The sequence below is a fragment of the Lepisosteus platostomus genome, chromosome 21, assembly GCF_059453375.1.
Source record: "Lepisosteus platostomus isolate fLepPlt1 chromosome 21, fLepPlt1.hap1, whole genome shotgun sequence".
Lineage (NCBI taxonomy): Eukaryota > Metazoa > Chordata > Actinopteri > Semionotiformes > Lepisosteidae > Lepisosteus > Lepisosteus platostomus.
In genome coordinates this window covers 14,995,059-15,240,709 of record NC_142631.1, presented here as the reverse complement: position 1 = coordinate 15,240,709, position 245,651 = coordinate 14,995,059, and the positions used below count along the sequence as shown (strand labels likewise).

The 245,651-nt window shown below is 44.3% G+C and overlaps 8 protein-coding genes and 3 long non-coding RNA genes across 34 annotated transcripts; 7 read left to right on the top strand and 4 right to left on the bottom strand.

The window, feature by feature from the left end:
• Positions 1–2,371: 2,371 nt before the first annotated feature.
• On the bottom strand, positions 2,372–7,458 carry hspa5 (heat shock protein family A (Hsp70) member 5). Its single transcript, XM_088615244.1, has 9 exons — positions 7,303–7,458; positions 6,224–6,381; positions 5,403–5,634; positions 5,038–5,172; positions 4,819–4,931; positions 4,282–4,672; positions 3,915–4,152; positions 3,541–3,708; positions 2,372–3,321 (listed from the first exon to the last, which is right to left on the bottom strand). The coding sequence occupies exons 2-9, from the start codon at positions 6,337–6,339 to the stop codon at positions 2,753–2,755; spliced, it is 1,962 nt and encodes a 653-aa protein (XP_088471370.1). The 5' UTR covers positions 6,340–6,381; positions 7,303–7,458; the 3' UTR covers positions 2,372–2,752.
• Positions 7,459–13,016: 5,558 nt separating this feature from the next.
• On the top strand, positions 13,017–20,749 carry haus4 (HAUS augmin-like complex, subunit 4). 6 transcript variants are annotated; one of them, XM_088614683.1, is made up of 11 exons: positions 13,019–13,260; positions 13,941–14,017; positions 14,491–14,585; positions 15,841–15,980; positions 16,225–16,356; positions 16,649–16,789; positions 17,670–17,766; positions 18,419–18,564; positions 18,961–19,091; positions 19,576–19,644; positions 20,207–20,749. In XM_088614683.1, the coding sequence occupies exons 3-11, from the start codon at positions 14,519–14,521 to the stop codon at positions 20,388–20,390; spliced, it is 1,107 nt and encodes a 368-aa protein (XP_088470809.1). In that variant the 5' UTR covers positions 13,019–13,260; positions 13,941–14,017; positions 14,491–14,518; the 3' UTR covers positions 20,391–20,749. The 6 variants fall into 6 exon arrangements, with proteins under 6 accessions (XP_088470814.1, XP_088470813.1, XP_088470812.1 ...); XM_088614684.1 differs by having other exon boundaries at positions 13,019–13,344; XM_088614688.1 differs by lacking the exon at positions 20,207–20,749 and having other exon boundaries at positions 13,017–13,260; positions 19,576–19,648.
• Positions 20,750–22,718: 1,969 nt separating this feature from the next.
• golga2 (golgin A2) lies at positions 22,719–63,802 on the top strand. 6 transcript variants are annotated; one of them, XM_088614668.1, is made up of 29 exons: positions 22,719–23,243; positions 28,182–28,301; positions 30,924–31,004; positions 34,146–34,280; positions 35,293–35,342; positions 35,844–35,907; positions 36,806–36,868; positions 38,255–38,335; positions 40,183–40,221; positions 41,065–41,127; positions 42,033–42,126; positions 42,840–42,946; positions 43,418–43,476; positions 43,937–44,078; positions 44,726–44,815; positions 45,718–45,825; positions 47,111–47,198; positions 47,711–47,847; positions 48,615–48,833; positions 50,619–50,732; positions 51,497–51,721; positions 53,729–53,816; positions 54,357–54,445; positions 54,696–54,849; positions 55,189–55,256; positions 55,974–56,076; positions 56,627–56,733; positions 57,514–57,685; positions 57,973–63,802. In XM_088614668.1, exons 1-29 carry the CDS (start codon positions 23,160–23,162, stop codon positions 58,200–58,202), a joined length of 3,174 nt encoding a protein of 1,057 aa, XP_088470794.1. In that variant the 5' UTR covers positions 22,719–23,159; the 3' UTR covers positions 58,203–63,802. The 6 variants fall into 6 exon arrangements, with proteins under 6 accessions (XP_088470794.1, XP_088470793.1, XP_088470798.1 ...); XM_088614667.1 differs by having other exon boundaries at positions 22,720–23,243; positions 53,726–53,816; XM_088614672.1 differs by lacking the exon at positions 34,146–34,280 and having other exon boundaries at positions 22,720–23,243; positions 53,726–53,816.
• An 86-nt stretch (positions 63,803–63,888) lies between these two features.
• On the bottom strand, positions 63,889–175,271 carry dnm1a (dynamin 1a). 9 transcript variants are annotated; one of them, XM_088614682.1, is made up of 22 exons: positions 174,734–175,268; positions 147,141–147,214; positions 141,499–141,648; positions 140,576–140,779; positions 137,341–137,439; positions 133,191–133,351; positions 132,603–132,745; positions 132,001–132,136; positions 128,555–128,622; positions 124,152–124,290; positions 116,901–116,987; positions 115,921–115,991; positions 115,779–115,830; positions 113,240–113,251; positions 106,781–106,894; positions 80,384–80,493; positions 78,455–78,578; positions 76,172–76,342; positions 75,158–75,399; positions 74,085–74,288; positions 71,791–71,827; positions 63,889–68,943 (listed from the first exon to the last, which is right to left on the bottom strand). In XM_088614682.1, the coding sequence occupies exons 1-21, from the start codon at positions 174,892–174,894 to the stop codon at positions 71,806–71,808; spliced, it is 2,544 nt and encodes an 847-aa protein (XP_088470808.1). In that variant the 5' UTR covers positions 174,895–175,268; the 3' UTR covers positions 63,889–68,943; positions 71,791–71,805. The 9 variants fall into 9 exon arrangements, with proteins under 9 accessions (XP_088470808.1, XP_088470805.1, XP_088470806.1 ...); XM_088614679.1 differs by lacking the exon at positions 124,152–124,290 and adding an exon at positions 125,459–125,597 and having other exon boundaries at positions 174,734–175,266; XM_088614680.1 differs by lacking the exon at positions 124,152–124,290 and adding an exon at positions 125,459–125,597 and having other exon boundaries at positions 63,889–66,208; positions 174,734–175,266.
• On the top strand, positions 93,288–95,747 carry LOC148644072 (uncharacterized). The gene is made up of 3 exons (XR_015928904.1): positions 93,288–93,480; positions 93,787–93,950; positions 95,463–95,747. It is a non-coding gene; the product is annotated as an uncharacterized LOC148644072 (long non-coding RNA).
• LOC148644070 (uncharacterized) lies at positions 173,048–179,496 on the top strand. Of its 3 annotated transcripts, none has more exons than XR_015928802.1 (5): positions 173,048–173,281; positions 177,921–178,037; positions 178,555–178,601; positions 178,757–178,807; positions 179,225–179,496. It is a non-coding gene; the product is annotated as an uncharacterized LOC148644070 (long non-coding RNA). The 3 variants fall into 3 exon arrangements; XR_015928800.1 differs by having other exon boundaries at positions 173,055–173,276; positions 177,917–178,037; XR_015928801.1 differs by lacking the exon at positions 177,921–178,037 and having other exon boundaries at positions 173,070–173,276.
• A 757-nt stretch (positions 179,497–180,253) lies between these two features.
• On the bottom strand, positions 180,254–183,396 carry LOC148644069 (uncharacterized). Its single transcript, XR_015928803.1, has 5 exons — positions 182,589–183,396; positions 182,084–182,135; positions 181,440–181,531; positions 181,137–181,192; positions 180,254–180,676 (listed from the first exon to the last, which is right to left on the bottom strand). It is a non-coding gene; the product is annotated as an uncharacterized LOC148644069 (long non-coding RNA).
• A 4,645-nt stretch (positions 183,397–188,041) lies between these two features.
• On the top strand, positions 188,042–207,387 carry ciz1a (cdkn1a interacting zinc finger protein 1a). Its single transcript, XM_088614649.1, has 15 exons — positions 188,042–188,193; positions 189,858–190,003; positions 192,114–192,277; positions 192,910–193,027; positions 194,374–194,458; positions 195,654–195,742; positions 196,078–196,157; positions 197,160–197,333; positions 198,762–198,892; positions 199,764–199,857; positions 200,661–200,774; positions 201,269–201,415; positions 202,658–202,736; positions 203,607–203,728; positions 205,197–207,387. The coding sequence occupies exons 1-15, from the start codon at positions 188,042–188,044 to the stop codon at positions 205,977–205,979; spliced, it is 2,478 nt and encodes an 825-aa protein (XP_088470775.1). The 3' UTR covers positions 205,980–207,387.
• Positions 207,388–209,188: 1,801 nt separating this feature from the next.
• Positions 209,189–212,556, bottom strand: bbln (bublin coiled coil protein). 2 transcript variants are annotated; one of them, XM_088615579.1, is made up of 3 exons: positions 212,416–212,556; positions 210,978–211,050; positions 209,189–210,637 (listed from the first exon to the last, which is right to left on the bottom strand). In XM_088615579.1, the coding sequence occupies exons 2-3, from the start codon at positions 211,045–211,047 to the stop codon at positions 210,447–210,449; spliced, it is 261 nt and encodes an 86-aa protein (XP_088471705.1). In that variant the 5' UTR covers positions 211,048–211,050; positions 212,416–212,556; the 3' UTR covers positions 209,189–210,446. The 2 variants fall into 2 exon arrangements, with proteins under 2 accessions (XP_088471705.1, XP_088471707.1); XM_088615581.1 differs by having other exon boundaries at positions 212,368–212,504.
• A 25-nt stretch (positions 212,557–212,581) lies between these two features.
• On the top strand, positions 212,582–216,177 carry LOC148644066 (uncharacterized). Of its 2 annotated transcripts, none has more exons than XM_088615578.1 (4): positions 212,582–212,719; positions 213,861–214,041; positions 215,167–215,274; positions 215,784–216,177. In XM_088615578.1, the coding sequence occupies exons 2-4, from the start codon at positions 213,904–213,906 to the stop codon at positions 215,946–215,948; spliced, it is 411 nt and encodes a 136-aa protein (XP_088471704.1). In that variant the 5' UTR covers positions 212,582–212,719; positions 213,861–213,903; the 3' UTR covers positions 215,949–216,177. The 2 variants fall into 2 exon arrangements, with proteins under 2 accessions (XP_088471704.1, XP_088471703.1); XM_088615577.1 differs by having other exon boundaries at positions 212,621–212,975.
• A 1,074-nt stretch (positions 216,178–217,251) lies between these two features.
• Positions 217,252–225,388, top strand: edf1 (endothelial differentiation-related factor 1). Of its 2 annotated transcripts, none has more exons than XM_088615575.1 (5): positions 217,252–217,497; positions 218,300–218,351; positions 221,169–221,329; positions 222,092–222,185; positions 224,646–225,388. In XM_088615575.1, exons 1-5 carry the CDS (start codon positions 217,420–217,422, stop codon positions 224,705–224,707), a joined length of 447 nt encoding a protein of 148 aa, XP_088471701.1. In that variant the 5' UTR covers positions 217,252–217,419; the 3' UTR covers positions 224,708–225,388. The 2 variants fall into 2 exon arrangements, with proteins under 2 accessions (XP_088471701.1, XP_088471702.1); XM_088615576.1 differs by lacking the exon at positions 217,252–217,497 and adding an exon at positions 217,530–217,697.
• The last annotated feature ends 20,263 nt before the right edge of the window (positions 225,389–245,651 follow it).

Below are 245,651 nucleotides of genomic sequence, written 5' to 3'. Positions count from 1 at the left end.
ACCTGTAAAGCGCTTTGAGTGGAGTGTCCAGAAAAGCGCTATATAAGTGTAAGCAATTATTATTATTATTATTATTATTATTATTATATCATGAATACAACAAAAGCTGAAACAGAAAAGAAACAACAAACAGTTTTACAAACAAAACAAACACAGACCTTTACTGCTTTTCTCCAAACAAAAACACAAAACTACATGCTTTTGTCCAAACATACTCCAGCACTCTGACCTGGCTCAAGAAACAACGCACGTCCCCTGATGGGAAGTCTTCCACAAACTATCTTGCTACTCTCTCTATTCCCTATTTACATGAAACAAAATAACAAATTCAAAATGAAAGAGAAAAGGAGAAAGTCAGACGCAAGAGGCACTGTGAACATGTCAAGAAAGCATCACAGTTTTAGTCCATTAATGAGCACAAGCAGACAAAACCACAGAGACAAACTCCTGTAAAGGCTGCTATGTTATGATTTGACAATTGGTATATAGGGAAATACCAGGAAATTCCTCCTATTCATGTGGAACATCAAGACCACACCTCCTCTCTCTCAGGTGTGAAACTAGCATTTAAAGCAAAATCAGAGAAAGATGAGCACCCAGTGGTCATAACACTTGACTAGTTTTTCTTCTAGAAAAACTATTTGCATTAAAATGGAGGCTGCAAGGAGTACATACAGCTGCTTAATAGTGTAATTGGGGACTATGAACTTTCTGAATTAAGGTCAGAGGGCAGTTATGAACATTTTACAATGCATATTGCTCTAATGTAAATTGTTCAGATCCTTTGGTTTATAGCTTGTGGTGGCAAGATCCACTTCCATCCTGTTAGAGGTATGTTAGTTTACATTTTTGTAGATGGACACAGTAGAAAGATTTGGATTCAGTATTTTCTGGATTCTTCTATAGTCATTACCAACCTGTGGAGATCGATGACCATTAGCCAGCAGTGACCTTCGCCATTGTGATGCTTCTTGGAGTCTCCTGGGTTTCTTGCAGTGCAGTTATATCCTTGGTTTACTTATTTCATCAACATACTTGTCAGCGATTCCCAATTCTACACGTGCAGGCCCAAACACTTGCTAATTGTTGTTCCGACCCTTAGTTGGCTTAATAGGTTTAATTGTCTTAAACCTTGCAACAATAAAAGGTCAGGTCCATTTGACAAGTAACCTAAAATCCCAGATTTGTGAGCAAAACAAAACTCATAAACCCACCCAAACTTATTAGCTCAGTTTAAGCGTCAATAAGGCAATTAAGCTAAACTGGAATGAGAATCAGGACAGGTGTGGTCATCATGGTTCAGGGTGAGAAACCAGTTCTCAGGTTTAAGTCATTTTATTGATGTGCTTTACTGCAAAAAATCAACTATTAAAAACCTCAAACCTCATTAAGTCTGTTTAGACTTGTCTAAGTAAGAAAAAGATTATCTGACAAGCAGCAGAATGCGTAGCAGTGCTGTCCTGCAGCACCCAGGTCCTGGGTTTAATTCTTTAGGGGGTGCTGTCTGTGTGGAGTTTGCATGTCCCCCCCCCCACATTCACATTTCCTTCCACATACTGGTAGGTGAATTGGCGTCTGGGAATACTGGCTCCAGTATGAGTGTGGGCATGTCTGTATGGCTGCTCTGGGATGGACTGGTGTCCCGTCCAGGGTGTATCCTGCGCTTGTACCCATTGCTTGCTGGGAGAGGCTCCTGCTCGCTGGTTTGGAAGAAGTGGATGGATGGTTGAGGTTAAACTACTTGTTTAAACAAAGCCGAAGAGCCTCCATGAATCAGGTTCGTCAGCCCTGTTGAATTACCTCTTTATACCACAGTAAACTTCAGTCTTCTATTGCAAAGGGCAGAATGTTATACATGTTGAATCATATTTAAAGGATACATAGGTGTGAAAGATTTAGGGAGAATCTATAACTCAGATCTGCAGTGTTTCACATTTCCATCAGAAATGTAGAAGGCATTTCTATACATACACACACCAGTTCTCTGAAGAAAACTGTTTTTTCAGAGAAGTCCTTGAGTTTGAATTTTCCTTCTCAATGAGTTCCCTGCCTCCCCTATTCAACCTGGTCAGAAGTAGTGTTTCTGGATGAAATATTTTTTTAGTTCACACGTTGTGCGTCTACTCCTGCAAGCAGGAATGATGAGGATGGGTCCCATTACTGCAGCTTCCCCCCAGTAAACACCAGACATACTTCTTATCAAAATAAAAATCCACATTTAACAATCTCAGGTATGAAGAAACCACACTGAATATAAGCAGCTTTCAAACTGAAGAGATTTGAACCACTCAAGTGTCACTTTTTATAACGCCCAAGGCATTCGTCATTCTTGACTACTGAGATGAAGTGCAAGAATAGAGCCAGACAGGTATTCGTATCAAACTTACCATTTGTTTATTCAAGGTATTTTGTACAGTAGAAAGCTTTTCTACGTCACCCAGAACGACCAAATCTCAAATAAATAACTTTCAGAATTTGTGAACGCGTCGAGCCCCATCAACACCTCACTCCCACCCCCCTACCCCCCCGAAGAACAAAATAAATCCTAAGTCAGAAACTGCCAAAGAACAGCAGCAGCCAGCCCAGACGGGCTAGGGCTTTTTGTTTTGTTTTTTAAACTCCACTTCGCAGTGAAGAAAATACAGGACATCCGCTCGCTTCCGCTTTAAAAAGTCTTTCCCAGGAGATTTCGTTTTCCTTGCAACAGTTCAAGGAGTCCAATATGTACACCGTACTTCCCCCAGGCGGAGCTCTACAACTCATCCTTGTCCGACGGCTCTTCGTCGCCCCCCTCAGGAGGGGGTCCGCCGGCGCCTCCGTACAGCTTGCTGACGATGGGCTGCACGATCTCCTCCAGCTCCTTCTTCTTGGCCTGGAAGTCCTCCAGCTCCGCGTCCTGGTGGCTCTCCAGCCACTCGATCTTCTCCTCCACCGCCTTCTCGATGGCCTCCTTGTCCTCTGCCGACAGCTTGCCCCCCAGCTTCTCCTTGTCCCCGACCTGGTTCTTCAGCGAGTAGGCGTAGCTCTCCAGCTCGTTGCGGGCGTCGATGCGCTCCTTCAGCTTCTTGTCCTCCTCGGCGAAGCGCTCGGCGTCGTTGACCATGCGCTCGATGTCCTCGGGGGTCAGCCGGTTCTGGTCGTTGGTGATGGTGATCTTGTTCTTGTTGCCGGTGCCCTTGTCCTCGGCCGTGACCCGCAGGATGCCGTTGACGTCGATCTCGAAGGTGACCTCGATTTGGGGGACGCCGCGGGGCGCAGGGGGGATGCCGGTCAGGTCAAAGGTCCCCAGCAGGTGGTTGTCTTTGGTCAGGGGGCGCTCACCTGGACAAAGCAAAGTAGTCAGGATCTTGCACAGTCTAGACTATGCTCTGTGACAAAGCATCAACTTTGAAGGAATCATTTGATCAGTATTCATGCATCCTGTAGGATCAATATTTAAGGAAGGTTTGATGCAACTTCCTGTTCAGGACCCATTATTAAAAATAAAGCATCTCAAGATGACATAACCACGTTTTTAGATGTGTGCAGAACAGGACTCACCTTCGTACACCTTGATCGTGACGGTGGGCTGGTTGTCGGAGGCTGTGGAGAAGATCTGAGATTTCTTGGTGGGCACGACGGTGTTCCTGGGAATCAGCTTGGTCATGACGCCACCAACGGTCTCAATGCCAAGGGTCAGAGGGCACACGTCCAGAAGGACCAGATCACCTGGGCAAAACACAAGAACGCATTCATTCCCCACCGGTCACAGACTCGGACAGCGTTGAAATATTAGGACATAGGAGGACTTGGATGAGCAGTGGATAATGCTGACCAGTTAGATGTTCCCCAATTGGGTAGAACAATGGGTATAAAACGCCAACTAGATGCAAGCTCTTGAATTGGTTTCGAGGCGCAGTGAAGCCGAGACGCACCTGTGTCCTCCTCTCCTGACAGTACGCCAGCCTGCACGGCAGCCCCATAAGCCACAGCCTCGTCCGGGTTGATGCCCCGGGAGGGCTCCTTGCCGTTGAAGAACTCCTTCACCAGCTGCTGGATCTTGGGAATGCGGGTGGAGCCGCCCACCAGCACGATTTCGTCGATGTCCGACTTCTTCAGGTCGGCATCCTCCAGGACCTTCTGGACCGGCTTCATGGTGGAGCGGAAGAGATCCTGCCCAAGATAGAAAGCCTTTTAAAAACCCAAGATCTTCCCTGTAGCTCAAAGTACTTTAGTCAAGATTCCATGCAACACTCCCCGATCAAAGGACACCTAAGCCTGCTTCAATAGGCAGGATCTTACCATGTTGAGCTCTTCAAACTTGGCCCGGGTCAGCGTTTCGGAGAAGTCCTCCCCCTCAAAGAAGGACTCGATCTCGATCCTAGCCTGGTGCTGGGAAGACAGGGCCCGCTTGGCCTTCTCCACCTCGCGCCTCAGCTTCTGCACGGCCCGGTTGTCCTTGCGCACGTCCTTCCCCGTCTTCTTCTTGTACAGCTTGATGAAGTGCTCCATCACGCGCTGGTCGAAGTCCTCCCCGCCCAGGTGGGTGTCCCCGTTGGTGGCCACCACCTCAAAGACCCCGTTGTCGATGGTCAGCAGGGACACGTCGAAGGTGCCGCCGCCCAGATCGAAGACCAGGATGTTCTTCTCCCCGTCTTTCTTGTCCAAGCCGTAGGCAATGGCGGCGGCCGTCCTGAAGAGTGGGCAAAATTACAAGATCAAATACAAAATCCCAGTCCTTAGCAACTAATTCCACTTGTTTGCATGGTAGCAGTTGGATATAAAAACCATCTGCACATCTGCTTAAGAGCTGAAAGCGTCGCACTGCTGGACACTCACGGCTCATTGATGATCCTCATCACGTTCAGTCCAGCAATGACCCCGGCGTCCTTGGTGGCCTGGCGCTGGGCATCGTTGAAGTAGGCTGGCACAGTGACCACGGCGTGAGTAACCTGTGGGCACGGAAGAGCAGGTTAGAGCGCATCAAAATCCCTCCCTGGGCATCTTGGCCCGTTTCGATCGCCTGCAGAGCTGCATTTAGCTTGGGTATCTCCATACCTTCTTGCCCAGGTAGGCTTCGGCAGTCTCCTTCATCTTGGTGAGCACCATGGCCGAGATCTCTTCTGGGGCGAAGGTCTTCATCTGACCACCGACATCCACCTGGATGTGGGGCTTGCTCTTCTTTTCAATCACCTAATGACCAGGAAGAAAAAAGAATTCCTCACACATCTGTCCCCCTGATAAAGATGCCAGTAAGCATGTAATAAACAGTCGGCACAGGAAAACGTAAGCCTTTGGCGGGTTTTATCTGGAAAGAAACTAGCAAGATGGTAAAGGAGAACTCTTAAAACCCAAGTGCCTCCAGCTTTAGAGGTATATAGTCTTCCCGCATCTGAAGCGGTCCGATTCATGGGTGCCTTTACCTTGAAGGGCAGGTACTTGATGTCCTGCTGAACGGTGGGATCGTTCCAGGTGCGGCCAATCAGACGCTTGGCATCGAAGACCGTGTTCTCGGGGTTGGAGGTCAGCTGGTTCTTGGCGGCGTCCCCGATCAGGCGCTCCCCCTCGGCGGTGAAGGCCACGTAGGAGGGCGTGATGCGGTTGCCCTGGTCGTTGGCGATGATCTCCACGCGGCCGTTCTTGAAGACGCCAACGCTGCCCACAGGAAAAGCCACAAGCCACGCTCGTTTGAAACGGGACCACAGTCATGGAACGGCAACCAAGTTTCACAGGGTATAGACCAGGCCCTGGGTACTGTGTCTACTGCCAGACTGCTCTGAAGAGCTCGTCGAGCAGGGCCCGTACAGAAGCTGCACTAGGAGCAGATTCTAACAGTTCTTCTAGAAAGAGGTCAGGCGTTTTAAGCCAGTGACAACACATTGCCGTCACCTGTGGAATTTCAAAACCCACCTGTTTGGGTCCCCACTGCAAATGGGCAGAGCAGTGGCTCAGGATCTGCACCTGTAGCTGGAAGGTTGCCGGTTCGTATCCCACGGCCGGCAGAGGAATCCTACTCTGTCTGGCCCCTGAACAAGGCCCTTAACCCCAGCTGCTCCAGGGGCGCCGTATAAATGGCTGATCCTGCGCTCTGACCCCCAAGCTTCTCTCCCTGTCTGTGTGTGTCATGGAGTGCAATTTCTTAATACAAGAAATTGTATTATAATCTTCTAAAATTCAAGGACTGGCACCCCCACTTGTCATTTACTTCAAATGAAGACAGTACTCGGCTCAGGCCGAGGCTTACCAGGAGTAAGTGGTGCCCAGATCAATGCCAACAACGGTGCCCACACTCTCCTTCTTGTCTTCATCATCGGCAAACACACTGCCGAGAACCAGCAGGACCACAAGCAGATTCTTCATCCTCGGCGTCGTCCGCTCACCGGTACGTCCCTCTGCGGTCGCCTGCGAGAGACGGACAGGAGGTCACTCTCCACAAGCGACGGGCACCGCCGTTATGTCTTGCAACGATTTTCCGTGGCAACTGGGACCATCAATCGTGATGCCAAGACGCAAACTGAAGCCCCCCCCCTACAGGAAACGAAACCTCGGTGCCGCCTCCAGGCCTGGGAGCGAAAGAGCATCTCTGTGCCTCAATGAGACAGGGGCGCCTCCTCGCACAACAAGGCGACGCCGGGAGACCCAGACGTTTCCGGTTAACGAGCGGAAAACGACCTTAAAACCGCAGGCGGTGGCTTTCCGATCTTCACATACTCGGTCCGAGGCATCAATGACATGGGGACCCCGCGAAATCAGACGGAAACGAACACCACCCCCACTCCTCCTCCATTAAGACATTTAAAAACTCGGCGTTTACCACCAGATCCGCGACCCCCCAGCGCGGTTTCCTTTTTTTTTTTAAGAAAACAAAAGCGGCCGCTCGCTATCGTGACACGTTTCAAAATGCAACACCCCTTTTGGTGGGGGAGGGCGGGCTACACGTTCGCTTAAAACGCATGAACTCTCTTGCGTGCAACTGGGAAGATGCACATACCCAGTCGCGTCGAGAGCTTTATTCCCCCCCATCGGAAAGGGGGGGTCTGTGGAAAAGGCGTTATGAGCACCCGCGGTTTGCACGCCGATCTCCGCTCACACCTCTGTCTACCAACCGCCTAGTGCAGAGATCACAGCCGCGCTTCTTAACGAGCAAAATCCGGACTGCATCTTCTCGACCGGGCACAGTTAGACATGCATCAGCGACAGCTAGGCTAGAGAATTGCACTCCTACTAGCGCAAGCACCGCCAACTCCTATTTTATCGCTTTAAATACACCAAGAGCGGCATTAGAGTGGAGTGGGGAGTAAAAAAAAAAGAGATAACACGTACCTCAAGTAGAAAGAGTAAAGAAAGACTCCCGCACAGTCGGCAACAAAATGGCCAAACGCAATTCCGCACAGATTTCAGGATCTGAAACACTCGCTCCTCTCCGTCAGTAGGTTAGTGTGCTGCTCAGCGCTGCGCTGCCACCGCTATATAAACCTTCGCCGCTTCCCCGTCGTGGAGGCCAGCGATTGGTCGGCGAGCAGCTCGTTGGAGGGTTTTCATTGGCTGCGAGGAGCACGCTGGCTGCTCCCGATTCGAACACGTCCTGGCCAGGTGACGTCGGGAGAGTCACGCCCCCCCCCGGGCCCCGCCATTGGCCGGCTGCGAGAGCGCCGCGGCCCAATCGCGGACGTGCCGGTGTCCCGGGGCCGAGTGTGATTGGCTGTCCGCGCTGCCGGTCGCCGTGCGCTGCCTTTCTTTGATTCGTTCCCGCAACGGTTCTGGAAGATTCACGCTGCAGGCTGCGAAAATTCATTTTTTAAAACGGGCCTCAGTGTATTTCGAGCGACAGAAAGGGTCCTTTTTTTATCCTTTAATGTAGTTATGTTAAAGCATTATTCCTTATTTCACACTACCGAAAACAAAAAGAAACTACAGTAAGAAAGGGGCATGTAGAAAATCAGAATAAGTGTGAAATTGCTTTCTATGCAATTTCTGATTGCTGCATCTTTCGTTTCTAGTCCATTACTGGGAGGGTGTCCCTACATATCTTTCCCGTTGTGACCGTCTTTGTGCAAATACGTGTTGGTGGTTTCTAATTCTGTGGTTATTGTTCGCCATCTGATAGTATTTCGTTCACAGCGACCATCCACATTTGAACACTAGGTCTGTCCGACGTCGGCCAGTTTCTGGAGATTTCTTTCACGGCTGCAATTCCGACAGGTGTAATGTAAGCAAGTATTTTTTCTCTCTGTCGGCAGTTCAGGCTGTCCCAGGAGCAACATTCCAGCATCCAGTTTCAATCTAGCAAGCAAATGTCAATGATTGGAAAAACTAGCTATGAAAGCTCGTGTATAAAGTATTCATCCTCAGTAGAACAAGTAATAGGTTTATTCCATGCTGGAAAGTAAAGAGAGAAAACACAACGTTTCGGCTGTGAAGCCTTCTTCAGGTGTGGGATTCAAATACTGAAGAAGGCTTCACAACCGAAACGTTGTGTTTCCTTTCTTCTCTTCTCAGCAGGGAATAAACCTATTACTTGTTCCTTTGCATCATCATCATCATAATAATAATTGCTTACACTTATATAGCACTGTTCTGGACACTCCACTCAAAGCGCTTTGACAGATAATGCCACATTATTGTCACAACTGAAATTCAGCAGCCCTGTAGCATGACAGGGCATGCAGACAAGGTCTTTGGTTAAGTGCGGTAAAGATCCCCGCATTATTAGTTTTGCCACAGTCTGTGTTGTCGGTATTCCTCCTGTTGATCTGTTTCCCCCCTACAGAAACCCAGGCCGAAGTCATGTCTTACTACACACAGACACGATCATATTCCTCTCTAGGCCCCCCAGCCCACAGCTGTGTAACCCGGGCTCAGGCTGTGCTCACTCTACTGGTTTACTATCACCGAGTGCTACACAGTAGTTGTAACCAGGCCAGTAACCACACCACCTGACTGAAGCGACTCTCCCCGCTCTCGGTTTCGCTTCGGAGCACATGCTCGCCTGCGCGGTTCCTGGTGACCGGGTGCCTTGAGTCTGTTACCCGTGTTACTGTCTGCAGTACACGTCCCGTGATTAATTGTCTAAGGTTAGAAGGAGCTCTCCAGAAAAGTGGTGGTTTGGTGGGGGGAGCCGTTTAAAAACTAGGATTCAATAGCATAGCATAGCGTAGCACAGCACACGAAACGACATCTGCAGGTCCACAGCTACAAAGACATTTGCTGTGTAGGTCCGGCGATACATTTAGCTTGAACTGAACCAGCACGCCATTCAAGGTAAGGGGGAATGGCAGGATGAATTCTCCAGATCCATGGTGTTGCCGATCCAGCATCACAGCGACGACAGGGGGAATGAACGAGAATAATACCACACTGACGCAATCTGACGGCGCTCTGGATAGGATTCGGTGCGCAATTGCAGGGAAGACGCGGCGTGTTGCATCACAGGGCATTCGCTCCTTCTGAACAAGAAGTGGGTTGACAAGGATTTAAACTTTCTTCGCTAAGTTAGCGGGACAAACAATGTCCCCTTTTCAGTTGTTGCACATGAGGTTCCTGTGAAGTATGCAAAACTCCTACTGAAAAAGACAGTTGAGAATAAGAATTGTGTGCGTTTCCCGCAGCACAAATGCAAGAGAAAGCGCACACCCATAACAGAACCACGAATGTGAACCTTTTTATTTTCACGGAATGAGGTTTACTTCGTGATTTCCATGATGTGACTCAACATTACCGGACAGTGAATGTTTCATGGATGGGAGCGAACGTGCGTGATCGGGCCATGCCGGGAGCATTCCTGTGTGGTAACACCCGTCAACACGTTTCTCCTTCCGTGGATCAGTGACACGTCGGGGATGAATCACCCACCAGATCTTGCACACGAAATGGAGTGCAATCAAAGCGTCATTATTCTCAGAGGAATCCCAAACCGGTTGGATTGTGACTGTGCGTGTTGTGTTGTGACCCGCCAGCCTCTTGAGGATATTGCTGATTGAATATGGGGCCCAGGTGTCCAACAGACGTGCTCGGTCTGTCTCTTTTCTGGAGGGGAGAGTCATTAATAAAAGCTACGGGGAATAAGTCTGTTGTTCGATTGTTAAAGACGCTCCACGGCTAATCAAGGGGGTTTCTGACAAAACTGTTGTTTTATCGGATTATCTCGATGTTATACAGGTGAATTGGGGGGGTAACGTTACAACTCAGGGATATGCTTGAAGCAGCGTCCCTCAGTTGGGGCGGATACAGCGCTCAAGCGTTGCACTGAGTCGCTCAAACGGACAAAACATTTTCAAAGACGTTTGTCATTCCAGTCTTGGCACGGCATTAATACTTAATGTCGCCTATACCAGGATTCGAGTTTGTTGAGGGAACAAAGACAAAACGTGGGCACAGTGTGCATCTTAATGTAGTTGATACCGGTAATCAGACAACTTGTCAGATGACTCACGCAACAAGGCCTCCGTAAGTACAAGCGGCGATACCCTCCTAAAGGTTTAAATCCCAAGGATGAGGTTTGAGGATCCTAGGCAGACGAAGGAGAGGGAAGATACTGAAACGGGCGTACACTCCAAAACGTTACTCGAACGTGGTCGAAAGGCAAAAGGAAGATCAGAAGCTGAATAATACATTGACAGGTGTGCGCTCCAAAGCGTGAGGCGAGTTCGTGGTCAAAAAGCTAAAGGAGGTTCAGTAGCCGAAAGAAGCATCGCACAAGGCGAGGTAGGAGCTCTCTAGGAGAGGAATCAATACCGAGAAACGAGTTCAGATGGTTTAAATAGCGCTGCGCGCTGATGGGTTAACACGATCAACCCGCTGCTGGCACCGGTTAGCTCTTTCGTGGGTTGATCTCTGCTGGCTGGCGGTCGTGACACAGTGATCCTGGGAGGAACGTTTCACAAGAGCAGAGCGCAGAAATAAGTTAGCGCAGACCTACCCCGTTAACAGCCTGCAGCTTATCTGGCTGTTGTGATCAGTGTCCTATGCAAAGACTCTGAGGAGGTAAGCGAAACCTGTGCCGTTTGCCAAACAGGGTCGATAACTCTTCCGAGTCCATCCTGGAAACCAGCCATCGATTTCGGAGACGTCAAGAACAACCTCACTGCCAAGTAAGGGCGGTTCTGCTTCTTGGAGAAGAGCACATGAGCACGCAAAAGTCCCACTGAACGTTTTGTTCAAGTTTCTTCCTATTACAAAAGGCCGCGAACAGCTGTACGACCCCTGTGACCATTGTAAGCTAATGTGGAGCGTAGATTTTGCATTCTATGTTAATTATTTTTTCTGTACTTATTTCCAGCTTGACACAGAACTGTATTTCACCATATTTGGAGGAAAGTGGGGTTACAATGGGCTTACAGGACATGTTCTTATTTTGTTCTAGGAAACACTCTGGTATGTGGATAATATCAGAGTGTATTTACTCTTTTATGCGTGAAACAGCTTTTCTGTTCAGATTTTAAAACGCGGTTTTCCACCTTGCAGGCTTGACTGTGTGTTCCATCCGTCCATAAATGAGCAAAACGTTGTGCCGTGACCACCAGCTACGTTATATTCTTATTAAAAGATTGAGATGCATTTGAAAACAAAAAATCTTACAAGGAAATACACAACACCCACAGTATTCCACACAAGGAAATGCAATGTTTTTTAATGACTTGTATCACGGACTCTAATGTATACGTAACACGATGTATGCATACATTCGCTAGAGACGTGCATGATCTAAGATCATACACTGCTTGGACATTGACAAGACTGTGTTATATAGGACTCTTTTGTAGATTCCTGGCATAATCAATGATACATATTTCAGTTTGTGCTATACAAGTGAAAGGCAGACTTGATTGAACCCATCGAATGCTGCATGACATGACTCTCCAGACTGGTTTATGGGGTTTATGAATTGGACATCATTTATCTGATTTTTCAATGCTTTTTTTGCATGTGTCAGGTGTGTGATCAAGGTGTGAGATAAGATACCTCTTGATTACAGATCACATAAGAAGAGGGTTCTGTTCTCTTCTTTAAGCCCGTGTGATAATTGCTTCAAACACCCATTTTACTGCAGAGCTTTTTCACACACCTTTGTCATTAAGAAGCTTAAATATAATTCAGCTGTAAATACTGCTCATCAACATGAGACGTCGTTATATACAGGGCCTATAAAAAGTATTCACCTTGCGTTAGACTTTTTCACATTTTATATTGTTACAGCTTGGAACCATGATGTATTTAACTGACAATGTTTGACATTCAATGTTTGTCTTCAACACAAAGTATTCTATAATGTCAAAGTTTAATTAATCAATTTAGTAAAATATTTATTTTTACTTTGACTTTATAGAGTGGAAACATTCAAACAGATGTACAGTGAAGGTGATAATTCAGAAATAATTTATGTATTTATATTATGTGTTAATGACACGTAATACCGAATACAATAAAAATAAGAAAAACAAGTTTCCCTTGCCTATGCAGTACGATGATGTACATTGGGGAAATTTCTGGAGTCCGAGGACACCTGCTGGAAATTTCGTGTAATCAAATAAATAAAAGGGAAAAAAAAGACCAATTCGGTGAAAGTATTTTTCTGATGACAGCATTTATGCTGTTAGTTTCATAGATGGATATCGGATGTCAAAATGAAGTAAAAACGGACATAATGAAGAAATCATTGAAACGTTAAACACCCATTTCATGAATGAAAACTCCCATGTCCCCCCCGCCCCGTGTGTGTGACGTCAGATGACGAAACCAAACCACTCCCCAGTCTTAGGGCCATGCTATTATTCTGGAGGGGTGTAGGGTAAAGATTCCTAACAGGAGTGAAAGGAACACGAAGAAAACAGTCTGAATTTCTCTAGGTAAAAATTACATGCTGTCAAATGTTTAAAATCAAGCAAGCACGTATAATATGTTCCTAAATGTAACATCGACACGGCCCACTAACAACAACTGATCACACCCCTATGCTCTGCGCACAGTGAGCTTTCCTGTAGGCGGTTTTTTGAAGCGTCCAAATCCGTCTTCCTCGTAGGGGAAACCGGAAGATGTGATTTATGCAGCGCATGAGCTTCTCTAATTAAAATGCATTTTTATTTGTGTTATTGCACATATAATGTCTAACTAGATTTTTTGAAAGACATTACACATGCGCATTACAGATATCGCCTATATATGTATTGTCCTGATGTCTATGCACTAACCCCCTTGTAGTCGAGTGCTGTGGGCCAGATGGTATACTCTGTTTTGAGACCGAGCGCGGTATGGGTTGGACGGACAGTTGGGAGGTTTTATGAGGTTTGTGTGTTTGATCTCTAATAAAAGGTACTTGCATTTTATGCAACCCGCTAAATACCGAATTTCTGTTGGGATACCGATTAGGTAAGTGGGGCGAAATTTGTAGGGTACAACTAGCGCGTTGAAATGAGCTGCTTTATTTTAACTGCGCCATATGTCTTGTCGTTCTGGCGTGCAATCGTTTATTTTGAAAGACAGTATAGAAAAAAAGAACAATTCTGTAAAAATGTTTTACTTAAGATGGTTGAAACTGAAGGTTTGTGTGTGCAGTCGCACCAAAAAAAATGCAGCTTCCAATCCCCTATTTGTTTCAAGTTTTTCTTCTTACGATTGGATTAGTTTAGGTGTAGAGTTTTATGACGACTGGGTTTTGCAGTCGGGACAAGGTTATTAATGTAGGTGTGCGTTCTTTGATGAAATGTGCTTTAACGCTGCAAGAGTGAGAATGAGCCCTCTGACATTTTGTTCCAGGACTTCTCAGCGAGTGCAACATCTACAACAGTATTTCATCTCGATCAGGATAGTGGTGAAAACATGAAAGATGCTGTGAACCCGCGACAGTTGGGCTTTTTAATTTCTCCTTTTTGTAGTAAAATTAAATCGCGTTGCCCATGAAAGTTAAGCCCATTGATACTTATCGCGATACTTAAAGAATAATGTTAACGTGTTTCATTCTTGAGGTGTCTTAAGCGACCAGGACGTGGCCAACAGCAGGGAAAAATCGCAGACCCAAGAGCTCCTGAGCTGCAGACCCTTGGTAATTTCCAGTCTTCCTGCAGCTTTTTGACATTAACTTACACATCTGAACAGCTAAGGCCAAGGTGGAGAAAACAGTGGTTTCGATAACTTATCCACTTACACCAGGTCAGGCCGGACAGGGATAATACGGTATATTACATGAACCAGTTCTTGCCTTGTATCAGTGGTTTCCAGTCATGAAGATCTCTAGTTCAACACTGTTGCTGTCTGGCAATCAGTCTTAAGCAGCACTTACAAGTATGTAGTGACCGAAGATCTTTATGAGAAAAGAAAGACCAGCCTCCTATGCAACGTCTTGTCCTCTTTTCCATCTTTTCCATTGACGATTTTTTAGCATTTGTGTTTTACCTGTTAAACATTTTGAAACGTCCCTTAAGCATTGGTCATGGCTCCTCTCAAAGCCCTCGGATGCTTATCTCAGAGCGGAGATTCAGTGAGTGATATTTCCCCCCTGTTTGTTTTTCCTCTCAGGACTTTGGATATTTAATGAGCGGTCCAGATGGCTCTGTGCCCCGATCCAGTGTCTAGTCCTCCACTGGCCAAAGGGGATGGCCTACACCAGCAAGGTATGCCCTTCCCATGTGCTCATTCTTGCAGAAACTGTCCCACCTACGCTGCAGTGATCTCAGGGAGCTGGGGCTGAGGCTCGATCCACCTTATCATGGCCGTAACTTGCAGGTGAAATCGCTCTGTCCACCCAAGAGCTGCCCCTCCTTCCCCAGTGGAGAACTGGTTCCTGGGAGAGTGTGTGAGGTCACTGGTGGGGGAGCAAATTGTTTTATTTCTGTTTCTCTGTTCGTCCCTGAGTCAGTGGGCAGGTACAGAGCTCTATCTGTTACCCGATTTGGAGTCGACTCTAAACCAAACTACCCCTAAACAGTGGTGTCGCCAGGATATCGTTTTCTAACTACACAGACTATTCCAGACACCTATTCACATGTTGTCTGCCTATAGGGAAACGTAATGAAAATAATTACATTTGATCAAATAATGCATTCGATTTTCCTCTTGCAGCCTTCAGTGAGCGTCTGCACTTATTTTCTTTTCTTTTCCCGACAGAAAAGTGTCCGAAAGTGTTCTGAACCAGCACAGACACACTTATAACAGAGCACTGTTATCACAGGTGCTTTTGGGCGAATGTCCTTTCGATATTGAATGTGTTGTTAAGCCATCGACAGCTGCCTCTCAGCGAGGTCTCATAAGCAAATGAAAAATAAAATTCAGTCTTTGGGTAGAGGCTGAGATCCGTTTATTCTGAAATCGTGCTCTGTTGCATTCAGCGGCAGGAATTGTTCTGGATGATAGTAAAGCTAGATTACATTTGCTAATGTCCAGCTTGTGACTGCGTGGTCAGATGTTTTCTCATCTTCAGAAATATATTGTGAACGCCGTCTATTTTAATGAAGAAAAATTGTTCACAGTAAGAATACACGAAATACTTTTAGTAGGTTGCCATTAATATCGGTGCACAATTGAGGATTCATTTGATGCAGTTTCTAAAATTCATAGAAATGTAATGTCAAGTTCTCTGAAATTGACATTGTAACTGAGGTTCAGGCTGTTACCTTTTTTAATATTTCACCTGTCTAGACTGGACTTTTTGCATACTGTTTTTACTGTGCACTATAGCTCTGCGTTGTGGAAGAAGCTTTGGAATGAAGCACGTCATGAAAATGAGCTTGATTAAAACCACAAACCCTGGGAAAAGGATCCAGCAGCGTGCTGGTGTTGTAAAATGTTTTGTTGTGTTGCCCCAGGCGGGCCGTCTGCCTGTCGGCGCCTCTCTGAAAGTTACTCGGTGCTCCGCTGTTTGTGTCACAGTGCTGGGATCCTTCCCCCTGTGTGAGGTGACTGAGGAGGACCTGTTCCAGAACCCTCACTTCTGCAGGCTGCTGTCCAGTCTCTCGCAGCGCATAGACAGCACTGGGCTGACGGCCTCTCTGAAGAGAGAGCTGGAAAAGGTAAGGTGGCCTTCTCGCAAAGCAACACTAGCTGAAAAAAGGGGGGTTTGTAATTTGCAATACAGATGTCAATATACTTTATAACTACAATTAGGAGCACTGTCCTGGAACTTCTTTTCCATTACTCCTCTACTGATCTAACATAGAAATTGTTTCTGAATGTGTACAGGTTGGCAGTGAGTTAAGTCTACGGCAACAAACTGTGTTTGTTTTGCGGAATTGTTTTTCTCCTCGGGGAGGCCAGGCTGAGAGGGAGATGCAGGCGCAGAAACTGGGGTGGCTGAGGTCGGAGAGTCTGCACCGGCTGCTGCAGGAGATGCTCCAGGATTACTCTGGCAGGAAACATCATTCCCAGATCCCGCCGGAAGACGGCAAGGTGCACATTTTGTGAATAGATGGGGGGAAAACGGGTCGGTCTTGCCTCTGCTGAGGTCACAGTGTGACACAGTAAAAATGGTAAAAATGTTTTGCCTCTTAACTTTCAGTAGTCATTTTAACAGAGTGTTAAAACCATGATTTATGGTAAATTTGCATCTGAAGTGTAGAAAAAAACGGGAATTCACAGATGTATGTGGGGGGGCTCACAGAGGCGAAGAAACCCCTTGGAGTTTGACCTGTGGGAGTGGTTGGGTGAGGAGATGCAGTAAGAGCCCGTTTCTTCGGTGCAGTTCTACGGGACTCTGGAGCAGTGCCTGCTGGTGGCGCAGTGTGCCCGGCAGCTGGACCCCAGTCCGACCACCGCCCAGGATCAGCCGCAGCTGCTGGGGCTGTCATCCCAGCTGGTCCTGGACCTCTTCCCAACGGAGCAGGTGGGCATGACTGGCACGTTCGCACTGGCATACTGGTCAGCCCATTCCATCCATCCGTTTAACTGCTTGGTTTCTTCCAGTTCAGGGTCACTGGGGAGAAACGGGTGCAAAGCCTGATACGCCCCGGGCAGGTTGTATGTCTGTTACAGGCACACACATTCACACCAGGGCCAGTTAACCAGAATACCTGGAGGAAACCCACACCAACACAGGGAAAACTACTAGATCAGACACCACTCGGACTGCACCCCAGCTCTGGAACTGAACCCAGGGCCCCAGCACTGAGTGCCACCCTGAGCTAATTCTGAATGCATTTAATAAATTCAATTACGTCTGGAGCAGACGTAGACTGCTTGTTGTTGCATTACATTTATACAGCATACTAGCCGAAATGTGGATAGGTTAGGTGTGCTGAAGTTAAAAAGGTCTTGTCTGCAGAATTCTTTTATTAAAAACCCACTTATTGGTTGCAGTTATTGGGGGGTTATGTAAAAATATTTTCTTCCCTTTTGCTATTTACTGTGTACATTTCATTCAACTGCGCACATTTTAAGAAGGATTCTCCGTTACATTTGTGTTTGTGGGCCTTTGTGTGTTCCCCAAACCTCCATACAGCTCATATCCGGATACCACAGTAAAGGTCAGACTGGCTTCATTGTGGACAGTTTGTTTACAGACACTTATGGGAGCGATTAACAGCAGGAGAAATTGCTTTCTTCTTGAGGACACGCTTGCTGAATTTTTCAGTCCTCCCATGTAGGAATTTATTGAGAAGCTCACTCTGTCCATGAAGAGGTGCTGTGCCCCTGCTGTTGGATCTCCAGCTGTAGAGAATAGTGAGGTGGGTCTGGACCACTGAGCCCTGCTTCTCTGTCCGCAGGACGTGAAGCGGATGAAGCAGAGGCTGCTGGGATTGCTAGAGGAGACGCTACAGAAGAAGTGTCAGACCATCCTTGCCTACTACCAGCCTGACTGGGGTAATGTCTGGTGACTGAGACAGCCAGGCTTCTGATTAGGATGTTCCGTTTATGTCCAGCTCCTTTGTGGGGCTTTTTAATTTCACTTTTGAAATTACTGTAATAAGACCCCTCTCATGTCAGAGGATTTTTTAGTTTAATTTTGAGTGTCTTTTGGTCCTGTGTTGTTTCTCCTCCACCTCCTATTCCTCTGCAATCTGTACTTTTAATTATTCTGTGACGAGAGCTCTCGCACACAGGTTTGTCTTGGCTTTCAGATGCACAGTCACGTGTCGAGCAGTGATCTGTTTTTGATTAAATCAGAGCAAAACAGATCCCTGAAATGTGTAGGTTCTCAATTTATTTGAGAACTGGAACCTCTTTCTAAATGACTCAAACCTGCAAAAAGACTGCTTCATCGGATAGCTTGAAACGTTTGAGGGAGCAACAGACGGCCTGGCCAAACTGGTAAACCTTGTTGATGCTTGCCTTTTTAAAATAGACAGGTGTTTTCATAGAAGGTGTCACAAGGTTCATTACCTTTTATCCTGAGCGTAATGTGAAAAGCTACATGAAGTTGGCTCGGCGCAGACCTGCTCATACTGTTGATCTGTAAATTGGGCGGTCGAAGCTGTGGCCGCTCCTTAGCCTGCTGACTTGTTCTTCCTACCAGAGGGCGAAAGCGCGGGCCTGAAGATGGCAAAGCTGTCCCAGCTCCCGGACCTGTTGGAGAGCGAGAGGAAGAGGCTGGAGAGCGAGAGACAGAAAGCCAAGGAAAACGCCATACAGCTGCAGTCCCTAACTCACTCCTACCTGACCGTGAGTAATAATAATAATTGCTTACACTTATATAGCGCTTTTCTGGACACTCCACTCAAAGCGCTTTACAGGTAATGGGGATCTCCTCCACCACCACCAGTGTGCAGCCCCACCTGGATGATGCGACGGCAGCCATAGTGCGCCAGTACTCTCCCCACACACCAGAGCAGAGTGATGGAGCCAGTTCAGAGATGGGGATTATTAGGAGGCCATGACTGGTAAAAGCCGGGGGGAAATTTGGCCAGAACACAGGGGGTTACAACCCTACTCTTTTCGAGAAACGCCCTGGGATCCAGTTTCAGCAGTTCCAGAAACTCTGGGATACGGTTTCAGCAGCTGTGTGTGGTGCAGATCTCCACCCCTTCTTCAAAACGGGCCGCTTGCTCTCTTTTGCAGGAGCTTCTGGGTTGCATTCAGATTCTACAGTCGCTCATCCTGGATCACCGGCTGAAAGCTCAGAATGAGCTGGACCGCAAGAAGACCCAGTATTTGGAGGCCAAGTGCGAGATCATCATTCACAAGATCAGGTCAGAAAATCTCATGTTCTGGGAGTTCCTGGGAGGAGGGTGCTGTAAAACTTTAATGGGAAGGAAAAAGTCTTGGATTGATTTAACTCTTCTGCCCGTAGTACATTGCGTTTTCTGTAATTCATATGGTGGCTTATGTATGTCATTACTGATTAGATTACCCTGGTGAAAATCAATTCTCTGCAATATAAGTTCTTCCTATATATTATGCATTTTTATGGGTAGTTGTGATTGCTGAGATAGGCTTTTATAAGGTATGTGTACTTTTTATACTTATAGGTATATTTGTTTTAAATGTACTTGGAACTTTTATAAAACGAATACTGAAAGTATCCTTCTGAAACAATATCTTCTTCATATGAGCAGTGTGGACTTCATGTACATGAGAGCAGATATGCAGAAGCTTGTTAAAGCTTTGGTTTTGTACGGGAATGTGCTTTTTTGTTGATGTTGACAGATCTTTGGATTGTTCTATTTTATGTAGAATGGAGATGCTTCAGGTTCAGCTAGACTCCTATGCACCCCAGAAAATAGCTGTGCATCGGATGATCAGGTGAGAGATACCGTGTGTATTGTGTGTTGTAAGGTATGGACAATCTTATTTCCACTGCTCGTAAGGAGACTACAAGCAATACTTCTGTTGCATTGTGCAAATGAATTACAAGTCTTGTATTTGAAAACTGGGATAGATGTGATTGATTTTCACTAGAGTCAAAACCTTAGGAAACGACACCAACGGGTAATACAGAATTAAAATGACAAGGAAGGGCTTGAAGTTGACTGGTTTACTCATCACATTCCTTTTAAAACTGTAGCACTTCTTATTTCTGAACTGCTCCTTTAAAATGTAATGCTGACAGGTGTCACTTAAGATAGATTGTTTATTTCACCAGGTATGTCAATTGAGAACAAATTGTCCTTGAAAATAAGAATCTGGAGCATCACATGTCCAGTTTGACATTCATTGGAGCAATCTGAAGGACCTTGCTCTTGAGCAACACCTGGTTAGATCAATGAACTCCCGCATTGAAAAACGAATATAGCGAACTATATTCTCACAATGTTTCACAATGTCCCGTCTCTTTGCTTTATCTCTGCCTCTCTCACCCCATCAGGGAGATGCTGGAGTCGGAGCTGCAGAGTGAACAGAGTGAGAAACAGTCCGCAGAGATGATGCTGTCCTCCTTCGAGATCCTGGGCCAAGACTTCGAGACGCTGGTGAAGGAGTACTCCCGCCTCCGGCAGGAGATTGACAACAAGAAGTGGGCCCTGCAGGAGTTCTCGCAGCACAGCCACTGAGACCCGAGCAGAGTCCAACCGCTCCCTCAGAGCTCCTTGGGGAAGCGCGGACCTAGAATGTCCTGCCATTCGGACAGCAGCCCCTGAAAGAGGGCGGATGGAAATACTCCGGACTAATCGCACAGGGTAGCACGGTTGTGTTGCCCTCTTGACCAGAATTTAAAACCGGAAGTGTTGCAGTTGGGACTGAGATGAAGACTAAAGATTCATCAGCCCCTTTTGATTCTGCTGTCCAGTGGCATTGTTTCATATAGGAATTTACACCTAATAAGACTTATTTACTTAGAGGTATGGCACTTTTTGTATGCTTCAAGGAAACAAATAAAGTTGAGGAATGATATCCCATTATTTGCTGGAAACGTTGATGTCCTATTTTTCCAGTTGTGTTCAACCGTTAAGTTAGAATGTGACATTCTTAGTTAACCGAGGATGGAATGTTAACTGACTGAACACCTTATTAGAAATAATTGTATTTAATTCTGTAGCTGGGTGCTCATTCAAAGTGTTACAGGGGAGACTTGTTTTTGGAACAGACTGATTACGGATAATAAATGGCCCTTGAGATCGAACATATTGCAGAGCAAGGAAACAGAATCTAGGAGCGTAGGGGCTTCACACATGCAGTACTGGAGGAACCAGCCTGGGCAGTGACTTCACTGGCTCTGCATCAAACAGGCAGGCTGCCTCAGGTCATCACAGGACATTTGCTCCTGCCAATACATGAGGCTGCAGTACAGAGCCGTGGCCGGGCTCTGGGCTCTGGAGACTTGGGGTGTCCAGGCTGGCTGGGAGCTCTGGATGCTGGACCTGGGACCTCTAGAGACAGGGGGTCCAGGCTGGCCGGGGGCTCTGGACTCGAGACTGGGGAGGAAGAGACCCAGGCTGGGATGCTAGCGTTTCAGCCTTGAACCTGCTGTATTCTTAGGCCTCCAGGTCTGTAAATGAGACTGCATTTGCAGTCTGCCTCGGTAAAAGAATGAATTCAATCCGGTAAAATAAAGGCACAGAACGCCGATTTCCTTTCTGTTTTCCAACAAGTTGATCTAATTCAGGGTCGTGGTGCAGCCAATCGCGACAAGCAATGGGCGCAAGGCAGGGTACACTTGAGCAGGGCCACTTCGCCTGCAAGTGCCTTCGTGCTGTGGGAGGAAACTGGAGCACACGGAAAAAGCACATAAAAAGAAAAAGAGAACATACAGACTTCATGCAGATGGCACCCCAGGTCGGGAATTGAACCTGCTAACCACTGCACCACCCAGAATAAGTATCGGTGACTTGAAATGGATTAACTTCAACCACACATAGATTCTACCCATAAAGCATCACTCGGGACTATTCCAGACAGTTTTAGAGCCTCGGTCTCATCAGAAATGCCGGTATCTTAATCACTTCGTAAGCAAGCTGCGCTCGGGGACTGATCACAAAAATCCATCACATGTGATGTCCTGACAGAGCTCTGCCTGTCTTGCCAGCCTAATGGAGGTAGAGGCTGGTACTCCTAGTGGCCGAGCAGTGAGCACAAGGCCCCTGTCTGGAAGTGGTCAACCAGCTTCAATACCGCACAGTTATGGCTTTGTCTGGGATGACGTTTGGATTTGTATTCACTGTTAAAGGCTGAGGCTTTGGGGTTGACTGTACCCAGTGATGGACTGGTGTCCTGCCCAGTGTGTCTCCTTCCTTGCACCTGTTGCTTGCTGGGATAGGCTCCGGCTCTCCCACGATCCTCAGCAGGAAGAAGCAGTTAGAAAATGTTCGGGCGGACTACAAAGCCTCAATGAACACTGTTGAATGAAACAATTGCTTTCTGCCATATTGCTACACATCGGCATGATCCTTGCATGCAGTGAGTTGTGTGGCAGCCACAGACTGTCAAACTGTATCTTACTGGAAAATATAGTATATTATTAAGAAATAATAGTATCTTCACATTTTTCTACTTAAAGCACAAAGAATGTACCATTTCTTGTTTTTTTACTGCACTATAAATAAAGCTGACAAGTATATATATATATTATATATCCTTAATCATACAGTACAGCAACAGCGATTTACTGCACTATAAATAAAGCTGACAAGTTTAAAGGCTACCTGGAGTGCCTTTTGCTTTTCTTTCATTAGATTTATATAATTCTTCTAAAGTTCTGTAACCGAACAACCATTTGCTGACCATTTTTATTTTCGTGTCGGATTTACGACCTCCAGTGGTCAGAGCCGGCTCGTTCATATCGTCGTTGTCATGCTTTGCATAGTTTTGCCTCTCGCGATATTGGTTTTTTTTTAAATAAAATAACCTTATCAACTTTAGGCAGGTATTGTCTGTGCAGCCGGAAATAGGCGAGAATGACATGTGGTTACCAATGACTTCAGATTTTGCCGTGATCATTTTGAATTTGCGAGCGCGTCGTCGTTTGTTGTGCTGGTTTACACGTCCCCAGGAGACGAATCCGCTTGATCCATTGTTGATCTGCGCCATCACATCTTGAAAAACCCAAAGACAAAGGACAAAGACAGTGCTGTACAGACTGTGTTGGCATGTCACACGCTCGGGTCTGGTATTAGCAACAGTGCAGTATTAACTGGGTATCCCTGTCTTGTCACAGCAGAGATCACACCTGTCATGCGTGGCAAGTTGGAGTGGTTTCACCTGAATGTCGGCATTCAGATCATTTCTTTGCTTGGCTCGTTTACCCTGTGCTGCATCCTGAGCTGCGCAGCGCTCCCCCTGGCGGCCGGCGGGGGGAACTGCCGGCGGCCGCGGACCCCTTATTGATGACGTGGTGCCGTTTACCTCCAGGGCGATCCAGGATGGCTGACGAGAGCAGGCAGAATAAACTCGCCGCGGCCAAGAAAAAGGTATTAAAAACTTTTGCCCAGGCACACGCACACCGAAAGAAATAATTCGGGTTGGCGGAGGAGGGAGGGGTGGACGTGTCGCGTCGCTTCTCCGCGGGGTTGAAACGACGAGGAGGGGAGGTTGTCACGGACAAGGAGCCACGAAGCACTTCCACGTCCACCGGCGGCTCTGCGGCCGCGGAACCGGCTCTGCGGCGCCGAGGGGGGGCCGGCCGCGGCGCTGGAAAGGCCGGGGATCCGCGCTGGCCTGCCCAGTGCGGGTTCAGGGTGCACCGTGACACATTTGCATCTGGGGAGCGCAGACGCGCAGGTGGACGTTTTGCTCCTTTTATTATTATCTTTTTTGGGGGGTGGGGGTGTCATTTTTTTTTGCGCAGTTCCTGAGCGGCTGTAAATTATGTTTCGGCTTTTTAAAGTGGGTCAGCCGGCGAGTCGTGTATATCGTATGATTGGCCCTGCCTTGTCTGCGGGGTTTGGGGTTGCAGGACCACTATAAAGACAATCCCGTGTGATAAGATGTCTGTGGTCTTGTTTTACTGTCAAGTTATCCCTGGACCTTGTTACCTAAGCCGGGGCACGGTACCGGGTGAAATCTAATGGATCGAAAAAAATATACACGGAAATATCAATCGACTCGTGGGAAATACCGTTACCCCTTTTCTGATTGCTCCGAGGTTGTGTTTAAAGTGCCTTTTAAATTCTTTCCTGCCTTCAGCCCGGCCCCCAGTGTTGTTGCTAGGCTGCCTTATCCGTGCTGCGGTAGGAGTGCTTCACGACAAGGATCCGGGATTTTAAGGGGGTCCCGATGGCTTCACTCATTTCTCGGTGGCACCGGTTGTCGTGGGTGGGTGTTGGGGGCTGCGGGACACGAGTGGGGGGCTGAGGCGCGAGTGGATCCGTGTCTTCTCGGAGAGGCGAAAGGTCGCAGGTCCGGCCCTGCCGGATCATTCCCCAAAATTCAGGGCAATGCTTCCCAATTATCCAGGTTACGGGTCTGAACACCTTGAAATCGGCGAAGGGGTTTGCGGAAAGGACTTGGTGAGGGCGACAGGTGTACTTGCTGGCACTGCCTTTTAATGTGTCGATGACGGAGACCTATTTCTTTTTTCCCCCTCCAAGAACCGGATCCAATTTCAGCTACATCGCTAATGCATCCTAACGAGTCGTATGAGACGTGCGTCTCTATCAATCCCAGCTACATTCCCATCCTTTCCCGGCCGGTTTCTAAAGGAGTGAAACCACCGGGAGAAGACATTTGGTTAGGGTTAGGAGGGTTTAGAAGGCAGCAGTGACTGGCTGTGTAATGTACCGAGTGCTAGTGTGTCTGTGTGGTCGCTTAGATAAGAGCAGAAAAGAGGACGCTGGTTTGTGAGGGATGCTAAATAATAATTCCAGTACACTCGTAATGTTTATGGACTTGTGGGGAAAGGAGCTGCCGAGTTGTGTGATGGACTGACTTGTGATTGATGTAGCCGGAGAACTTTGTGGGGTAAGGGGAGGTACAGTGCATGTGTGTGCTGTTTGTAGTCATTTTGTAGCAGCGATGGCTATCTTGTGACCTTTGCCCGGCGAGGCTGATCTGCAAAGAGGTCATTATGGCCCCGTTTGTCTTTAGGTAGGTGCTTTGAGAGCACGCTTTCGACCGAAGCCAGATTTCCCAGTCTTATCTCGCAGAGTTGACCCCAAAGTCCGGTATTGATTTTGACCTGACTGCATGTCACAGTTGGTCAGACTGGGACCGAGTGTTGACTTTAGTTTCGCTTGTGAGTAAACCACGGGTTTCGACGCCTCTCCTGCTGATGCTGAAGTATCCAGTGTTGCCTGGCACAGATTTTGGTGTTGGGCAGAGAAAGCATTATGTTATCATTGGAAAAATACACCCGGATTTCTGCCACCCGTCTCACATGTGAGATTTCAGGTTGTGTGAAAAATGTTTCTTTTAATCGGGGCGGCACGCTGACTATTTATTCTGATGCACAAAGGGAAAATGAGAGTTCCTGTGGCTGGCTATCTAGAAATAGCCACATCTTAATGCCATTGTAGCACATCTGGAGATTTATTATAACCTCACTTTATTAGCCCTATACAATTTCTGGCATTAGGAATTCGTCTTTTCGCAGACCCCAGCTTGCTCTCCATGAGACTAAAAGACAGGGAGAGAGAAGCTGGGGGTCAGAGCGTAGGGTCAGCCATTGTACAGCGCCCCTGGTAGCAGTTGGGGTGAAGGGCCTTGCTCAGGAGCCCATCGGAGTAGGATTCCTCTGCCGGCTGCGGGATTTGAACCGGCAACCTCCCAGACACAGGCGCAGATCCTGAGCCACAGAGCCACCGCTCTGCCTGGCATTGCAGATGCCTCTAGGATTCTGTGCCTTTAATAAACTACTATGGAAATGTTAGAGGTATTGTAAATGGTCTACAAAGTTTGCTCGGTATTTTGCTTGAAGCAGACTAGGGTGCAGTGTGGATTTTACAGAACACCGCACCTGTAGGAGCTCGAAATATCCAGTCACTGCTCCTGTTTTTCCTGGTTTGCAGTGCAGAATGAGAGTCGGTAGTTGGGAGAGTCCTGACTTCTGATGAAGGAATAATTTCCCCAGAACATGATCACAGCAAATTTTTTATTTTATTCAGTCAACAAAAGCACTTAAGACTTGAGCGCTCCTACTCTGTTTTCAAGGATTGTTTTTAACTCGGAGGTTCAGCAGTATCGACCATACCTGATGCTGTGTGAATGCAGTAATGAAAAATAACTAAAGGTAAGGTCTGCATCAGACAAAGGGGATTTTTCCGATTCATGTTGCTTTAAGTTGGCTGTAAATTTCTGAGAATGTGGTAACTCGCAGAAGGACTTGTATGTGCAGGCCAGATATAATCCTTTTATTGAGCTGAAATGGAAACTTTAACAGCGAGAGGTTAATCTGTTTGCTGATTCGGGCATTACGTAAGAGACTGTCTGTTCTGTATGCAACTTAATGTTATAATATTAGAGTGAAGCAGTGGTACATTGGCTATAACATTAGGTCTGATTATTTTTACCCTGCAAGTTGTTGCTTTCAGCAGTGCAGTCTTTGCTCCGTAGTCATATCATAGAGCATTGTCCGTTTTCTTTTATTCGTAGTGTGTATTGCTTTGAAGGCCACAGAGCAGTAGGAGTATACAGGGCATCAAGAGAAACCTGTTACTTATAACTGCGAAGTTCTCAAAGGTATTGTCAGGAAAATGAAAATCTTTCTGTAGTTTTGCAGGGACGTTTTATTGAAAAGATTTGACAGATGGAAATTCATCGTGCTGATGAGCATTTTTCATCGATAGAGCAGATCAACAGGGGGCCTTCTGGAAGCAAGGATAAGGATGGTAGCCCAGTATCCGTAATGCTTTGCAGCCGCTGTCTTTGGGGATTCTGGCCTAATTCCCCATGGAGAACCTGGACAGACCTCCGCCTGTTCACTGGTCTCTGAGCCCTAGATGCCATACCCCATCCCAGGTCTTGCCACACATGTTCAGCTAGGCATCCTTGGCATAACTTTATTATTCTCCTCTTGCGGGAAACCTGTTGTCCTGTGGGAATGTTGTGGCACACACCTTCCCTGGAAGGGAAGCAGGCACTTTGATCAGAGATGCACCAAGCAGTCAGGTCTCAGTCAGTCACTACAAGTGGAGTTTGCTCTGATCCTCACATTGGGATCTTCCCATCAGTTGGGTCTGTGGTGCACAACTGATTTAATACGTTGTTCTGCATGTGGATGTTGTCGTGGATGTTGATCAGGGTGATTTGCACAGGCTGATGATTCATTTCTAAAGAGGATTTGGCTTCACTGCTGGTGAGTGCACCGGAACTGTTGCCAATAAATAAATGCCAATAAATCAATAACGAGAAGGCATTGTTCTTTTTTTATTGATATCGGTGCCTTTCTGGGATTTTCACTTGATTTTATATGCATACGTATAGGTAATGATAAGTTTCTTCCTATTTTCAGTAAATATTGTAGTGTTCGTAGCCAAGGCTGCAGTTTGGTCTGCTGAGAGAATGTGATACCCACAGTGTGGTTTGGCTGTTTATCCAAGCACACAGCGATGGATGCGTTCTGTTCACCTGGAGGTGGGAATTCCTCCACCAAGGTGATTCCCAGAAGGGGTGAACCGTCTCGTATCTAAAAGTTGAATGAAATCGGTGAGTTTCCGCTCCTGGTGACAGCCGATTGAGATCATCGGAGTTTGGCGAGGGGGTGCCAGGCTGCGTCACGCGGACTGTATCATTGGGCATCGCAGATGCACGGTGCCTTTCACCTCATTGATTGCCGTTCGCTCGCAAGGGAAGCTCGGCGCGCTGCTTTTTAGTGGTGGTAGTAAAAAAAAATAATGAGGCGGGGTTTCCTTTACAAGCTGTCAGCGGCAAGTCAGGTCCAGAGCGTCTTCACTAAAAAGATTCTGGAGATGACAGCGGAGAAGTGAGGAATCGTTCATTTGTTATCGCGAATCATTTGTTTCCTTAATCCGCACATGTCCGTTTTGTCATCTCGGCAGAAATCCTACCACTTATTTGAAAAGCTGTATAAGTAGAGGTGTGTGTTAAATCGTGTATATTACTATATCACCTCAGATTTACTCTCATCGCTGGGAACTCCTTTATACAGTATATATCCTTATTCATACAGTACAGCAACAGCGATTTTAGTTACTTTTTTTCCTGTTTGTATTTTCGTACAATCCAATATTCGGATTGCTTTTTTTTTCCCCCCTCTAAGTCGCAAGAAATGGAGTCTATTAAAGAGATGTAGATGTAGAAGCATACTTCTAATAACGTCTCGGAATTCTTTCCTGCAGGTTGTAGGTTTTAGTTTGGTGCTGCAGCTGGTGGTGCTGTGTTGAGGTTCGGCTGGGTTCCGTTCAGTGTGTGCCTGCAGTCTTTACCGTCCTGCCTCTCTTCCCCTCCCGCAGCTGAAGGAGTTTCAGCAGAAGAACACGCCGGGGCCCAGCGCAGGGGCCAAAAAGAAGAGGAAGGTCAAAGACAACAGCCGACCGGACACCCCCTCCGGCGACGGGCACTCTCCCGAAAACGTGAGTCACTGTGCGTCCCGGGACGAGGCCGGGCCTTGTCCCACCTTCGCCGTCCTGTAGTTCTGCCTCTGAGCTTGCCCATGGCGAATCGGGAAGTCACGCTAAAAAAGCTAACTGCGCAGGCTTTCTATTTAAAGAGTAACCCAGTTACCGATTTATGGGCGAGACCTGCACCGTGTGAGCGCATGCAGTGTCAAAAACAGTTTTAAATGCAGAATTCCTTTACAAAGAATCTGATTGAGAGAACTCCAGTACCTTATGAGTGTGGTGGGGAGTCAGTCCTGCTCTGAACAGATGCAGTTTACTCCCACAGGGAGTTGGAGGTCCGTTCCCACCCTGGCTTCCCTGACACCCTTCCTCTTCTTGCAGTGCCTGCACTACACCAGGCCTATTAAGTGGCTTATAATTTCTTGTGTGTAAAGACCTGCCCACTATCTTAATATAGACTAATGAGACCAAAGTGAACAGCGGATTCAAATCCTACCGTTAAGGTCCCAAGTGAAAATCGGGGAAAACAAATATTGTCTGTCCGGGATCGGGAAGTGAGTGTCCTATACAGCCGGTGGCCATAGTGAGACAGTGAAGGACAAATCTAATGCCCAGAGCTGATGTGGGGCTCATATAGGGGTGATTCCAAAAAGGCTATGAGCGGACGATGCTACTAGCATCACTGTGGTCTTTCCTCCTATTCAAGATCTTTATCAGTTGTGAAGTCAGTATATCAAGTGCTGTCGTCCTTAATTTGTATTTTGGATTTCTTGTTCTTACACCTTGCATCCCTCTGTTGTTTCTGTGCTGCACACTTACAGTATGCTACTGAAATTCAGGACAAAATGACAATTCTGCCCTGCGTAGCTCATCCTTGTATACCATTTTTCTTTCTGGCTGCAGATGAGTAGTAAACTAATTTGCTTTGGAGATAGATCTCTGCGTATCTCTGCAGGCCGTGAGGAACTCTACCATGCAAATCATCGAGACCAACATTCCAGTTAGAGCAATGAACAAGTGGGTAGTATATCAAGTTGTGGGATCAGCGTAGCTGCTGTAGCCCTGCACCAGCTCTCAGTTTTCATTTTAGTTCACCTTTCACAAAGGCAGATCTAATCAATGCATTGAAATAGAGGGTTATACAGGTCCCTTCATTAATATTGGTCCAGTGAAGTCAAAGTTCATGTATACTCAAGATGAAAGTAGAAATAGGAGGCAAAAATACAGAATGATGCCTTTTATTTTTGGTATTATTGTAGAATGCTAAAGCAAATATGTACAGAAATACCCAGGAATAAAAGGTGACATTGTTACCCAGGAATAAAAGGTGAACTCTTGCCTTGTACTAATCATTTAATCTCAAAATCAAACTGAATTGAGTCTACAGCAGAAATAGTCATCGTGACTTGACTGCCGAGGAGGTCATGGAGTGCAATGTACAATATATCGTGTACTCTGTTGCTCTTCAGTTTCTTTTTAGACTTTTGTTCTCAAGTTATTGCTCTATTTTTGAATCCTGAAGATTGAAATGCTTCTTCATATGCAAGTACATTAAGTCCACATGAGAGGAAATAGGGTGAATGAGCAGAGGGGAAAAGTAATTTAATCTCCCCGGGTGTTTCCTGGTAATCAGGTTCTAGATGTCTTCTGGGAAGCTGTGTGTTGACAGCAGAGTTACTGTGGTAAACATATTTAACGTTACTGAGCATAAACATTGGAAAAAGTGTTCAGAAACATGGAAATGGGTATATTCCTAATCCCATCCTGCATCTAAAAAAAGAGTAATTTTAACACCCCAGTTATTATCGTCTTCTCTTGCAGCTTTGTTTTTTACTTGTTGCCTCTCGGATTATTCAGATTCCTGATGTATGTATATTTTCCAAGTGTCAAAGCGTTCGTCAGTGTTCAGGAATGGTATTACATGTTAATTTTTTTATGGATGAGGAGAATTCAGACAAATCTGTGCACAACGTCATTAGTTTTGTGCACCAAACTGGAATTTTCCCCCAGAGTATTACTGATCAGATATTTAAAATGCCGGCTATCTTCAGGTAATCGTTCTGCCATGTGACCTACATTTCTTCCTCTGACCACTTCCTCCATCTGGAAAACAGCCAAACGAGACCAGTCGAGCGAAATGCTCAGGCTTTTCGACATGCTTGAAACCAGCTTTATAAATTGCATTCTGGTTTAGCAGCACGTGACAAAAACGAGCATCGATTCATACGTTCGATTCATGTGGCTTTTGAATTCCCCGAGTGAAAGTTCCCAAGTCCGTGTACGGACAGTGTTTAAAGTGTTTGATTCGATCACGTTGATTAAGCCCCCTTCCAAAAGAACACTAAAGCAAAATATGTAGCACAAATGGATTCTGAAATAAAGTATGTTGTGAAGTGTCGCCAAGTTTGGACTCTTATCATTTCTGCAGTTCAGTCGAGACATGATTAGAAATTTGCCTTTTTCCTTTAGAATCAAAGGAAAAAGGCAAATCGAATGCGAGTTGGCTGGTAAGCTGGCATCCCCAAGACGAAAAAAAAACCCCCCAACGTAATGAAATGTGTCCCCCTTCTCTCTGTGTCGTTCTCTTCCTTCTGAGCCTTCTGCGTTGTCTCTTTACTTCTCGCTCTCCTCTAGATTCAGACCCTTCTGAAGGTGCTGGTGTCTGATCTTAATCTCTCCAATGGGGTGGCTCTCCCTCCATTGGACAAAAGCCAGGTGAGGGGACTGCTTGCCAAGTCGGCTCACTCTCTCTCTCTCTGCATGCCGTCCTCTCTGTTCACAGCACTGCTGCTTCTGTTCTGCTGCAGGGGAGCCCCGGTTTTTCATTCGTTCACTGACTGCTAGATGTCATCTGCTATGCTGGCATGTCATTGTCGTCTCCTCTTGTATCTTTTTTTTTTTTTTGCTCAATTGGTTTGGCGAAAGAATCGTTTCCTGTGTTTTTTTGGCGTCTTGGGTCGGGCGGAGATCCAGGCGTGTTTTTCCCTAGGTTTCGCTAATTGATTCTTTGCAGCTGAAGAGGCCAGGTCAGTGCATAGAACTTTAGCCCCGATGTATTGATCACACCATTGAGCAGTGTTCGTTGGGAGTTGGGGTTAACCAGCGCGTGACTATAGGCGACAACAAGATCACTTCGCTTAGCCAGAGGAAATGTACTCTGGCTGCAAAAACACGATTTCGTCTCTTTGGGCTTCTTTACTTGAAGCTGCTGTGCTTGTGTTACTGAAACTCTGTAAAAGGGCACTGCTTTCATCCGTTCTGGAGCGATGCGACGCTGATCCTGAGAGCTCACTCGCGCTTTTGCCCACTCCAGAGCATGGCACCAGCGATCATTTCCTCCGTTGAGCTCAGTGCGCCACGCCCGCTGTTCCTGGCAGCGGTGACAAATTAGTCAACTCAGTCGGAGGGGCTCATGGTGTGAGGAGGTTTAAGAGGAGAAACTGCGCTGGCTTAGGAAAGGCACATGACGCGTCCAGAAAGCAGGAATTATCTCGGCACCGGCGTCAAACTTCAAGCACCGCGGAAAAATCAGACTTCTGTTGCGCGTGAGCCTCTTGAACGAATTGTTTGCTTCACAAATGCCGAAGTGAGTTATTCGGAGGGCTGAAGCTCTTTGTGATTTGAAAGTCACTGGAAAAGTGCAGGATTCCTGTCCTGAAATACTGCAGTGCTAGGAAAGCCAACACGTTTGGGTTAATTAATAAGGGGTGATTTGGGGAAATGAGCACCCAGCCTGAATGGGGGGGAAAAAAAGATCCCATGGGCAGCAGGACCTGGGTTTGGGGACTCCTGTTTTATCCTGAGCCGTTGGCTCTGGCGGCCTTCTGTGTGAAACGGGCAGCAGAGTCCTGGCCGACTGCCCTCTGCCGGCCTCCTCGCCCCTGTACTCGCAGCGGGTGCTGGCACCCGGCTGGAACTCTCATCGCCAAGGTCTTCTTCGGTTTCGAGAACCCTCTTGGCACCCAGAAAAAAACAAAATCCAGACTCTGTGCCGTTTTTTCTGTCCGTGACTGCTCTGCCCAGCTGTCCAGAGAGCCAAGGGCTCTGAGTGGTCTTCGTCCTGCCAAAACTACCCTGCCAATCCTTTAATCGCTAAGGCCTTTCATGCTCACGAAGAGCCAGTTTTAGGCGTCTGTATCCCCTCCCTTTGTGATTCACTTTCATTAGCTGCGGTTTATCGAGTAGAAGAGAATTCGTTGTCCAAGTTTAAATGGTCTCGGGCTTTGGTCTTTGAGAGCTCCAGTCCAGTTAAATCGCCAGTTTAATTGAATCGTTCTTTTTTTAAAGATATGGAGTAATCACGTTGTGATCGATGAAGCTAGTTATTTGTTCACCACATCACATCCGCAACAGTTTCAATAACTGCTTCTCCAATTCAGGATCACAGTGGCCCGGAGCCTATCCGGGGAAGCACTGGGGGAAAAAAGGCAGGATACAGCCTGGATGGGACGCCACCCGCAAGTGATTTGTTAAATCCAGTAATTTAGAGATCGTTTAGATCTTAACTCTAAGTACTTGCTTGATTCCTCAATATCTTACGGGCGTGGCCTGTCTGTAAATACAGGTGACCTGGATCCAGGCCCAGGGTTGGAGACCGCCTGTCTTGGACCGTGTTGAAGTTACCCCTGGTGATAAATAGGCCCCATCAGCCTCAGCAGTGTAGTACTGGTCATAAATGGGGGTAATCTATTAAGACCGTGGTCATCTTCAGAGGTGATCTTCTTGTTGCAGGGACATGTTTGAAGTGAAAACACGCCCTGGGCAGTTAGCGCAGTCTTTACACAACGCTTAGTGACCCGTGACCACTGCCGAATACCTGAAAGCCCTGAAGAGGCATGAGGTCCTGCTATTTGTTGTGTTTGGATAGTGCTTGTATATAAAGTGACATTGCGGCTGTTTGCTCAGCTCACATCCTGGTCTGCAGGGCTGAAAGCAGCCAGGTTATGCAATTCCTTCCACACCCTGCTCCTTGGCCAGTGTCATTGATTATTGCAAAAAGTTTTTGTTTCACAAATTAAATATCTTATTTAAGGATACTGGGCTTCCCAGTCCCGCTCTCATAGATTAACAGTTGCCATAATTTACCGCCTTTTATACATTCTATCTTAGTACATTCTCAGATTTAAAGCTGCAACTTTACAGTGTTTTCTTAGTTCCCATACTGTGTGCGGGGTATGGTAATGATCTGATCCTTGCCAAGTAATCATACCAGACCTGCTTCCCTGCTGGCAGTAGGCTGCGTTCACCTGAGTCAGCCGCGGCGCAAGCTGATCTTTAAGGTTCGGGTCGAACGCGTCTCTTTGAACGATGGTTATTTAAGAAAGACTCCCAGCACTTGGTAGGTTTGATTTTTTTTAAATGTAAGATTTTAAGGAAAATGGCACCATGCACAGGGTACAGTCCTGCCTCTGTTCTTGTATACCATTTATCTCGCTGCCTTTTGAGGATGGAGATAAGCAACTGTACTCCACGGAAAGGCAGATTGTGATGGCTCCCTCTTAGGTGTTTGACTCTGTGAGGACAGTAAGAAGCAGTATCGAGGAGCCGAAATGCCCCGTACAATTCCGATATTGGTCTGTGGTCATGTTTTTTTTTTTTTTTGGTGTTTATTTAGTTAATAATTTCATTTATTTTGTATCCTGTCTGCCTGTTATTTTTTTTGTGCGTAATTGAATGCAGTACCGCAGTGTAGTGGACTTGGCTCAGTCCCCGCTAACCCCAGCCCCGCAGTATGTGTGCTGTCCATGCCCGTGTGTCTGTGTCTGCGTCGGCGTTGGCCTCCGGGCCGCATGGGGGCAGCCTGTGCCTCGCGCGCCCGCGCCGTGTCACGGTCCTGTGCTTGTGTTGTCCTGGCAGGCTCTCAGCGATGCCGAAGCGGGCAGCCCCCCCAGTGGCCGGCCGGCTGCGACCCCCCGTGGGGAGAGCGTCTCTAACACCGTTGGCGTTACTAACCCCGAGTGCGCCGCCGCCGCCGCCCCCCCTGGCACGCAGGTTGGTCCGCAAGGAAGGCGTTTCTGCGCCTGTGCTTCCCCGTCATGCTCGTCCTGTCCCGGAGGTCCTGGAGGGGTCTAAAGCCCGTGCCAAAGCTGCTCGTTCTGGACTCGGAGTTCAGGCAGAGACCTGCGTCCTCACGAAGGGGCCGCAAGGGACCAGGTGAAGGTTTACTCCATGCTCAAGGGAAAGAAAAGAGCCGCAAAATTTCAGGCGGGAAGATCTTTTCAGCATGGAGTAAACCTTTCCTTGTTACTGTGGACTTGAACAGTCCGGCCTAACTCGTGTTTCTTCCTAACTCCCTTGGTGAAGTAATTTCCCACGTCTCCAGCTGATCTGCTGTGTTGTGGAGCGGATGGTGCATAGTGACTGCTGTGCTTCAGCAGTCAGGGATGAACAGGATCCTCTCGTATACGTCTAGACTGCTTTGGGATCCTTTGTGATGGAGTGTGCTATGTAATAGTTATATTTCAGTAGACTAATGCTGAATCTAGACATGTAGACCTGAGCTTTTCTCTTTTTCTTTTTCTTGTCTCATTTTTTTTTGTTGATGTTGGTTTTACCTTGTTTTAGAACTTTAAATAATTGCAGTTCTAAGGGCCGATTTCTTTCGGCTTTTTTTGCTGTAGAAGGAGACCCATAAGGAGACATGGTTTGACATTTTCATTGCTAAAGTATGCTGTTCTCATAGCTGTTGCTGCCACAGGTTTTTTGTTAGAAGGCCCTTCTGTGTTACATCAAGCCAGGGCAGGTACAATGTTACGCAATGTTATTGAGTATGGTCAATTATACACTGTGAAACAATTAAAGCCTCCTAAATAATGTTTCAAAAGATGACTGTGTGATTGCTTATGCATTGCAAGAGTGACGCTTAGCCTTAGTATTCCTACTTAATGTGCGGCTTTCAGTTTTAAGTTTTGTTGCTTGTGACTTGCAGTTTCTTGTTTCACATTGTTTTGCTGTTTACTTTCTCTCGTCAGGTTCATTATTTGTTTTCCCCGTCTTTTCACAGAGCCCCAGTACTGATGCTAATTGCAATGAAAATTCACTTGAGGAAAACAGGTAAGAAGGGGTGTGCTAAACCACATGAAACATGCAGTAGTCAACCACATATTTATTGCCACATATTTATTGCACATCAGGCTGCACTACAACCATCTTAATTAAAAATTCCAAGCACTAATTATAAGCGTGAGGTGGCTGGTGTTCCACGAGGACCTACAGGGCACAACAGAGACCATTAGTATTGTTTTCCAGTATAAAATGCTGGGTTTTTGGTGAAGAGGCTTGATAGGACCATCGCACTTCAGACTTGAAATGACCGCATTAAGCTATAGATCAGTTGGTGAATTGTTCTAATACGCCTGTGGTTTTATAAACTGATTCATATTCTACAGTGATTTTCCTGTCTCGTCGTTCTCTGTGCAGAACTGTCAGCGTCTAGTTGTTGTGTGCTAACGTGCCGAACGCAGCTCACTAGGTTTCAGAGGGGGGTGACGTCCCTTCTGTCACTTGCCCAGAGCCCTGATTCCCGTGACACTAATGTTGCACGTGTGTTCGTAGACCCCTGTCATCCACAGAAAGCCTGCGCCAGCTGTCCCAGCAGCTCAATGGCCTGCTCTCCCAGGTACGTCTCTGTCCGCCACCGTTTTCTGTCCAGTGGGGTCTAAATCTGTAGCTTTTTATCTTCTGTTTTAGTGGTGTAGAAGAGTAGGACGGGTACGCCGCCAGCTGCCTGTACTTTATTTGGGTTTTAGCATTCAAAACAAAGGAAAAGAAAGTAAACGTCCATAAACTAAAATTGTGTTCATTCCCAAATGTGTATAGGCTCGCATCAAGGTATGGTTATACATAGCTATCCGAGGAATGAAAAAAGAATGAAATTTACAGCAATAAATGTGAAATGTATGCAGGATCCAGGATCTGGAGGTTCAGGCTGTTTAAAATCTTGAAGGAAGGGTTTCTTTTAAATACAAAAATGTCGATGCACACTAAGTGTGCACTTCTTGCTTAACTTGCAGGAAAGGCTGTGTATTGTAAAAAAAAAAAAAAACACGATGGGAAATATTCTTTTGTGTTCCTTTCACAAGTCATCTGTGAAATCAGTACTGAAGCCTGTGGAACATTAGTATACTTCCCATCCTCAGAAAGAGTCCACAGTACGATACATCTAGTACTCAAGTATTTACATATTTAATACCACTCATTATACTGCAGCTGTCTGCTTTGCAACCAGCTTAACTTGTGAGTGTGATGACATTGCAGTCAAAATAAATTGTTATTGCAGCGTCCAGTATTACTGCACTTTCAGAATCAGTAAGATACAAATTATTTTTATGAATGGACTTTGTACCACAAATTTAAACTGTATGTTGATAACCATTGCCCAAATTTATAGATGGTGGTATTCAGGAAAATGACAGGATGGATGTAAAGAAACAACTTCAGAAATTGCTGTTGTTTGGACACTTTAAGCCTCAGAATGGTTTACCATAGTGTTGTGTGATTTTGTTGTTTTGGGACAGTCGCCGTCATCCTACGTCAACGGGGACAGTGAGCTAACTCCTGGCGGTGAGAAGGAGCTGGAGGTGAGACCCGGCTTCAGAAAAGCCTTCGATTTTTTTTCTTTTCTCAACCCTTGGTTCTGAAACATCAGTCCTATTCGTTCTTCAAATAGATATGATAAAGGTTTAATTGCAGATGAAGCTGAGGAATCGCAGATTGATCTGACTTGCCTGCATTGAAGCAGGTAGTATCGGTTGGGTCAAGTTGGATTCAGCTAGTGTTGCAATGTGGAAGCTCCCGGTAAAAAGCCAACTCTTATTTCAGCCTCTCGTGTCATGTTGGCTCCGACACAGGAAAATCACATGATCTGCGGTTTATTGCAAATCCGATTCAAGGTTCTAGCGATTTAGGATTTTGTTTGGGTTATTAGTCCATCGGGGTAGAACCGAGTCTACGTTGCTGACCCTTTTGGTCAGTGAGTGTCTGCATTCATGTGTCAAGTGGGAATCCTCATATTGAGAGATGAACCACATCTTCTAATGGCTGCTTGCAGTCTGCAGGGTAGAATTATTTGAAATATGCGATGGATGTTGCACATCTTGTAAACTTAATGTGTGACCCACAAATAGAAACCTGGTGTATGAAGGAAATTCCTACACCATAAGAAAATCAAGGTTTCTGCGGGTTTAACATACGGTTTGACAAATAATGACCACAAGAGATGTGCGTCTGTTTTGTAAAATCTATGGAAATATATGTAGAATACACGATTATATTATATTGTGTTTGAATGTCTTATTCAGTGTGGTTTTACATACTAAATAGGTAAGAGATGTGATGATGGCAAGCTGATCTTATGGGACATCAGAACTTCAAACATATCTTGGAATAGCGTTGGGGGTGTTTTGGGAATATGAAATTCAGTCTGCTACTTCCCAGATGGAATCACAGATTGGATTGCAAAACTCCAGTGCTTCCTCTGGTCCACGATTCCAGCTTTCTGAAGAAGACTCGAACCAAACCATTTGGGGGAAAAAAACCAGTTTGTTTCATGCCATGTGCTCCTTTTTTTCCTTTTCAAAATGCCAACAGTTTCAATATAATGCAGCAGTTTGTCAATGGCTCCCTGATCAATCTGCACAGCAGTGTGTCTATGGTTGTGTTACGTTAACTTGCGTTCTTTTTTCCCATCAGCAGGAGAAAAGCAAGTTGTAAACTCTTGCGAGTGTGCAACGGTCCTATTTGCCACCTCAAGCTGTGTTGTGACACCGATTGTTTCTTCAGATGTGCGTCGTGACACATTTTGTGTTGTGATTTGAGTACCTAATTATATGCCATTGCTTCACAGCCTGTCTGTGACTTGTTGGTGGAACTGGGTATCTGTGTCAGAAATGCTGATGTAAATTTTTGTTCCTCCTGTCCATCCTTCACTGTTTTGACCCTCCTCTCTCTGCATGCTCGCACGTCAGACACGAAACCAGGAGCTGGCAGCCGCCCTAGACTCCAGCAATCTAACAAACGCACAACTCAGTGCAAAGCTAGACGAGTTGGTAAGAGAACCCTGTGGGCTGTGTGGGCCTGCTGCTGCTGCTGCTGCTCTCTGGTGTCTGTGTGGCTCTGGACTGTCCCATCCTCACTTGCACACTAACCCCGCTCATTCCACTCACTGGCTCATTCCTTCGGTCGTTCCATCCGGAATCGTTCCAGATGTGCTCCGTTTCCCCTCACCTGGTTTAATTAAGATTGTGGTCCTCCCTTTGGTTCTTGGCAATATTTAGCACAACCATTTTTCCCTTTTTTTTAGTGATCATAGTTAACAATAAATGCTAGTGACATGCTCTCCCTCCTGCAACAATGTCTGCTGCATCCTGCCAGTCTAAAGCACTTGTAAGCAGCCTGCTTCCTGGTGCAGTCTGTCCATATGAACGGAATGTTGGACTTCTGTTGCATCTGCATGACCGAATGAATGAAGTGTTTTTGTTCTTCTTGACGTTGATTATCTGACTGGTTTTGTGCTAAAGGTCATCAGCATGGATGCTTTTTAATTCACAGTCCGTGCAGTATCAGTTTTGATCTCTGTGCTTGTATTTTAGTTGGTTTTTTTTTCCCCCCCAAGTTTAGCAAACCGGAGCACTGGACTCCCCAAGATCTTTAAAACAATATTTTATAGATTATTTCAATTCTTAATTCTTTTAAGAATTATTTTATGCTTTTCTGTGCTTTTAAGGGAGACCTAGCTTGTAGAAAAAATGATAAACATTAGTCTCTTTAAGAGAGACGAAAGAGCATTTTTCTGGAACGCTGTGTAAGACCTGGAATTATGAGACGGTAGATTTATTGACAGCAGTACCAACTTTTCTTGCAGTATCCTGTGAGTGGAGTCTAGTTTGTAGGCTGAAGAGGGTGCTCGCTAGCACGTCACAAATGACATATCATTACATTGACTTGGTGGAAGTTCTTGGTGTTTGGAGTCTGTGATATGTGTGTTTTTTTAGCACTGTACTAAAACCTGACTAACGCTAGCATCTGCCGGTGATGGTGATGTGCTCTATGCCTTTTCTTGTCGAGTCTTCGAGAGCGAATGTTGTTTTCTTCACGAAGACAATGAGTGTGTTGCTTCAAGAGAAAATGTCTGCCCTAATAAGGGTGGGTGTAAACAAAACAGCTGGTCTCAGAGACTGTACCTGCTCACAAAGACCAGAGATGATTGTAAATTTGGGTGCAGCAGTAAAATTGTTAGAAAAGCAAGTCAAAGGTAAGCTGGAAATATAAATGGTAACATTTTGCAAATTTAGAGTAATTGCTTAAAGGGAAGTAATGTGCCTGGGCAGTTTCACACTTTTTGTTTATGATCTTGGTTGCGTGATTGCGAGATGTAGGCCATCTGCTTGATCTTTGGTGCAGCCATATGACATTATGATGCACTCCAAGAGTTAGTGATGTGATAGTGGTGAGACAACACCAGGTTTTAGGAGAATGGTGGGTATAGCATTTTTATTTTGGCCTGAAGCCATGATAAACGGCCACTTTATGGAGAATGATTTTATAAGCCCACCAGCTCATGAGAGCTCAGTAAACTGGGCTGCTGTTTTGTAAGCACGTGTTGTTGTCACTGCACATATGTGGTGCTTAAATACCCAAAAAATGCCTCAATTAGGATTTAGCGGTTATCATTCCTTACATTTGGTAAGCTACGTCAGGGGATCTCTGTCCTGATCTCCGAAGTCCATGTGGCCTCTGTTGTGGAGGGCGCCGTTGTTGGGCCAAAGGTCGTCTTTGTGTGCAGTGCTGAGCAGAAGAGCCGTGAAAAAGCACCCCGTTTCTTTTACGTAGCTACACCCCTCACTGGAACAGATGTCTTTAAAAATAATTTTCTTCCTTTATTTTTGTTGTTTAGAAGCAACAATCGCAGGAGGTTACAGACCAGCTGCAGAAGGTAAGCAGTCCTCTGTATTTACCATGTGGGAGGGGAATATTGCCAAACAGCCTTTTCTTGGCTTGGGAAGTACAGTTCTATTTACATATCCAGGTTTTACAAATTCCTCATACAAGGTTTTACTTCTGCCACGTTTTATCTGTTCACAGCATCTAGATGGTCAGTGTTTGGGGATCTCAGGAAATGAACAAAAGGACACAACAGTACACTTTAAAGCCACTTCTGAACAAATAAAGCATTTTTCCTCATTTTAACTCCTCAGTGCACTTGTAACAACATAACGCACAAAAGGTTCCTCACCAGCTGAAGGTGTTGTGTTCTAAAAATGTGTACACAAAGTATATCAATTTTGCTTTCAAATAAAAAAAACCCCGCATCATTCTTCAGCAGTTACAGCTTGTTAGATGAAGACTTGTAAGATCCGAAGAGAAGTGTGCACTCAGCAATACTGTCAAAATATCCCGTCTTCAATTCTGGATTATATATATCAGGCATGTGGAAGGTCTTCCCCATTTAAAATCCTATCAACCCCTTTAAAAACAAAGAGACGTTGTCCTGTATCTGACTTAAAATCAGTCAATACATTTCCTGTATTTTGAATCTGAAGCCTGTGAAAGCTGTTTCCCAAATAAAAGTGAGTAATGGCCTACAGCTTTAACCATACCCAGAACTGCATCACTGCAGATGGAAGCTTGTTCAAAGCCTGCAGGTGAAGCTTCTCAATTACTGGCGGCACTAGTGGAGTGTCCAGACAGCCGACACCACCCACTGCTGGGCCACTCTTCCAGTGGAGGTGAGCCACGCAGTCCAGCAACCACTGTTGGTGTGTCTTTTTCTGGGCAGGAGCGGAAGGATTTTGAACAGAAGTTCGTCAGGGAGCAGGGAGCCATGCGAGAGCAGCTACAGGTGAGTCTGGAAGATCGGGGCCTGGGTTCATCTCACAGGGACCCTCTGCGCCAGGCCACACCGTGTGATGAGTCTGGGAAACGGAGTGCAGTTTTAAAACCTGCCACAGGGTGTGGGAAATGACTCATTATCTACAGTATGTCAAAGCATGTTGTACAACAAATTCAGATAGTAATGTAAATGGAAGTTTTTATTCATTTGGGAAATAAGAACCTTACATATGTTATAAATGTTAAGACGCTATTAGTCCCTTTATTCTTGATTGGGTGCTGGTTGGCCAAGGGACTTCATCAAGGTGCTTCCTCTGTGATCAGTGAACCATTTGGTCCCAACAGGTTCAGTTAATTAATATTTAGAGTGATAATACCTACAGAAAAAAACACAACGCTCATTGCTGTCCTGGTTTTGTAAGTACAACCAGTGTCGGTACCTTCTGACTGATGTTGATGTTGGGGGGAAAACTACGTGGGACTGGGCCTTGTCAGTATGGCGATGGGTGTCCTTCTTCCAAAGGAATCCAGAGTGCTGCTGTCTGTGGTGTTGGCAGACCAGTAGGTGGCGCTCTTCACCGCAATGTAGAATTTCCAAACGGGGAAATTCTGTAGTAGGACTTTGCCCTCCTTCCTATCGAGATGTTAAGATGGGGTCCTGACTCAGTTATTGAAATATTCCTCTGCGGCTTTCAAAAGAGGTTTATTCTCCCTTAATTCAAACAGTAAATTCATTTCTCACTTCCCTACCTGAGCTGCTGCTGACGCACAAAGGTTCTTGCGCATCACCCAGATCGTGGGTCCCCTCCTACGTGTAAAATCCCTTGGGTTGAAAAGCATGATGCAAATGAAAAGAACTAGGAGTATTTTAAGAAACAGTAATAATCGAAATGTAATGTAAACCTTCACATGCAGGTGCACATCCAGACCATTGGGATCCTGGTGTCGGAGAAGTCTGAACTGCAGACGGCTCTGTCCTACACACAGCAGGCGGCCAGACAGAAAACAGGTACCATCACAGAACAGCCTCAGTGTGTTTCAATTCGTTTTTTGGTCATCTTTTAACAGATCCGTCCTTGTTTTAGTTTGTGTGGAAATAAAAGTCTTTAGTCATCACACTCTTACGAAATTGCATGCTTTGGCATTTGGTATTAAATGCATTTTAAATCCATGTTTGTAGACCTGGAGCAGCACTGTGGCACAGTAGTCAGCATTGCTGCTCCGCGGTGCTGAAACCCTGGGTTTTGTTCTTTACGTGGGGTGTGATCTGCATAGAGTTCGTACGTTCTTCCCGTGTTTGCGTGGGTTTCCACTGGGTGCACTGGTTTCCCCCCCCACAGTCCAAAGACATACCAGTAGGCTAACTTGCTTCTAGGAAAATTGGCCATTTTGGCCAAAATTGGCAGTCCTGTTCAGAGTGATTCCTGGCCTGTTCCCGTTGCTAGTCAGGATAGCCTCTGGCATCCCTGCGTCCCTGAATCGGACTAAGTGGTTAGAAATTGGACAGTTGGATTTTCAGTGTTAGAAACCAGGTTTGTTCATACAATGGGGAGAGTGAAAAGAGGGGGGCGGGTGTCTCCGATAGTCCACATTATATCAATGGATAGATACAGCTCCTTGTGTTCCGGTCCTGTCTGCTGGCGTTTTACCAGGTGGCTGAAAATGAAAGTCTAGTCAGCGCAGTCCTCAGTTCTCTCTCGTGACATTTTCCTCTCTTCCCAGCGGAAGCAGAAGACTTAAGTAACCGCCTGCAAGCAACCAGGCAGAGAGTGGCAGAGCTGGAGAGGACGCTGTCCACAGTGTCCACACAGCAGAAGCAGTTTGAAAAGGTAATACACAGGCCAGTCCTCAGTAGCTGACAGTTTTTATAGCGCCTGTATAGGCAAGGCATGCACTGTTTTGATTTTGTTGCTTAAATGGATCTAATGGCCAAAAACAAGGAAAGACACTTTATTTTTGTTTAATATAGACAGATTAATACTTAACATGCATGAAACTCTAGTTTCTTTCTTTTGGCATGTATTTGGGAAACCAACAATTGGACTTCCATTGGTTTCTAACTAGATTATTTGATAATGACGATTGAGATCATCGTCAAATAATCGGCTGTAATGTCTCTCCGGGTGACAGCATAATTTATTGAGGGCTAGAGCAGCACTGCTCTGAGATGAGTGGTTTTGAAATCTGCTTTGTCATAGCCACTCCTGAGCTCCAAGTTTTAAATCCGTCTTTTGGAAATGTCTTACTTCATTAGCAGTTTAACGATTGGTGATCGATTTTTTTTTTTTTTCCCCCTACAGCATAATAAGGAACTGGAAAAGGAAAGGGACAGCTTGAAACTGGAAGTTTACAGATTGAAGTACGTGGTTTAGAATATAAGACACCTCTACCTTCCTATTGGTTTGTTGTATAATAACCTTCCTCAGAGCTGTGTGGCTGGCTGCTGGTGGGCCGGTCAGTTCTGCTGTTCTTGAAAGTGTTTATTTTGTATATGCCATGAATTCTGCTCCCTCATTTGAGAAACTCCTGCAGCTGTTACTTTTACTAGACATTTAGTGGTTATTATTAAAGAAAAATCCCTCATCCCTTCTGCAGGAGTATCCATCTGCGCTCCTGGAGAGGCCTAGTTCTTTTCAATCTATTAAGAATCTTCAATCAGTGCTAAAAGAACATGTGTCGGCTAATTAAAGCTGGTTGAGGCCTCGGTGGGTCCGAGGCCTGGGTTTGGAGGGGTTTCCCCATTTTGATGAGTTTGATCACATCTTCTACAAAAGCAAATGTTGTCCTACTCATCGTGACCTGTGCGTCTGTGCGTCTAGCAAAGCGAGCGAGGAGGCGAAGCAGCAGAGCTCGGAGCTGTCGGAGCAGCTGAGGCTGAGAGCGGGCGAGAGCTCGGCCATGAGGCAGGAGCTGGAGGAGCTGCACAAGAAGCTGGAGATGGCGGACCTCATGATCCAACAGGTCAGAGCTCTGCACCCCCAGACCACACCGACGAGCATTCTGACCGGCAGTGCTTGAATGTTCTTTTACCCGAATCCCTTGTTTCTCCCTTTTTTTGATACTGTTTGTAGCTTCCGGTAGTTCTGCTGCATTTCTGCATGCTAGCTGCTCCAGGAGGGCCATGTTTGACATGTGGTGTGTTCAGCTCTTGTGCTGTTTCACCAAGAGGCACAAGTGAAATCTGACTGACTGTGTTCAGGCTGAAGACATATCCTACATCTCAGCCTGAGGCTTTAGTTGATTAACTGCATCTTACAATTTAATGAGGACATTTACAGACTTAAAGCCTCAATTCCAGGTTCCTGCCGTGAATTACCAGCTGATAGTAATGGCACAGTTATAAAAAGAATAAGCTATCAGAATTAAACATCCTAATTTCTGCCTTGAGGTGACTGGAAAAGCTGTAGTGATTTTTTTTGTGTGCCTTCACTCCACTAAAAAAGATTTATTACTCTTGATAATAAAGTCAGTAAAGATGAAGACATACAGTTGATTGATTTGACTAGCTTGGTAGGGCAGTGATGAGTGCTCAGAAAGACGGTGATGGACTGTCTGTGTCAGAATTGCTTGTTGTTTGTGCCTGTCCTGACCTGACTGTCTCCCTGTAGTTTTCTAGCCAGTCAGGCCCACCCAGTGCCAACCAGCAGCTCCAGATGGCCTTGGAGGAGAAGATGCAATTGGAGGCTCAGACATCTCAGGTTTGTGGGAGCAATGGGTCTGTGAGAGCTGAGAGTACTGAAGACCGGGAGGTCAACTTGAGCTGGACTGAATATGGAATGAGGACATGGAAGTGTTATCTGGGACAGCTGAGCTTTTTTAAACAGCTTCATTTGTGTGCTTGTTGTGGGGTGTAGAGGCCATCTACAGACATGTCTGGGGATTAGAAGTTGCAAATGATAGTTGGTGTGTTCAAGTCAAATATGTGGTTCTTCAGTTTACCCACTTGATCTTTAACCCCCTACTCTCCCAAAATGGTTTGTGTGGAAAAACATTCCTGCTTTGTTGTTCAGTGAGTGTTTGACATCTTAAAATGGAACGTCTGGAAGGTGAATATTTCCATCTTAATTGCTGAACTAAGGTGTGTAAAACGTTGATGTAGTTCTTCTCTAAGATGATGGTCATCAAGATGGGTAATCAGGTTTGAGACGATGAGTCGTTGTGCCAGGTTTTGCTCTTTGCATTAGCGAGGGAAAAAATGTACATGTCATTTACATATTTATTTTGAATAACTTTGAAAGCATTTGACCAGTGAAACACGGTAGAGTGATGTGTAACTGGTTGTCTTCAGTGATGTTTTGTTTCAAGTCCTGGTCCGATGTGACTGTGTGCGCAGATGCTTAATGCGACTATTTACAAACTGTTGCATTTGAAGGAACCCCTGTATGTGTATGTTTGTGTTCATGACTGTTCCATGGCGACTGATATTATTTACAGAAAACAGCTCAAGGTGACAGTCTCAGATGGCTGAAGTGTTCAAAATAACACATCTCTTGCTCACCAGAGACCTCATCACTTGGAGGTGGTGAATGTAACACAAATCGCCCTCGACTTCCTCATCGGCTCACGTGCTGTTTTAATGGGTCACCCTCTGTTGTTTCAGCTGATGGAGTCTGTGCAGCAGCTGAAGACCGAGAGGGATCAGTACGCTGCCCAGCTGCAGGAGGAAGGCAAAGTGTGGAAGGATAGGACTGAGCAGCTGCTCTCCCAGGTAACTGCAGTTCCTCAGTGCATGTCCCCCCAGAGAGCGCGTTGTTACTGTGGTGTGTTGTCGTCACTGCCTGCCTCTTGGAGTGTTCTCACAGGCAAAGACCTCCATACAGCAATAATTCAAGAGAGTTGTTGTTATTAAAGTAACTATACCTCAGACATTCATTTAAAATGGAGCACTTGCTAAGTCAAAGTCATTTTGCTAATATTTTCACTTTTGCAGATATTACAGTAACTTACAGAATGTTTGCAGGTGAGAGGACTTTACAGAACATCTCAGCTTAGTTGCAAGTAGACACTTCATACACAGTGACTGAACACTCCTTTATTTTCCTTGAAAATCTCTTTTATATGTGTAGTTCTTTACCTTCCAACCTCTGGTATTGCCTTAGAAATGCTGGGGAGAGACAGAAGAGAGAACTTGAAGTGTAATACTAAAAGACTTTGCTAGTGACGCACAGCGTTGTCAACCATTGTAGGGGTAACTCTGGGGCCTTAAGAGGAGATCTGAGTACAGCATTCCAATGAGAGTTCACGTTTTTCTGCAGAAATGCCTTGTCTAGTTCATAGGCCATCGAGCTGCACTGTCTGGGAAAACTGAGCTTTGTTCATATCATTTAGATGAAAAAGAAAGGTTTCAAACTAAAGGCCATTGGACGGATCTTAACTTGGCTGGTAGAAGCTTATTCCCAGGGATGTCCACTTCAACAGCTTGTCTGTGTAGCTTGTTCCTGACAACATGTGCTATGGAGTAATGTGAAAATGGCCTTCCCGTTTACATTTGCCACCTAAAAACAGTAAATTGTTACTCGGAATGTGACTTCAGACTTAGTGATTTGAACGATTTCTTTGATGTTGACCACAGTTATGTAGGATCCTCTAGTGAAGCTGAATGAGTGAATATTCCAGTTTGGGAATGCTCTGTTCCTGCTACTTTGTCTCACAGTGAAATGATCATATGTGCTATGTTCCTTCCTACTTTACTTATGACAACAATGTAGAGTCCAGATCACTACCAGTTCTGTTTATTTCTAATCGGCTAAACATCCACAGAGGCACTGATGCAGTGCCTGCAGAGAACAACCTGAAACCAGAAAATTTAGAGCATTAACACATATTGGGAGGCATGATTTAACTCACGAATATGACAAGAATACACAGTGTACACAGGATCTCGGTTTGCAGCTGTCGGAAAGTAAACCTGCAGTTTAAACTTAGGAAGAACTGTACATAAATCTAGACTGATGAGCCAAACCCGCATTCACCTTCCTGCTGCCCCTCTCTAGGTGAACTCACTGTCAGAGGAGAAGGAGAGAAGCATGACTCAGATCCAGGAGCTGGAGAACTTAGTCATAGAGCTGAGAAACGCCTCTGGTAAGTCATCAGCAGTTGCGAAGATGAACTCTTCTCTTCTAACTACATTTCCTAGGTTTCCACTGCAACACACCTGCTTCATTTTTATAAAGAGTTTAATCATGGTAAAGATCTTTAAGTTGCATAGAAATGAGCTGACCACAGCGTTATTTCCTTGAAGGTGATTGTGTGTTTGATTACTTCATCCAGTGGTTTTGAAAGTACTTGCCAGTGGCAAAAGTAACCCATTCCAAAGTTCAAAATGACTGATCTCTAGACTCGGTGTGATTTGGGGGACATTTTTGCAGCTTGAAGATGAGTTGATTACTTTAGTTGTGCATACAAAAAGTTGGTTGTGAAAGATGAATGAGATTGACTTGGCAGTGGAGTTTACTTTGTTGTCAGATGCCTTTAGATTCAGTGACTTTTTTTTAAGCCTGAAGAGGCTACAAAATGGTAAAGCAAAACAGAAGTCCGAGTCCGTTTCTTCCACCCCTGCTCTGCTCCTTCAGTGCTCTTCTGTGTTTCCACAGCCTTGCTGTCCCAGGAGAGGGAAGACCAGGCTGCCCCCGAGCCCACAGGACCTTCCGAAAATGAGACTGCCCTGCAGGAGGCTCTCAGCAAACTGCAGCAGGAGAAGGACGACCTCAGCACACAGTACCAGGCCCAGGTAATTCGCACATCGCAGAGTGAGGCTTGTGCGTCACTCCAGGAAGCCATATCACCCTGCAGCTCACAAGTGGTAATCCACTGGAGCTCATCAGCAGCTGTGAGCCTGGTCAGCACCTGGATGGGAGACTCCTGGGAAAGCAAAGGTTGCTGCTGGAAGAGGTGTTAGTGGGGCCAGTTGGGGGCGCTCACTCTGCGGTCTATGTGGGTCCTAATGCCCCAGTATGGCGATGGGGACACTATACTGTAAAAAAAGACGCCAACCTTCGGATGAGACGTAAAACCGAGGTCCTGATTCTCCGTGGTCATGAAAAATCCCAGGGCGTTTCTCAATAAGAGTAGGGGGTTACCCTGGTGTCCGGGCCAGATTTCCCCCTGGCCTTTACCAATCATGGCCTCCTAATAACCCCCGTCTCTGAACTGGCTTCATCGCTCTGTTCTCCTCCCCACTGAGAGCTGGTGTGTGGGGAGAGTACTGGCGCACTCTGGCTGCTGTCACATCATCCAGGTGGGGTTGCACACTGGTGGGGTGGAGGAAAGTCCCCATTACCTGTAGAGCACTTTGAGTGGAGTGTCCAGAAAATATTATTATTATTATTATTATTATTATTATTAATAATAATAATAATAATAATAATATAAAAGTGTCAGGAGTTGTTGTTATACCTGCACACTGTTTTATTAATCAGATGATGCACTCTTATCCAATAAAAGTCAAGAAGCTTGCACTGCTGCCCTAAACCCCAGAGGTCTCCCGCTCTCCCCCAGGTCCGGGACAACGAGCAGCTGAGCCGCCTGTGCCAGGAGCAGGAGGAGCGCCTGCTGGAGCTGGAGCGCACCGTGCAGCGCTTCTCCGAGGACGCGGTGGACCGCCAGCAGATCCTGGAGAGCATGCAGAGCGACAAGGCCACCATCAGCCGCGCCCTGGCGCAGAACCGCGAGCTCAAGGAGCAGCTGGCGGAGCTGCAGAACGGCTTCGTCAAGCTGGTGAGAGCGCGCGTCCTTCCCGACTCCGGCAGGCGTCTCCGTACAGTTAGGCATGATCAAAAACTGCGATAGAACCAAATATGAGTGGGCTCTCTGTGAGATCTGTTTAGGGCGGCTAGATGGGCTCTGTGGCTAAGGATCTGCGCCTGTGGCTGGAAGGTTGCCGGTTCAAATCCCGCGGCCGGCAGAGGAATCCTACTCCGTTGGGCCCCTGAGCAAGGCCCTTAACCCCAACTGCTCCAGGGGCGCCGTACAATGGCAGACCCTGCGCTCTGACCCCAAGCTTCTCTCCCTGTCTGTGTCTCCATGGAGAAAAGCTGGGGTATGCGAAAAGATGAATTCCTAATGCAAGAAATTGTATAGGGCTGATAAAGAAACATTAACATCTTAGGAACTTGAAGGAGGAAGATCGGGAACTGTATTTGCACCCGTGTCTGAATTCACTGGATCTTAAAATAATGCCTTTTAGGATGCTGGAGTGTGGGATGGATCATCATCCATAAGAATATTATAACCATTTTTTTTTGGTACTTCATCAATTGGAGAACAATTATTTTGAGCCAGATAGACCAAATGGGTTTATTCATATACAGAAGTGGTTGAGGTGGGTAGCTGCGTCAGCATGCGTAGTCTGCAAAGGAACAAGTAATAGGTTTATTCCATGCTAAAAAGAGAAGAGAGCAAACGCAACGTTTCGGCTCTCTTCTCTTTTCAGCATGGAATAAACCTTGTTCTTTATTCATATACATGTTACCAATCCTGAAGGCTTTAGTTGCGCATGGAGTTATTAATTAAATCATTAAAATGAATGGCATGACCGAGAAAAGGGCAGCAGTGTAACGAGGGAGTATGTGACAGTAGTAATTGTGCGAAGACCATGCAGAAGTATTTGATACAGAGCCGAGATTTTGTTGATCTTTTCAAGTGCTGTACAAAACAAGAACTGCATCCATCCATTATCAGAAAAGGGCAAATTCCTGGAACAGATCCCAGCAACCTGGAGCCTGTCCCAGAATCACGGGGGCGAGACAGGCCTACACCCTGGATAGGAGACCAGCCATTCCAGGAAAAGCACAAACACAGGGTCAATTAGGAGACTCCAGTTAACCTAGCCCATGTGTCAAAGGGAGTTGGGAGGAAACCACAGGGCTGGATTTTGGTGTTCGTAGGCCCTAGGCACTTTCACTCCGAAAGGTGCAAAAAGAGGGGGACACGCCAACTGAATTGCATTAATTGACATGAGGCACTTGAAACTATTCTAATGCTAAACCACGTGATTGACGGAGCGAGTCGAGCAACCATCACTTCGATACTTCCAGTTTCTAGAACAGCCTGCTAGATAGCGGATGATTATTGATTTGGAGCACCTTGAGTCGATCACAAGCATGTTGTTTCAGCTCGTTTTTTGTTAGTCACTAGTGTTTCCCTCCTTCGTAGGCCCTAAAAATTTCATAGGCACGGTGCCTGCAATGACTAACGGGAACTCCGGCACTGGGAAACCAGAAAGCCTAGTGCCATAAGCACGCAGACTCCATACAGAAGGTAGAATTGGGGCACATAAGACAGTTTGTTGAATGAAGGTCCCACGAAAGGGGTTTAAACAGGTAAAAGGTCAGCTAGAAACAGGAGCCACACCTGGCCGAACGTTGCTTGCAAGGAGGGGGGAATTTCAACATGGACTCGGATCCTGTCGAGAATCCGGGACAAGGCCCCTCCATCGTGAGGGGCTCCAGGCAGGGTGTTGGCGGCGGGCTGTGGCAGACGGTTTTCTTCCCGCCCCTGCAGACCAATGAGAATATGGAACTGATGAGCGCGCTGCAGTCTGAGCAGCATGTCAAGAAGGAGCTGGCCAAGAAGATGGGGCAGATGCAGGAGGAGCTGCACCAGTCCAGGGAGGAGGTGAGTGCGGCTCAGGGGTCTCGATAGCACAAGCCCAGCTATGTAGCCTCGTCTGAGGCTTCCTTTCACTGTCCTTTTACGGTGTACCAACTTTTTAAAAAGCGCAAGAAGAAAAGTGCTTTTCACAAATCCCCAACAAAAACACATTTTGGCTTGGGTACTTTGCCTTGAGCAGGTACAACATCTTTTATGTGAATATTAGACGTTAGAGGTGAAATTTCTGCCAGTGCTTCAGAATATTCCTGTGAAAATTTGTGGCCCTTTAAATTGTTTACCATACATGACAGAGCTCCAGTTAGAACATACTGGAAGTAAATTCTTGTGCGTTACTTGGAAGATCCCAGTTTTGCAGAAGATACTCTGGGATTCCCTTTAGAAATCTATACCTCTTGCTCCTTAATAGGAGGTGAAGCCATTTCCTGGACCCTTCACTGAGCACTGATCCTGGAAAAGTGTGATTTCACCACAGTTGTTATTTTCGTCCACCTGAGCTCTGAATGAAGCTCTTAATTGAATCATTACTGAATTAGGACTCCTCTACGTGTTTTTAGCATTTAAGTGCTTACAGCCACTATGACAACTAATGTATCTGAAATTAACAGCTTTGTAAGGTGGATTAAAAAGAATTAGAGGTCCGATTTCTTGTCTCAAGAAATGCCAAGTTCAGAGCAGCAGCCCTGAATGAGGGCCAGTAGACGCTGCAGCGTTTCCAGAGGAGGCCGTGAGGCTGCTTTCCCTGAAGTCCTCTCTCTGTGTGCGCGCAGCTGGAGGGCAAGATGCAGGAGGCTCGCTCCCTCCTGGAGCAGAGGGACCAGTACCTGGCTCACCTGCAGCAGTACACCGCGGGCTACCAGCAGCTGGTGGCCGAGCGAGAGGAGCTGCACAAGCAGTACCTGCACCAGGTGCAGCTGATGGATCGGCTACAGCACGAGGAGGTGCAGGGCAAGGTCCAGCTGGAGCTGAGCCAGAAGGAGCTGGAGCGGGCCAAGGTAGGGCCGGGCGCCGAGCCCCGGGGGCACCCAGGGGATACACAGAAAGCCAAATAAGAAAGAGTTGTCCTTTCCTCAGCCGCACCCGAGCGTGTCGAAAAGGCACCGATCCACCTGTCCGCCCACCCGTTTTCTCACGGCGACTTCCAGCTGTGGGATGGCAGAGGAGCTGGAGCCTAGCTCGGCAAGGCAGGGTGCGCCCTGGGCGGGATACCAGTCCATCACAGGGCACACACTGACAAGAACACGCACACCGATACACATCAGTGCACAGATCAGTTGTTTTAAAGCAATACGTGGGCACGAGAGTGAGGGTACTACTGATCTTCTGTAATTTGGAGCTTTTCTAAATGAAAATTAAAAATGAGAGGGGCCATTTCTTTTTGGCCCAGTCCCAGTGCATTAATAGGTTTTAGTAACATGGTGACCAACATTGTATGATATCTTTAAATGAGGCCTAACTAGTCTGTTGTCCAATTTGAACAGTTTTACAATGTATGGTTATAACTAGTAAAATTCCCTTTTTTTGCTTTCTCACATTGGCTAGCTATAAACACCTGTATTTTTTTTTATAACTAGCTTCAGTTGCTTCCTGCTTTGTCGGTATTTAAATATCGGCCAGGTGTTTGCCCAGTCTTGAATTTCAATTCAAATGAAATGCTCACGTGTAAGTCACCTGGCAAGCCTGTTTTCTGGGACGTCCTGTTGGTCACTGACCGTTCATAATTCCCTCACATACTTGCTGTACTGTGCTGAATCCCATATACCAGTATTCGTCCCAGAAACTGTACTTTGTGACTGCTGTACAGATTACAGAAAGTAAAGTAAAAGTAATTTTTTTAAGAACATGAGAAAGTTTAAAAAGAAGTTACTGCTGTTTTCTAGTTAAAAGCTAATTGACCTTAGGATCTCATTCAGCCATTTCCTGAAAGAAGACAGGGTATGACTTTAAAAACATGGTTAGGTAGCTTGTTCCATACTCCCACCACTCTTAAGCTAAAGAAGTGCCTCCTGCATTTAAAATCGGCGTTTAATTTCAAATGCACTTCCATGAAGTTTCCACTTGCTCCATCTGGTTCAAGTACATTGTTCATTTTTTATTCATATTGGGCAGAAATGGGTAGTTACAGTGTTCAAGAGCCAGATTCCTACATGTTTTAAATGCGCTGTTCAGTTTGCAGCCGGTTAAGAGCTAAAGGAATCAGGTGAGTGAACTTTTTGTTCAAGTAATTAACACCAGTGGCTCTGAAGGACTGGAACTGCACATCCCCGATTCAAAATAAAAGAGGAATTTCACATTCAGAGCACCTCAGCTGCACAGAAGGGGGAAAAACACTTGCTTGGGAAAAGTGTTCCAGGGGATTTTTCATCAGTGTTTTAATGGCATTCAACCTGGTTAAACCTGAGGTTAAAATAGAATCAATACGAAACTGCAGCTCTTAGACTGAGTGCATAATGACCATGGGTAATGACTGTTCAGTTCTAAAGAGTGGCCATTAGGGCTGTAACAGAACAGAAATTATGCCGTCCATGCTGTAAAGGAAAGTACATTTGGGGAGAGCGTGCATCTTTCTTTGGAGCTGAATCTCTACAGTGTAATTCATGACACTCTGTTCAGAGTATATTAAAAGTTGCAAAAAAGAGGAGGCAGTCTAGCTTGTATCGATGCTAATCTGATAATCCCATCCAGCTATTGAAGGTTTCCCGAGTCTTTTTAGCAGTAATAATCCAAATCTTTATCTATTGACTGGGAAAAAAATACAAATCAACCCAAAAGCTGGATATGACTTCTGTCAGTTGATGAATTTTAACCCCAGCAATGCGACTGCTTGTTAAATATTCATCTCCATTAGCAGGGAGAAGGATACTTTTTACGCTTTTCTAGAAAGTTGCAGGATGCCGGAAATGTAGGAACAAAAATGCCATCCAGAATTTTGTATTCTCGTCTTCATGTTGAAGTATGAGGCCGAAAACGGGCTGAGCTCTGGACGAAATGTCTTTCAGGAGAAGCTGACGCAGCTCGCCAAAGACAACGAGAGCTTGAAGACAGAGGTCAAAGAGCTGACGGGACTCGGCACGCAGCCAAGAGATCAAGGTAGGGTTTGCCCGAGAGAAACTGTCAGTTCTGTATGACTGAGGTGAACGTGGGGGGCTGTTTTGCAAGGGGGAGCGGTGTCACACTTTATATCTAGTGTATTATTGCTGTGGCATCCTGTGTTGCTTGCCTCTCTTATTTCACAGTGTAATAACCAGGGTCTGTACTTGCTTGGGTATTCTAGGTCAATCTTAATAATAGATGCAGTGTAAGCGTCTCCCATAGTCGCCCTCAAAGAGGGGAACTGATTTCAATGAGTCAGACCTTTTTGCAATTCATAATACGACACTGCGTGCCTTTTGATTGTGTATAATGTCCTCGGCATCACCAGTTCACCAGGCGAACTTTAATCTTCTCGAGAGACTGGGTCACAATCGTCAAAGGCCAGCAATGTGTCGTTGAAAAAAAAAAAAGTCTACTTTCATTACGATTTTGTAGCCAAAATAATTGGCTCGGCACAATCCAGCACTTGACATGCAGCACCTCACTGCGGGTTCTCCAGGGCATGTGGTGTGTATTAATATCAGGCTTCCTGTCTAGGTGATGGTGTGGAGAGCAAATCGCCGGCTGAAAGCTTTCAGAAAGCCTCGATCGCGATCCCCGAGGATTTTGACAGCAGGGAAGAAATGGTGAGAGTGCTCTTGCAAGACGAAATCAGGCCAGTCTTCCCAACTTTCACTGAGGAAAAACAAGGCCTCTTCACTTGTCTCGGTCTTTTATTTTATGTCAGGTTGTCAGTTGTGTTGTTTTATGTAAAGAATTGGTTCCAAGCCGTCGGTGTTGTAGTTTTGTTTTGTGTGCACCGCGCTGCGGCTCTGAGAGTCCTGCCCGGCGATAGAATCTCCCTGATCCTCTGTCCCTGCCGATTGCTGTTGGCAGGCTGCCTTTCTGCAGTCGGCGCTGTCGCAGGTGGAGAGAGAGCGGGACGAGGCGAGCAGGCTGTACGAGGAGGAGCAGCGGCTGCACCAGGCCGCTCTCCAGCAGGTGGCAGCACTGAGGAGTGAGCACCAGCACCACAGCACCGCTGCTGCAGGTAGGGCATTTCCCACCTGTCTTAAAGAAGGGAGCAGAGCCTGGAGTGGAAGACATTACACCAGAACGTGCCATTTTTGATCAGTGTCGATCGCATTTATTGGTTTCTGTGCACTTGGCATTTGTGGTGTCTCCACCACATTAAATAAAACAAATTGTGTGTGATTTCCAAGCAATAAACATGTAGTAGCCGTTGAAGCTACATGTTTTCACGAAGGTCACGTGGTTCACATGAACCCCATGTGCCAGGATGGAAACATTTGGGAAACGCACCGCGCAAGAAGACCTTGGAAGACAAACTGTGAATCTGGTGACCTTGATGTGGTTTTGCTCTTTTTAGGCCCTGCTGGGGACGGCGTGCCAGTTGAAGTACATGAGGCTCTGAGAGCAGCGATGGAAAAGCTTCAGGTAAGCGTGGAGTCATGTCATGTCATTCGCCTAACCACTTTATACCATACGGTGTCGTGGGACGCCGGAGCCTACCTGGCAAGCGCCCAGCGCAAGGCAGGGTACACCATCGCAGGGCAAGTGCAAGCCAATCGTACATGGGGACAGTTTGGTAAAGGCCGAGGGGGGGGGGAATTTGGCCCGGACACTGGGATAACTCCCTACTCTTATTGAGAAACGCCCAGGGATCTTTAATGACCACTGAGAGTCAGGACCTCAGTTTAACGTCTCATCCGAAAGATGGCGCCCACTAATATAGTGTCCCCGCCACTATACTGGGGCATTGGGACCCACACAGACCGCAGGGTGGGCATCCCCCGCCCGTCCCACTAACACCACTTCCCAGCAGCAACCTTAGCTTCCCAGGAGTCTCCCACCCAGGTACTGACCAGGCTCGACCCTGCTGAGCTCCAGCGGGTAGCCAGTTGAGGGCTGCAGGGTGAGATGGCTGCTGGCGAAGATACAAGTGGAAATCCATTTACAGGTGAAAGAAGGCAGCTTTGCATTGTAGTGTTTCTAGTATATCTCCCGCACCATTGTTCGGAAGTGTCAGGAGAGGATCAATTATGCACTGCTCGCAGCCAAAGAGGGGGTGGTGTGGTTTTCCATGACACCATCTCATTCTTCATTACCAGTTAGTGAGTGATCTCCTCTTCTCTTCCTGTGTTGTGTCTCTAGTCACGGTTCACAGCGCTGATGCAGGAGAAGGCAGACCTCAAGGAAAGAGTGGAGGAGCTGGAGCACCGCTGTATACAGCTGTCTGGAGAAACGGACACCATAGGTGAGGGCTTGCCGCCTTAGGGGCTGAAGCACATTCCCATACTGCCTTGCAGGTTCCCATCATGCCAAGGGTCCTCCACTGGCCAGCACTACTGTACCTCAGTAACACGTCAGTTCTGCACATCACATACTGTACGTCAGTGTGCTTCTGCAAAACACGCCCTCCCTAATACTAGTGTTGAAGGCTGTGCAGCTTGCACAGCTCCGAGGACGCTTAGTTTTTTAAAAATCAGATTGATGTGAAAACATGTCTTTGAAACGGGGATTAGCAATTGGTGACTGTGGATATTGTGCCGGGCTATTGCCCATGCATGTGTAGGTGACAACAGGTGCCCCATTGATTTCTTGGTTGGTAACTGCAAAACCCAACCATGTTTTAAAAATGTTCTCCTGTTGGCTGAAGTTCATATATCAAATGGAAAAACTCTTGGTGTTGAGCGAAACAACGGAGCCATCTGTGTGACTCCAGGAATCTGCATTGCGGGATGGGTTGGGCAATCTTGTGATGTGTGGAATGAAGGCCCTCCAGTGGGCGGTGGTCTGTTTTACAGGGGAGTACATTGCCTTGTACCAGAGTCAGAGAGCCATCATGAAGCAGAGGCACATGGAGAAGGAGCACTATATCAGCATGTTGGCCAAAGACAAGGAGGAAATGAAGGTACAGATGCTGTAGATTTCCTGGCATTTCCTTCTAAGATCTCCCCCTCGCACCACAGCCCAGTACCATCTTCACTTTCCCCACTATTACATTTCCTCTTGGGTTCAACAACCACAGAAAGCCACTGCAAGAGATTCTAATATACTGTTTATGGAATAAACATCCGCATCAATGACTTTTGCCTACCTGGCTTAAACACAGTGGGAAGGAAACCAGAGAGGAGATTGAGATCAAAGATCCAAACGATACAAAAAGGGATGAGTGCAACCTCTAATCTGTACCTAAAACATGCAAGAAACACCAGGACTGTGTATGTCCTTATTTGATTGTTGTAGGCTTATCTGATATCTGAATTTCAATCTGTTGTTTTGTAATCAGGATTGTCGTTTCTATCGGTGACAGTATCTGGGGAAAGTCTTTTTTTTATATACTCGTCATTAAATCAGCAAGCCCCCGATCATAACCCATGTACATTGTCTGCCTAGCATGGCAGTACCTGTGCATGGTGAAGGGGGTTTCTGTAGCTTAGCCAAAACCAGATGTTTTGCCGTTTACTGTTTGTGTAGAGACTGGTAAATGAAGGTGTAGGAACCTGATGTGGCAGATGTGCAAGTAGATTTAACAGAGCTAAAGAGCGAAAAGAGTTGACCCCACCCAACGATCAACAGCTTTCTTCCGCTTCTTAATAAAGCCACAGTTCAGACAGAATGTAGGCAGATAGAAAATGGGAGTCCTAAGCGAAGAGATGTTCGAGCGCTGTGAACGTGTGCGTCTGTACAGGCGAAGCTGGCCGAGCTGCAGGACCTTGTGCTGCGCCTGGTGGGAGAGCGGAATGAGTGGTACAGCAAGTACGTCACCTCGGTTAGCAACCCTGACCTGCTGTCCAGCAGCAGCGTGGAGCCTAGCGCGCCGGCAGAGAGACGCATAGAGCTCAACGCCACCGACGGGCCAGGTAAGCATTTTCTCTGCCTCCGGCCGCTCCGCAGTGAAGACAGACTGGCCACATCCCACCCTTTCTGACTCCTGAGGATCTCCCGAATTTGGACACCTTTAGGTTTGTTCTGGAGTTAAAAAATAATAATAAGCCCGACAGCCAGCACAGGATTTTCTCCATGCGCGTTATTTGATTTGATTGCGTTTCTATCGGAACGGTTGCTTTTACAAAAGGTTCCTCCCATCCTGGAGTGGGGCTGGAGAATCCAGTGTCACGAGCCGATCTGTCCTCTCCCTCCCCTGCAGAAGCGCCGGAGCTGAGCTCCCTGGAGGCGGCGCCGGAGGGCGATCTGTCCGGGCAGGCGGGGCAGCCCCCCCGGCCCCAGGAGGACGGCACCGCCCGGCAGATCATGCAGCTGCTGCAGGAGATCCAGAATCCCCAGGCCCGGCCCGCCCCCTTCCTCGGAGACAACCCCTGCATCCCCTTCTTCTACCGCGCGGACGACAACGACGAGGTCAAGATCTTGGTGGTCTGAGCCTGCCCTTCCCTGCTGAGGTCAGGTCAGCCCCAGGACGCCACAAGCCCCCCCCCCCCCACGACGTGTCGATCACACACCGCACCCTGGACGATCTGGGTCCCAGTAACAGGGCTGCATGCAGTTAATCTCGGTGTCCTTCCTGGTTTTTCCCCCAATTATTTATTGTGAAGAAACACTCTTCTTTTGAAAGATTGGACCAGCTAATCGCAAAAGGAACTGGTGTTGTCGTCATGCCCCCTTTCAGCAGCGAACTGGAAATATTTTTTACTTCTGTTGAAGGGGAATAAAATATCTTATCTGCTCCCCCCTTTTGTTGCTGATCTAAGTGGAGGGGTAATCAACTGTGGCCTTAAAACTGTCGCGAGGGAGAGCTGGTGGCTCTGCTGTGTTCCGCAGATACTCACAGCTTGATATTACTGAATCCCCCGTGTTTTTAATGCCCTGGTTGCAGTGGATTCGGGAACGATGGATGGTTTTGCAGCCCCTTTGATATCGGGAGTTGTGGGTGCAATAAAAAGCAGTATCATGACATACCGCAATCTCTTAGTTTTATGAGTGGATTTGAAAAGGGTGTCAACCCTGGCCTATAGAAAGACCATATCTGCCTCCCGGCAATGTGCCATAGGCTTCTGGCCAATGTAAGTGACGATGTTTAGAAATCGTTGGTGGGTGGCGAGGGGGTGTTCCTAACCCTGCATACAAATTGTTTTGCACAAGTAGAATAGGAGAAATGCACTTTGTATTAAAGAAGAGATCCACAAAGTCTACCTTGAGGTCATAACACTTAGTGAAAGAAGTTAATATACCAGGAAGACTGGAGCTTACCCTTCTTGTTAAGATTTTGCTTTCTAAGCAGGAATAAGTGGACTCTTGTGAAACCTCCCAATTAAGCAGTCTGTTGATGATATTTGTTGAGCAGAAACGTAAGGCAGGAGTTTTAACCTAGATGTCCCGTTCCGATTCAAAGTGGCCGGCCTGCGTCATTCCACCCATGTCAGCTGTAAATGTACATTACTTACCCCGTGTAATACTAGAGGGGGAGGAGATCTTTATAGTAGCAGACATGGTGAAAATGGTGTAGGAAACGATCCATTTGCGATCCGATACGAGGGAAATGACACGCCAAAGCACAGACTTGAAACTGACTCAGGCATTTTTGTTCATGTGCATGCGATGTGCATATGTATGCAGCACTGCATTGTTCTGTTCAGGGAGGATACAGCACTAAAGGTTGAGTTGAGATCATATCTCATAAATGAGAATGAATACTAAGAACGAGGCAGAAGAATTGGAGTGGATTCTTGAAGCAGCGTGATCACCTGGGGGCTGGAGGGTCTTGCCAGTTCTCATGAGTGAGAACCGAATGTCTGAGATGATGGAGCTTCATGTCCTTGAAGGACACAGGACAGGGTTAAGGGGAATCGGTAACCAGATTGTTCAGTTAAATGCTGCTGTTAGTTTTTTTTGGGTGAAGTGTCCTTTAATGAGTATTCTGTATAACCTTCCACATGTCCTTGTCATTTTAACAGTTTCAGACTGAAATGGGTGAATTTTTGCCACCATTCCTTCATGGTTATAGTCAACTATGAAACTTGGAAAGTCTTGATAAACTGTCTCAGCAGCTGGGGTGTTTTTCCTGCATGAAGCTAAAGTTTATAGGAGATGATTGTCCACTGTTTCCCACTCAACTGGGTATTCTGTCAATTGTGCTGGAAAAGTGCATATAGTGTCGATCAGGATTATAAACTGGACACGTCCTAGAAGGGCAACTTGTTCTGGGGGCTGTGAATTTTTAAGAAGACAGAACATGTTTGTTTTGTTTTTTTTACATCAGCCCCTTTTTGATAAGATGAATGCATTGGAATCTCTTTTGCAAAACAGTTCTGGAAGGCCTAGTGTGAAGCTTTAAACTTGAGAATGCTAAGGAGTTTCTTGCTCAAACGTTGTGTTTGTGTGCTCAAAGATGTGATAAATGTTTCCTTAAGTCCTCTCCCAGAGGGGAAGGAGCTGTGAAATATCGTACATGATTTTACTTTACAATAGGCTTATCCACTCATATCAAGCCACATGTCATCGATTTAAAAAGAAAAACCTCAGACTTGTGTTATTGTCTTTTTGTTCTATGTTGAGTCCGCAGTGGACAAAGAGCACTCTTGAATGTTCTTGTCTACGTAGGGCTTGGGTTTGGAAGTTCTGTTGAGGACAGCCTGATATAAAGAGAGGTTGGCAAGCTGCAGACAGAGAATTCAGTGACCCTCCAAGCCCTTAAGTGAGGCTTGGCCGAGAATCCTCTGATACTGGTGATTTTGTGTTCCCCGAGACCAAAAACTGCCCTGGGAAGACGTTAACTTGGAAATTCAATTTGACACCTTTACCGAGATGGAAATTGGTGTTAAATCTCCGTGCACAGTCAACTTGAAACTGATCGGATATTCGTTGAAATGACACTTTTCAAACCAGTCATATTTTGCACCTGTCAGGAACAGATGAACGGCTTTAGGTTTACTCTTTAGTGACATTAAGCATGTGTTATTCATTTCAGCAAAGGGTCAGCTCTCCGTTTACAAATGGTCTTTCAGTTTAAGGGTAGTTTTAAAATCCTGCCCAGTCTCAAAGTGTCCCCATGAAGACATGATATGGTCTCCCTACAGTACCTCTGATGGTCTCAGAGGTGTTTTGCGTACGCTGTCCGATTGTCTCTAGGTAATTTAAATATAACGAGCGAGACGAGGAGATTGACTTGCAAGATTGTTTGCTTTGTAAATGTTAATTCTTTATAACTTGAGTCCTCTGAGATGTGGTTTATTAATAAAGATGTAGGAATGGTCTACACTGCATTGGCTTTCAGTGGAGGGGTATAAGGGCATTGTCCGAGGACTGAATGTCTCATTTGTACATATAGTTCTGCTTAGACCAAAGAGCACTTTCAGCTTTTTCACAGTAGTTCATCAAATTTTTTCTTACTGCAGGGTTTTGTGTTGGTATTTCAACACAACCAGGTGATCCTGGATTTCTAGCTGAGGAGCAGTTAAGATATTGTGTGACAGCTAGCAGCATGAAAGAAAGCAGCGTGGAATTCTTATGGAGTCTAGTTCACTACCAGTGTCACCTAACGCTGCTTTTGTCACAATGTTCAGACTTGAAATCTAAATCTGCTTTCCCTGCACTCTGGAATATCCAGATAAAGGAGTCTGGTCTGACACTATCTGGTATTCTTTCTTCAAAATATCTGTAGCATAAGGTTATTAATTCAGTGTAATATGGCTTTCCTGTTAGTTGTCCTCCTCTCATTAGTTTCCTGTTACAGTCTTTCACAAGCCAGCTAGCAATGGGGATAACCTGGACATGGCACCAGAATTGTGCATTATTTAAAAGTCTAAACTGATTTAAACTGAAAGGAGTTTGATATTGAGGCGGCCTGAGATCATAGCCTTCTGGTTTGAATGAGTTTCTAACTGTGGCCGACAGACCCCAGAGACGTTGCATTCCGTGTCACCCTGAAGCGAGTTTTCTTTCGGTGAAGGGTAGATGGAATTTATTCATGATTTGTGAATTTAGACAGCGAAGGAAAAAGAAGTGTTTTGATTGGTTGTGTACTGCTAAATCATAATCATTAAATCCTGAGGTTACACTGTCTCCTTTTGAATGAACTGGACTATATGGGAAGGAGGAGGTTCACCTGCTTGGATACCGAAGTAGTTATGCTGATCACCATTAGAACACTGTGAGCAGTTTAAATGGGACTTAATTTAGGATCCCCTGAATTAAATAAGAAACAAAACCCTGGGCTGTTTCCATAGATCCCTTCACCCAGCTTGCTGGCCATCTCAAGATGACTGCTCTTCAAGAAACAGTATTTCAGGAGCCAGAGTTGTATTTTGTAGAAATAAACCCAGCTGCTCACCTAGTTGGAAGATCAAAGTTTCTCTCTTATTTTTGTTTGAATCCATCACTCAGTCGATCCGGACCGGGTTTCTGCTGTCTCTGCCTTCCCCTCCAGATTTGTTTCCTAGGGAATTTGCCATGCTTTCACTCCTATTGCATTTGAAGGACAGCTATTCTACAACAGGAGTGTCTAAACCTGGTACTTAATGACTGTAGTATTTACTGGTTTACCTTCCAGCTGAGCTCTGAAAGCCTATCGGTCGATTCAAGTTTAAACAGGTGTGCAGATCTCGTCTCCCTGGCCTTTGAAACACCACCTAGAGAATGTGCAGGATTGTGGCTCTCCAGGACCAGGTCTGGAATACTCTGGTCCATTTTTTTAATGCAGTTTCCACAGTTGCTCACTGCTAGTAATATAATCAGTTCCCACCCATTTAATTTGTGTAAAACAATTTTTTTTTTTGTCGGCAAAAGGGATACATTTTTAAAGTTGGTCCAAATTGGAAAATCCAAAACGTCCAAACAAATTAGCTCCTGGTAAGGAACAAACTTGGTTTAAAGATTTAACACTGTTGCAGAGAACAATATGAATGTTGTCTTTGCCAAGCAAACTGTACTTACGAACACTTAAGAAAACGCTTCCGAATTACTTTATCGAACCAGTGGACATGCTGGGAATTGAATGTCACTAAAGAGTAATCTTTGTAACTCCAGAACAATCTTTTTGTAAATCCAAACGCCGAGAAGAAAACACTACGAAAAGTAACGTGCGTACATCTTAGTAGCTGACCTTAATACTAAACCCTGTAGCAATCCTGTTTCGCAATGTCAGTAATGAAAGCTTGTAGAACTTCATCCCTTATGAAGGAGTGAGATAAGGCTTGTTATTTAACTGCTTTATTCAAAACATCTCAGTGGGGAAGCTGTAACATGTTTGTTATAAATCAAGGGAGACTAGGACTTGTGGGACAAAAAAGAGGTAGCTGGCTGCTGTGAATAATTTTCTATACTGTGCATTTCAGTAGCAGTGCTGAACATCCCTAAATACTATAGTTAAGTCAGGAAACTCAACAAGCTTAGCCTGACAGTTCTGGGTTCGGTGACCTGTTATTTTCTAAGGAGGTGTGCCATCTTTGAATGTAACTGTGGGCTTTTCTAGCCCTTCCCTCTGGGGGCAGTTATTAAAAATCTGTCCGTTGCGAGGGCCGAGATGAGGACAATGTCATCGCACCCGTCTTCACGAGAAACAAAAAAAAAAAACAAACAAACTTGGAAGTGTTTTCCAGCTTCTGATCTTTTTCTATCCTGCACATTTTTTTCCAGGGTTGAGTGTCTGAATTTGTTGAACGACCAGGAGACAAAAAGTGCAAGTTGATGTTCTCTGTAAAAGGAACTGTGTACATACTGTAACTGTGTAACATATTGTATATTCATCAAGTAGATTTAAAACAGATTGAGTGGGTCTGCAGCCTTTTTTTTTTTTTTTGCAGCTCTGGCATTATTTACCTGTAAATCTAATGAAAGGTGTTTGGGGAATAGTTCAGATTGAAGTTAACTACAAATATTTATTTGGAATAAACATGAAATGAATCAGTTTTAAAATGAATATCGAGACAATACGAACAGCTGCAATTGTCCTCGGATTTCTGATTGTGATTTATCCTGTTAGAACCTTTTCCTGAATAAAAACAAAATGATTGAGCAAAAGCAAACAGGCTGCTTCTTTTACATTAGCTGAATTCCTTACCGTTAAATCTGCAAAATCCCTGGATCGAAAGGAAACGGGCACTCAAGAAGCTTCACACCAACATAATTTTATTTCTTTACAAGGCACGGCCCTGTTTAACAGATAGGATACTCATCATTCAACCAACAGCAATAAGTACAGGACACGTGTTGCATCAGATAAGCACAAATTCACTTTGTTTCAAAGGTTGAAACTCCCAGCATCTCCGCCTTGTAAGCAGTTCGTCAGAAAGAATATTTATAATACACCGACTGAAAGTAAGCCCCGATTTTTTTTTCCCCCCCATATATAATTTTGCACAATCACTTTTCATAATCATTTATTTCTTACATCTTACTAAAATCTAAACAATGGAAGCACAATTCCCATATATGCACAACAAAGATACATAACACGTTTAAGATATGTCCGTGATCATTGTTTTCTGTGTGTTGATGTTTCTGAGAATTGGGAGTGTTGGACAAGAAAAGGGATAGAATAATAGTCAGAGAATAACAGTGCTGGTTTGGGTTCGGTTTTCTGAAAGATCATTGCCAGGTAGCCATGTCAGAGTGTGATCACCTTGACAGATGAACTCCAGCGCTCTCTAGAGTTAAGATAACATGCAGAAGCAGTCATAAGAATTAAGTCGCCTGTTTTGTGCTCACTTTGCCAGTGATGATTCACGTGATGACTTTTTCTTCTCGTCCATGCCCCCCGATCCTTAATGTGAAATTTGACATTCAAGGCATAGTACGATAAACAATTCTGATTTCCCATTATTTATCGTGCCTGACATACATAGACTATATATGAGTCTATAGATTATTTTCCCTTGTGAACATAAAGACTTGGAAGTCCTGCAAATCATTAATTCAGCAAATGCAATGACTTTCACCCCCCGACTTTGTCATTCACACTTAACCAACATGTGTGTCCTAAACGTTAGCAGCAAATATTGCTTTGTGTGGTGTATTTCTAGAAAGACCAGACCCTGAAGTATTCTTTGCTAGACGGGAACCTTTGAAATGATTGAGATCTCTAACCACTACTCCACGATTTCCATCATAAGTGTACAGCTTCGGGCACAGCGGAGCTCTTTTTGGATTTTGCATTTAACGTCATTAATGATGATGATCAGCCGTTACAGACCTTACGAAAGCTGCCATCACAAATCCTTGAGCATAAATGTTTCCCTAGAATTCACAAGCTAAACAAAAAACAGCCTTAGTGTAGGCATCTTGCAGATTTTTCTTTCCTTCACTCATTGTACTTATCAAGGGATTGTTTGGTTATGATTGTTAGCTTTTAATTCTTGTGTAAAACCAGGAATTCCATATTCTCCCCTTTTTTCATCTCCTGCTCCGTTGTCTGTTCTGAAGGGGGTAACCTTACTGGGCCTACCTGCAGTGGCAAGCCACAGTTCCAAATGCTGGAGTCGCAACAGTGCCTTTGTCATTACTGAGCGGTTTTTCTGTAGTTGCTGTGGAATACGCGTTGCGTCACGGATTCCTATCAGATATTGCACATCAAATTGAATCCCCGCCTCACGCTGGTTCTGTTTTTTTTTTTAGCAGAAGAGTTATCGCGAATGAAGGCACTGTTGCGGAGGCAGCGATTAGGACCCGAGGCCGGGCTGTAGGGAATCGGAAACAAACCCCACTCTCCAATGTGAACTTGTTCCCTCACGTCAAACAGATCTCGTTCTCCCTACGCCCCTACGAGCAGGAGGCGAAAAGATTTTCTCAGGTTTTCGGAACTCTCCACCCCCCTCCTCCGGTTTTTCAATGTCATTAACCGCAGCTGGGGGGGGCAGAACGCGCTTGTCGTTTTGGTCCTGTTCACGCCATCCCGTCTATCAAAGAGCGGTCCTTCCTCACACCTTCCCAACACCTTCAAGCTCGCTGCATGGAGAGCTGAGGGGGAGGGGGACTGGGCTTGCGTTGGGACGTTTCTTTTCCCCACGATTCGCACGAAACACGGCACTTTGCACGACACTGACGCGGCCGACACCGGCACTACAAGACGTGGTCTCGGAGGATGGGGTTCTGGGCAACGGAGGCGACGGGGTTCCTGGTGCTGGGAAGCTTCTCTCCTCTTCCTCTCGCCCAGTTCCCCCCGGTTTGTGTCTCTTTTGTTTGTTTGTTTGTTTTTTTGTACGTGCGAGTGTGTTTAATGGGAACCATCCTGAGACGTCGCCATGAAGGACACGGGACGAGCTGCTGGGAGAGGTGAGGTTCCAAGGGCGCTCCGCCGTGACTGTGGCTGGTGGTCTCCGGGGTGGAGGGGGGGGAGAGGAGAGGGAGGGGCGGGAGAGGGGAGGGAGGGCCGTTACGAGTCAAAGGGGGGCAGGGGGCTCTCGGGGCGGGAAGGGCTGCCCTTGCTGGGTCGGCTGGGAGAAAGAAAGGAGAGGAGGGGTTGGGGGGGAGAAAGAGAAAGGAAATCGTAAAACGGTGAAACGAGAAGTCGACGAACGCAACAGGTAAGGGGGGGGAAAAAAAACCGAGGGCTGCCCTTGATCGCAACGTAGCCAGCAAGAAGACCCGACCCCTGACCCCTGACCCCTGACCCCCGACCCAGTCAGCCTGCCTCATATCTGTGCTCCTCGACATTCCCACTGAATATCATGAATGTACACCCGGGCAAATATCTAGGAAAGACAATTCTATCTTCTGGAGGGGTTGAAAAAGAGAACAAATGAATGCCTGGGTCAGAAATTCTGCATGGAAGCATGCTTAGTTTTCAAACCCCCCCTTTTCTGCGGCCCCCAGTATTATTGAATCTACAGGTAAGCAGTATTCACCGACGGGCATGTTTTTAAAGAACTAAAGGAGGCTTTTCTCCGTGCAAAGCCTAAAGCACACGTTCTTGCAGGTGAACTGACAGGTAATATCTATTATACCTGATCTGTTTTTGCCCTAGAAATCAAGCACCATGAATCTCTCCTCCGTCTCAAAAGACTCGCGGACTCTCGTTCCATTTTTCAAAATGCTCATCAACGGCTAGCGTTTCAGATTGTGCTTTGAACGTCTTTATTGCTTTTTCTAACACAGCGAGCTTCTGAAAGTGGCTCTGCTGCCTTGCTTGGTGTGACTCAGGGGATTTTAATATTTTCTAGACTTTGAACATGCCTGGCTGGCATTGTGCTTCAGCAGGTGCAGTCTGAAATAACGTGAGCTGCCTTCATTTTCTGTGTCTCGCACAGTTATACAAAAGCTTTGGCGCATGTGCCGATGAACTGTTCTGACGGAAGTTTTCTTCAAATAATTCAGAAAACAAATTGTAAAATATTAAAGGGGTGACCCATCAGCAAAGATTTCTAAAGCCAAACCTGATCTGGCATTCTGATAAGGCATCGGCAAGAGATGGTAATGAATTGTGAAACAGAGCAACTCAGAGCATCATAAGGGGGTTTACAGAAATTGAAAATGATTATTAATGATTATTATTAAAAATAATGGAACAAAGATTAAGCCAAGCATCTTAAAAGCTCACAAGGCTCAAGGAAAACACTTCTGATTGCTTAAGATTCTTCATGGGCTTGTTGTCTTCTATAATTTTAATAGAAACAGCTTATCTAAATCTTCTCTGATTGCTTGGAATATCATAGTAACTGAAAGTTTATAACAGAGTAGAAATGCTAGATCTCACCGGGTGAGATCAGTCCATCGGTAAGCATTTCTCTTGGGTCCTTAAAGTAAAACCCACTAGATTTTATTTGTGAAATCGCAGCGACTGAAATAAATGTTCTACTCTTCTCAGTCCTTGAGCAAGCAATTGATGGCTGTTAACTGATGTGAAAAGGTCTGGTCTGTTTTTTAATCAGAATACCTGTTGACTTGTGGATAAGCTTTAACTATCGTTTACTAAACTTTGCCTTTTGCAACTGGCAGTCACACGTTCAGTGTGTGCTGTCAGGTCCTAACCTCTGGCTAATCAGAAAAGGGGAAAGCAAGATGACTTTGTGGTCCGGGGTCAGTTTGCTGGCATGTGAATTAAGGACAGGCCCAAGCTGGACAGAAAAGACAGGAAACAAAAAAAAATGCAGTTATCCCTCCTACAGCCTCGAGGAATATTGCATCTCATGGAACACCTTCAGGACATGCAGAAAACAAAAAAAGATTAAAGAAAAAAAAAAAGAAGTCACACAATTAGGAAGTAAACGCCAGCAAACCAGTGCTCCGATCCACCCCTCCCCCCATTGGCTGCCCAACGCAGTGCTGCCTGCTGGTTGGTCGACCAGGACAGCGGCTCTCTCCCAGAGTTCCGAGGGAGGTGGAGCGGGAGGAGGGAGGGGAAGAGCAGAGCGCGTATCGGGAGAAGTGGAGCAGCGTTAAGGCAGGCAGGAGGTTGCTGTCCCCAAAGTTCATGTTCGTCTGACAGAATTTGGGGGTGCAGGATTTACTTTTCTCCAGAGGGGGTGAGCGATAACGGGCGAAAGAGGGGGAAAAAAGACCAAGACGTACAGGGCGGTGCCCACGGATTTGGACTACATTTGAAAACGGAAACGGCAGAGTGGCACAGAGACAGGAGGGGGGGGGGGGGGGACCCGTCTTTCCAGGCCCCAGGCGGGACTCAAAGAGCTGTTTATGCAGCACTGATGGCGCTTCGTCGAGCAGTCTGGAGGCGTAGGCCAGCCGAGCACACACTACGCAGACCGAACCGGACCTCCATCGCCCGCTGAGAGAGAGGCATCGACCAAAAACTGAAACGCAGATGCATCTTGTATATAATAGTTTTCCCCTACCTTAGCTATAGGCTGGATGTAATTCAATGACTTCACTGCACATCTTTAAGAGGATACGAGTCATTCTGCTCTACTTCTACGAAATACAAATACTGGACTAGTATAAGAAGCACGTTGGGTATACGATCTACACTACACGAGACGAGAATGGGACAAGCTCTTTGCCGTTTTTTTCGCGTGCGAGTGGGTGTTGTGTAGCATGTTCTCCGGGAAGGGACAGGGGGGAGGTCTACTGGAGCAGATCAAGTTAGGCGCAGGGCTATGTCGGTGGTCTACTGCAGCCCTAGGATCGCATGAGGACCCTGGGTTAGAGATCTAAGAGGGGGGACTCTGTTGTCCGGGACACTGCAGGTCGGGTTGGTGAAGCAGGAGCCCTCCGGCTGTGAGGAGACACAGGGAACAAAGACAGAAAAATACAGAGGACAGCCGTCAACACCAACAGCGATAAACTAGCGGTACAGGAAGTGACATCACCCACCCCAGCACACACACCCTCGCAATCCCTGAGCAAGGTCTGAGGCACAGTGTGGCGACCACAGACCCAGACACCCGTGCCTCAGAGTCAGGAGCACACACGTCCTCACACACACAAACACTACAGAACAGACTATTACACCCAAACACACACTGTCAAACATACTGACACAGAAACGCACCCACTAACACAATAGCAGAAACACATACTGACACGAACACAGACGCATATTGACACATTGACACACCAACACACACACGATGGAACCGTGGGAGAAACCATATCTTTACAGAAAACAAAAAAAATGACAGACTTTCTTACTCCTAAAAATGTACGTCTTCCTCTTCCTCTGCGCATCATAGAAATGTCATTATTTTCAAATGGAGCTACTCCAGATTAAAGAGGCTACAGGAAAGGATTTCTATACCAACTGTTTCTTCACATCTTTGGTTCACCAGACACTGCTCTGACAAATGTACTGGCTGTTCTTTATCTTTGTATACATTTATGTTAAGAGCCGCTTTATGTAGTATTTTGTAAGTTGTATTTTTTGACAGCTTTATCTTTAACTAAATCCCTTGGATAAAAGTGTTATCAAATAATAACATAAAATAATAATCTTTATCCCATGATGGAAAGGCCTGAGAAGTGAGTACACATTGGGCATTTTCTACACTAATTGAAAGTTTGTCCTAGTGCACTCCACTTTTACCTTAAGTTAAAACCCAGTTTTAAAAAAAGCTTACCTTTCCTTCAGCAGACCCTTTGGGGCTGATTTTAGATATTTTTTTTAAAATAAATCCTGTTAGGTGGTATACAGTCTATGCATGCGTGTGTGTAAGGTGTTTATGAACGCCAGCATCAAGAGATCAGTGCCTCTCTGCTCCAATGTCAGTTAACTGTAAATGAATCACGAGACTTTAATGGCAATACAGAATATGAGACGAGCATAAATTACCAAAAAGAGATTTGAGATTATTTCTAAATGATAATCTGCCGTCGCATCATCCAGGTGGATGCTGCACATTGGTGGTGGTGGAGGGGAGTTACCTGTAAAGTGCTTTGAGTGGAGTGTCCAGAAAAGCGCGATATAAGTGTAAGCAATTAATTCATTAAAATACTCCCTTTTGGCAAAATCTGTTTCTCCATTCCAACTAAGAAACGTGTTAATGATGGCGTAGCTGGAGTGTTTGCAAGCCAGTAACTTACAAAACCCAGAAACTGCTGATGAGAGCAGCAGCCCACACATTTTTTAAAGTGTTTACCGAGTCTCTATGGACTCAATGGATTATTTGTTTGAACATCAGTGCCAACCCTACTGAGCAGCTGCAGGCCTGCTCTCCAGAGGCGCCTCTTAGCCTGTTGCGCCTTCCCCTCAGTAGACTGTAGCTAATGTCTTTTTACTCTTCCTCGTCATATCTAGAAAAGAATATCACTTCAACCTTCACCTCGTCTCAAGAGACACACCTCAGCTCCTGTTGACCCAGGTGGTTGACCCACCTTTCCCCATGATGCTCTTTGCATTGGATTGGTTGTATTTTAAGTGCTGTTTAATTCTGGCAAGCGTTAACTAACATTGAAGACTATGCACAGCTGTCCTGGTTGCTTCCAAAGGAATGCAGGATAAAATCAGGTAACTTTTGTCGGACACTGGGTTCCTGCATTGTCCTTTCCTAGTTTTATCTGGGCTTTGCAGCCATTATTTCTGTTTAGAAAGGATTAGAGGTGCCTCTTTTCTATTTATTTATTCTATTCATCTATTCTATAAATTTATCTTTAGGTGAAGGACTTTTTGGGGGTATTTTTGGTTGTTTGCAAACACACATTTCCCTGCATGCCACAGAAAGACACACAGAGTTGAGCAGTCCCAGGCCCCTACTAGAATATGATCGTGGTATATGATACAGCATCACTCCCTAGACAGCGGAAAATGTCACCGCCCCTCTGTTATGACTTTAGCTCAAGAACAGCAGTAGTGAAGACTGCGCATGACCATCCGCCCATTTCATCCATTTCATCCAATTCAGGTTCGCAGGGGGAACCAGAGGCTATCCCAGCAAGCCAGAGGCTCAAGGGCACACCCTTGACGACGGGACACCAGCCCATCGCAAGAAGTAAGAACGAGCAATTGCACATATTGCACTAGGGCACTAGTTCAAATTCCAATCTGATGCAGAAGCAAAATAGTGCGTTATTCCAATTTTCTAGATTTTTGCCAAGAAGGCCTGGTCTCAGAAAAGAGAATTCTTAATGCCAAGGAAGCTGATGGAGGTCTGCCTTTATTCCAACTATGAAATGCCTCTAGGTGGTAGTCTTTTCATTTAATGTGGGATTACAAACATTTCGGTCAGTGAGCGTAGATTCCAGGACCCTCTGGGAGGGCTGAGTTTAGAGAATGACCCAGTTTTCTGCATCTTAGTGAAGCACCACACATATCCCGGTAACCAAACTCCTACCGACAGGAAGGAAAGAAACATGTCGTCTTCTTTCATCTTTGTGATCTAGACTACAGTATATCTGGGTGTTAGTATCACCAGAACTGAGATAGATGGACTCATTCACTGATTTAGGTCAGACATTGAAAGTAAAGGGGGAGGTGTTGTTATTGGCATTGGTGGTAGCAGTTGGATTTAGTAGTTTAAGAGTAGTTTAAGAGCTTTGGCAATGGGAGGTGGTGAGAATTATGGCGAGAGTCATGAGCCATGCATCGAGATGATGGTGAAGAATCACGGTATGAAAGTACAAGACATACCATTAGCGTTAGTCCTCATGGGTCACTGATTGTAATTCTGAAAAAATAATAGTCAATCAACATGGGGCACTTGAAAAGGAGAGAGATTTTTTTTTGCTGGGGAGGGGGGCAAGATCAGAGGTTAAGATCAAACAGAAGAAACACACACTGTCGAGACCAAACGGCACTGACCAATTGAACAAAAACAGAGGCTGATGTTTCTTAACACAGAGAAAGGAAAATAGGCCAGATCAGGCAGCAGACCTGTTCAAGCACAGCACAACACATCACAGTGTTTCCTAATGAGACTACCCTTTAACATCTTTTTGAACAGTGCTGTTGTGTAGGCTCGTCGGATGAGTCTTGGACAGTAGTGTGTGTCTCCTGTTGTAAATGCGCCATTTCCAGATGGTTAGCTTACGAAAGTACGATAGTGCTGATGTTCGTGCAAACAGCTGAGAGGTGTTAGGAAAGAATAGGGTTAAACTTGTCTTCCTCTCCCCTAAGGGGTGTTAACATAGCTCAGGCATGAGGGATGAGGAGTTGACACAGAACACAAACACACAGGATCCCAGAAGCCTTTGGGCTGGGTGAACCCAATGACAACCCCCTCAGGCACTTCTTCAATATTTTCGCATCACGGAGCTAAAGTAAGAGATGATGTTTGGAGGTGGCTTTGGCAGGAGGAAATTTAAGACAAAAAAACCCAAAGAGGTTTAAAGAAAAGTGTGGAGGATTTCTGAAGCTGGAACGATGGCAGGTTACACTTATCGTCAGCGTTTAAGGAGGAGGGTGGAAGAGCCACAGACCGATGTAAATACTGACAATGTTTCCCGCGTTTTCTAGGGTTAAAACTGTAAGTAAATGTACTGTGAATGTAGTAAATATGTTTTTCAGAGATCATTCCTTTTAGTATTGAAAATAAAAGGACTGCAACAAAAAGAAAGAGAAAGAAATCATCTAATGTAGAAAGAAATGAGCATTTTGTGTTGCGGGGAAAGACGAGGGAATCTGAGAGATCTGGACCAAAGAAAGGATTGTCAGGTCTGATTTGTATAGAACTCAAACTCTTGGAACCTGGTTTGGATCCAGAAACGTTCGTTAACTGAACTTGCAGATCAACACCGTCTTTCCACAGACGCGCTGTACATGAGTGACAGAGGAGTCACCTGGACTATGTGTCTCCTTTCTGGGGACTTATTCGTAGATGGTGGCGTTAATCTGAATTAATAGGCTGTTGTAAAAAAAAAAACCCAGACTAAAATGTTGAATCAAATTGCGGTGAAGTCAAAGGCCTCTCCAGGAATTCAGCAGGGATTCCAGACGCTGGTTTCTCATTATCTGTCTCTTGAACATTTTCTTTCTGTCTGTCTCTTTACTGTCCTGCACTGGGGCAGTGGTGGGCTGTCAATAAGAAGAAGACTGACTGCATCTGGGGCTTCAGAGGCTGTAAGGGGTGACAGGGCCAAAGGAGAGGTGAGAGGGAGGGAGACACAGTTTTGGGGCTCAGGTGTCCGTTTACAAGCTGCTGTCGGACAGGGCTGGGGGGCTGACAGTGACACAGGGGCTCTCAACGTCAGAGACGAACACGAGGGAGCAGAGAGGAGGGGCAAAGACCCAGCATCACACTGATTAGAACCCTTAGGTGTTCATATAGCATCAAAATGACGATCAGAGGATCTCCCACTGAGATCATCATGAAAACGCTGCTTAAAACAAGCAGTTCCTACTCAGCTTAATGTATCAGCACATCAACATAACCCCCAGACACAACAATCTTTACACCAGAGATATTTGTAGCAAGTATTTTTTTTGTTGTTTTTAAATTCCAGATGGTTCTCAAATGAACATGGTTTTCTCTAATCCTGGCGTCCACTCCATATAGGAGATCTTCCAGGCCTCGGTTGCACAGAAAACCTTCTGCACTCAACACCTCAAGTATCAATCAGGGATTTCCTTGACTATCTACGGTATTTATTTCAATGCCTTGGGCTGCTTTGTGTAAAATTTGGAAAACCAGAGAATTGCCTGGAGGGAAATTAGAGAGGAATTGAATGTAATCTTTTTCAGGTGATCATAGCCTTTCATCACTATTCTATACTTTCACAGTTTGGGTTAATTCAATTGATTTGAGAGCTTGAAAGAGCGCTGGCTTTGGAAAAGAGGCTTTTAGGGTGAAGATCGCCCTCGGTGGGGAGCGACTTCTGCTTCGGGCTACTTTGTCACCATGTTCACCTGGGACACCGTGCTAGACTGGAAAAAAAAACAAAACAACCAACAACAGCCGGGGCTCGACTCAGGCGAGGGTGACTCACCTGGGGACGCCGGGGGGGGCGCGGTTGGGTCGGGAGGGGACCTGAGGAGGGGGTCCCCCGAACGGGTCCGGGGATGCGCCGGGACGGGAGGGCACCGGGGGCGCCCCGGCTGGGGGGGGGCCCGGGGCGGGGCCCCGGGACCCAGGCCGAGCCGGTGGCACAGCGGGGGCTCTCCTCTGGGGTGTGGGGCTGGACGTCGGAGACCTGCAGGGCAGAGCCGACACACACACTGGGCACTGACTCCTGGGGAGGTGTGTCACAAGCAGCTATAAAATCTGTGAAAGGAGGCCTGCTGGCATTTCTGCATTGGTCAATCACAGCTTGAAGGGAAACACTCAATGAAGGAGGAAGCTGCTCAAGAGTGCATTTCCTGTTTTAGGGGAATGATACCAATTAAAGCACTAGAATATGATACACTGCAGTCAGATTCATGCAAAAAACATCCCCTTGTTTGGCTGTTTTGTCAGTGAATTAGCCGTTCCTGTAGCTGTACTGAAAAGCGATGATACAGAATATTCAAGACGAGTTTGATCTGAGGGTTGTGGAAGACTGCAGCATTCTGATGTACAGTGATATCACTAGTTCATCTCTTTTCCAGCAGGGGGAGCCATGTTGCCACAGCAGCTCAAATATTCCCAGTCTATTTCAAAATTTCGATGGAAATTGAGTTTCATCAAAACTATTGTTGCTTGAATCATTGTTTTGTGTTAAAGAGAAGACCTAAGAGCTTTATTCGTGGCTCTGACTCACACTATACATCTCACAGATGTACAAATACAGGATCTATTTTGACCAAGCTAAATAATGAAAATGCAATGCTAAAAAAAAAAAAAAACTATTTCATTTTCTACATTGACTTGTCTTGTCCTGAGCTCCAGTAGTTGTTCAGCTCTCCTCCCCACTGAGAGCTGGTGTGTGGGGAGTGTACTGGCGCACAATGGCTGCCGTCGCATCATCCAGGTGGGGCTGCACACTGGTGGAGGCGGTGGGATTCCCCATTACCTGTAAAGCGCTTTGAGTGGAGTGTCCAGAAAAGTGCTCTACAAGTGTAAGCAATTCTTAATTATTATTACCTCCTGCCCGACAGCTGGCCAGTGACCTGCAGCCAGGAGTCGTCAACGGGTGGGGGCATGGGTGTGCTGGTGGTGGTGGTGTTGATGTCACCAATGATCTTGAGCGCCTCCTTCAGGGCGTAATACATGCGCAGCATCTCATCGCGGTGCTGGGCCTGCTCGGCGGACTCCTCCATCAGTGTGTTCTGGTCACCACAGGAGTACAGGTGGGCCAGCAATTCGGCGTGGATGAACTCCTTGGTCTGGACAGCGGGTTGGGTGGAAGGGACAGGGGCCACCGCCGGAGAGATGGGAGAGGAAATGACACAGGATTTGTTGTTCGATAAGGGAAACAGAGAGAGGAGGCGATCAAGTAAACGAAATATACAGTAAGAGAAGGAGGTAAAGAGGCAGTGAAATAAGGGAGGAGAAGGGAAGAACAAAATTAACAGCAACAGAACATGACAAACACAAGAGGGCTCCTGAGTGCCTTTCACTTACAATAAAATGAACTCCATTGGCACCCATGTTGCGGCACGAGCGAGCCTTACCCACCGTGAGCATGATTACCCAGCTGGCATCAAAGAATTGGCTGGTCACCGCCAGGCTAGAGCTTGGATTGGTCAGCCCGGCCCCAGGTTTCAGCTCTCCTAACACAAGCCGAGAGACTACAGGCTTGCATTGCTGCCAGAGCTGCTCTGCCAATCGGTGATCGGCTAGCTCTCCTGTCAGGCACTGTGTCAAATGACGAGCGCCTGTGTGTCTCATTCACTACCGACGCAGCACAGGAATTAAAGCCAGACGGCTGTGCTTTCAAACAGTTGGCGGTTCCAAATTAGAGGTGGATAGATGAGACTAAATATTTTTAAATAGAAGAGCCAATCTACTGCCAATCTTTAAGGCATGGTTCTCTCCCCAGTCAGTCTGTATGTACTGTAATTGCAACCTCAGCTCATCTGCGTGATGATCTTGTGTTCGGCCTGGGAAGACAGAAAAACCTTCATGATGGGGTGTGAGGGGGTGAGAGACACTCACGTTGTTGATCATGAGGTGCATGATGGTCTTGGGCATGAGGTCGCGTATGGTCTTGTTGACGATGGCCATGTAGGAGTCCACCAGGTTGCGGATGGTCTCCACCTGCCTCTCCAGCTGCGGGTCCATGGAGTGCATGAAGCTGTCCGAGCCGTTCTCTTCCGACTCGCTTTGCTGGAGGCAGCGAGAAAACGCACATTCGTTAAAACAGGACATTCTGCTTCAGCTCTGGAAAAGGAAAAACTAAGAGCTCTGGCGTGCTTCCTCACCCCCCTACTAAAATCACACAGCCCTATGATCAGAAATGAGCAATCCCAAATACTGGAAGATCAGAATCAGACACACTAGCTGCTTCCATAATATCTAATATGGGATCCTGCCAGAAGAGGGCGCTCTACCCAAACAGTTCACTAGTCAGAGCTCCGGGTAAATTGCCTTATACACTACCTTCTCCTGTTTTGAAATGTGTAATTTCTTGTTCAGTTGATCAGGTTCCATGTAACACTGGGTTGTTGTTGCTTACTTGGTGTGCAAAAAGTGCTTCCCAGAAAGCCGAGGGATGGTGTCAGTGTTACACATTCGGTTTACAGTTCTCTGGGTGAATAGTGGCATTGCTAATGATTTATGAAGGGCCACATCTGAAACAGGGACTGTTCTGGTCCTCCAGACAGGATGTTAACTTTCCTATTTTTCCATGTAACCAAAAGGGAACAGCTGTTGGTCGAAGAAACATTCTGTACGTGAAGCCGAACCAACGCTGCCCGTATCAGTGAAACCCCACACTGCCGCTAGAAGGCGCCACAGGCAGAACCACTGAGATTTCATGGATAGGAAACAGAAAAAGAGAAACAGCAGAATGGAACGGATGTTTCTAGCAGTAAGAACAGGTACTTACTTTGTCCTTGTCCTGTCATATTGAAGAAAAAACAAGAACGAGACAAAAAGAGAGAAAATGTATTAATAAAAAATAAGCATGAACTCCACAGGGCTTGATGTTCTGTCTGCGATGCAGAAATGACCATCAACACTTAAGTGTGTGCCATCACCCTAGTTTAACTCCTGCTGCTGCTTACTCAGTCCAATACGAATTCAAGGCATCGTGTTTAATGTTACAGGGGTCAGCGGCAGGGAAAGAGCTTTTAATTACGCAGGTCTTCAATGCCGTTAGATTACAGGATGTGATATTTTCTGTGGCTGACTGAGAGCAAGGGCAGCTTAATGGAAACGAGAGACTGTCATTAACACTAAATGAACACAGAGTGGCACATAGACACGGGTGGAGACTCACGTCTTTGGATTTAATAACACGTCACGAAACCTTTAATTAATAATTATTGCGCTGTTATTATTATGCAGGAGCTGTGGAGCTTGACTGTGGAAACAGCAGCCTCATCTCCCAGGCTCCCTGGCCTTGATCGACTGCAGCTCTGCTTCAGCAGGCTGATGTTTCCATTAAGAGGCGGGCTGAACAGGTTAGCATTAGCATGCGGCCGAGGTATCTGGGAACATTATGATCGGAGCAGGTGTGGGCTGGCTGATGTGTCTCTGCTTTACAGTTCATTTGAGTCCTGAGCAATACAGCTCCATTAGCCTTAACACAGCTGCGCTGTAACATCTCTCTGAAAGGTTTACCTTTAATGCAAGGCAGTAGACATATTTGTTTTTAAATCCAGCCATCCATTCATTTTCGAACTGTTTGTTTTTCCAGTTCAGGGTCAGGATGGAGCAAGCAAGCAACATTCACAAGGCAGGGTACACCCTGGACAGGACCCCAGTTTCTTTTCTGGGCACACAACAGATACACACACTCACACCAGGGCTAGTTGTCTCAGAAGGGAATTATCCTACTAGTATGTCTTTGGACTGCAAGAGGAAATCCACACAAACACAGGAAGCCCATGCAAACTCCACACAGATAGCACCCCAGGAATTGAACCCAGGGCTCCAGTGCAACAAGACAGTAGTGTTAGCCACTGCGCCACCCTGTATTAGGGTTATCTTTGTGATGAAAAAATCCTACAATCTTCAATGACAATACTGATATTCTCATTAGAGAGCTGCCTGAGCTTTTGGGGGGTTTTAGTATGCACTCAATGTTTGTGTATACCATTAGCATTTCACTATGCCAAGTAAGGTAAACTCTTGCGGTAAGCATATGGCTGCAAAGTAAATCAAAAAGATGACTTAAAAGTGCAGAACACGTCCGGTCGAAGTTCTTCCTGGATTTGCCGTTGGTTTCAGGGTGGTGCAGTTTTGAAAACGCATGCAAACGATGGAGGAGTGAACCCCTGGTCGTACCGCAATGCGTTCTGGGTAAACACCAGCCCGCAGGAAGGAGGCTTTCCAGCTGTCCACTTCCTCCTGGGTCTCACAGGCCAGCTCCAGCTGTCTGTAGTCCTTGTACACATTCCTGTGGGGAAAGCGGAGGGCAGCCATGACGCCACACTCAGGTAGGACGGGAGCCATTTTGAAAGAACAACATTCTTGTTCCTCACATGGGAAAAGCCCCATATGGAAATGAAATAACCAAAAAGTATTGCAGAAATGTAATTAGAACCATATGCAACAGCACTTAGAAATCACTGCCAAACCATACTGAAAGTTTTTAGGTTTAAAATATTTCATGCACACTTTAGGAAACCCTTAAAAACATACAAGCTCATTTTCAGAGAAACATTTTGCTCAGTTTACTGGAACATATATCGTGATGTAGGGTAGAGAATACTAAAAAGCAAACACTTGCGAGCTATATTTAGTCTTTTACAGCAAAATGTTTCATTATATATTGCAAAACCTTTAGGTATATTATAGCTATGTTTGTAGACGTATTCCAGTTCTGGGCACATACTGTAGTCCTTGAAATTAACCTTAGCTGAAATTGAAAATGTTGTAGTACATGTTATGTTGTTTATGGTCTGATGTAAAAAGGCAGGTATTCTAAGTTCCAAACTGTGTCTGAAATATCTTTGAGCAAAAATAAAAAAATATATATGAAATGCATTTTAGCACATTTTGGTAGTCATTTTTAAATTCGGTAACATACATGTTAAAAGTGCATTCCATTGTTTTCAGCTTCAAAATATATCGGAGGCTGCTATTTAGCTGCTCTTTTTCATTCGTGACTTAAGTTTTTCAACTTTTGAGTGGAAATGTAATTAATAACATCTTTGAAGAAATATGGCCGGTCTCAAAGTTGTTCAATTTGTCTTGAAAGCACACAGGTATTTACATGCAAGAAGGTCTTACAGAATTATTTGTTGAAAGCCAGTTCTACCTGTAGTGATGTAATCATCAAATTTTAATCGTATTCACTCAAGTTATGACTTTCTTCAACTATACATATCTATTTTATAACAAATACTTGTTTAGTGTCTCTGAATTGAGAATGTTTTTCCCTATGTATTGGACGCCCTGAAAATAGATAAGGTCCTTTTGAAAGACAAGCTAAAAACATTACATGAACATGTGTACAACAAACTAATTGAATTGTACAATGTATCAAATAATGAGTTTGGCCATGGCATCATTTTTTCACAGTTAGGGTTTGCAGTTTTCTGGTTTTATTTTCATTTCACGATATGCTTCAGTTTTTTTAATCAATATAATCACCCAATTGATAAAAAAACAACCTTTAATGATTGTGGAGCAATGCTGATTGCTTTTCACCTTGGATCACCAGGAAATCTGGAATTTCTTCTCTTTGCGTTTCAAGCACAGCGCTTGCAGTTGAGGGTGATTGCTCGTCCCGTTTCGGAAGCTGTGCTGTTTTGTCATTGTGTGTGCTTTCATTACTGCAAGCTGTTAAGCGAGATTTTCCTTTGCAGTCTATAATAACGTCCGAAATGTAAACACATCTCACACACCTTATATCTGGTCTCTGTGATCTATAGTGTAACAATGCTGTCAATCAGTCAGGTGTTTAATTGACTCTTGATGCAAAGCAGGACATAGCTGTTAAATACCATTTAAAGAAAGCTACTAAGTCCTCTTTATAATGTAACATGTGAGCTTGCTGTTCAGTACCAGGTGTACCAGGTTACTGGACAGTGTGGGACAGGTTTATCTTTAAATCATCAATTGCCTATGTCTTGGGAACACTGTCAGACTTGCTCAGCTAAATCTCATCAAGGGCTCCGAGCCAGGAGACCCAACAGAACTCTGGAGGACAGGAATGGGCCGAGCCCGATACAGGAGAGATATGCACATGGGAGTCACCTCTGCTCGGTGTTGAAGAGGGCAAAGATGTGCTTGCTGGACATGAAGCCCTTCTCCACGTCTCGCAGCTTCAGGTTGTCCACCGGTAGCATGTATTTCTTCTCTTTCTCCTGCAGAGGGGGCACAAGACAGTTCAGTGGAGGTGAGGGGAGGCTCGTTTCACAGCCTTGAAATCCCTGCGCCCGCAGGGCCAGTGAATTCCCTGAATGGGCCTGACGAGTACCTCAGTGTTTCACGCTTTCAAGCAAAGGGAACATTCTGCGGTCATGCTTCTCTGCACATTGCAATTTTTGGTAATCGGTGCAGTTTACTCGTCGATATAAAAGGTTATGGCGGGTGTAATGGCTCTCTTGGGTTTCTGCCCTTGCTGCTCCTGCCCTGCCAGTTCGTCCCTCACTGCCTGGACGCGAACCTGGGTCTCCAGTGTCACACAACAGGGATCCTGCTGGATGAGCTAAAGGAGACCTCCCCCTCCCCAGGCTGAGATCCCTGTTATACGCAGGGGTGCGTTCGTTATACTGGCAAGGGAAGGAGATGAGTTGTTTATTATGGATTTCTGATTAGACTGTGTCGACATTGTTTCCACGGGAATTTAAAATCACCTCCACCATACTCACTAATATCACTAACCTTATACGTGCCTATAGACCCTCCAATATCTGAAGTAATATCAGTTGAATCAATGAAGTATCTACATTCACAGCAGTGTATGTCTCTGTACTCTATACCTCTACTAATATTTACTTCTGTGCCATGAGGATACAGCTCCAGGGTTTTCCTTTTACTTTCTGCTTCAGTATTAAACTTCAAGGACGTCTTGTGATTAATATGTGCGTACACTCTAAATTTAATAAAATAGCTATTTGTCTGGTTTAAGTTCAAAGTGGTGATAAATCACCACAATTTTGCAATAAACATCTCTACATCATATTTCGTTCATAGTCAGTAACAGAAACCCAACTTCAACTCCACATTAAGCTAGCAGTCATATTCCACGACACACTTTTAGATCAAAGATAAGGTTGTCATCCATGTCTATAGCAATGGAGAAACTGAATAAAAGAATGTAATCCAAAAGTTCAGATTCTTTATCAATTCCGTTGCAGATTGGATGATGATTAAGGATTAGAGGGAAATTGCTTTCTGTTTCCTAAACGGTCGTACTAACACAGTGAAAATCCTATTATTCAGTGCAATATACAGTATGAGAGGTTAAAACACCTCACTTTGTGTCAAGCTGTGCTTTAATTAACCTAACCAGAACTGAAATATCTTAAGGCAACCACACACACCAGCTGGCTCGGTGCTGAAACTGAAATCTATGATGCTGAGCTGATGGGTTTTAACACCAAAGCCAAAAGAGACACATTCTTGTAAAACTTTTCCAAGCAGACTAATGAGAAAATGTGAAAACCGCAGTCAGTTATCCATTGCAGACATTAACGAAGAAAAGGCAGTCATTCTTCTACCTCCTGAACAATTGTTATCCCGATCTCTTTGTTGGTGATGTTGGCTTCCGTTTGTATTGTTGTATTGGAGACTGCTGCCAAACAAATTTCCCCCACAGCGATTTCACCCGGCAACTCACAACTGCCAACCCACTGAAGCTCAGCAGGTGTGAGCCTGGTCAGTGCCTGGAGGGGAGACCTCCTGAGAAAGCTAGGGTTGCTGCTGGAAGAGGTGTTAGTGGGACCAGTAGGGGTTGTTCACCCTGCGGTCTGCGTGGGTAAGGCCACAGTATTGTGATTGGGGACACTAGACTGAAAAAGGTGCTGTACTTTGGATAAGATATAAAACCGAGGTCCTGACTCTCTGTGGCCATTTAAAAATCCCAGGGTGTTTCTTGAAAAGAGTAGGGGTGTTACCCCGCCATCCTGGCCAAATATCCCCCTGGCCTTTACCAGTCATGGCCTCCTAATAATCCCCCTCTATGAACTGGCTTCATCACTCTGTTCTCCTCCTCACGGAGAGCTGGTCTGTGTGCTGGTGACTGGTACAATTTAGCTGCTATATCAGCGTAAGGAATTATCATTGTTAAAGCTGGAACTGAACAAAAAACTGAAAACGACCATGAAACTGAAGAATAGATTTTTCTTCAACATATTTCGGCCGTCTCTGAGCTTTATCCTGGCCCCCGTGCTCCTGCGTGCCGAGGGCTTCTGGGATGGGTGCAGAGAGTGTGAGAGGGAGCAGGGAACGACAGTCCCCAACTTTCACCCAAATTTCCGGCTCTTTCGAAGAACGCCCTGCGGGGGCTAGCACGCGGGAGTTCTCTCCGAGGGGGGGGGGGGGGGCTGGAGAGATTCCCGGGAGGAACAGAAGAGCACCACGGCTACAAGATTCCCTCAACCTGACCAGATCACAAAACCCAGCACCAGGCAGATGGCGCCCAGCAGACGTCTGTCCCAGACGATTTTTGGGGGTGGGGGTGGGGGTGGGGGAATTATTTTCCCTGCCATGCCGGTCCTAGACAGCAGGATTTCTCTTTATGGTCGCAGGGCTTGAAAGATAAAACCCTTTTCACTGACCCAGAGGCAGGGGCTGGGCTCCTCTTGCACCCTCCATGGTTTCTAGACATTTCCGTCACAGCGCATGTCGGTAAATCATCCTAAACGGACTCTGGATCGCATACTGAATTTTTACACAAGACACATGTCGCAAAAGAAAGAGACTCAAAATCGAGCTTAGAGACACGGACGGAACGATACTTTTAAGAATGAAAGGAACTATTGTTTTTTGGGGAGAAAAAGAATGCCCTTAACGCAAATTATACCAAGCATGAACAGCATCAAAAGAAAAGCATTTGATGGTTTTTAGGCACGGTGGCGCTGTGGTTAATATTGTTGCCTGGGTCAGTACTGTGGCCCTGTGGTCAGATGGAAATGCCTGTGCACCAGCACAAGGAGAAATGTACTTGAAGTATTGTACTCTTGCTATGGTTTCAAAACTCCTCACTAGTGCTTTTCAACACTGCACTGCTATGTCATTGCTGTGTGGCTGCTGATTGCTTCCCTCAGCAACATTTGCTCCAGTTATTGCTGGTATTGTCTTTTTGGTGCTTTTCGACTTTGGGGTGCTCTGCGAGAGGGCCAGATAACAGGCAGGCACAATAAAGTCCGGGGAACTGCGCAGGGCACGCACACAAGATCAGTTAGGAAAACAATTCAGTGAAAAACAGACTGCTTAACTTACAATTTTGCAGTTTTAATGCTTTCGTAACGGTAGAGTGTAAAAGGACTACCTCAAGAATAAAGCAGGAACTATTACAAACGTATCATTCTATATTATAATGAAAATGTAATAGGCAAAACGTCCCCACCCAATTTTTAAGGAAAAACACACAGTGCTGAATGATGGCTGGAAGGAATTAAAACAACCACCAATCCTAGGTTTTTGCGGATGTAATGTGTTAGTTAGCTGATCAAAAAAGGCAGAACTCTCGCTAGATATTACATGCTGAGGCTGAGCGGAGGAAGACAAGACTTTTTGAAAATTATGTTCACATTTAAGCGGCTTGCTCATTTGCAGGCCCAGTAGGGTTTTTAACAGTTCTAACTGCAAGCAAAGTCTTCTGAATGGAAAGTTCAGTGCGAGTTTGGGAGAGGAAACAAATTCTCCCATGACAGAGCCTTGATGGGTTAGAAAGGGAGGTACTGTTACTTTAAGGAACTGCCTGTGTCTGTCTCTGTTAAAAGTAGATTGAAAAGTGCTGGTGACTTGGGTTTGCTTCAAAGGCTCACTCTAATACGGGCAACATCTGGGAACAATAAGCCGACTGCTAACCCCTCATTACTGAAACGTCTGTGCCTTGGGAGGAGGCCAGTAGCACGTTTCCAAACTTTTTTCATTCCTTTTTTCGCTACATTTGAATTCTACATTTCTCAGACTTTCCCTGTTTCGCAAAAAGTTCCAACGAAGACGGCCCCGTTAACTGACACTGATTATCGCCATCCTTCCTCTTGAGTATTTAATTGTTAGAGAAGGATTGGTTTAACAAAATTAAATTTCGATAGGGGTTACCTGCAGAAATACTCATTTGCCTTTTTAGAGAACATTTTAAACGTTGAAATCGGAATCCTGATGTGCTGATACACTATCATGTCAGTGGAAGCTGTTGTACGGAATGAAAAAGTATTGTGCAAGAAGTATTATTTGTTATCCATATGTGACACCTGGTCTATCTGGAGCACAGTGGCTTCAACAAGTTCACACATTCTTTATTATTCCCCAAGAAATGAAAAGATTTTGATCAGAGTTTGGTTGAAGGACCTGTAAAGATCCTATTTGAAAAGTGAAGTCTTGCGTGTGCAAACTCCGAAGTTAGGAGCTACCTAGTTTTCTTTTTTACTGTGTTACTTTTTTAATGTGTAAACCCAGAGTAAAATCCACCTTGTCAGTCCACTCTGCCTGCCAGCTTTCTGGCTAAAGTTACATCTCAAAAGCGTCAGTCATCAGCTTTTCTGTGACTGAACTGACGTTTGTGACTTTTGAACGAGTAACAATATATGCTATAAAAATTCCCTTGCAAACTTAGTGGCCGAGCCTGTATTTAGTCTGAGCTAGGGCTTTGTTTGGATTGTCTGCACATTGCTGCCTCTTGGTAAGTCCTGACTTTTGAAGCAACAAATAAACGTATAACATTAACCTTTGATAAAACGAAGGGGAGAGAGCACACAGGACTTGGCATCAGTGCTCATTACGGTGGACTGTAAAATCTTTCAGTTCCCAAACAGCTTAGCTAAAGCAACAAGCAAACTTTCTGACATTTTTATGTGCTTCTTTGATACGGTAAGAGAAGTTATTTTAGTGAACACTGTTATCTGAATATATTTTCTCCTTCTGTTCACTCTCCGTACAAACTGGGGCATATGCAGCCCTTATTATAGCACTGTGGGCAACAAATAGCTACCAGTTTCTGTTTTAATTTCCATTTCTGAAATAAATTAAAATAAAACATCGGAGAGGCTGTAATGTGTACAGAAATGTGTGATGGGACGCAGCTTATAGGAGGCAACTTCTGCATTTTTCTAGCCCCATTGTGGGAAGAGACATGATACCGATAACAGCCCACGTTGTAAATAAATGAGTCAGAAAAATACCAAAACAGCCGGGCTCGTGTTTAATAAAAGGCTACAGTTAATGGAGAGCACACAGGATGTTATGAAAGTCCAAGCGTGTTATATAACACTTTAAAGCATTAAAGAACATTTGGCTTTCATAATAAACTCTTCACTTAACTTTGTTCCACATCAAGTTTAAAATCTCTGCTAGACCTAAAACCGATCTGCGGAGTTCTTAGGCTCTCCAAAAGATGAGGAAAGTTGTGAATGAAAACGTACTAGATTAATCAACATTTTGTGGCTGTTTGAGAGGTTTTTTTTCCCCCAAACTCAAAATAACTTTTAAATTAAAACAGACATTATTTTTACTGATTTGTTTTAGCTAGAGCTTCAAATGTTGTATTGTACAGTACCATATTATTACATGTAACACTTGCTATGGTATTATATCACTCTACAATTTGTCCTTCTCTGTGTAACACACAATTGCCTACAAAATTGTCATACTTCCGTTAGAGAAATTGTAATTATTTTATTATATCATTTGAAAAGGGTGACTTTAATAATAAATTGTCAGTTCAACATAAAAGGCTGACTGAAACAACATGCTATAATATTTTTAGAAACAAATTTTTTCATCTCCAGTAGTTTCCATGCATAACATCTAAACAGCTGCAATCTATATTGTGTATCCTTGAATTTCGTATTTCTTAATCCATTTTTGGCTTCTGTCTATGGATTTATTTTTTCTAAAGTTTAATAGTTATTTGCATTTGAAGCTGTTGAAAACTCTTCTAGCATAAGTGAGATTAAATTGTGGAACCGAGAAATTGTTATAGAGGCTGGTATGAATATTCTAAAAAAAAAAAAAAAAACAACATTGCCAAATACAATATCAAAATTGTCCTAAATACTACAATATTCTCAGGGCAAACTATACACCATCCTTTCAAACTACACACCACAAGCTGTAAATAAAAATGAGTTCTCTTAAATGACAATGACCACTAAGTTAAATTTACATTTGTTGGGCTCTTAATCAGACAGCAACACAGTGGAGTAATGGAGTACCCGATAAATCTTTCAGGAAGTTGATTTAAGAGTCTGCGGGTCATAGCTCTGTTTCATGTATCTGTACTCTTAACACACTTCAAAAAGAAAATCTGCTTGTTAGTTACAAACCTGAGCTGGACTCAAGTATTTTGCAAGAACATCTGCCTGAGCTTAAATGGACTTAAACGGGGCAGAGCCCACTTTTATTTTCAAGATGCAAATCCCACGAGCTATCAGATGGAAGCACTGGTTACAATTTACAGGTCAGAGGTCAGTGATGTTTGGAGAAATGAGACGAGATAACCTCCCAATGCAAGTGGCTCATTTAATCAGCCGGCAGGATATCAAATTAGACAGACGTCCTTTCCTCTGTTTAGAAGAGTTCATATCACCCGCCCCCCCCACCACCCCAACTAACTGCCCCCTCACTCTCTCTCCCTTGCCTTCCTGGCCACTCTCTGGGTTAGCAAGAAAAGACTGCTGTCTGCTGAACAACTTTGTCACTGTCTGGTGGTTGGAAGGTCATATCTCATGAAGCCAGCCACTTAAAACAAATTTACTTTTCCTGTTTCTGTTTTCTAACTGCTTTATCCAATACAGGAAGATCGGGGAGCAGCTAGCCTGGCAAGCAATGGTCACAAGGCAGGGTACAGCCTTGTTGGGATACCAGTCGATTGCGGGGAACACGCACACACTCACACCAGGCGTTTACAGAAACCAAGTCAACTACTCGTGTGTCTTTTGACAGTGGGAGGAAGATGCATGGGAGAACATGCAAACTCCACACGCACAGCACCTCAGGAATTGAACACAGGGCGCCTAGTGCTTGGAGGCAGCAATGCCAACCACTGTGCTGCTAGGCCACCCTATTTTTCACATTCCTGAAAGAAAAGACTTTTTGTGTGAGTAAAAAACACACCAGCAGAAACGGGGGGCTGAGTCAGAAAGGAAGTGATTCTGCATTACTTTCTCAACTCTTCAATTTCAAAAGAAATCTGCCTCATGCAGGATGTCGTTTTATAAAAAGTGTTTCTGTGAGGAGACTCTTTTGGAGAATGCTGGGTTACTTCTTGTACCTTTTTTCATATGATCTCCTTCTTTCATGTGACCCCAGTCATCCCAGTCACAAACTGTTTTCCCTCCTACCGTCCGGTAAACGTCTACCGAAGCATTCGGTCCAAGTCCAACAGACTACGGAACAGCTCCTACCTCCAGGCAATTAGACTGCTAAAGAGCCAACCTGCAGCTCCTTTAGCAAATCACCCGTAATGGCTACACACAGTTTGACACACAGTTTTCATTGTATTCAGCATACTGCACTACTTGTATATATTGCATACACCATGGATACATTGCAATTCATCTTGAGTTTTATTCAATTTCTATTACATTATCATCTATTATGATGTAACCTTAATTTAGTGATGTTTGTGATTCTTGTGAGCTTGCAGAAAAGTTCATTGCCAGCAACTACTGCTGCACGCTGTATAGTTGTGCATTTGATAAATACACTTTGATTTGATTTGATTTCTGACTTTTTTAATCAGCTTTGCTGAGCTGCAGGGGCACATACAGTACAAGGCCTTCGGGAGAATGCAGAAGGGAGCTACTGTGCGGGCAAGAGATACCTTACTCATTGTTGAGATGAACACACAACTGAAACATCTGAAGGGGGAACCCATAGCCACTTGGAATCGGAATAGTAAAATGTAAGTATTTGGTCTCGACTTCCAATTCTGCCAGTTGCTTTTTCCCCCCCAATACAAATGTGACGTGCTGTGTCTCGTTAAACATAAAGGTGTATTTTAATGTATTCTACACAGTGACAATAGTTTGTTGATTATTTAGCCTGTTCCTGGCTCCACAGACAGAACATCACCGAACATCACCTTTGGTGAGAGGAATGCAGGAGAATGAATGAAAAAAGAAGTGTGCACATCTTTGGTGTTCTTTGTGAATTCAAAACTCTTTCAGTCCTGAGCGCCATGAAAAGCAAGATTAGGACCTGGTTTGTTCACATGCTCACAGACTTGAATGACAAAGGCAACGACGCTGTTCCAGTGCCAAGAAAAAAATTGAAACCCCCTAGGTTGGTCTGTGATTTTGTGTATTTTAGACCTAAGGCATAATTTGATCTTCATGAAAGTCTTAATGCAGTTTATCATAGAAGTTCAGGAGGAAGGTTAGATCCTTATCTTGCCTACTTCCTCTCTCCTACATATATATATATACTGTATGTATATAACGCTTACCTTCTGGACCCTGCTTTACACTTCTCTAACACACTCCTCCTGTCACCCCATGTTCACTCTTCCAGCAGCTCCCTCGCTCATTCCTCGTGAAAGTGAGGGAGGGTCAGTCAGCCTCATTCTTACGGTCAGTCTGGATCTAATGATCTAACTGGACTACTGAAATAAAATATATCAGATTAAATATATCATAGAAGGACATAGGATAGGGGGCACCTCCTTGAGCAGCTGAATCTTCCTCTAGATGCTTTCTCGAAGCGTTCATCAGTCTCTTGCATCGGCTTATACGAACTTTGGCCCCTCCCTCCTAGTGGAACTGCTGCAAGTTCGTGACATTTGAGCCTTTCATTGTTCTAACAACGTGCTTCAGATGCTGCCATAACATTTCCGAAAAGCAGAGTGAGGTCCAGACTTTGTCTTGGCCCATCCAAAATGTGAAGTTTCTTCCTTTTCAGCTGCCTGTATGCTTAGGATCGCTGTCTTGCTGCAGGAACCACTTTCTGCTCACTTTCAGCTGACGAAGGGGGTGGCCTGACATTCTCCTCCAGAATTTTCTGATACTACAATGAATCCATTGATCCATCAGGGATGACAAGTCATCCAGTTCCCCGGGCAGCAAAGCAGCTCCAAACCATCATGCTCGCATCAGCACGCTTGACAGCTGGGATACGTTCTTTTCTTGGAAGGCAGTGTTTGGGTTTCACCACACGAAATATTTCTCATTGCAGCCAAGACGTTCAGCTTCATCTCTCCAGAGGATATTCTTTCAGTCGTTTTATGGTTTCAGACTGGCAGCAATGTTCTTGTTTGAAAGAATTGGTTTCTTCCTGGTTATTCTCCCATCTAAAACATTCCCATTCAGTCTTCTCTTGATGGTCCAGGCATGAACACTGACACAACCCACAGTTAGGGAGGCCTGCAGATCCTTAGATGTTACTCTGGGGCTCTTTGTGACTTCCTGGATGATTCTGCAGGTTGCTCCTTTGGACGTTCTCGGCAGGAGAAATAGGCCTGGGTTGAGTCTCCACGGTCTTGAACATTTTCCATTTGTAGGTTATCTGCCTGATAGTGGATGGATAGAGACCCAACCATTTCAAAATGGTTTTGTAATCCTCTCCAGACCGATGGGCATCAGCCACTCTTTTCCTGAGGCCCTCTGAAATCTCTGTACATCATGGCATGGCATGTTTGCACTTACCCATATGGCTGAAGACCAAACACATGAGCATTCTGACCTTTATATAGAACAGGGACGCCTGAAACACCGTCCTCGTCTACTTCTCATTTAAATAACCCAGTGCTAATTGCCACCACAACTGTGCTAAGGAAACTGTTATTTCACTTACACTGATTCTTAATTATTCTCTTGCATCTCCGAAAAAATCTCAGATTGGTGCATCTAAAACCTTTTGGCCATTTAAGAAACAATGGCTTCAATTAAACGTGAGGTATCACGGAAAAAAATTGCAACTCAGATAATTATATCAGGAGTTTACCCACTGTTGCTCAGCGCTGTACATATTTGAAACTGATGGGGGTCTTGAGCTTTTACGTTGTAACTGAATAAGATTCTCCCTCCAATGAGCTACTTGTAGCTACACAAACAAGGGGAAAATTATGCTTAATTATAACATCGTTCTACTGCGTATGAGTAACTTGCAGGGGAGACTGCGGAAGAATTGACGCGGTAATTCTGGCATTGGGAAAACACATTTTAATCCTCAGACCTGCGTGATGAATTGGGAAATGGTGAATTTGGAATTCCAGAGCAAAGGGGAACCAAAAAAAACGATCTGGTGTTGGAGGATGTGGGTCGGACAGGGAAGGATTAAATTTGAAAAAAAAAAATCCAAAAGGTAAGAAATAACGCACTGTACAGGATGTTTCCCACGATAAATAAAATGAACTATTTCCCCAGCTTACTAAGGCCCCTGTTTTAGTTGTAAATCTTTGGTGTCCTGTTTTTCCCAAGATAGTGGTTGAAAGGCCTATTTGGAGAGAAAGAAAGCGAAAAAGCATTTCCTCACGAAAAATGCCGCTGCACCTTTCTAGTCTCTTTCATCTGCTTTCAGACAAGTTGTCAGCCATGACTGTGCCCTCAGTGGGTTTTAAAATCCGGCTGAAAGACGTCGTGGAAAAACGCTGCCTTTCCTCTGGCCTCATCTCGCTGCCTACCTGCAGAACTGCTGACACAGCCCTCATGGGAATGGAGCAAGTCCACTTTGATTTCTCGTTCGGGAAAATGAGCGAAACTGTAGCTAAAACAAACACACCACTTCTATTCCCTAGGACCACCTTGGATTCCAATCAAGAGGACGATGTTAAATCCCATGACCCCTATTTTTTGTGTGTGTGTGTGTGTGTGTGTGTGTGTGTGTGTGTGTGTGTGTGTGTGTGTGTGTGTGTGTGTGTGGAGGGTGCCTTTGTATTCAGGGAGGTATGCAGGACTTTGAATTGTTTATAATTAAGTGCATAACACTAAAAAAAAACAACATATACACACTTTTCACCTACACTCCACAATACATTATCTGGCCCCGCTGGAAATTTAGTGCACATGCTGGCCCCCTGTGACACACTGAGAACCCGCACTGCCCTGCCAAAGATCCAACATAATGGGAAGCATCCAGCACGTGGTAACTTCCAGGATCCCAGAGAGATGTAAAGCAACAGCAGACCAGACCTTTTGACCAGCATGCTATCGTAAAGGGAAGGCAGGCTTTTGTGCATGGTTCCCTTGTGTGCTGCAAGTGGTGCCTTATGTGGGGTGACTGGTAGCACATTACCAAAGACCAACGGAAAGTGAGATTCAGTCTGCAAAGAAGCTTTTTTTGATTGATTTGACTGATACTTTTATCCAATACCACTGACTGGTCCCGGCTCTACACAGACAACTACGTGATGTGCCTTGGTGTGCTCCACCTGTCGGAGCTGTAGTTTACTGAAGGCAGACCAACCTGTTAGTATTTCTAATATCTCGACAGAGCCAGAGGCCAGACACAAATCCACCCAAAATCCATCTGCTTCAAATTGGTGAAACTAGTGTTTGAGGGAGAAATGTGCCAAGACGGTCATTTTCCTTTTTTTTTCTTTAAGGCAGGAGGGGATCGTGACCAGCAGGACACACCTTGACTGTATGCCTGCAATCTGCCATCTCTAAACGCGGTTTGCAGGACGTCTCATGTAGAATAAGTGTAAAACTGGACAGATCTGAAACATCTGTAGCGTGAGGAGGTAGCGTGGTCCAATGCTGTAATTGAACTCGGGTATTCTCTCCTAGTATCCCATAGGTGTGACACATCTACAGAATGTCCTATAGGTGCGACAACTTTACTGAATGTCTCTTCTGGCAGTCTGGAAGAGAACCCAGAGAGTTCTCATTTTTTTACCTAACAGAACGAGACGAGTTAGATTCCTGAGGTGCCTCTACATGAACATTTTGTGGCACCTTTGTGGGCACCTTACCACTGGATGGGTACCTGGTGCCACAGTCATTAACGTCCTTTAGTACTTTTCTTCAGATGCAGGTTTTTGGTTGAAAAGACACTGGCAACCTATATACTGTACACACACCATGACAGTATAAAGCACGGCACAGCAAATGATAGAACTTAACATTTCGGGAAGTGAAACGGTAGAAAAAATGCCTCTGTGTTCTGAGAGTTAAAACTCTTTACTACTTAAACTACTTAAAGGTAGGTGTCTTTAAAATATAGTCAAATTCCTTGCAGCCTTGTTCCTTTAACCCCCCGACTGTTGAATGCTTGATACAGCTTGTCTTCCGAAACAAATACGATGATTAGCTGTCCACGAAGGACCTGCATTTGAGGCTGACAACCCAGGCAGTTGGGATCAACTGCTTTCCAGAATCACTCATCGGACCTGCAACCCCCTCTCACCACCCCACTCCGTCCCCTGCACCCGTACTGAAATCTGTGAAGGAAATGAACTTTGCCCTAGCTTTTCATGCACGGCAGTACCCCCCCCCAAAGACCCCCCTTCAACCTCCAAATCACACATACCAACTCTCCCTACTCCATCACCCCTGTTAAGGGGCTCCTGCCCTCAGATAAAGGCCTCTTTATTCAGTCTGCTTCATGACAGGGAAAGGAAATCAGCTTAAAAAAAAGAATCACAGGAGCAAAAGCAACAGACCACAGGGCTGCACATCTGGAGTTATTACAACCCTCTGTCCCCGCCAAGAAACTCCGACATTCCTTAGCTGGCTACAACGTCGTGGAGCTTCTAATGTCAGCACCCCCTCCTCCCTAGCCCCCTACCAGCCCCCAGCGCAACCACCAAATACAAACCAACACCCCCCTCCCTTCCACATCCAGGCTCCTCTCCTCCTCCCCATGGGGCAACTCAATACGTCTCACTTCCTGTTGACCTCTGACCTCCCACTTCCTGTTGCCTCCTCAAAAGCCCGAGAAAAAGAGAAAAAAAAACCCAGACAAGAAGCCCCACCTCTCTCTCTCTCCCTCCCTCCCTCCCTAGGAAAGTTAGTTAACAGAACATTGCCACGTCAATCCTACAGCTACTCTCACTGCCCTTGGAAAGGGATGTGGGACGCTTTCTCTTCTTCTCTACTTGAATTTCACTCCTTTTCTCCCCTTTCGGCTCCCTTTTTGATTTTATTGCTTAACCATCTTTCCGGGACTTTCCGGGTGGCTACTGGCAAATCAGAACTGATTTGTTTTTTTCTCCAGTTAGCCATGCAAAGCAGCACCTCCAGGTAACTTTGGCGGGTGTTTGGGCTGATGAGGGAGAAAGGAGAAGGCAACCTCTTTACTTTGCCCCTCCCAACTTCTACTTCTGCCCTTGACCTCCATCATATAGACCCCCTCCTCTCTCCCCCCGGCGCCCCCCCCCCAGCACTGGCTCCAAGCATCTCCACTCCTGAAGCTGCACAGCGACTCGTCTGTGGACCGAAAGGGAGTGTAGAGGAGGGAGGAGAAAGAGCACCACTGGACCAGTCAGACAGCTCAGCCCCCCGAAGTGCACCTATCTAACACTTCATTTCCTTTCTTTTTCATTTCAGGCGGAGAAAGCAGATCTTGACCTCATCCGCTTGCTTACGGCGCCTTTGTCGCACAGAACTACTGGACAGCAGCATCACGTTTTCTGCGTCCTTTCAGCCGCCCAGAGCGGCTCAACTTGACTTCACCTCCACGGTACACCAGCGGCGTAGAGGAAGCCCTTTGGGTAACGAATGCTTTGATTTTTTTTTTTAACCTCTTCAGGCAAGTGAGGAAGACAGGAGTGGAAACGTCTGCTGCCATATTTTTTTTTTCTAGTCTTGAGCCAAATTGCATAGGGTGTTTGAAGCCACAGGAACTCCTCTGCTGCATGTCATCAGTCCACAAGGAGTTATTTCTGTTTGAGCAATGAGTGGATAATGCTTAATTTTGCGCTTTTAAAGAAAATGAATTTCCCAGATTAGACTGGCTTTTCATTTTTTTTTCAAACATATTTGCCGTTGTGAACGCCGGTTGCTAACCCAGTGGTCTCTTTCTTGGGTTTTAGGATTAATTGCTTGAGCATCTTAAAGCAAAGCAGGGTGATAGGTTCATTTGTTTCACAATTATGCTCAAAGACAAAGGGAGGCAGAGAAAAAAATCTAAGTGCTGGGTTTTCCTATTCTGGCTGATCGGGGTGCCTGTTGTGGCAAAGTATGATGGAATTACTGATCAAAACTGATCCACATCTCTCCTGTTGGCAGCATTCTGCTCGAGATGGGTTAATCGTATTGAACAGGGACTGTGCTCCTCACCAGCACTGGAACATACTGTGTATCTACAGTAGATGCAGGATGGAGTCTGATTCAGTAGCTAGTTGGTGTCGGAGTGAGTCTGCCTGTGGATGTGAATGTCTGGACAGTTAACTCCATGGGTAAAAAAAGATCTTACAATCATAAAAAGAACTGTATTAGATCAAGTCCAGTTTTGAAAAAAAAAACGGATTATTTTCCCTCACAATGTTATTACTTCTCTATTTAATGTACGAGATATTGACTTTAAACAGACTAAAAATACGATAATGATAAACTTGTCTTAAATAAAATTGTATGACAGCGTAGATGAGTCGATGTTACCGGATACTTTTCTGTGATCTATGTTTTTATTTTTTGCTTTTTAAACTTAATTTAAAAAAAATTCTTGCCAGGGTTAAAAAAAAGCGAAGAATATTAGAAAATTACTGGGCAGTTTTACAAAGAAGTGATTGGAATGTAATTTTTTCTCCTTGATTTGATTGGTTTCTAAATCTCTCTGGCTCAGCCCGTTACATTCTTGATTCTGACTGGGCAGATATTTTTGTTCAGGTCTCTGTTGCAGCAGTGTGAGGGGATGACACATCCTTATAGCACCACGGCGGTATCTCACTTTAAAATGTGCACCGTTTTTGTTGGAAGCGCTAAACTCTCTTGGATTTTTATTGGCCGATAAATCAGAAAGCTTTTGTTCTTAGAAGTTGAAAAGAAAAGACAAGAAGCGAGAGGCAGCGCTTGAACCATCAGCCAGAACAGATTATCTGACATTAAACTCTGCATTATTTTTCTTATCGTGATAAGATGGCAGATCTAAAAGTGTGCAGCTTTGATCTCCAAATAAACGGCGAATGTGAAATTATACTGATCTTTCTTTGCAGGAACTATTTTCTGTAGGTGTGAAGCTATCGTCACTGGTCTTTATAACTATGCCCCTTTTTTTTCCTCAGGAGCCCTTATTTCCTTCAAAGCCCAGCCTGGACTGAAGATCCCTTGGTTTCGAGGCCAGCAGGCACATTGGTGCTGGCCAGTATCCTGACCAGTAGGTGACGATGGTATCTGTGGTTCCCAGCTGGCATCTCTGTGTGTCTGTGTGAATTAACGCGCCACCGTTGAGCCTGTCGGACGTTGCCCAGGGAGTGCCCAGTGACCCGCCTCGCCTGCCCAGTGTTCAGACTACCTGTTCAGGAAGTTGTGGTTGTACAGTAGTCTGCACATTGGTTAGGCTGTGTGGGGGAGCTCGAGACATCAAGACCCGCAGCCTCATCGAGCACAGACGCCGAGAACCCCGTGATGTGCTCCGCGCCAGGCCTTGTTCAGCCGAGCACGAGGCGTTTTCTAGCTGAACAGGGGTGGTACAGTCGTTTACTCTACCAGTCACTCAAAGACAGCACACTCTGGGCCACCCCCCCTCAAGGTTACACCTTGGTCCTGCCATTGAAGGGTACCGCTAGTGTCACAGGGCGTCACAGTCATCATTGCAATCGCTAATCTAGCTCCTGCGGGACTTTGTTTGATGTTGTATTTGTGAGACGGTGTTTTTCCTATTCGAGAACATGCTGTAAAACAGAAAATCCTCTTCTCTCTATTTAAATACTAACTTATAAAAATCTTTCCAGCTACAGTTTTTGCTCAATGTGGTGTTGGTGGTGGGTGTATTAAAATGCTTTGCAAATGCAACTGACTTAACTGCGGTTGCTTCATGAGCTTTCTCGCGTCTGTTTTGGATTTGTAACACGCAGTGCAGTTTCATACCGTATTTAGTTTTTCTTTATTAATTACTTTATGCAAGGCTTTAGTTATAATGTTTTGCTTACTTTCTGTGTGAGTGTTCTTAGTGACTGAGTACACTGTACTTTAAGGTCTTTAAGGAAGAAAATGTCTGAGGGAGCAATTTTATGCTATAATCTCATAACTATTACTATGATTAGACCTCTTTATTCATGTGGTTGATGTTAACAGACTGCTGCATACCTTTGGGGACAGATTGCTTTGGTGTCATCTTTCCTAGTATGTTGAAATGCCCAGACTCTGACTCATAGCTTACTCAGAAATCCTGCTGACAGAGTTCTGACCACTTCTGGGAAGAACACACATCACTCCTGTGCTGGTGTCTGTGCACTTGCTGCCTGCTCAGCTTGGAACTCAGTTTGTTCTTAACACTTTGAGATTAACAAGCTAGAGAACCGTTACTCTGAAACTGAGGTGTGATAAGCTAAAATGCTGAAGGACTTGTAAATGACAAATTAAAGATCTTTCATGTCAATGCAGACTTCTCTGGCAAACTAAACCGGTCACTGAGCTTCAGCTGGTAAATCTGAAATGGTCAGGTGGCCCACAGTCTATATCATATGCTAACAGCAAAAGATGTATTTCCCCAAGCCATGTTCATGGACATGGAAATGTATGAGCTGAGGAGACTTTCTTAATGCACGTTTAAATTAATGCAAGAGTAATTTTTGTCACTTTTATTTTTTTTCCTGTTTCAATACAATACGAATTGTAATAAAGATTTTTAATAAAGGTCTTGTTCTCTTATGTCAAAATTATTTAGTATTTTCTAAGAGGAGAAAACCTTGCACATCTTGACTATCGTTACCAGCATTGCTCCAGGAGCAACATGCACTGTATTGTTTAAGAAAGTGTTTTGAACTGTTGGCTTCTGTCCTGTCAAAGTCTTTCTTAAGGCAGTCTTTGTACTGAAGCAGTGCCTGGTCCACCTCCAGCTGGGCCTAATGTATGAAACTTAGTATCAGAATGAAAACTGTGAATCAAAAATGTTTACTTCAAAGGTCCCTCAGAGCAAAAGTTTGATGGTGCGTGAGCAATGCTTTGAAAAAGTGTGTACTTATGTGAATTTTTGTGTGTTGGGGTTTATATTTTTGAGCAAAACAAATAAGACAAAAATATATATTTTTGGAGATCTAATTTCTCCAACTATTGGACATCTTGTGCTTTTAAGAGCCGATCCATAGCCTGTCATTAGTAATGACAAAGAGTTGTTTATTTCATTACAATGCTGGTTTCTGGGTTCTTAAGAATTTTCTATCAAGGGAAGCAAAACAATGTCCACTTATTGAATAATCTGATGCAGCAGTCTGTAGTTTAATGAAAACACGGTTAAGAAATCTCTCTAAAAACAAAAATACATGCTCTATTCAGTCTTCCACTTTTGCCACAACAAGACAAGAACTCAAAGACTTAGAAAGTCTCATGATAATTTATGAAAAGAAAAGACAACTTGTGGTATGCCATATTTTCAAGTTAATTCTGCAACTCCCACTTCAAAAAGCAGGTTCTTGATAGCACACAGTTTTGCAAGCATGTTTACTCAAGAATTCAGCGCATAACCTTCACTCAGATACCGAGCGACAGCACTTATCACTATTACTGTAATCCTCAGTAGATTATAAGGTAGGTTTCTGCTTTCATGTGACCACTCTCTGGTGATCACAATTAATAAAACAGTTAATTGATTTGCACTGTTCAAGATATTACTCCTTAAAAACGTCAATGGCCTCTCCGTTAAATGAAGGACTCCCCTCTTAGCACGGAACTAAGCGGTGGCTGTAATTTCCCTGCTGTGTTACCAGTACTCTCAGTTACCTTAAGATACATTTTTTGGTTAAGACCTTGAAGATATTGAGACTTTTTTAGCTCCTAGAGGAGGGCTGCAGTTGTGCTGGCAACACACCTCGCTAGTGTTTACATTGAAACAGGGCTGCCTTCACTGTACATTAAAATATCTTTTAGAAGTAAACCTGAGGAAAAAATAAGAGTGCTGTTCATACTATTTATACCTTTACTGCAGCAGCCCATAATAACAGTAATAATAAAGCTAATTATTTCCTGCAATTACATGACTGGTTTTAAAGAGATGTTCCTTTGAAAAGCCCCCTGAGGTTCACAGTAATACGTCCTCATAAACTTTAAAAAAGAAAGGATCAGAGGATGAAGACAAGGGCGGATATTAAACACAAATATCCTTGTTAGCCGTTTGTCAAAAAAAAAGCATGTAGCTTCACCGAGCAAGACCACCACTGAGTGCCAAACGCCCTTCATTTCGGTGTCTTTAATTTTGCTTCTGTATCATGCCTACGTGTCCAGCTCACAATGTGCACTTTTTTTCCCCGTTCCAAAGTGCCACTTTGAGAGGTTTATACACATTCAACCAAAGCGTTCTCCAGATGTTGCTCGGCAGACATCTGAAGAAGCGATTTGGGCTTTTTCTTTCCCCTGCATCATTTCCGCACCTTGACAGCGCAGGGGGACGTGCTGTCGGGGGGGACGCCGGCCACATGGGCGACCTCCAGCGACTGCTCGTTTGTCAGGACGTGGTAAAAAAAAAGAAAGCTGGCGTTTCTATAAATAAATCCACAAAAGAACTTCGGAACCGTGAAACCGAACATAAACAAGTGGGGAAACTGAGGAGTGAGCAATGCTAAATAATGTTACTGATGATCTTATCCTCCTCCCCTCAAGTCAGCACCCAATTGACCTCTAAAACAGAGTTTCCTAATCCTAATCCTGGTGAGCCAGTGTCTGCTTATTGTTGGTCCTGAACATTACTTAACTCGGTCCGGTACTGAACAAATAATTTGATCGATCAAAATGACTGCCTCAGTGTCGGCTATTAAAAGCGGGAGAGATACAGTATCGTGTCCACTAGGAGACTTCACAAGTACCTTGAAAGGTGCAGCTCTTAAGAGGCTCTCCTCTAGAAACCGTCTGTTTCAGTTGAGCAAACTCAGCTGCAGTCCGAACCGGCAGATACTGAGCTCATGAGAAGCCGACGTGGGAGTCCTTGCTCTGAGGCCTTCAATAAGATCTGACAGCGTTTCAAAGGAAAATCTGCTTTCACCAGGACAAAATGTGATGGTTGGAATTACTTTTAGGATGATCCTGCATCACAAAAATACAAACGGAATGCTAAAACCTAGAGAAGGAATAGGTAGCGCTCTCTATCACCATAGCCCCCTAGTAACTCTTGGGACCACATCAAATCCGGATAGTTTTCTCTCTCAGCCAGCCAAGACACATCTGTATTATTGCTTTATCTTGCTTGCTTCTTTAAAGTGTTCTTTCAAAAACCGTTTTAAAAAGGAATTGTGCAGGCTTTGTGTTATCTTTGCATTTACTGTGGGGAAAAAAATCTCCTGTACAGAAAACAGCTTTGTTTTAACATCCAAAATAAAAAGGGAATGGTTTAAGGACACCCACTTCGCTCTCAGAGAGGCAGTCCACTACAGAGAAGGAGGTATTATTTCTATCGAGGGGAGATTTTAGGACCTAGAATCTTACTAAAATGTTCGGTGGAGAGGGTTTCCTGTATGTTTGTAACTCCAACTGCTTTATGAATGATGGATTTAGAATGGGTTTTTGGTTTTCACTGTGCTTCATGTGTGCGCTGAAGAGTTAGAATCTCTATTCCAGATGTAAAGCAATCCAGATGTGCATATATCAAAGCTACATGTGTGCCCATACGTTTTTACTCAAACTTTGTGCAAACCCTCTGTACACTTAATTTGTAGAAGATGGAGCCACATTGTGATCTAAATCGCCCCTTTTAAATTTCTTATCCCAAGAGTGAGGGCAGACTTTTCACATCCACATTTACAGGGATGTACTGTATTACAACATTTACAGCCAACATTACAACATTTACAGCCACACAGACATCAGTTAAAACATCCCTATCTAGGACAAGTAATTACATATTCACAAAGTTGAGCCTTCAAGGAGACCACACTATACAGAAAAAATCACTGCGTTTGGCCTCAGTTATTTAGATGCCTTTGCCTAAGTAATACACATATTCTGTACATGTTTGTGTATTACATAGGCAGTACATGTTTCTGTATTATGCAGGCAAAGACATCTTGTGTGTCTCTGTGTCTGATGCTAGGCACATGACAAACCCCTTCTCAAATCTGGAGCAAGAGGAAATGCCATTAGGCACCACAACAACGTTTTTACCAGGAGGCACAAATATGTGGCACAGTAGTACTTGAATTGATATTTACGCTCCCTTGTTGTGGCCTTGAGAGAGGCTTCAAAACCACTTACAAACTATGACACATGTAAGTGGGAAGACGTGAGCTTTGTCGTAACAGTTCGAAAACAAACGTACTGCATTAGCACGGGGGAAGGTCAGATCACAGAACAAAACCCAAGAGAAACGCTTCTGTATCTTTAAAGAATCGCAAAGGTTTGCATGTCTCCACACACCAGGAAGTATGGTAACCCCCCCCACATACACACACGGCCACACATTTCAGTGAAGTCTTTTCTCCTTCCCTTTCAGCTCTTAATCAACTTTCTGAAACTGTATCCACTTTTCCTCCAAGTTATTTATGGGCCTGACATAACTGGCTTTCCGGCAGTTTTTATGACATGACTGGCTTGGAAGGAGTTTCGGTGTCTGGCAGGCCCAGACAAACGAGAAACTGGGCCAGGTTTCATAGCGGAGTCCTGTCTTATAATAACTCAGTGGTTTCCTCATGGTCGGGGGCACCATGTGCTCAGTCCCCTTGTTAGCACTCTGCACTTTCATGGGGTACATCTGTCCCTGACACCCCCTCCTCCAGCATGAGTCATTCTTTTTAACCAAGAAGAAAACTGAACAACAGAGATGTCAATGGATCTGCTTCGGACTTTGAGGTGTCATTAGCGTCTAAAAGCTCTGTACGTCCTAAAAGGGGGCCGTGTGTCATTCAGAATTTCAAATTAGTGCCATGCTCCCAAAAAGGGGGAATGTGTTCGATTTTGACTTTGATTCAAGAGTTTTTCAAAACCGCTTCGGTCTACCAGCGTTAGTTGTCAGATAGCTGAGAAGAAAAAGCGATATCTTTCTGGTCTTTCGCTTTAATCCTGTGATGTACATGCATTTCAAGGCAGGTGACTGACACTCATTAGGCTAAACTGATCTCCGGCAGCACTGAAATAATAAGGCCCCGCTTAGCTTCAGCCAAAAACGAATTGCTGGAATTCTACGAGTTGTTTTAAAGCCGGTTTGAGTCTGGAACTTAGAACTAAACAACTACAGAAATGCATAAAAGAAAATCTGCTTCTCAACCTCTGCACACTTTCATTATGCGTACAAGTGATATACTTGTGTTAGAACGTTTACATAGAGTGAAAAAAGACAAAACGGACAGACCTGACTACAGTACGTCTGCATTACAGAGGCTCTGTTTAATTAAAAAACGAGCAGAGAAAATGAATGAGAAGTTAGAAAGATTAGCTTGTGACAGGTGTCACAATTTCAATAATTGGAAAAATATAGGCTCTGAAGTTATTTTGGAACAATATTAGCTCTCTAAGCCAAGGCCATTTAAGAAACATATGGATCTCACTCGCATATCATTTCCACTTGTTTCTGACTTAACAGCAACCAGGTCCAGCTCTTGAGGAAGAAAAAGAAAAAAAAGCCACATACTGTGAGTATCCTGGGCGGTCTAGTAATACCTTTGAACTTTTCATTAAATTCATTCATTTTTAAATTCATTCTTCATTTTTACTTGTGCTCTTCTCCAAAATTCTCTTCACTCCATTTTCCCGTTCAAAGGAGAGCACAGATGTGTGAGTTCATACCGAATCTTTTAAAGAATCAGATAGTTTGACCGAACAGGGCCTTTCATTTGAATAAGAGTCCTGAGCTCGGTTCCTCGAGGGTCACTACTTTTGGTTGTGGCTCCGAGAGAGACATTTGAACACATCAGTTGGATTTGGTTTCGCATTAGTGAACGGGCAGTCGTTTCATGCGACTTTCCCTGAATCTTGAGTGAAAATTGACAAAGTCGACCCAGGGGCGTCTCTTCAGAATGAACTTTGGAACACAAACCAAGGGGGCAAAGAAGTGCATTTTAAACAGAGAACAGGAGGCAGCCCTTTACCCAAAGGGTTGTGGGAGTGTGGAACAAGCTATCCGGCCCTGTTGTTGGAGCCAGTAGCCTGGCTTCTTTTACAAAATGGCTGGATAGCTGTAACTACCGAACAGATTAGATGGGCTGAGTGACCTCCTCTTGTTTGGAACCTGTCTTATCTTCTGAAGAAAACAATGTCGTGAGATGTGAAACGTGAAAATGTGCCACGCACTTTAAGAATGCTGCAATGCTTTTTTGGATCAAGGCCAGCGAAAGAGGCTGTACGTCCTTTCACGCCGACGGGATTTTCAAGATGACACGCCTCAGACTGTCAATTGTGTCTTTTTTCTGATTTTCTTTTTACTGCAGTACAGATGTAAGAACACCCACAGCAGGCAGCTCTCAGAGCTGACCAAAGCCTACAGTCTCCTGTTTACAGTGTGAATTGCAGGGAACAGTGGTCAGAACAGACCCATGCGGACATTGCTCAGGCTGTGAACGACAGGAGGCCTCCAGACCTGGCTGTGTCCTTCCCTGCTTCCTGATTGCTGGTAACTAACTTCCTCCTGTTTCATTCCAGCCCCAAAGTTGCTGGAAATGTCTCGTGGCTTTCGCAGAGCTTGGTGCGATTTCCCAAGCTACAGTACAACCGTACTATTTGAGCCTATACTGCATAGCTTCGGTTCTCAAGTCATGTTTTGCAGTGGATACCTACTGCAGCCAAAAACGCCAACTCAAAGCCAAACGGCCCTGTTCTCTTGGTCTAGAGCTTTTACTTTTTGCACTGTTCCTGAAAAAAGGAAATTTGTAAAAACGTCCCCCAATAAAATAAAAGGCTATTGAATATATTGGCAATAGTGAGTAAATAAGGCTTTGGAATAAACTCTTAATTTCAAGTCTACCTGGCAGGCCTGATTCAGGAACTAACACGCCAGCAGGATGCCTGTGGGCACCCCTGTGCCCTCTGTCAGACACCTACTGTTCTGACATGTTATCGGTGACACAACCAGAGAACTATTTTACCGTGATATTTCAGAGGATGCTGGAAGGCTGTTCTCTTTCGGCCCAGCTACTGTGGCGAAGCTGCAGCACTGAGTCAGCCTGAGCAGTAATTAGCCATTCCAGTCAGAGGGATGTAATTGGCAGGTTCGGCTGGAAAATAAATGCCATAAATTCAAAACGAACACCGCATGAACTGCGATGTGCCTTCGAAGGAAAAAAAAAAACGTAGAAAAAATATCTGCAAACTTCATCAATCACGAGGAAAAGGTTGCGCAAAAAGTTTCTCGCTGCCAAAAGATCCACACCGAGCTGAAGTAAAATGAAAATAAACTGCTCCACATTCAGCTATTGTGGAACGGTCAGCGCTGCCTATGAACGTTTTTTTGATTTCTGAAAGGAGACGCCTGAATGACAATTTACTTGCAAAACCTGTGCGGAAATTTGATATTTTTGTAACTCTCTCCTGCCTGTATCTATGCGTTTAACCAAAAAAGTGAGCAGCCAAAAAAGGTTACATACAGTATGTGCCACATGTTCTGTGGACAGTTTTCTTATTTAAAACATTTGTGCTTTTTTTAAAGAAAGGGTTTGATGTATGCTTTCAAAACCTGACCACATCAGGCACTATGGTTAAATATTAAAACGTTTTTGGAAATCTGGATGGTCCAGGCAGGGTTCTGGTTGTGTATCATGGGATTCCTCTGCTCGTACTGTACGCCCGGGTGCTTTGAAGGAAACCTGTCAACTGAGAGCCTGAGGGATTTTAAAAAAACTTGCTTCGATGAAGCTTGGGCAACTCAGAAATTCCCGCCCAAACCACAGCTTTGGAAAAAAACCAAACCCCACAGCATCCTAGAATATCGAAAAGTTTTTTTCGCGGGATGAAAATGGCAGGCCTTTCAGGCGATGCGACGCTTGAAGCTCGCTGAGGGTTTGGCCTACACAAGGCCGGGGGAGACAGGAGCCCAGCGGAGGCCAGTTTGAGTGCAGTCTGGGGATCGGGCTTCCTTCATTTTCCGGGCTTTTCCGAGTCCGACAGAGCAGAGCTTCTGGCTTCTACGCTGTTATTTGCAAGCTCCAGTGAGACTCGGAGCGCGCAGGGCTGCTTGATTCAAAGACTTGGTATGTCCGCTAATGGAAACCAGATTTCTCCCAATGCTTCCACTGAACATTATTATTAGTGTCGGGGGCTAGCAGGAGATGGTGGAGGGGGCTGGGCGAGGCTGGACTGGTTAAGACCTGACAGCATTCAAACGACATGTGGGCTGACTCCTGTTCGCTGTCGTGCTTCGTACTGCTTCCACGTCTGGTTTCTTTGCTGTGACACGCCAAGAGAGCCAAGATGTCGACAGACCATACATATGGTAGACCACTGGGAGTGTCCCTGACTAAAGAATTTCAATGATCAGAGCCAGAGCCAACGATAAGTTGTTGTTTTTTTTTTTTTTTTCAAGCGAGCACTAGGTTTTCTCTCACAAGCACTGTGGCTACGCATCTGAAGACAGGTCTGTGCGCGAGTCAGATGGAGAGAGATGTCTGGCGGCGGCTCTCTCTGAAAGGTTGTCTCAGTGTTTTACATTTTGGAGCACAAAAGCTCTTGTCAGAAAATACACACAGGAAACCAGGAGTATCCCTGTGTACAAGGGGGTTTAATGACCACATTTTTGCGATCATTTGAACAACAACTATTGCAGTCAAGACGCATTACTTCTGAGCTAGCTCCACTCCACTCCTGCATCAAAACGTTATTTGTGAAGAACTACACATAGAATTAAATAAAACTGTATATTGATTCCTATGGTCTGTAAAGGTCAGTTATACAGTACGTGGATCCCCTGCTCCACACACAAGCACTAGAAGGACACTGCAGGGGACATTGCAGGCAGATTTGACCTCGAAACGAAAGCACCAAGGCTGTCTTAAATGTGCACTGAAAAGTCCCTTTTTCCAGAGTTGGGGACCAGCAATACAATAAAAAAATTCCTGTGGTATAGAAGTCGCCGGAGTGTAGCAGACTCCTAGAACGAAACGTGTCTTTAACGTGAAGACAAGACGGGGGATAAATGGTTTTAACACACGGTCGTTTGCGTCACAACGTGTGCAAGTGTAGAGAGGGCTCCTTCTGAGCGCTGGTACGCCAGGGAAATTGGAACAAAGGCCAAGACTGACAGTCAGTAATGCTGACTCCTGCCAACCCCCCCTCTCAACCCTTCAACCACCCCCAGGCCTGCGCACAGGAGAAATAATAATAAAAAGTGGGGAAATGTGCCCTTCTTTTGAAAGATTGCTATGGAAACAATGGCCCACTTTTTCCTCAGAGTTGGGCAGTGTTAGTTTTGGGTCCCCCAGCGGCGAGTAACCGCGATCCTGGTCTGATGTAAAAATAAATACATATGGAGGTTAGGAGCCCAGGATCGGGAAAGAGAGGTTCCCGCCTGACCGCGTGTGTTAGTCATTTAGGAAAGTGTGTGTGTTCGTGTGTGTGTGTGTGTGCGTGTGGGTTAAACAGAGGCTTTTGTTAGCCAGGAGATGAAAGAGAGCCCACAGTGCCCCAGTGCCCCTATATTTTCCACATGGAGTTCATTACAAGGCCCAAATCAGGCACCCCCCCCCTCCCCCACACCTCCTGCTTTTGAAAGAAATTACGTTTATGAAAAGCAGTCCTCACATTTTACTAAAGAAGAAAGCTAAGGCCGACTGGTAGTTTCTGGTCCACAGATGTGGGTGCCACCTTTTATTTGAGTGTCAGGCTGTGGGGAGGGACCTTCTTTTACTGAAATTGAAAGGTCCTCGTCTCATTTTTACCTCCTCTCCCCCATACAGAATGAACCCCAGCCCATTTCTCCCTGGGGGAGCGATTGTGTCAGCCACCCTGGGCAATGTACAAAGAGGTCATTGCTGCTGAGACTCATTGGTTTGGCAATAAATCAGGAGTATACCGAGGAAGGGATCTGCAATTTGCTGTGGCAGGGTCAGTTAAGCAAACTGACATTTTAAATGCAGGGAGAAAACACATCGGCTTTGGGCAGGCTGGGTGAACTTGACTTTCCGCGTCAACTTTCTCATGTGACAATTGACCAAGTCAACCATGCGCGGATGTTAAGAAGGCGGGAGGAAGTCACAGAGAGGAAGGCAAAATAAAAAGTACTATTCAGGAATAGGTATGGCAAGACCGAGCTAGACAAAACCAGCTCCATAACGCGGTGGGAAATTTCAATTCACAGAAACAAAACAGGCCAACAGACCCTGCTGAAACAAAAACAGAAAAAACGGGCCTGGTTTCTGTTGTTGATATAAAATGAAATGAACAATAAATGAAAAATACATTCACAGTCAACCCTGGGATTCCCTCGGGCCCCGTGAAGGCGAGAAGGACTGTCCAATGTCTCAGTGCCACTCACCTCATCATCCTTGTACCAGGACAGTGTCTCTGCTGTCAGCACAAACCAGTATTCCTTGGCTCCTCCTTTCATGATGCCAATGTTGTTGATGGTGAGCCAGCCCTTCCTGATCACCTGGGGCAAAAGACAACACATGGCATTAGTGTGCCAGCAATGCCAATCCAGTCATTTAAACCCATTATAGAGCTAGGTAAGGTTCAATGCCCGCTATATGTCTACAGCAAGGTGGAAATTGAATTCAGTGGGAAATTGTGCACAATGCATTTCAACATCTCCACTGACATCTGTCTGCTTGTTAGAAAACCCCTCTATAATACTTGTCCTATGTTATATGCTGTAATAGCATGCAATCCTTGTACCCTATGCTTCCAGGACGCTGGTAAATGGTGTAACCTTCGAAATGAAACTCACTGTCATCAGTCACATTATCTCTCATGCCAGAGGTTTTCTTTCCGAGTCTGTTTGAAGTAACAAAAAGCTTATCGTTTGTTCATTCTTCAACTGAGAATAAAAGCAGGAGAAGTAACACCTTGCACCTCAGCAGAATGACTGTAGCCTGATGTCTGCCTTAAAGGGATTTGCGTGCTCAGAGGCTGCTCAGAGGTAATGTTGGCAGCTCGGATGAAACTGCTGCTAACTGTGGGACAAAAAGGATCTGAGGTGGCAGCAGAGAGAGTGTTTTATGCGCCAATAAATGCTGTTTTCTTCTTGAAAGACCTTATAAAAAAAACTTTGTGGTAAGCTTTATGCCGTCTGCTGTGTTGTGCAATCCAACTGGTGGTGAGGAATCTTCTTCAAGATAAAGAAGGCTTTTAGAGCACATTAAGGGCAATCTTATTGCTTAGTAATAACAGACCTCATAGTGCAAAGATACATTGATGTCCTTAAGTCCTTTAGCCAGCAGTTTTTCTGTTCCTACAAGCCAAAGTGGAAATGCTGATTTCCAGCAGAGAAACACAGCGCTAGGATGGCATGTTCTCAAGAAAACAATGCAAAGACTTCTTCTTTTAAAATTAATCCATCAGAACGTCTGCGGCCCCCGAGCTATCAGCATGAGTACTCGGTACTGTACACAGACTGGCAGAGGAGCCCACAGCAGACAGTGCATCGGCTGACCAAGCCTGTGCATCTTCTTTTCCAGCATTGTATTAATACTCAGCAAGGCCATACCCAAACTCAGACCATATGAATGTCATTACGTTTTCATTTTGGCAGTGGGTCACAGTTCATACTGAAAACTGCTGTGATTTTGTTTGATTGCTGTGTTTCAAATTCTTCGTTAGAACCGAGTGCGGCGATTTGATTCTTGGTATCCTGCGTGTCTTTCTTTCCTGTCTCCCCTTACCGCTGTGAGATGTGATTTGCTTTAAGAAAAACGTAACATTTTCCTTCTGAGCAACAGCAATTCAATTCCGTTACTAGAGAGAGCCGGGACTGTTGAATAATGAATAACAAAAACGCCATATTTTACGATAACAGTATGAATTGAGAGAGAAACAGAGATCGACAAATGACGGCAGGCGGGAGAATGAAGGCTTCTGACACAATTTAAACATTTTGATTGCAGCGAATAATAACCTGGGAGGAAAGGGCAACAGAAAACCCCAAAGGGCTCTTAGATTTGATGAGAAATGACCGAAATTCACTGGATTTCCAAGTTTTCGGCTCCCAAGCAGTTGCAGATTTCAAGATATTTACAAAACCTCAATGCAGCAGTATAATATTTCACAACTATCTAATTACTAGTTCAATTAAGCATCATATTAAGTAACTGAGAACTCGATAAACACAAACCAGAGTACCCTGGGGTTCTGCAGGGCCCACACATGGGATCCATTATATTACGAAGGTTTCAGCAATTAAAGGGCTGGATCGCAGTTGGGAGACAGACTGACATTTTATCTGAGTTACTGTGTGCAAACCAGTCCAGCATTTCATGCACAGCATAATTCTGGAGTTTGCCTTCTACTGAGAGGATTCAAAACGCAAGTGAAAACTCAACCACGTTCACTTACTGTTAGGGAAATCAAGGAAATGTTTCATTTCAACTATAATGATGGTAATAATACTAATAATGCAGTAACATCAAGTTACATGCTTTCAGAAAGGAAAAGATTAACTTTGACACAAGAATTAAGATTGATTTTAGAGTTACGACAATTCTGTAGTCTGATTTTTACTTTTCGTAATCAAACCCTTTCGGTCCCACTGTTTCATTGTGAAATTCGGCATGAACGAATCATGTTATGGTTTGATTTAAGAGTTAAACGACATTAAATGGAACTATGTAATTACACAGTGGTGTTAGACAACAATATGTTAATGCTTCATTTAATACTTAATACTTTTCTGAATAATATTTTTGCACTGCACTTAATATTGACTTTGAACTTTTTATTCATAAAAAGCTGCAGTTGAATATTAAATTTGTATAACATTATATAGGTACGCAAAGTGCCTATCGGTTAGGCAGATTTGAGTAAGTGGAGAAATACTGTGTTCCTAGCTTTTCTTTATTTCACACTTGAGAAGTTTACAAACCAGTGCCCTCACTGCTGGACCTGTAGAGCTATAGCCCTGCAGGTTTTATAGGGAATTCAAACTACTAAATGACTAAAGACACAAAATCAAACAATAAGTAAAGAATTAATTAAGTTCAGTCATCGAGAAAACAAGACAGTCTCCAGGACTGGCTGTGAGGATCCCTGCCTTTGTCATTAATCTGAGTCAAAGACACAAAGGGATCAGTACAAAGTGGCCGATACCGTAAGGGTAATGAATTAACCAAACACTTATTTAATTCTTATTTCTGAGTACATTAGCAAGACTCTTGCCCTGATCTTAAAGACTCCAAGGCATAATCACTGCTACTCCCACAGCAGAACTTGATTACTCACAGTTTGTGGATTTAGTTTTGACATGAAGCAGACAACATGTTTGACTGTATATTGTATTAGTGGCGATACATCTTTGTTCCTGTAAATCATTTTGCATTGATTAAGATAAGCATCAGATAGTTCCAGAGAGCTTGTTATTAAAATGCTTATGTACAAATAGCCTCCAGTCCATGGAGTCCATCTTCAAGCGTGGTCTTAGAACCAAATTAGGATCAAACTGCAGTAGATTTCTGCTGTATAGAATAGACACTGATGTATTCTTTCAACTAAAACAAAGCACAGACCTACAAGACTCTTACTGCATTCTGTTCTGATTGATCCTTAATGGATGCCATCAAGTATTACAATTATTTAGTTTTTGTCATATGGAGTTTCACTTGAAGTTAAACTTCAGTGAAACAGAGATTTCAATGTATCGTGAAAAGAAAAAAAAACATACAGTATGTTGTTAACCCAGTATGGCAATTAAAATAAAAAAACACACTGATGCAAAACATGATATATGATATATTTCATGGCAGAGAGACTTAGCCCTTTGTCATTTGTATCTCATGTACTGCTAAAACAAGATAGATTTTCAATTACCTCCGCATATCTGAAACTTACGGATCCTCTATCCTGCTGAATGAAAATTTTAAATAGAAATTACACCAAGACAGGAATCAAGTTCAGTTTGCTAGGAGGAATAAGCAGGTCTGCATTCAGTGCTGTAGAGTAGCCGGGCAGAGCAGCGCAGGAAGCTACTGTAGGACAGTCATAGCCAGGGAAGATTTTTGTCACTTCTAGAAAGCAGGGGGGATGTCAGAACTCGGATTTTCTGAGCACTGAGCAAATCACACCTGTGCATGTCATGTTACAACTTTAAACAGTAAAGCACTGTCTTTTTTTACTTTTTAATTCCCCCACTGGTTTAATTAAGTGGGTTGCTGCTGGTTTCTGTTTCACGTGATATGGGGTTTCACCTACTATGGAGGTGACTGTCATTTTTTAGAAGATTGGGAAAGTTACAAGGTGATGATTATCCAAAATAATAATTTGAACAGCTTGTTCAAATATAAAAAATGCCATCTTAATTCGAGTTGAAATCGCAGCAGGATAAGGCTCAGGATGAACATCTGACAAATCTGAGCCCTGAGTATACATTTCAGGGAAAGTCGGTATGCTCCCTGACCAGATGCAGATGTACAACTTTATTTACAGAGCCTCCCTCGCCAGAGCAGGACTTTGCACAAATCAGAATGAGTAAGGAATCCAGGATGTTTGGGATTCATTTGATTCAAGAAGGATCTCTGAAGAAACATGAGACAACACACCAGTATTTCATCAAATTAATTGAAAAAATGTTCTGTCCTGATTTCCTAAGATTGCTTAGCCAGCAGGGGTGTGCCAAACTTAAGCGAGTGACCAGGACCTATATGATAATGTATATGTACTGATATACTGTATATCATGTGGGAAGAGTCTTTGGTGTAGCAGCTGTTCCAATCTACTGCTTTGCAAATGTATACAATATCTTTTATAAAACAGGAGATGGTTTTTATTTGGCAAGTCCACTTGCCATAACTCAGACCTAATAAGACAGTGCAACTGATTTTAAATGAAAAGAACTGCGACTTTTCTAAAGGTAAAAATTCAGCCTCAGAGATTATTTTAAATGAATGTGCAGCTGGGGTTTGGGCCGTTTAATAAAATGTTCGGCACAACTGAGCATTTGCCTGTTTTCTAAGAGACTGATAAAAAAAGGAGCTGTGCTAGTCTTGGGAAATCGATTTTCTCATTGTCAGGCTCTGGATGTCTCAGTGGTCGAGTAGGATCGATAAATTCCTATTTCACAGTGTGTGGCTATCAAGCAGGGAGTTATATCTTGGAAATACATTCCATGTACAAGATGAGCTTTATGTGTGACAGCTCAAAAGTAAATCAATCAGTAACATCCTTATTTATTTCATCACATATGTGAAATCCCTGGTTATATATTTCATGAAATCTTTCAGGTTTCATGTGCAGAATTCATGAAACCTCTCAGGTTTCATGTGCAGACTGTAAGGAATGCACAGTATATAAGGAAACAGCAATTTTTCATAAATGCTGAATTATGACTGGTTGATTTCTTAGATGTGATATAGAATTGAGAAATTATAACTGCAACAAAATGCACAAGACAGAGCAATACAGCCTCACGTGACAGTTTAGTACTTTAGCTCCTAGGCGTCATGCAGTTCTGGAACTAACACAAGCGAAAAGCTGATGCCTAAACCACACGGTGCGATAAAGGGATAATCAAGCTACTTCAGTTTTTGAGCAAGGGTGTAATTCATTGATTCATCGCAAGACTCAATAGATTCAAGAGCACCACAGAAAGGTAAAAAATGAACGTGCTTTCTGCTGCATGCTGATCATTAGCTCTACATTCAGCATTCACGTTGCAAGCAGGGAATGGCAGTTCTGTTGCAGAGCAGGCTGAGGTTCTCAGGAAAGATAACGAGCCCCGTTTTCCAACAGGAAACCTTTTCATGGCCTATAATGAAGCAAGAACTGATTGCAGTACTTCAGTCTGAACCTAGCTGGTGTCTTGCCAGCTCCATACAGTTATAGAAGCACAGTGGAATGATATTTCTGAGCACTGCAAATAGTTTGCCCACTTACTAATACAATTGGATGGTGGGATTCTGACCTTTAAATCCTAGTATTATTAGACAGTATAGCAGACAGTGATGTTTCTGTCTAAATCCTGAATAGAGTTATACACACCAAATCATATGCTGCAAAATGTTTACAGCTCACTTAAATACAGTTCATTGTATTTTACAAATGACCCAATTTATGTACCATCTATATAAGGGTGAAAATGCCCTTTTAATATACTAGTTTTAATATTAATAATGGCCAACGAGTGCTATCTGGTTTGCTTTAAAACAAATAAATAAACTGTAACCAGACAACATGATTATTACAGTGGATATCAATATTGCAGTGTGCAAGTCAGGAGCTTTTTTGAAGCGAAACAGATCACACCAAACGCCAAATCATTCCTGATATCCTAACGTATTTTTGGTGAATTTGAAGATGCTGCATCGTCATAGAGCAGGATTCACTCAGAAATTCTGAGCAGCCATAAAGTAGCTGCCTGTGAAGATTACAAATATGAAACCAAGATAACTTTTTATAGCTTTATTTTCAAATTCAAGTGGAATACCCCTTTCGCTTAATGAAAATCAGGCTATCATTTAACACATCATTTGAAAGAATTGCACAGAGAGCACAGACAGGCTCTAAATCTTCCTGGCCCAATTGGCGTTGTTTTCTTGAAAGAGAATGAAATCATTGATTTTCGTTTCTGGCTCACTGTCTCGCTTGCACCCCACGTCCAAAACGCTGGTTTTAGGCATGTCACAGAAAAGGAGAAAGGGGGACAGGAGGAGGGAAAAGGGAGCACAGAAGAGGTGAAAATTCCCACCCACCCCTACCCAGCCTACCCAGACTAGATTAGTGAGTGACTGCTGGCACACGCGCGCTCACACACACACACACACGCCCACACCCACGCGCTCGGCCTACTCACCATGATCTCATCCTGGAGGGCGTTGCCGTGGCAACAGCAGCAAAGCAAAGAGAAGGGGTGAGAGATTTATTAGAGAAGCAAACGAACACAGCAGAGGGGGCTTCGCACCAAAGGCACCCAAAGGGGACTTGTTAGAGCAGCTATGCAAGTAGTGTCTGCTATCAAAAAAGATCAGAGCTTGCACACCTCATGGGTTATTAGCATTCGTCCAAGCTGAGCTGTATTGGGGGGATATTTGGATAAGTTTGGAGGCCAGTGCACAGCGAAACATCAGACACGTTCCAGTTGGAAATTCACAGCTGGTCAAGTCGCATTAATCCCACTGTTCTTGATTCGGATTGGCACTTCATTTTACCTCACGCTGGCTGACCCATCACCGACGAATCCAGTCGTTATCTCAATTTGCGGTTTTGCCAATACAAAAACACATCCAGTGTGCGTTCACGGGGATATTACGTGTGCAGTCAAAAGCAAAGCGCGATGTTTGGACTGGCATCTAAATGCAATCAAGGTAAGTATGAGCAGCTGCCACTACAATGATTTAATAATAATTAATAATTGCTTACACTTATATAGCGCTTTTCTGGACACTCCACTCAAAGCGCTTTACGGGTAATGGGGACTCCCCTCCACCACCACCAATGTGCAGCATCCACCTGGGTCTATCACACATCAGCTATCAGTGGGGAGGAGAGCAGAGTAATGTAGCCAATTCATAGAGGGGGATTATTATGAGGCCATGATCGGTGAGGGCCAATGGGAAATTTGGCCAGGACACCGGGGTTACACCCCTACTCTTTTCGAGAAGCACCCTGGGATTTTTAATGACCACAGAGAGTCAGGACCTCAGTTTTACGTCTCATCCGAAGGACGGCGCCTGTTTACAGTATAGTGTCCCCGTCACTATACTGGGGCATTAGGACCCACATGGACCGCAGGGTGAGCGCCCCCTGCTGGCCCCACTAACACCTCTTCCAGCAGCAACCTTAGTTTTTCCCAGGAGGTCTCCTATCCAGGTACTGACCAGGCTCACATCTGCTGAGCTTCAGTGGGCTGCCTATGGGATTTCTAATGGCCTTGCTCAAGACTGGAGCTCCTTGCGTGATTCTCTGGTTTAGCACCTGCTTGGAATTTGATTTTGTGTTCCCATATAAGGAAAATACCGGAAATGACTTCTGCGACTTCTTGGGAGGACATGACATGACATGAAAGCTTTCCTTTAATAACTATCTTCCAATGGACAAAGCAGCAAATGGACTGGCATCTTTCTATCACAAACTGTGCTTGCTTTTCATCGTATATGTTTTTCTCCTCTTCCAAAGAGGCATACTACAGTAGGTTTATCATGTTCACAGCATTTATACTCAAGAGGATCAACCTGAGTTGTGTGGTTAGGGCTTGCTGGTTAATAGGGCCACTTGATGGGACTGATCAAAGATAAAAACCTGAAATAGAATAAATGCGCTGACATAAAAAGGCCATAGAAAACCATTTCAGCACTTTTCTTCAAATCGTTTAGCAAAAATGTTTTAACATTCTCTCCACTGCGTATTTACACTTCTCCAATCTGAGAGATGTCTGTGTGTCCCAAGGTGTTATGGTTATAGACTCAGGAAATCTTTCCTGCCCTCTGCAATCTCACTCTCAAACAATATTTAGCAAATGTTTCACCACAGTGTTGATGTGGGTTTCTAAGGTTTTAACATACATTTAAAATTAAGTATACTGGATTGCAGGAATACTTTGACATACTATGGTTAATCTTTCAAGGACCATTTACTATAGCATACCAGGGTATAGGAAAGTGTAATTTAATATGAGGACCTAGACATTTGACCTTAATGATTAAAACCGAATACCTTTTAATAAATGTTCTTATAGAACTCAGGGGGAAAAACAGAAACTCTGCATTTAGAACCAACTACAACCTACAAAATACTACCTTTAAAAAGAAAACAGGACCAGAACTGGACATCTCTGATCTAAATTGCACTATGGAGCTGACCATCCAAGATCAATCTTTGAGCGTAAACCAGCAAATCTCCCCAGAAGATCTGCCCAGTGTTGTGGCACTCAGTGTCACCCAATCCTTACATTCCAAGACACAGTGGAGTGTAGTAAATGTGATGTAATAGTAACGTAAATAAAGAAGAATTTAGCTTCCAATGTTTCGATTGACCCTTCAGATTGACTGATCCCTCAAATCTCTTTCTTCTGTCGCCTTCTTAGCAAATACAGAGGCTTTGCAGAGGATGAACTCCCAAAATAACATCCCTTGGTCAGCTTTCAACTTCTCTTTAGGACAGCCTGGGCTGGAAATACAGAGCCACTCTGTCCATCTGACAAAAGGACAGTAAATGTTATTTGTTTCAGTTCAGTAGCAGTTCGAAAATCCCACACATTTTCTAGCTAGAACTACCATCCCTCATGAATGCCACCTCTACAAAAGCAGGTTGCCTTTATGTTTAGCAAATGAAGTGGCAAAATGCAGGACAAAGTAGAAAACATGGGACTGAAATCTGAGTCTGTAGCTCCTTACCTGATTCCCAGAAGCCTTTTTCTTACTCATTTGGTTACTCCTCTGCTGAGCACTGCACAGAAAGGAAATGTCAGGTTAGTTAATGTACTTCACTCTTGCTCAAGTCTGTGAATACATCTGCAGGTAAGAGAAACTTACTTACTTGGCAAACCCAATGAAGTCCTCATGGTTCGTGTTCATGTAGGCTAGCTCAATGTCTATGAGCAACATCACCTGAGAATGACAGTGATAAAATGGAACAAGAGGTCTTGTTATGAACACTGTAGGCACCTTTATTAGGCACCTTTCAACTGCTCAAGCTTTCATGCACCCACATAAAGAACCTCTGGATTTTAGTTTGATCTGTTTTCCTGTCCTTTGACAACAAGAGGTCAATCTCACCTCTTCTAAAGCCACTTAAACAATCATGGCATCGTGGCGCCTTAATCATCTCAATTAGTCATTTAATTGCTCCAATTTACAGGCTGGGAGAGCTCAGACCTGTCTGGAGCACAATTCCCAGAAACCTCTGCGGGGAGGAGCTGTGGCTGTGTCACCTGACCAGTTGCAGGAAGCCAATTGGTCAGGTATCTGTTTTAAAAAGCAGGAAGAAGAGGCTTCTGGTGTCATGCTGTGGGAGAGGATGGTTGCTGTCAGAGGGAGCAGAACTCCCTGTGTGCACACACCACTCACCAGAGGGAGAAGGACTGAGTGATGAAGAGAGGAACTTTGTGAGTATTGTGAATTTTTGTGAAGAGGGAGGTTGTTTTTGTGAATAGTCTGTTTGGTTCTGGGAAGCGGTTTAGCTGCTAGCCTGGAATAGTTAGGGGCTTCAAGAAGTGTAGTAAGTAGCTATGAAAAGAGCTTAAGTTTTTATTTTGGTGGTTTGGCTATGATGTTTCTGATTCTCCTGGCACTGGGGAGTCTTTTTGAAACCTTACAGCTTGGTTTTTAGTGTGTCTGACCTGGACCTACCTATTTTTTTAAGATCCCATGATGACATGCCCAAGACCTTGTCACAAGGCATCACCAGGTAGATTAACAGCAACGTCGGTGACCCCTGACACAAAATCATGCCTCTGATCGGTTCAGTAGTACCCCAGATGATGTGGCAATAAATTGATCACCTGGGGGGTGGCCTACCTGCTCTTTGGTCCGACTCTCGCGGTCCCGAATGTGGGTGGTGACGATGCGCTCCATCTCCTCTCGCAGGAGAGGGTACTGTGCTAGCTACAAGACAAAGCAGAGTGAGAGCGTGGGTATCTGACAATAACGCCAGGCCTGCAAGATGGCACCGGGCAGCAGGAGTGCAAAAACTGGCAGGCAAGCATCTGGGATAGAGTGTGTTGGGGTGTGTCCCCAGGCTGCTAACAATTCTCCTAACGTTTAGCAAGAAGGCATCTGGAACAATATGACTGGTTGCTGGTGGCGGGCAGAGAAGCAAACGACTGCATTCTAAATGTTTGCCTCTGGGATCAGCCATAAAAAATAAAATAATTTAAGCTAGTGTATACATTTAGCCCAGGCGGGATTCTCTTAATTTGAGGACTTTTTATTTCACCCTTCAAGCGATGAGTCAGCTTCATAAAAATGTAAAGGTTTTCATGAAAAGGCGCCTATGCCCATCTAGTTGGGGAAAGCCAGTTTGTGAATGATTCAGGATTCAGCAATGCTGTTCATGGTCTGAATTCCTCTATAGCTGATCATCTTGGCCTTTGCCTCTCATGAGTAGGGCTGAACAGCCGTGATGATGTTTCAGTGCTATAGCTGTGCTGGAATTAAAGTAGTTGAACACCTCAGCGCAGCTACAGAAGAAAATCTAAAATGACTTCAGAGTGAGTTACTATTTTCTTTTCCCTTTGGTTGATAAGTAATGATTGGTACGTTTTCCTTATTCTTGCTTAACTTTTATCATTTGTAAAAGCCTTTTAGAACCCAGGTTTCACTATAGCTCGAGGTTAAAGTGAAGTAAAAGAAATGAAATTGTTGGGATCTGTAATGTGCACTGTATGTCTGGAGTAAACTGATGGCAAGTCCAGCACAATGCTTCTTATTCACTCAATTTATAGGCAGTTTACCGGAGCTTTGTGATTTTTAACTTCTCCACTTCGTTTCCCTTTGAATCCTCACTGAATGCACTGGAAATGACAGCCTTCAGCAAAGTGGAAAATCATGACAAACCAGCTGAAATCTGTCCTGTACTTCAAGGAGTCCTTTAAAAATTGTTCCTCACTTGGAATTTTTTCATTTTTAAAACGATCTACTGTGTCGAATTATCCTCTATCATTTCTTTTTACAGAATCATGAATGAGAATGAAGTTAGAAAACTGTGAAAGTGTCAGCAATCTTTTGTGTTGCTGCACAGAGGTGATGTCAGCTCACAGACTGCGAGGGCCTGTGCTAGCGCTCTCACAGGAAAATCTTAACTCTATGCAGCAGGGAATGAGAACCAGCCCCTCGGTTAAAATCTATAATAAGACAAGATTTCAACCCATAAAATGAAAATCAGATTCGTGGTCTCCTGAAGTAACATGAGACGGTTTGGCTATGTAACCCAGCCCGAGCACAGATAAAGAATGCAGTGGTTTAAGAATGTGCTGATAGCACTACTGTCACAGCAACCTTCCTTCCGTCAGACGAGAGCTGACAGCGTTCTGGGGGCGTCTGACGTGGATTAAAACCAGATGCTCTGCTCACTGTGCTCCTTTTGTGCTGCTGCTGCTTCCAGTGTTCTTTCTGAGAGACCAGTACCACCCCAGACCAACATGGAAGCAGCTTGAGAAAACCCTAAACCCCTCAAAGACTCCACACCAACAAGAAAGCAAGCAAGCAAGCAAAGCTGATTCCGAAAAAGTTCAACTTTTCTTCAAGACGGTGCAGTCGATTTGCCTAACATAAGTGAATGAAATACTTGTTGGTGAATAGTCTTTGGTTATCCCTTAGCATAGGATCACTTTGTTTGACCGATAACTGCTGGTGTGTCCTATGTACTGATATGATACACTGATACTTTCCTTTTTCATCACATACACCAATAGCTAAATAAATGGTTGTTCATGGTAACCAAAAAACGGATCAATAGCATACAAAAACAGACATAAATGAAGGCAGGTAGCGAAAAGAAATTAACTCGGTTAGGCAAATGTCTTAGAAGTAACAAAGTGCTGACTGCTTAAAGTTACAATGCATCCTGCTGTTCCAGATGAAGATAGGACTGTGTAGGTCCAGTCAGAACGTATGAATTGTGTTTAAGCGATACCTTAAAGGAATCAAAATGTAGTTCCCAGAGAGTTTAATTAAATTTTTAAACTTGGGTCATCTTTACAAGAACGTTGTCTGCGTTGATAAGTCCCACATTTCTATCGGAGTGTGTCATCACAGTTTAAACCTAAAAGGACATTTTTACTTGATGCACCACTGGAGGACATTGTTGAACTTTGGGATATCCAGATGTATTTCCAATTGTATGGATGCCATTCGAAGCCATTAGAGGTTTGACTTCTGCAAGAGACAATGCAGATGAGGGGGATAAAACAGATTCTTCCCCTCTTCAAATAGTTTTGGGATTCTCATTCAACTTTATTTTTGTGATCTATTTTTTCATTACCCATATTTTCTAGTGACTCCACTGCTAGTGAAGTCAGTCTGTGATTCTACCCGGTTAACTCACCTCTTATGTGCTTTCAGCTTTAAGACAAGAGACCAAGGGAAAATAGGGTGGTTTTATAAACCAGGGAGAAAAAAAAAGCTCTCAAAGTTTAGGCTTCACACTTGGTAATCTGCTTTCTCCCCTTCTGCATTGCAGGATGCATTGCAACTTTAGGGGTGTTGAACTTCAGGTAAACAATAGCATGTCGACGGTCTTCTGCACCACTCGGCAACACAATGCTTATCTTCATGAACAAATTAAACAACACATCGCAGTTAGGTCAGGCATGCAGGCCAGCACATGTGCACAGGTAGGGACAGATCGACAAAGAAACAGGAGGCAAAGGAAGGCTGGGGAGGGGAGGGGAAGGGAAGGAGATTAGGGAGAGAACTCTCAACCACATGATCTCCTGTGGATTGTAGCTTTTGTTCAAATGCGGCGATCGAAATTCCCAATTTAGAAAACGCAAGCTCAATCGTGTGCGAGGCCAGCAAACCCAGTTACGGGTCCACTCTCCTGGCAAAGGCAAAGCACAGAAACTACCTAGCACAGGAACAATGAGCTGTGCACGGATCTTCATTTCTGTTTCAGCTACCTTGAAAACACCCGAAACTCCACTGGTCTCTCTGTTGATCGAGCACTGCCATGGAATTGGTGAGCTCGGCCACCTTCTCTAATGATCACTGTGCCAAGATTGTTTCTCAGCAGCCCAACATTATGACCTACAAACACTTCATTCTCCACTGCACAGCCCACTCCACAGTTAAGAGGCACCACAAGAGCTCATATTTTGATATGTGGTTCTGTTGTCTCATAATCCATTTCAATTTTCTTTTTAGGTTACTGACTTCTGTCATCCTCATACCAATTCCAAACTGTCACGTGTTGTTTAATTAGGTTTATATATCGTATTTAATATTTTTTTGAGCTGGGTGAGCCACAGATCACAGACGGATAACATTTAGAAAAGCTTATTTAAAAGGGGGACAAAGTTCACTTTTCTGCATTCATAGTGTTTGATGTGAAGTTAAGAGCTCTGCAACTTAAGTGCACTTTAGCATCCTAAACTATTAAAGATAATCTACCCCTTTGGTGTTGTCTAAATCCACAGGAGTTCAAATGATCTTTTTATTATCCTTGCCCAGTGAAGAAGCAATACTGTGAAATAAATAATGAGGAATTAAACAGTGCCCAGGGTGCACTTTGTTAGTCAAAGTGTGGAACACAATCTTCTTGATCACCCATATCGGTGGAGAAGAAAAAAAAAACCCAAAAATCAAAATTAGAAATCGGTAGGAAACTGAAAACACAGAAATGGAATGAAGAGGAACAACGAAAAATCGGCAAAAAAAAAAAGAATATAACTGGCATGCTTTCAGTTTTTTTTTTCCAAAAGAATCAAAGATTGTGGGTGCCGTTTCTTTTAGAAGAAATGATCCTGGACACTGGATGGGGAAAAAAAAAATTAAAGACAATAAAATAATAATCTTGTGGTAAGGATAGACCGATTAACTGCTGGGAAAGAATGGGGAAAAAATTGGGCTGCTGTTTCCAATCAGATCTGTGTGACTACTTCTAAACCCTTGAAGTAAGCAGAGAGGGGGGACAGTGCGGTTCATCTCCTCTCGGGGATGTTTAAAACGTAAAAGGAACTGGTTGGCAACATATTTTAATTATTTAAATATTTTTGTCTGAGTTATTGCACGAGCAGTTAAGAGAAGTACCTAAAGTGTCCGTTCTAAACTTTTTTTGTCTTAATTATCCAAAGAGTAAGGATTCTATACTAGAAGCTTAGTGAGAAAGCTGCCAAAATCAAACATCACACATAGTCACTAAAATGACTTCATCTTAATGGCTGCATGAGTGTATATATAAAGGAGGGGATCTGTGATATTAATAATGTCAAAGAAAGTTCTCAATGTAACCTGTTCAAAAGATGAACAGTACTGAAAAAGTAGGCTAGTCAGTTTAAAATTCTAAGTTTTGTCTTCCTTTTATAACAGGGATGGCCAACTTTAGACTTTCGGGTTCTCTATTGCACCCTTGATCTTAACTCTGCTTTTGAAATAATTATTTTAAAAACAGTTTCTTCTTGAAAAAACATTCCAGGGACTTGGTCTTCCAAGCACTGAAGCCTATTTCTGTCCTAAAACATTTTAGTCAAGACAAAATAGATTTGTTAAAATTTCTTCATCGATAGTTCCATCTTACAATTCAATTCAGTTCACACCAAATTAAAATGACCCACTATAACATAATTTATATGTCAGATCTAAATTATGGGAATAGCTTGGAGTCCTATCTGAATCTGCTTACACCTAATGCCTTACAAATTTGTTTTTTATAAGTAAAGGTAAGTTATTTTGCAGTTAAGTAGACCATACTTGAAAGCCTGTAAGAATTGTTTCACAGTATTAATGACAGCAACATCTGTGAAGATCTAGAAAAGCACTTTGGAAAATCTGAGTCCAGACTCTCCTAATGATGCAAAAGTTGGCCACGTCCCCTGACTTTATCATTAGTTCATCTCTCCACTTTCCCAAGAGACGCGTCAAATATAATGGCTGCCAATTTTAATAGCACAAAGAAAAAAGCTTTCTGAGGGAGATGAAGTCTTTTATTTGTAGGAAAACTAAACCCTTCATTATTTCCATGAATCAGCACTGAAACAGTCCCTCAAGTAGCAAGTATGTTAGGATTGTGTAAACATGACCACATACATGTTTAATTTTCCTCCGGACTGTGAAATATGGACTGTCTGTAATACACAATCTTTTATTGTTGGTTGAAATCACTTAGGTTCTGGTGCATGCACAACCTTATCAGGGAAGAGATTTGACTCAGTCTAGGAATTCCCCCCAAATATTCTACAGAACCTGCAATATAAATCCAGTGAATAATTTCCCATGCTTTTACAGTCCACTGGGAAAAGGAACCAACTAAAACTGTTAGAGATGCAATATATTTATATCACTAACAATGTCAATGAAGGCTTCATAGACCCCATTTAGAAGAAACCTTAAAAAAATGTAATTAGAGCAATTTATGTTAATCTGAAAGTGTGCACTGTTGTGTCATTTTCCACTGTCAGACACAGTCTCGTCTAAGGGCCACTGACTCCTGCAGGCGCCTGACTCCAATCTCTGAAAGTTTTTACATGCTTTTCTGTCCAGAGTTGACCCCAGTAGGTGATATGTGAGGCTCAGATGGCCTGGGGATTATTGCCATCAGGACCAATTCACAACCCCAAGGAGTGGACCAATTTAATAGGCTCTCTCAGCTCTCTAGGATCTAGGGATTTAAAGAGGTTTGGGGCACACTAGCCTGCCAGAATCAGGACTGGGGACCCCCTACTCTAAGGGCTTTTGATACCCCTGCTCTTGATGAAGAACGGAGCTGGGTACCCCGACTTCAATACCTGTCCTTGAGCAGCATGCTCATTCCTGAACTGGTGGTTATGAATATGCATTTACAGACCTCAGGGAGAAACCATTTCCCTAGTTTAAAGCCCACAGTAAAATTGTCCCGAAAGGCTCTTTAAAGGCCAAGGGAAGATTTTGACAGGTTAAGAAATCGATTTTCATCATAGTTTGTGCAGCAAGTCTTTGGAAACGCACTGACCATGCACAGTCATGCACAATACTTGTGGAGGAGCTCAAAACAGCCGCAGTGACTATGTTTACATCCATTAGGTCTGGGTGTTGCATTTCTTTTGTGTATTAGTACATGCTCTTTAGACTTTTGACCGAAGTCACATTCTCCTTACATGGCAAAATCTACCACTGGGGCTCATTTGTGATTTACCTGTTAATGACCTGGCCAGATGTTGGGAAATAGTCTTTACATTTCTTTAAAATGGAGGGAATGTAAGGGTACATTGAATGGATTAAAAGCACTTGAGAGTGCATTAATGCTGAGAATAAGTATGCTAAAATCTGTATTTTGTGTCATCGGAAAGGTACTGAAGCACAAGACAGCTGGATTTTTCAGCACTGTTCTGACAGATATTTTCAAGTTCAAAACTTGAAAACTGCAGTTATGGACTCAAGGGTTTGGTTTCCTTGTTTTGTTTTTTTCCAAAGTGGGACGATCAACGTCTCCATGGCGTCGGCCAAAAAACGAAACAAAAATGTGCGGGCTCTCAGCAAGAGCAGCATGCACCTCTACCCAAAAGCTTTTTAAAAAAAATACACTGATCTCATGATGCACTCACGATACAAGAAGGATAAGCGACGTACAGAGAGAACAGCTGATCAGTAGGTAGGGAACCAGATAGAAAGGCAAAGAGATAGGATGATGGAGAGATCAATACAGATGGAAAGATGACCTGATGGGCTCATCAGTCTAACCCTACACTAAGCAGCCATATCAGTTGCCTTGCTGTCTTGTGGCACTTTCCTCCACGAGCAAGATCCTGCCACCCCATCCAAACGTGTTGAGATCACAAACTTAGACAAGGCCCTGGGAGATAGGAGAATCAGAGGACACTGGAGAAGGAGAACATCACACAAAGTTGAGAACAAATATGGCAACTGTCCGACAGAAGGACAGTACCAGACAAACCTTGTATGTGATCTAGAATTTGGGACAGCCCATCGCCAGTGAGTGAGGAACGCCCTGGAGGGTGTCCTGCAGAGGCGAGGGAATTGGGAAAGGAGACCTGGAGAATGAGCCTTCTTTTGTAAATGCAGCCATCGGTCTATCCCTAGCCTAAGATGGACGCAAAGGGCTTCATTCCTTGTTACCTTTTCGCTACACTTTCGGATGGTAGAGGTGAGTTCGCTCACTACCATATCTATACACTTCAAGCTGGGTTCCTTGAGTTTTTGGATCTGCTTTTTCACTATGGCTTCAAATGCCAAGTCAGGGGTAAAGAGTCCCGTCCTGTAGAGGGAGTTGGGCAGGAACAGGAGACAGGAAGCAGAGAGAGAGAGACGCACATAGCCGAGAGAGGGAGAGTGGGAGAGGGAGAGTCACCCAGAGGGAGTGGAGACCGAGAGGGCAAAGGCAGAGCCAAGGGGAAAAGAGACCAGAGAAAAAGAGAAAGACAGAGGGAGAAGGGGGGGGGAGGGAGGAGAAAACAGGACAAAGGGAGGGGAAAAAAGGCAGAGTGAGACATTGGTATCTCCTTAAGCCATTCTGACTGGGGCTGGCACAGGTTTCTCCCTGTCCAGATCACAACTGCTTCCTTTTCCCAGCCGCCTCATCAGTTGTCCCTGAAATAAGAGAGGGACCTGTGCCTTCCCTTTTTTTTGTTGTTGCTATTGACAGCTAGAGACTGTGAGCTCGGCAACACGAGCCGTACACCTTCCAAGGCCACCAAAGAGCTATGGATCCGACTGGAACCTGGAACAAAGGCCTGGATGCCACAAGGTAGACCAAAGACCTGGTCTGCTGAGCAAAGAGTTTCCTGGTCCCAAGAGCTTTCAGAACAACTACCCCCCTTCTCTTGTAATGTATTAAAAATATTAAGAACTGTTCCTGAACACTGTGGTGGATGTTTCATAGGATATTGGTGAGCCCGTCGTGGGTGTACAGCTCTTGTCACAGATGTGGTGTCTGGAGACAGGCAGCTAGTCTGGCTGCTATACCAACACCAGGTATCAAACTCTCAGTGAGTCGCTCACTTTTAAAGGCCCCACCCCTACTCCAGCTCAGCCAAAGAGCTTAGCGGACATACCTAGCGTGTGGGTGTGTTTTCAGGTCAGGACGTGATCGGTGGGGGGAACGTCATTTGCCACTGGAATTTGCAGGCGGCAGAGAGACGGAAACCACATCGAAATAGTTCCAATGATTGCAGGCATGATCTGGGCACTGACCAATGAGAAATGTCTTTTTGCGCTGAGCTGAATGTGTTTGCAGGGGGGTCCGGGCTTTGCCATACCTTTGCCATGCCACCGTATCCAGACACCAGCCCCACAATGCCCCAGGGCATTCTCAGGACCCTAAGAAGCAACAGGCATGATGACGTTTGCTCTCATGCGCTCTTCTCCCCCCTCCCACCAAGGCCAAGAATGTTGGGGGGGGTGAGGACTTTTGCAGAGGGCTTTACCTTCTTCGTACACTGCCTAACGGTACTGACTAGCTCAGAAATGACCATATCCACGCATTTCTGACACGGCTCTTTAATCTTCGCGATCTGCCTTTTCACAATTGTCTCAAAGGCCATGTCCGGAGTGAAGAGGCCAGTCCTGACCAGCAGGAAGACAGCAGAACAAAGAAAGGAAGGTTCGGGCAGAGAGAAAGATGTTAATCGAACAGAAAAACAATCTGCCAAAAAACACAATATGCGAAAAAACAAACAGATTAAAACTGCAACTCCATTTTCACAATTCGGGGTTAGAGCGAATTGGCAGCGATGAGTGCGTTTCAAACCACGATGGAAGTAAAATGACCACCGTGGTGTGTAAATATTCCAATTGACATTACACAATAGACTACGTTTCCAGGTATGCGCAGCGCCATATTCTGTGATTCAGAATAAGGCAACAAAACCTCCAGTGACATGAACCAATCTTACTCTGTAGTAAACAAGCAGGGCTTGTGAGAACATCTCTTTTAATCCAAAAGCAATATTGCTCTCAGCCTCAAGATGGCTTTGCTGCTAAATCGAACATTTCTGCGGTGAAATGTCGGCTGCGCAATATGTATTTATTCGCATTACATCAGCCATTACGGGGACTACTGAGCAGGAAGGGCTACATCACCTCGCAATTCAGGCAAACCCTCGCTCTCACCTGTGGCACAACCAGCAGCTTGCGACAGCAGTGGCAGCCTTACAGGACTTTCAGAAAGTACTTTCACTATTTTGTGCTTCATTCGGAATTTGTCAAATTGTGTGATACTGTCAATGAATTTATTATGTCGACAAGATTTAGTAACCGATCTGAGAAATTGGGACTGCAGTTCCCTTTTAAATCACAACCCGGCAAGGGTCCAGGTTAGAGTTTGAATTCTTATTAAGGTTTGTGTTAGACCCACCTTTAAAGACGTAATTGGTCTTTGTGATGCAGCCTCTGAGTCTTAACAGTAGTAGTCTCAGCGTATTATTGTCTCGGGGGGGGTATGCTTTAGCTCATTGCAAACTTTTGAGCTCATCGGCTCAGGGCATTTCTCATGAACTGCAAACATTCAATCAGAGGATCCCTGATATAAACCACTATGTCCGAAGAACAATTCTTGTAGTTTCTGTGAATCATCCAACTGCAGGAACTCCGAGGAATCAACGAGATGGCTGAGGACACCTTGCTCAACTCGGTCTCACCTTGGAGACGCACAGTAGCACATTGTACTGTACGTTCTTGCTCAGAAAATCCTAGACACACAGCTAACCTTCAACTATCAGCTACTGGGCTCAAAGAGCTCCTTTTACTGGTTCAGCTGTGAGGGAAATTTCCTTCTTGCTTGTGTTCTGGGCCAGAGCACACTCTTTCCACCTTAATCAAATTTAAAAAAGGCGGCCAGCTTTCAAACTGTACTTAATCTAGTTATGCTCAAATTGTATTAAAATATTTTCCTGTTTGGACACACTGTTTTTAAATAAAATCTTTCTGACATGCCTGTTAATTTTTTTCCTCAAGTTGTAATGTCCATGTATTTAAAATTGACTTTTGGAGCATTGGGTGGTCTTTGGAAGATTACAACAGGATTTACAGCATTTATTTTAGAAGGCTTAACAATAAGCAGCATGAAGTGAAAAGATTTGATTTGGATTATGAAAGTGATGATACACAGTATCGAATGAGAGTAGTTACTTGCTCATTCCCCAGAAATTCAAGATGATAAATCTCTTCTAACTGAAATCTGGAAGGTATTTTATATTTTCAAACATCAAACCTTCTTCTGTGATTTAAAAAAAAATACATTTTCTATCCTCTCAAGTGCAAATTTCATCTAAAAGCCACACTTCAATGACTAGTGAACTGAGGCCCCTTCTGCTTGTAAATTCTTGTAGATGGAAAGTACTACATACAGTATGCGCAAACCATTATTATTGTTATTATTATTAATAATAATGAGGATAATAATAATCATGTGTTTTATTATTAGAATAATATGGTGTATCTTCATGCCATCAAAACCTAATCTAAAGGAACTATTTTGAGATGTCAGGTTAGCAGAATTGTTACACAACAGAAGAATGCAAACAAAAAGTAGACAAAAGGAAATACATGTACAAGGCAGATGTGAACAAAGGGTTAGAACCTTCTTTTATTTCCCTACCTGCTACAGAGTGATTGAAGCTTTAGGAAATAGAACTTTAAATAGTTAAATGGCAGATACACAAAGGATGAAAAGAGTCTGCTCTCCCCTTATCTTCCCTTACCCAGTTATGTTCTCTGTCAGTCCTTGAATATTGAAGTTGGCTTCGGCCCAGTGCAATCAATTAAAAAAAGCCAATTCAGTCAATACATTTCTGAGTGAATGGAAGTGGGTGGCATCTGAATGGAACAGGAAGGAAAGATGTGCTTGTCTTTTCATTCATATAGGCGTGCTGCTCAATGCAGAACAGTCTACCCAAAAGGGGGGCATTCTGGGTGTCAAACACAGAGGGACCACTAGGGGGAGATCTAGGGCCCGCTTTTTCCTTTTAAGAATGGAGAGTGTGACAGCCGTCCAGGTGAGACCAGGGCAAGGAGGAAGCCAGCAATATTTGAGCCCACGTTCACAGATTCTGCTTCTGACAGGCACTTTCCCTGCTCTGGATTTCTTTTTGACTGGGCTCTCAGTTACTGTACTTAGCGCGGCCTCTTCTTTGAAATCATTTGTTTTTATTGAATTGAGATTGTTTAGCTCCTGAGATTTTTGCCGTTCTCAACAGATAAACACCCGTCCTTCTAAAGAACTGTTTAGCGACGTCCTTGGATACATCAAGGGTGTGCTGCAAATGTAGAGGAAAATTTCAATTCAATATCAACTGGACTGGCCACAATAGCGGTGCAAACTGCAGTAGTTTAGAGGTTTTTGTAAACAGGGCAAAAGGATCCTTAATGATCACCGAGTACCCCCGAAACTTAGGGCACAAACTTCATTGCCAGTGTTGTGGGGCCACTCAGACACCTCCTGTCGGGTGGCAGAAACGGGGAGAAGACAGACAGACAGACAGACAGACTGGGAAGGAGGTGAGAAAAAGTCTGGGGTTACGTGCCTGATACCGTGGATGTTTTTGATGGCATAGCTGATCTCCCTGCGCAGCTCCTTCTCATCAAACTCCATCTGGAAAACAGCCAACAGGCAGACCGATCACCCTGCATGGCTTCACAAAGACACAGGGCTCCAGGCCGCGACCACACCAAAGCGTTCTCTTTTGCTAGTCTCCGAAAATCGTGGCTATTCTCAGGGCTGGATTTTGTCCATAGGCCCTGGGCGCTTTCACTCTGAAATGTGCGAAAAGAGGGGGAAACGCCAATTGAATTACATCGATTGACATGAGGCACCTTACACTATTCTAATGCTAAACCACGTGATTGGTGGAGAGAGTCGAGCAAACATCACTTCGATATTTCTAGGTTCTAGAATGGCTGCCAGATAGCGGATGATTATTGATTTGGAGGACCTAGAGTCGATCGCAAGGATGTTGTTTCTCTCCTTCGTAGGCCCCAAAACGTTCGTAGGCCCCAAGACTGTGCATGCAGGGCCTCATGGGAAATCGGGCACTGGCTGTTCTTTCTCCTGGATGATTCAAATATTCCGCTGCTCCCTATAGCCATGGTATAGGATACTGAATCTTGAATCTTGCGCACAGGTGTATCTACTGGGCTCATAAATCAGCTCATTATTGGCTTAACTGGACCAGTTTAAGAGCTTCTCGCAGATCCTCAGGTGATTCAAAGGGATTGAGAAAACTGGGAAACATTCTGTCCCTTCAAGACCAGGAATGGGGGACATTTGCCATTACCCTTAAGGTCACAGGCTGAGCTTAGCGATGATAACCTACCGCACAGATAATTGTATCTCATCTCTCTCTGATCTTTTCTGGGCTTCTCTGATGCTTAGACTCTGGGCTTCTGAACATACTGTACCAAGTGTGCAAAGGAATGTGGCAGCCAGCAGGTCTGTTAAAATGCAAGCTATCTGTAAAACTCTCTCCGGAAATAAAAAACAGATAAAACTAAATACATTTCAGATCAAGCTGAGATGATATCTGATTTCCTGGGTGTTTATCATTTCTCTAAAGGTGTCAAAAACCTTTTTAAAACCTGACATCTCACATTTTTTAATAACCCAGGGATTCAAACTACTTACAGTTGTATGCAAAAGTTTGGGCTCTGTTACAAAATGTGTACCCTGGGCTGAGAGTTTTGAGAAGCCTCTACTCTCTTTGACCTTGTCTCTTTATAAATTTGTAGTTTCCTCTGTGCAGGGGACTTGGAGAACTACACGTCCCAAGATGCCTTGGGCAAATGGACTGCCCATTTCCTGTCTAAATAGTCTCAGCTGTGAGGGATTAGCTGCCTTATGCTGGTTTTAAAAGGGTGTGGCAAAGCCAACCTTTTGTCTTTTGTTTGAGAAGGACCTGGAAGTTAGTCTGGATTTTGGTGATAGTTTATTTAGGACTCTAAATTGAGTAATACTGGAGTTTGGTGTTTACATTAAGCATTCTATTTGCTTATTCTTCCTAAAAGAGGAAGCATGGTTATGTTTTTGTAAAAAGTCTTGAGGATTAAGTACTTTACTGACTTTTCACTGCTAGTACAAGGCGCTAGGGTTGTTGTGACTAAAAAACCCCTGAAAACATCAAGCAACTCTGGTCATATTGCATGTTTCACTGAAACTCTAAATGAAAAGGAGTTAATACAACCTCTGGAGAGTACATAGCAACAAGTCCTAGAAGCTGATGTCCTAGAGGCAGTGAAAGAAACTGAAGCTGAAAAGAGGCTGGATATTTCAGCAAGACAAAGATCAAGTACTTAGAGGAATGAAAGATTAAGGTTTTGGAATGTCCTTCACAGTCCCCAGACTTGAATATTTTTGAAAATCTTGGGGGAAGTTTTTCCGAGCTAGAAGAGTTCTGCAAGGAAGAGTGGGGAAAAAATTCCTTAAGCAAGAATAGAAAGTCTCTTAGCTGGATTTCTGTCAAAGGAGGTGTTATGGAGTACTGCAAAGGAACAAGTAATAGGTTTATTCCATGCTGAAAAAAAGAAGAAAGAGAACACAACGTTTCGGCCGTGGAGCCTTCTTCAGGTGTCAGTTAGTATGGAGTACTGACTGACAGGATGCCCAAACTTTTCCACATTCACTGTTTTTAGTTTTTTGTGCATTAGAGATATGTCATGCTTTAGTTTGTACCCAGCAGATGTTGCGCTAACGTGTTTTCACTTAGAGATTCTGAGAAATATGCAATTTGACTTTTGCATACAACTGTATCTTGCCCGGTATGTAAGGAAACATCCACACTGGCCAGAAGACCTCGAGGCAAAACCATTCTGCCTACCTGCACGGCAGAGTGGAATTGTGGGATATTCACGATTACTACCAAAACAGACGATGTGGCTGCCGATGTACCAAGCCTGTTTGGGTTTCTTTCCAAAACCAAAGTGGAATGGTTTTGTCATAAAGCTTTTCATGAGCACCGTAGGGGATGCAATCCGGAGCTGTTAGTCATTTGTAGCTATTAAATTAAAGCAGACGGCTTCAAGTCTTCCACATGTGTGGTACCAAAGCAGGAATTTAGCTCATGGTTTGCCAATAAGATGGCCTTTAGTATTCAAATGCACTGTAGTAAGGCATTGTGGTATTAAAAGGAGAGTAAAACTACAGAGTGGCTTTATATCAGAGCCTGCTTTGCACCTGTTTTCATTATAAAAGCTGTTTAAACTAGCTCTGACCAGCTTTCTGTGCTGTACTCATACAGATTTCGCCTTTGGTTAGTTGTTGCTCTCGCATTATTTTTTTTTTCCCGTTTTGGACTTCCAGAAAGCTGTGTCAGGCAGGATCGTGCCAGAAGAGATCTGAGTCACATACAGCCCCGGCACTACAGTCATGAAATTGCTAATGGCTGTGCCATTTCCCTGCAGAGCACCTGACTCCATTACCCAGAAATCCACATATGACACGAGACAAAATACAGCCATTGTGGATTGTGCTCTTAAAAAAAAAAAACCCCAACAAATCTCAGGTTCAAAGCACAATTCATGGCGTTTCATGTGTTCTGTAACCCCCGAATCATTTTCACTGATTCATAATGCAGGAAGTATCCCACCATTGTCCTCTGAATCCAAGCCGTTTTTGTCAGTGGTTTGATAGTCAGCTCAGGTCACCCTCGTGGTTATTACCACGAAGAGATGTTTAGAAGTGGTCACTGCATATGCAGCAGAGCTATAGAAAATACTTCCACACGTGGCACAGTGCCTATTCCTGCTAATGTCATCCCTGCTTGTCTTTCCGCACCGTCCCATGCTGACACAACAGGTGTCTGTTTAAAATGCACTCAGGCCAGGTCTGGGAAGACCCTAGATAATGTTCCTGCTCTCTGCTTCGTGTTTTTGTTGACATTCCTGCTGGCCGCGGAGAATTCCGGCTTAATGGCAAGTTAAATTCCGGGCCCCCCCTGGGGGGGGGGTCGCACCTTGACCAAACGGGGGGGGGTCGCACCTTGACCAGCTCGAAGGGGAAGCGCTCGTGGAAGATGCGATTGATCCTGGCTCCTCCCGACAGCTCGTACGTGTCGATCTGGTCCCCGGATCCCTCGATCCTCTTCTCGAAGTCCACTGCGAACTGCTGCACCATCCTGCGGGGAGGGAGAAGGACACACGGTCATTACCGTCCCCAGACGCGTGCTGTGGCACCGCGAACCAGGGCTGCGGACCCGCACAAAAAGTCCGTGACCCGTGGGTGGGGCCCGCGGGCCTGTGATTTCTGCGCTCAGAAATGACTGTAGTGTACCGCAGTGTAGAAATTACCGCACTGCGGTTACCGCATCTAAATCGAGTCACCGCAGTCGTTAGCTCTTTGTCTCATCAGTCGGAGACAAAATGTCTTCTTTGGGGAAGAGCCATTGCACCTTTTGCCTTTCTAACCCGTAACATTTCACTTCCTGCTTGCGGGAGCAGGCGTCGGCATCTGTACTCTCGGGTCCGTTTGAAAGATGTTGCTCCAGGGGGGGCGAAAAACCGTTCTTCATTCAGTAACGCTCTCTTTGCCCCTGCTCTTACCCCGGTGAGGCTGTGGGAGAGGCGGACGGGGCTCGGACTCACTGTAGCAGGGCCTTGGTTTTGCGAGACGGGTCGTCCGGCCGGAAGTTCTTGTACTCTTCCACCTCCTTCTCGATGGACAGGAGCTGGCTCTGCAGCTTGTTCCGGAGACCAGGCAAGGTGTCCCGGATGTGATTGGTCAGTTGCTGGGGGGAGGGGGTAAAGTGCAGAAGTCTCATGAATACCCCCTGCTCTTGCGACGCACATGGCCACCATTTCTACAGGCCTCGAAGGCAAACTGTTTTTCCAAAGCAAGGACTCTCCCTCACAGGCACGAATGCGGCAGTGACCAATGATGCCTTTTTTTGCATGTGATGCATTTACATCTAGCTGTGAATGTTCAGACAAACCTCCTGACTGGTGGTGGAGGGGATCCCCATTACCTGTAAAGCGCCTTGAGTGGTGTGTCCAGAAAAAGTGCTATAGAAGTGTAAGGAGTTATTATAATTATTAAAAGCAGATTGAAAAATTATGAAAACCTACAGTTACACTAAAATGTTTGCTTCTGTAATTTGTAAAATCGGGAATTAAATCAACAAAATATCATTGGAGTGAAACCGAATTCCGAAGCTCCGTACTGATGCAGCTCACCTGGTTGAGCACTTTCTGCAAGTAAGGGGTGCCCATGCGGTCTGCCATGTGTCTGTACCCAGGGTGAGAGAGGAAGAACTTCCTCTCGGCTGCCAGTGCTGCCTGGATATCCTTCTTCCCATCGATGTCCTTTTGGCTGCGGTTAACCACCCCAATGTACCCTGGGAAGAAAAGAGCTCCCTTTTATAAGCAGTGATGCCAAGTCCTTCCTGAAACATGATCCTTACCACCCTCAAGAATGGAAGCTCGTCGTCCCAGTGGATCTGTGAAGATAAAACCTGGTCTGCAGGGAAGGGCCACTACGCATTGGCAGATGTTGCTTGTGTCTCAACTCAGCTCGCACCTACCCACGAACCTCGTGACCGCACACGGGGGAGAAAGAAAGTTTTGGCCACCTCCTTTGACCTGCCCCAACTTTGAACCCCTCCTGTCTTTCAACACGTCTTTCAACACGCCGTTGCAGAGACTGAGAGCTGATTGGAAGAGAGGTGTACCCCTCACCAAGTCCACCTCCCCGGAGGCTGCAGGGGTCACTCTCTCCCTGAGAGCCGAGAGAGCCCTGGTCACCACATCTCGCCCCACTCCTTGGTGGAGCTCAGAACCCCGACTCCAAGACCAACTGACAAGAGTCAGTTTAAAAAGACGTCAATGTCTCATTAAAGTCCCGGATGGACAAGAATGTTTGTTTTTTTTTCCTCGCTTTAAGAAGGAGTTAATGAAGAGCTGCCTTCGCTGTCTCTAGACCGAGAGCTCCAAGTTTTGGGAACGAAATAATGCTCCTTGGGAAGGCAAAGGGAGAGCATGCAGGAGAGGCTATCGCAGAGCTCGCTTCAGGATATCCGAGCCATCAGAGGGGATGGTGTCAGAGAGGCGAGCTGTCCTAATGGAGCCTTAATAGTGAACGGAGACATTCAGTTGTTTGAGTTCCAGGAAGCTAGTGAATGTAGTACTTATCTAGGAGTTATAAATTGTGCAGCATGTTAATGCTCTGGTCGCCAAAGTCTTGGACCAGCCAAAGCTTAGAAACAGTGCATTCAGCACGACAGTAATCCAGGCTGGAGCTACACAGTGAGATGGAACACAGCAGGTTTCAGGACATTACAGCAGAGCAGAATGAGGCGAGCAGACTCTGTGCCTGATGGCACACACACTGCATGGAAAACGTCGAAGGAGAGAATGTGAATTCAGAAATTAAACAGGAAGGAGAATATGTCTTTTCCAGGAGGGCTGGCCACTACACAACACCCCGGTTTTGCTAGAAAATCTTTTACATTAAGCGAACAGTCTTTTTTTTTTAAAGAAGACGGCATTTTACCCTTCAAGATAAACATGCCCTTCATTTCAACTCCAAAACACACACAAAGGAAATTTGAAATTACAGAGCCAACATGACTACAGTAGTTCGGATTTTCTGGAAAGTAAAAATTCTATCTATATGGAAAAAAAAAAGATGGCAAAATGTCTGCAGACCGATGACAGAGCATGTCTAGGCTTCAACCCAAATCTGGATTCAATGGAAAAAAAAGCAAAGAAAACAAGCATGTCAGCAGTTTCATTACAAGACTCCCCGCAAATAAATTTATTGTGAAGATCAGCAACATATTCGGCCAACCAGCAGTGGGTTGTGGGGGCGGTAGGGAGGGTGGAGCTTTTTTCCAGACATGTCAGACAAAATCCCAAAGCTGGAATCTGTTTTTTTTTTTCCTTTTCGGAAGAGGGAGAGCCCCAGAGAATCCCACCGCGAGACCTGTCCCAGTTTGACCAGCAGGGGGAGACAAATCAAGCCAAAGAGGCCAAACAAAAACGGGAGTGGATTTCCAGGAAGAAACTGAGACCTGGTTTACCTGGTAGACTGGACTGGGCCTCAGGCTTGATTTACTTTATTTTAAACAGGATGGGACTGGGCTGGCCTGACGATTTATTTCAGCAACCACAAAAAAATCGCAAGGTGCTTCGCAATAAGGTGTTGCCACCTGGCACTGCAATCCCAGAATTCTCTCGCCCAGGTCTACAGCTACCAAACGTCACATCAGTAGTAGTGGAACAGAAGAATCGTCCCAGTTGTTAACACAAATTTGCAATTTCAGGCTGAGGAAAATGCTGGGGCTCTGCACAGCTGTAAAAAAACAATTAATCAATCACCAGCTGGCACTAAAACGGAAGCAGTTTCTAGCATTTTGTTTGTTTTCTGATTAGTTTGTTTTGTTCCTAGCAGTACTATAGCTCAATAGTTATGTTGGAGAATCAGGGAGCTTTTGCGTCATAGTTATTGACATTGGAAGCTATAAGCTAACTGAAGAATGATACTTGAACAAAACACCTTTCCGGAAAGTTCACCGTTCAAGTCGTAATGCAACGTAATGCAAATAGGAACTTGATATCAGCTCAAACCGAAGTGGCGCTTGTTTTTCAAGGCTTATAAAATGTGCTCCCACCGTCAAGTCATCAGTGTAAACGAGAAAGGGTTTTCACCCTGCCTTCTCTGATGATGATTTTATAATGGTAGGTGCAAAAAAAACGTCAACTGCTGCAGTAATTTCTCATCTTTGGCACCACACAGTCGTTTCACTACACAGATTAACGACTCAGCACATCTGCTCCAAGAAATCTGTGCTGATGGGCCACACTTTTTGTGTGACGACGTAAACAGAATAGTAAAACAAACTATATATATAAATCGAGAATTCTGTGAGTGAAATCATTTTAGAGCTCCTTGAATGCGTGGATGGAAAATACACTGTAGAGCCCCGTAAGCAGAGGAAATAGCAGCCTGTACTGGTGTGGCCTGACTAAAGTCCAGCAGGACTCCCTCAAGCTTACAGAAGTACAGGGTGTCATGGCTAAGTCTGGTAGGATGATTTCATCAACCGCTTGGGAGACTGATCCAATGACGATGCAAGAACTCCACCAGCTCTGCAGTCGAGGAGATTGCTGTCGGACACGATATTGTGTTGGAAAACGAAGCAGGCAGGGTGAGATCACTCCGCATGACGGATTCTGACTCGGGTGTGAATTGCATCCCACACTGTCCCTCTACCATCTGACCCATATCTTTCAGGAACACATTTCTGTGCAGATCACTCCCTTTAAAGGTGATTAATCTGTCAGGACAGGAAGGAATGTATTCCATTTTGACTTCTGTGGCCAAGGAATTCGATTCGATTCATTGTTATATAGCGCCTTTCACAACAAGGTGGCCCCCAAGTTGCTTAACAAAGCAAGTGACCATACATGGGTGTGAAGGTAATTCATACCTGTTGCAAGACATACTTGCACTGTGCTGACATGTGCAAAACCAGAACAAGGATAAGCAGGGACGTCTTGCAAAAAATGATTTTTTGGGTGGACAAAAGATGTCAAAAGACATTAAAAAGATGTCACCTTCTAGCATTCACCCAAGTGCTTGGCTGCTTAAACCCATCCGTCATGGCAAATTGCAGTAACATGGCAGGATTCATTACTGCCTTGCCAATTAGAGTTGGCAGATACACAGCAAGCCAAATGACACTGGCACACTGTTGCAGTTGTTGCAAAGCAGTTATCAATACAGTACAGTACATTGTGTATGGTACCAATAGCGCCAAAGTCTTTTTCCACACACTGAAACACTAAGTGTAAAGCCTAAGTGTTCATCCCCCTCAAGAGCATACAGTACTTTGTGTTTCCATTGGCTCTCAGGATGTTAAACCATTCAGCTACATTTGACATAAATATTGAAACATGCAAAGATGAAATGCTCTGTTCTTCTAATATTTCCCCTTGATGGTAATAATCAAATCAAAACAAGATGGCCAGCTAGGATTAAACTTGTTATAGCACATGAACAGCAGATCATTTCTCAGTGTTTTTGATTTAATTTTTGGTTAGTCTTCCAAATCATCTAGGCCTTTCTTTCCTTCACTTTTACACCATGTAAGATGAGAATGTACCCAGATCTAAGCTCGCAAGCTTCATGCAGGCTGAGTTATTATAGGCCAGTCTCTTTGAATGAGAAATGAATGGGTTTGAGTCGGTAACAGAGAGCTCAGAGGTCACGGCCGGAGATCCTGAAAGAGGCAGGGGCAGCACACCAGTGTTGTAAGCATCTCTAGGGGAGGAGGCAGGGAGAAAGAGGCCGACTCCTGAGAGAGGGAGAGAGTTTGTGACATACCTCTGCGAAGTGGCAGCAGCTTGTTCTCTAGGATATCCCTGGCATCCGTGCCCTCGTCCATCAGATCCAGTTTGGTGATTACCCCGATGGTACGCTGACCTGCACACACACACACACACAAACACAGCTCAGACTTGCACCTCATTTTCCTTGTTTTTTTTTTTACCCTTTGAAAAATGGCCACTTTCTGTACTCAACTGTTTTGCAGCCAAAAGCTGTATCACCCTGCAAACTCACAGCGGCCAGCTGGTGTGAGCCTGGTCAGTCCCTGGATGGGAGACCTCCTGGGAAAGACTAAGGTTTCGTCTGGAAGAGGTGTTAGCGGGGCCAGCAGGGGGCGCTCACCTTGCAGTCCGTGAGGGTCCTAATACCCCAGTATAGTAAGGCTGACACAAAATCCCAAAGCATCCTTTGGATGAGATGTAAAACTGAGGTTCTGACTCTCTGTGGTCATTAAAACTCCCAGGGTGTTTCTCGAAAAAGAGTAGGGGTGTTACTCTGGCGTCCTGGCCAAATTTCCCCCCTGGCCTTTACCAATCATGGCCTCCTAATAATCCCCACCTATGAACTGGCTTCATCACTCTGCTCTCCTCCCCAGAGCTGGTGTGTGGGGAGAGTACTGGTGCACTCTAGCTGCTGCCACATCATCCAGGTGGGGCTACACACTGGTGATGGTGGAGGGGAGTCCCTATTACCTGTAAAGGGCTTTGAGTGGAGTGTCCAGAATAGAGCTATAGAAGTGTAAGCAATTATTATCATGTCTAGAATTCAAACCTTGTCCCGAACAACTGCTTGGTGGGTAAATCTGAAGCTGTTCTGTTACTAAAGCTCAAACTTTACCAACTAAAAAAAGACCTGCATGACTGAAAACAGCATTTTTTTAATTATACTCATTACACTTACATTTATATTCCTATAGGTCCATGGTGTGGTGTTACTTGTAAACACACTACCAACAACAGCGGTCTGTTATTAAACAGTTCATGGTAACTAGGATGGCTTGCAGATTTTAAATGACATATCAATTGAGTTCTTTTGAGCAAATCTGTTCATCTGTTTTCTAACCAGTTTCTTCAATTCAGAATCACAGGGAGTCTATCCTTCAAGCAATGGGCGCAAGGCAGGGTACATCCTGGACAGGACGCCAGTCCATCACAGGGCACCCAGACACAAACACACCTTCATTCCTGTGGCAATTTTCCCAGAAGCCAGTTAACCCCAAACTCTTCCAGGCCCTTTTAGCCAATGTCCACCTGGAATTTCCTCCCCTTAAACATTGTGTTATATCTCTGCAGCAGAACATAGCAGGAGCCTGGTTGAGGTCTTAAATTGAAGCTAACCTCCTTGGCTTTATTTCTTAATGTGTCCACTCAGCAGACCAATTTATGACAAAACAAACCAACAAAAAACAGCAGGCGGAATTTTTGGGGGGGGTCTTCAGAGGTCAGAATGCTTGTAGGTTTCTACTAGCTTGGATAAAACGTTGGGACAAATCGATCAATTTGAAAAGAAATTCTGCATAATGTTTTGTGAAGACTGGACCAGGAATGAAATTTCTTGCATCCCAAAATAAATTCTAAAAAATATTGAAAGCAATAACAGTAAAAGCCATTGCAATTGCTATGAAAACCTTTAGACACTGCTAGAAAGCCTTTTTCTGCTGTTAGACATTGAAAAGAAAACTCAGAGTTGCCTTCTGGTGTGAAAAAAAGGGGCACTGATAAGAAACTGATTACCCCATCTGAGTCAATGACTGACAGCTAGAAGGCAGGCGGAATGCAGCCTGAGGCCTCTAGAGGAAGTCTCACCCCCTAAGGGCTCCGAATGGCTGAAAATACAATGAATGACAGCGTTTTTTACCAATCAGATCACCTTATTTCTGGCGGTCCTGTTTCAAATATCTCTTCCAAAGCCAATAACGTTCAGTTTCCTCCAGGCCTGGAGGTGGGTTAGTCTAGCCACTGTGGATATATAACGTGCTTCAGAATAAGGTAAAAACATGGTATATATTCTTTTTTTCTGGTTTTTGCTTTTGCGGTTACGTTTTGCTGGCTTTTTGATTACCTTATCGATGCACTTTGAAAGTTTGGAAGTGCATTATCAGATAAAAAGTGTGATTGATTGCCTTGGTGTTTTCGGTTCTGAAAATGGTTTTGTAAAACTCCGGTTGTCCTTTTTTTGATTGATAACAGGTTTTGTAAAGGTTTTGTTGGTAAAAAATGATTAAATATGACGCAGGTCTCAAAAGTAAATATGGACTTATGCAATCATATTTGTCTTAAATTACCTTGGTGTTTTTCGGTTCTGAAAACTGTTTTGTGAAGCTCCAGTTGTCCCTTCTTTCGATTGATAAAAGGTTTTCTGTAAAGGTTTTGTGGTTTTGTTGATGTAACACGATGAAGTAAGATGCGCCTCTTAAGTAAATATTTACTTAACCCATGGTCGCAGGCGACTATGCGAGGATTAAGAGGTCAACCTACCTATGTCTTTGGAGAATTGAACCCGCAGCCCCAGAGCTGAGAGGCAGCAGTGCTAACCACTGCAAAGTTTGTGCTGGGGCACGTGTCTCTATCCATTTGCTTCATTTACCGACTCAGGATCCCAGATATAATATATCCTGGGTTGTAAAACGATTGGTGTTTGATAAAAACAGAATCATCATTCATTTTTGGTAAGATTGACAAATTGGAATAGATTTTTTTCCAAAGCGTCTCATAGAAATGTCCTGTTAATAAGATGGTAATGCGGTCCTGCAGTCCTCAGCAGTGCTGGAATCATGGAAGGAGACCTACACCTACACACCGGAACCTTTCTCTAATGGTTATTCAGCTTGAGTATGGGTTCCCACTAATCTGTACCAGGAGCTGGAACTGAAGGCTAGCAACATTACCTGCCCTTCAGTCGGTCCTTCTAACAGTTTCTAACCCTTCATGATGAAAAAGCAGTCAATTATGTGCCTGGTCAATCCAGTTTATGTCATGTCACGTCATTTGCCAAACCGCTTTATACCATACGGTGTCGTGGGAAGCCGGAGCCTACCCAGCAAGCAACGAGCACAAGGCAGGGTACACCATCGCAGGGCAAGTGCAAGCCAATCATTCATGGGGACAATTTGGAGGCCACGGTATCTTCAATGACCAATCCAGTTTAACATTTCAATATTGCTTTCATTTTGTGACTTCAGTTGTTTGTTTCTGCAACCTGTTCTTACTCGGAGTCTCACGTGCCCTCCTACCTTGTGGGTCGACTTCTTTGGCAATCTTGAGCGCGTCCGAGTTGGCGAGGTCAGAGTTGGCCGGGGACACAGCCAGGAGGAGGCAGTTCTCCTTGGTGACGAACTGCATGATCATTTCTCGGATCTGGTGCTCGATGTCAGGGGGCTGGTCGCCCACGGGCACCTTGGTCATTCCGGGCAAGTCCACCAGGGTGAGGTTCAACACTGCGACGAGACAGATAACCCAATGAAGAAGACAAACACTGCGCTTTGATGGTTTCTTTGAAGAACACTACGCAGGAGAAGACAGATATCTGCTTTCTTATTTGTGTAATGTAGAACTGTGAATTCCTTCTAACCTTTCTACGCCCACCAATCTGAAATATCCAACTGATATTCAGTAACAAACCTTCAGAACATCCAGAGATGAAGACAACTCCATGGAAGTAGCACTATGATGCTGTCTGCCTCTTTTCACACTGTGAATGACCAGCAGAGCTTAACGCTGGGAAGAGGACTAATCCAACACCACTGATAACACCACAGGCTCACAAGTGTCCAAATGGCAGCTAGGGACACTCTGATGAGCAGCAAATCCAGCCAACTGCAGCCAATCATGATTACAGTTAGGGAGTAACTTGTCCAAGAAAGAAGCTTAAAATCTTATGGTACATCCTGCTTCACTGGACAAGCCACAATGTTTCTTTTAGAAAATATATCAATGAGTTTTCATATTTGTCCCCCAAGTTGTAGAATGTAAGACAGACATGGATTTGCACCTAAACTGCTCGTCTTGTGGATGTGCCAGCCTTGTCACTTGACAATGCTCCTGCAAGAACAGTTCCCGAGAGTCTGCAGGAGAAACCCCAGTGGGGATAGTGGAGTGCTGCTCAGGGGTCTCCCCAGCACTTGTTGGCCTCCTCCCTGCCTTGCTAGGCCCGTACCGTGAGGAGAAGAGACCCGCAGGTTGATGGGGATAGGAGAGATGCCCTTGTTGATCCCCGTGACTCGGTCCGTCTCGGACTCGATCTCCTGTCGCACCTCATCGAAGTCGGTAAACTTCTTCCCCTTGCAGTGCAGGAACTCGGCATATTCTATGAGGGGGAGAAGAGATGAGAGATCAGGCAACAGCAGGTCTGGATTTTTCAGTAACCCAATCTTACTGCCAAACTACCATGATAAGAGGAGAAACGAATGCAAAGCACAGGCAATGAGATCGAATGGACAGAGGTCTCCAACGCTAATATTAGAAAGCCACAAAATCCCAGGTTTCGAACATCACCCGAAATCACTTTAGACTTGGAACAAAGGGCCTTTAACTGAAGCTAAAGAGGTAGATTGGTCATTTAAACAAGGATATCCTGATGGTAATACTGTTACCCTTCATTTATTAACAAAGGACATAGCTGGGAGAAGCTAAAACAGGGTCTGAATACTAGAAACAATGAATAACCCCTATAAAAAAAGATATGTAGATACTGTAGTTCACCTTTTTATAAAGATATTAGACATTTTATGCAAGCAATCCAAGTGAATGACCTTGTCTCGAGGTTACAACAGCTATGCCCTTCTTGGGATTTAAAACCACAATCCTCTACTTTATGAATCCAGGACTGTAACCACACTGCTGGAATATTAGCCTTATAAGCCAGTAGTGTTGTCAGTAACTGCAGCTTTTTATATATATTATTTTTTTATAGTTTGACTGGTGTAATTTATTTCAGTAATTTTCTTATTTAATGTTTAGCCATCATCTTGGGACACCTTTTGTGACAGGTGTATAAATGCCTTTCATCTTCATTATCATTAATGTTATTGCTGTTTCTCCTGGCCTCAGAGTCTAGGCTTAACTGTTGCTGGGCTGCTTTACGTGTCCTGTTTCTCTTAACAAAGTTTCAAACCAGGGTTCCTTGAGCACTGGCTTAAATGCAGGGCAAGATCTTCGTTAAACCGTTAACTAACACCAACACAAGCAAGAGATTTCAACAGGAAATAAGTGAAGCCTAGCCAATCCAGTGAACCTACTAGGAAGATTAGGTGGGTGAATCTGTGGACTCCAGACTTTGTCTTTTCGTGAGGTTACTGAATCAACCCTTATTGCTCCCCGATGGATCATCTCCTCAGGGTTTTGTGGTGTTTGTGTTTGTCCCTGGGTCTTGTCCATCATTTCTGCGGTACCTCAGTGCTATAGTTACACAGCCCACATCTACTGCAGAGGAGTTCCCTATACCATAAAGCTAACCTCCCAGCTTGACACGATTGGAGATCTAAGAGGCACCATACCTGGATTGGAGTTCAATGACATTTGACATTCTAAAACTATTCAAATAGCTTTTTTTCACCCCCCTGTTCATTAATATGTTACCTCTCAATTGCCCTTAAGTTATCATCCATTGAACTCAATCACTGGGTTCTCATCTTCTGACCCTCTGAGAGAACAGTTTGAACAGGAGTTTGGAGGGGGAATTCTCACCACGACAAACGGTGGAATGCAGCCTAGAACGTTTTGTCATTCTTGTGGTTTTGAACATGGAAGACTGTGAGGGGACTATTAGGGAAAGCCGTTGACAAAGTCAACCCAGTGCTCAGACTCAACAGTGAAACATGAAGCCAACCGCACCAGTGAACATTATGATGAAGTGTATTTAAAACTGAGAACTTCTTTATACAAAAAGGCTTGTGGGAATATAGACCTAGCTACCCAGCTATGTTATTGAAGCCATTACCCAGGCTTCTATCATTAAACAGCAGGGTGGGGTCATCCAAGCAGAACAGGAAGCCCTTCTTTACACAAGGAGTAGCGGGAGTGTGGAACAAGCTGCCCAGCCATGTTCTCGAAGCTTTGACCCTGGATGAGATTCTAACTACTAGATGAATTAGACGATTCAATCTTCTCCATTTAACAGGAGGAAACTTCAACTGGAGCCTTTTTTTTCCCCAGAACCGTCAATCATGTCCGATCACTGTCCACCTGATCTGCACAGCCTTCTTGTCCACTTGATCCTGCTCTCTGCATCACCTGCAAATACTGTACAGGTCCACTTGCATGAATACACACAGCTCCACTGGCCATTTCAAAATCACCTAAAGGGCATCATGTCTGTCCGCCCATCTCCCTTACTGCAGAAAGGACCTAGGCAGTTCCACTACTGAAAGAGGAAAGTGACCAGCCAGCCATTTCAGGGAAAATATGTCAGAGTATGGATGAAAGACCTCTTCCTGATCGAAGTGGATACAGTAATTCCCCACTGGGAATTTCTCATCCATGACGACACTGACCTTTCGGTCTGGGTCAATCATCGATCAAATGGATACCAGGACAGAAATTAACCTTACCTCGTTGAATCTCTCTTCAAACTATCGATCACGTCTTTTCACATTTCCTTCGGAATTTGTCTCCCAAAGAAGTCTCCCACTTCTTTGGCGACTCGTTCATTATCTTGTCCTCCTTACCTTTCCCTATCCCTGATATTGTACATTATTCCTGCTCTCTCACTCTCATTCCCACACACATGGATAAGGCTCCACGGATGACAGCTCTTGCAAAATGTAGAACAGCAAGTGTTACCCTACTGCTATATATATTAAAAATATGGCATGTATCTGCAACGTCCTTTTTTTTCTTTTTCCTTTCTGCTTTTCAGCTCGCAATTAACCTCCCTTTGTTTCTCATGTTCTTGTTCATTCTCACATTTTTTAAAATGAGCAGTTTCTCTAAGGGAGCAGTGACTCACAGAAAGAAGATGTGAAGCTGGTTGCTTAATCCTTATCCTATTTTTGGCTGTACCATTTCCACAATCGCCTGATTCTGCATCCCAAATGCCTGATGTTGTTCCCTGCTGTCTCATCACTGTAGCTGTTCGAGGAAGGTATCTTTGGGAAAGTGGACTTAGTTTAGAAACACAGACAACCTGGTGACAGAGTTGATTACAAGTGTCAACCCAGGCAGAGAGGGCAGCTTTTAAAAACAACCAAAAACAATCCCCAAGTGTACAGTAATCTGACCAGAGAAGAGAGTCCTCTGAACACAGGCTTGTAGCAGACGTGGAGCTCAACAAAAACAAAATTGACTAAGCACTGTGCAGCCCTTTACTTTTTAATGCAACCTGTATGGCACAAATAACATACTGAATGTTGTAAACAGGGCTCAGTGCTGTTTTCCAATAACATCTTTGTAAAATGACATTTTACAGAGCATTCAGTGCTGTAATGCAAAAGTCGCTTTTGTTCTCAGAGAGCCAATAAAAAACTCTAACTCATAGCCTTCATGTGTTATTGGCATCATATGCTATACCTGTTTTTCTGACTAAACCTTTGTAAGTTATTTAAATATCACTTAAAACCTTATTTCTAGTATTTGGAATAAAGCGCTGCCATATTCTCAAGAGTCTTGAGGAAGCAATTCCAGACCTATGTTCCTTGGAAAGCCCCCCAAAAAAATTCCATGGTATCACCAGTCACACCATTTTAAAATATCCCTCAACAGCAGCTTGCTGTTGGTCTCTTCTTTCTACCCTATAGGAAGGCACTGTCCTCCCCAGGTTTTGAATTTGGTGACCAGTGGGTCACATTTCAAAAAAATCCAGGCCTTTTCAAAATAGATAAAAATCATTTTTTTGTGATTTCTATAGATTTAATTATTCATAAGAATAAAAAAAACTATTTGTATAGTGTTTTTAATCTCAAAGGACCTTAAAGCACATAGAAGGAGACCCTCTTTATCCTCCCCTGAAGAGCAAATCCCTCCTGAGGGAGGTGTATCGTCTTTTCTGTGCCCGCAGCACCTTACACAAACACACAAATTAGAGAAGTGAGACATTTCTTCACTCCTAGCTGAAATAAAAGGGAACTTCAGATTGTTCTTCAGGTAGGGTGATTGATCTTCAGGTAGGGTGAGTGTTCAAGGCCAAAATGGAAATTTAGCCAGACCAGACTGGGGCAGTGGTCAAGATTTTCTGGCTTAGACCCAGAAGGCCGTGGGTTCAAGTCCCAGCTGAGATGCTTATGTTGTGCCCTTAACTAAGGCAGGGTGCTTGAACTGTTCCGATATATCTACATGTATAAATGGGTGGAAAGTTGTCACTTTGGATAAAGGAATAAGCCACATAAATGAATAAGTTGTAGAGTAAGTCTTTGAAATTGTAGTCTAAATAAAGCACCACCTGCCCACCAATACTGCACACAGCAGTGACCTGATTTTTTGGACTGACCACTGCTGAGCCCCATGAATGGGATGAGACCTGGGAATGGAGCTGTAGTTTAGCGACAGAATCCAAAAGATATCTGGAATATTTCAATTGTAGGCTGCATTTGATAACTCCGCACACACACTTCTTAGAAACCTATACTTATTCCTTACTGATTTTTACTTGAGGGTTGAAACCTGCTTTTGATCTCTGGAGTTCATTCCCCTTCGAAGTATTTTGTTCATTTTTCAAGATGACGGTTGATGAGTTTTCATGCACAAGTTTGTCATCAAATCATTAATTTTGCTTAAGTCAATCCTTAGAACACTGGGGCTTTTTTACACTCAAGTAAAATAAGGTCAACTATGTAGTAAATAAGTTTATACTGTAATATGTGGTCTATTTTTTTTTCTCAATCTGGTTGGATCTCTGCTAAGTTGGTTTCCATTGAGCATTGGATATTACACTAGATGGCAGTGTTGATAGGAGCAAACACTTTAAGAAAGCCCTTGTTTTTTTTTCCTAAAGAAAATATTTACTTTATTGGAGAAGTAGGTTGCTCTCTCAGCACCAGCGCCAGCTGTTATAACTGAGGCGGCACATTCGTTGTCGCATGAGAATCGCTCAGAGTTATGTGCTGCCCTGTTAGATAGCAACGTGAATCTATTTCCATTTCCATCAGATGGGTGTCAGGGGGGCTGATCTGCTTCTGTTGAGCCCCAGGCGGAAAGAAATGTAAATGCAAGAGCCATGACACTCCCAAACCTGTGGGCTAAATGAGTCTCGTTCGTTTCCATCTCACGATTTTTGACATCATGAAACAATACTCCAAAGTATAAATGCTGTATATCTAAATGTATATAAGACCGGTCTTTATGGTTTATAATCTTAGTTTCAATTCTTATCAACTTTAGATGCTTTTTCAGTACCTACTATAATATGAAGGCACTGCAGAACTCTGATCCACCTAACATTACAGTGATCTGTAATACAAGGTGTTTTGTAAATTTTTGGGGATAACTTGTGATTCACCATTGATTGCTTATGCGTGCAAAAAGTAATCTGACATTAATATTTAGGGGCAAAAAAAAAACAAAGCAGGCATCGAGGTCTCAATTACTGAATGAAAGACCAGCAGGTGTTGGAATCACCAGGAGGTGGAAGTGCTGGTCAGGTTAAATCAGTTCCCTCTGCATCCAGAACAGCACATCGTTTTTTTTTTGTGTGGTTCTCCTCCATGCTAGGACAACAGCAAAACTTTGGCTACGTTGGCTTAAGATTTGTCAAGTGGAAAAAGAGGCAGTGTTTCTCCGGCCGAGGGTGGGCACCTTACACGGCAGTGGGACCTGCCGTGTGCAAGCTGGTTAGGAGATCAGAGACAAAAACAGCTCGGTCGTTACCTGTGGGACAGTTAATGAGCTGGAGCACAAGGGGGCGCCGGGTGACGATCCCAGATCCTCGTGGCAGGAAGTCCCTGTAAGAAGCACAGGAAGAACATCATCAGATCCTTCCCAGAGGCACACAGCCCTCCAGCGAGACACTGCTGGCCAGACCTCCTGACCGGCTTCCTCACAGTCTGACCAGGCGGTGTTTCCAGAAGACCGTTTTGACTGGTAAACGGTGTTTAGCGCGGCCCGTCCTTTGAGCAGAGCAAATCGGAGAAGCCAAGCAAATGCGTCTGCTAAAACAAGCGATCACACCGTGAAACCACCTGTGCCCTTTGAAGAATGGTCAATCTACTCTACTTTTAAGATAAGAGTGTTAAGGGCAAAAAGAAGTCGAGTTCATAAAACCCCCAGACCAGAGCTGGTGATGATTCATGTACTGTTAACACACACTGTGCATGTGTAATATAATTTTGGAAGGCTTATAAGACAACATGAACAATTTCCATACAAATTAGAACCACACTTTGGGGAAGAAGCTATTATGTGCCTGTTCTGTGATGCCATGTGGGACGTGGTACCAGTAGAGACCAGTAGAGGCCTCCCCTGAATGCAAGACCTAAATCCACAACTGTCCAGATTTAAGTCTAATCCCTAACCCACGTAGAATAAAGTCACTATGTAAACTTCAGCTTTACATTTCTCATGGATACAGTTATGGATTAGCTTTCCAACGGCGTTCTGGAAAGACCCTTTCTTCCCCGGAGCACGGCAGGAGCACAGCCGCCAAAGCCAGGCGCCAAGGAAATATGCCAGGAATCACAAATGATAAAAAAGAGACTTCCGACGCAACTCTATAAATAGCTTGCCCCTCAGATCTTCGGCATGAAATCATCGTTTCAGAAATCACGAGTGCCGGTTCGACAAGCTACATCCCCTACCTCATGTGGTGGGCAGTTTTACATATCTAATGGAGCGTTGTGATACTTTCCAGTTACCTCTCCAGAAATATGCAGGGGGTGGCGAGAGCAAAGAGTGAACGAGGGGGGGTGAGGCGATTTCTGTTACAGTTGTATAACTGTTACTGTACAGCTGAATGCAATTCATCCACAGCTCTCTTAATTCTGCAGTCAGAGTTGCCCTTTCAAATCAAGCACGATCTGCACGAGACGCAAGCGAGGTGATGGTCTATATGTGGCATCGAGGCACATTGGATGGCAAGAGCAGTTGTATTAGTTTGGATCCCCAACATTTCAGATCCCCACAAAAGACTTTTTCCGTTCTTTCACCCCCTATGAACACATGAGGGTCTTGGGCCAAACAAGCTACTAAAACCAACAGAGAGAAAACAGACAGAGTGGCCTCTTGTGTGTAATCCCTTTTTTGTCATTTTCTGATGTATTCAGGAAACACTTCTTACTGAAGGTGGCCTTGAGCGCTCCCACAGAGCCCAACCTCTGTGTTGAAACTATTTGGGAAAGACTCCAGCCCCAGTCCTGCTGCCCAAAGTGGATATTTCTTTCCCTTCTGGAGGAAATGCCCAGAAAGCTTCAGTGTCTGGTTTATGCTTTTAAGCAAAACGAACACAAAAGCAAAATCTGAAAATAATGCCATAGAAAAAGGCTTTGGGCTGTGGTCCAACATGGAAGTCAGCTTCCTCACAGAAGAAATATCTTAAGAGAGGCCAACAACGAAGCAATAGAAAGCTTTCGGACTCCATCCTGTACTTCCGAAAAGGGATCTTCAATCATGGCACTGAATCCTTAACTGACTTAATCAACCAATAATTTGCTATAATCAATTGTTTGTTCAATTCCTGAGGTGCTTTCTGTTTGGAGTTTTTAGGTTTTCTCCTTGTTTGAGCGGGTATCCTCCTGGTGCTCCTGTTTCCTCCCACAATCTGAACACATACCAGTAGTTTAATTGGCTTCTAGTAAAATCGGCCCTGTTGTGTGTTTGTGTCTACGCTGGGACGGACTGGTGTCTGGTCCAGGATCAATCCTGCCTTGTGCCCTTTGCTTGCCAGGATAGGTTCCGGCTTCCCCACGACTCTGAATTGGATATAAAGTGTTTAGAAAAGGGTTTGGATGGATTATTAACATTAGGCTCTCTTCCAGAACGGCAAAATAAGCTTTCTAGAAAAGTCAGGAAATCGTTTCAATTAATGCTGCAATCAGGAAGGCTGGACGGTTGCCAATGTGTCCATCGGTATTCAAATGTTTACTTAGTGATGAAATCGCCTCTCAGACCCTTTCACTCTAAAGCACTTACAGTCCAAAAGCAGCTCAGGAAACTAGGGCCGTGATCCGGTCACATTCTGTGAACGAGAAACGCAGACGGTGCAAGAGGAAATGTGCCTATGAGCACATCCTGATGGATATGCCTGCTGTCATGGCAACACCTGACCTGGGTTCCCTGCTTGTAACCCAGGGCCCTGAGATTAAGGAGAAACAGTAAGAGCATGTAAGGTAAGCGTAAGGTCATGTTAAAAATAAGTCAACACTGCTGTAGAACAGCTATTCTCATTTAGAAAACCACTGCAAAAAAAAACTTATTTACTAGTATTGCACTGGACAGTAAATGCATTTCTGCAGCATAATACACTTTGCTCATATGCAACTACATTATTCACTGCTGTCACTATTGTAAACATTGCAAACCTTGTATGCTTTTCCTTGTCTTTTAGTAAACTGTTCTTTATGTACAGTAGCTTCTAGTACTGAAACTGCAATGACAGAAACTCAAAATCTTTTATATGATTTTCTTAAAGATTTTGACAGAATCCGTGTTCTTTTATGCTACTCCTATCTTATGCAGACATTCTTATGCAGCTTTGAAAATTCGTTGGAAAAGCAAGTGACTTTTGCACTTTGGATTTTCTTAAAACTAAAACGTCTAACTGAAACGTCCTGCAGAATTGTCAAAACAGGCAACCATTTGGATAATTTTGAAAATGGATAAAATATGCCACACATGCAATTAATTTTAAAAGAAACTGAACTAATACTAGCAAACAATTAAATGCAAAGAACTGCTCTTGAATTTTTTTGTCGGTTATCTCCGCAAGGCAGGTAAACTAAGGGATTAGCAGAAGTACCACTGTGCGGCCGTCTGTTATGCTGTTGTCCCCTGCAGAAGACAACCAGGCAGATCAATGCCTTCCAAGGAAATCACAACCCCATGCACACTTTCAGGAACTTCGGCATTTTGTTCAGTGTGGTATTACCAGTAGTCCTGTGTTAGGCGTGCGTAAATGGAGCAACCCTATTTTCTGCCTGAACTGCACACATTTTTAAGTGCAAAGCTCAGGGAAACCAAAATGTTTGAACTGCTCCAATAAATGTGTGGATTGCTGAATCGGACCCATTGTGAGGGAGAGGCTGACCTTACTCTTCGGGGTCATCCCTCTTTACCCAGAACGCCCTGTGTCCCCCTGAGACAGCTGTTTGGAGAAGCCAATCAATGGGACTGGTTGTTCATTCTCAGGGTTCATTTAGTGACTGGCTGGAGACAGCAAGCTCTTTGATAACACTGGCTACCAGATGTTATGAATCCATACCTCACTGCAAGAGACACTACCAACTCTGGAAAACATTTGACTAACTAAAAAGAACATGTGTGCAGTTTTTGTTTCTCATTCCTACCTTTCTAATTTTCAGTCCATCAGCAAGGAATACTCTTGCTCACACCTGGAGAGTCGTGTATGAAGAACCTGTTGTGCTGGCCCCAATGCAAGAATCAACCAGACATACGCTGTGGGATTCAAACAGCAGTAGTCAACTAAAAAGGGAATTCAGACATGCAGCTGTAGTCCATGGACTGGAACATGCATGGTGAATTTTCTGTGGTATGCATTCAAAGAAGAAAACCTATAACTCTCATGGAAATACCTCAAGGGGATCTTGAGCCAACTCTCAGTGTTATCCAGTGTTAACAGGGTCTGCTGTCTCCAGCCAGTCACTAAATAGGTGGGTCTAGGCAAAACGGACACAAATCCAGCAGGAAGGCATCAAAACTGTTCTTTATTTTACATTGCAAGGAAATAAACCCAAATCACGAAACAAAAACAGAAGCTCTTCTTTGAGCTTCTAACTCAACATCTTCAGTACCTTTCTGATAACACAGCTGGGCAGCTTAAGCTGCTTGCTGGCTTCAAAAAGACGAGCCTCTGTCTGAGACGCTTCTGAAATTCAGTTTCTCTTCAGTTTCAGTGTCTGAAACCCTCTTCCCATGAAACCAATTCACACTTCAGGTCTCTGGCTCATCGGGTGGTTATTTCCCTGCATCCTCTGCTGCTGTAGGTAGCAGAGGCCCTGGCAGCCCCCCGTTTTAAGTGTCACTTGACCAATCATCATCCGCCACTTGGTCAGGTGACTGAAGATGGCAGGTCATTTCCCACAGCTTTGCTGGCAATGTGGTTCAACAAAAACTACCATCTTCCCTTCACCTGCTGCACATTTTCTAATAACCTTCCTGTTTAAATGTGTTTTTTTCACTCAGGGACTTAGTGAACTGGGGTAAGCAAAACAGTCTTTTTATAATTCTAATATAGTTTCTCGTGTTCCCAACACAGGGCTTTCAGTTCCACTTCATGATCACACCACAATATTCCCAGGGCCAGTCATGTGGACAGGACATTTGGGACATTTAACATTTTCCCCGATTTAAGGAATAAAGTGTTGCACCGTTTTTTCTCTTCTTTTGCTCAGGTTCCAACAGGATGGATTTCAGCTGGCCAGAGTTGCCAGGTGGGGGTGAACTCAGAGTCTGTGTCCATGACAGCCATTAGAGGAAAGCATAGGGACCACCACCAGTGGATAACAATAATAATCATTGCTTACACTTACATAGCTCTTTTCTGGACACTCCACTCAAAGCGCTTTACAGGTAATGGGGATCCCCTCCACCACCACTAGTGTGCAGCCCCACCTGGATGATACGACGGCAGCCATAGTGCGCCAGAATGCTCCTCATACACCAGCTCTCAGTGGGGAGGAGAACAGAGTTATGAAGCCGATTTCAAGATGGGGATTATGAGGAGGCCATGATTGGTAAAGGCCAGGGGGTAATTTGGCCAGGACACCAGGGTAACACCCCTAATCTTTTCGAGAAACGTCCTAGGATTTATTATGACCACAGAGAGTCAGCCTTTTTAAAGTATAGTGTCCCCGTCACTATACTGGGGCATTAGGAGCCACACAGACTGCAGGGTGAGCGCCCTCTGCTGGCCCCACTAACACCTCTTCAGGCAGCAACCTTAGCGTTTCCCAGTAGGCCTCCATCCAGGTACTGACCAGGCTCACACCTGCTGAGCTTCAGGGGGCTGCCAGCTGGGAGTTGCAGGGTGATATGGCTGCTGGCAGTGACCCTGCATAGTTACCCTGCAGGATCAAAGCAGGAGGGGTTTTGTTTCCATGCGTATGACAGGGCTGCTGTCTCTAAAAGCCCGTGAGAGAGCTCACTGGCACCCTGGCTGTTTGGCCAGACTAGTCAGACATTCTTCTTGAGGTCTCCCAGCCTGCTGCAAACCTGTTGAGAGGACACTGCCCTCCGTGGCCCCTCGCAGATGGTCTCAAGGCCCGGGAGACGTGCTCGTTCTTGCTGCTCCAGCTGCCCGATGCTGTACAATCTGCCCCCTTTCATTTCCCCTGTGCCTTCTCATTCCAGGACTTCTTTCTGCCCTCTCAACACACTCCTTGTTCTCCCTCCTTCAACAAGGGCCCTGTTGATCGCTGCTCTTTCGGGATGAGAGCTCCTCGTGAAGGAGCAGTGGGTTACACTTCAGTTATTGTCCTGACGCGCGCAGACAAAAGCCGAGTGTTTAATACAGTGCCGTACCGGAGCGCCACGTTGGATTCGTATTTGGCACTGGGCCACCCTCTGCGGTTTTCACGTGCTGGGGTGTGTAAGTCCAGCAGATGGTAGGAATTAAACTCCAGGAGTGTTTTCGCCTGCTTCGTGGCGCAGGACAGTAAAGATGAGCAGGAAGCCAAAAGTAAGAAGCCCGTGTCTGTGCATCATGAGGAGTCCCAGAAATAAGGACGCCTGCACCCACTTGCTCATTATAAACGCCCAGACCACTAATGCTGCTATGTTCCAGCCCCTTCGATTTCTGCAGGAAATGAGTCTCCCGGGAACTAAGCTAAAAATGAAATGAACCACTTCAAACACCACAAGCGAGCTCACTGCTGTAGACAGCTACCTATTCCAATTGGCATCTGGAAATGCTCTGCCACCCAGTTAAGACCTGTAACTGGCAAGTGGCACATCTTGGATTTGAACTGGCAATCTCCAGAGTATCAGAGTCACTCTACAGCGCTTGGGAAAGATTGTATCCAAAGAGGTACTCAAGAATCCCTTCTGTAGACGCATATTATGAAACTTTGATTGTTTACTGCACAAGACAGTAATTGCATTATCAGCGGACTGATGAGATGAGAGGATCGGCAACTGTACAAAGGACTAACAAAATGCTTAGAAAATGAAGTTTTTTTTGTAAGCTTAAGCAAACCCTACAGATATTGTAAAACGCAATTCTGAAAAGAGATTCTTCCGAATGATCCACACACAATTCCACCCATAACCACTAAGCTTCTTATCCTGGAAGGGGGCTTGGCAAGATGGAGTTGATCCTGGAAGGACAGGGCACAAGGCAGGAATGAGGGCACATGAAGCTTTTCCTCTGGACAGAACAGTCTTTTAATCTTCTGCTGCTCCGTTAGTATTTCTTTTGCCCAGCTTTTTGCCTTTGTGATGTGACTGAAGAAGAGATCAAATAAGCAAGACAGGCCAGATGGTCTTTCTGTTTTGTGTACCAGTTTACAGCAAGCACACTGTTACAGCCACAACTCGACTTGACGCCGTAGGCCATAGATATTCCCCCTCAGCAGTAAACATGAAGCTGTGGTTGTGATGTCTAGGGCTCTGGGGCTCAGCTACTACTTTCTGCGAATGTGAAACGAGGCTCTTTTCTGGTGAGGGACCTCTCTGGAGCAGGGTCACGTGACTTGATGTGTCTCTGTTGCTCACTGAGTTTGCACGGCCAGCAGAATGAGCCGTGCAGCTACAGAGGGGTCTGACATCCCTGGGATAAAGCAGGTTGAGTCTTATCTGGACACAAACCAATTACACACAACTATTATTGAACTATTCCCTGCTTTGGCCAAGTTCTTCCTGTCTGAGCATCGCCTATCAGCATTCGTCCCCTTTCTGCAATCCGCGCGGAGACTGACTGTCATCTAGCGGGGACTGATTACGCCTGAAGAGATGTCAAGGAATGTTTTTAATTTGCGTTTTGTTGCTTAATTGGAAGGTGCAGGACTGTGTACTGCTTACGTACGCTGTGGTTTTCTGTCTGGCTTCTTGTGCTTACTCCCAGACTTGTAGCCTGTAGTGGATAGAAATCCTGAGGTTGGGAAAAACAAATCAACTTCACTTCAATAAATTAACCATGCACAGAAAATGGTTAGCAGCTTAGAATGAATCTGATCGTCTCGCCAGAAATGCACAGTAAAATCTATCTACCAAACCAGGCGAAAGAACAGTTATAGGTGTTTTTGGTCAGTCTGTAAGCCCCCTGCTCCCACCTGCAGGGGGCCAGTGTATCTGTGTGCCTAGGACAGATGGCAGTGTCTACAGGACCCTCTCCTCCCCCAGCAACAGCAGATGGAGATGTCATATGGAACACACACACCAGCCCTGCGTGGGCACTCGATTAAACACCATTGATCTGAGCGCCAGCACGTTTTCCAGCTTCTCCGGCTGGAAACTCAATTCAAAATCCCGTAACAAGAATCAAATCCAAACTGGTCCGACCCCATAAATAAATACAATGCAGTTTCTTCTTACACAGCACTCTTTATGTGAGCCTCTCTTGACATTTTGCGTTTTCCAGAAAAATGAAATACAGCATGTGACTGTTATATAATCTGGCTGCAAACGGGCTGGGAGACACAACCAGTAAACTAAGCTTGTTCACAGTACAAGTTAATTATATGTATTTTAGCACATAAAACGCCATTAAAGGCTTATGAAATTCTTTGCGTGACAGTACCAGAATTACAGTTGTGCACACTATATTATATAATATGCATGAAATAAGTACCGAGGTAGTATTTTTAAAAAGGATATAACACTGTCAGAATTCATACTAAATGCCTTTACCAACTCCAAACAAGTTATCACCAAGACAAAAGCAAAGCTTCTGCAGCATTTTTTAAATTGTTGATCACTTATGTGCTGTACAGTAGATCAAAAAGTAATGTAAAAAGCAAACGTTTGTGTTCAAACTCGGAAAAATGAACGAGCCTACATTCGAGTGCTTTTTTTTTAGTTCTTGGAAGGAAAATTGTTTGTCACCTGCTGGGGGGCTCATATTGACATGTGAGCAATTCGTTCCGGAAAAACAGCATCCATACGGATTCCCATTGGAATAGGAAAATGACCACGGGCTGTCATTCACAAACAACTAACGTTATTCACTTTAAGAATCCCATCAAGATTGTTCTTGGAATTGAACAGTGATCCTGGTGGCTTAAAACGAGTAATCAGCGTGCCGTTTGCATAAAGACCAACAACAAAGGCTACTTTGTGAATGAGTTCAACCTAATTGACTTCAGAGCCTTCTGATCAGCCTGAAGGTATTATTAGTAACGTGATGCTTTGTAAAGCAAAGTGACAGCTGGTCTCCCGGCAGCATTGTTTCCTCAGGCCACCATCACATGTGGCCAGGGGGCACTCTGGCGTGGTGTAATTGCTGGTCTGGGCTCTGCTACAGCTGCACTGTCGCCACAATGTCAGCTTCTATTGATAAAGCCTGGCTGTGCAGAAGCAGACACCCCGGCATATTCGCAATTTGTTTCACAGAGCCTGCAGGAGGTCAGAATCAGGGACCAGCAACATTGCTACGCGGGCCTCATTCTTCTTGCCTTAAGGTTTCTGCAGCAGGTGCGGATTCAGACAGATACCGCTTGAACTGGTCGCCGAATCCTATAAAAAATAACGAGGCCGTTTTCATTTCCCGCCCACTGCTGTATTTCTCTGTCCCTTCCTTCATTCCTTGCAGTTTGCTTCCTGACGCCGTGTGCCTGTCAGACTGCGAGTTGACTTTCGAGATCGTGGTTTTGCCATTTCACGGCTCTGCACCTCATTCACGTGACCCACTTTCAGCTCATTCCCCGCTGCACGGTCTGCTCGGCTCGGCTCGTGCTGGCTGTGTGCTCCTACAGTTGAGTTCCCTGACAGACTGAGAATCCTCTGCGTGATGCACGCTTACTGAACGACCTGCTTCAGTGGATTTGAGGCCCAGTCTCGAACAGGCCCTGCTCCTACAGGAAGAGATGATTCCCGCAGACATGAAGGGGAAAGGGTGTGAAGAGACTCCTCTCCTCTAGCCCTGTTTTCTTTGCTTTTTCGGACAACAAGGTGTGGCACCAGCACTAGCAGAAAGGGCCAGAAGGTCAAGACAAAGGAGACTTGCCTACATCTTCGATGATGACAAAAAGCAGCACCAACCTGTCAGAAATGTGACACTCTCTGCACCCACAAAACACTAGGCTTGGACCAGCAGTCGAATTTTAATTCTATTAGCTAATACACTGATTTTTCACTTTGTATTCAACCGAGTTCAGTCACAACCCCTTCGGCTGAAACCACCTGCGCCAGGCTTGCAGTCCTAACCTCACAGAACGATGACCTCATCGACACAATGACTTGAGGGTTTTGCTATTCAGTCCAAAATGATTGGCGGTTGCTCAGAACACTAAAACATTTCTGCCTATTTTAGATGATGTATTCGAGGTCTTCTGACATTGGAAGTATTTGTTAATGAGAAGGCAAAACAGTCGATAACGTAAAGGCCTTAGCCCAGTGAATTGTTTCAGCTGGGGCAGAATCAATATTACATTGCGATCTTTGGCTCCCAGCCAGGAGCCTACACACAGATATCCATATTTTGATATACTCAGGGGCCACACAATGAACAAAGAACCACATTTTCTTGAGCATTACGAAAATGACTCCTTGGCAAATTCAAAGCAATCTGCATTTATTTGCAACAGACTGCTTCCCACAAGTGTGCTAATCTGACATCAGCCCATTTCGCAGGGAAGAGCTATATGTAGCTAGTGAACACAAGCATTACTGTACCCTAATGCTGGGCTATTGAAGACACCACAGCCCAGTATTTGTATTTTATTAACAAAGTTTTAGTACCTTTAATATTTTTGCTCTAAACTCTTATTACAAGGCTGGGCTACTCAGCACACTGCAGCTCAGGGGCTAAAACTATACTAATCAGTGCTCAACCGAGGTCTGGACACCATAACTGATGAACACGCTGTTTCTCTTCCATTAAGAACGAATGAGCTTTCTTTTTATTATCACAGGCTTCCAGATTAATCCCACAGTAGTTTCTCAGGGATTGTAATACCTGCTCTATGGTACCATTCTCTCTCTCTGCAGTGGCTCAATCAAACCTCCTACATGGGCTCAGTACAGAGCTGTCCTTAAGAGTGCCTGCTCAAAATGCACTAGCCCCAACACAGCCCTATCCTGCCCTCCCTCTCCTCGCCTGAACAGATGTTGGTCATGTCTTACAGGCAGCTGTCTGCAGACGCCGTTTCTGTGAATCCCACAGAGCAACTGCATGACAAAGCCAGAAATCCAGATCATCTCTATGTCTGTACATTGGAGTACCAGGGAAACAGGAAGCACTAACTTGGGGGATCTGCCTTGTTTAGTCACATTACAGTTTGGTTCTTACATATACAGTAATACCCTTCTTGGATTGGTTAGGCAGATCTACTAATCTTTGCTCCAGGATGTTTTTATTATTTCCAAATAATGCTATTCCCTTTTTACTATTGTATTCTACTAGTTAAACACATACGAGGTGAAGCAGTTAGATGAAAGTACTTTAGTGCAATATTTTTCTACAGAGGGGTAACATAATGTGCTGCACAAAAGGGAATGAGGGAGAGAACTGGTGCAGATGTCCACTACCATTATGATTTGATGCTGGATGAGTTACTTTTGATGCTGAAGTTAACACTCATTTCCTTTCATCGTTCCCTAAATAGATATACAAAAATCTTATAGCAAACATAAGGCACATGTAACACCAATAGCCCACACACTGGGCATGAATGTGATTCTAACTTTTTAGGCATAAATGTAGTCAATTTCAGTCACATGTACAGCAAGTGCCATATTTATTGTGAAAAGTTATACCACATATGCCATCAACACAGACCATTGGACACATTTCTTCATCACTTGGCGTTATTTAATGCACTTTAATAAAATTGTTAAAGGAACAAAGAAAATCTGATCCTCAACATCTCTGCAAAAGTTGGTACATGCCTTTTCGCCCACCAACCTGAAAAGGCTGTGGAAGGCACTGATGCCAGCTATACTTGATTGATTGCTATTCACGTTGACTCAAGTGACCCTGTCTCTTTAAAGATTTTGTAGTTTCCTCTGTGCAGGGGATGTGGAGAACTACATGTCCCATGCTGCTCATTTCCTGTCTAAAAAGTCTCAGGTGTGAGGGATTAGCGGCCTTCTTGCTGGCTTTAAAAGAGCGTGGTCAAGCCCTGGTATTAGAGTTTTTTGTTTAAGAGTTAGTCTGGTTTTTGGTGATGTCTCATTTTGGGCTCTAAAGTGAGTAATACTGGAGTTTGGTGTTTGTTAAGGATTCTATCTGCTCATATTCTCCCTAAGAGAGGGTGCTTGGTTGTGTTTTCAGACACTTTTTGAGACTTGAGGCTGAAGTACTTTGTTGACTTTTCCCAGGGACTACAACATTGAGATCCCAGTCTGAAGTGTTCCAATGTCTACAACGAATCCCTAGAACACCCTGAAATACATTGGGGATACAGAACTGCTTCTAGGAGGAGTCCAGGTTATATTTGATGCCTTCTTCCATCCTCAACTGCCTTTGTGGATAAGAGGTTTTGGACCCTCCCGAGAGAGAACCTATGCAGTAGCCATTTGACCTTTTTATTAAGTGACTTGCAAAGCACAGTGAACACTTGTCTCCTATGAAAATATCCTGCAAGCTGGTTATCTGAACTGTTCAGGATTTGCAGGTAAGCTGGGGGTGGAGCATAGCACAGCACACAAACCCTACAAATGTGGGGAATCTAGCATTGCTCTGACCTATTTGATAAGTGATTGAAAGGACCCTTGGTTGTACTGTCCATGGTCCTGAAATCAACAAGCTTTCTCATGACTGGGCTCTATCTAGACAAAACACTACATGCAATCTAATACAAGCAGTGGCATAAAAATATTCATTAACATTATGTATGGAATAATGCCAGTCCAAAACGGAAAATGCATGCAGTAAGACCTCATATTATTACAGAATCCTCCTCCATTGAAGTAATATGTGGAAAAGCACTCCAGAAGAGTGACAGAACATGTAAATTAATGGTGACAAATGGGTAGTTCAATGAGTGTTTTGCCCATAAGGATCCTGTCACTTAATACATTGCAGTGATCTGGCCTGTGTGACACCTATTGATAAGAGGTATTTCAGAGGAAAGTGACACTGAGGTATGAAAACCACAATCGGAGTGAAAATTGGGGGGGAAAAGGGAAGTTACTGTTTATTTCATACTCCAGAAGTCTCTTTCTGTAAGAGTATACGATATGGCTTCCAGAAAGAGCTAAAAGAAAAATCCATTAATGCTGTAAACAGACAAACATTCACCGGATTACCTGCCTCATGGATATTGTCCTGTTTCCTAGCAATGAAATCGCCCGTATCCCAGATTATTTATGCAGCTGCTCCTGGGTATTTCCTAGAATTGCGTGGGCGAGGACAACAGAAGAGGGTCTCCTCTTTTAACGCCGCTCGACAGCAGCTCAATCAAGCCGGTCGATTCGGGTTTTTATCGGAGAAGCGTTTATTTTTTTAAACGCGGCAGCCATTAGGCAAGCACAACATGCAGTACGAGTGACAATATAAATATAAAGTGACAATTTACAACCGCAGTGCACAGCAAACCATACAGTTCTAAGCAAGACGCTAATAAAAAAGAGTAACAGGCAGAGAAGTCTGTTAAGGGGAAGAAAGGACGATGATAGTTGTGGGGAAACGAGACCTGACAGCCCAACTCTTCTGTAACTCCTTTCAGTCTCTTTGGCTTCTGGCATTTCTTTTCAAATGAATTCTCACTTCTTATCCAAGCGGCCAGCCTTGTGGAGCCCCATTAGGAATCACAGGTAGTTTTCCCTATCATTAATACTCTCACTGCATGCTGGGATAGGCTCTGGCTCCCCTGCAGCCAATCACTGGGTACAGAGCTCATAAACTGGATGGATGGTATCCTCTCACGGGCTAGATAATAATAAGAAGTCTTCAGTCTGCCATCTAGACTTCACTAGCCTTTTCAGTCCAGCTACCTCTACAGGACGTCACCTCAGCAGTTAATTAGGGAAGCACAGATCGCAAGCACATTGACGTCACACAAACTGACACTAATAAAAATGTGATTCAACCTCATGAGCAGGTGGAGTCAAAACCCAGGTGTCCATTACATCTGCACCCGCTTCAATGCCAACAGCTCACTTAGCCCAACTACAGATACGTGACTTGGGCATTCGTCCTCCTATTTTAACGCCACTGCGGCACAGCTCAAGCCTGGACACCACAAGGCTTATGATGTACTAGAACACCTTGTGCACATGCCTGGGTGAGCTCAAAGCCTTTCTTCCAGTCTTAACTGGGTTATATTGTGGGATATTATCCTACTTTCAGTAGTGATAAAAAAAAACTGAGGATACTAGATTATCTTTGGCTGGAACCCTAGTCTGTTACAGGTGCTCAACCGCAATCGGGTCAAGAACGGTAATGTTGCGGATGTGAAGAAGCCTGACCTGAGTGTATTTTAATAGTTGTGTGTGTGACACCTTTTAAACCTGTGTATGACGTTTCAGAGATAACGGACAGGCAGGGATATTATCAGAGCTGTGCCACGTGTGGAAGTATTTTCTGCCATTCTAATGCATATGCAGTGGTCACTTGTCAACACCCATTCATGGAAAAAACCGAGGCGGACCAGAGCAGCACTCTGACTATAGAACATACTGCTGAACTGCTTGGATTCATGCACCATGGGGAGGGGGGAGAGGGATACATCTTGTGTGGGTCTCCTTCAGGGTTCTCCGGAAATCACCTTTTTCATCGCAGATTAAAAACTCAATTCAAACCATTGCCGAACTGTGCTGTGACTTTTTGCTTCTCTGCACGATACGACAGAAGTGTTCCCAGTGGTGCCTTGAGCCCATTACCCACTGTTTATTTTCCCATCTTTAACAGCTCCAGTCGAGTTTTAAATGGTCTAGATGGCACTGGTGTGTTTAGCCAATTTTATCCAATAGTGGGGGGGAGGGACAATGACACAGATTGTGGATTAACATTCTACAACATCAAGAGACATGGGAGATGGAAGAGCTCCCAACATAAGATCACGGGGAAGGCTTTAAAATATTGGAGTAATGCGCTGCAAGAAAAGTTCTCAATAATAACCACTTCTAATTTCCTTTAACTTTTAAAAAATCGGTTAAGTCAATCTTCTACGTGACGATACGAACATTTTTAACTGGGGCTTTACAAATGGTAATAAGTGTAAGCACTCCTAAGGTGTGTCATCTCTTGGTGTCTCTTGAGCAGTAATTCTGGTTTCTTTCTGCAACGCTGGCTGTTCGGAGAGTGCCATACGTCTTCCTTTACACCACTGCTAATTTCCTTTCAGACTCGTAAGGCAATTAATGGCCTTTGGAAAATTTGGGGCTGAATTCTTACTAAGAAGTATAGTAAATTCCCTTCACTATTATGGGAAAGTGTGGTTGATGAGCTGTAACACTGGTCTTTTCCAAACCACCTCCAATCCTGGTATTTATCAATTCAAGTGGATGGAGTAGCGCGGTCAAGATCCGAGAGAAGCAGACATTTGAATGCACAAGCATCCAGTTAAGTGTCCACAGCCTTAACCACTATGCTACATTTCAAGTAATAAACTTCTCCTGTTAGTCCTTTACGCCTCTCTTTCTAAACCTTGCCGTTAAAATATCCAACATTTTTCTACTGTTTTCTCGTGCATGAAACTTATCCGAAATTAAAAGTACCCTCGATCTCCCGAGGTGTTTAGCACGGGCCCAATAAATGGTGTTAGGGGGAACGAGCAGGTGTTGCTCATCTTGCTGCTACCTTTTCTTTCTCTCCTTCATCCCGGAAGAAGGCTCAACAGCTGAAACGTTGTCTCTTCTTTCTGCTTTTCCAGGTGGAATTAACCTTTAATAGCTCCTTTAAAACAAACACTCCGTCTCTCCTAAGATCTGGGATGAGGTCATAAAAGAAGACGTGTGCTGTTCTCTACTGAAACGGCAAGGGTAACAGAACCCACTTGGGCTCACACAGCTGGGCTCCTGGCTCCACGTTCTGCTCGGCAGCTGGCAGCCTAAAAACCAGAACCACAGCGCAATCGCCCGCCGGACCCTCACTGTTTAGAGAGAGACAAGCCCACCCCACCCTGCTGCTGTGAGGTTATCTCTGCGGTGACACTTTTATTGTCTCTGCCCGCACTCAGGTCAGGCCTGAGGAGTCGCTCCAGGAGGGGGTGACGGGCTTGTGTGTTACGTGGCAGTTTTTCCAGAAAGGTTGATTAGATTCTCGCCCTGCATGTGGATGTTTGCTCTGAGATAGCAGACGAAGGAGATTCACAGCATTGCGGTCTAGCGTATACAGGCGTGACAGCTCATTTGGTTTTTATTTGTTTTAACACCCAACTTTGGCCTTGGGGGGGGGGGAGCGATGATGAAAAGTCACTGGAATAAATAGGTGTTGTGAGATGTGTTAGATGACACTAGCTCTAAGTGTGAGCAGGTTATTTAAAAAAAAAAATCAATACATAACTGCTGACATCATGAATGCATAATAATCAAATGAATACAAATCTGAAGCCAGGAGCTGGTGTCCCCTTTAAGGAAACAGAAGTGAAAACCATCCATCCATTATTAGAAAGCTGATTAGGTCTGGTAAGGGTCCCAATAACAGGACACAAGGCAGGACTACACCCTAAAGTAGGGTGAGACAAGAGCCCAGCCCACTGCAAGGAGTACACTGTGTCTACTTGTCTTTAGACTAAAGGAGGAACCTGGCAAAACAAAAAAAACACTGCCACAAGAAGAACATGTAAACTCCACACACAAGGCACCTCAGATAAGAGCTGAGCCCCAGACCTAACCTACGTGTCATGCCACAGACTCACTTCAGCTAAACAATGTACCTCGGATTAACTGAAAAAGTGCAGCAAAAATAGTACCAAATAGTAAAAACCATTGAAATCTAACATGCTCCATGAATACGAAGTGACATACTAAGACGGGACGGCAAGTTAAAAAAATGGCAAAAGACGCTGTCTTTCTAAAAGACTATAGAAGTGAACTATTATTAGTATTTGCAGGTGCACGTGTGCTGATGCTATTGATTGGTGGCGCCAGTGTACATTATTCATTGTACAGAAAAAAAAAAAACTCCCAACCCGTCAAAGAGAAAATTAAAGGAATTCCACTCAGCTTGTAAAAATGATGCCTGTCATTAATCACCTAAATGAAAAAGCACCACACAGCACGGCAGGGTCTCCCGCATCAGCCAATCACAAAATAAACCCTCCCAGAGTTTCCTTTATTACTCACTTAATGCACGGCTCATTAATTTCCATTGACGAGCACAACGAGGTCCTCAAACCCTACTATTAACCTGAATGGCATGTGGCAGTCTTGCACTGAGGAGGCGGACATGAATGCTCAAAAGCTTTTTTCAGCGGCAGTGTTACTAAAACCAGATGAAAAGCACAGATTTCTCAATTGACCCTAAGTAATCAGCCTCTGGAAGTCATTTGCCCCCTTTAAATAATACCTTAGCCCCGTCATTTTGATCAAGATGCACTGTAATTTTCTTCTTTTCAGTGTAATCTGACTGCATTCTAAACCCCAGCATTTCAGCATGGGACTGGGACACCCCAGTAAAGGCATCCTGCAGAGGTACTGTAGGTCACAGACATTTGTGCTCATCTAACATAGTAGAAATGTAGTAGACTCAAAAGCCTCTTCAGAAAAGCCTTTACTTCACTGGTTCCATTCTTCACCCCTCTGCTCTTCTTAGTACCACCTTCCACGGTCTCCTCTATATATTGTAATTGTGTTTTATCATGTGTATTCTTCTTATTTATTGTTATTGTCATCCTGTAAAGCACTTTGAGAAGCCACCTTTAAAGATGCTATATAAAATAAAGTTTATTATTATTATTATAAATGGGCCCATGTTCAGCTGAGCTGAACAGTAATAATAATAATTGCTTACACTTATATAGTGCTTTTCTGGACACTCCACTCAAAGCGCTTTACAGGTAATGGGGACTCCCCTCCACCACCACCAATGTGCAGCCCCACCTGGATGATGCGACGGCAGCCATAGTGCGCCAGAACGCTCCCCACACATCAGCTCTCAGTGGGGAGGAGAGCAGAGTAATGAAGCCAATTCATAGAGGGGGAATATTAGGAGGCCATGATTGGTGAGGGCCAATGGGACATTTGGCCAGGACGCCGGGGTTACACCCCTACTCTTTTCGAGAAACCCTCTGGGATTTTTAATGACCACAGAGAGTCAGGACCTCGGTTTTACGTCTCATCCGAAGGAAGGCGCCTGTTTACAGTATAGTGTCCCCGTCACTATACTGGGGCATTAGGACCCACATGGACCACAGGGTGAGCGCACCCTGCTGGCCCCACTAACACCTCTTCCAGCAGCAACCTTAGTTTTTCCCAGGAGGTCTCCCATCCAGGTACTGACCAGGCTCACACCTGCTGAGCTTCAGTGGGGCTGCCAGCTGTGGGGTTCAGGGTGATATGGCTGCAGTATTGCTGGACAGTGCAGTATAATCCCCTGACTTCGTTTTTGAAACGTTATTTGTTTTAGAAAATGTGGGAGTGGCACAGTGGTTGGCATGGCTGCCACAGAGTCACAGCGCCCTGTGTGTGCCTTGCAGTGAACTGGCTTCCCATCCAGGGTGTATCCTGCCTTGTGCCCAGTGCTTCCTGGGATAGGCTTCAGCCCCATCCTGACGCTTAGTTTCATGAGCTGTTAATATAAGACTTGATGATGATAATGATGAAAAGTACAAAGCGCCCCACTGCCTGCTGTCCTCAAATGTTTTAGGTTATGAAGAATTGTGTGCTATGGGTTTACTTTGATTTTGGGGCCTTTATTGAATTCTGCATTGACGGTATTGGAGTCCCAGATCTTACAATTTAGTAAAGGAATAAGAAAAGGACACCTTGCTATCCACAGCTGGTTAGGTTTTGCTTCATAGTTTCAGATAGCTCTATTAAAGACTATTTGTCTTTGCTAACATGCCTTTTTTTTAACTTAGCAACAGCATGAAAGAATAAATTGCGGGCAAGTTATTTGATCTTCTGATGCGAATGCTTTAACCACAGAACGTTTAGCTGGATTCCACACCTTCTATCGGCATACTTCCTTTCATTTCTTCAAGAATACAGTGGTCAATTACAAAGACGTATTTGTAGAGCAAACCAACTCCTCATACGGAAATTGAGAATGAGCTGTGTGACCCCGAGTCTGCTGTATCAAACCCATTGCCTTTGCCATCCTCATTGAGAGATCTGTATGGCTGTATCCTCTCCGTGTGCGTGGATAAAGGACTTAGTGAAGAGTTTTCTTCAAAGCGCCACCTTGAGCAAGGTGCTGCTTCAGCCTGATTGCTGTAGTTTACACCTACAGTGGGTACCAGTAACGACATAGGGCTGACTCACAGATGGACTAGCATCCCATTTAGGGTCCCAAAAATCTCCGGAAAGTGATTCCCTAGACTCGAATGCAGACTTTTCCATAACCCATGGGCAGGGATTGAGCCGGTTCAGCCAAACACCATGGTCTATTGAACATTTACTCTAAATATCTGCATCTCCAATGGGCTGGGAGGTTTCCTTTAATTCGTTTTGAGCTGCAGTTCATCCAATTCGACAATGAAAAATCACCAAATACAAATGACCTAAACTACAGTCTTAAACCACCATCTATCCTGTGGCAGGTCTGGTGGTCACTGAAAGGTGAGGAAACCAGCTTTTGTTAAGACCCTCGTGGGCCAATGTCTGGGGAGCGGCAGCTGTCTTGTAATTAATGGTGCTAATTAACGAATTGGTGGTCAGGACTGCTGCCACACTTCTCCCTGCTACTGCGAGGAATAGCACTGCAGTTCCAAGCTCACTGATTGTTTCTATTAAAAGTAAAAGGATAAACAGCAAGCAGCTTAATGAAGGGCAACAGATTACAGCCAAGATGAGTGCATTAAATTACTGAGAGACAGAAACACACACACACTGACACACACTCTCACTCACAGACACACACAATCACAGTTACGGATATGCTCACACACTTATTCATGAAACACACTTGCACAGACTCACACACACTCACAGACACACACATACACAGACACGGACACGCTCACACACACTGTCTCACACTCACTCACTGACATACACAATCACAGTTACGGATATGCTCACACACACACTTATTCATGAAACACACTTGCACTGCTCCACTGTATCTCCTACACAAGCAGGCCTGTGTTTTACTGGGAATGTTTCTGCCACAGTTGGCACTATTGTGGTTGTTCACTTGATCATATTATTGTTCTGTTATTTTGTGTTGTTTAGGCTGTGACTGGTAATATTTTGGAACTCTTACTTCAACAGGTTGTTCCAGTTTAATGGCACACTCTGTTTGTTATACTGAGTGACGTAGCCAACTGTACTGTAGTTTAGTTTCAGAACTGTCAATATTTGATGTTCCTATAAATATTTGTGTTGTTATGTTTGATGTTGTATAAAAGCATACACTGATCTAATAATATTTACTATTTCTTAACAGTTCTGTGTAAAATAAGTAAGTTTTTGCAAACATTTTACTAAAGATAGCACATTACTTTCTTTTTCAGTTTATTTCTCCTTGCCCAAGCTACGTTTTTTTGTTGTGGTGTAAGGCCTCACAGCTTCAATATCTCTCTGCAAATGCTTTTGGAGGTGACAGACTGCTGTACATTCAGATTTTTAGTTAGCTTGTGCACTTAGACAAGATCGATAACATTTTTCATTCACTGTTTGTGCATGGTGCCTTGCAGCACTGGGGCCCTGGGTTCAATTCCCAGGGTACTGTCTGTGTGGAGTTTGCATGTTCTCTGTGTGTTCACATGGGTTTCCTCCCACAGTCCAAAGGCATGCTGGTGGGCTGACTGGCCTCTGTGAAATTGGCCCTAATGTAAATGTTTGTGTCTGGGTGTGTCCCATCCAGGCTGTATCCTGCCTTGTGCCCAATGTTTCCTGGGATAGGCTCTGGGTCACTGTGATCCTGAATTGGATAAGCACTTATTGAAAGTGATCTGATTATTATTGTTTTTTTTTACATGTTTCTAATGGCTGCACCAATTAATACAATTTTAGACAGATTAAAATAAATATTGCCTATTAAAAATGTATATTGTGAAAATACATAAATCTAGCTAAACTAGTTCTTCATTTCAGAAGTGGACTATTATTACTGAATTCCTTTGATGGGCTACTTTGGTTCAGTCTGCTAAAGACATAAAACTAGAAAGAAATTCCACCTTTTCGCCGAATGATCCAAACCACCCCAGATTAATTTACACAGAAAGCGGGAGTAACTGGGAATCTCAAGGACATTCAGTTTGCTGACTTGAAACTCTCTGTCCATCATTGATCCCTACCCTGACAGACCTTAAGCACGCTTGTAAAGATGAATGGGTGAAAACCGAACCAGCGACTGCAGAGCTGGTAAAGATTAATCCGAAAAGCCTTGGAGGAGTAACTGTTGTCAAAGATGCTTCCACCAGGTATTGACTTGGGGGCGAATTCTAAAGCACACAAAATACAGTCGTTTAGTTTGGGGAGTTTCTTTTTCCGGTTTTTGCGGACACGTAACTTCTTTTCACCCCTAAAAGCAGCCAGGTGGAACATTCACATTTTGATCCAAATATTCACTTTAAAAATCATTTTATGGATTGTGTTTTCTGATAAATTATTATCTCGAAGTTTGTAGTTCAAGAAAAATGGGAGATCATTGAATGGGGGTGAATAGTGTAGAATTATTGGATTTTGCTGACCTTATTTTTGAATGTCCAGTATGACGGCCGGCAAGCAGTTTACTCTGCAGTCTTCTTGCATTTGAAACTTTCACAATACCGTGGCACTTTTCACCTGACTACATGACACTTACTGACTTAGCCAGTATCCCACAATTCATTGACTTCTTCTCAGTGGGTCAAATGGCCCCCTCTCAGATGTAGTTCAGCCTTTTCTATAGCCCTCACACAACAGAGCATGGTTCCTCTGCGGACCTTGTCTGCTGGACAACTGTTTTTTGCTTCCAAAGTTCCACAGCTGTGTTGGCTGACGAGCTGATTTTCTTTTGTAACGAGCTGAGGAATTATGACTTACATGTCTCTGTAGTGTCTCTGAAAGTTTTTTTCCACTCACATGCAGGTCCCTGTAGCTCTTCTGACAGGACATCTGTGGCTCTAAAGGAATATTGCATTGCTCATTGCCAGGTTCTACAATCCCTACGCCTCCTGCCTGCCTTCAGAAATCCAGAGGCTGCAGCACACGGGTCATACACAACGGCCGCAGCTGAAAGGGGGCTGAACGACACAGAACGCAGGAGTGGTGAATCGCATCAGACCAGGGTGAGGAATTTCATTGCGAGAAAACAATAAGGGAACGAAAGTGGCTCACATGTTAATGTTTCACTGAGCTAAATCAATGGTTGTAGGCAAAATGGATCAGTGTGTTTTCAGTTAACATGGTCCTTGCAAGATTTTAATAGTTAATTTCTTACACAATGGTCTCCTGGTTTTCAGCAGTTTCAGTATACCTTCCCTCATCTTGCGGTTCAGGACTCAATTCACAAGTGTGATACCATTGCTGTTTTCATTTCAATTGCCAGTAATGAAGGGAGCTCGAAAGAGGTTGTTACTTGTGGTAATGTGATGCTTTTAGGCCCACATGACATGGCTACTGTAACGTGCAATTGTGACTAAGTTAAAGCAGTAAATTAATACAATAACTTGTTGTGACGGTAAATGGAGAAAACACACTAAGGTATGAAAGGCCCAGATTGACATACTGTGCAACATACACTGTATACAACAAGAAGTGACTATCATTTCAGGGAAACAGACTCCATATCCTGTAGCTACCTCCCCATGTACTGTAGAAAGGGCATATGTCTTTTTTTTCTTTAAAACAATAGTGTTTTACAACGTGAAGGTCATAGAGTCCGACTGAAAAGAAATCTCAATACCCCAACAGAGCTATCTGAAAAGGGCTCAGTTCATTCTGTGAGTGACCTTACAGTATCAGTATTGTTCTGGAACACAAGCTTCGCTGTGCTTTGCATTGTGAGGTAGCTGGGTCACTCTTTCCAACTGGCACAGCTTTATGAAAATGTATATTCCAGATCAGTGAAGATTTATGCTTCTATTCACATACTGTATGCACTGCCTGCAGTTTGGAATTGGAACTGCACAGGCCTTAAAGAAAATGCTGCTTTGACCTCTAAGACCCAGAGGTCTGGAGAGTGGAGCCAGCTGGGCTTGAGATTAACAGCACCAGGCGTCCTGAGAGAGGTGCAGAATTGTGACTACATATATCCCACATAGACACCTGGGGAGTGTTTCACCACTTTCGTCCGTTGAGAGGGTTTCTGTGAACTTTGTACACACTTTTCCTGCAGAAGATGCAATATTTTATAAAGTGGACAGTCAGAACTGGTTTGAACTGGATTGGAAGAAAAAAGGCTACTATGTTATTCCATACCGTTATATAGAAATGTGTGCTATGAACCTCATCGACCAATTGTATTAAAAGAAGTTATCTTTAGCAAACGGGGAGGTAGGAGGGGGTGCGTGATAGATAACAGAAACGTTTTAAGGACTGTTCTAGTTTCATTACTTTGAGAAAAATACACCTCTGTGAACTTCTTGAAACTTCTGAGACGGACTCCTGACTGTCTTTTAAGGGGAAGGGGGAAAAATGTCTCCAACATGTCCCACTCTGCTCCATAAAAGCCACAGTGCGGGTTGAGATTCATTGCTTAGATCTCTTCTTGACTCAGCAGCAGCTGCAAAAGGCGAGATGTTTCATCGCAGCTATTTAACACAACATGTTTTGTTCAATTCAGCGTCTCAGAGGGACAAAGCCCAGAAGGATTTCACAGTCCTCTAGGCCTACAGGATGTAAAGAGACACTCGCTATCAGGTGTCTGGTGCAAAAAGACGGAATGAAAAAATACGATGAGAAAACCGAAGTGCATATAGAAACTTGAGAATTCTGGAGTCTGTTCTCACAGGTGCCTGTGGTTTTCTAGTCTGCATACCATTCAGCACAGGTTACAGTATATGCTAGGTGGTTCTGGAAACTGAAAATGTCACCAGTTTTCTAAACAATTTTATTTTGGTTGTTCAGGCAAAATATTTGCTCATTTAGGATTTTTTTTATGTATATCTGAACACCTCCCCCGATATTTAAGCACCAAAGCTTTCACCCCCTGCCAGAACCAAAGTTGGGATTTTTGGGGTGTTTTTTTTAGTAGACAGATACCGCTGATCCCGAGCGTAGCCATGAATTCCGCGGGATGCAGAGGCAAACAACCCAAAATCGCAATCCAGAAGCAAGGTCGGTTAGGCGAAGCTTGTGATCCGTTAGCCAGAAAACCGAGACAAACCGAGAAGACAATCCGAAAGGCGAAATCCGAGAGACGAGGTCGAAAGGGAAAAGTTAAGTCCAAAAACTTTAAAAAAAGAAAGTAACGCGCACTAGAAAACGCTACAGGAGGCTTTTCAATAGTGAGCAGGTTTGTGGAGGTTTTTGCCTTCTGATTGGAAACTGATATCTGACGCTTTGTCATCACATTGTTCACTGCCGAACGAACACGTGAGCTGGAAATTGCTTAAAAAGCAGAAACGCTCATCTGGCGACGAACAAGAAGGAAACTTATACCGTCTTCATTTCCGACACTGGGGATTTTGGAGATGAGAAAAAACCAGCTCGAATTTCAAAGGGAACGTGATGTCAAGAAAGTGTTCGAAGGAAGCAAAAAACGTGAAACAAATAGGACACGAAGAGAGTCAGGAACGACCTTACACCAAAAGGCAGTGAAAAGGATTCCCATGAAAGCTGATTTCTGCATAGTTTTAGACAGAAGATAGATTAAAATATCATGGGGATCTCTGTAATCCCATATTTACAGACTTTTCAGTTTGCCCATATCGTATAATGTGATAGCTAATTCTGTCCCCGAATTTAATTCCGCGCTGTTAATTGCTTAATTGAATCATTTTTTTAATTGATTAGCCAGTACTGCTGTTGTTCCCAGGTTTTCAGTCATTGACACTGTAAAGACAATTGCAAGGTCTGCAAGACTACACCATTTCAGGACAAGATCAGACTAGAGTTGTGACGCCCGGATTGTATTTCATGTGCACCGGGATTTGTCTCACTATAATGACAGAAGGAGATCGGAGAGCAAACTCCCTCCCACATAATTTGTCATGATCACACCCCATACTGCACTCCTCATTCCAAAGAAAACTGGTCAAACATTGGATTGAATCCTATTTATACTCAAACCAGTTTTAAATAATCTGCATTTTTGGGTACTCTCCTTCACATCCAAAAAGGCCATCACCAAATATTTGTATCTAAATTGAGAGTTTAATATACGGTATTAATCTGTATTGATATTATTAATATACATGAATGGGCTCTGGTGCGAGTGTGTGTCTGTGTGTTGCCCTGTGATGGACTGCCGTCCCATCCAAGGGGTAGCCTGCCTTGCTTGCTTTGATAGACTCTGGCTTCCCTGCAACCCTGTGGTAGATAAAGGGCTTAGAAAATGGATGGTCGTACAGTTGCTTGTAGTTCCAGGAGATATACAATACGATGATACAGTGCCTCGTGCGGATATTAAAACTGAGATCTGAATTCTCCTGTAAAGTAGTGACCCTTTAAACTTGCGGCATAATTGTGCTTTTTAAAAAAAAAGAAATGTCCAATTAGATTTTGTTATGCCGACCCGATTTGGAATCGCCAGGTGTGTGACTAGTCTTTTTCGAGACACAGCTACTGTATGAGCACCGCCACCGCGCAGCGCAGCGAATCAGGAAGTGTCGACTCCTCGAACCCGCCCACTTTCAGGCCTCCTGTCTTTTTTTACACGTCACGGTCCCGTACGGAAGGCACGGCGCTGATTGGACAACACGCGTGTCCATCACCCACAGCGCCGCAGGGCTGCGCGTACCCCGCGCTTATTGCGCGTCGCCGAGAACCATTAGAGACCTGACCGACTCATCGCACCCTGCCCTTAGCAGACACAGTCCACTAGTGACTCGAACCCGCGGCACTAGAGTGAGCACCTATACTGGTTGAGACACTCATGATCATGAACAATCACGTCCACAACGCAAATGAGGAATAATAAAAAAAGCTCAAAAGATAACAGACATCATAAAGATAACAGACAACATAGGAAGACTTCAAAGGTGGCTTGTAAGTCATGTATGATGAACTGTATGAGTGACACACACCTCTCTGAACCCTAGCAACTGACTACAGCCTTACTCATTAAGAACAGACACATAGCGCACAGGTTAAGAGCAATATCGAAATTTATATTATTATTATTATTATTATTATTATTATTATTATTATTATTATTATTATTATTAAGTTGTTATCACAGGTAAGATGCGACAGTTTGATGCTGCCACAGTCACAACTGGAAAACCACACCGGACACGACGTAGGCCGGGCGTCTCCAAAAAACAAAGGAGGAGCTGCTGGAAGACGTTTTTTTTGCGGGCGACGGGAGATAGGTGTAGTGGCATGGGAGGGGTTTAAAATCAGGGTTCCCGGGGGTGAAAAAAAAAGTCCTCCAAAACGGTAAACACATTCTTTAAGGAGCCCGACGTTTCCGTTGTCATGGGATGGAGAGGAGCGTTCAGGCCGGCCGCGCCAAACGCACTGGATGCTGCAGTCCAGGTACAGTGCGCGCGTTGGGACCGGCCCCCGGGGTGATATCCTTCCCACACAAGGTCACGGCAACGTGCAAGCCACAGACCGACCGCGGGTGTGTGCAAGACGCGGTTCACAGCGCGGACCCGTCCAGGGAACAGGGACAGAGCGCCTTACAGCTGCCTTGTATGTGTGTGTGTGTGCTCTCTCCTTGCAACCCGCAGCTCGCCAAACCCTTCCTCAATGCGCTGAAGGTCAGAGCTGAACCAACACCGCAGGACCGCGCCGGGCTAGCTCGACGCTTGCTAAAAATGTGCAACAAAATGGCAGCTGTGCTCGTTTTAAAAACACCGCACTCCGTTCTATAGCCGATGGCTCTAAATATTTCGTAGGGGTGTGCGTGTCCTCTAAACAGCACCCCAGAGCGCAACTGAACTGCACCGGCGAGATCTAAAAATAACACCAAGCTCGGAGCTCCACACACCGGGGTAAGGTGCTCTCCTGCTACACGCATCTGCATATTTGATATATTGAACAGGGACGTCTCCCTTCAATAAACATCCTTGGGAAATTATCAAGTGAATGCATGGAATTGCTAAATACATTATGTTTATACCACTTTAGAACATCCCGGCTGCACTATTTAACAGCCATATTTTTTTTTCCGGTCTGAACTCCGCTTCCTCAGTTCCCTATCTTTTATTCTTGCAATTGGGGGGAAGAACGGGCTGTGTTTCGAGCCCGGGAAGTTCTCTGATAGATGGCTGGTTACGTGCGCATTTCTCATCGCATCACCGTGCGAGCGCCGCTGTCACCTGCCCCCGGCGACCCCCCGCAAGCGGCTTCAAATCTGCGGCTGACAGAAACAACAACAAAAAAATAGTAATCATTTTCATCTTGGGGGACGACAGGGACAATACAAGGCGAGCGCAAACCCGCTCCATCAGCGGCGATACGTTCTGCCATTTAAAAATCGATATAACCCCCTTAATGTCAAAACCTCCACCATCAGGAGAGCTCGAAAACACGCTTGGAAAAAAACACCTCCACTAGGATTAGTGCACCTCAATAGGACAGAGAAAGAATCGTTGACACTGGTTACAAATAAGCTAAAATAGCAGGCGAAATGTGTACCAGGAAATATACGGGTTGGATTGATGTGTTGTATCTTTCTATTGTATAATATGTCCACAGCACTGACAGTGCACACTGTTTATGTAACGGAATAATCTCCCCTCATATTTGCCCCCTAGCTATGACGATGGCTGACAGGGATTTCATCGATTTGAGAAAATTCAGAAACCCTTCAAGAGCAATTCCCCCCTTGAAAGGCGAATTGAATTTGACAGCTGCCTCGCGATTTGTTTTATTTTTCCCAATGCGTTTTTAAAGGGGTGGGTTTTTGGAGACCACGGTATGGCCACGGTCACTCTTGCTGTCACCTTATTTACGCAGCGAAATACCACAAAAAAAAAATCACTTACTTTCCAACGAAGTTCTCCAGAACCGAGCTTTTGCCCGCACTTTGCCCGCCGACCACGGCGATCTGGGGCAGATCCAGGTTGGCATTTTGTCCGATTGCAGAAAAGGCATCCTGGAGCTGATTTACCAGAGGAATTAAATCCTCCATCCCTCGGTTACCCATCTTTGCAAGAATAGCCTATTCTCCCTCACAGCCAATAAAATGAAGGCAACCCCCCAAAAAAATCGTTGATCTTTTTATTAGCTGGATACTGCAACGTCTGGACCCGATGGCTATGTTATTTTTGCATGCACCTTCATTGATTATACGCTGTCCGTCTCCCTTCTTAACGAAACGCGGCTTCTCGCCTCCCCCTCTTCCTCGGCTCTGCTGTCTCCCAGCTTGGCTACAGGATGATCTCCGCTCTTGTCGGATAAATGGGATATCCTTGCGATGATCGGCATCGGCCACCAGGGGGCGCAGGGACGGCGTGCGTCAGCGTGGACCGTGCTTGGCGTTCTGGGAAACGTAGTTTTCTTTGCATTGCGATAGAACGGTGAGAGCTGGTATTGCCCAGTGATGAGGTGTTCTTCATCTTGCTCAATTTTGTTTTAACAAAAGCTGGGCCACAAAGCAGGTAATGCGTTTTTTTAATTGACTTTTAATCGTACTTTTATGGAAATTAAAAGCAGCTTTTTTATTGAGCGATTCTCAAAGAAAGGTCTCTTCTAGAACAGCTCTTCCCAGGCCTGGTTCTTCTGGTTTTGATTCTAGCTGAGCTCTACATCTCCAGTGCTATTTGCTGACTTAATTAACCTGCTTTCCTGCTTAGACTTAGCTTGTTTCTCTGGTTACTCTGAATACCCTGAACGCGAGGGAGGTCCTGAACTCACCCAGCTGGGCGACTCGGGCGGGCTGCTCAAGCCCGGGTTCGGGCTTTGATGCTGATCTGAATTGCTGGGCATTGAGGAGAACAATCCGGTCCCTCTCTCTCTTCTGGATCCCGCACTTTGCGACAGACGCACGCTGGGCCCTGGGGAGGGGCAAACGTCACCGCGGGGAAGTTTGAGGACAGAGGCGGCACACGTGAAACATATCCCAGTCCTGAAATAAGGTACCTACTGTAGGTAGGCAACGGAGATCAAAGGGGCCGGTGATGTCTGTTCTTTTGAAGGTGCCGGACGATGAAACGGTTCTATTTACATTTTCAGCGCAGTTGAAACCGCTGCAGTGGGGGATTTTTCTCTTGCTCGAAATGCAGAGCAAATCAATACTGGGAGCCCGCAAAGCACAGACTATGGCGCACTGCGTCGGAGACGAAAAGGAGGATTTATGTAACACTAGAGCACTAATATACTATAATATACAGCAGTGAAGAGGCGAGGGCTGCTCAGGGGCAAGACTGGAAAAGAAATTGGTAAAGCACAGCCAAGTAACAGTCCTGGGTGTCATCGTGTAATCCAAAGTGAGCTGTTACATGGGGCAAAGTGCACTTTGCAGGAGAAACCTGTAACACCATCCCCTCTCAGATGACATTAGTATTAACTCTCTCAAAGCGCTTTACAGGTGATTGGGACCACCAGCGGGCAGCCCCACCTGGATGATGCGACGGCAGCCGTAGCGCCCCAGTACTCTCCCCACACACCAGCTCTCATTGGGGAGGAGAGCAGAGTGATGAAGCCAGTTCAGAGATGGCGATTATTAGGAGGCCATGATGGGTAAAGGCCAGGGGGAAATTTGGCCAGGGTGCCGGGGTAACACCCTTACTCTTTTCGAGAAACGCCCTGGTATTTTTAATGACCACAGACAGTCAGAACCTCGGTTTAATGTCTCATCCGAAGGTCGGCGCCTTTTTTACAGTATAGTGTCCCCGTTACAGATCAGAGGGTGCGCACCCCTACTGGCCCGCCATGGCTCGGTGTAACTTGTTCGTTATCGGAATGAACCAGACGAATCGCTCCTCTCAGACAGATTTGACAAAAACGGAAATTCCAGTTCAAAGAAAAGAAAGTAAACTGCATGGTCACTGCCCTCTTAGATCTTTTGTATACATCATGCAATTTCTTAACTCCAGGATTAACTTTAGACCAAGAATAACCTATTATTGTTCCTTTGCAACCTACGCATGTTGACGCAGCTCCCCACCTTAACTTTAGACCACTCACATGTGAAACATGTTTTACTTTATCTCTTTGAAAACATTTACAAGCTGAAAAGGTACATACAGTACGTAGACTAGAACAGGTTTATCTCCCCCTTAGGGTCCAATTTATTTGTCATGGACAGGGCTGAAATATCACCTAAAGGGGATTTGGAAGCTCGTTGTGTAAAGTGCATTGAAGGATAAAATCAAACCATTTCTTTGCGTTCTGTTCTGCTCGAGTGTTCCTAGGCTCTTGTTGTTGTTCAAATAGTCACGCTGCCACAAAGAGAACGAGACGAGATCGAGGTGAGCGCTTCGCTCAAGGACTGTGAAAATGGATAAAAAAGACGCATTTCTACTCCCGAGCAGCAAACAAAACGGACAGAAATGAATGAATCACCTTCAGATCTTAAGAAAAGCGAAGGAAGTCATTCAACTTTTACGTCAAAGAGAGTTTAGCTGAGAAAAAGTACTGAACAGTGCCACCCTGACCATGTTCCTTGTACTAAGATATTAGGATATACATTGAGTGGATGGAATTAACAGCCTACAGTATTAATCAATAATGGGATCTATTTGAACGCATGACCCTGGAGTTTCATTTCACAATAACTCCACGGGTCATCACTACCTATGGAAATGTAGGACGGATTAAATATAACCTACAAGCATGTATATGAGCATAAACTCCAATAATCATGCTAATAGCGTGTATGCCTTTTCATTAATATGATTAAAATAAAGGATTTCGCTCCTAACCAGAGACAGAAGGCAATCAAGCAAATCAGTTTAAAGGGCAATTGGTTCACGAAATCTTAGCTGTCCGTTTGTGATTATTGGTTTTCAGCTTTTCATTGCTATTGATTCCCCTCTCACTCATTGATCACTCTTAAATATTCATTGGTGCAGAAGCATTGTAGCTTTCATTCACATATCTTTGGCCCTCAGATGGTCATAAGGATTAAATGTACTAACTGTGATTATTCAGACGGCCGTGGAAAAAAAAGATTTTGAAACTTGTAAGCCATGAAAACACGCTGGATTTCTTCCGCACGTTTTCAGGCAGTCAAGAAAAAAGCTACGTGCACCGGCAGTCTGTAGCCACGCCCACTCGGGTGACATCAGTCGCAGGCCACGCCCCGCGCACCTGTCCGCCAGGTTCAGCGGGGGAGAAGGGAGCTGGGTGAGTTTGTTCCGCGTCTTTTAATGATTTTTTTTAATTTGTCCTTTATTTTTATGCAGATAAAATTAAACTCAGATAATCGTGAAATCTAAAACTCGCAGGATAAGGGAGTAAAACTCGTATTTTCGTTGGCATTCTGTAATATAAGTATTTTCTTTTCCAACGCTTCTCTTATGGTTAACAAGCCACCTGTGTTTCACAGACAACATGTGTTTTCCTCTTACATGGAAGAGAAGCTCTGTTGTGGCCGTAAAGACACTGCTGTATTGGTGAAATAAAAACGTCGCTTTCCGTACAATATGTTTATCTTAATATTTCTTTATCAGACACTTCATGAACTTTGTTCACAAAATCAAGCGTGTGCATTTATCCAAACCGACAGTATCCCTGTAAAGTTTTTTTTAATTATTTTCCAGATTATGTAAACAAATTCGTGGTAAAAATATTCGCTTCTAATAGTTTTTAGTTTAAATGGTCTTTAAATTCTAAATTGGGCTGTTTTGTGTTTTCCGTTTAGTGTCTTCGGGCAGGACATGATTCGCACTGAATAATGGGTGTATAAACGTAAGTATAAACATTTTTTTCATTTATTTACACGTATTTTATTGAAATATATTCTGCGCTATCTGCCCTGGTGAAAACGCCGTTTGCTAGTAAGAAACCTTGGTTTAAATTATCTTTAAATGGTCGTATAAATACATGTTTTCTTTTGTTTCCAGTTTGGTGTCTTCGGGCAGGACATGCTTGGCTCAGCTGCTGGAATTAACCATGTAAGTATAAACGTTTTTATTCTTTTACACGGATCCTATTGAGGTACACTAAATCTGTACCTGCCGAACATTGTTGTTGGAAAACGTGATGCACCTTGTCAAAGGAAGACTTAGACTAGTGAAACTAGATTTCTCCAGGGCAGAAATGGTTTTGACCCGACAACACTGTAGGCCTGCTGGTTAAAAAAAGCAATTGTCTGCTAAAACTGCGATCACGTTAGTTTTTGATGCTTCAATACCCTGTTGAACAGGAACATTTTCTGTTACACCAGGCTAATCGCTTTAATCCAACTGTAAAACTTTTTAAATAGTTTCATCTTCTGAACGTGTCCGTCAATACTCGAACTAGCTAGCTGGGATCATTTTGAGATCCTGTTACAGAAAGCACAGCTCAGACTGATTTCTGTTGTTTTGCAGGAAATGCACCGAAGTTCCAGTCTTCATGCTGATCGCTGCTCGACAGAAACCTTGGAGAAACAGTAACGTGCTGTATGTTTCTGTTTTTGCCGTGTAGTTGCATGCAAATCTTTTCGTACTGTTGACTTGTAACAGCATTTAGAGTTCATGTAGCCGTGCTCTGAAACTTTGTAATTGAAATGTATGTTACTTTCACTTCGAGGACTGTGCATGTGTCGTACTGGAATGCTTTGTTTTGTATGCAGTTTTCGCTCAATAAATTGTTGATTGAAGTTTGATTGTGTTCTTAATTTCTTGTGCAGAGTTTTGTACCCCCTTGGTCCTGAAAAACCCTGGTGTTGGTGAGTTTTTTGGCGGAGAGATTTTGCAAACAGTTTCTGAGAATCGATGCGATGGGCTGTTTGTTGCTTGGAGTGCCCGGCCGCAAGGGGACACCCTATCGCATTGTGACTTGGAAACTGCAGAGGCTACCCCCTTTTTAAGTGTGGCCAGATTTTCCCGCCAAAAAACTTAGTATATATCGGGGACTTTTCAGGGCGTGGTCTCCACCCATCAATCAAACCAAGCCCCACCCACTCCGCTTTTAGGAGGTGGGGGGCGGGTGGTTGACCACAGCTCTAGCCAAGCCCACTCACTCCCAGCAGGAGAGGAAGGCAGGCTGGTGATGGCTTTGGTGCCTGTGAGAGGCGGGTCTCCTGGTGTGGACTTAGAAAGCTGTCAGTTGCAAGCTGTGACTGATAGGCTGAGTCCGCCCTGGGTGCCTTGTCTCTCTCGGGCCCAGGCCATCTCCAGCCTCCCTTCCCCTCTAACTGGGAGTGAGGGGGCTTGGCTAGAGCTATCCTCAGTTCTCCTCCCCCCGGGGCTGTACCCACGCTCCCTGCTAGGGACCCTTTTCCCCAGAGACTATCTAAAAAGGCGGGCGTCTTCGCACTTTTGAGTACACGTGCGATAGGGTGTCCCCTTGCGGTGCGTGGCGCACACTGCAAGGGAACCCTTCGCACCTTCAAAAATACACGACAATGCAGACAATGAAATCAAGAGTTTTTATTGCGGAAATCACAGCAAATACAATAGCAGTAGTCAACAGAAAACATGCAGGTCAAGAATAAAATACAGCACTGAATCGGGACATTACAGATCAAGCCATTGGTAACAAAAATCAAATGTCAGAAAAAAGCACACATTGTCGAGAATAAATTGCCGGAGATCGTCGGAGTGCAGAGAACCAGGAGCCGCAGCACATACAATAGCAGCAGTCAACAGGAAACATGCAGGTTAAGAACAAGATAAATCGATATATAAAGGGTACACTACGGATCAAGCCATTGGTATCAAAAATCAAATGTAAGAAAACGCACACATTGTCAAGAAGAACTCGCCAACGCTCGTCAAGTTGCTGGAGTGGAGCTGGAAAGGAGATCGTCGGAGCGCAGAGAACCAGGAGCCGCAGAACTGAAGGCAAAAGAAAAAAGGATCACGTTAACGGGATATCGGACTTGTGGGATCTTAAATAAGATGCCTAAATAAAGAAATTTAAAATTACTCAAATTGAACAATAAACCATGGGAAATCACCAATACATCTCAGTCCCACAACTCCATTATTTAGAAAATACGTTCAGCCACATAGAAATCCAATGCTACTTGTAAATGCAAGACCAGGTAACAGCGTGTATAATATTCGAATAAACTCGGCTTTGAAAACCATCGATAAAATTTGTTGGTATTATCCATCTTTACACAATGAATTCAATAGATGAATAAAAGTATCATAAAACTCCACAAAAGCGCCATAAAATGAAAAAAAGTTATCAAGTTGGTATAAAACTGTTCTTTTGTTAAAATGCTGGGAAATACGTGTTGTTTTATCGAGTTACCCAAATAGTGTAGTGGAAGGTAGGAACATAACTTACCTTGGGAAAAAAACACTTTAATAAGTGGAGGTCCGTTCTTCAGATCCTTTTGTTACCTGGAGAAATAAAGAAAAAATTACGAATTAGTCAATTTCATCTTTACACCATTTTACAATTTCTGCGTTATTATAATCCGAATCCGAAAAGTAGAGATTACACAACTACTAACTTTATACAGCACAACAGTCAACAGGAATCTTGCAGGTCAAGATATATATATATAAGATACAAGATACATCACTGAATCGGTACGTTACAGATCAAGCCACTGGTATCAAAAATAAAATGTAAGAAAACGCACACATCCTCAAGAAGAACTTGCCAACCCACGACGAGTTGCTGGAGTGGAGCTGGAAAGGAGATCGTCGGAGCGCTGAGGATCAGGAGCCGCAGAACTGAAGATAAAAGAAAAAGTATCATGTTAAAAATAGATCGGATTTGCAGAATCGATTCACTTGACGTTCTGAAGTCTATTAACTTTTCAAACAAGCTGCCTGAATAAAGAAATATACAAACACGATCAAATTCAATAAGAAAGCAATAGGTAATTCCATGAGAAATCACAGATACATCCCAGTCAAACTACTCCAATATTTAGAAAATACGTTCAGCCACATAGAAATTAAATTCTACTTATAAATGAATAAATAAACTTAGAAAGTACCACTTTCAGCATCTATAACGTTCGTTTTAACTCCCTGCTTTGAAAAATTGTTACAATGTGTTAGTATTATCCATTTTTACGCAATGCATTCAATAAATAAAAGAAGCTTAAAATTCAGCGCCTTAGAGTTTCCACTTCCTATTTAACAAAAGCACAACGGAACGAAAATCAGTTATATAGTCAGTATAAACCCGTTCTGGTGGTATAATGTTGGAAAATACGTTTGTCTTAACCGACTTACACAAAGATAAATAGTATAGCGGAAAGTAGGAATATAACTTACCCTGGAAAAAACTTTCATAACTGGAGGTGAATTCTTGCAATCCTTTTGTCACCTGGAGACATAAAAAAAACTACGAATTAGTAAATTTAGTCTTTACAATATTTCATAAATTCGGAGCGGAAAGCGTTATTTGTAGCCCGAATCGGAAAGGATACACAGCTGCTGAATTTATAAAGCAAATGTTTGGAGATAAACTACAGCCTTTTTTCGTTAAAGAAAACCAACCTAGATATACAATATCATTAAAAAACACTAAAACACGAAAAATAAGTACAAGAAATGAACGATATAACTATAACAAAGCTTAGTACGGACTTTAAAAACTTCCGAGAGCACGCCGAAAAGGACAGGACACTAATTTCTGCGTCCTAAAACACAAATCAAACCGAAACAAATGCAAACAACAAAATTAGCAACAACAATACATTCTTGTCTATCTTTCCTCAAAGTAAGATTTGATTTTTGCACTTAAAATAAGAAAAATAGAAACAAAACGCAAACGCACCTCACGCCGCAGAAACTCGCCCCGCCGCCATCTTGCCGGGCGCACCTGTGGAACAGGTGGACGGGGCGTGTCCGCTGAGGAAGGTCACTCTGGAGGCGGGCTCGGCTCCTGAATGACAGCTGTGGATTCTGTTACAAGGGCTCAACACTGACCACACCGAAGATAAATAGAAACTGTAACTCACCAAATCATGCATAAAGTATATAACGACTAAGCAGTTTCAGACAGCCTAATACAGCGACATTCCCCTGCGAGACTGTTCGCCAGACTCGTTTAGCTTGCGGCCGGTTGATCGTATCAAGAGAAATGTGCTGGAGAGAGACTCCTGTCGCTCCTAGTTAGGACTGCACCTCTCTCTCGCTGCTAGTGCCACACCTGTCCTGCAGGTGTCTCAGTGGTATAAGGGGCTGCTTTTTAGAATTGAATGAAGAACTATTCATTAATTAATGTCTTAAACCCCCCATTTTCCCCAGTTTTGGAGAGCCCCGAAAATGGAGCCCCCCAAAACGGCCGGCGTGGTAGAGAACAGCCCCTTCCACAAACTCACCCCGACAGCGTGAGAGCTTCACCCGGGGCTTAGATCTCAGACTGACGGGGAGGCTCGGGGCTCGTCTTCGATTCCCGACACTCACGGGGAGTCGAGGTGCTTTTCTGAACTTTAGAAGTGTCCGATGGTTCAGCCCGCGGAGCCACCAGGCCGGCCACACAAAACACCCGGCATGTACATCTGTTATCCTGACTAAAGCCAAGTCGCGGTTCGGAGACGAGGCGGTTCCGCCTGTTTGCTCGGTTTTGTAACATTAAGGCTACTGAGACGCCTTTGTAATGCGCTTTTCTAGCCGTTTTTACTTCTGGACCCGACCTGTTTATCTTTTCGAATGACAGTGAAAAATAAAGCATCAACATTTGCAATAGAGCTGGGGAGCCTGCATATCATGTCAGACGTGACGTCTGAGAGGTTAACATGTTAATGGTTTTTATTTTTTAGAAGAAGGTGTCTTAAATGATTCTCAAGAGAATTAAAAAAAATACACGATATTTATCTAAACCTTTTATACCCCAGCTGTTGTGTGGAGTATCTCTTTAGTTCCCTCATATTGGTAGTTGTCAAGACCTGTATATTTCCATGGGCGTTTGACAAGGTTCCATATGGAAATTTAAATCCTTCAGATTAAAGATTTAAATATCAAAAGCAATGCATGTAAACAGAATCTGAACTGGTGTGTGCATAGAAAACAGTATAGTGATAAGGATGCAATAACTAGTTTTGCAATCAATGGAGTATCACATCACTCCTTCTTACTACTATTAGAATAGCTAGTATTTAATATACTATAAAACAGGAGTCAAGTGCAAAAAATGCAGGTGGTAAAAATGTTGTCTACGAATATCAGACGGCTGACGATGAACGAATGGACGCAGTGTCTTTATATTAACTCACAATTGTCATCTTTGAGAGAGAGATGCAAATTTCTGATGAATTGAAAAAGTGATCAGAATTCAATATCGTGTTATGAAATACCTAAGTCGAATTAGTACACAGTGTCCCTTCCCTTAAAAAATCCTGGTTCCTTTTTTCACTGGTTTCCGAATTTTGCATAAAAAAAGATAGCATAATACTGTTCTTGTAATACAGGAATTCTCTATTCGACCTATATTACAGGTCTTGTAATACAGCTAATTCTTGTATTTGTACATACTGTACGTGGCTCAAAAGACAGGTCGAATCTTTAAACATCCCTTGATTTGCATATTTGCATTGAGAAATGAGACAATGAGAAACCGATTGCTTCTTCAGATAAAAAAAAAAACGACGATGCAGTATTAAGACGTGCTAGATAAAGCCTTTTTAAGAACATGGAGTTTTTGCTAAAGCTCGCTTTTTCGGGCTAAACCTAAACCCGGAGACTTCATTTTCTTGTTCACACAAACGTACAGAAAATACTGGTATTAGATTTAAAATCAACCGTCGTTTCCAGACGGGGCTACTAGCTTTCAAAGTCGCCGTACATGGTCATGTGATTATCTGAAAAAGAAGGCGCTATATCCGCTATTTCTCCGGAGGGAAAGCAGCTGGGAAGCTACTGTACTTGCAAAGGCACAAACCGGCACAAACACAGCACTAACGAATGCGGTGGGTTTGCAGTGAACTCACGGTAAATTCAAAGTGACAATTTCTCGGCTTGAAATTTCACTGAGTTTCAAAAACATGCTTCCCCGTCTAATCTGGACTAGAGGAACGTGGGACTGGGAGAAAATGTTCAACTGCTGATGGGTTTAAAGTTCTCCAGGTGGCACAGAATGACACTTTGAAAGCATGTTGCTTCTTCTAGTACTAACACTGGCGGCAAGGGGTTGCTACATTCAGATGGTACAGAGCAAATGGGCTCTGAAGAATTTAGTGCAATGCCTAGTGTGTATGAGATCAGTCCAGCAAATTCCTAGATGGAAATCCTTGAAGCTAAATAGTGTCAGAACAAAACGTTTACTGGCAGGCAATGCAGGTACTGTGGTGGTGGGAGAGACTCACAGTAATGGTGGATAGCTTCCCTTAGTCTGGAAAGTCACACTTAATCCTCTCCCGTCATTTGAGTCCCATGTGAAAAACGGGACAGCTTTTTTGGCTTTGTTTTAGAAATATTGCCCGCGTTGAGATGCAACTCTTTGCTCTGTGGGCGCCCTAAAGACTCTCCTCAATGAGTTGCAGTATGTCCACAGCTCTGCAGACGGACTTCTCACCCACTGTGTCTCTCCATTGGCGGCCTATGAAGTCGCATTTTCAAATCGAATTTTGTTACTGACTTATAAGGCTCTGAATAATTTGATTCCATCATACATATCTGAACACCTCCTTGTCTACACTCCTTCCCATAGGCTCCATTCAGTTGAGGCTGGTCCTGTGCTCACTGTACTTGGGACTCAATGTTATACTACTGACTGTGCTTAGAGTCACAGCTCTATTGTTATGGAATGCCCTTCCTGGCTGTCTTTGAGAGGCAGATTCTTTCACTGTTTTTAAATCTAAATTTTAAACACACCTTTTAAGCTGGGCCTACACCTGCTTGTCTTATATCTTGTCTCGCATGTTCCAGTTTTATTTCACTGTATTTTTTTGATCACTATGTACAGCGGCCCTGAGTTTGGAAAGGCACTTTTCAAACAAAGGTTATTATAATTTTCCGATTTTTAATTTTTAAATATGCAGGTCCTCTCTGGGCTGGTCTTTTATAATTGCTTGCAGCAGAGAGTTGAGCAAGTATGCATTGTTGTTTCCTATGTGTTATGATTTCATAACATACGAAACCACATGTTTTTCATACGATTTGTTGTTTTCATAATTTGTATCATCTTATTTTCTACTGGAAATTCTAGTGCATAAAAATATCATACCTTGGTTTATATAGTCAACTGCAAACTCTGTCCATGGTGCTGAAACAATGTGTCGGGCAGCAGGGTCCAGCTGCTCAAAATTTGCAATCTGAGAAACAGAAAAACTGACTACTTACTTGACTGAGCATTTATGCTTTTTTTTCCCCTTAAACTTGTGCATCGCTTTAAAATAAACCCCCATACTAAACAATGTGAATAGATTTAAAATTGAATGAGCATGTTCAATAAAGTCCCTCCCCTCCATTATAAATTCTAGAGATATTATGAAAGAAAAGATGGCACAACTCAGTCTTTGGATGTCAAGCCTTTAATAGGTTCTCTTTAAATATGTTTGCTCTAACCTATAATACGTAATGTAATGAAAAGACATTAAAAACACATATATTGGCATACCAATAGACTTCATACCCATATCATTATTGGTTACAGATCTTTGCCCTTGTTATACATTATCAGAATGACTCCTTCTCTTACAAAGACTTTGGAGTATGAGCCTACCCCAGAAGCATAGAGAACAAAGCAAGACTACGCCCTGGATGGGACACCACAGAACCCAGAACAGGTCACATGTAAACACAGTAGGGACAGTTTTAAATACCCTGATTAAGCTAGCCAGCATGGCTTTGGAAAGCAGCAGAAAACTAGGTCACCTGGAGAAAACACAGTTAGATGAAGATATTAGGATGCTAGATGTAATTAATTGATTTTTGGGTATCTTTCACTGCTTGGAGATATAGTGCTGGATTTCAGGGCCTACGAAAGTTTTCGGGGTGCCCAGGGCCTACCAACACCGAAGTCTGGCCCTGTGTAGACACTACAGCTGGACCCTGAACAATTTCCCAGTCACACCCCTGCCCAGGGCTACTGGTTTTCTGACACCATGTTATAGACAGTGGGATGCAGGCTGACACGCTTGTGCTTTAGGTATTCTTGACTATGGTAACAAACAATGGTGCCTGTTTGCATGGCTCATTCGAGAAGTTAAATAAGTGTTTTTTTTCCCCTGACTGATCACCTCTGCAATAATAGAAAATTCTATTAATAATAAATAGAATTCCAGTCGACTTGCACAGCAGTGAACTGTCCTCCTGGTCCTACATTGCTTATAAATACGAGGTATTTAAACGGGCCATTTGAATGCGGCTCACTGCACACACTACCCTGGAAGCGTTTTTTTTTTTTTGGCGTCTTCAAAGGTTTTCCCTTCTCAGGAAAGGGGGCCCAAGGGAGATGGCTTAATTAACGAAGACCAGCGATGTCACGTACAGTACCTCCCCCGTCCATCTTTAATTATAAAAACGCTGCATACAGTCCTCCCGTCCTCCCGGAGGCGATGTCAGGGAACCACAGACTTCAGTGACAAAGCGCACGATCTCCTAAAAAGCAAGTACAGTAGAATTGCTTCAAGGAAAATAGCAGGCACAGCTGCCGGTGGGACAAAAAAACATAATCAACAGGACAGACAGGAGCGACGACAGGTTGAATTTAAATGTTCCCTGAGCATGTAACTGGATTCCTGAAGTTGTGTATTGCCAAGTTCGGAGTATTACGCTGTGTACAGTTCCTGTGTCAGTGCGATTACAGACAGGGAGGCTGGCTCTAGAGCCTTTCATTGAACATTGCCTTTTTATTATTCGAAGTGAAGCACTTCGCCTTTTCTGTTCATTTTTTTTGTATGGTGTGGGGGGGTCGATAAATCTTGCGGTTTATGACTGGATTGCGAAAACACCCAATTCACCTGCTGTGTGTACAAGATGCGCTTTGTACTGTATGTTACTAGGCTGTTTTTGTCAGCTGTAGCTAGTGCACTCATTCACTGAATTATGCAGAGCGAGTGAGCAGTGGCTTTTGTGCATTCAGTTGCAAATGAATCAAAAGTTAGTTCCTATTTTTGGAGAGCGAGGTTATTGCTCGGTATTAAACGTCAAGATCCACCGCGATGTCACAGCGTAGATACTCGTGTGAGTATGAGTAATTCTAAGAGGTTTATTATGGATTACTTACTGCTTGCCTCCGTTTTCTTCTGTAATTATAGTCAGCAGTAGCGTTTCCACGGCGACAACATGTTCAACCACCATCACCAACAGCAGCAATTTCATCAGCACCTCCGGCAGCTCCAACAGCTTTTCCAACACCAGCCAGCTCCTCCTCCGCCTCCACCGCCGCCGCCGCCGCCTCCTCACCATCACCACCACCACCACCACCAGGGAGGCCGGTAAGAGAGCCCAATCCAGGCCGGGGATTGAAGGCCGCGAAGTCGAGAAATCGTAGGCAAAAAAATGTCGCATTTACCCCCCACCCCCCCCCTCCATCCACATGCTACGGAAATAGTAAAGAGTTTATTTCAATAACACAAATCTTATTAGGAGCGAAATGATTTTCTTATAACAGGAAGTAGTGTTCTGTTGAATGAACTACCTGTTGGTTTACACGGAACAATTACGCAGTAGGTATTCAAATAACTGACAGGAGCCTCAATTTATTGCATATCTGCAATATATTTGATCATTTATGTGCGTGTTGAAGTATCTAGATTTTTTTTATACCAATGTGATCTGCAGCTAATTTATAACGGTGTGCTGCCTTTTTGCGAAAAAATATTTGTAACCCTAGTGTATATCGCCCACCTTGAAATAAAACATTAATTTTATCTCATCTCACCCGTCTCCTCTCGTTAGACTATGAAACGAAATACTGTACAACTTGTTTTAAGTCCTAAAAAAGTGATTGGCTTGTCTGGGGGTACCCGTTATCGTTTGCTAAACATTGGAGAGGGTTTTAAAAACTATTGATCTGTGATAATCGGACAGCAACATGGCGTTAATCACAAATAAAGTACAAGGCCTTTTATGTTAAGGAAGTGAAACTTTTAAATTAAGATATTTAGGCAAAATAAATTAGATTATATAACTCATTAGTGGTGGAATATTTATTAAGCATTAATCTTAACATGATAAAATCGAGCAAAAAAGTGGACACACCCTTTGTGGACATTAATTTAAGATATTTTAGGGAAATGGAGCAAAGTACAGGCATATCGAGGGATATTAGACTAAAGCAGGTAAAGACGTAGAAATGAAAATTCACTTTTCAGGAGGACAGTGATCTAACTAAAGCACAAGGCTGCGCTGGAGTGGTTTAAGAATAAGAAAGTGAATGTTCTTGTGTGGCACCATCAAAGATCTGACTTGAGTCTTATAGCAAATCTGTAGAAAGACGTGCAGTATGCTGACCATAAGCAATCCTTAAGCAACTTGAGGGATCTGGAGCAGTTTGTGTGTCTGAATACAGTACCTTTGTAATCAACATCCCAGTTTTTTTCCCCTGACATTCACTGTATCTGCTGACCCTTTAGAAATATTCAATTTGACTCTTCAGGTTTTGACTGAGAAAGTTTGAAAATAGTGTAGGTATCATTTTGGGTTTTTTACAGAAAGGAACACCGTAGGAGGGTTCTGAATCTTTCAGCAAGGCACTGCATCCAATCAACATAGTAGTGTATGATTTTTGTATTGTACTCTTGCAGACTTTACATTTCGCCCTTGAAAGAGTTGAGTTTGAGCATTGACGGTTTGATTAAAACTGTTAACGACACTTAACATCTCACCTCACACACTCCTCTTTGGAAAGATCTTGCTGCTGTTGGGCTCTCCCAGCACGCCCTCCCAAAAGAGAATAAATGACCCGCTGGCGTCTTGCAGGTGCTGGAGAGGCATGAATCCAAAGCGGTCACACTCGCAGACACGCAGTCTCGCAGATCAGTTTGCTAGGAGTCAGTGGGGGTTCAGGCGGGCTGGGACAGCACCCTGACGTTGAGACTGGCGCTGGGTGGTCCTGACCGCGTCTCGTGTCCTCTGCCTTTTTGTGTTTTGGCGACAGGCCGCTGCCACCACCTACGCAGGCCCCACCGCCGCCTCCTCCTCCTCCTTCACCCCGCATGGTGAATCTGTGCTCTGCCACCCAGACCACCCTCATCGGGCCCAACCCCATGCTCCAGGGCGCCCTGCTGATGCAGCAGATGCAAGGTACTGTCAGTCTTCTCCTTCCGTGGCTGTTTCAGGCATCCGGTTCCCAAGATGCCCAACGCCGCTGGTACAGACTGGGGTCGCTGCACAGCTCCTGCTGTCACATGCAGTCCAGAGAAGGTCTGGTGGAGAAGAAGAGGGTGTCGGGAATAGGCTGGCCAAGCAGGCTGCAAGCAATGCCAGCTCTCTGGATCAAGCATATGGAAAAACTGTGACTTCGGGTGAATTAGGTATTCCATTTGGACAGTGTACAGAGATCCCCGATTATAGGCTTCCCCACACGTACGCCAACTTTCTGAATCTCTGTCCGTTTATTATTTCAATATATAAGAACAGGCTTTTCAGAAATGCTGTTATCACCTTTTTAGGCTCATGTGCAAGGGGTGTAGAGGTAGTGTAGTATACTGTACATGTAATGTGGTGGGTATACAATGGAAACAAATATTATTAATCTTTCAATTGCTTTTGCTATTTCTGGATGTGAGTTATGTTCTGAATGTATATTTAAAATCTCCTACCAGCATATTTACATTTTCTACAGCAAGCAGTATGTCTGGGGCTTGAAGGGGCTTCATGCAATGGGAAACCATCAGAAATGCAGGATTTTTGCACCAAGAAACACATGGAAGAACGTCAGCTTCTTATTTTGGGAAAGAAAACATTTGCATGCAGAAAACTGGAGGACGGTACATGTACAGTAGTTCTAAAATGTATTGTCCATCTGGTGTTCCTTTCAGACCGAGTTCTGGAGAGGTCTTTCATCGGAGATGTGGCGTGATTTGTTGTGGAGGTTTTCATTGATTGCAGAAATGATTGTGTTCCTGCCCAGTGGCTTGTATCCACAGTCCTGTGACTCCCCATCTTCACTGGTTGTTGTTCCATCTGAGATCATAATCACTGATGCTTTTAATGGATCTGCTTGTTTAGCTATACTTTATCTTTTCAGTCAGTCCTTGGTTTAAAGACTATGCACACAGCACTGGTATACAGTCTCTCCTCCACAATGCAGGAAAAAAAAAACCTAATAATCCTTTAATAATGTCTCCCTATTTTTTTTTTGTTTACACAGCTCTTAATAGAATTTATGATGATAGACATAGCAGCGGGTAGGAATAATCGTGTCAAATATTCCCCACAAGGGGAAAAAACATTCTGCACGGATCAAGCTGGTAACATTTAAGGTGACACTCGATTGAGCGGTGTTCTTGGTAATTAGTCCACTAATTCCAAACAGCCTTCCAAGTTAAGAACGAAAGTTTCAAGGACATTTCAAGATGCTCCTCAAATAGAAAATCGAAATCAATTAGTGCGAACCAAGTTGGAATAAATACCAGAACTCATCAGGAACAGAGTGGGAAGCCACAGTTCTGTACCACCTGAGTGGGATAACTGTTGCTGCTTCCTCTAATTAGCGTTATTCTATTTTGTTGTATTTGAGTGACTGAAGAATTGATCAGTGGGGAACGCAACAGCTGCTTAGCGTGACTTCCAGACTGCTGCTTTTTGACCGCATTTGCTGTGTGTCATTCAGCCTCCTCATGGAAAGGGACTGCGGACAGTTCAACAGTTGGCTCGTCATTAACATTTGACTTCCATTTAATTAATTTCTTTTTTTTTTCTCCTGCATTGAAACACAAGTTGTTCGATACTCATTTTAAAAGACACGGAAATGTGCAAACCTGATTTCCAGGCCTGGGAAACTGGGGGAATGCAGGAGCAGCTGACCTGCTTCTGTGGGAGCGGCCAGACGGGCAGAGTTTAACAGTAGATCTGCAGGTCTTACGCGTGAAAGTACTTTCAGACAGCTCTGCATGTCACCTTTGTGATTTTATAAGTGCGCAGATCCCTGGAACTGCTCCAACTAGGGGCAGAGTATGTCACATACTGGGGCCACACCTAGTAGTGGAGTAAAAGGGGTGCTACTTTAGCTCCTCACCGCCACCTGTTTGAAAAATCCTGTGTCAGATGTATTGACGATGCAAGACCAGAAGCCTGTTTCTTATTTTGCCAGTGCAGGACGCTTCAGCAGGAAGAGCGCGCTTCGATACCCAGACCCATCTCGTGTGGGCGCCCTGGTCTCTAACCCCCACTGGTCTGTTTCCCCGTCCAGGAAACCTGCGTGGCTTCGCAATGGGTGGGCAGCAGTTCCCCCCCTTCTTCCCTGCTGGGGCCCGGCCATCCCTCCTGGGGCCTGCGCCCATGGGAGTGGCCATCAAGACCCCCGTCATGGGCTTTCCTCCCCGACACTACCACCCCCACAGCCGTCACTACAAGGTGAGGAGTGCTCAAGCCGAACTTGGGGGAAAGCTGTTTTTCCCAACGGAGGGGGAGATTTCCACTCGCTGACGTACAGTACTTTTAAGCGTAATAAGGTCTTAAACAATCGCATAAAACAGTATGATTTCCAGGACTCGGCTGCCTCGTTTTTGTCAAAAAACCGTATCGTGTGTTGGCAAACTCTTTCTCTTGCCTGCCTCGTCACCACCTGGATTACAGAGTTCGGCCTCCATCTGGACAAGTGGGCATGTTGGCAGGGAGCAGGTGTTATTTTTGCAGTAGAACCTTGACCGCTGACGAACGCAGATGCCGAAATGCAGCGGTAATCAATCTCTGTTACACCTCGGTATCCCGACCAGGATCTTGGCATCTGTCAGAGCGAGTCACAGGCAGGACGAAGTTCAAATGCCTGGCAGGTGAGCAGGGGGTGTTTCCGGTATTCCTCCTGCAACCCAACGACAAGTTGCAGGAAACCATTTTGTCTTCAGAATTAGTGAACATCTTGGGTCTACGCTCCTAACGCGGTCTAAAATGGCAGAAAGAGGGCTCCTCCTTTAAGTTGTGTGATGCAAGTCAATAGTGAGTTTTTTTGTTATGTTTTGGTCCGTCCCCTTTCCTGACCCCCCCAGGACTTTGCAAGGCTCCCAGAAAGGAAGAGAGAGAGTGACCAGCGGCCCCCGCCCAGCGGGGAGGTCCGACCGGAGGGTGGCAGTGAAGGGGAGCCCAGCGACAGGGCAGTCTCCAGAGGTATGGCTGCCCCCTTCCTGCCTTCTGGGCAGGTGGAACCGAATGTGATCTGAGCATGTGCCGAGTGGCAACGGGACATGTGGGTATTTGTTTCCACTCACAGTACAGCTCTAGCTTGTAATACTCCTATTAGGGAGGTGCCACCAATAGCCATAGTCCCCATTTCTCTTCATTTCTGTTTCCTTTCCTGTCCCTCTAGTACTGGGGGAAGTGAGCTCCCTGCACATTTCAGATCTTGAGCACTTTTAAATCGCATCTTGGGTTTTATTTTTTAAAGCGTTGATTTCCCGTTGGGTGTCCACGTGGGATAATTGTACAGCACTTTGACGTGTACCGTGAAAGGTATAGAAGTGATTTAACACTAATGCCCTGCATGGGGATTCTCACCACCTGTCCCTTTGGATTGCGATCAGTCGCTGCTTGATGACCTGTAAAAGCCGGAGTGGGGCGCTCTGTGTGCCCCATGTCGGATGTATATGTGTACGAAAAGAATCGGACTCAAGTGTTACTCTTAAGGGGTGTAGAGTGCGCTACGAACATCTTTCGGTTTGCAACCAGCTTAATCGTAAAGGTTTATTCCATGCTGAAGGGAAAAGAGACAACGTTTCGGCTGTGGAGCCTTCTTCACACCTGAAACATTGTCGCTTTTGGTTCCTTTCAGTATGGAATAAACCTCTACCTGTTCCTTGCCGCCCACGCATGCTGACACAGCTCCCTACTCAAGCTTTAATGTATATTCATTTGCATACTTGCATACTTTCATTCTTCAAGAACTGCAGAAGCAATAGGTGGTCTAATGCAGCTCTTTCACCTTCGAAGATTAGGTCAGATCTCCATAACCTTGAGATGCTTAGGCTGGAATGGTTAGTACTGATTGGCTGACCTGAAATCAGGAAGCATCTCTTAGTGGTTTTGATGGACCAGTAGGTAGCACATTTCCATCTAGACCAGAACGTCCAATCCCAACAACCCAGTATGGAGACATCCTTCAGATATGACTTCAAGCCGAGATCCTCACTAATTGGGTCACCCCAAGGTTCTGTCTAAATTTATTCCCAGTCTTGCACAATCTGGTCTCTGTAAGATTCCCCTTTATTTAGCCGAAAGTTTAATGGATGAAATGGTTCCCCTTTTGTGTTTACAATGCTTTGGTACCCTTTAGGGTGGAAATCTCTATGCAGAGGCACTGATTTGACAAGCTGCTTTGTATTAAATTGGTATACTTCTGTATATTCTCAGATCCGTCCGACAGAGCTGGTATTTCATTTGTAGACACATTTACAGCACTATTTTAGACCCGCTCTCTGGAGGGAAAAACGGTTGTGACTTTTGTGTTGTCTGTACAGAGGACAACGCTGCAGTCCCAGATGGCCAGACTCAGCCCTCAGCTGATCAAGAAGAGCCTGTGGTGAAAAGGCAGCGAACAGAGAGGTATGAATTGAAACCAAAACCTGTTCATTTGCATGGTCATCAAAAGCCTGCATCGGGTGCGTAGATACTGTACCAGTACCAGTACATTGTTTGAAAAGTGTTGCAGTAAAATAAGTACAATAAAGGAGAGCAAAGTAAGGCAGGCTAGCAAAGAAAGACTGACACCTCAAGTGCTGCTCAAAAATGAAGTAGTATGAAAACAGTATTGTAAAGGGAGTGTGAACACAAAGCAGAAACCCTATTGGTGTGTTCTGTGGTTCCAGTGAAAAAGCAGATTGCCAGACTGTGCTTTAAAAACAGTGGACTGGAGTGTAAGAATAACTAAAGGATGTAGTTAAGAGCTGAAAGGATGGGTGTAGTATGCTGAAAGACGATCAGGGACTGAGCAGTCTGAATTTGTGGGTAGTTTGTTGCACCCTAACAGGTGAGAGTAGAGGGTGGAGGAATAGAGATGGAGAGGTACACAGGAGGAGATGGCTATCGGAGAAGCAGAGATGTGGGAGAAGACCTGATTGTCAGAATGAGGGAAAGAAGGATGGGTGAATAAAAAGGAGGTGGAGATAAAAAACTCAGAGTGGGTGTAGAGGACCCAGGGTAGACCCCTGGGGAACACCTGCAGATAGGAAGGAGCAGAGAATAGAACGCACCAGGATACCTGAGGTGTTTTCAAGAAGACCAGGGATGAAAAGTACCAGAAGTCTACAGGTCAGCAAGGGCTAAGAGGAGGAGAGTGATCCGCAGTGTCAAGCAGATAGCTCAAGGTGCGCTTCCTGTTTGAGCTGTTAACATTGAAAGGTGAGAAGGCACAACTTATTTGTGAATATTAATTGCACAGAGTCAATCTAGAGAATTAAAACAGTCTCCAAAGGCCCATGCCTGAATGATTATTTTTCTTTCCGTTTTTTTACACATCCTGGGTTGTATTTTATGACATGACATCCAATGATCACGGCTCATTGGTCATGAACCACTGTCTCCATATATAGTATAAGGTATATAAACCCGTCAATGGAAAAATCTTTATTGGTGCTACACTAGGTTGTTTTTTTTTTAATTGTGCTTCTTTTGAATACTTCATGGCAGGAATGTCCAACATTCAGTGTTTCACATTGTCCCTTTTTAATAATCCGAGCAGTAACTATTATACAGGATGTGCTTAATTGGGTTTTTATCCCAGGTTGCATTTCCTTTGCAGATCTGAAGAGGATATAGGGACTGCTGCTGCTTCTGCTGAAACGCTGACCGCAGATTATAAAAGTACAGTGGAAGACACAGAGCCTGGAGGTGTGTGGTTTCTGTACTGTGCAGAGTGTTGTAAAATTCACTTATGTTACCATTACGTCATAAGTCAGAAATGATTAATTGCTTAATACAATAGTTTTAAAAGAGAGCAACGCTGCAAAAAAATTATACTCGCGTAACGTTTACAGTATTTCTGGCATGGCTCAATATCTGTGGGTTTGTATGTCGTCCGAACCAGCCATGAACATTGGGACATCGGGAGCAGTGTTAGTGGTAGAAGCCAATCCAGTGGAATGATGTTTTCGTCCATTAGAATTATCGCCTAAGAAAGATTCCCAGTATGGGGGATCACTGATCCATGTTCTCTTGTCCAACAGAATGTGCTGTTCTGGAAGAAGGAGGAAGTGCAGATGGACCAGAGGCTGTAGAGTTTGTTGAAGAGAGCAGAGCGGCGGAGGTGGGTGGGGGATGATGGGATACAGGGGGTCTAAAACTGGTCGTCAAAGCCACAATACAGTACATTGTGAGAAGTCTTCCAGAATGCTGGGAAAGGGTAATCTGGGCTAGTGATCAATGGCTAATGAAGCTGTATTTAGAACTAAATTTCAGTGCTATGGCAGTTGCGTGTGTTTTGAACTGTTTCTGTAAGACGTAGATGAGCAGTCTTTGTAAACTTTGCTCTGAAGATATACTTTTTGTAGCAAAAGGCATAATAATTTTAAAAATGGTATAAGAAAAGGACCACAAAGGCAAAAATGCTAATATGCAAGGTTTATAAGATTGTGCATTTGGCTCATAGGAAATCTGCTGTATTTTAGACCATTGTGTTATTTACCTGGGAAAGTGGCTAAGACAGTTGGCCTGATGTTCCCTGTGGGTGGTTTAGGAACAGATATGGTAGTTTAATAGTAAAGTTAATATAAGATTCCTTCCAGCCATTTCTTAAGCCAAGAGTTCGGACCTCAACCACCTGGCTGGGAAGACTGTTTCAACTCTCACCCACAACTCTTTGGATAAAGAAGCGTTTCCTATTCTTCATGCTAATTTATTCCTTTATAGTTCCCACTTGTTTCCAACCAAGGGTACAAGTCTCATGGGTTCACTATATCTGCACCCTTTACGGTTTTATAAAGTTAGATAAAATCTCCTTTGTTCAAGACTGAAGAGATCTAGCTCCCTTCCGTTGTCTGTTATTTCGAATCCCCTGAGACCAGGAGTAATTCCTGTTGCTCTGAATTCTTCCCGTGGCTGTTATATTCTTTTTTGCCGTATTATGACCAAAACCGCACGCCGTATTCTCAGTGAGGTCTTCCTCTATTCCGGCGCCTTTAACAAAAGGAAAATGAGGGGCTTGTACAGGACACGCCCGGGAAATGAGCGGTTTCTGATGGAGGAGTTTGCAAGAAAGATCGAGTCGTTTCAGGACGAGTTTTCAGGGGCACGTTGCTGCCGTCCTCAGGTCCTGGGCGCAGGGGCCTCCCTGAAAGTGACCATCCAGCAGAGCAGCGAGAGCCGGGCCTTCAGCACCAGCGGGTCCGAGCTGGCCTCCAGGAGCAGCGAGCGGAACTCCGACTGCGAGGGGGCCAACAGGTTCTACTGCTACATCTGCAGCATCACCTGTCACAACCAGCAGGTACGGACGTGTGGGGTCCTGCTTCCGAATCAGGGCCACTTCAGTCCTTTCAGTAATAATAATATTTCTTTATTAGGCCTATACAATTTCTTGCATTAGGAATTCGTCTTTTCGCATACCCCAGCTTTTCTCCATGGAGACACAGTCACACAGACAGGGAGAGAAGCTTGGGGGTCAGAGCGCAGGGTCTGCCATTGTACGGCGCCCCTGGAGCAGTTAGGGTTAAGGGCCTTGCTCAGGGGCCCAACGGAGTAGGATTCCTCCGCCGGCCCGCGGGATTTGAACCGGCAACCATTCCAGTCACAGGCGCAGATCCTGAGCCACAGAGCCACCGCTCCGCCCAGGATTCAGTAATCCTGGTAGGTGGGGAGGTCCCTTTTCAGGGCATAATAGGCCCATGGGTAGGACCAAAAAGGACCATTTTTCTCGAGCATCCGACACTGGAGGTAGAGGTGATGTGGTCAGCATCACGCTCTGGCTGGTCTTTTACCCCCGGAAGGGTAATATTGCTCTAATAAGGATTAACCCCCTGTACTCATTTTAAAAGAAGGCTGAGTGGACCTGGGAGCCATCAGGAAGTAATTAGAGTAAGCTACATTGCTTGCCCCTACCTGGGTTTGAACCCGGGACCTTCCGGTCCAGAGATAGACGCCCTTGCCATCTGAGCTTCCACGGATCCCGGTAATCCTGGTATTGAGCATTTCTCCAGCATGCCAAGATCCTTTGCGTTTCTTCCATCTAACGGACTAGCAGTTCTTCAAGTGTCTTATTTTGTGGGGGGTAGATTGTGAAAGAAGAACATGCAGTCAAAACGCTGCATCCTGGTTCTAAGTGAGAGGGACTGGAAACGGCACAGTCTTTTCCGATTGCTCCATAAAAGGTGATCAGCTCATAAGAGCCAGGCACTGTGTAATGGAGGGAGTAGCTGTGCGTCTGTTCTCTTCAAATGAAAAAGTTACGAAGTAACAGCGCAGTTCAGCCACTTGGCAATTTTGTGTCCCTATACCACAAGTCTTAAACAAGATCCTCTGGTGCTTCTCTACTAAACTATTGATTAGCAATTGCAATTAGAAATAAGAAGAGAGAGGCCCCAAACAAGACTAGGCCACTCAGTCCAAGTACTGGAGCTTGTTCGATTGCTGGTGATCCAAGAATTTTATTTAGCCATTTCTTAGTAAGGCTGTTCTCCCTTTTGCTGGATTACTTTCATGGATGGATGGATCACTTTTCCAGTCGGTGGGCATTACGCCAATCTTGACTGTCTGATGGAAGTTTTGTGGTTATTAGTGGCCTAGCGCTAGATTTGAAATCGAGCTGTGCTTTAAGAACAGGGCTTTAAGGAGCCGGCTGAGCTTTTTCGCCCTTCCCGACTTCTGCAATTTCCCTCACGGGATCGATAAAGTATCTATCTATCTATTCCGTTTCCAGAACTTCCAGAGCCACATGAACGGGCTGGCCCACCAGCAGCGCATGATGGAGATCCAGCACATGAGCAACGCCTGTCTGGTCACCCTGTTGCCGAAGGTCAAGGAGTCCCTCCAGGGGTCACGCAGGGAAGGGTGAGAGGACAGGAGCAGGAGGGCTTGTTTCCCCTACATCCCCGTGCTAGGATTCAATTCCAAAACAGGTTTTGCAAAAAGCAGAGTTTTCCCCAGAAAGATCAAATTATCCATCAGGGTTTTGTCTTAGCACATCACAGGAAGCAGCCCCATATTGGAGGGGAGGTACGTTGCTTTACTGATAGCACCACTTTGCTGCAAGTGCCTAGGAGGCTGCAGTTGTTGCTGAGAACACACTGATGAACTAATTCCACCTTGCTTTTGGCAGTGCTCAGGCAATGGTTTTTTAAGACCTAGTCCTCTGGCAGTGTCTCGTTTCCTGCAGTCCCACTGTAGGCCTTTATGTGCACTTAAACTGTTAAGTTGACTGCGTCCAATCAGTTGTTGGGAGCAGAAAGCATGCCCATCCTGCTCACCCTATTACAATGACCCCGGTCTTGCTCCGGAGGAAATGGGGAACTGCTCATCTGCAGAGCCATGCACCTTTTGTTCTGTTGTAAGTGCTGCAGCACAGCAGAGCACAGAGAAAGCAGCACAGCCTCTCGCTGGCATTGCTGTAAGCCTGCAGGTGCCCGGCAAGACACGGGAGTGAAGTTGGCTAGAAAGCCGACAGATCCCTGGCCAACTCATCCCATGCTTTCCCAGGTGGCACATTGCATTGCTATTTGGAGAATCCCATTCACCGTTGGCTAGCAGCATTGTGCGTGCTTGATCATGTGACCGGGCTTAACATGTGTCCCAAGTACCTTTACACATGAACTAATCTGCGACTCTGAGGTAAGCACACTCTCGAGACGGTAGAGCCACTAGCAGCTGACACGGCGCAGGCAGTGTGGAGCTCTCGGGTGACCTGTGTGCTGGTGTGTCCCAGGGAGAAGAGGCTGGGGCTGCAGCGATGGTGTGCCACCTGCCAGGGCCACTTCACCGGGGATCTGATTGAGCACCGCAGGACCAGAGAGCACAAGGTGAGGGTAGGGGGGTGGCGGGGAGCATGCAGCCTTGTGCCATACCCTGCTAGGGCTTGTTCCTGGCATTGAGTGCTCCACGATTCAACCAGTGCGTTAAGCGGGTGGTTTTCTGACTGGGCTCCATAATCCCAGCCTAGACAGATTTCCTGTGGCATTTAAAATCTACACCAATACATCAATAAATCGGCCCTGCACTCGACGGCGACTAGCCCCAAATTGCTTGATCTGCAACTCTCCCATTGTATTTTTGGGATTTGTATTAATTATTACAAGATTGCTTGAATACGTTTTACAAAGGGACGCCCCTGCTGGGCATCACAATATGAAAGTACCCAAAGAGGCGTATTTTTGGAATATCTTGAGTTTGAGTGTCGGGAAAGGGAGGGTGGGAATCCTTCACTTGGACAATTCAAGGAACAGGGCCAGACTGGAATCCTACAACCAAGTCTGGCTTCTCCGTAATCCAGGGTTTTTGTTGTAGATGGCCGCCATCACAGCTGAAGTTCACTATGTCCCATCTGTTCGGTTCCCATCAAAACCCTCTTGAATCCTACCGTCAGTTATTGTTTAATAAATAAAAATTCCAACCATAGTGGATCAGCACAACCACTTTAATGATCCGCCCAACTAAATCGAGCACGGTTTTTCCTTTCATTAAGGCCCTGCTGTCCTTTTTTTAAAATCAGTTTTCCCCGACCATGCTGGTTTTTTCCTGCTTTGGAAAACCCCGGCAGGAATGATTGCCGGGAGCAAAACAAAGACGCCGTAAGAACCAAATCTACTCTCCTCTCCCTCCCCAGATAGCCAAGCACTCGTCCCGGCCGTTCTGCACGGTCTGCAAGTGGCACTTCAGGACGCCGCGCAAGTTTGTGGAGCACATGAAGTCGCCCGAGCACAAGCAGAGGGTGGAGGAGGTGGGCTGCGTGGCGGGGGTTCTGCAGGTCCGGTGGTGGGCAAGAGACGTCAGCACTTCATCAGTGGGAGATTCATGAGCGCTGGTCCAGCAGCTCCCTAGTTCCAGTTGATTCCACCCCACGTCGCTTTCTCATTCCCCGCGTAAAATCTCGATTGGATCCTACAAAACGGCTTGATGCCGAACGTGCTCTTGGAGCATCTGTTCCGGGGGGGGGAACTGTTTTGTTTTTTGTTTTAGAAAAAGGGTTATGATTCGGCATTGAATGATCAGAGCCTTTGAATGCAATCCGAGCCAGAGAGATTGGAGACATTTTCAGTCGCTTGTGTGTTTGTACAGACTATAGGGATGTTGCTATCCTCAAATGAGCAGTTCTGGCATATTATCAGGGGTGCCAGAGAGTAAAGTGGGCTGGAAAGGGGGGTTGACAGTAGGTTAGGAGGGCCGGTTTGATTTCCAGACAGACTGATGAAGAGTGAATGTTCTCCCCCGCAGCTGCGGAACGAGGGGGGGCCAGAGATCCCGGAGGAGCTGATCACGGTGGATGCCATCGGCTGCTTTGAGGGAGAGGAGGACTACGAGGAAGAGCCTACCGAGGGGGAGGAAGAGGACGAGGACAGTCAACCTTCCCATAGCCAAAAGGCAAGAGGCCTGTGTTCATGCTCGCCTGGGACAGCTGGCAAAGACCAGAGATTATAGAAGACAGTCCTGTACTTCTAAGCACACAGACATTATGTAATAGATTTGTGAGGTGGCGGAATCGGTTCATGTTCCGGTTTATCTGGTAAAGGCCAATTTTCAGAGATTGGTCATTGAAACCGCAGCCACAGCTGCCTGATTTCAATGTCACTGGTGCATAAAAGGTTTAAGCATAGCTGGGCTTTGGTAGCTTGTGAATATAAACGTGTTAACAGACAGGAGCTGCGTCAGGCTTCCCTCTGATGGCTCAGCCTGGCAGTTGGTGCTGTGGGCTTGCAGGTGAGACTCGCACATTTTTTAATTTGTCGTGCGCAGGTACTGGGTCAGGTGGGTGCCGATGAGCTCCTATTTCTTGGTCAGGGCTTAGCCAGTTTAGCTGGGCTGTCTGTGGATTTGCTTGATGTGAATTTCTTGAGCCGTTCTGTGGATGCCAGCTGTCCTGCACGGGGAGTGTTTTACTTGCAGTTTGAATGAGGAGGGGTCATGTTAGGGAAGAAAGCAGGTGTCATCTTTTAAGGTATAAAAGTAATTCAGTGGTTCTATTTTTCTTGCCATCAGAACAATGCCCAGGTACAATTTCAATTGCTGACGGCAGACATGAATTGGATCAGAAACCATGAACAAATGACCTGGCAAGAGACAGGCTGCAGAGTACATATTATGTCACGATGGGTAAACTTTTGTGGAAGCTGCGTGCAGCATAACAGCTCTCCAAGACGAATACTGATGTTAGTGTTTAGAGAACGGTACGCAGACGTATGATTCATATTTGACTATTCTATAGCCATTTCATTTGGAATTGCCAGTTGTTTAAAGAGTCAGCAGCCGACTCCGGAAAAGAGCAAAATGGGTAGATCTATAGCTCCTACAGCAGTCTGAAGAGTCATATGCTACCTGACTCTGCGAACACCACAGCGCTGAATGAGAGGGTCTCAATGTCGTTGGGAGCTACGATCTGTCAGAAACTGGGGAGTATCTTGGACACCGAGTGCTAGATCTGGTGATCTGTGGCTGCTGCTTGGAAAACGTGGTCCTGGTCATGGCCAGGCTCAGTGTTGCCATTGTAAACCCCAGTGTTCAGACAGCAGTCCGAGCAAGTGTCTTTCCTGGTTGAGCCAGCTGGAAGGTTGCTAAGGGGTGTTAAGGGGTGCGCGAGCTCTGATCCGGCCAGGCGTGTCCTTGCAGGTGGTCCGGCCGGCGCAGAGGGAGGTGGCCCTGGAGGAGATGAGGGACGACGAGGAGTACGACTCGGAGACCCAGTACGGTGAGTGGTCTGCACGGGCAGTCACTGGGAGCAGGGCTTTCCCCTCTAGCCAGAAAGCACCGTGGGTTTGAGCCCCTGCCCGCTTAAATCCATGGTGGCAAATCAGAACATGTTGAATATCGGAGTACAAAGCTGCATTATTTCTCACTTTTTGTCCTGCTGAACGGACTACGAGCAAACCAGAAAAAAAAAACTTCATTTGGTGTTGAATTTCCTAATTGTCTCTTCAGTGCAGTAATGCTCAAGTACTCAGAATAAGTACCAATGCAGCAGAAGATCATGACAAAAGTTTTTAAGTAGCTTTAAAGATTATTGCTGGGGATTCCTTAATCCCACACAGGAACGGGCTTGGTTCTGTTATTGACCTCAGTGAATTGACTCAGGAGGACAAAGTAGATACTCAGGATCTGAAGAATCTTGCATGATAAGAGGAGTGACTGGTCTTCCAGCGCCTTCTGTGCCGTCTTGTCTGCAACATTGGTCTCTCTTGTCCTCGTCCATCTATGTCTTTGTCCCAAGTGTTCCTCCAGGCTTGTGCCATGAACACTAGATTTGTTTCCATCCGTTGTTCACGTGCAATTCGGATTGGCTCATTTTCCAAGGGCCTGAATGCAACTGTAGCCTTGTGGCGTTCAAAACGTCTTGCAAGGAAGTATTTTTAAAGAAGCTTGCTCGATTTGTGAGCATCTGTAACCCGACCCATGCACGGCTCGGATTGAAGGCGAAAGGTCTCTCCGGCACGTTTCTGGCGCCAACCAGGTATGGCTGTGGCACCGACTCTGTCCTTGTCGTAGCGTGCTTCTCTGTCACCGGGTTTACTGCTATCCTCTGTTAACCCCTCCTCTCCCCTCAACGTCTCCCCCCCCACAGGCTCTAGTTTTGTGGTCCCAGTGGCTGGATTCCTCTGCAGGCTGTGCCACAAGTTCTACCACTTCGAGTCCACCGCCAGGCTGTCCCACTGCAAGTCTCAGATGCACTTCCAGAACCTCCAGGTCAGGGGCTCGGGGCGATTGTGTCTCTGCAGCAGCTCGCGATCCGTACAAATCCATTCAAGACGCTTGTTTTAACAGATTTTCCTCTTATTGGGTGCATTGAGGGGAAAATGGGAAGTCCTGCCTCTTTTTTTATAAAGGATAATAATAATTGCTCACACTTATATAGCGCTTTTCTGGATACTCCACTCAAAGCGCTTTACAGGTAATGGGGAATCCCACTCCACCACCAGTGTGCAGCATCCACCTGGATGATGCGACGGCAGCCATAAGTGCACCAGTACTCTCCCCACACACCAGCTATCAGTGGGGAGGAGAGCAGAGTGATGAAGCCAATTTATAGACGGGGATTATTGGGAGGCCATGATTGGTAAGGGCCAATGGGAAATTTGGCCAGGACACCGGGGTAACAACCCTACTCTTTTCGAGAGACGCCCCGGAATTTTTAATGACCACAGAGAGTCAGGACCTTGGTTTTACAGTCTAGCCTCCCCGTCACTATAATGGGGCACTAGGACCCACATGGACCGCAGGATAGCCCTCATTCTTGGAAATTATCAGGAACCTAATGATTTACAACTGGCAGAAGGACATAGAAGCTGCACCAGCCTTGATCAGGGGTCGGCAGCCGGTAGATCTCTTCAGATGACAGACTCTAGAACCACATTCACGCACAGCTTCCACGAATAGGGTGTCACACTACTAAGCAGCGCCAAAGGAACGAGAGGAACGTAGAGCTGGTGCTGTCACGACTCGGTGCCATGAGCGCCGGTCTAGTGGAGAATTAAGCCTTAAATCGCCGGCTCATTAAGCTGCTTGATTATTAGACTGGCTGCCCGTTTGAAAAATTGGAGGAACAGAAATGGCGTCCTCTGGGGCTGCTGGACGAGCGAGCCGCTCCCAGCATAGCTGTGACGAAACCTGGGCCGTCGTCTGGGAGAAGAACTCAGGCATCACCCAGAATTGAACACTGTGCAATTTGTAATATTGGTAATACCAGGCCCGCTTTCATGTGTTTTCCTGGCTTGGCAGCAGCAGGCCGTGCTCTGTCTTGTTGGATTCCTGAGCAATCCAAGGCATTGTTCTCTAGGCCCCATTTTATTTCATGCAAGGTTTGGTCTTTGCTGGCGAAAGATCTTGAAGAGCTTTACGTACATAACCTTTACATATTGTCCATCGCTGAAAGATTTTCTTAAATGAACAATGCTTAAACAGCCTATGGAACCAAAGTCGTACATAGAGCTACTTCCCACGTCTTGTAGATACTTAATGAGTCCAGTTGGAGATGACAAACTCTTCCTTCTCAGGGTATATTATAACTGCTGTTCGATCAACTTATTCCGTGGACTAATCTTTATCATGTAACTAAGCAATGTTTTGTAACTTGACTATAGTAAAGGTCTGCTGCAGTTGGTTCTGAAGGGGCCTGCACTGCGAATTTACGGTCTCATTTCTCATCTATTCACAGAAATACAGAGCCCTCAAGAGCCAAGAAGAGACCGAAGAGTCTCTGTCAGAGGCAGGGGAGCCAGGCAGCAGCGGCATATTGGAGGACCATCAGGAACTGGGGCCAGCAGAGGGAACCACAGGGGTGGGACCTGAAATGACCAGCGTAGGTGGGAACAGCAAAAATGTCGACCTCGAACCCGCTCTCTCCCTCGGCCCGTCTTCTGACCAGGCCACCCCGGGAGGCCCCAAATCGGCCTCTGATATCCAGGATCCTGAGAAGGCCAGCTCGGATCTCCCCAACAGAAGCAAAACTGACTCTAGTGGAGCTGCTGTTGACAGTAGCTCCAATGGTTCGGCTCAGAGTAAGACCAAAAGTCCCGGCACAACAGACTTTTCGCCAGACCCGACGAGATCCGCGAGCCCTCCCTGTGTTTTGCTAGAGGGCTCTGAAGACGGGACGTCAGACTCCGTGAGCTCCCACATGGACTGCGCGGCGGACGAGCCGGCCCAGCCCGCTGACGACCCGGGGAACCGTAGTTCCTTGTCGGAGAAGGACGGCTCCCCAGATCGGCCCTCAGCCGAGGAGCCTGGGGAAGAGGAGCCGGAGAGGGATGGTCCGCAGGTGCTGTCTGGGCAGGCAGAGAAGGGGAGCCCTAACGCTGAAGGCAAAGAGGAAGAGGCAGCCAGGGAAGGCGAGGAAGAAGAGGACGAGGAGGCGGGGGCGGGTGACAGGTTGACGGCAGGGCGCTCCCGGGCAACAGCTCCGAGGAGAAGATCCACAAGGACGACCCGGAGGCGCTGAAATACCGTCGGCTGGCTGGAGAAAGAGGGTCCCCCTCCTTTTCTACCGAAAGATTTTGAGCGAGCATCTGGGAGTTGCCGTGTTAAAGAGCACGGAAGACGTGTGCCCTGAAGTGGTTTGATCAGCGAGACTGAATGATGTTTTGCTTCCGATCCTGAAGACAATTCAGGGTCTTGACGTAGTGGAACGGATGCCCAGCTTTGTAATGAAGGTATAATTAAACAGGGGGCAGGTTAGGTTTGGGTGGGTGTGTGTAGCTTAGTTTGATCCATAATGTGACAAAAAAAACAATGAAATTAGGAGACACTGGAGTTGATTTCAGGAAGGAAGTAATCGCGTATTGGTTCTGTACATAAAAACCTGTTCAACTGGAGAGATGATTCATTAGGCAGCCAGACAGACTTTCCACAGCATTAGGGCAGGTCTGTCAAACTCTACTACTGGACAGCTTGGATAGACAGGTGGGAGCTTCATTGTTTCCAATCAAATGATTTGATAGATTGAACAAATGTGTTCTTCTTAGGTTAGAAGCCAGCAGCGTTGATAGTGACACACTCACTGGTGTTGACGTAAGCATATTCAAATGCTTACAGACCGGCAGCTGCACAGCACCAAACAAGTGCCCATCTTTTCCAGTCACGTCTTTTACTTCAGCTAAGGAACATGAACTGAGGGGCAGTGAAACCCTGTGGCACTCAGATCTCCTACTTTTCCACTTCAGCATCAGACGCATTTGCAGAATAAGTCACTTTTTTTTCTTTTTACTTCCCCAGAGGGAAGCTACAGGGCATTCAATAACCTCTCCTAATGCCTCTTAACAAACAAGGAATGACTGTGTGTCCACATTGGACACATTGGGGTTCCATGTGAAAATACTGTGACAGTCGTGTGCGGATTAGGGTTGTCGAACTCCGAAGAGCAAGGATAAATCTGAAAAAACCTACTGTATTCCTTTAAAACTGTGAGTGTACAGTTTACAGTTTTTATCCTCCTATAAGAGGATAGTGAATTTAACTTCTGCTAGAAAGTGCTCATTTTGTTAGTGCAATGCTTAGAGGGCTCCATCAATCTGTCAAAACCCATTTGGTCTGTTATACCTTTCTGAAGTACCGATTGCAAGCTCTGGTGCAACGCCTTTCTAACAAGGTGCCGAGTGGGAGAACTCTCATGCCATCCACAGACAAGCCAATTCACTAGTCTGCCACCTGTCGGAATACAGCAGAGGTGCAGGGTGATGGTACAGAACAGTGTATCTGGAAGACAAAACAATGCTGTGCATTTTTAGAATGTATTTTTTTTGCAAATAACTGAAACAAGTGTGGTTTTTTTTAGAAGCTTCGTTTGTAATGTCTGCAGTTTGTTTTGGTTGTATTTTAAGTCTTCTAATTTATAAAAGTTTGACAATTTGCCTCCGGGTCCAGCTTCTTTCATTATGCCAAGAGACGAGATGTTTCGCTACAAACGAGAAGCTAGTACGACGCTGAACGATCCATTACTGCCTAATGGAGTGGGGGTACATGAAGACCTCGGTGTTAGGTGCATCTTCCAGCAACAGTTTTAATTAGCTTTCATCAACCCCAACACGTCCTGTTTTCACAATGATAGTCATTCAGAAGGCATGAACTACTCAATGATCCGGTTAGAAAAACATCGCTGCCGTTTATACTGTGTCGGTGCACCTTGTGCAAGTGCACAGCCTGCTGGTCGGAGCAGGTCAATATTTATCGTCGCATTTAAAAAAAAAAAAAATCAACACTTTGGTAGGAGATGGATTTTGAACTCCCTTATTCGGCTTCTCTGGCCCTCCCGACAAGGGTGCTGTCGGTATTAAGGTTCCTTTCTCATCTAATAACCTCGAAACCTCGCTTTCTTCGAGCGTCAGCCTAACATTTGTTAAGACTGGACGCTTTCTACTATACCGTTTACCACGTTTACACCTAAAAGCACACAGACTGCCAGTCCTCCGGACTGCACGGTTTTATCATCCCCTCTCCCCAATCACAACCTGCCGCAGCCGCAGGCTGCACGAGGAATCCCACTTCACACATTCTCGCGTGTTTTTTGTGCCGTCATTTTAAACACTGCCGCTCTCTGCACGCTGTAGTGCCCTCATGTGGTGTCTTGTGGGGTTACACAGGCCACTCACCGCATCGGGGGCGTAGAATTAAAAACCGGGGAAAGTCATGATACAGTTCAGCTGCGAAGCGGTCTGACTTCATTTGGATTATCGTGTTCGGTTTGATCCGTGGATTTCTCCAGGAGGATCTGTCTAAATCATCATTCTCATTTCCTGAGCTCCCCACTGAGCAACACTCCTACCACCAAAAGGCTCTACTCTACGTATTTTGCCTTAGCCAGGCAATCAGACACCTCCTTTCATTTCCTATTTTGACTACTTGTTGTAGTCTTTTTTTCCTGCTAACTGTACATTTGATTGTACGTATATTTATGTAGAGTGCCTCGAGACTGCTCTGGATTGAAAAGCGCTGTGTACTGTAAGAAAGAAAAAAAACTGAACATCCGCAAACATCAGCTGGTAAACAGCGGCACTGAAATGAGTTAAACTGGTTTGCCTGTCTTGAGGGTTTGAGGCCAAACAAGCTCTGTTGTTTGATGATACTGAAATGATACGAGCAGATTTGAGTGTTTTGACAGGGAAACAGAATCCTTCAGCTGTAACTCAAGAGACACGACACAAGCCAAGCTCCCAGAATGCAAAATACCATGCAGTGTGTGCACGTGTCAGTTGAGGGCTGAGAGTAAGATCTTAAGGAAACCCTGTTGAGTTCTTCACATGCTTTCCTTTGCAATTCATTATAAACACAGGGTGTTTGCTTTTTAGGGTGGTGCACTGGTTGACATTGATGCCTTGCAGTGCTGGGGTCCTGGGTTCAATTCCAGACCTGGGGTGCTGTCTGTGTGGAGTTTGTATGTTCCCCCCAGGTCGATGTGGGTTTCTTCCAGGTGCTCTAGTTTGGTCTCACAGTCCAAAGACATTCTGGTAGGCTTCTGTGAACACTGGCCATGGTGTGAGTGTGTGTTTGTGTCTGTCTGTTCTGCGATGGACTGGCGTCTTCTCCAGGGTGTACCGTGCCACCTGCTTGCTGGGATAGATTGCAGCTCCGAAGAGGATGAAGCAGTTAGAAAACGGATGGAAGCGATATTATCACACCAATAGTTTTGGCCGAAGAGAATACCACTGCTGCTGATGGGATTTTAAAATCTTTATTGGCAAATCTTTCATATGTCCTTTAAAGTCAAACACAGCAACATGCATCAAACGTCTTTTGTACCTTCGTCCTGAATATTTACAATCCGTGGTTACTACAGAATGCAAGTAATTTCAGCAGGTAATAGATACTTGATTGATCCTGTGTGGGAAATTGCAGGATTAATGAAAGTGAAGCAAATTCTGCACTCCACTTGAATTATAAAAAAAGTCTCGTGTATTGATGACCCAAAATATATATTGGTTTAATTGCTATACACTCCAATATTATAGTTCAACTGCATGTTATGTTTTATTTACACACTCAAACTACCAGGAAACAGTAACAGGTAACAATGCAGGGTCCCAAAATAAATTAATCATTAATCCGCTGCTCTGAAATACATTTCATTAATACAATAAATGGATAAGTCGAACAAATGTGAAAGTTGCAAGCTAATAATTTATTGAGAAAATACAGGAGATGCAACACGGCAGACGCATAGATTCAAAACCTTTAGCAGACAGGAAAGGCTCAAAACCGAAAATGAGAATTTGGCTCAGAATGCTCAGCTCGGAATTAGCAGGAACTAAATTGGTCTCGACAAAATAGTTACGCCACAAGATGACGGTGTGCAGCAGCAGCCATCTACACGCCCGACAGAACACAGAACACAGAGCTCCTCATTTGCAGACTTCCACACGATAGGATCAGATCACTTTATTGGCCATATGCAATTTCTTGTATTAGGAATTTATCTTTTCACAGACCCCAGCTTGCTCTCCATGAGACACACAGACAGGGAGAGAAGCTTGGGGTCAGAGCGCAGGGTCAGCCATTGTACGGCGCCCCTGGAGCAGTGTTTTGGGGTTAAGGGCCTTGCTCAGGGGCCCAACAGAGTAGGATTCCTCTGCCGGACGCGGGGCCTCAGCGGCTGTTCACAAACAAACCACAGTCAGAACGTCACTGAAATAAGAAGGAAGGAATCGGTGAGGGTCCAAGAAGCGTACACCTGACAGCTAATCCATTTCATCTCCTGATTACATCACCACCGGTTCTGCGTTTCCTCATTCCTCATTCCTCGATGCTCGCTGCACTGCCCTGCCGCCTGATCTCCAAGCTGGCAAATGACGTAGACTACAAACTGGCAAGTGACCTCAGGATAAAGTGCTTCCCGATAGAGTCCTGAACATATTTTCCCCACCATCCTCCTTGCCCCACCCCAACGCCCCCCAGACGCTTTCCTCCTGGTCGCCCCTCACTGCTCCACGCGGTCCCCCTCAGCGGGCTCCCCCGGGGGGGGCGCCACCTGCTCGCGGAACTCCTGCCTGGCCTGCCGGTTGGACTCCAGCAGGTCCTTCAGCTTGGCATTGAGCACGTCGTTGCGCTCCTCCAGGTCATCCAGGCAGGAGTTGATCTGGTCCAGCATGGAGTTAATGGCCGCGTACTCTGGAAGAGACGGCGACAGAAGCACAGTTCTGCACTGCTGGGATACACCCGGGGCTGCTCCCTAACCCTGATCCTGTTGATGCCTAGTAACTGTCCGGACAGAGTCCCTGATTCAACATCAATCTCACGCTAACCCTCGTCAACGACAATTCCGCCGGCAAGCTTAAGAAACAAGATACTATTAAATATGATTATTTAAATAACATGACACAGCAACAGAAGCGTATCGATGAGAAGAATTTTAAGCTACCGGACAGTTGTTGCCCAGCGTAAATCAACAGTGATAACTTGCGGTTATATTTTTCAAATTTGTCTTTTAAAAATCACAAAGTGCATTTACCTTCCTCGCTGAACTCGTCGTCTTCGCCCACTTCGATGGAAACACTTGGATCTCCATTTGGTCCGGACATGATCTTTGTGGATCACAAAAACGGGTTTACCGCCTCAAACAGGACAGCTTGTTTTGGCGAGCCTAATTTAGATCACAACACCCTTCACTGAACAGGTCAGATTAGAGTGCAGCGTACATATATAGGACAGCTACAGAATGCAATCAATGCCTTCAGACACAGCGCTAGGTCTATAAACAAGTGAAAAGTACTGCCATACAGCTAGAAACCCAAACTCAGAATATCGCCATTTATCATAACCCGGTTATTTTAAAAAGCAGAACGAATGATCGGCTCAGCTGATGTTCACGAGTAAGGACACTAGGGTGTCCAACGATAACGCCTTAATCGTACATGAGTTAAGTTTTGTAGTGCACAATTCTTTTAAATATAATGAATAAAAAGGAAAAAAATATTTAAGTGCATTTACTGAAATAATTGTATGTAACAAAAATCTTCACCGCCATTTTTTAAAAACATTTGTTAAAGGCATCTTGTGAGCTACTTCACACGGGGTCCTTCAGTCAAAGACCCTGCGGGTGTTGTTGTATGTTTGGATAGTAGTTCAGTCTTGCAAGAAAAACAGACTTCTTACAGCGATACCCATATCTGGGTATTATCCAGTTTTAACAAAAGGTTCCTTCATGAAATAACTCGCTCATTCTACCATTTAGTCTGTGTTGTTTCGCCATGCATTTTCCAGAAGTTTGCCAGCAAGATATTTAAAAAGTGCTTTTGATATTATGTATGACGAAAGCCGTAAAAACAGTGATTATTAAGCAGTACATTTTGTGGACAAATCTACTGCACATTCATTTTTGTGCAGTGTATGTGTAGCATATTACGTTGCACAAATCTATTTTTTTCTAGGTACATATCAGACAACTTAAAAACCCGATGAACAGGATTAACATTTTATGAATATTATGAATTTACTGTACGTGTATACAAAAAATCCCACATGCATACACAAAAGTCTCATTATAAGAAACTTTAGTTTTGTATAGACCTCACGATGTCAATAGCTTTAACAATAGCTTGTGTATTTTTTCTTTTCTATTGTAGACGATACTTTATCCAAAAGCAGGGTTGTAAAATAAAGTTGGATATTAACGCGCCGTTGTTCTCGTAATAAGACTGCGCCACGATAAAAAAAAAACAGGTCTTTCACCGAGGTCTTCCAGTACACTACAAACTGAGCCCATCGTGTTCAAATGAGCAGACAAATGTCCGTGCTACACTGTCATGGAATAGCTACTGCATGAAGGGTTTAGGTTACATAATGCTGTCGTGGACACACAACTGAGTACGCACAATGCAAATACTGAAAATTATACATACTGCAAAGAACTTGCTGCTGCCTTTAAAAAAAAAACGCAGTTAACTTACAAAAACAACAAGGCCTCCCTGATGCAACACAATGTAAATGAAAAAAAAAAATTGTTTCGTGCCAGCAGCCTACAGCAGAGCGGTGTCTTATCTACAATGCCTAACGTCTTGTCCAGCGAGGCACCCCAGTTTACGGCTCTTGGGAAAGTGTGTGTGTGTGTTGGGGGTGTGCGTCTTTCACAGCCACAATAGTGGAGACGGACACGGTGTGAGCGCTCAGGCTTTAGGAAAGCTGGTGCCTCTGGGCTCTGAAATCGCCGTTTTCCACTCTTCCCCTCGGCGGAGGGGGCTGACGTCAGCCGAGGTGAGATTCCTGGGATTCTTTCGAGACAAAAGGTCTCTCCAGTGCTCCTACAACGGCGACAGACCAGCTTCCCAGCCGTGCGCTGAAGACGTCCCCTGTCCGAAAGTCATACTCCACGGCTGTTTCAAAACTGGGAAATCGGAGAGCCGTAAATAGGACGGACTTCTCGACAGAAGCATTGTGGTGCCCGCTGAAGCTTTAGGAAACCCGCACGGTCCCGGGGTTGTTGTTTTTTTTTTACAGTCTCCTTAGAAGTGTAAGTGAATTGTTTTCTGCTGTTCCGCTAAATACTGGACTACAAAAGCGCCAGTTTGTCATGCAAGTTATCAATTTGATCTCCTTCAAAGCTATCCTTCCCCCTACCTCGATAGGGTTTCTCGGCTGGAGACTACCAAAAGTTTTAACTCCATGCTAATTGTTCCTAATGTCGAGTAAGATGACTGTACAAATGTTGTTTACACAGACGGGCTCGGTATGTCCTGTACTTCGTTTAGGTTCCTATTAAATTCCATTATATATTTGCCTTTCTTTTTCTCTATTGAGATTCATAGAGGATCACCTGATCGCTGCCGATATAATGATAATGGCATAGTAGTGACTTGTTTTTCTTTTTAGCCTGACACGAACTTAAGCGCCAGGTAAATGTTGAGCGGCTATGAGGCAATTTACTGTAGCTAATAACTGTAAAGAAGCTTGCATGTGATTGTAAAAAAAAAAAGGTCCGACACCTGTTTTTTTTGGGGGGTGTTAACGGTAGAGTTTCTAATTGGTATCGAATCGGCTACTACGAATTGAGACGACGTGAAACTGTATATATTTTGAAAAGTTAAAAAAAAAATCGGGGCCCCCAATGAAGTTGCTCTGGGTTCAGGTACATTTCCTACACAATCAGCCCGTGTAGTGCGGCTTTCTGACATGCCACAAAATCGGGCAGCCTCAGCACCGAGGAAATATCGACCTCAGCTGCAGAACACCGAGCAACTTTCAACCCCACCCCCAACACCGGCTCTGGCGGCGATTATGGCTTGTGCATGCCGCAGGGTCTGACGTGGACGCTCACGCCGTAGTCGTATATTTTCACTCTTGAGGGGAGAGGCAGTTGCAACTGACGCGGCGATGCGCCTCTTGGTTTTTTGCGCAGGCCGGAGCCCGCGGCGCGTCCGTCCCCGCCAGGCGAGGCGGCGATGTCTGCGAGAGAAGGGCCGAAGGCGGCGGAAAGCCCGGAGCTCATGGAGGCTCTGGAGGGTCGCCTCCGGGAGCAGGTGGACCGGCTGGAGCACCTGCGGCTCTCCGCCACCGAGCTGAAGGAAAACATGGCGGCGGTACGACACTTGTCCGCTCCGGGGTTTGAACCCAAACGCCTTCATCACCTGCAGTCAGCCTCAACCCTAATTTTTTCCTAGCCCTAATTCTTGACCTAACCTTGGTCTAAACCTTCCAGACTAGAGGGTAAAGACAGCCAGCGCCCTGAAAAAGTGGATGTTTCTGGGAGAGTATTTAAATAAGTGGACCTGCAAACTCCCACACACATTCAAGATCAGAACACGTAACAGTAGGGATGGGTGGCCCAGGTCCTGCAGGTTTTAATTCCAGCATGGGTCTTAATGAGCTAAACCGCTGAATGGCTGGCCTCATTGGACCAATTGAACATCTTCTCCCAGTTAGGTGCTGTGCCTCTAAAGGTCACCTTGACAACTTGCCCTCTGGGACCAGGTCTGAACTCCCCCTGCTGGTTCCTGGACAGCACCTGACTCCTTCCTCAGTCTCCAACCTTGGGATCACTAGACTGTGGGGTTACGAGTCAACAATGCACTAAAGCATATTGGGGTCTTTCTTTTTGGAACTTTTTCAGTCTCTGGGGGGCCAAGCTTTTCCTGCTCAGCAGGAGAAGGTGGCTTCTGGGTAAAAAAAAACAGCTCTCTGCAGTTAATGAAAGAAAACATCCTTTTTAGTATGCGGAGGTCCATGATCTCTCATTGGTTTTAGCCAAGGACATCTTGGGTGGAGTGCGGGTGGTGACCCACAGTTCTAGTTTTCATAGAAGCTGGTCTCTTTGAATCGAGTCTTTAATTGAGCCAATTGATCTCCCCAAGTGGACCCTTTTCCAGTTCCTCAAAACCCAGGAGGTTTCAAAGAAACAACAGAACACTGTAAGTTTAGGACCTGTAATTGACTGAAAAGGCCTGGGTAATGACATAACTATGTCAGTTAAGGGATCAGCTTTATAACCGGGTTCTCTGGAATACATACCAGGGAATCAGATTGGATCCCAGTGACATAACAGGAACTGCATGTAAAGACTGCAGGAATTGTGGACACTGGATACTCCTAGCATTGATCCCTAGGTATCCGAATGTCTATTATCTCTTTTCCATAGTAAGAAGTTTGCCAGTGATTAAACTTCATTATGAAACTGGTGGTGTTACTTGTTATTTGTTCAATTCCAGCAAAACAACATCGACCTGAAGATGTCCATCGCTGACCATCTGGATTGGCTGGCCCGACTTAGCGAGCGAATGGAGACTCTGCAGATGAGCACAGCTGTGTTTGTACAGGTGAGAAGGCAGATCAAAAGTGGCAGATTCAAAGGGGCATTTCTGAGAAGACTGTGACTGCTTCCCTTAAATTGAGAAACGTTCGATACCGTGCCTCATGACATACATGTGATCTGGCGTGTGTCCTTGCAGTGGGATCCATAATTCTATTCCCCAGACCACATCTGCATGAGCCATTATACATAGTTTGTTGTGTTTTAAAATTTGACAGATTTATCCATTCAAAACCATTGTAAGAATTGTAGGTACAAAGTCCAATAAATCCTACCCAATGCATTGCTTTTAAATTGGGATTTAATAAGATATTTTTGTTTTTGGCATCCCACCCAGTGTGTACCCATTAAGCTGCTATAAAGTGAATGAGCTCAGTTTTAGTCTTTCTGCAGGCATCTATTGAAAGAAAGTATGTCCACTAAGCTGGCAGGCTTAAATTAGGACGTCTTTGTCCTGCTGAGGAGCACCTCTTTCTGTCGTAATCGTACTCAAGAGATTGTCCTTTTTATTCCCAGATGAACACCAAGCCTCGCACCTGGGGCAGCACGCAGGGTTCCAAGCGCTATGGACGCAGGCCCAGGCCACCGTTCGGCGACGATGCCCAGTCTGAGTTTGGCTGGTCTCCCGCGCGCACGCGCAGGAACAGCGACGCGGCCTCTGAATTGTCCTGTGCCTGGTAGCCGCTTCGCCCCATTCCTAGTGATCAGGACATCGGCGAGAATGACCTTTGTCCCCCCCCGCAGTGAAGAGACGGTGACCTTTCATCTTTCACTTGTGTCAGCCAATCAGGAGTTCGACCTTGTGCTCGCAGATTGACCTTTCACCTCTGACACTAACCAGCATATCGCGTGGCGTCCTCATGTTGCTCATTTACACTGAAAAAGATTAAATATGAGGTTTCTATGAGTATTATGATGTTGAATCCTATTCTTCCAGAGACAGCGAAAAAGCTTCTTCAGGGCAGGGTGGTGTTGCAGTGGTTAGCACTGCGCTGGGGCCACAGGAATTGAGTTTGAGACCCCCTAATCTGAAAGGAACTAAACGCATCAGAACGTTTCTGTTCGCACCTAAATCATTCTGAATTTCCATTTCAGCTTTCCTTTAAGCAAAGTGTTCGCTAATCTTAAAACCTTAGGATCGTCTGCGAACTCGATTAGTTTAGCCAAACGTAGACCATCAATGGAAATTAGGAAGAGCCGTGGTCCTGATACAGACCCCTGGGGTACTCCCCTGATGAATTTGCCTGACGTTGAGCCTTCGTGCACACCACCTCATTTGTGCCAGAATGGGAGATCTCTAACACAAAGCTTGAGTTCTGCTGAAAGCAGGCTTGAAGGACCAATAACATAGGGATGCAAAAGTCACAGTGTATTGCACTGCAATTGTGAAAAGTTTATTATGCCACCTGGAGAGCTTTCCTCGGCTCGAAAAGCAGAGAGCATTTCTCCATCCCCTTTAGACATCACACTTCTTTCTGACCACGAATGCTGTGTTGGGAAAAGGGGTATATTTGCGCTACCGTGTGCTCCCTGGGGAGGCGCTGTTTACAGTGTAACGGATTTGTCAAAGCAAGTGATTTAGAGATAATAAGCAATCAAACTCTTGCACCCTTCTGTCCCAAACGTCCAGAAATTCCCTAATATTACATGCCTAAAATGTACATGTGATGTTTTTGGCATATAACATACAGGCTGATGAAAACGAGATGTTCTTAGCATATTTTTAAATATCCCCTGTACTGCCCCACCTACTGGTGCAGGGTATGCGCCTGCCCACCAGCAAAGTCTGCAAACAACCAGCTACACGGGAGGTCCGCTGCATGAACTCTGCCAATGCACGTTTCTTCACTCGTCTTCAGCACGCCGCTGGCCCGATGTCGGCCTGTCATGACATGACAGCCCAGCTCCCTGTAAACAGTATTCCCAGGGCGGTGACGTCAGCCGCAGGTTTCTGGTAAGTTCCACACCAGGCCCCGCCCCCCCCCGGGCTCCAGCTCTGTCTGCGACGAGAGCGTTTAAATAAAGCTTCGAGGAAAACGTGCGTCTGTTTCGGGGGGTAACTTCTGCGGGTACAGATTTTGTGGGGGGGAAAACAAAAAACAAGCGACGTCGCGTCATAACCTGTGTAAATAAGAGACTTATCTTTGTAACAATGGCAGAAAGTGACTGGGATACCGTGACTGTCTTGAGGAAGAAGGGCCCGACTGCGTCGCAGGCGAAGTCCAAACAGGTAAAGTGGGCAGCCTCGCGGTGGCCGGTCTCCGGGGCTCCGCACTAATCGAGCCCGGGGACGGGAGCGGGAGGACTGGGCCTCTCGGCTCGATCCCGTGTGCAGACCGTAAACGACTCGTCCTTTTCGCCCGACGACACTGCTGAATGCCGAAGGAGGCGTCGTCAGACAAGAAACCGTGCGTTATAGTTTGTTCAAAGGTATACACGGCCACACTGTTCGTGTGTTTGCATTACATATGTGCAGGGTGACGTGCGAGAGTGGTTTAAAGTCCAGTGTTCTCCACCCAACGACATAGTAGTTTCCCCTATAAACCTATAATATGTTTTTTTCTTTAACGTTATTAAACTGTGGGAGCTGACCCCATTTTCGCCAGTGAGCTTCGAGGTGACCGTGTCGTGTGGAGATATTGGCCTCGGACAGGCCACTGGTTAATGTTCAGGAGATCGGGGTGCTCGTTATATTACCGATGCACGGTACTGGTGTTATCCTGCGTGCATTGTCATTACGACGAGGAACAGCACGAACAGGCGTCCTCAAACCAGCAGCCGGCCGTTCATGAATTGTCGCTCCATGTTAACTTCGAGCGGCCGATTGAGAATCCGCGTCTCTCGTATGGAAGGAGGCGACCTGCCCGTTAAGCGCCCATCGCTGCTGACTCGGTGCTTGCAAAACGCTACGATGTTAGTGAGCCGTTTTCCAGTAAATCTGTGCCAAATATATTTTGAAGACCCCCCCCGAGGAAATGCCTATGACGAAGCTTTTGCAAATGCCCTCTGTAATGATGGACTTTGTCTTCCAGGCAGTTATAGCAGCACAGAGAAGAGGAGAGGAGCTCGAAACCACAAAGAAATGTAAGAATCCTGCGTAGTTGTGAAGTGTGGTACTATGCATTTTGTTTTTTTTTTTTCACAAACCTGGAAGTGTAGTATTGCCTGTGACTTTGTGTCAGGTCACATGGCTTTGTTTTGCTGGGCGTGCTTGGAGTCCCTGTGTATCCACCTGTATGTCCCCGAGTTTATGGACTGCTTATCATAAGGGTGCAGTTTGTTATGGGGACATGAGTTCTCCAAGCTTGTCAGACTTTATACTAGGTAGTCTTGTAGATTTACTAATTTACAAATGTAAAATTTACATGTGACGGTTTGAAACTTTGTGTAAGTCTTGTAGAAAGTAATCACTGTTCCCGTTTGGTTGATACGTCCTTTTAAATGCCACCAAGTAATGGTCTCCTGCTGCGATTTCTATCTTGTCTACTAAAAGGCTTACATTTCTGTCCATGGGGAAAACCAGTGCGTTTATAATATAATACATTTATAATAGTTTTTTTCCAGCTAAGGTTTTAGAGATGTGACTTAAAAACATTTCTTTCGGTGCCTGACCTCGAAGAAACGTTTGAGTTAAAGATTTGTCTGCTTATCACACAAGGTGTTTTCCCATGGCATTGAATTACAGTCGGTGTTGGTTTTCACCAGACTTTCCGGATTATTAGAGGAAGCAGTAGTTATGGAGCTTGGGGAATGCCCTTTAAAAAGGTTATGACTGTTTGTAGATGCCTTGATTACAGTGAAAGGATACAGAAACGGTAGTGCGTAATCATTTGCAAAAACAGAAGTCCTTTTGGTTATCTTTAATAGTTTCATCTGATCTTCCAAACATACAAGTCTGAGAAGTAGGTGTAAAACTGGCTAACGGGGACAGCAGTGCCACTTTTAACCTGTGTGTGTGTTGGTTATTTTTCAAACCCTGCAAATATATCAAAGAGACAAGGGAGTTCCACTTACAGCAACTGGAGAAGGTGCTCTTAAGTTAACACCAAATCTTATTAAGTCAGAGTAGTGATCCAGGAATCCTCTTGACAGTAAATTAGTGTCCAGCATTTTTTTTTCCTTATTTTGGCAGAACCTTGATTTGGGGTTTCTGCAATGGACAGCTATTATAAATACATGTAAGATTCACTCATCCTCCAGCTTTTTTTAACATACTTTGAAGTCACGTTAATCGGCTCGCTGTATGTTGAGTTGACAGGGAAAATAGGAGGGACTGCATCATCTCGGTTCAGCTGCTGTTAGACACAGTACCACTCTATAACATGCCCACATGCTATAGCAGTGGTTTTACCCATAGTGAGTTATTTTTGCAGAAATGATGTGTTTGTGGTTTGAGCACTAATTCATGACTAGTTTTCATTCAGTAGTCATGATTGATCGATACTGAGGTGCGATTAGTAAGCCGGATAAAGTGCACATTATACAAAAAAAACAGTGGGGGTGGCAAAAATACAAAAAGCTGCAAGGAGCAGCAGAAATATTTAGACGATCATTTGGTTAAACACTTGCCAAAATTACTGTTGTGAAACGCACGGTGATCCACACAGGGCGTAGTAACAAATTATAGGTAGTAAGCGTCTAATTCGAAGTGTCCTAAAGCCTTGGGCGTATTTTTTTTTCTTATGCAGGTTCCTCTGTGATCTCATCCAGACCATGTGGGGAATCGATAAAATGCCAGTAGTGCTCGGGTATACAGCAAAATGTGCGGGACTTAAAATCAGAGAAGTTAATGCCCAACCTTTATATTCCATATTAAGACTTCTTTAAGAAGGTTGTGCTCGCCATACCAGTAAAAGGTCGTTGCTCGTCAGGAATTCTTTCTGAAAGTGCAGACAGGGTAAAGGAATTAAATCTCTTCAGTCTAGGCCAAAAGGCATTAGAGTAGAGATGGGACTCAAGCATGTGAAATATTAAGGGGTATACATCAGTTAAACCCAACTAAGTACTTAGTAGTGAAATAAGGACACAGAGTTGCACATGGAATGTAAAAGGCATTTCACTCAGAAGGGGGGAGTAGAAAACAATTCTTTAAACACTGACTGGCTGGTTTCCCTTTGAGGCTTTGGCTTCACCATCAAGAAGAGGTGAAACAGCTGTGTTTGTCTTTTAAATTTCCATTAATTTGGCCTGTGCCTAGACATTGTATTGTCTGAGTGGTGCACCCTGACCATGCTTACACAAACGGGCAAAAGGTAAAAAAAACACGGTTGTGGTTCCCACTGTTTAGAACAAGTTTAAAAATGTACACTTTTATTTCTCTTTCTGCCCATTTGCTGTTTATATAAACCAATCTTCTATTTACATGTACTTATGCCCTTTAGAATGTTACACTGGGCAATGGTTCCAAGTAGGACTGTATGTCAGGGCAGTACACTCATAAGCTGTTGCTATGCTGCTATGTCAATTAAAAAATGTTTCTGTGCCAGTGGACTTGATTGTTTTGAACGTTAAGGTAGACAATCATTTAGAGGTCATATAACTGTTTGTGACTATCTTTAATTTTATCTGCTATATGATGTAGAATTTGTACAAGGTGGACACTGTTTTAGAAATGCTTAATCCATCATTTATCTTATACCTTGATTGAACGTTTTAGCTATTCCATACATCTGTTTGCAGCAGTGTATATGAACCTGATAAAAACATGCTTGTGTTTGATTCTTATCTTACAATCCCAGCAAAACCTGTGAAAGTTGCTACAACAGTGTTTTATTCTTAATGCAGTGGTGCGTTTTGAATGCCGGTGTTTCTGTGCTTTGTGGCCTAGGAGGAATGCGTCCTGTATTTTCTGAGTGGTGCCGCGGGAGCCAGCTAGCGCTTTACTGTGCTGTGATCCCACAGGGTCTGCAGGACAAAACAAGCAGCACGTGGTGACCAAAAACACAGCCAAGCTTGATCGGGAGACGGAAGAACTGCACCACCAGAGGGTCTCGCTGGAGGTGGGAAAAGTCATCCAGCAAGGCAGACAGGCCAAAGGACTGACCCAGAAAGACCTGGCCACTGTGAGTAACATCGTGACCTACCTGGAATGGAACCAGTACTTGCTGAATTAACTCCGCTAATGCATGCGACACCAGAGGTATTTTGCAGCAGATATGAAATCTGAATGACTTCAGGGTTATTTAGCGTCTGGTTGGTATAGCTGAGTTTTGTTTTTATCTGTGTATTATTTACGTCCCACACCTGAAAGGGAGTGTTTGCCTTCTACGCATCAAACACTACATGAGCACTATTTGAACAGTATGTCAGGATTTCTCCCAAGTCAGAAGTACATACGTTATGTCGGTATGTTTGAAATATAGCTGTAGGATACATTGGAACATTATGGTCATTGACATCATTAAAAATGATAGTTTCGTGCTTCAGGAAAGGTGTTCAGTAAAGGGCATGATTTCATCACGTTTTTAAGCACTCAGTAATTGAAACTGAGCAGTAATGAAGAACTGCAGAATGTTTAAACTGAGCTAATGTGAGCTGATTCTAATGTGCCCAGATCGGTATATGTGTTTTGGTCATTAGAGCTAGTAATAACTTAAGACCACCTAAAAAATCCACAAATATAAAACTTCTGTGCCTTTTTTTCATTTTATGGTTCAGAAAATTAGTAATATAAGAAAGGATGTTAAATTTGTCTAATAAATTAAGAAATCCTGTAATATGTTTGGATTTAAGGCACAAGTTAAATGTATGGTTTTGCTGTAACTTATTTAATGTTCACATTTGGTGGAAATCATTACATTTTCATACATTTCTTATTTCTGTAGAAAATCAATGAGAAGCCTCAGATCATTGCGGACTATGAATGCGGAAAAGCCATTCCTAACAACCAGGTCTTGGGGAAGATTGAGCGAGCTATTGGTGAGTATTCACACTTGTTCACTGGAAACTACAGACTCACTAATGCGGAACCTGTTGGATGACTGTCCTGATTCAGGACTTATGAACTAAAAAAATAGGTCTGTCTTCACAAGGAAATGCAATGCTAAGGGGTTGAATGACACTGCATTCATTTCTGCCATTTTGCTGGTCAAGGGATTGCTGCTTGGAGCTTTTAGCTTTAAGGGTATACTGCCAATTGACGGACTGTTTACGGAAACAGTACACAGGCTTGTTTGTGCTGTATGGTGAACTTGTCTCAACAGAGGAATTTGCATGTTTGAATAGGGATGTGCTTAAGCACAGTGGCGCTTGAATTGTGTTGAAGTTGCAAGCTGCTCATTCATGACTCCCCGAAGCTCTTAATAGTAAAATTGTGAATATCATTTTAAAGCCGTGTAAAACAAATTATGAACAATTTTAAATCCAAGCATTTTCTTCTGAGAAATGTATAGTACATTAAATGCCTCTTTAATGGTTTATATATAATGTGTAATGCTATAATAAATGAAAAAAACTGAATTCACACTATTGTGCCTTTTGTGTACTGTTTTTTTGTGCAATTGCGGATTTCTCCTCCGGAAACGTCTGAGCCCTGAGCTATCCGCTCCACAGACCCCCACAGCTTCCTATTAATTACTCCTATGATGTGTAGAAAGTGCATCGCTACAGAATGAGCCAATTATTTTGAGAGATCTCTATTTCAACACTCAGTACCCTTCCCCCTTGTTTTGTTTCAGTGAGTCCCTTTGAAATGTCTTTGGGCACTGCGTAATGTCGAGTAAGCAATTACAGCACAGTTTATACCCCTTTCACTCCACACTTGTTCCTTTGTGTATATGTGCACTTGATCTGCACTACTAATGTTCTCCAAAAGTACTTCATGGGCAGGTTTTCACTTCATCTGGGTGTCCCAGAAACTGCTTCTCTGCATTTAATCATGTTAGTGATGCGTTGTACATCAGCTAGGTGCAGTTGTAAAACTGAAACCCAACGTTATATGATGTAATCAGAAATAACTTGGCACGTGCGTACTGCAACATGAGATTGTTTACTCAGCCAACTCTAAAGTACTGTAGCTGTTAGTTCTTTTATGTGCTCCCTGTTGACTTGCCTGTATGGAGGGTGAGGATTTTAAACCAGGTATACATAAGTGTCACAGGCTGGTGGCATCTTGCTGTTTATTTGCAAAGTGTATGTGAACAAAACAAAAAAGATTCCAATGCATAGTTCTGCTTGGAGATAAATACCATATGTATCAAATTAATTCAGCATTTTTACACCAGCATGGAATTAATTTAATTTAATGATGTTTTGTCAATTATTCGTTAAAGGGAATTGAAGTGTTTGGGAATAGTTATCTATTGTTTAGTGTAATACAACTGAGTTTTTTATCACATTTTACAAATTGGTGGTAAATACTAAAATATCAGGAGTTTAGTTTGACCTTTTCTTGTGTAGTAAGGAATCAGTCAGTCTTAAACATCAAAATTAACTTATCTAAGAGTGCTAACTGGTAGCAAAAGCAGTAGACTTAATGCCCAACTTTTGTTTTTCAGATGTAGAGTAGTCATCTGTACTTTGTTGTTGACATTTTAATTCTGAATAAAATCCTCTTTCATGCTGAAAACTTTCACACGTATTTTTTAAACTTTACCCAGACTTTTGAAAAGGCAATTCTTTCAAATCTGGGTGAATGTTACAAACTACAACTCCGAAATATAATATACAGTACTCTTAATGATACTACATGCTCCTCCTTGGGGAAAAAAAAAAAGCAGTGGAATCCTTAAGCTGTAACATGTACTAGTACCATAAAAATGCAAGAACTATCGCATGAACTGGCAGTACACTAGACAACTACAAAAGATAGCATCTTAAGTTAATATTTAAAGAGCAGTTTATGGGATTTCTTATTTTGGTTTAATGCTAATAGAATAGTTGGCAGTCTGAGCCAGCTGTTACAACATAAGGTACATGTGGTATTGATGTTTAGAGAATTTATTGGTGCAGTCGTATGAAAAATTTTCTCTCAGAAGGCAGTGTCCGATAACACTAGTGTATAGCATTAGACCTCTGTAATTGTGTGTGTGCAACACATGTATTAAGTGCTTTTCCATGTAACTTCCAGTACGCCTGGAAAACAATTGCTTTAAAGTTTTAATTTTAATTCTTGAAAAGGTTTCTTTTGGTGTTGGTATGAAAGAAGGCACAAATGGTAATAATGGATCCCATTTGGCATGTTTGATAAGGCTATCGGTTGGTTCAAAGCTATTGTAAGCATGAAGTGTTGAACTGTTGGCATGAGTAATTGGCAGTAAAGGACCTTTTGAGAGAAATTTTTAGAATGGGATTGGTCAGGAAACCTGCCCTGTACAGGTAGCATCTTGAAATGTAACCTTCAATGGGTTTAATGAGTGCCCCTTTCTTTCTCTTTTCCAGGGATGAAGCTGCGCGGGAAGGATATTGGACTACCCCTCGAGGTGGTTCCAAAGACAAAATGAACACAAAGCCTCGAAGTCGGCCCCCTGTGCCATCGGGGCTGATCTCGGCTGGTTCCCACGGGAGAACCAGGGTGTTCAAGGTCATTGCCAAGAGGAGGAATGGTGGCTTTCATACACAAGATCCCAAATTCCTGTGGTTTAAAGTGTTGGGTTTGGCATGAAACAAGCTCCTGGAAAAGATGTTCCTGCTTTTTTGGTTTTGGTTCATACCTATTACCAGAATTTTACCACTGTTCTTTGAGTATATTTTTTCTTTTAAAGAATCATTCAAGTTCCATCCATTTTTAGGCAGTGCGTTTATAGCAACTGTGAACCCTGGGATTTCCTGGGGGTTTTTCTTCACATACGATACGGAGACCCTCCCAAGTTGTTGTTTGGACTTAAATAAAGATAAAACCCTTTGGCATTTCACCTGCATTTGTGGCTTTTTTTAATTTCTGATTTGGTGCGGCAGCCCTTTTCTTTCAGTTACTCTTAGGGGAGGTTCGCAAAGTCTCTACCTTGCCTGCTTGAACAGGGCTTTTTTAAAAAATATTTTACAAGCTTGTGCACAGTATACTATGCCAATATCTTAGGTGCTAATACATCAAAATTGGGCACTGGTTCTCTGTTTCTCAGCAGCTGTTGTCACACATCTGTATGAGCTATTTGGAAAGAGAAAATTAAATATATGATGTGCAAGTACTGTTGTCCTTGTTTTGATTGTTTTTTTGTTGTTTTGAAATGACAAGACTGTATTTGGCAAATGATTAAGTATTTGGTCTTTCAGCTCAATGTAAGGATTTCCCGTCTTTTACCTTGAAACTGAATCGTTGTTCTGTTTTTAAGAGTGATGTAGTTTCCAGGCTAAAAGATACTTTAGAATTCCTTGAGCAGTTTCAATAAAAGAACATTACGAGTTCATTTGACTCCTGAGGAACTTGCTGTGGTACTTAACAGTTTCAAGGTGGTTGTTGGTCTCGGACAATGGTACATTCTCCTTGTGCATTGTCCCGCAGTATGCTCTGATAGTGTGCCTTGTTTGTAGATGTTTGATAGATTAAACATTGCAGTGGTGCTCTGTGGCCAAAATTAACTCTTTACGCAGTTGGGATGAAAAAATTCCACAAGTGGGGAAATAAAGGCTTGTCTAGAATTAAAAATTTAGATCACAATAAAGTAAGATGAGATTAGTGGACATTTAGTTTTTAATGTTTGTATTGGGTATATTTTTAGCCTCAGAAGCTAATCCAGTGGAGCTACTGCCTCTTCTCGCACAGTCATCAACAAATTGTCTTTTCAGGTTCTCCACTTATCAGGATGGAAGATTTGTAATTCCCTCCCGACAGGAGTTGTTGCTGAAAGAGTTTGGAATGTGAATGGGATAATGTGACATCTAGGGTAATGGCGAACCCTCAAGTCAGAGTCTGCAGATTGGGGATAGTTATGCTCCACAGGTATATATCTTGTATGGCTTCCAGCAGTGGCTGTGCAAAGCTATACGTCTGTGATGTTCATAACAAGCTCCTTGTGGATCAATCCTGTTGATGACGCATTAATCCACATTTAACATTTCATCTGTTAAGTGAAATGTCAATGTACCTACTGCACAAAAGATTGTCATTTTGCTTACTGTGATAAAATTGTAACAGCAGTGATGGGTTTCTTTTGATGCTCAGTATGGAACTATTATCGGTACAAGATCGCTGTAGAGCAGATGGGTATAAAAACCCTGGTTTTCATGAAACATTTTCAGGAGTTTTTGAATGGGTTTGTAATAGTGGTCAATTCCAGAAGTAATTAAGTGCACTTTTAAACAAGATGAATAACATTAAAGAAGTGTCTGAAAAACTGCACAAGTTTGCAGAGAAACAAGAAGGAAGATGCTCACAGAATTTTTTTTCTTAATTGTGAGTTACAGGTGTTTTCCACTAGATGGCAGTCTATCCCAGCATAAAATACACAAGGTTCAGACAACATGCGCACTCGAAAACCAACATGAGCACAACGATTGGTTTATTGGTTGTTGTTGTTGTTAGATGCATGGATAGTTCACTTTTTGTAAACCCAGCCCTAAAAAATGTTTTGATAAATCACATTAAAACCACTGGTGCTTGGCAGCGTGGCTGAAAAATAAAAAAGGGGCAGACTCGGCTTGCAACTTTATTTTCAGATCTGTCTGTTTTAAGTAATTCTGGCCATTTTCTTCATAGTTAAGCAGCAATATCAGTTCACTAGGGAGCAACAGTTAACAACTTCCATAAATTACCAGCAAATGAAATCGTCTGTATTCTACTGCGAAAGGTTTAACTGCATGTACGGTATGTAGTAATCGGAAAACGTCTATCCATTTTCTAATCCAATACAGGGTCACAAGGAAGCCAGAGCCTATCCTGGCAAACAATGGGCACAAGGCAGGGTACACCCTGGACGAGATGCCAGTCCATCACAGGGCACCCACATTTGCTCTCTGGGAGGGAACTGGAGCACCTGGAGGAAACCCATGTGAACAAGGGAGAGAACATGCAAACTCCACACAGACAGTACCCCGGGTCTGAAATTGAACCCAGCCCACCTGCACAGTGAGCCAACACCGCCAACCACAGTGCCAGAACACATTTTCTTTATAGTAGTTGTTTTCATTTATGTATTGCATCTCATCATCAAGAATCCCAAGTCACTTTGCATAGAGTAGGAGACCCACTTCACTGCTATGAGGCTGATGAGCCAGGTACCTAAGAAGTTGCTTCACTGGCTGTATTAAGGGAAAAATCTGGGAAGCTTAGATTGTGTAACTCAGTTTACTGAGTGAACACACTGACCCTCTCAAATAATCCAGCCAGTCAGCATCTTGGTTTAATCTGAAGAATGACATCTCCTACAGCCCAGTGTCCCCAGTCCCTATACTGGGGCATGATACTGAAACTTCTGGTTCAGAGGAGGAAACATCACCTACTAGCCTGCCAACAGTAGTAACACTCTCAGTCTCCCAGTACTTGCTAAATCTGGCTACCAGGGGGTAGTGTTGCTGCCTAATCTACAAACCTCCCCAGAAACATCCTTCAAAACACTATTCAAACACCTCAAAGGGAAACGCATACGAGCTAAAAACAGTCCTAAAACCACATTATGATTATTATGATATATACCATTATCGGACAGCTCCAAAATATTCATCATTTGATTTTGGTTTCATGCATTTGATTGGGTCTTTTGAGCATCATTTCTTTATGTCCAACATCTGAAATAAAAAAAAAACATACTTCTGGATGAAATTCAGAAACAGACCCATCTCAGGAAGAATGTAGCCAAGAGTAAGTAAGTTAGAGTAAATTATTTATTCAATACTGAGTCATTTTGGACCAGTTAGAGCAGTGTTTGTTAAAAAATAACGTTTCCTAAAATATAAGAGATATAGAGCACAGAAGGGGATGTATACATGCTAATCTTCTCGAAAACAGAAAATACATAAATTGTTCACCATTTATGGTTCACCACTCCGCCCTCAGGCGCAAAGCATTTCAAATGTCAGTAAACTCCAAGACAAGAAAAAATACAAAACTCGTCAAAGACGGTGTAATGCTCTTTGAACACAAGTCCACAAGTGTTTCAAGTACTGTACTTCAGGTATTTCGCTTACTAGTTGCTAGTGTTTATAAACGTTTCGTCGTATTGCCGATTTTATGAAAATCAAAATAAGATGTCAATGATATTGTAACTCCAAGGGAGGGACAACAACCAGGAAGTCTCACATGGCTGTGCCTAGTGGCCATCATTACAAAAATTAGCTACATAAACTGAACTCGGACTCCCCCCTTTGCGTGTCTCCTACCCATTTCCAGCCTGCAGCTGCCCCTTAACTGAGTGGGTTAAGACAAACCTATCTTAACAGCTATTCCAAACATTCACGAAATATATATACTGTATATATTACGTTTCCTTTTGGCACACATGAAATTTGTGACCCACAACCCTTTCAAATATAGTCATGCAGGAAGGTAATGGGTAATTCAGAACCACAGAAGTTGATAAGAGACAGGCCAATCAAAATTGACTTTGTGGGAGACAGAGTCCTAAAATGCTTAGTTTATTGGCACTGCTCTTCTGTTGCTTGTGAAATTGGTTATGTCAGTAGCATTCGGTCTTTGGCTACTCTCTGGCCAGAAAATGTAATCGAGGAAAGAAACAAAGAGCACAGAGCTTTGAGAGGATGAGAAACAGATGAGGTAAGAGTCACAGTAGACTCTTGTCAGTGGAGTTCACAGGGTACAGATGCTTCCTTGTTTTTTAAAAAGGGATAAAATATTAGCCCCAGATCCTACCGGCTTTTAGATATTTTACTAAATTAGTGTGTTTGAAGTGGCTGAAGTGCATCGTCGGTGATTCTGAAGTGCAGTCTGAAGAGGTCTGCAAGAAGAGTGAGTCACTCAAAGAAGCTTGACCTCATTAACAAGACTCTTCCTCTCGAACCGAGAGTTATTTCTCAGATGAAGTCAAGCACTCGCCACACCACAGCCTTCAGTTTTTAATCCGGCCAAAGGTGAGTCTTGGAAAAAGAGAGTTTGGGAATGACAGTTGGGCAGCACCAAAATTAGACAGAGAGGCACTAGTGGTTTTGAAAGGATGTTAAAGGCTCATACAGTAGAAGCCCTGAAATATTGCTATCTGTTGGACTTTAAGGGCGCCGGCAAAATGTGATTTCGAAAGTGGTCTGTCAGTGGTTTGAGGAGGTGCAATTGTTGTGGTCACTGTAATTGTGACTCAGTCCCCTGAATGATAGCTTGTCATTTCTGAGAGGTCTGTTAAATGAACTTGTGCGGCACATACTGTCAAACCACCAAACCAGAGCTTTCACCCCCACTACCCTGAAGCACTGGGCGCAGGATACAGTTGATTTGTCCCCCTCTGACTGACCATGTATGTGCTGTGAACCTTTCAGTATCAAAATCAACCAGACCGCCCTCTCTGTCACACGTCAGCCAACATTCTCTGTGGGCTGTGTACCATTACCAAAGAGAATCCGTGCGAGATTTTAATGTGAGCACTTAAAAATTGTTCACTCCCCCCTGCCCGCCCAATTTGACAAAATCCCTGTCTTTAACGACGTCTAAGACGTCATAGCAAATTTGTCTCAACCCTGAGGCACAGCAAGCTGAGGGAACCGAGGCCAGATTGAACCAGCTGCTGTGGCTGCTCAGCCCCATAGCTTGGCACGGCCAGGGTTTTGGATACGAGTCAGGCTTCGGATTCAGAATGAAATTCGTTGGACTACAGGCAGCAGGGGGAATGAAAAAAGGACAAGTGGAGAAAGAAAAAATATAGATTCCTTTTCCCTCCACAGAAAGATTAGATGATCACTTTATTGGCCATATACAATTTCTCGCATAAGGAATTTGTCTTTTCGCAGACCCCAGCTAGCTCTCCATGAGACACACAGGTACACAGATGGGGAGAGAGAAGCTGGGGGTCAGAGCAGGGCGCCGTAGAAATGGCTGACCCTGAAATGTCATTTGGCAACGATTATAAGGTAGGCTTTTTGAGAGCTAATTTTTCCTTTAAAGCCCTTGAAAAAGGATTTTGATCTCCTTCATCTACTGCCATTTGCACCTTCCTGTTGCCAGAGCTCTGGGGGTTCATCAGTGCAGTGGCTCACTGACTAGTATGGCAGGAAAAAGCTGTGCTTTCTAGGCCACAGGCCGCTGATGGACGGTGCTTCACTGGGAATCCCCCCTATACAGTCAAGCGCTGCTGTTTGTTAGCACCGAGCCAAATCAGTTTCCACGTGCGGTGCTGAGCTGGATCACCACGAGTCTCTCCCCTAACTGACACAGTCATAGCTTCCTCTTCCTCTCTGGTAGGCTGTAAAGTCACGCAATGTTGTCTCTTCCTCACCCCGGTCATCGTCTTGGCCCAGGAGGTATAAGGTGTCAGCTAAGCGGTCTTCAGGCGTGAAGTAAAAAAATTAACAACTGACTCTTAAAAGTGTGCCGATTTCTAACTTAGAGAGTTGGCCCTTGCCCCCCAGTTTGGAACGAATTCCCAAGAAGTCCCGTTTGGAGCACGAGGACAGAACGGCTGTTTGAGAACCGAGATGGACTGCAGTCTCAGCAGGAGTCGCGACTGATCTCCTTCCTATTTTTTTTCCCAACATGTTACTAATGAAGTATATGCAAAGAAGAAAATCAACAAATAGTATCTGGGAGTCCAACCATTGCCAAAGCCAAATAACACAACAATAACCCTTTCTCAATATGTTCTGACGTGCTCAGATAGAATTTAGATAAAGGTCCACAGCTTATCTGTACCTTCTGTCTGAACCTTGATCACTGATAGCAATGTATAACACACTCCTTAAAAGAGCATGCATGCTGTTTTGATATGCCTTAATTTTTCTTTCTGTTTTTCAGACAAGACAAATTTAGAGAAGATATAAAATTCCACTGAACCACAATATTTTAGTATTCCTATAATTAACATTCTCTCTCTCTTTTCTGTCCTTCCTTTTGTTAATGACAGGCTTCTTGGCCTAAACTTGCCGTCTGAACAATGGTGAGTCATTAGTAAGCTAATGGACTGCTGGTAAGAGTAAAGTATGTTCGGTATGCAAGTGATTAATAACTCGAAAGTCTGCAATCGTTGATTGTCAGCATCGTCTTGGAGTGGAAGCTTGCCTCAGTGTTAATGTTTGGTTTGGCTCAACTCCAGATCTCACCCTGAAGGCCTGTGGGAATTTGCCAAGCCTTATCTCAGCAGCAGTACGCAGATGCTACAAATGCAGATGCTACAAGACACTCCTTCTCAGGTCCTGTAGTAGTTGGCCACATTTTATGGCATCGTATTGTTTAATATATGACTTTGGGTGTACGAAGATAAATACGGAGATCAACAATTAGCACCTTTTGAAATGAAATGAAAAAACAAAACACCACAGATTGCTTTCAACAGCTGAAACCGTTGGTCTGCACTATTGTCTACGTAAACCACATGATTTACATTGTCTCATTAGCAGCTGATATTCTTTATTTCCAACGTTTTAGAAAGCAGACACAAAGTCCGATGCAGAATTAAACTTTGCCAGCCAGGAAACCAAAGTGGGTTGTCGAAAACAATTGCAAACTTTTTCTTGCTTGAAATTCACGCTGTAAGCAGATACGGGAATGAAAAATATAGAACTGAAAAATAGCTGTGTTTCACACGCAGAAGTGTAATTACAAACCAAAGAGAACTGCCGACAGGTCTTGAAAACCAACTTTAAATGGTGAGATAGAGCTCTTTAATTCTTAACTAAAGATATAGAGGATGCATTATTTGAACGAAATGTCAGGAAAAAATTATGAGAATCAAAAGTTACAGATACGAAGCAAGAAAAAAAACATCTTGTGTTACTGAGAGCAGTCCTGTATTCTTAGCTTAATCCCGTGTTTGTCAATGAAAGTCACAGAATTGTATTTGTATTTTATTTTGAACTAATTAAAAAACTAACTATTTTAACTAATTCAGCTTGCCATCTTTGATAAGTCAAAGAATTAGTCGTACTGTATCTCTCACAATAGCAAAAACTGTTAGCCTCAAACCATTAATGCATTTCCCCTATATACTGTATCTTTACAGGTGTGATAAATGAGGAATATTTTAATTTAAATCATTTAAAGTTATTCATGTTAGATTGGGTATGAAGTATGTCCAAATCTGACCTTTTCACATCATACACCAATTAATAGTCATCTAGAATTTATAGAGTACTGTCTGCATTGCCTGTTCATCGTGTATGCCATTAATTCAAACTTAAATGAATATTAATACAACAGATCCTGTGCTCTAATCTTGAATTCAGTCTCTGCCTCTTGAAGTAGTGTTTTGATAGTTGAGGCATAGTGTACATCATTCATGTGATATGTTATCTTCAGACCTGAGTGAGAGCATTTTTTCAATTGAGGAACTACCGTATTGCATGCATTGTGTATGATATAATGCTACCAGGGGGAGTCCCTGTGCAGAATTGTTTGCGTTTTAAGTACTTGTCGATACTTTATGGTTCTCAAAAGTAAATTCAAATCCCAAAATAATAAACTGAAATATTACTTTGGTGTCCTGTATTTTATATTTCCCCAGGAGGGTATCATGATTAGATGTTGATCTAAATTATCAGCTTTCTCCTGTCATTCCTCATGGTCACGATTCAGAACATGTATACACTGTGCTTGGGGTCCGTTTCAGTGATACATTTGGGGATCCCAACAATCTTTTGACAACCCTACTCCCACAAAAACACAAGAAACTCAGAACTGGGAGCATCCGTGCGTCATATCCAAGGCAAAGACTAAAGGAACAGGCACATGAAAGACCGCATCAGCATCACCATACCGTGCAGTGGGGATATCACAACACATTTTGAATAACTTCTTCATTTCTTTGTGTAAAACAAACAATGACTCATCCCTGTAGACAGTGGATGAAAGGAGAAAGAAAACATGTATTCTGGAAATTCCCACTCAAGTGTTAATTTCAAAACACCACGACAGAACATTAACTGGAGATCAAAACAGTGCCTCGAGCTATCTGGAAGCCTGATCCCCTTTTCGTTAACTGGTTTTTGTGAACAGTTTCAGTCGTGAGACAGGGGAGGCCTCACTCAAGTATTAATCAGTCTGCTGCCGAACTCACCCATGTGCCCCCTTTTAAATCGTTAGCCCCCCCAAAGGTCTTTGCACTGGAAAGCCAGCGGTAAAACTGCCAGTTTTCTTTCTCAAGAGACGTTTCACATTTGAGAACAGAAGGAGACAAAGACCAACACTAAGAGGCCTTTCAATCAATCTTGACCACCAGAAATAAAAATCAATTAGCACCCCCCACCCAAGAATGACTTCCATTGCTTTTAAAGAGTGTCCAGGGAAGACAAACCAGTTGTTTCAGATATCCACAACTTTATATAAAGACTCAATCTACCTTAGAGGCCTTAAAACTGCAGTGTCCCCCCCCACCAATACAGAAGATTTTATGTTATGACTGAAGAGTACATTTTCACTTTCCTGCCAAAAGGCAGGACAACTGCTGGCAAACACCTCTCAGTTAAGTCTCCCCCACCAGTGCGTCACCTTAGCCTTCCACATTTTAAGGGGTCTGGCTTCCCCTCACCACCCTCTCCTAGAGCCTACAGTAGCTTGTACTTGTTCTCCTCTCAGGGAGATCTGCAGGATTCCTTTCCCTCCCAGAGGTTCTTCTCCACTTGGCTGCTTTTAGAGTCCCTAGAACATTCCAGCCCGTGTCTTAACCAATAACATCTCATCACTAAACTGCACCAGCACATCCCGTTAGCCAGGAATGCCTTGCTGAAACACTCACATCCCTGACAGCACCAGCTGCCTCATCATTTTCCCCTCAACTCACATGTCTGGACTATCCAGACCGCTCTCTCAGCAGTGAGGAGAAGGTAGCCTACTACCTTGTCAAGTAGCACCTGGAAGAGAGGAGTATTAACACCTCCAGTCAGCCAGCCCTTTTCCTTGACAGCACACCTCAACCTCTTAGAGGCCCGCTTATCATGAAACTATACCACACCTCTCAGTGCTGCCTAATCTATTTCTCCTATTTTAATTACTCAAATATCTCTCAATTACTGAGTTTCACAGGCCTACTGTATAAGCCAGCTCAATTACTCATAACCCCTGCCCTACACAGCTCTCACCAGAGAAAGACCTCCCGGCAGTTCTTATAACACCTCTCCATTCCACCAGGGATGTGGCTAATTACAGCCAGGGCCAATCCTGACGGACTCCTTTCCCTCATGTGGAATTTCACTCCCTCTGAGTGCTGATTACTCAATCAGACCAGCTGGTCCTCCTTCTAAGGTGGCTTCCTTATCGAAGCGACTACTCACAACCTCACAGATGGCTTTTAGAAGAAAGGGTGTTGTGTTGAGGTTTTTGCCTAGCTGTTAGTGGGCTAAGAGACAAGTAAACACAGGGAAGACACAAACGATCGAAGGGTGTTCCTGATGATTTATCCTGGTCAATTAACAGCTCTACACATCATTACGATACCCTAATACAGAATAAACGTTAAACACTGACTGGCCATTGCGAGAGACGTTTTTGGAGATGTACTCTGTAGGAAATGGATTGTAGCTCAAATGTGGGGAGGACAGGACACAAAAGGAAAAACAATATGGTAATAAAAAACAGAGAGAGACAAGAAGAAAGAACATCATCATCATCATGTATCGTCTGTCATCTTCATCTCCCCCCAAAGCTTGAGCCAAGGGATAATTGAGCCAAGTGAGAAATGTTCTCATCAGCTTTGGAGACCAGATTCAGTCTAGGTAGCTAGAGACAGACTAGGTATCTATAAAGGGAGCCTGCTGTCTAATTTATTTTTGGAGATCCTGATTTCCTGTATTGTACAATCCTTTGGCTAAAAACATTTTGTCCTATGTTAGTGACTCATCGTGAGAAAAAGAAAATTGGTCCCCATTCACTTGTGGGCTAGTTCAGTTCTTTCTGTTTAGAAAGGGAAATTTAGTCCTGAGTAATATCCCATTTTTATTAGTATGCAAATTACTGTATTTGAGTAAGAAAACTCTTTCTGGTTTGCTACACCTCAGTGTAGTGGGACCCCAGAAGGTTGTACGTATGTGTCATGAAACAAATATTGTATAGTTGTATTATTTATTGTTAATAAATATTTGCTTCTTGTCCACCTTTGGGCTTGATTTATCACTCTGTCATCAGACATGTTTCCGAGAGGAAAAAGTACACATTAGTGTAATGCTTGGTTATTCCCAGCCCACTATCTTGCAATAATAATATTAATTTCCCTTTTCCCGTGTGTGTGTTTGTATATATCCTGTCCATTGTATCCTTTGAGGCCAGGAATATTCTACACTTTGCTATCTAACCCTGTAATCTTATGCTGCAAGTGCGGCTAATAGCTATTGTAATTAAATACCACTGCTTTGGATAAGATAATAAGGTCAATAGCAACTGTTTCGTACAGACGAACACAAAGGGCTCTAGTTCCTGCAAGGTAAACTCAGATCTACAGAAAACATTACCTTTCAGATACTGATTTGCGTAAATCTGGGGTCTAGACTCTAGGTCAGTTCCTGGATAGCCCAGAGTCTTATGTTTTCTGTTTACTGTCTATTTTCTTAGGATCTGTTTGAAGTTACTCAAAATTTTCACTTCATTAACTTGGAAAACAGCTCAGAGTCTGCTTAGAAGCACTACAGTTATATAGTTCATTGAATGATTTGACTATGTCACTGAGTTTGTGGATGCAACAAAGACTGAACTCAAGAGCCCTGGTATGAATGTTTCACAGCCCAGGTCATGTTGTTCACAACCCTGCTCAATGCATTCCTGTTATTAACCTGTATCTACACTGTCAGGTTAGATTCTAAAACTAATCTGTCCTTAGTGGACGAACTTTGACAGCTTTTCTCCTGGTTTCCCTTCAGATGATGAGACAGGGCCTCTGTCATGGCCAGTAACCCTCATCCTGCTCATCCATCCCTTCCTTACCTGAAAAACACTTATTCCTGGTCATGGTTGCAGATTTTCAGAGGCCTATTTTTTCACAAAATATAGGGTGCAAGACTGCACCCTGCTTAAGACAGCACCCTGTTAAAGGGTGTGCACCACGGAGACACCAAAAATCCCAATAGCATGTCATTGGCAGGTAGGAAGAAGCCAGAGATAACCCATGTGAACACAGGAGAACATGTAGACTCCACACAGAAGGCACTATAGCCCAGCATAATATATAATCTTTATTAGCATTTCTGGTCAGGTTTCTCTGGTTTTCATTATACCTCTGATCTCAATTACTTGAATAATTATTCAATGAAAGAAGTCAGGTACCTGTTCAAGGGTCTAAATCCGTTGTTACAAGTAAACCCTGTAAGAATCTTGATGGAGGCTGCCCATCCCTGATTTAAACACACACTGCATAAAAAGTTTTGTGAAAGTTTTTCTCATTCTTCTGGTCAGTGAAATCAAGGCTTATCTTAACTTGACAGCTGCGTTAGGCTTGGCAAAAATACAGCCAGTTTACCAAGTAATGAGTTTAATTACGAAACCGAGAGCAACTGAGATAACAATCTTGAGATTTTCTGCTGCTCTTCAGGGTCAGTCAGACAGGAATCACCCACACACAGCCCTCTCTCTCATACAGATCAGCCAGGCCAGTGAGGGCCAGTCCATGATTTATGAGGCTGACTGACTGCCTTTCATTTGAAGTCTTTAAGAACTCAGGCACGAATGAGAACCATATGCACAGCGCGTCACAGAAAAACTGCTCTAGTATTTTTATTAAAGTTACCAGAGCCAGGACCCTCTCCAATAACCCAGACCTCAGATCCCACGAGGAGAGCTGGCCTGGCTTTGTTTGAAGTTCAATATTAAGATGTCATTTCATTTTTTTTTTTAGATTTTGCTGTGCTAGTCAGGTTTTCTAGCTCCAGATACATTCAATTTTCACGCACTTTTGGCATCTTTTGGTCAGCGTTTGCCTTGATGACTTGAAGTCACTTGAAATCACGTCCTTTCTAGATCGTCGTCTCTGCGAAACCAAACGTTCTATCAACAAGCGGTCAACACGTGGAACAATTGAATAACCTTGTACTCCACCTTTTTTTACCTCCGTTCTTAGCTTTCTATGTCTTGCAAAATTCAGACTATGAAATTTGAATTTCACAGTCGAGTCACGACCCCCAGTAGGCTACAATCTTGTTCACTGAAAAGGCGTAGCTCAGAACGGAAAATAGCACAGGATTCAGACTGATTTATAATGTCTTCTAGCTTTTTCTTACAAGAGTTTGAGTGGAAGACTGAAAGAAAGCAACATGAAATCAGGCGCGTGAAATGTGGGCAAAGAGGCTGAAATGCCAGTGTAAAAATCTCTCCTGCACTGCTTCTTTTTTATCAGCTTTTCCCTTTCCCTTTAAAGTTTTTTTTTTCAGTAGTGGCAATGTTGTACAAGAATGCAATCTATCACAGATGCAAAATGTCAATTATTGAATGGTAGCTGTCTATGTTTCAGATATTTAACTTAACTTAAAGAATATGGCATCAGATGAAAATCTATATTCATCCTAATTAAGAGTCTGGCCGTGCAACAAAGAATAACAAAAAAGATTCGTTGGATCAAATGTCCTCCAGTGTCCTGTTTGAGGAACTCTCCCACAGTCTCGTTCCTTAGGAATCTTCCTGACTCAGAAATTTCAAAACTTCAGCTTTGAAACTTTTCCAACTCTGATGATGAAAGGGATTAACTGAGCTAAAGGAGTCATTCTGCCTTCGTTTGCCTCACCCTTTCCTAAGTACTGTTGTGCAGTCTGCTCCTGCTGATCAAAACAGGTGACAGTGACAGGTTTGCCAGGGCTACTGTGTTAATAAGACCGAAAATGAACAAGGTCAGAGTGGAGGAATGTAGGCTTGGGACAGGCCCTCGCTTAAAGTGGTCGAGCTGGACTGGAGATGTAGTTCCCCTGAGGTGTCTAATGACTAAGCCCTCGCTATTCTTGTTGTGTCATGTTGCGTTTTCTGTAACACAAAATGCTCGCTGGTACTTCCCCAGCTCCTCTCTGGAGCTTCAGCACAACCCTGACCTGAGAACAATCCCCCCTTTTTAAAATCTGTTTCCCTTTCTCACATGGGCAGATGGAGGTGAGAGGTGGGAGTGAAGTTATTGCAAAATGTGTTTCCAACACAATACAGCTCAACGCTCTGCAAATTGTCTGTATCCTGTTTATGTGCAGCTTTGTAACTTATTGATACAATACAGATATTTTGAAGTCTGGAAGGTTTTCAAATAATTGTTGGAAACTGAACAATGTTTAGCACTAAGATATTTATGTATGGCATGTGCTTTTATATGCACTTACACTATGTGTATACAGTGACTATACATAGTGATTTTACTACTAATTTATGAATGAAATGGATCCTGTCTGTGAGAGTAACCCATGCCTTAAAAAACTGTTAGAACGCTCCAGCACCAGTGATGTTCCATGCATCCGGAGGATTTTAAAGTAGTAGCAGACAAGGCACTTTGGTTTTGATCTGAAAGAGATCACTAATAGCTAATGAAACATTCAAGATGCCTCAGTGGCTCTCACACAGTGATGACAAAATATACCAAAAGAAAAACCCTTTCAAGCACAAAGAAGCTGCTGAACCAGTTCTGTATCCAGTAGTGTCATACTGTATCTACGCTAAAATCACCTCTGAATGTTTTGTGGAATATCTGCAGCTTGAATTGAACCAGACAGTTCTCTATAGTATGGCGATATCTATGCAGTGTATATAAAAAATGAGAGGAAAAGGTTTGAAAACAAAATAAATTTGGTTACAGACAGTATAGTGCACATCATTATCAGCCATTTTTTTTTAAAAGCAGATGAAGGTCGATTTCATAACTAACTCAAAAGCTAAGTTCTAAAATTAAGTGAAGCGGATACTTTTTACGTTAGTTCAGAGAAATATTTCTCTCATGATGCATTTATTGTCAGATGAAAATCTTGCAGTGCTACTTACTCCGGGCACATTTTAAGTAGTGTGTAAGTCTGTGTATGATCTCTCGATGATGACTGTAGCTTTGTCTCTGAGGCATTTAACAACATGATCTCAAGATCCTGGAATGATAAAAGCAGAAATTAAAATCAAGGTCAAAGGTTTCAGGGCCTCTCACCTTTTCTCTTCATAATGCCACTTTTCAGTCCCAGGGGAATAAAATAAAATTAAAATAAAAGAATCTGATTTGCTCTGGATCCCATGTTTAAATTATGCAACATTTCTGTTACTCTCACCCTGTCAAAAATGTTTTTTTTCTGTATTCTTATTTTGATCATTCTTAATTCATTATTTTTGCAGGTATTGATTACACATGCACAGAGCTGAGTGAGACGTTGCTCTCGGCTTTTTGAAGCTTTGGAATGGTAATAGATTTATACTGGGCAAGTGATGATGATGCTTATTATAAACTATTGTTTTTTTTCTTGATATAGCATCATCATCATAGCATCCTTACCTGATCTCTGTAATGAATGAGCAGGAAATTTAATTATTTGCAAATCCACATGCTGATCAGATCCCATCAACCATAAAAGTAACAGCGAGGAACCACTGTGCCAGGCAGCCCTGTTGCCAGAATTTACAGAGCCTGCTGATTAAGTTCAAGTTCAAGTTTATTGTCGTTATACTCATATACAGGTATATGGTATAACGAAATGCTATTTAGCTAGCTCTCAGACGATAAGTAGGACAAAAAAACAACAATACAATTGTATAATAAAAGAAAGACAGAGACAACAGGCAGTGTGCAAAAACAACAACAGACGGTGTGCAAAACAACAAAAAGGTAACAGGTAATGTGCAAAACAACATCAGATGTGCAAAAACACACATCAACAGAATTAAATAAAAGGATAGAAATCATGGGGAGTGAGCTTTTTGAAATGTGAGGTAGAGGTAGATTTCAATGTGTGTTTGAGTTTTTGGTAAGAAAGAAGACACTGTGAGGTTCAGATCATAGGTGAGAGGTGAGGTGAGAGTGAGAGAGGTTGGGAGTTTAATAGTTTATTAATTAGCATGGGGGCTCACGTCACCTCACACATGGATGTGAGAGGGCTGTAAGATTCATTTTTTTACCTTTGAGTTCACATTACAGTTTGATTTTTTAAAAACGGTTAGGTGATGTGTGACCTGTTATGTCTGTTTTCTTTCAGAGCTGCTTCTTTAAACAGCCTAAAGCCCAAGAGGTGCTCACCTCAGTCTGGAATGACAAAGTTTCACGCATGTCCGTGCTGAAACAGACGGAACAGGGGTCAGTTAACATTTTCAATAGTTCAATACCGGGGTGAAAATGTGACGAATGAACTAAATCACCTCTCAGTAGTTTTGAGCCACAGCCTAAAGTGGTCCACAGAGCGGTATACACCAGTTTATGGGCTCGACTTGTACGTTTTATCAATGGGCTCGGGTTGCTCTTCACTGTACTTCTTGCGAAGCAAAAGCCTGCGATCACACGAACACATGAATACGGGAAGAGCAAAAAACGGACAAACTGGGGGGTCGCCGTGGGGTACAGACTGATAAATGTCGCTGCAGGCATCACTTAACCTTTCAGCCGCACAGCATTAAGTTTCCTTCAGAGCCACACTTTCGATTTGATTCGCACAGCTGACAGTTAAAAGCATCTTGGTGACTAATATCGCAGTCTGGCGATGTGCACAAGGGGGGGATCGAGATTTCGCTCAGATGACTCCAGGTCGCCCTCAGTTGTGGTTTCCTTTGGTGTTCTTCACCAGCTGCGATGCCTGCTGCCAAGCGTTTGGGCCTACAAAAACTTAGTTTCGTGAGGGCAAGCGATCGCAAACAAGTTTTTTTGGGCGCGGGTTTTTCACACGTTTGTCTCATGCGCAGAGCCGGGGGTCCCGTGACGCACACACCCCATTTACTGTCGACTGCGAAGACCCCCAAGAACAGGAGACACGAAATCGGAAAAGTGGGCGAAACCGATGGGTGTGCTTCTCGGCAGGGGATTTCTGCTTAAGGCCTGAAATGGATTGCGGTCCCGTTTCTTTGAAATGCCGACATTTCCCTTCTGCACTTCGGCAAATCGTGATCTGACAATCATGACCCGAACCCCGTTTATTTACAAAACACACTTGTACGTGTAGCAGATAGCGTACAGCTATGTGCTGTTTGTAAATGATTTTTCATCAGAACCTACCTACTACCACGGAGGAAAACGCCAACAGATCCACAGGCCGCCCAAGTCTCTCTGTCCTTTGTTCCGTTACAAGGGGAAAAGCGATCTATTTTCACACAGCCTGCCCACCAAGTGTTCCTTATTTCTCCTGATTCAACAGCTTGTCGAATTTTATAGTTACATTTTTGCTAAAATCAGCTAGATCGCAATTTCAGCTCACAGCATTCAGAAGCTCAATGTCATTTCTAATTGATTAGCTTTTAGTTGGCATTGTTTACAATATGCCTTTCACTATTTTGCTGCATGTGGATCTCTGTACCTCATAAGCACTGACCCTCCCAATACGAACTGCAACGTGAAATACACTCTTCAAACTACTCTGAGAAATGCAGATAGAGATGTTGCCTACTGTGCATTTCTCCTATTTCTCCTGGGTTTTAATGCCTAAATATGTGTGTATGATTTCAGATGCCGACGTTTAAACCCTTGTCATTTTAACAAGGCTGGTGAACATTTGTTGTCACCGAAATTTTCATTCTGAAATCTGTATTGCAAATTGATATACAGTAAACGATTTGACATTGTTGTCATTTTTCTTCCAAATTTGAACTCCTGTCTGTCCGTACACTTTTACTAATCTGTCACAGCATGACTCATTAGTTGGTCATAATCTCAACAGCAGAATGTGTCCTGTGAAGCTAAAAATCAGTAGGCATTTGAGTTGGCAAAGCTAATGGTAATTTTCTTCCTAAGAGTTAGGAACCCTAGGTCTGCCCTCTGCAAAATAAAGCAAAAAACCCTGTTTTCTCTCTTCTGTTGAAACATTGTATTTTTTTGTCACACTAAAATCCCTGACAGTGGGTTAATTGCTTGCCAAAGTCAACTGATCAGCCAGTAGTTTCACTGACAGACATACAGACTGAAACCTGTGGCTGGGAAAGTGAGCTTCATTTGAATGTGATGTAGTTGCAGAGTTTTTTTTAACGATTAGTTGAAATCTTTTACTCTCCCCAGAAATCACACTAGATACAAAAAACTCATGACCGATCAAGCTGAAAGAAAACACCACGTACAGAATCTTTGAAAAAAGTTTGCCTTGGCAGTAGTATAATTTCATGACTTCTCTCTCCAGTTTCATGCGGTGGAGATTTTGTTCATCACACCAGTCCAGTGATCTGACTCTTATAACAATGTGCCATCAGAGAACAAAGGTTACAATTGAGAGGAGGCTAATTGACTGATCTAGTCAGTAGTTACTTGATCCAGGGATCCTGGTGTTTCTTGACAGAAGAAGACAGGGTATTGCCTGGGTGGTTTGTTCCATACTGCCAGAACTGTGTGAGGACAGAACTGCCTCCTGTTAACAGTTTTAAGCTCCACATACTTCCACGTAATTTGTCCTCTGATCCACAAATCTGATGTGATGTGAAACTGATGGGGAAAAATCCATCCATCCATTTGCTAACTGCTAATCCATTACAAAGTGCCGGAAAAGCTGTCGCCTAACCCAGAAAACTGGGGGAAAATGAAATAATGAGACAAATTTGCAATATTAAATTAATTCCTTATAGATGAATACATTTCATAGTACATAAAATCTATAATAAAGTAGTCCCCTCTTTTAATAGCCATTTCTGACTATGGAGGTTACTGTATGGGGGATTTCCACTTCTATTTTGCTGGATTTTTTCTGTAGGGATTTTGAGAAAATGCCTTCTTAAAAACGATTGTCAAGCCATGAATTAACATGGAACTGCACAGCTCTGAAATTCATTAGCAAGCCGCAAGCTTCACAACACAGATAAAGGTCCCTGCTTTCTTTCTTAAACCAGACGTAGTATTTTTAGAATTGTTTTTTTCGCACTGTGGTTTGACACTGATGTGCAGTGTGTACTATGCAATGCAATTACACAATACTTTGCCTGAAATTAATCTAAGAAAATACAAGAATGAGGTTAAAAATTCACTTTCATTGTAATTCAGGTGAGAATGTACAGTCCTTGCGACATGTTTTATGTTTGACCACTTTTAAAATATAAAGTAGAAAATATAAAGATTTTATATATAAGGTTTGATACTTAAAGTCATTCTGCTTTTTTCTTACATTAGACTAGAGACCATTGCTTTCGGTCCTGTTGACTGAAATTGAAACACTGAACGCTTTTGTTATTTTTATAACACTAACAGCCTTCGTCTTGCGGTTAGTTAGTTAATGTTAATATAGTAAGTGCTGCAAACAGAGAGCTGCTACAAGACCACATCATTTACATACAGAGTATGATGGACTTACTGTATGTTCACAATTTATCTCCCCTTGCTCTGCTTTTGCTTGCAGTGAACTGGAACCATTTATATTGTACAGCTTGAAGCTGCTAGGTAGGTGCTTCCCACTAATCAATGTATCCTAAATGGATGTACTGTACAATACTCAACTGTGATATATAATGCTGCTGCATTGTATTCAGGGCTGTTCCATTTTTTTTCTTTTTTGTGCTACCTCTAATGTTTTCCAGGTCTCTTAATCCATCTAGTCGATTTTGTCCTATGTTTGCAGGGTTGTTATATTTTGTCCCAGGCAGCACAGGAGATTTAAGCCGTGAAGATTTCCCAGGTGGCAAAACATAGGCATGTTGACTCACGCGCTTTTGACATTCCTACTTGAACGTGCGTTTTGCATTTCGAAATGGCTTCCTCACACAGGACACAGAGTTTGCTAGGATTTGTAGGTGGGATTATTGGTCCTGACCTGCACCTCCTAATGTTGGAAGCTACAGTAGGATGTGTAAATCATATCTTAACCATTATTCAGCCAAATCGTGCTACAACCTGTCAACAGCTACTGTATGTCTGGTCTACGTTGAAGGACTTTCCATTTAGAGTTCTTAGAGTGTTGCAATATTAAAGCAGTGGAAATATATGAACCTGCTGATGTCAGCTGATCGAGTTGTTGACTGATTTTAGTGCTTCGACTTGGATACATTCAAGGTTGAAGAGAGTCTGGAATATATTCAGGCAATTGATCAGATGTCCCACCATCCCTATGCTATCAGGATATCTTACCTTCTTCTCATCACACAAACTAATTTGATTTTTGTTTTACCATGTTACTCACCAAAAAGTCTTCTGTTTTTCTTTACAGTGTCCGCTGCTGCATCTCAGCTAATTGAAGAACTGGAGAGCCGAATGATCTCCAGTGAAAAGACAAGCAGTGGTTTAGTTCTTTGGCTAGATCCTAATTAAAGATATAGAAGGAGGAAATATGTACGGAGAATTTGCTATGACTCGACAAACTGAAGGGAATGACGGCCTAGCTTTGGGAACAGGCTGCTCGAACCGTCCCTCTCTATTCTGAGCAGTGATTTAGGGAGCTGCTGCAAGGGTGTAGATGAGGAGACACGTGAAAGATTCCTGGGTGTGAGAGTTGCATCTGCACGTGTCCCAGATTAAGATATAACCTTCCTCACAAGCTTCAGAGTTTTACAGATTCCCGTTGTTCCGATAGATTCTGATGAATGTGACAGAGAGGACAAAATATGGAAGCCGTATTTGGTGTCACTCACCTAGCTGGGGGAGGGGCAGTTTGGTCGTGTGGTTAGGCTGATCAAATCCCACAAAAATCTCCCAGAATCACGGATGCAGAATCTCTAACTAATATATCCAGATCGGATGTAGGAGCCATACACTCTAGAAGGCCATTGATCCGGCGTTTTGGTTGGTATTCCACTGAGTAGTGGAAGATATGAGTGGAGAACTGAACAGTGCTGAAGCCAGTTTGTTAGTGAACATGCTGTGGAGATTCCTGAGGGGTCATGATAGAATTGAACTTATAATAGTGAATGTAAACGCCTTGACCTGACTGATCGTTTTGAGGTGGTCAGGATTTTTACTGTGAAAGCTGACAGGGACGTCTGAAAATCGGGATGTAGGTGAGAGTGATAGATATGGCTAGCACCATGAATTTGGCACTCTGTGAGAAACCAAATAAAAGTGAGAAATAAATCTTTGGGAATTGGTGTACAGCGGAATGGAAGCTGCTTTGTTGAAAAAGAATGTAGTATGCTCAGATTTCAGGGGTAAAGAGGGAAAGATTATGTGGTGGAGACAATTCCACTTGAACGAGAGTGCTGAGTGCAAACTGCGACGCTTTGGAGAAAGCGAACAAAGGTTACAGAGAATGGAAACGTGATTTTTTAAAGGGGGGAATCGACGTAGGTCCTCGTTTCGTGACTGAAGACAAGATCCAGGATTGGGGGAA

Coding starts and splice junctions, on each gene's coding strand:
- hspa5 (XM_088615244.1), bottom strand. CDS start 6,339: ATGAAGAATCTGCTTGTGGTCCTGCTGGTTCTCGGCAGTGTGTTTGCC. Junction 5,173..5,402: donor TCAAGTACCTGCCCTTCAAG/GTAAAGGCACCC, acceptor CCTGGTCATTAG/GTGATTGAAAAGAAGAGCAA. Junction 3,709..3,914: donor GTCAGGAGAGGAGGACACAG/GTGCGTCTCGGC, acceptor TGTTTTGCCCAG/GTGATCTGGTCCTTCTGGAC.
- dnm1a (XM_088614675.1), bottom strand. CDS start 174,894: ATGGGTAACCGAGGGATGGAGGATTTAATTCCTCTGGTAAATCAGCTC. Junction 141,649..147,140: donor GCTCATTAACTGTCCCACAG/GTAACGACCGAG, acceptor TCCCCCTCATAG/AATATGCCGAGTTCCTGCAC. Junction 132,137..132,602: donor AAAACCAAGGCCCTGCTACA/GTGAGTCCGAGC, acceptor CCCTCCCCGCAG/GATGGTGCAGCAGTTCGCAG.
- LOC148644066 (XM_088615578.1), top strand. CDS start 213,904: ATGTCTGCGAGAGAAGGGCCGAAGGCGGCGGAAAGCCCGGAGCTCATG. Junction 214,042..215,166: donor TGAAGGAAAACATGGCGGCG/GTACGACACTTG, acceptor GTTCAATTCCAG/CAAAACAACATCGACCTGAA. Junction 215,275..215,783: donor GCACAGCTGTGTTTGTACAG/GTGAGAAGGCAG, acceptor TTTTATTCCCAG/ATGAACACCAAGCCTCGCAC.
- golga2 (XM_088614667.1), top strand. CDS start 23,160: ATGACGTGGTGCCGTTTACCTCCAGGGCGATCCAGGATGGCTGACGAG. Junction 48,834..50,618: donor AGAACGGCTTCGTCAAGCTG/GTGAGAGCGCGC, acceptor CCGCCCCTGCAG/ACCAATGAGAATATGGAACT. Junction 57,686..57,972: donor CAACGCCACCGACGGGCCAG/GTAAGCATTTTC, acceptor CCTCCCCTGCAG/AAGCGCCGGAGCTGAGCTCC.
- haus4 (XM_088614687.1), top strand. CDS start 14,519: ATGGCTCTGTGCCCCGATCCAGTGTCTAGTCCTCCACTGGCCAAAGGG. Junction 15,981..16,224: donor TGAAGAGAGAGCTGGAAAAG/GTAAGGTGGCCT, acceptor CGGGGAGGCCAG/GCTGAGAGGGAGATGCAGGC. Junction 19,092..19,575: donor ATCATCATTCACAAGATCAG/GTCAGAAAATCT, acceptor TATTTTATGTAG/AATGGAGATGCTTCAGGTTC.
- bbln (XM_088615579.1), bottom strand. CDS start 211,047: ATGTCCGGACCAAATGGAGATCCAAGTGTTTCCATCGAAGTGGGCGAA. Junction 210,638..210,977: donor CGACGAGTTCAGCGAGGAAG/GTAAATGCACTT, acceptor CGTCTCTTCCAG/AGTACGCGGCCATTAACTCC.
- ciz1a (XM_088614649.1), top strand. CDS start 188,042: ATGTTCAACCACCATCACCAACAGCAGCAATTTCATCAGCACCTCCGG. Junction 192,278..192,909: donor CCCACAGCCGTCACTACAAG/GTGAGGAGTGCT, acceptor TGACCCCCCCAG/GACTTTGCAAGGCTCCCAGA. Junction 193,028..194,373: donor CGACAGGGCAGTCTCCAGAG/GTATGGCTGCCC, acceptor TTGTCTGTACAG/AGGACAACGCTGCAGTCCCA.
- edf1 (XM_088615575.1), top strand. CDS start 217,420: ATGGCAGAAAGTGACTGGGATACCGTGACTGTCTTGAGGAAGAAGGGC. Junction 217,498..218,299: donor CGCAGGCGAAGTCCAAACAG/GTAAAGTGGGCA, acceptor TTTGTCTTCCAG/GCAGTTATAGCAGCACAGAG. Junction 221,330..222,091: donor CCCAGAAAGACCTGGCCACT/GTGAGTAACATC, acceptor TTATTTCTGTAG/AAAATCAATGAGAAGCCTCA.